A 288,358-nucleotide genomic window follows, 5' to 3' on the forward strand; every position below is an offset into this window, starting at 1 on the left:
GTCTTAACAATGGCCATGATCTCATATCTGTAGAAAGTTCAAGTTGACAACATCAGCTCCTGGTTACTTATTCTGTTTGATAGTTGAACCTTCTTTGACTGCTGTCTTCCATTGTTGGGTTTCAACTGCATAATTATCATATCCCATTAATAGAATACAATCCACTCCACTAATGCATCTCATGAAACCAAGTGTACTGGGGATTATGAGAATTTAAATCCAGCATAGTATTAATATTGGCATCCTGCGTAATGCTGAAGTAGCAGACCTGATATATTTGTTGTTACCTCGTAACACACACATAGAAACACAGGAAACTACTTTTGATTCATCTAGCTTGAATTGTGTGAACTGATTATCCTGAGTGGAACACCATAAGAAGAATGTATTTCTCACAGGATAATTAAGAGATGAGAAAGGACAGCCTTCCATATTTATATTCATTTTTATAACCTGATTAGGGAATGTACTTTTCAAAGCCATTTTCTTCAAACCCATCTTCTATGAGTATAAACGTTAGTCTAGCAGTATGAGAATGGATAGTTTTCATGCTAGAGAGAAGTCATATGTCAACGTAGATCAGGTCCATTCCAAAGCCATCAAAAGGATGGTCAAAAATCCCTTGATTCAGAAAGATGAGAAGAAGAAAAAATTCATCCTCCTAGAATTTAGCCCTTGAGCACAATATATACTACAATGTATACATGCCTTCATTCTTGCCTGCAATAAAGAGATTAATCTTGCTCAGTCCTTGAGCTTTCTGCCTAATAAACCAATTCTGAAAAGGGTATAAATTTTCCGGAGAGCCAAAATTTACTGCTGTCTCACCCAACAATTTTGTTTTAAAGAGAACATAATAAACTTATACCAGGAAAGGCCATCCATCCATCCATCTCCCTCAGTATTGGCTATTCTAGTAACTAGTAGCTTCTCAAAACCTTTCATCTTCACTTGAAATTACAGGAATTGAACAGGGGCTTTCAGCATCTAAACATTATGTTCTGCAATTGAGCTATGCCCCTTCACTTAATGTCAAAGTACAACATTGTAACACCCACAGTAAATATTACACAGCAGTATTCAGGAGTATAATTTACATTCACTAGCACATTTCCGCAAGAAATAAGCTGATTTCCTATTTCTTACTTTAAAGGCAAGTCAGATCAATGTGTCTGGAAGATTTTGTGAGCCTCAGATTTGCAAGATCTGAAGTCTGAGGCTAAATTCCTTGGAGAAATCGTTGGTTAAGAGTATCCAGACTTAAAATAACAGAACAACAGAGTTGGAAGGGACCTTGGAGATCTTCTAGTCCAACCCCCTGCTCAGGCAGGAAACCCTATACCATTTCAGACAAGTGGTTGTCCAATCTCTTCCTAAACTTCCAATATTGGAGCATTCACAACTTCTGGAGGCAGGTTGTTCCACTGATTAATTGTTCTAACAGTCAGGATTTTTTCCCTTAGTTCTAGGTTGCTTCTCTCCTTGATTAGTTTTCATCTGTTGCTTCTTGTCCTGCATTCAGGTGCTTTAAAGAATAGGTTGACTCCCTCTTCTTTGTGGCATAGGAACAAAGAAGCAGAGAATTATTGGCCAATATTAAAACACACACACATAGAAACATAAATATAGAAAATATGATAGTTCAGGAAGGCAGTAGTGCCAAAATTGTGAAGAAATTATTCTTGTATTACTATAAAATAGTTATCACCTCAGATGGGGACTGCAGCCAAGAAATTAAAAGACGCTTGCTCCTGGGGAGGAAAGCTATGGCAAATCTAGACAGAATACTAAAAAGCAGAGACATCACCCTGCCAACAAAAGTACGTATAGTCCAGGCCATGGTTTTCCCAGTTGCAATGTATGGCTGCGAAAGTTGGACCATAAGAAAGGCTGAGCGCAAAAGAATTGAGGCCTTTGAACTATGGTGCTGGAGAAGACTCCTGCGAGTCCCTTGGACTGCAAGGCGTTCAAACCGGTCAGTCCTAGAAGAGATCAACCCCGACTGCTCTTTAGAAGGCCAGATCCTGAAGTTGAAACTCAAATACTTTGGCCACCTAATGAGAAGAAGGACTCACTGGAGAAGGGCCTAATGCTGGGAAAGATTGAGGGCAATAGAAGAAGGGGACGACAGAGAATGAGATGGCTGGATGGAGTCACTGAAGCAGTAGGTGTGAACTTAAATGGACTCCAGAAGATGATAGAGGACAGGAAGACCTGGAGAAACATTGTCCATGGGGTCGCGATGGGTCGGACACGACTTCGCAATTAACAACAACAACAATAAAATAGTTTCAGAAATAACTTAAAGGAGAAAAGGTGCTTGGTAAATCAGAATGGAAATCAAATTCTGTGTGTTCTTATATTAAATGCTGAACATTTGAATATGAAAATGAAAGACTGACAAATAAATTAGAAAAATAGATAATAGAGAGAAAGACAGACAGATGACAGATATATAGGGTTTGCCACTAAAGAAATTGTTCAGTGAAAGAGGATATATACAAAATATGTATGTGTCTATGTATCTCTCTCTCTTCTCTCTCTCACTCACTCGCTAGCTACTTATTGTCCATCCATAGTTCCCTCATACATCATATGGCCAGTACATGAGCACAGTTTAGAAAGGCATTGGGAACAATAATAAAAGCTCAAAATGTCATTTGCTCATAGATAGAGCAGTTGGCCAAGATGCAAGATCTAAGCAGACCAATCTGAGCGTACCCTACAAGAAAGCCTACAATTCAATGCCACACATAAGGATCTAAAAATGCCTGGCATTATACAAAGTCAACAGGAGTCAAGAACTCAATGGGACTGTGGAAGAAAACACTAGAAGACAATTCAAGATAGCCCACACAAGTGCCATCGTGTGTGGCATATAAAAAGTTGATGCACTATTCCATTGGTGTTCTGCATAGGCTTGAACCCCCTCAGCCAGATAACAACAAAGATTGGATATGGGTACAGATTCAAGAGTAGAACTACCATCTGTCACCTCCTCTACATAGATGACAGCAAGCTGTTCCCTAAGAGTGAATGAAATATCGACCTGACATGTATCTACAGGGAGGACATTGGGAAGTCATTCAGACTGGAGAAGTTTGGCCAGATGGTAGTCAAGAGAGGAAAGGTAATTAAGACTGATGTGGTGGAACTAGGGTCCACAAGGGGTCACATAGTAGACATACAGACCAGTTACAAGTACCTTGGTATCCCACAGTCATATGGGAAACTACAATGAGGAGGTAAGGAAGACAGCAACATCCAACTATCACCCAGCTCAATGGGAAGAATAACATCAATACCATCAACTTGTATGCCCTGCCTATCATCAGAAATCCTGCCAACAGAGTGAGCTGGCCAAAGGAGGACATGGAAGCTGTTGTTGCACCTAAAGATGAGCTGCTGAGAGAATGCCTGAAGCAGGAGCAGAGATGGGAGGAAGTTCAAGTAAAGGAAATGCAGTGGCAAGATAACACCTTGCATGGAATATACTATTGACAACTGAGGTGGCAGAGATTGGGAAATCATAATAGTGGCCAGAAAAGTTTGGATTAAACACATTATTGAGGCATTGAACATAATAGCACAAGAATAGACACTGAACACCAGATCCACAGAAGCAGAGGTCAACCACACTAGGCAAGGTTCAAGGTACAGACTATGCACAGAGACATCAGAGACAGTCCAATGCATAGTGCAGGGTGAAAGATGCAGGCAGAAACTGCATATATTGAATGGCCCAAGCAAGTAGTTGGCACTGTGTACAGAAAAGATAATATCATAGAATATAGCCAAAGTATATGAATTGTATTGTATATGAATCTGGATTTAATAATAGCCTTTAAACATGGACCAGAAATATATCAGCAGATCATCTGGGCTTCTTATCTAATTCCACTCTGCTAAGGTGAAAGCCTGAATTTCAAAGAAAAAATTGAACAACCTACTTCTTCTAAGGTTTTCACTATAGCTAGTGGTAACTTAATCTTTCAATGGGAACAATGTGAAAGATGATTTCTTTTTCTTCCATGACTAAAACTGTCTACACTGGATATTTTTTTTAAAAAACCAACAACATATCATTTCTTTGTTTTTAAAAATGCATTTGATACATCTTAACTTAGGTATTGAAGAAAAACTTATTTTATAACTTTTGATGAATTTTATGTACCTCCCAATATCTATTTCATTATTCTTTTAGAATTAACATCATTTTTAATAACTTCTGTCATCAAACATTTTTTTTAATACATGGCAATAGTTTAAACTATTTCCTATGGTTTTACTTAACATTTGTATCACAGTGAACACTATGCTAGTTTATTTGGGAAATCATGCAAGTACAATACCACAAGATGATGAAGGAAGATTTCAGAGTCAATACTCACTGGAGAAAATATGGAAAATACATCCAATATGATTTAGTCACATACTAAACTTACATCATTTACCTGACTTGGCCATCTGAATCTGCCTGTACATTTCAGTTCAATATTCTCAGTTCAAAATTGAAACAGACCCACATATAAAATAATCTGTTGAGGTTGATCAATCTCTTTCTTTGGAGATTTTAAACAAGAAGCAAGAATCTTTCCTTAGATATCAAGGCATATATCCATACATTATCACCTTTATGAATGAAGGCACTAGAAAAAAAAATAGAATTGCAATATATAAAAGAAAGCAATTGATCCCAAATGACATATTTTTACAGTCAACATTTTCTCATCTTCCCATCTAATGTCAAATACACAAGAAACCCGGGCAACAAAAATGACTTAAAAACCAATATTACATATTCCAATTATCTTTCTGTTCATGTGAACAATGTGAAAGGAAAGGATTAATTTCCACTCTTCTAGTGCCTTGCAAATGTTGAACATTCTTGCAACCAGATGGGAGCTATACCATTTCATTCCTCATTAACCAGCATTAGAGCTGAGTTGTAGGCATTCATTGACTGGAAACCAGAAGATGGTGTGCCAAGCAGGATTGGCATAAGGTTGGGAGTTGGAACCCAGAGAATAAGTCAGAAGCTGGAGCCAATAAAAAGATTTCTCCTCCAGAAAAAGTTCTTGCTTGAAAAGGAGATTTGTACTGCTTCTCCTGCTGAGGACAGCTAGTAGACATATTGCGTGGGAAGAACATCTGCATACCTGGCCTGCTAAACTACTACTGACCACAAAATATTCTGATGAATTCTTCTCCACACAGAGAACTCAGGCAAAGTATAATTCTATAAGCAATATAAATTTTTACTAATCTGTAGACATATATAATCTTACCAATGAAGACATAATGTTGGCCCTTTATTGTCTGAAATAAAAGGTAATATGACTTCCAATACCTACACTGAAGTTGACTGAAGTGGCAGTAGAAGATGAGTAGAGTTCTTCTGTGTTCCAAGACGGCAGTTCAGTTTAGGGCTTTTAGTATCCTGTCCTTTGAGAACCAGACCCATAAGTAAAGTTAAATATTTCTGGGAGGCTGCCACTGTGGCCTTCTAGTATCTATCAGTTGTAGTGGTCATTGTGCCTTGCTTAACAACAATGGTTCTACTAAATGATTTCGAGATGCTTATTTATTTATTTGTATCTTGCCTTTATTTTAACAAATAATTCAAGGCGGAGAGCATATCTTGCACACCTTCTTCTATTTTCCCTCCAAAAAACCCAACCCCATGAAGTGGGTTCAGCTGAGAGAAGGGACTGGTCCAAAGTCACCCAGTTGGCTTTCAGGCCTAAGGAGGGACTAGAACTGACAGATTCCTGCTTTCTACCCAGATTCCCATTTCTCAGGACAATCTAGACAATGGTTTACTGCTGATAATACGTAGTCAAAATGGCTACCTATTAAGAAAAGTAAACAATTGTCTTACTAATCCTCTTTATCTTTCTTACATATTTTTCCATTCTTTTACACTTAGTTCTAAATACCAAATAACTTCTCTTAGATTTCCTGGAAAACATGGGGAATATATTCCATTTTGTGACATGGAGTTTTGCACTACAAGGGCAATTAGGAATGGACTGTGAATTAATTGTGATAACGATGGTGATGAGCCACAAAATAAGATCTTTACCTGCAACTTAATATACGGCCAGATGCATTGATTTCTTTCTTTCACAGAAATGCACAAAGTGTGGATTCTGAGAATATACGCAGATTGGCACATTCTTGGATGCAAAATATAGTCCTCTGAACAAAGGAAAGGACACAGCTAGTTCTCGACTTACAACAATTCATTTAGTGACCATTTGAAATTACAACGGCACTGAAAGAAGTGATTTATGACTGCTTTTCACACTTAAGACTGTTGCAGCATCCCCATGGTCATGTGATCAAAATTCAGTTGTGTGGCAACCGACTCATATTTATGACGGTTGCAGTGTCCCTGGGTCATGTGATCTTCTTTTATAACCTTCTGACAAGCAAAGTCAATGCAGAAGCCAGATTCACCAAGTGATTCTCTTAACAACTGTAGCAAGAAAGGTCGTAAAATGGGATAAATTTCACTGAACAACTGTTTCGCTTAGTAACAGAAATTTTGGGCTCAATTGTCATAAATTGAGGCTACCTGTGTGTTTAGTTCTTATTGGAGGAAAAACAATTCAAACCCCACGTTTGCCTTTGGTTTATGACTGTTTACTATACTGCCAAATTGGAAAGCTGTATGAACTTTGCAACAAGTGAGAATGAAGCTTGTAGATCTTACTAGACTTATGCTGAATTGTCAGGTACATTATTGTACCTGACAATTATTGTCAGGTACATTATTGTGTTTACAAGAGAACATTTTAAAGTCAGTATCCGATGAGTGACAAGGTAGCGCCTTGGTACACAGAGGAAAATGGTTGCTGAGAGACGTGTATTTCAGGAGCTAGTTGATACCATGAAATCTGGTAAGAGGATGTCAACTGGTGCCCTCAAGTGGAGATGATTGCTATTACACCCAGGAAAAGAAAACAATTTTTACTGCAAAAAGCGTGTAGAAACATTTTTATATGAATTACAAAATATACAACCCCTATATATTCACAACATATAATACATTAAAACAAAGTTATCCCACATACAAGAATTATAAACATGGTCATGCTGTATTTTTAAGATTATAAAGAAGTATTTTGAAAATATATTGATGGGTTTTCTCCCCAAATTTCTTTTACGTTCACATTTACCACGACTGCCATCTAGATTTAGTGGACATCTGATTCCAGAATGACTCTGGGTGCTTTACACTTACTTAAAAAATAAAATTTTAAAAATCCACTTTTTAAATACCATAAAACAGTTACATTGAATCATCAGATGTGATAGGAAATAATTTGTTCATTCATTCTTTCATTTGTATAGCTGCTCATCTTAAGCAGCATAACCCTGAGCAGTTCACAAGCCATATCCCATAAGCCAAATATATTCTAGGTCAGTGTTTCTCAACCTTGACAATTTTAAAGCATATGGATTTCAACTCCCAGAATTCCACAGCCAGCAATGCTGGCTGTGGAATTCTGGGAGTTGAAGTCCACATGCCTTAAAATTGTCAAGGTTGAGAAACACTGTTCTAGGTTATTATATATACATATAAACGTTAAAATTAAAAGTCTTCCGGATTCATCCTGTTATTTTAATGATCAATTAGATCCCTTATTCTCACTCTCAAGAATCTGCTACCCAGTGGCCCACCGCTGCCAAGCATAAAGAGTGAATAAAACTATTCTTGGGGAAAGTGTCCTTGGTAATTCCCATCACTAGCCCACTGTTTTGATCCAGTTGGTCAGTATTTGCACTGGCTATTTACTTGCAGTCCAGAAAAAGAGAACAAGCCAAATCAAGTTACCTCTTATTTTGTATTTTATTTTATTTTATTTTATTTGTTCTTCGATTGTATGCATTATGACAAGGGAGAGAAAACGTTAAGATGTTGCAACATTGCTACCATCTGATGCTACAAGCATGCAAGATAAAATTCAAAGTAGCCATAAGGATTTAGATTATTTGTATTTTGGGGCATCTTCTAAACCAAAAGCCTATTTAAATCTGAATGATCTATTAGTTTAGGGAATTACACATTAGTTCCAGATGTGGTTATTATACTAGATTAGTTCTTCAGAAAGTAATTATTATACCATCTGTTAAGCAATCGTAATATCAAAGCATGCCAAAACAATGTTAAAAATACAGGTCAAATGACTAGAGATATCTCTTTTACACATGAAAACACTGAGGTCACAGCACCTTGGTCTGTATTTTTATTTATCTTTGTATTTTTTTTTACTTGCTATTGCTTCAGCTGCCGATATTTTTGGGAAAATAACTTTCTTTACTTTTTAAAACAGATGAAAACTTGCTCTTTTTTTTATCACTCAGCAGAGTACGGGATGAAATCAAACTCTGGAATTGATGGAAAGTATTGAATGGATGAATTCTCATTCTTGATTCAAATCTGTCTTGCTGTTTTGTCTGATGAAATTGCGGGACAGTTTAGTTGAGTTTTCAAAAGAAGAATAATGTTAACCATAAAAAGTGAACTGATTACACCTATGAAATGACAAAAGTAGTAAGGCTTATTTATCCTCTGCACCACACTTGCAGAACTCCTATTTTTTAACCTCAGTATGCCAGACAAAATTTCTGCAGATACAATATTTAAAGCCAATGATGGAACGAGTCTATCTCTTTGATTTCTGCTAATTATAAATAAATATTATTAAAAGTCCTCTATGGAAGAAACTAAATAATGAATATTTGTATACTTTAAAAAATGATCTAAAAATTCTAAAAAATTAATTTAAGGAGTAAAATACTATAAACCCTCCAAAGATCATCATATGAATGTCACCTTTTGAGGTTTGCAAGTACGTATTTTGAAACAGCAGTTTTCCAAACTCTTTAGCAAGTAATTTATAATGCATCATCAATGCTCTATGGAAAATGTATTTATTTAAAGCTTCCAACAATACATCCATTACTGCTTGTAAAAAAGAAGATCACCACAAAACACAATCAAAAATTGGAAGACAAGAAAGAAGAAAGGAAGGTGGAAAGAAAGAAAGAAAGAAAGAAAGAAAGAAAGAAAGAAAGAAAGAAAGAAAGAAAGAAAGAAAGAAAGAAAAGAGTCTTTTGCAATGGAAAACATTTCAAGGCAGCTGTCATTACATTATTGCTTTTATCTAAATGCTGTAGTTTAGAAGGCATCTGGATACAATATGAATATGTCATTGTCTTAATATTTAAAAGACAATTTAGGGTTATGCTTCCCTAGTTCCAATCAATACATGATCTGTGAGAATTTATTGAATACATCTGCACGAGTTTTACAGGAGGCATGCAGTTATCATCCTAATAAAAAAAGTGATGTTCATAGTTAGGAATGCATTGCTACAGACTTGGGAAAAAATAAAACAAAAACATTATATAAGAATTCCAATGTGGTTATCCCCAACAGAAGCTCTGAAATACCCAAACCTACTGGATATAAATAAGATAATTAGATACAAGGAATTAGTAAATGAACAGGGAAATCTGAAAACAAAACAAGAATTGGAACAAGATATTGGCAGAGAGATTGACTGGTGGACATTTACATAAATTCAATCTAAATATGCAGAGGACAAAAAATTATATGAAATACAAAAAGAGCTGCAAGAATTGGATAAAATTATACATGGAACAGAAATAAAATTAATTAGCAATTTATACAAATACCTACTGAGATATAAAATGGAAGACGAGATTGTCAAAGACACAATGATTAGATGGGCAAAAAATTTTGGATATAATATAGAATTGGAGAAATGGGAAAAAATATGGGAAATAAATATAAAATTGACTATGTCGATGGCATTCAAGGAAAACCAGTTGAAGATGTTTTACAGATAGCATCTTCCACCAGCAAAGCTTGCCAAGATGTTCCAGAACAATTCGCCAACATGCTGGAAATGTAAAAGAGTACATGGAACATATTATCATTTATGGTGGACATGCCCAGTTGCGAAAAAATACTGGACTACAATAAGAAGATGGATCAAAGAAATAATAGACCAACCCGTAGACTGGAAACCAGAGATCTTTTTGCAGGGTATTTTAAACAGAAAATATAGTAAAGAAATACGGTACTTAATTTTACATATAATAACAGCAGCAAGAACAGCATATGCACAGAGCTGGAAAAATGAGAATATACCATCAGAGGAAGAAGTGATAAGAAAAATCCTGGACTGTGCTGAGATGAACAAATTAACAAAAGAGATAAAAGAAAAGGAAGACACAGAGTACTATATAACATGGAACAAGTGGTATGACTGGTTGGAGACTAGAAATAATAGAGGAGAATAAATATGAAAAGGTCAAAAGTGAAAATATGTGTATAATAATAGTAATAGTAATAGTAGTAAAGTTGGAAGGGACCTTGGAGGTCATCTAGTCCAACCCCCTGCTCGGGCAGGAAACCCTACACCATTTCGGACAAATGGCTGTCCAGTCTCTTCTTAAAAACTTCCAGTGTTGGAGCATTTACTGCTTCTGGAGGCAAGCTGTTCCACTGATTAATTGTTCTCACTGTCAGGAAGTTTCTCCTTAGTTCTAGGTTGCTTCTCTCATTGATGAGTTTCCACCCGTTGCTTCTTGTCCTGCCTTCAGGTGCTTTGGAAAATAGCTTAATTCCCTCTTCTTTATGGCAGCCCCTGAGATATTGGAATACTGCTATCATGTCCCCCCTTGTCCTTCTCTTCGTTAAACTAGACATACCCAATTCTAGCAACCGTTCCTTATATGTTTTAGCCTCCAGTCCCCTAATCATCTTTGTTGCTCTTCTCTGTACTCTTTCTAGAGTATCAACATCTTTTTTACATCATGGTGACCAAAACTGGATGCAGTATTCCAAGTGTGGCCTTACCAAGGCATTGTAGAGTGGTATTAATACTTCACGTGATCTTGATTCTATCCCTCTGTTAATGCAGCCTAGCACGGTGTTGGCCTTTTTGGCAGCTGCAGCACACTGCTGGCTCATATTTAAGTGATTGTCTACTAGGACTCCGAGGTCCCTCTCACAGTTACTACTATTGAGCATGGTGCCACCTATGCTGTACTTGTGTATTTGGTTTTTCTTGCCTAAATGTAGAACCTTGCTTTTTTCACCATTGAATTTCATTTTGTTAGTTAGTGCCCAGTGTTCAAGTCTGTCCAGATCCTTCTGTATCTTAAGCCTGTCTTCTGGAGTGTTGGCTATTCCTGCCAGCTTGGTGTCGTCTGCAAATTTGATGAGTTCCCATCTATCCCTTCATCCAAATCGTTGATGAAGATGTTGAAGAGTACTGGGCCCAGAACAGAGCCCTGGGGCACCCCACTACACACTTCCCTCCATATAGATGCAGTTCCATTGAGGACCACTCGCTGAGTACGGCCGGTCAGCCAGCTACGGATCCATCTGGTGGTGGTTCTGTCTACACCACATTTTTCTATCTTGTCAAGTAGTAGGTTGTGATCTACTTTATCAAATGCCTTACTGAAGTCAAGTAAATTATGTCCACAGCATTCCTCTGATCCACTAATTTTGTCACTTGGTCAAAGAATGCAATAAGATTTGTCTGGCATGATCTATTTTTGACAAACCCATGTTGGCTTTTAGTAATGATTTTGTTTGCCTCTAGGTGTTCGTTGATTCGTTGTTTGATTATCTTTTCCAGGATCTTCCCAGGTATTGAGGTCAGCTGATAGGTCTGTAATTTCCTGGATCCATTTTTTTTCCTTTTTTGAGGATGGGAACTACATCAGCTCTTTTCCAGTCCTCTGGTAGTTCCCCTGTGTTCCAGGATCTTTGAAAAATATAGTTAAGTGGCTCCGATATCACATCTGCCAGTTCCTTGAGAACTCTGGGGTGTAATCCGTCTGGTCCTGGCGATTTGAACTCATCTAGGCTGGACAGGTGCTCACTAACGATTTTCTTGCCTATCTTAACTTGTGTTTCTGTTTTGTTGTTTGTGGCACTATTTTTGATAGGTTGGTCTGTTTTTTCCCTTTGTGTAAAGACAGATGCAAAAAAATGAGTTAAATAGTTCTGCTTTCTCCCTGTTGCTTGTCACCTTCTTGCCACTTCCACCCACTAATGGACCAATCATTTCCTTCACTTTTTTCTTGTTTCTTAGTAAGAAGTAGAATATGAAGGAAGAAAAATGTAAATAAGAAACATCGGGGCAATAAGGACAAATATTCTAAAGAAGAATAAGGGGGGAAATGCAAATAATAGAAGATTACCGTTACATAATCGCTGTTAAAAAGGGAGGGGAGGAGTATATACTCTATGTGTATGTGTGTTATGTTTTGCTTTGTTTTGTTTTGTTTTGTTGGTTAAAAATAAAATACAATAAAATAAAAAGAGAAAAAAAGTGATATTGAGTTTATCATACAAAACTGTTAATATTAAGGCCAGATCTATTTGTCCCTTTAACCAGTATGGACCACCCCCCAAAAACTTTTCAAGTGTAGGACTTTACCCCTTCCCAACCGATCACAAACCCCACTATTTTAAAGTACAGTTTCAAAAATACTTTTTCTCTTATTGGGCTGTTGGCCTTTCCAAGCACTTCATCTACTGAGCTTCATTCCACTTAGCAACACTCTAAGCTCTAATTGGCTACAGCATCTGGTGTGCGCCCTCTCCAATCTTTATGTGATGGTTGCTAACCTACATGGCCATTTCATCTTGGGCTGCTATATTTTCAGTTAATTAGCACCTTCCTTTTTCCTCTCTTCCAGTAATTTCAATGATGGCCCATCAACAAGATGGAGTACGATAAACTTTTCTGGCCACCATTTCTATCCCACTTCTTCTACGAGCACTTTCATCAAATCCTTCTATCTTTTATTGGGCACAGTTTTGGTTTCTGCCCAGACTGGTGAAGGTGAAGTATATTTTCTGTTTTCTCTCATCCTAGACCAACAATACCATAATGGCACATTTTCTTTTCCTTTTTTAAAAAAAGTTGCAAATAGACAAAGCTATAAACCAGTGTTTCTCAACCTTGACAATTTTAAGGCATGTGGACTTCAACTCCCAGAATTCCACAGCCAGCAATGCTGGCTGTGGAATTCTGGGAGTTGAAGTCCACATGCCTTAAAATTGTCAAGGTTGAGAAACACTGCAAAAACATTCAGAGAATGCTACTTTTTTTTTTTTTTTTGCTTCTAGTAACATGAACCACCACTTTTTCATTGCTGCAATGTCCATGAACCTAGAATGATAATTGGCTTTAATTATTGTAGCATCGAAATATGGATGGCATAGGATAGATAGGGAAAAGAGTCTGTTAGTGTCAAATAAAAGAATACAGGGAAAGGATCTACATGTATAGACATCTAGGAAAGTAAAGGAAAACAAATACCAGTGAGGAGCATAATCCATAAAAGGAGAACGTGAAAAGGGGCTGACTTGCTGACGCAAAGTGGAACCAATGAGGTTTGCCTTTCCTACATGGATGGGGAGATCAGGAAACAAAGGAACAACCAATCAGGGCCTGTGGTGATCATAGTCCAGACTGAGCCCCAACTTGGCCCCATTGCAATCCACTCCAGTCTGAAATTTGTTCAATTGGTCAAGAACAATGGCTGCCATATGAAATTGCCCTCGAGCTCACAAAATAATATTTTTATTCTTTTAAAACAACAATACTATCAACCTAATAAATATTTAAATGTGCATCACTCAGTAGGTGTACAGAAATCATGTACTTCTTAAATATTTCATGCGGTTTAGCTATGGCTATTTTACACCGAAGATGCAATGATGCTACGCCCTATTTCAGACCTGTGTAAAAAGGATATTTTAATGCAATATAGAAGACCAAACTCCTCTGTTAAATGATGTACTAGAGAGACTTCATCAACAAATTATTTTTAATTTTCCTTCCTCCTACTGTTTCTACTATTCCCAGAAAAACTCAACGGTTACTTTCGAGGAATGTTGTCAGACAAAAAGTGCTTTGTATTAACTTTGCTATTAATTCACCTGTTAACTACTTTGTTTTTATATATAATAGATAGACAACAGGCCCACTTGGTGACAAATAGATATAGAAATTTACAAATTATGGATCTGCTTCACAAGGGGGGAGATACTAATATTGCTGCAATATAGTTATCAATAATCAGCCATGGGGATAATATATGTATATGTGTTTTTGTCTTTTTCCTTCCTAATGCATATTTTTTTAATGTTTGTTCATTTTTGTTTGTTGGTTTGTTTGCTTGTAATTTTTTTGAATTTATATTTTATTTTTTATTTCTGAATATATTTTAAAGAAAGACAAATAGTGCTTTATCATTTTAAATACTAGTATGCAGTTACAAATTTAATTTTTTTAAAAAAAAGATGACCTCTCTAGTATATGTTATTATTAAAATCAAAGTGGTATTTTTGGATTTACAAAAAAAAAAAAAAAATTCAAGAGGAACAATCAGAAGAGTAGTCATATTTTAGAGATCAGAACAGCTATTAGATCAGGACACATAAAGCAACTGAGTATATCTTTCATTTTTCTCTTCTGCTCTCTTTCAAAGTCAATTGATTTCATGTAGGGATACTACATCTTGATTACAAAACTCTAGTTAACCACTAGATGGCAGCTAATATATTTTTTAAAAACCCTCTTTAACCTTTTGCTACCATCTAGTGATTGTCCAAATTTGTCCACATTTCATCACATTTCTATTTATGGCAAGGCTAGGAGGTGTATGAGAGAAAAATTAGATGTAATTTAATATGTGCTACATCAATTAGTGGTGAATGTATTCTGTTCCTGGTGTATATCTTGAAACAAACTTTAAACTGCGAACTTCCTAGGGATAACTTTGAAATTTTATGCTTTTTTCCCATTCCATACTCTCTCGCCCACCTCCCTTTTTTTAAACAGAGAAAGAATACTGGAGAACTTTGTATCATGAGCATCAGCTAGGCTGATTGACATGAAGATTTTGTCTAACTTTTATCTTTCCTTGAAAAATAGAGACCCTATAAATGTGGACCCTTTCAGTATAGTATACTGATGTCATGGCTAAAAACATTACACTATGTCCTTTGTTAATCATAATTTGTTAAACGATATTTGTGCTCACACAATACTAAAATATGAACCAATGTTTTTGAATTATAGTCGTCAAATTCAAACATCTTATGTTTGTTTCCAAACTTGAAATTGAAAACTAGACATTCATTTTTCAGTATAAATGCTACTTCTTACTTTTTCTGATTCTCTATGCCTATGGTTGTTTTTTCTTTTTAGTAGCACATAGAAAAATGTTGGCAAATGAAGACATTTTCCTTATGCTCTGCAGCCTTGAAAAAACTTGAATTGCTGATATGGGAGAATAAAGTTGTTTTTAAAGAAATGAGTTGTTTTTCTTTTTTTTCTTTTTTAGGATTTGGTCAGTTGGCAACTCCTGCAGGAAAGCTAATCCATGCCCACCTTCTAGTGGACAATCACTTAAATATGAGCCAGCAGTGAGCTGCAGCTGCCAAAAGAGCCAACACAGTGCTAGGCTGCATTAACAGGGATAGAATCAGGATGACATGAAGTGTTAATAGCACTTTACAATGCCTTGGTAAGGCCACACTTGGAATACTGCATCCAGTTTTGGTCACCACGATGTAAAAAAGATGTTGAGATTCTAGAAAGAGTACAGAGAAGAGCAACAAAGATGATTAGGGACTGGAGGCTAACCATATAAGTAACGGTTGCTGGAATTGGGTATGTCTAGTTTAATGAAGAGAAGGACGAAGGGGGACATGATAGCAGTGTTCCAATATCTCAGGGGCTGCCACAAAGAAGAGGGAGTCAAGCTATTTTCCAAGGCGCCTGAAGGCAGGACAAGAAGCAATGGATGGAAACTAATCAAGGAGACAAGCAACCTAGAACTAAGGAGAAATTTCCTGACAGTTAGAACAATTAATCAGTGGAACAACCTGCGTCAGAAGCTGTGAATGCTCCAACACTGGAAGTTTTTAAGAAGAGATTGGACAGCCATTTGTCTGAAACGGTATGGGGTTTCCTGCCTGAGCAGAGGGTTGGACTAGATGACCTCCAAGGTTCCTTCCATTATTATTATTACTATTATTATTACTACTACTACTACTACTATTATTATTATTATTATTATTATTATTATTATTATGAATCATCGTTGCTCAGTCAGCCAGATGTTCAGACTGGATTTGGCATTTTGTCTACCTATTGACCTTACCAAGGACCTGGGAGAGGCTGATGTGGATGTTTGATGTTATTACAGATATTGTCACAGGATAGAGGCGGTTCCTAATAAGGCTGCCTTTTGCAATTGACTAATGGCAAATTTGTCAATGCCAATGGTGTTCAAGTGGTGCTCCAGTTGTTTTGGGATTGCACCCAAGGTGCCTATTACTATTGGTACTACCCTTGCTTGCTTTTGCCACAGTCTTTCTATTTCTATTTGTAGATCTTTGTATTTTGTTATCTTCTCCAATTCTTTCTTTCTTTCTTCCTTCCTTTCTTTCTTTCTTATTGATAATGATAATAATGACAATAATAATAATAATAATAATAATAATAATAACAACAAGGATGAAGCTTGGTTAAAAGAGGTGGATGCAAATAAAACAGAAGTTGAAATGAAAGAACTAGTAATAACAACAAAAATGGTAGAAAAAAGAGCAAAGAAAATCAAAAATTGGTCAGCACCAGGTGAAGATGAACTGCATGGGTTTTGGTTGAAACATCTAACTGTTATACACCCACTCATTGCCAAGCAGTTCAACAATATACTACAAGGAGGAGAAATTGAAAAGTGGCTAACAACTGGGAAAACCTACCTAATAATGAAAAATCCAGCAAAAGGGGCAACACCAGGTAACTACAGGCCAATTACCTGCTTACCAACAACTTTCAAATTACTAACTGGTGTGGTAGCTGATGCAGTACAACAGCATCTAGTTGAAAACAATCTCTTTCCACCTGAGCAGAAAGGAAACCGCCCCAATAGCAGAGGAACAAAAGATCAACTCCTAATAGACAAAATGATCTTGGAAAACTGCAAGAGAAGGAAGACCAACCTGAATGTGGCATGGATTGACTACAAAAAGGCATTTGACTCTCTGCCACATGATTGGATAATCAAGTGCCTAGAAATAACAGGAGTAAGTAGAAACATCAGAAAATTTGTGCAAAATCGATGGCACAATGGAAGACACAGTTGCAGATCAATGGTGAAAGCTGGGAGAGGTTAATATCAAGAGAGGAATATTTCAAGGAGATTCATTATCACCATTACTATTTGTTATTGCACTGTTTCCTCTGTCAACAATACTGAATAACTCAGGACATGGTTATCAAACATCAAAAACATCTGCTAGACTATCCCATCTCCTTTACATGGATGATCTGAAGCTGTATGGAAAAACATCATCTGAAATAGAATCGCTGCTCAACACTGTCCGTATATATAGCCAAGATATTGTAATGGAGTTTGGCTTGGACAAATGTGCCACACTTACTATCAAACAAGGAAAAATAGTGAAAACTGAAGGAATCAAGATGCCCCACGAAAATAACATTAAGAGTCTGGATGAGGAAGAGTACTACAAATACTTGGGTATCCTTCAAGCTGACAACATCAAGCACACTGAAGTCAAGAAAAAGATTAGAGGTGAATACATCAAGAGAGTGAAGAAGATCTTAAAGTCCAAACTCAATGGAGGAAATACCATAAAGGCAATCAACACCTGGGCAATCCCAGTCATTAGGTACACAGCTGGAATAGTGGACTGGACTCAAGCAGAACTAAAAGCAATGGATAGGCAGACCAGAAAAATAATGACAATGAATCATGCCCTTCATCCACGCAGTGACATTGATAGACTTTATCTACCAAGGCAAATAGGTGGGCGTGGAATGCTACAAGTACATCAGATGGTTGAAGAAGAAAAAATGGCTTTGGAAGAATATCTGAAGAACAATGATGAAGATGCACTGAAATTAGTATATCAGGAAGGCTTACTAACTACTGGAGAGACCAAACTGGCCTACAAGAAAGACCAAATGAAGAACAAAATAGAGGCATGGGAAGACAAAGCACTACATGGCCAATACATTAAAAAAATAGCTGGGAAAGCAGATAATAATAAAACCTGGCAATGGCTAAGAGCAGGAAAATTGAAGAAAGAAACCGAAGGATTAATTCTGGCTGCACAAGACCAAGCTTTAAGGACAAATGCATACAAAGTCAAAATTGAGAAGACAGCAACAGACAGTAAGTGCCGCCTATGCAAAGAAGCTGAAGAAACAGTGGACCACTTGGTAAGCTGTTGCAAGAAGATTGCACAGACTGATTACAAGCAGCGGCATGACAAAGTAGCAACAATGGTGCATTGGAAGATCTGCAAAAAATATCATTTGCCTGTAAGCAAAAACTGGTGGGATCATAAAATAGAGAAAGTCATAGAAAATGATAAAATTAAACTGCTCTGGGACTTCAGAATTCAAACAGACAAGCACCTGCAACATAACACCCCAGACTTAACAATTGTCGATAAGAAAGACAAAAAAGTCTGGATAGTGGACGTGGCAGTGCCTGGAGACAGCAGAATAGAAGAGAAAGAACTGGAGAAGATAACAAAATACAAAGACCTACAAATAGAAATAGAAAGACTGTGGCAAAAGCAAGCAAGGGTAGTACCAATAGTCATAGGCTCCTTGGGTGCAATCCCAAAACAACTGGAGCACCACTTGAACACCATTGGCATTGACAAATTCGCTATTAGTCAATTGCAAAAGGCGGCCTTATTAGGAACTGCTTCCATCCTGCGACGATACCTATAATACCATCAAACATCTACTTCTGCCTATCCCAGGTCCTGGGTAAGGACTCGATAGGTAGACAAAATGCCAAATCCAGTCTGAACATCTGGCTGACTGTGCGATGATTGATAATAATAATAATAATAATAATAATATGCTTCCTATGAAAGCAAAGGATTTGATGACAGGCATTTAAAATTTTCAGCCTCTGTAAGAATCCAAAGAAAAAGTTGTACATAGTTGTAAGTGGGTGCAGTTATTTACCTGACCTGCACATGATGTCTTGAGCACTGTTCAATTTGTAACAGCAGTTAATCATCCATGTATTTTACAAATGGGGTCTTATGCTTGACTGCAACAAAATTAACCTCTGAAAGTCCCAGTACAAGAGATCAAAACATAAAACAGTAAAATTCTAATTCCAGGGCCTCTCAAACTTAATCTAGCCTGAGGGAGTTGGACAGCGATCACACGGGTTTAAGCGACCATGACCATTTTGAGAAATCTTCCTGAAGTGAGTGAGGCAGTGTGTATGTTTTCAGGATCTGTTTTGTGTCACTAAAACCCAATCTTGCTTTTGCCAAAATGTTTTCTCATTTATAACCTTGCAGTGAAGTCTTTTGGATGTTTACTTGGGCCTCAAAAGGGCTTACTTACATGTAAATATACATGGGATTGTTGTTTAATTGAGCAACACTATCCAAAATAAAAATATTATTCAGTTCAATGTAGCTTTTTAAAAAACTGTTCTTCAAGTCAGATTCCTACTGATGACTTCATGCCAACAATATGGAAATGGACTTCATAGTTGTCTTTTTCACAGATAGTTTGGTTTAGGATTGTCTGTAGATAATTGTTGAGTAGATGAAGGCTGCAAGTGCAAACTGGAATCACATTAGCTATTTAACTCACCAGACTGCAATGAGGCTTTGTTTTTAGGTTCTGGTCTATTAACAAACCTTAATTCCTTTTCAATGCTCTGTTCTCAAACCAAGCACTAACCATTCTATATTTAACTGAAGATCAAAAATTTCTGCTGCAATTCATCTTAATAATTTTGATCCTCTTCTCCTTGTTACAGTTACTCTGAATCCTTGATGCAAATAATTTGTGCAGGTTTTGAACAAATTTGATCACAGGATTGGATCTTTGCCATATTACTTCAAGATGGCAATTAACTATCAATAGGCATTTGAAAATTAAGTATACTATATTTATTACATATCAATATTATTATTTAGCCCATATTTTACCACTTCAAGGACAGCCTTAGGAGCAACACTATTGAAAGGTTAGCTGAAATAAGATAAAAGTGACTGTACAGTTAATGTGGCTTTTTAAAAAAAGAATAAGATTAATGTCACATGATTTCTTTTAAGACACCCATGCTTGCTCTTGTGACCACATCATTCCAATAAATACTCACAATGTCTCATTTATCTACTCTATGTCTCTTTGAAAGATTCTTTACTATTTAAATGTACTACCATATGTATGGCTGCCCACTCAACACACAATTTTAGATCCAGAAAATAAATCTAAAAAAACCAAGGATAAGAGCAAATTAAAAACAATAAATTAGCACTTTACAAAAGGCTGCTAGAATTGGGGCCACCCGAATGTTAATGAATTGTTGTGTAAAAATGATAGACAAGATTTTGAGCTAACAGCTGCAAATGTATTTAATATTTTAGAATGCACGGCAGCCAGGATTGTGTTTGCACAAAATTGGAAAGCACTGAAAGCCCCCCCCCCCAAGAGGGAGAGGTGATTGGGAAAATACTGGAATGTGCAGAAATGAATAGACTAACAATGACAATTAAAGATAAGACAGAGTCAGACTACTATGAAATTTGGGGAACTTTTTATGATTGGCTGAAAAGAGAATACGGTTAAAAGATAGTTAACATCAATTTAGATGGAAGAAGAAGGAGCAGATAAAGAGGGAGACCCAGGCGACACAGCATTGAATAACTGGAGGTTGTATAAATGTTTATAGAAGTATATACCGAGAAGGTTAGATAAATAGAAGTATTAATCTTATTGTATATAATACAGATAGGGAAATTTGGAGAGAGGAGTTGCTTGGACATTACCCCTGAATTGTATCTGAAGAGGGATGAGAGGGAAGAAAGGAGAGGAGAGAGAAAAGAGTAAAGGAGGGGAGAAGGAAGTAGGAAGGTTGGAGGAAAAGGAAAGGGGAGGAGAGTGGTGAAGGAGAGGAGAGGAAGAAGAGGGAAGTAGGGAAGAGAAGAAAGGGAGAAAGAAGGTAGAGAAGAAGGAGTGTGGATACGGTGAAAGGGGAAATGGGCGAGCAACACCAAAAGTTATGTGAATGTATTTATTTCATTGTGTTAAAAGTATCTGTATGTGAGTGTGGAGGGAATGTATGTTAATATCTGATAAGTATTACGGTATATGTATGGGGGAGAGTTTGGAAAAATAAAAAATTATTTAAAAAAATTTTTTTAGAATGCACTTCAAATTGACTTAATTTTCAATCATGTAATTATGATGGAATTTTTACCCAATCTGATGCCTTCTATATGATTTAAATTACAACTGTCCTTCTATATACTTTGGATTACAACTCTTATAGGATTCAGGCAGCAAAAAAAGTGGTAAAGGATGATGGGATTTTCACTCATGTTGGCACGGAACCTTAAAACAGCACATAATTGAAAATAACTAATATTGTCATATGCTGCCTGGGAACAATATGATAAGACTACAATATTTAAGCATTATACATGGGGTTTTTTGAATTATGAACTGCCTGGAAATACAATAAAAGAAGCGTGTAGTCCCATAGCTGTAAGGCCTTGAATCTATCCTAACAACCTTCAAAGACCTTTCTTCTAAACTCTTATTTCTAATTTGACAGAAGAGGGGAAAAATAATGAAATATTTGGAGAGTATTCATGTACATAGCATTTATTTTAAATTAAAATTTAATTACTAAATCAAATGTTTGCCTTGGCTCCATCCATTTCTTTGTCCCAGCCTAGTAAAGGTTAGTCTGGAGGTTGAGCTTCCAACATATCATTCAAGGAAGGGGAAAACAACAACAACCCTTGCATATTTTGGTCCTAGAGCAGTAATTCTAAAATGTTTCTTTGATACATATCACTGTGTTAATAGCTTTAGAGGACCATTACATACGCTAGAGACTGATAATATTGTGTTTGAGGGCATAACTACTCCCTCAGTAGTATCCAAAATCAAACAAAAATCAATGGAATTTGTTTTAAAAGAAAAACCATTGCAGTGCTGTGACATTGCCATTATACAATGTTTCTGCCTGATGTCTTGTGAAATTTTGGATGAGAATGCCAAACTCTTTCAAAATTTCGTGATCTAGGACATTTTGGCTATTGTGACATTTTATTTTATTTATTTTCTTTTTGTCTATGCCAGGGGATTATTTGTAGCATGGTTGTGAATCACCAGTGAACCCCAGTCCACAGGTTAAAAACCTCTGACCTGGAGGTTAAAACAACACAAATAAGCTCCTGCAGGATAAAAGATGTGATTTCAGAAGCTGGCTCTTTCATGGCTTATGTTTGCTGCATCCAACATTTTTCAGGGATCTGCCCCAGACTCCAAATGGATATTAAGACAGTCTGATAGCATTTTGAAAAAAAGGATAAAAATCTTTGTCTTCTGGCAAAGCGTGTCACCTCCCGTTAATTCAGGCTTTTAAAGAGGCAGCATTTCTCCATTCCCACTAAACAATTTCAGATACTTGATCTGTTTCATCACTTTACTGTGGACCTGTAGATAAACAAATCAAAATCTGGACAGTGCATAAAAAGTGTACCACACTGGAGCTTTAGTAAGAAATCAATATTTCAGTAAATGTCATAGTGAATGAATAGCCCAACAATCCCTGCATTGTGAAAATGATGGGAATTGGCAAAAGCAGGGCAAGGGGCACACATATAAACAAGGAGCAGACAGGACAATATTCTAGCTGCAACAAAAGCAATTTTAATGATCCAGACTGGGCATTAGTCAATAAAATGCACTTATTGTCCTCATCCCGTCCATTCACACATTGCACATATTTGTTGTGCTTTCAACTTCTGTCTCCTGTACTCTCACTTTCAAGATTCAGAGTAATGAATTATATCACAAACTATATAGCTTATGGATAAGTAAGAAAAGAGAGCAAAACTGAGATGAAAGTGTGATCTGTGCTTTTAGTGTTACTGGTAAATTAAAATTAGGGAGATTTTTTTTTATCTCAGTAACTTTCAGAGATCACATGCCAGTAATAGATTAGTCAAGCCATGTACTTCCATCACCCAAATGCTGTTCTGGATGTACAGTATCTCTCCAGAGGTGCCCAAGGGGTATGGTAGAAGAAGGCAAGATGGTAACCATGACAGTGTGGTTGAAGCTCTATCTGTTTACGCATGTCACCTTTTTTGACCATTCCCTACTTATTTTGACTTTTTCTTTGGCTTCCACCTCCTTTCCTCTGACCAGTGCTATTCTTTTCAACACATTCATTTGTACCAACATATCTGAAATAGTTGTGAAAAGAGTGAGGACAGAACCACCAGGAAATAAAGCCTATGGATATTAGTGGGATTTTTAAATCCATACTCTATGCTGCAGTAATTTGTGTGCTACAATAGGGGTAACAGACTTAATTAGTGGAATTTGTTTGCTTTGTCTTGAATTTTTAGATTCAGCAAAAATCTAACAAAAGATTCTCAACTCAGAGATACACTTAGAATTAAAGAATGTTCATTTGATCCTGCTCTGAATTTATGACCCCCCCCCATACTAGAACTGAGTTAAAATCCTTTCACACTATAGTGTTCTCCTGGACTTTTCTGTAAGATTATTCCAAGGAGTATTCATTACCCCAAGTAATAGTCTTCATTTCAGCAGCCCAAGGGATGCTTATGAAAGAACATGCAGGTATTGTTTTAGAGAAGGGTTTACCAGTCTAAATTTTACTTTAAGCAACATTAATCTTGCATAGTTTAGTGTTGTGTGCCAGTTGTGCCTTCTCCTGGATCAAGGGTCACTGCTCACTGTCACTCATGTCCTAATCATCTCCCAAGTGGATTACTGTAATGCTCTCTACATGGAGCTGCCCTTGAATAGTATCCAGAAGCTTTACTTGGTGCCAAATGCGGCTGTACTGTTGTTATGTGCTCCCCTAGAATGACAGATGTTTGCTCTACAAGCTGCATTGCTTGCCAGTTTGCTTCTGGGTCCAATTCAAGGTGCTGGTTTTAATCTTTAAAGCATTTCATGGTATGGGACACTGGCTCTCTCCTACCCCATCAGATTTGGCAGAGAAGGCATGTTCTGGGTCCCATCTCTTAGGGAACTAGGTGGGTTTCAGGAGGACTTCTTCCCTGTAGCTCCTGCCTTATGGAATCTTTTCCTTCCCAGACATGAGGTTATCTCCATCCTTGATAATGTTCCTGAAATTTTTCAAGACTTGGCTAGGTCATTAGGCTTGGGGATCACAGGGGACCAATGAGACTTTGAGTTGGCTCCTTTACTGTGGCTAATACTTATCTTCTCTTGTGCCTTGTCCTTTTTTATATTTTTAATCATGATGTTTTTATATATTATTGTTTTTTTAAGTCAGTGTTGTACACAGCATAGCCACATTTTGAACCATATAAATTTTATAAATAAAGACATAAATAAATCTTGCAGAATAATTGTGCAGGCAATCCAATATATTTGAGGGCTCAAACTGGGAATGAGGAGATTTGCTCAAAACTCCCCAGCAACCTCTATGTTCCCTTTGATTTCTTACTCAAAGGACTGGACCCTTGGCATATTCAGAAAAAAAAGTTTCCACTGTATTTAGTTGAGTTTATTTTGAAATGTGGAAACTTATTCTCACTGTAGGAGTCTTTACTTTCCTGAAAATAAAATAAAGGCATATGAGGAAACTGACTGGAAAAACATATTCATAAGAAAATATGCATTCCTCTTTCTCACTTCAAACTGAGTATACATTTTGCTCTGATATCAGAGAGTAAAATATCAATTTGCATTTTTCAAAAAGTGTAGCTCTGCATAAATGAAAAAAAAAACATTCTGCATGTGCGTCAGATATTTGCATTGAAGCGTTGCTATTCACTACTATGCCAATAAATACATGCAATTTTCCTAATGCTTTTGTGAAATAAACTGCTAAATATTCAATTTTTCATAAAGTGACTTGGTGTACATGTTTATAAATTATTTAATATGTGTTGTATATGTTTTGATACAAGTTTTTCATTGAGTAGGTGTATTCTCTTCACTAATAGTTTAAGATTTGTATTTTAGTTTCAGAAGAGTTCTTTGTTGTAGAAAAGTTGCAAACCTAAAAAAAAAAAGTTGTTGTTCAAGATCAAGAAACTTTTCTTAGTACTGTAGATAAAAATCCCCTTGAGTTGAACTGCCCTCCTGGAGAATATATGGCAATATCCAGACAAGTTTTCTTTTTGGCAGCAGTACAGAAGAGGTGTGCCATTGTCTTCATCAAAAACATTTTTTTTTTAATTTCACCATCTAGCTATAGCCTTGGAGTCTCTGGGCTCTATTGACTAGACTAGATGCTGCCTGGTTTTGGAGCTAGAAAAAGTCAGACAGATGGTGCCACCAATTGTGACTTCGAGCTTCTCTTACCATGAAGGAAGGAAACCAAATGCAATTGGTGGGCTAGCTAGACAACTTTCACATATGTTCCCTTCCCCTTCACTCTTTCTTTGGCTTAAGCCAATGTTTCTCAACCTTGGCCACTTTAACCAGTGTGGACTTCAACTCCCAAAATTCCCCAGCCATGATGGATTTTTCTACACAGATTTAAAGGTGTATAGAAAAGTTCAGAGGAACCAGGAGAATCAGGAGCAATGTAGTTTCCCCGAAGGCTGCTATAATTGAGCAATTTTAGGACGAAACTCCGCCCTTTTTGCAATTCTGAATTGGGTCTGGTCTTATCTTTCTTTCCGTGTAATGGGCTGTCATATCAGCTGTTTAAGGTCTTGTGATTCCTCTGCAGAGAGAAATAATGAGAATGGAGTTACCATTTTTTCTTCTTCTGCGAAAAATGCGTCATTTAATTAATCCCTACCCGGGTAAATCCCTAGGCATGCCTGGCACAGCTTTCCCATCAGTTTGGTGTGATATGGGTACGATAGCTCAAAACACCCAGCGGAAACTACAGCCACCTTCCGATGCTAGCGCCCTCTAGGTGCGTTGGAACTACAATTCCCAGGCTTCCTTGCAAACATGCGGCCTGCGTACGCAAAGGATTCTAGGAATTGTAGTCGCAATGGACTGCGTTAACTCGCTCCTGCAGGCCAAAGTAGCTTAATGAATCGCTTTATGCTCGTGAATCAATTGATCCATTTTACGGGAACCGATTCTGTCGGATTATTTTACAGTGCAATTCAGAGAGGCGAAAAAGTTCAGAAGTCTTGAGTTCAATACAATCCCACGTACCGTGAAGATGCATTTTAAAGGTGTTAAGTATTGCAAACTTGCAAAAAAAAAAGAAAAAGGTACTCAACTTATTTTCAAACCAGAACCGACTCTTATTTCTAAACTCTGCACACCCACTCTGGAGAGCCAACCCACGAAAGGTGGAGCTGTTAGGGGGGTGGTACAAAGCGATTGGGTTAGAAAGCGAGTGGCGGCAGTGAGTGCTGTGCTTTCTGAAACCGCAACTGCTCCTGGGCCCGTCGCAATTGCAAAGTAATCGCTAGCAGAGAAAGGCGATCTGTTTCGGGGCCTCCCCCGATCGGCGCATCGATGAGCTGCGAGGTATGCCAACTTCGCTGTCGGGTCGGCCCGGTGGTCGTAGCCGGAGTGCGCGACTTTTTTTCCTGCCAGGTACCCCGCAGGGCTAAGTAAGCACCGAGAAAGGCGCCGACCTGCAGAAGCTTCCGGAGCCCCAGTTTGTCCAGAAGCCACGCCCCCCTGTGGGGAACGAGAGAGACATCACTGGGTCCCCATTGAGGGTCGGGCGTCCTGCGCACGATTCCTTGCTCACACACGATCAGGTGTGCAACGTGTGTCCCGGCTTTTCCCTGAAATGACTTTGGATCGAGCCTATGAAGCTAAGCAAACTCTTATCTCGCAACTACCCCAGCTCCCATAACTCCGGCCTTGAGGATGATGGGCGCTTGCAGTTCAATATGCAGTGGTCTCCAAACGATCGTGTATCCTATTAATAAAAATGCCGAGCATGCATTTTTAATACACGATTTCTTATAAATTATATACCTGTACCACTGTACTAATATGTAACTTTTTACCCATATGCGTATAGAGAGTATAGTTTGTGGATTGAGTAGCTTTTTGAATTAGGTAAATAACAGGTGTTGGGTAAATAACAGGCATTCTAATATTTCTTGTACACCCCATTTGGAGGCCACTGACCATTGTCTGCCTGCATTTTGAAATGTTGAACTACCCATGGATTTATTTCATAAGCGCTTGTAATTCTGAGCAGTTTTCTTTTTACTCATTATTCTAGTTTTTAATGCTGATAATTACAGTCCTTGGTGTCGCTGATTCTAATAGAACTGTGGAGTTTTTAAAAATAATTTTATCTCTACTGGGGTTTAATGAATTTGGTGGTGCTAGAAGTCCATTAAATTTTGTTAGATTTTCTTTTAAGGTTATTACATTTTCTGAAGTTACCTACATGTCATTTGATAATTCTGTTGAACCTGGAGGCTTTGATGAAAAAACCAACTTGAACATTTACACCTCTAATCTCTAGAGAGCCTTTAAAACTTGTTTGACAACTCTCCTGTGTATCCATCCAGGATGAACTGCATTTTTTTTGGGAGTAATTTTACTTCTTCCTAGGGTTGTAATACTTCTACAGCAAAGAGGGGACTTCAGGTGTACTTCAGCTTCTTTGCCTTTGATTAGTTGGGCTGATGCAGTATTTGGAAGATTCCCCTCTCCTGCTGTGGGATATCAATGATACGTTAAATCGTTAAATCGGAGGTACCCATCAGGAGAAGGTAAATGATTATGATTGCCAACCTGGCTTTTTAACCTCCCTGCCTTAAGTTGAACGGAAACAGGATAATTGCAAATTGAGTTTTGAAATGATTTGGTTTCTATGAGGCTGAGATAAGGATCAGTATAGAACACAGGTTTAAATACTTCCTTCTCGTCACTGTCAGTGCATCAAAGTAGTCCATAACCACCAAAACCATGAATATCAACACAGCCTTTATTGTAAGATTACATTAAGGGAATCTTGCAGGTCTGAAAGCACTTCCCCCACCCTTGCCTTTACTTTCCAGGGACCTAGGGAGGAATCCTTCTGAGATGCTGTCTCCATTCCCATTCTTCTCTAACTGCTGCTTAGACTGGAGGTCCTTCTCCTGCCTCCCAAGTCATTCTCACAGCCCACTACAATCATCTCTACGGCCTAAAAGTCTTTGAAATTTTTGCTTCCATTTTTGGGTGATTGCACTTTTTGTTGTTGTTGAGAATATTCATTTCTTTTTTTAATTTGTTGCGACCAGATACCTTTTACAATGTACATACTTTTTATTCTCCTTGTATTTCAGAAACCTGTTCCTTGTAGGTTTTGAATGTTTCCATTACTTTAACTTACATGCCATTCCAAATCTAAAGCTTTAATGTGTTGATTTAATTTTAGTTACAGTGTAATTCTTAAAATGGGGCTAAATTTTACATGTTTCTACTTGCTGCTTGAAACAGGTCACTGTCCTGTATTTTGCCAGAAGTGCTGAATTAGCAGGGCTGCGTACAGAGACCATTTCTGTGCCCCAACAGATAACCTCACTGCAGCTGTGGAGAGAAATTGTCAAGAGACATTCCAGGTATGGTGACTTGTACCAGTAAACAATGCTTTTCTCATGCTCTTACTGTGCAAGGCTGTGCATTTGTGCTCCAGATTATACACTTCATTGCAACCTTAATGTCATGACACCCCATCAAGTAAAAAAGAACAAAAATGACATATTCAGCCAACCACATCAAAAAGATACACAGACACACTCCACATGCAGCTCCAGCCAATCTGAAAGAATAGTCAGCCATCAGGATCGGAACCTCATTCCTGATGGTTGAGGTGGATGCCATAACACAAAAGCCACACTTCTGGCTCACAAGCCTCAAGGATGACACTGTCTAGTTGAAGGGACCCAAAGTGTGCTGACCTTGTCAGCTTAGACTGACCAGGCAAACATGATGGGAGATAGACAGCCACTCAAATTGGAACAGGTCCTGTGTCCTGTAGAGTTCCATAGATAATAACAGCCTCGAATGCACAAGAGGCAAACTGGCAGACAATGCGGCCTCACTGAGAAAGTTGTAGTATGAGCTACAAAGTTGTAGTATATTATTCCTTGCACCACTGCATTCTGGACCAATTGAAGCTTAAGAGGTCTTCAAGGGCAGCCCTATCTAGAGTGCATTTCAGAAATAGAGCTGTGAGTTGACAAGGGCACGAGTAACTGTCTCAAGTTCTTCCTGATCCAGGAAATGGCACAGTTGGTACACTGGATAAAGTTAAGACACAAAACCCCGAGTGACCAGTGACATACCCCTACCTCATAACTTTCTACATAGAATTGTTCAAATAATAGAAAAAAAATTAAAAAAAGAAATTTGGAATATTGTCAATCACCAAGTGGTACTTTTGTCTGGATGCTAAATGGACTCTGTAAGTTTTCTGACAAAAGTGAGGGAAAGAAAGTCCTGTCTCTTTGAAATAGAAAACTGATCAAGGAAAGGAGGAAGTGAGCTGAGATTGTCTGGAACACTCTGCAAAAGAGGGAGCTAGAAGAAATAGCAAGTGATAGTCTTTTACGAATGAAGCTGGATATACGTATCCCAGGATAATGTTGCAGGATCCAATCTGGATGGGTCACCAGTACTGGAGGCTTTGTCTTCTAAGCTATCTGACCCATGCTGGAACCCATATTCAGGGAACTTCTCTCTAGCAGAGTGTGTTCCTTGGACTATGTGTGGTGTTTATATGGTGCTTCTGTTGTATATGGCCTTTTAGATGTTGATTGAGGTGTTGTTGGCTGGCTATTAAGTCGTTGGCTGTTGTTTGCTTGTGCCGCCAAGCCCTCGTTTTCCTAAGCACTTGATAAGCTGGTGGTAAATTAGCACTCCTGTTGACTGATGAGGGCCCATTTCTCAGACTTCAATCACTTCCCTGGCACCATATAAACACCACACAGAACAGCCCAAAGCAAACACTCTGCTAGAGAGAAGTTCCCAGAGGATGGGCTTCAGCATGAGTCTGAAAGCTCTGAAGACAAAGTCTCTAGTCCCAGTGACTGATTCAGATTGGACTCTGTAAGAGTATTTTAAATCAGAGGTTGTGCCTGTTTTTATTTAATCTGGTAGCCTTTCGGGGATGGATGTGCATTTTGTGAGAATCCTCACAATTGTTCTATCCCAGCCTATGGCTGTCCTTGTTAAAGGCACAAGGACAAAACTCCTGTTGAGAAAATAGGTTGGAGACTCAAAAGAAAACAAACCCCTTTTAATATGGGTAACAAACCTGCCAAATACTCCAGAAACAAAAGCAGCAAAACACAATCCAAATGGAGGAAATTGTCCACACGAAACACAATGCAAAACAGAAAAGTAGTCACCGGCAATACTAACAGAACATGATCCCATGAAGTACTTTGCAATGGTTGCCTTCAGCAACCAGCACTGCCAACACCTTCCCTTTTTATAAAGCAGTCCCAAGGCGTTGCCTCTCAGTGCCTTCTCCTCCCCCCCGGAGTTGTCGTATTGACTGCTGCTGATCTGCTCTCGCTAATTGCCTGCGTCTATGAGCATCAATCACGTCCATCAGGTGTGAATTCTCCAAGTCTGACTCATTCTCCCCGCACATCTGAGCTTCATCCATAGTACGACTGGAGGGGCCAGGCTCTTCATCAGACCGTGAGTCTTGTAATTCATCAGAGCCTCCCTCTGACCCTGATGGCCCTCCAAATGCCTCCTCCACCTCCTCCTCAGATTCCCCAGACTCAGCTGTTGGGAACACCGGCTGGCATTGAATCACGACACAATATGTTGGGCAGAATCCAATTCAAAGATTGGATCAGGGATCTATTGCAGAAGCAGATCAATGATCAATTTTTATCTTTATATATTTCCTTCAGTCTTGCCGATATCGAAGATCAAGTTATCTTTGCCATTTGTCAGGAGTACGTGCCCCTTGGGGACCAGCAGTTCATCCTTCACACAGGGGACGAAGTTGCCATCATCCCACCTCTTAGTGGAGGTTAGCTCTAGGAAGATACAGGTAGGTGTTGATGTTTTGCTAAAATATCGAATCTGGAAATTTGATGGTGATGAGGACAATGATGATGGACAAGGAGGAGAAAGAGAAGTACCAAGCTGATATTTCTCTAGAGTGCTTTGAGTTTGGCCTCTATAACATGCTTCAAAGCAAGAAAAATCTTCTTGCATTCCTTTCAAGCAGTCATGTCTTTTCCTGCATGGTCTGATATACCTTTTGGACATCAGTTCTGATGTGCTGCATAGATGAACCAGTAACATTATAATTACTTTTAATGAAAAGTATATATTAATGGAGAATAGCTTAAATCAGCATTCCTCAGTCCCCAACTGATCATGGCTATGGCTCCCAGAATTTCCAGACATCATTGGCCATATTATCTAGAGAGGATGGGAGGGAAAGCACACTGAAGGACTCCAGATTGGACAATGGACAGAAATATTTAGAAAATAATTTGTTTTTTTGCTATTCATGAAAACAATCTGTAGCTTTTCAGGTTTCTACATGTGTGAATGTGGTGGACCCAGGAGAATGCCTACGCCCTTTTTAAAGGGGAATGTAACTTCTGAAATATATTTCCTAAAAATTAAAATCCAGCTCTGGAATCAGAAGAAACCGCCCATCTTGTCTGATTTCAGCCATCAAGCTCACTCATTAAACTAGTGGGCTTAATTTTTACTTATGGTCCATTCTTAGTTCAAAATTATCTTGAAATTCTGGGGGAGATTAAATATATAACTGAGTATCAACATTGCTCCAAACTGGCAAGTGATACTTCCCTGCAGTTTTGTATGTATAATAAATACCATCAGTGATGAACCAGAATTTTATTGAGATCTCCAAGAGCTCAAGCAGAAATCTTCCAGTATTAGTTTCCACTACCGGAGCATCGAAAAATAGGAAGGGAAAAAAGCAGGTCCTCCAGTTTCCTACTCCCCCTGCAGTTACATCACAAAGCTGCTGAGAGATCCAAAGCCATCAATAGAGTCGTGCTGTCTCTGCATTCTTCTCAGCACAAAACATCCATCAGGCCAAACAAGGCAATGATGGATCCTGGTCTGAGGGGTTCTTGATGTTCTCTGAGCTTGGTTTTTTTCTTGCAGATCATTCATTTCCCAAACTAGGTAACATCATCAGTGCTAGTGACTGCAAGAAAACAACCAAGCTCAGAGAGCACCAAGGACCCCCTCATTTCAATCCTGCGCTACAAATATTCTCCTTTATTGGGATCCTGGTCTGAACCCAAACGAGAAAGGATCCATAGAATTCATTTGTCAAGAGGCTATGATATTCCTTTGAAGAAAGAATAGGAATTAATTAATTTAATCTAATTAAGTTAAATAATTAAAGTACTGGCTAAGACACCAGACCAGAAACCAGGAGAATGAGTTCTAGTCCTGCTTTAGGCATGAAATTAGTATTACTTATGTTTGCTGTCTTGAATTATTCATGAAAATAATAAAGGTGGGATGAAAATGGAGAATTAATAAATAGGGCAATTAAACCTATTAATCTGGCTCATGATCTGAGCTGTAATTTAATCTCTACAGCCAGGCAAGGATCAACTTGCAAATTAATCATTGTTTCACCGTTTACTTCTAGAGAAATAATGAGTGAAATTGAGGATGAACCCAAGGATGTGATTCAGTTGAAGTCTGAGAAGCTCTCATTAGACGAAGTAGCAGCACTGGTCATTTCTCCCTGTTGTGGAGCTGCATCTTTCTTTGTAGGTAGGTCTGACACATAAAACTCTTAATCAGAGCTGAACACACAGATTTATTTAAAAAAAACCGCATCACTAGTATTTGGAGATTGAACATTAGATGAACAGTTATAGGAGCCAATGGAACAAAGGCTAACATAGAACAAGCTTAGAACAAGGAAAAAGCATCCAAGCATCTCAAAAAAAGTTCTAAAACTTCAGGATTGGAATCATTTACAGAGAAAGAAAATGGAACCTCTAGTTTTGCCTGCTCAGGATTGTCCCTATTAGGAAAGCCTGGAGCCTTTAGGGCAGTGATTCTCAACCTGTGGGTCGGGACCCCATTTGGGGTCGAACGACCATTTCACGGGGGTTGCCAAACAATGCAATCTGCCATTTCCCCCCCTTTTCCTTAGCCGTGCTACTCCCTTTTATTCTATTGGCTTTTGAAAGCCAATAGAATAGACTCTCTTGAATAGAGTCTAATTCTACTGGCTTTCAAAAGACAATAGGAATTGTCCAGACTGTTTCTGCCCTGCTGAGCCCGCCAAAAGTCCCATTCTGCAAACAGTGCTGCAGCAGTTGAGTAGTCCTCAACTTACGACCGGTTGAGTAGTCCTCGACTTACGACCGGTTGGGGGTCGCGGCATTAAAAAGGTTGAGAACCACTGCTTTAGGGCATCTATATACACAAAACAAGTCTTGATGCTGCACATGGATTATGTGCTTTTGAGGGCTTCACCTTGTGGCTCTGACCATATGGTTGGTTTGAAAGATTTCAGATGACACATAGAGCATCTTATTTGTCCCCTTGAAAAGAATGGAGATTTCAGCCTGCACAGTTGTATTAGTACAGTTTGCATGCCTGAACTAATTTCAACGGCTTGAGTTATTTTTTTAAGGGGGGAGGATTGCTACATTTACAGCAGTGTGCTGTGTCCCTAAAATAAAGATATGGAAGACTTATTTGAGAAGGGCTTGTACTAATTTCAGTTTTCTGATGAGTCCTTGAAAATTCACACAATATATGAAAACATTGAAGTGGACCACATTTAGCTTAGTATTGCCCCATCCAGTCTTTTTAATAAATATATATTATATATAATTCATTTATTAATAAATATTGGAAATTAAATTGAAACCTTTTTGTATATATAGAGCAAGTTTGCCATTGCTGAGCTTGGCCCCTTTTAATAACTGGCGTTATTGCAGGATGCATGCACCATTAGGGAAACTGGGGCTAAACCCTAATGTGGTTGAGAGATGTGTGAACTCATTGTAGGTCTGTAGCCCATGGCTAAGTATTATGCAGAAACCAGCTTATTGGGGGCTCATTCAAAGCATAGGCAAAACCATGCTTAGCATAAAAAGAAATATTCCCATTGATAAAGCTCTTAAACTTAGCTTTCTGTCAAGCTAAATTCTCACTAGCTCAGAATGTTGGTTAAGTGTTGATGTTTTGTTTCAGGCACTACAAGGAATAACTTTGAAGGGAGAAAAGTCATACAATTAGAATATGAAGCCTACACAGCTATGGCAGAAGGTGAAGCAAAGAAAATATGCAAAGATATTCGATTAAAATGGCCTTCTGTGAAGCATATAGCAATACATCATCGACTTGGGTAAATACAGTCAAAGAATGTGCTCTCCCTGTTTTATTTAATTAAGATTTTGTGAATTGGATAGAGACAGGTTTATGGGCAAGCATCTGAGCCTCCTTTCTGAATGAGGCCATATAGAGAAAGTTGCCTCATAGCAAGCTAAACTTTGTCTTACTCTTACTGCAGCTCTCAGACAGACATTATGTTCACATTTCATGCTTGATTCTTCATACAAATTAAGGGTTAAATCTGAAGGTTTAGTCTCTGGACTCTGATCCTTGTTGCTCTGAACATTGGCAATGATACAGCTTGTTATCATATTTAGACTTTCTTATGTTGTGGTTCAAGGGAGAAAAAAATTGAAAGGATAAATACTCTGGAACGAATGTACAATGTATAGATGAATTGTAAGCTAAATTTGAGCACTGTTTTATGCTCACTTTTTAAATGGCATCTCTTCTGTCCTTTCAAGTGCATCACTTGATAAAAAAAACCAGTTGGTTTGTTATTCAGATGATGCAAACATATTTTATTAGTGATGGCTAAGAGATATATTTTTTTCTCCCTATTTACATGGAGTGTTAAATATTTATCTGCACATCACCTCTTTGGATCGTGTGCCGTTCACTTCCCTGACTTACAGTTTTGTTTTCCTGACCAGCCTGTTTTCTAAATGCTACGCTCAGCTTCACAGAACTAACTGTTGCCCTCAACAGTTGATGTTAATGATGCTCAGATCTGCTTTCAAAGGGTTTCTGATGGGTAAAGAATAGATTGAACACAATTCAGCAATCCCCTCTCAATTATCTCCTACCATATGGGGGGGGGGAAAATTAAGAAAAATTGGTGAAGCACAGAACAGATTTTACTTGGGGTTATCAAGTCTGCTGTGGAATGTCTTTAGATACATTAAATAAGCTACAGTATATAATAATACATTATAAAAATAAACATCCCCCCCATTGGGGTGGGGGGTATAGCTCAGTAAAATCCTTTCAAGTATATATTCCTTTCAAGCATCCACGTCTTTTCCTGCATGGTCTAACTAATCTAATGTATCTTTAGGACATCAGGTATGATGGGCTGCATAGATGAACCACACATTGTACAGGTAGTCCTTGACTTACAACAGTTTGCTTAGTGATGGTTCGAAGTTACAACAGCACTGAAAAAAAGTGACAGGAACATTTTCCACACTTATGACCATTGCAGCATCTCTGTGTTCACATGATCAAAATTCACATGCGTGGCAACATGTTTATGACAGTTGTAGTGTCCCTGTGATCCCCTTTTGCGATCTTCTGACAAGCAAAGTCAATGGGGAAGCCAAATTCGTCTACCAGCCTTGCGACTAACTGAACAACTGCAGGGATTCACTTAACAACTATGGCCAGAAAGGTCATAAAATGGGGCAAAATTCACTTTACAATTGTCTCACTTAGCAACATAAATTTTGCACTCAGTTGTGGTTGTGGTCGAGGACTACCTGTAATAACATTTATTGAAAATATATTAATGGTGAATAACTTAAAACAGCATTCCTCAACCACCAACTGATCATGGCTGTCACAGCCAGAATTCCCAGACAGTATGTCATAAGGTAATATCTGTACTGATCTGAGAACTTAAGGGAGAGTGGAGTGTCTACAGTTAGACCTTGCTTACTGACTGCCTCATTTAGTAACCATTTAAAATTATAACAGTATTGAAAAAGTAAATTTCCAACCAGTCCCCATATATGCAACTGTTGCAGTGTCCTGCAGTTACTTGATTCCTATATATGTACTTTGCAACTAATGTGTGACAAGTAAAGTCAGTGGAAAAGGTAGCAGTAAAATTCCAAGTCACAGTCATTTGATGTTTTGCTTAATGACCAAGTGATTTGCATAACAATTGCAACAGAAGTGAGGTGGTAAGTCCAATGCAATCGTGATATTTTGCTTAGCAACTGTAGCACTTAGCGACAAAGTTGTTGGTTTCAACTGTGATTGCTAAGCTAGGACAACTGGTAATAATCAATCTGATAACTATTTTGGAAAGTATTTAGATTTCAGCTTGACTGGCAGACACTAGTTGAAACACAGTCATGACATGTATTTCATGTAGAAAGCTTATGTGAACATTTATTTAGCTTATTTTGAGGGTTGTACAAAAGAAAAATAGCTTTTTTTTGCTTTCCAGATGTTTTGAACTACAATTGGGAATTGCTTGCAGTGTTTAGAACATATGAAAGTCTAAAATCTGAGGGACATTGGGTTCCTTGTTTTTCATAACCAAGAGTATTTAAGTATTGCATTTATTTTTGCTCAGATGCAAAGAAGGAGTAAAGATAATGGAGCTTTAGAAGAGCTGACTGCTACATGTCTCTTTTAAAATTTTAATTATACATCAATTGATTACATGTCTAATATAATTTGTGCAATTTGATTCCTGTAATACCCATGTATAATTTTTTGCCATTTTAATTCCTTATCAGTGTGCTACTATTCTTACTTTTCATTTTCCCTAGTTTGTATGTTATAGTGGATGGAATAATGACTGACAGGCACTCCAGAGTATCCCTAAAAAGTTATTTGGAGTACTGGATTATTTCTGCCTCGAAGCTCTTAGAAAAAGGAGCTCTGCTTTTCGGTCCCTGATCTAAATGATTGCATCAGGCTGCTGTTGCAGATGATGTCTTCTCTAGTTTTCCTTAATTTGTTTTCCTGTTAAATCTTTCCTTGGAACACATAATCATGAGACATGCAGCTTCTCTAATTTGATCTTCCTAGAACATGGCCCCTCTTGTTTATCTATGTCTGTGTAGTAGTTGACAACAAGACTTTTATTTTGTCCTTAAAAGATTACGCTAATGTGGCTAAAAGCCATAGCTAATGTTACTTTTCATGTTCTCTTTAGTTTGGTTCCCATTAGTGAAGCCAGTGTGATTGCAGCTATCTCTTCCCCTCACCGAGCAGAGTCTCTCAATGCCTTGCAATATTGCATCAATACTTTAAAAGCTACTGTCCCAATATGGAAAAAGGTATGTGCGTTTCGGACTTTTGTTTTGAAAAAAAGTACAGTGCTGAACATCACATTGTCCACAGAACCCATTTATTTGTCATCAAATTTGTTTGCCACCCATCTCGTCTATGCCTGTGCCGTGGTATGGCTTTCCCCAGCAGAGGACAGATATCCACTATGATGGATGATTCTTTTTCCTTTGCTGTTTTCCGAGATTGGAAAATTCCAGTTTCCTAAGTGAAGATGCAAAATGGACCAGCCCTCTCTCTTCAGTCCTTTAGGAAACTTACATCTAACTAGTAGCTGGTCTAAATCAGTGTTTCTCAAGCATATCAACTTGGATTTTATTTTCTAGAATTCCACAAGACAGCTTGGTGGCTGAGAAGTTCTAGAAATTGAAGTCCACACATCTTATGAGGTTGAGAAACATTGGTCTAAATAAGTTTTATTGCTTTAAGAGGACAGCAGGTGCAAAATCGACAGCAAAAGCCACTATTTTGAATTTTATTCCCCTACAATGTACTTCCTACTGATAATTTGAAGATAACTCCCTGGATTGATGTTTAGCAGTGTATAGATGGTTATATTGCATAGATTTGATCCAGAGAGTTGATACACTTAAAAACAAACAAAAATATACTGCTTGGGCCCCAGGAAAGAAAGTCTTCATGGGAAACAGATGCCAACTTTTTCATATCTCATCAGACTGATCCTCAAGCTGTTTTTACAATGGGGGCAAAATGCACAGAGAACACATGTGCATCTAGCATGTTAAAATGTCAAGGTCCTTTTGGAAAATATCTGGGGTGATTATTCCTGAATTATATCTGAGACTTTTTTTTCATATTTTAATTCAGCCCTGACAGTAAGCTAGGAAAAAAAATGTAGCTCTGGATTCAGTGTAGCAGATAAGTTAGCTTTGTTACAACAATTCTTATTCATTATGTTCTTTGCTTATAGGAGGTGTATGAAGACGACTCTTCCTGGAAAGAAAATAAAGAGTGCTTTTGGATCAAGGGAGAAAAATAAAATATTAATGTGCCAAAAAAAGAAGGCAGAAGGAAAGCTGATTCAGGGTGTTACACTGAACTGGGAAATGGAATTTAGTTTTTGGTTAATCATTTCTAGAGATGGAAGAAGTATTTGCAACATGGCCAACTGTTTAAAATATACAATGTTTAAATTTCTTTCTCTGTGTTAATAAGCCTTAATCTTTAAAGCCAGAACATTTCAAAAATAATTGTATTCTAAAATTGAACTTGTAGAAATTATAATTCTCCAACTTCGAAAGGGAATGAGATAATGAAATCACCCATCTGATTTATTTAGGAAAATTACTGCTTTCACAGGCTTCTTTGTATCCTAAAATCATTTGTCTGTTCTTTCAGATCAAATGATCTTTTGATGTTTTGAGTATCTCTAAATAATGTAACTCTTACTTAGTTTTGCTCCCTGTCATAAATTTAGGTGATTTTCCCAGTCATTATAAAATTGAGGTGATGGCCATAGAGTTCTCACTAATTATATTAAAAATATGGGAATAAAATTATGGAAACAATTCAAAGTTTACAACCATTTGACTTAGAACCATTCATTTAGCAACTGTTACATGGCACTGAAGAAAGTGACTTGCGAAGAGTCATCACACAATTGTCACATGATTGTCTTGTGACCAAACTCCAGGCGCTTGGCAACCAGCATGTATTTATGATGGTTGCAGTATCCTGGGGTCATGGGATCACCATTTGTGACATTTCCGGCCAGCTACTGACAAAGTCTGGGGGAATATGGATTTACTTAATGACTGCATGGATTCATTTAACTGCAGTGATTTGCTTAATGACCATGGCAAAAAAGTCATAAAATTGGTAACAACTACATTGTGTAGCAGTGGAAATTTAGATCACCGTTGTGGTTATGTCAAGGACTTGTACGTCCATGTGCTCTCATGAACCAAAGCTAGGCAAGAGAACGGGTATTGCATATTCTACACTAACCTAAGCTTTGTTGCTGTTTTGGTGTCTTTGAGTCAGTATTGACTCCTGGTGACTGCCTGAATAGGTCTGCAGTTTTCTTGGCAAGATTTCAGAACTGATTTACCATTGTCAACTTCCTAGGGGTAAGAGAGAGTGACTGGCCCAAGGTCACCCTGCTGGCTTTGTGCTAAGGTAGAACTAGAAAGCATAGTCTCCCAGTTCCTAACTTATTGCCTTAATGATACATCAATTTGGCTTCCTTAGCAGGAAACTTTGCACTAGGAGGATTTAAAAGACCAGCAACAGCAAACCTATGAAGGTGTATTTTTGCAAATGCTGCTTTTCCATACAAACAAATATAATGCAAATTTTTGAACCAAACAATTTGAGGGGAAAAGTGTAATAGATGCTCTGGATGCTCTGAAGTTCCCTGACCTTTCTGCCTCTCCTAAAATGAATGCTCGGCAAAATAAAGAGAAATAAAGTACAGATAGGTAGATGATATAACAATATACTTGTATTAAATAGGTTTCCAGACTATAATTCAGCATTAAAAGTCTACAGTGGGATGGTTTCAAAATTTATTCAACAGGATTCATCTTTCTTTAGAACACAATCTCCAGTATATTCATTTGTTTTGGTACAAAGTGCAAAATACACATAAAGGCTTTGTACAATACCCCTATTTACTGAATTATTTTTTTTAACAAAAATAAAGTAAACGTAAAAAAATAAAGTAAAAAAGTTTAACAAAAAGAAAAGTAAAAAATTGTAGCATACATTCTACAATATTATAAAAGAGCACAAACTATTATTTATTGAACCAATGTGCCTGAACTTTAAATTAACCACAGCAGTTGAGTTCACATAAGCTGGCTACATTTTTGCCAGTCTTGTTCTATGAAACATGATTCTAGGAGTGAAAATGTGTAACATTTTTGTGCCGGATATGAATGTATTACAGAAAGCAATATTTTCTACATCGTATCTAACAGCAGTGAAAACACTTGACTCAAGTAGAATGGTAATTAAAATTCATCATGAACATCTGTATTAATGCTGTTGGGATCTGTAAAGACATACTGAACCAGTCTTCAAGTTACCGTAGTTATCTTAGGCTGGAGGGGAACTCAAGTGATTTTCTTCCCAATGCAAACAAACTGAAGTTTAAAAAGAGCTTCCTGTATTTCAGCCAGTGTTAAACAAAAGTAAACATAATTTATTAGATATTTTCAATAGAGGTAATATATTACAAGTAAGACTACATATCTTCCAGTGTTTACAGACTTGAGTCATTCAGAAGTTATGCCTTACCATAGTCAATAGAGTTTATTGCTGTGTAAGTGTGTAAGTGAAAGATGCATATATGCTTCTGATATTAGTCAAAAGTGCAGAAACTGGCACAAATGGCTGCAGCTAGGCAGAATAACATGATTGCCCATCAGAACATCCCAGTTCCAAAATTAAAATGTTCCTCTTAAAGAATAATGTAATGGGTTCTGAAGGATGGGTTTGAAGATTTAACTACATGTAATGATAATCAAGAACAAACTTAATGGATAAATAATATTGTAAATGAGTGAAAGAATTTGCACGATACTGAAGATATGCAGGAGGAAATTAAGCATACAATTTGCTCCTGTTCTCAGAATATTAATATTTAATTTTTAAAAATCCAGCTATTTCTTGTCTGACAGTTTTAATATGCTTCAAATCCCATTAAAGCAGTGCTCTTTGGAATCTTTATTATAAAACCACATTTAAAAAAAACTACACATCTTAGAAAACTGCATGTTTCTACCAGATTTGCCAGCTTAAAAAGTGTAATTGAAAAGAACAATTGGTGCTGAATTGTTTAAAAAAAATTTTTAAATGATTTTTTAAAAAAATTCTGAAAAGATCTAGAAAACTACTAGTAACTCTTGCTTAGCAACTTCCTCAAGCAGCTGCAGCTTGCAGTTACGACTTTGTTGGAAAAGTAACTTTGCACCAAAAATCACATTTGTGACTGCAACATCTCTCTAAATCATGTTTGGTATTACAGTCAGTCAGTATGCACAGTCCTATGTAAAATCATAAGCACATCACGGTCATGTGATTTTTAACTCGGTAACCACTCTGCTTAACAACCAAGCTGCCAGTCTCAAATGTAGTTGCTAAGGGTTTTTTGGCTGGTATACGTGTGAGAATTCCGGAAACTGGTGACTAGATTATAACATTTACTTCTTCAGAAACCTGACTGCTCCTTAAAACCCTGAAAAGAAACTGAGTTTCTTTTTATTGTTTGTTTACATATTTCTAGAGCTATTTGAAAGCACCACCTGGAAAAAGAGCTAAAAAGCGTAAGAGGTTTACATGTTGTATAAAACTTAATTAAAAATTTCAAAGTGGCATTTGATTAGTCACATATAGCACTTAAATCAGTATTCAATAATTAACAAAGATAACCAGTATAATAAAACCAATTAGAATGAATGATTCATGAATGTTGCTACATGATTTTAGAAGGTCTATTCTTAATGCAGTGATCATACAAGACAATATTTTTACAATATTCAGTATTGAAACAAGGGGTGATTAGACTGGGTTGGTATTTTTTCTGTTTTTCCCATAGTTCTGGTAGGCTGTTGGAATATTTTATAGATTGTACATTTCTCTCTATATCCAACCAAAGATAATTATGGAAAACTTCACTTGAATATATCTTTCTGGTGTTAAGCCCATTTACCATTATCAGTTTCCATTCTTCATATATGCTCTGTATCCAGGTGAGAAAATTTGCAGTTTAATCTTGCAGTTTACCTTCTTTAGAGTCATAATAATGAAGAGATATTCCACTTTATTAAAAGAATATCTCCCATAAAAAGGAAAATCTGCTGTCTTGTTTTTCTGATTAAAAATACCATGTGGTATTTTGGCCAGACCAAGTGAATGTACTGAGTGAAAGATGATCTTAACAGAATTGTTACTTAGGCAAAAGAAACCAAAGCATTTTTTACAGTTCCAAACAGCCAGATAACATCGCAAGTTTAGATGCCTCCTCAATTCACAGATCTATAAGGAGAGCAAGGTACAACCCAATTAGGCTTGTAAGATGCTCTTATAAATACTCTTACAATCTCAGTAAAGGTAGTTTTAGTCTTCTTACAGAGTTGATTTCCTGGACTGCTCTAAGTACTGGAGCTGACACCAATCTTCATCATACATACCCAGGCTGGTCTGTAATAGTGTGTCCAGATGAATGTACAGTTTACTGTTGCATCTTGGGTATGGAACCAGTACTAAGCCAAATCATGCTCATATTGTAAGACATGTTTCTATGTCCATACAATATTACCCTAAAGCATTTAGTAATCTTTGCAATCATATCTACAACTTTTTTAGACAATGCCTGAATTAAATTAATAAGTGCTATCCTTTCTTTGGTGCTACAATGAACTACAAATAATTGTGTACTCTTGAGCAATTCTGTGCTAAGCTACAATGGTCATATTCACATGTCACATTTAGTCACAAGAGAGTAAACAGACCAATTTATGGTTTAATGTAATATCCGAATGCAGATACTGATTGTGAGGAGCTAGCACTGCTCAATGTGTGTAAAGTTTTGAGTAACTCAAGGACAGATTTTGACTGCAGGATGAAAATAACAGGTCCTGCTACTGGTAAATAAAGATAAACTATTCCACATGTACATCAAGGATACAAAACGGTATTGCTGGCAAATTTCAGCATTATTTCTGGCCCCGCCAATTCAGAGGATCCATCATTAACAGTACAAAATATACAAAAACAAAATCTTTATACAACTGTAAACAAAAGCCCAAACCGACCAGCAGTTATATGTATAATATAACTTATAAAAATGTAAAACTTTTTTATAAGGCACTCGTAGAAATTAAACAGTGTGATTGCAAGCACTGCTTGTGGCTCAAGATTCGTACATTCAGGAATATTTCTGCTATGTTTACTCTCTGTCCTGAGTAAGTCCTGTAATCTCATCCATGTCTTCCAAATCTGTTTCCATTTTCTTGTATGTTCTCTTGAAGAAACCAAGCTGCAAGAAATTTTTGAGAAAATTTACATTTGTTATTATTTAATGCTAGAATGTAGCTTCAAGGATATGATCCACACTGTTTCTATTGTTCTTCAACTTTGATTTTTAATAATGGATTGTCTCTGCTCAATTCTAAATTAGAAAAACTATGGTTAACCTTAACTGCAGATGGCCAACCTCTGAGGGTTGCTAAATTGTGTTAAAAGTCTAAGCTAAGGCAATGTTTCTTAACCCTGGCAATTTTAAGATCTGTGGATTTCAATTCCAGGAAATCCCCTGCCAGTGTTGTGTGCGGAATTCTGGGACTTGAAGTCCATACATCTTCAGTTGTGAAGGTCAAGAAGCAACATTCTAGGGCAGGGATGTCAAACTTGCAACATCACGTGATGTGTTGCGATGTATTGCGACTTTTTCTCCATTGCTGGCAATGGGGTGGGCGCGGTTTCAGCGTGACGCATCCGGCTCATGGGCTGGCAGTTTGACACCCCTGTTCTAGGGTCTCACAGTGTACAAGCAGGTAAACCCACCCCCTTGTTTGCTGATCTTATTTTCTTTCCCTAAATGAGTATGAAGACTGAGCACAATTCTAGGACTGAATATAATTACAACTGCATTAACTGAAAAGTAGCAGGTGTTCCACTGGATTAATTACATCAAATAAGCAGTATATATGCACATACTCCTAAATTCAGATAAATGTAAAACTTAAATATATCTGAAATGAGCATTAGACATTATAGCACAGTATGTGCATTTAATAGATGAAAAATCAGCAGGCCTTCAAAACATTTTTTGGGGACAGGAGTTCTAAATTCAAATCGACTTACTTCTGAGCATGAGCTACAAAATGATGTGCCTTGTGGCAATGATTTTACATCCCATGGAAGAATGTGGCTTCATTAATTGGGTAGCTTGGTATATGTCAGAATTGCTTAAGAGATTTGAATCTCAAATTCAAACATTCTCTGTCATTCTTAATTCTCACTGCTTAAAGGTAGTTTTGAAAACTCAAAATATTTGCTTCAGTAGGACACTTTATTCAAAATTTTTACATGGTTGTTAGCAAAGTTGGACAAGGTAATATTACTTAGTGTGGGAGGCCACATGGATGGGATAGTGATGGAAAGTGTTTGTGCGTGTGTATCACTCTCATTGTAGAACTTCCCTTTATCAGATTTTTTTCCTTAAAGGCAGAATTTAGAAGGGGAATTCATTCATTTTCTTAAACTTATTGTTACACTTACATTCAAAAGTGCCATCAATTTGTGCTACCAACATTTAAAATTGTAATATGTGAGAATGCTATGGACTGAAGGACCACAGATAGCCCTGGAGGACTCAGATTGCCTGATCATTAAGTAATTCTTTCAATTATACAAGAAGAAATATTTCATTTAATTAACTTTTACACTTCTAAGCTTTTACTTACTTTCCATAAAACAGCAATAATAATTATTAGCAAGAGAAGACCTATAAGGACACTTGCTATTACAATTCCAATGGGTATTTCTGCTTTCTCATCAGGTTTGATTATTGTAATTGGAATCTAAAAAAAAAATAAATGTAGTTATTTCAAAGATGAAAGTGGTCCTTTTCATAAAAAATGATAACTTTCATTTTGCACATACTCTTTAAATATTAGCTAACAGCACAATGTTAATTATTGTGGTCATATTAAACTGCATAGGAATGAACAAATCCACTAATTTCTTGTTTCAATATTCAGATACATTTTCAATCTAGAGTTAGGAATTTCAGAATTGTAATACGTTTTGCACATGCAATATTCCATTTAAAGAATATGTTAAAAGCTCATTCTGTTTCTTTTTTTAACAAATGAAATAGCACTTTTGCAAGATCATTACCCAAAACGAACTTGAAACATCTTATTTGGAGGAATTAATATTACAACATTCTTGTAAGTAGCCCTGAGCAATTGAGAGGAATACCAAATTTACTTCTAAATATATGTTTTTAATGAAATGAAAGGTCTGTCTTTCACTTGCACAGCCAGGAGAAACTTCTGCAGCACCTGTGTGAGTCTGGAAAAAGGCACAGCTGCTGTAACTATTTGAAGATATGCCTTTGTCTGTATCTCTATGTATTCTGAAGCATCTCTCAAAGAATTTCCTCATTCTAATTTTTAACATTTCTTTGAAATTTCTTGGAAAATGTTGCAAAAATACACCAATAGATTTTGGTAATTTAGATTCCACTCTTAACAAACATACTCACCCAAATCCTCCAAATGTTGAGTGGGATTTAGGCAAAGGCAAATTACGTAAACATTCCTAGTGTGTGCATTGCTTAGAGTTAACTTTGTGAATCAATACATGTCTGTCCTTATTTGTAGAAACACAGAGAAAAGAGATTGAACAGAATTCCTGCAGCATTCCCTCTATTTCAGTTCAATTTTTCAGATAATTATTTTTCCCAAAAGACAAAATATCTGAACTAAGCATGGCATGGGGAACACAGAATTTGTCCTCCTCTTTCATTTCCTTCCTTCTCCAAAAACTATTTTTTTCCATAAATGAAGCTGATTATAAGTAGATGTTTAAAAATGATGTGTGGCCTCAGAAATGCTCTGTAGGATAGGTATGTATTCTTATGACTTGCTTATGTAGAACTGTGTCATGGGCTCACCCCAGGTGCCACAGTCTTCTGAAGAGAGACAACTGCAACTAGAGACAGAGGGTTTTTATTTTGAAAGACCAATATAGACAGAGAAAGTCAAAGAAGTTTGGAAGAAATAATATAATCAAAGCTGGACCCCAAGCACAACCAGAATACAGCAAGAGTGGGACTTCCCCATAAAAACACATGTCCGTTATCTGTCAGATCTGCCAGCAAGCTGCCAACTGCAAAAGGCAAAGACAAAAAGCTTTTATCAGTCCCCAACTCATCAAAAGAATTCCAGAATATCAGAGAAAACAGGCAAAAGAAAAACTACAAAAAATAAAAGGTTACAACCTTCAACAGGAGAGCAAATGACAGAGAACAAGAAACAACTCACCACATGGGAAGAAAGGAGTAGAAACAGTGTTTCTCAACTTTGACCATTTTAAGGCATGTGGACATTGCTGGCTGTGGAATTCTGGGAGGTGAAGTCCACATGCCTTAAAATGGTTAAGATTGAGAAACACTGGACTAGAAGAATTTAACAGAAATTAATTTTCATTTGAAAATAGGAATCAACGACAAAGCAAGTTCACGAGCTGCAAGAACAAGAGCCTGGATATAAATATAGCCATCCTTGTTAGAAACTGGATTGTAGACCAAGCTATTTAGGCCATCAGTTATGGTTTTTCTTAAGCAATGCTGCTACTGCTGCTGCACAAGAATACAAAGCTGAAAACTGAATCATCACTGAATGATGCAGCAGCAAGTGAGAGCAGAAATTTGGTGATGGGGAAAGTTGGGCTCCCAGATGAGCAGAGTTTGTCAGCTAGAGAAACATGGCTGAAAGTCCTGATATCAGGAATGGGGTACATCAAGAATGCCATATCGGAAGCCTTCTTTGAGTCTTCTGTTGGTCCTGGCAAGTATGAAGCAGCTACTTTTGTTCAGGAAGTGCTAGGATCTCTGCTAATCTCCTACCTGTATGAAATCAATGCCCCCTGCCCCAGTGCATTTTTTCCTAGTTAGATGGAAATCAGTTCCAGCAATAATACAACTATTTCTATAATATGCTTCCATCAAATTTATAACACCTTAACATTAAAGTGACTGAGACCAGGATATTCAAGGAGTATTTTTTTCCTCCTTGAGGAAACTTCAAAAAGAGCTTTGAAAGGCGGCACCAGATGTAATCCCATTAAACAAATCAGAATAATTTCTGCTCTTAATTTAAATATTGCTTTAAATCAGGGATGTCCAACTTGACAACTTTAAGACTTATGGACTTCAAGAATTCCCCAGCCAGCCAACTTCTAGATTTCCCGACTTTAAATTACTGTCCCCAGAGAAACTGAGTACAAATCCCACTGGTGATAGGAATCCTTGGAACAACAGTTTTATGTATTGGTGGAATTTTTAATCCTGTTTTATTAGGAGACCTCTTGAAAAGAATCCTCCCCCAAACAAGTAAAAAAAACTGTAGATAGTTTAAGGGAAAGACCAAGCCTTAAAGAAAAGTCCAAAAGAAGGTCTCACTCTGAAGCAGACCATTAAAATAACTACAATGCCAAGTCCAAAGTAAAATCAATTAGATATTTCCCATGAGTGTCCTGTGAATATCTACCATCAGGAAATCTGAATTATTGTACCAATTAATCTGGCTATTTCTCACGGGATACATTCCAGTGTTATGAGAAAGAGGACTTCCTGCCCATTATCTGCAACAATTAATAATAATCATAATAGTGAAATATGAAGGAAATACACTGACAAATCTAGCATATTGGATATTTTATATGATCTGCTACATGTAACATCACTAATCTCCACAGGAGGGCACCAGCTTATATACTTTTTAGAAAGATATAGGCTTAGATTCCAAATAAGATACAGGAGTAAATTTAATTAAATAAAGTAAATTTTGTTTGTCAGCAAAGGTATTCAGAACAGTAAAACAGGTTTGTTTTTAAAACAAAATTATATGCAGTTATTTTTTTCTGCTCTTCCATACAATTACTTTTAATGCTAAACAGAAAGTTGAAAATGACTCCCCCCCCCTTTTTTTTTTCTACAATCTCCTATTTATCTTTTGCCAGATCTACTCCAAAAGCAAGGGTGCTTTTTTCCTAGAGGGTGTGAGGTGTAGTAATCTCCTATTTTAGAATTTTTTTGTGATTATGCAATATTATTTTATTCTTCCAGGTGCTTTAATATAATATGGATTCAACATTAATGCTCAACTGGGTATTTTTAATTTATTTTCTGCTTATTGTTGTTTATGCTTCTAAATCATTGCCTATTGTTTTTAGTTTAATTTAAATGTCACATTTTGATTTCATTACAAATTATCATAGGCCTTTTAGGTAAAACTTGACTTAAAAGAGACAGTAAATAGTTTACAGAAACTAGCCAAAATGAAAAGTTTCTAGCTTTTTTGTTGAATCCTATGAGATGGACAAATCAGATAGCAAATTAGATGTTTTCACTGTATAAATGAACTCACCAGGTGTCCTTTTTTTAATATCAAACAGCAAGCTGGAAAAGTTTAGGAGATGTCTCTCTTGAGTTTATGTGATTTCATAGACATAGCCACACAGTTCTCGCTTAGTGACCGTTTCTCAGCGAACATTTGAAGTTACACTGAGCTGAACAAAGATTTACACACAGTCCTTAAAATTGGGGCTATTGTAGCATTTCTGTGGTCATCTGACCACAATTCAGGCACCTGGCAACCAGCATGCAATTACAGTGGTCACAGCATCTTGTTATCAAGTTATTTGTGATCTTCACCTCTAGCTTCCATCAAGCAAAGTCAGTGGGGAAATTGGCGTAGGAAATTGCAAAATGTGGTCACATGACATCATACTTAATGACCATTCTGATTTGCTTAATGACTGCAACTGGAACTGATACTGTAAATTGGCACTGTCTCGTAATTTTTCATTTAGCGCCAGAGTTCCCAGTCCCTATTACAGTTGTTAACTGAGGACAACTTGTTAAATAGTATGTCAATGCTTGCTTTCTGGATGTTTCTAAGTGCCCGATTTAGTAATAGTTTTAGCTTCCTATTATTCTTATCCAAGTATTAACCAAGACTAATAACCCTGTTTAGCTTGATCTTGTTCGTCACTAAATATTACATGTCCAGATACTTCACCAAACAGAGGTTCTCCTGCAATGAACAGGGCAAGGAGACATCTACAGAAAGAAATAATCCTAAATATGTTTCCAGAAATATATATTAGATTAGAATTGAATTCAGTTTCTTGCTATAGCTCTGTCTTTTTAATTGCTAGATTATTGAAAAAAGATGACTTTCTTCCTTTCCTAAATTTCATAACCCTCAATTTGATTAGTTTGGGGGCAGTTATAGGAGTGTAACCAACATTGATCAGAAATATGCAATAATTTCAGCATATAAAACCTTTTAAACCTTTTGTCAGCCAAATTTGTCCTCATTAAAATTGCTTAAATCTTGAGTAACTTTAAAACTCTCAAAATAACTTTGAACTTCTGGAGAAGAAATTTTCAGAGAAGGCGATAAGTTTCTAAAATTATATTTTAGAATTATATTTGTGGTGGAGAGAAAAGCATTTCTTAAATATTTATTTTATTTTTCTTTACTCTAATTTTTTATTTTCTAATTTTTTTCTTTAAGTACTTTTTAACTACTTCCTTTTTTATTCTTTTAGTTCGTACTAGGTTTTGTCTTTTTAATTGTAACTTTTAATAAAATTACTATAAAAAGAAAGAAAACATCTGAACAATTTCGAAACCATAGATGCAAAGTATAGGGCTAAAAGGACAGATTCATACAACACAGAAAAGCATTTCAACAAAAGCCTCCCTGCTCCAGCAGGAATTAGTTTCACCTAAAGAGAGCCTGGGATTAAGCTGTCTATCTAGATCAGGGATGTCAAACTGCCGGCCCGCAGGCCAGATGCGTCACGTGGAAGTCATACCCACCCCATTGCCGGCAATGGCAAAACCAGTCCGATATGTTGTGCAACGTCACGTGACGTCGCGAGTTTGACATGTCTGATCTAGATGATTCTTTGCTGCAGCCTTTTAGCATTAAAGCTTCAAAAAGAAATTTAGCAGAGTAACCCTAGAAACATAAAGTCACACTCACAGATAAAGTGCTTTCTCCTGTTATAAATAACTCGGAATCTTGGGCGTCAATTTCGGCACTTGCAGATAATTCTATTTTCTGGAAGGCTGACTGCAACAGAAAAATACATCTTTATATACAGTACATTACATCTTACATTTAAAAAAATTACATTTCATCAAATATATAAATTATTTAAGGTAGGGGTGTCCAACCTTGGCAACTTTAAGAATTGTGGACCTCAACTCCCAGCATTCCCCAGACTGGAGAAATTTAAGTTCACAAGTCTTAATATCATCAAGGTTGATCACCCCTGATTTAAGGTTTCAAGTCCATTTAAAATTGTTTGTCATTTAGAGCATCTTCTTGCATCTTCTGTCATTTTAATGAAAGATTGTTGGCTTTACTTTTTGTGTTATTTTCTTAAATATCCAGAGGCTGGTAACAAAATAAAACCCATATATTACTTACAGTTGCAAATGTCCCATTCCAGATTCTAGTAGAAATATTAACATAATTTTCAGGTTTCATGGATATATCTTTTAGCATGCACGTGATTGTATCACATCTGACGTTCTTGCAGTTCTTTTAGACAAGAAGCATGAATATTTGTTGATTAGTTCTTTATTATTTTAAAATATGATAATATAAAAAAATCATGTACTTCACATTTCTCTTCATCCAACCTCAGCTTCTATTTAGGGCCTTCTTTTTTTATTATGTGTATAGTTGTGTTTAGACTGCTGTCATCAAATTTTTCATATTTTTTGGCTTAAATCCCAGAATCTTGAAATTCAGGCAATCCACCCTCCTGTTGAGGTGGACGTGAGACAATTGTAACAAGCCCCATTATAGCCTTCTCACAGAGGAGAAGAGTTAGCTGGGAACCATAACAAAAGAGGAACCTCTACTTTGTGGTTGTGATTTCCCATCGCTACTCCAGAGTAGTTCATGAGAACCTATGTCTCAGTATTGCAGTTATGCATTTAACTCACCAATTCTTTCAAATCTTTGAAGTTTTCTTTCTGAAATGATGCAACAGAGCCTTGTGATCCAATTTTATGTGGATTGATGAGTCCATGACAGTTGATGTCACTGCCCTATAAAGAGAATGTAATAATATAAAATGCACATGAAATATTCAGTTTAATGTCCCCTGCTATTGTTCAGTGGAATAGTCTTAGTATATGTAATAAATATAGAAACTGTTAGACAAACACTGGGGATATATTACATTTTGGTATTCTCTAGAAAGATGAAAAGAACAAGCAATCCAGAGAAGATTTCTACAATTTTAAGAAGCAGGACTAGGGTTTACTATAGCCAAAATTTCCTATAGATTCTGCTTTTGTTCTTTTAAATGAAGGGCTATACTGCATTATTATTCCTTTGTTCCCCCTTTTAAATGTTATTGGCTCTACAAGTACACTTTTGCATTTGATTTCAGGTTACAGTATGTGCACAAGTGCAAAATCAATGTAATTTTATATATAAAGTCAACATGGTCTAGTTAAGCACCAAACTGAGAATCTGAGATCTGAAGATAAAAGATTAGTAAATTTATTCTATTTATTTGAAAAAGAACTGAACTGCCCACCATAGTGTTCAAGAACGACTTTTGTCACAAATGCTTGTGAATATACATGTCCCAAGATAATGTTGCAGAATCCAATCTGGGTCAGTCACTAGCAGAAGTTTTAGTCTTCTGAGTTGTCGGACGGGAAGAAGTCCATTCAAAAGCTCATAAGTGAGCGGCCCAGATGGGATCCTGCAACTACTTTTGTCATTTATAATAATATTGATTCATCTGTAGATGTTCACAAAAGCTGGAGAGGAGGAACAATCCATTATAAGAACTCTTACACAGTGCAGTCTTAATGTATTTTATGCCCTACTGAGTATATACAAAATTGCACCATTAATCAGGTATATAGATCAGCTCTTGACAGGCTTAAATTTGTCTCATTATTATCAGTGCAGTTTCTGTTTAAGTTAGCTTTGTATTATCTTTGTTATTGTCTTATACTTAAAATAGAACTTTGTATCACCTGACTGGTGTGGACTGCAGTCACATACATCAAAGGGTTATTTTCCTTAGTTTGATTAGGAATATGAATTTTTAAAATTGCCATATTGATTGGATTACTTCCTCTTATGACCTGGAAAGCAAGAGAGGGATTAATACCAGACTTAATTCTAATAGTAAATGGGCTACGTTATAAGAATCATTTTCTCTTAATTAATGTTAGAAAGGAAGACAAGCTGGCACTTTTACAACTATGAAATAGATCTATACTTTGAATTGTTCAGATTGTGGGCCACGCTATTAGCTGTGTTAGCTAATTTCATATTATTTTTATCTCTAAATCACAAGAGGTAGGTGTCATCACTATGCTAAACCAAAAGCAAGACGTATTTTAGTTTACCATGATTTATGAACAGATTATTTTCTATATATTTAAAAGATACTTGAAAATGTTTACAGACCTTAACTGAAAAATTAAATACAGGTCCAATTTCATCAAAATTATTCACCATGGTGTAAACGTTATGATTAGAATATACTTCATAGTAGTCCATACTGGTAAACCTGGGGAGAAATAAATCAGAGCAGATATTCAGGATACAGCTTTCCTTTCAATATTAAGGAACTCAAAATTTGGAAATACATCTGGAAGAATATTGTTTTAATACAGGCATATTTTTGTTTACTTTAAAAAAGTAGTTTTATAGCAATAGCTATACGTCTATTATTGTGAATGTCTGGACATTTATAAAGAAGGTTTGGAATGACCTGTGTCTCTGTGAGAATGTCAACAACTGACAGACATTGTCTGTTCCAGCAGCTTATCTGAAATTCTTCTCCCACTTCTCTGCATCCCTATTCTTTTTCCTGGATCCTTTGAATGCCAGAAATACACCTCTGTCTTTACACACGCAGGTATTTTTTTGCTTTGGAGGATGAGTCACAAATTCATCCTGGGTTAGAATCTATTTTTTCCCTTGATCCTTGGACAAGTCCTTCCAGTTTTCTTGGCAAGATTTTTCAGAAGTGATTAGCTATTGCCTCCTCCTTGGGGTTGAAAGAGACTGGCTGAAAGAGACTGGCTTTTTGCCTAAGATGGGACTAGAACTCTTGATTTAGTTTCTATCCTGATGCCTTGACCACTATATCAAAATCTCTAGGACAATGTATCTCAACCTTAGCAACTTTAAGCTGTGTGGACTTCAACTCCCAGCATTCCCCAGCCAACACAGAATATAATACATCACAGAATAGCTAGGGTCTATTACGCCAATAGAATTACCTCATTAAGTGAAATTCTGCATCATAACGAAGTGGAAGTGTTACGTTCACCTGATTGTTTGTATAATCTTCTTCATTACTTGCACTGTTCAATAAAAAATGAAATATATTTGAAAACATTTACAAAGTTATAATCTCCAAATGTATAAATTCTAGCAGGAGGCTCAAAGGAAATTTGACTAAGAACAGTTCAGAGATGGAAGGAAGTCACAAATTGAACATCTAGCTGTATATGTGAGATAGAGTAGATGCAATGTATGTCCATCTGGATGGTTTTTATACTCTTCACCCTAAACTTTTCCAGTCTAAGGGATTGTCAATAAGCAGCTTTGTTTTTCTCCAGCTCTAGTGGATATGTTCTACTGTGTATCTTCAGACAGTAAGTTATAATAAAGCAAGTTCTTTTTAGAATAAGCAAAACCTCCATAATGAAATGTACATCTCTTAAAGGTGGCCTAGCAACTAATTCACTTTTTGAAAACTTCAGGATTATGTTATTTAACATTATTATGAAGCTATTATTATTTGTTTAATGACTTCTTTGTTTGTGAAAACGGATATCTTGAAGAACACAGCATTTCAAAATAAGGAAGTATGGGTTTGGCTGCAAATATTGTTTTGAAATGTAACAGGAAATTTACAGTGTACCTCAAAGCTTGAAAATGTAATACTGCCACATTCTGAAGGATTTTCAAACTGAAGTCAAAATTAATATCAAAGGATACCTATGAAGAAAACAAAGATGAAAAATAACACCAAAATTAGGAAAGTCATTATCACTAGTAAGCCAATTTGCTTTAAAAAATAAGATCAGATATTCCATAAGGGGGTTCTACTGTATACACTTCCAATTTTATTTTAAACAAATATTTGATAAGCATAAAAAAGGCAAAGACAAAGGTGTCCAACTCTAGACTGGATAACCTAATCTTCGTTTCCTAGCCGAGGGAGCTAGTGTTGTCTGAAGACGCATCTGTGGTCATATGGCCAACATTACACTGTTACCTTCCCACTGAAGCAGTACCTATTTATCTACTCGCATTTCCATGCTTTCAAACTATTAGGTTGGCATGAGCTGGGGCAAGAGTGGGAGCTCAACCCATCATGTGGTACTTGGGCCTTGAACTGCCAACTCACTGGTCAACAAGCTCAGCCTCTTAACTGCTATCAACATGAATATAGCATGTTTGGAACTAATTAAAGCAACTGCATGTATTCCCAGGATTATACAGCTGCTCTGGATATACCAAAGCACTAATTCAGAATTGAACTGCAAATATAATACATCGCTATTCTACATTAACATTATGCCTAGATTAACCTCTGATTGCTAAGGATTCATCCTTATGTTCTGCTTACAGCAGAACAAAAATACCTTTGAGAACCATTTTTAAGAGATATAGCCATGCGTTGTTGCCTGTCTCATCCTTAACCCACTGAAAAGGCAGCCTAAAATAATTTTGCTGCTAAAGTGATGCTTTCCTTGCTTTCAAATAAATCTAACTATATGAACAATGAATGATAAAGCTGGTGATGTTGTGGTCGAGATTAAGTATCCTTCCCTCCACAGTCCTATTGTGGGCCACTGCCCACTATGACCAGGTTTACCTGAGCTGTGAGAGAAGGGACACCTGCCTAGACTAGGCCTTTCTGTTGTTGATGCTTTTGACATGGGAATATCAATCTTCTGGAAGACCATGTCTTTGCAAATGAATGATTGTCTTCCAGGAGACCAATGTACCTAATGTACATCTCCAAATGTTATTCCGAATGCCAATTAAAGCTATAACCTGGTATAACATGGATTATAACAATTTAACCTACAATTGCATATTCCCCACTTTTCCTTCCCTGCTTGATGAAGAGTTCTTGAGAATTCAATTTTTTTAGGTTACATATTTTGCATTGCTGAATATAATGCCTTTGCTTTTTCATTTTGCTTTTGAATATTTAAAATATTTCAATCTGATGTTGAATCTGTAGCATTTCTTATTTAGATACCTCTTGCCCTCCTTTAAAAACAGGATAGCTGATTTGGCAGACAACAAGATGATGGACAACTGCCATCTGACATAAAACTTCGCTTTCATCCACCTAACAATAAAAAACAGATATTTTATTAGAATTACATTCAAGATTATTGTGTAATGAAGCTTCCACATGAAACTTTGAGGAATAACGATGCAGATAATAGATGAGATTAAGAAATTGGTCTTCTGCCAATAGGAGATTTTTTTTTTGTTTCTGGAAGAACTGAAAAAACACGGAGATTCCTCATTAGAGGAACAGGGCAATTAGCAGAGTTAATTCTCAAATGTGCAACTGCGTTATATAATAAGCAGCATTTTATTAGCATTCAACAACAATGTTCCAAATATCAACTAGGAAGTTAAGATATTCATATATCGAGCATGCCCATCTCCCAAAACTACATGAGTCAGTTTATTTTCCTATTTCCATGTAGGATAAGCAGATTTAATTTTGACTTTATCTTGCTTCTGAATTACAACTCTCAAATCTATGAATAGCTAATTCAATAGTGCTTATTTCAGAATAAACATGCCAAGGTTTAAATCTGATAGGATTGATTTTTTCTTCTATAGACATACTAAGCAGTCTTCCTCTTTTAAAAAGTGTAGAATAAGAATAATGACCTGGATTGGGACATGCAAACTTTGTTGCCAAGGCAAAAAGGGGTAAAAATATTTTAAGTTCAGAATAATATTCAGGAATCGCTCAAATGAAGACTTTTATAATTCACTGAATTATAAGAAACAAGAGGAAATATAATTATGAAATTCTTGGTGGTCCCTGAGATTAGTTATTTGCTTGCAGATGTTTCAATTCTCAATTAGGTAGCATCATGTATCTAATGTGGAGTGTCGAGTTTGTTCCCTGTTTATACATAGTAGGCCAGTGTTGGCAAGAGTGTTGTTTTCTCTTCGGTAATTCTTTGATTGGGGTATTGATTTCTGCTTGATTGTTTGTCTGGCATTAATTCCTATTTATCTGGGTATTGGTTGCTGGAGAGGCTGTGTTCTGTTTTTTTTTATTTCCTTCTTAGCCTTTTTAAAGTTCCTCTTTGAATACAAATGTGATTTATCTCTATTGATAGCTAATTTGTCTAAATCCCAAGTTTCCAAGAATTCTCTAGCCTTTTTGGATTCAGCTTGATCTAGGATGCTCACAGCTTCCCTTACTTCTTTCTATATTCCCATTCCCTCCATATAAACAGGGAAAAAGTTCCACACTCTCTAGTACTGATGATGTTACCTAGTCAAGTAATGAAACGTTTTGCAAGCAAACAACCAAGCTCAGATTGCATGAAGTTCAACCCTGAGCTGTACATAATCTCTTCTATTGGAATAATATGATTAGACTTGAAAGATTTTATTATAATAGATATTCTCAATAAAAATAATTTTAGCTTTCCTCTGGAGTTGATTTCTATCTAGTGTGGTTGAAAAGTATCTTTACAAGGGTGAAGAGATGGGATGGGATTTACTCTCAATAATTATGAGCATACATCTAAAAGAAGATACTATTATTTAATAAAATAATTGGTATTATTAGCATTGAACACAACAGTAAGAATAGAGATTATAGATACCACTGAAAAAGATGAAGCAAAAAACAAGTTTTCAGAAAAAGCCACTTGAATTCTGGTGTTGTATGAATTTTCATTCATGTTTTTCAACTTCACGCCAAATGTCAGTCTTTTGTTTTTACTGGTAACAAGAAAATACTGTTTGTTGTTTCTGGAGAAGGAAACAAAATAAAAATGAGTCCTGGGTTTCCTAGAGGTCTGTTTCTGCAGACACTTTCCCTGCTGCTCATTACCTCCTTCATTCTATTTTACTTCTTAAAGTTTATTTTAAATTTCAACTTAATGTTAAAAAGCTGCCATACTGTAAAGTGGGTGTCCTCCATGTATCCATTTCCTTTAGTATCCACAAATGTTAAAGATATTCACTGATCCCTCCAAAAGTAGAGACTTATTCTCATCTAGGAAACATTATGGATTATAGTTATCTTATACTTCTTTAAAAAAACAGTGATATCTTCCCTCCTTTTTTCTTTCCTTCCTCCCTCCCTGCCCACCCACTCACAAAGGGCTGGATATGCATTCAAGAGTGATATGAGCAAACATTCAATAATTCACGTATGATAATTATTACTCCCATTTATTTTTTCCCAGTGATAGAATCAGTGTAAACTTGTTCAATCCTAAATTCTGGATTTTAAAGCTTTATTCTTCTCCTTTCTAAACATCTACGTTTATTTTCAAACCAGACAGCTCACTTTCTATTATGGAACAGAATGATGAGATAGTAATACAAGCATTTCTTACCCAATGTTTTTCTGTTCAACTTCCAGAATGAGATCTGTCTTGCAAACTTCATCTTCACCGCAATCTTTGACAAATGGTATCTAGAAAATATAAAAGCAACCCAAAGCTTTTCATCTTCTTTGTTCAAAGCAAAGGATCTAGGTCTATGTCTCTCTTATTACAGCATTTCAACTGCTGATTTGTGCTTTTATGATTGGAACAAGTATATTTCTGGGTATAAATCTGCATTAAGCAAATACTAATGCATCTCCAGATTTCACCTTCTGCACAAAGAATAGAAAAATTCTGTGAGATATATAAATATGGAAAAGGAAACAAGCACAGAGAAAACAGATACAGACCTAGATAAACAGATTTTGTCAACTAAGCCATAACTTGCAGACACAGTAATGCAAGAGGATGCTTTGAAAGCTCTTTATTCACTCTAGAGAATATGCATTACCCATGTTTCAGGAACTTCTTAACACCCTCTTTCTTCATCCAAGTATTCTCTGGATTAATATTATGTTACAAATATTCTTCCCACACCTTCTTATTTTACATGTCACGTTTTAAAATCTCGCACTATTACCTTTATTACATATGCCACTTCAAAATGTTCTGACATCAATTAAAGGAAAATATTTTTTTTCATTTTTTTATAACACCAAGATCACTTATTGACCACAAGAAACAAAGTCATAAATCTGCAAGACTCAATTAACAACCGCATCACTTAATGACACAGGTTCTGGTCCAAATTGGGACCATAAGTTACTTGTAGGACTATCATGTCCTACTTACTGTGGGTTTTTTAATGAATATCTTATTCGGTATTGTGGGAAAAGATGTTGTATTATATGGGCCTTTAGTTTGGTCTGTAAATGAAAGAAAATTCAATTACTGTAAATGCAAGTGGAGTCTTGTTAAAAAAAATAATTTTATTGATTTATAAATTAAAATTAAAAAAGTAATAGAGAATTAGAAAAGGGGGAAGTCACAACTTTTTGCTTTTACACAACAATATGTACAAACCATTTCTATAACAATACACCTATCTGGTTTACAAAAATAAAGTTTTCATTTTCTTTTTCATTGCAAGCACAAAATCTGGAAGCAATTTCAAGATAGAAGCTAGCTTAAATGTAGGAGGAGAGAGCAAGTGGAGTCTTCAGTAACTGGTGACTTTGTGCCTCCTAACAGGATTTTTTTGGCTCAGCATCTTTATGTGGTATGGAAGAATCTCAAATTTGTAATTTTCACCCCTCTCTGGAGGCAAACATTTGCTATAAGGTTTACAGGAAAATGCACTGGTAACTTCTGTATAAAAGATGCAATATATAAACCAACTAAATAATCGACATTATTAGTACTACGACTATCACTACATTTTATTTTTGTTTGTTCTAATTATGGAGCTGATACTCAGGCGGGCGACATCCTTAAATCAATAACATTGTAATATTGCAATCACACCTAGTTTTCAGAAACCATGAACATATCCATCCTGTCCGTGCAGCAACTTGTTAAAAACACATAAAAAGAAAGCATATTAATTTACTTACGCTGTAAACAAGAGTGGTAGGAGATGTTTTATCAAGAACAGGGCTTGAGTTGGGGTTCTTCAGCGCAATATCAATACGCACGTTAAGGGAGTCAATAGCATCAGAAGGAGTCTATAAACATATAAATGCACACAAAGCATAAATATCCACACAAACCTTTAACTTGCTTGCTTGTTTCTTATTTTAAATTTTTATAGCTAATGGCTGATAACATTAAAATATTGCTTGATAAGGCCCTTCTGAACATTTCAATAGGACATGTTTACAAATAAAGTTATTTTTAAAGATGCAACTTTTTCTGGCTTGCATTTATTCAATTGATATCCAATACCTTGGGAAGAAAAACTGTCAAGCTAGCCAGTCAGATGAAATTGCTCCCCTAGCAGATTAGCTCAATGCCAGAGCACAAGAGATAGGCTCAAAGCAATATTTGCTCTAATATGAACCTGGCCTAGTTGAAATTGTGATTGTGCTCTTATACAAGTAATATCACTTTCAGATTTGAGATTGTTGGCAACTGGAGACCCTTTGTTTGTTGGTGGTCACATCCCAGTGATAACAGTTTTCCCAAATGCTTCTGACACTTTTAATTTTAAACACCAGGTGAGAGCACATTTACTCTGATGAGCATTTCATGGATAGCTGAGTTTATTCTTGATGTTACTGTATTCTTGTTCTATTTACCTCTGATTTTATTAATACTAATTACAAGGTTTTATAAATCAGAGGTCCCCAACCTTTTGCACACCAGGGACCGGTTACATGGAGAGAGGTTTTTCCACAGACCGGAGGGGGCGTGGTTTTGTGTGCTGCCTGCATCCTGTGGGTGGGGCTTTCCTTATTTGTGCAGTCCAGTTGCTGGCATGCAGCAGCCTGGTATTGGTCCAAGGATTGGGGGTTGGGGACCCCTGTTATAAATAACCAAATATATATCATGTAATACTAATACATTATATGAAAGCTATTTTCTAATTTTCCAGACAAAAATGTCCATTATACATATCTGCAGATTTTATTCCACTTCTTCAGAAATACAATCTGATCAAACATTTAATACTATGTCCTTAATTTGAAAGCACCTAGATTCATTTTTTTACACATGTCAAATATTGGTGAACAAAATTATTGCCAATGGGCTACATATGCTTCTCAGCACCTAATTTGTGATCCTTAGAATACCCCAAGATCATTGCGCTGCAATTTGGTGGCAAAACAGCCCATTTTTTACAGCTCTGGGGAGAATTTAAGGATAGGACTGAAGGGCAAGACCTCCATGAGGCAAAATGCTCTCACTGCCATCTTTATGCTGCTGCCCAAATTGAAACCTGAGTGAAAAACAGGCTAAAATGTCAGACCTGCATCTTCTAATGACATCACATCATAGGAAAGGTTTTGGCTGCCTGCTGTTCAGGTCAGGAAGCTGAGAGTTAAGGACAAGGGTCTCAAAGCAGCAGTCAAGTTCTGATACATGGCTTGGGTAATTCTGGGCTATTTTTTACCTGCACGTTAAAAGTATGATTCACACATGTCTTCAGAGGGTGGACTACGATACTACTCTGCAGAGACCTCTCATTGTTTTCTTTAAATAATCCTCTAGAGATAACGCGTGAAGATAAGAGATCCGCATCCAAAGTTAGGTTGTATCTAATATCTAAAGGTGGAAACAATGATATAAATGTCAAGATACAGCCTCAAGTTGCAAACCAACCTATTTTTTAAACTGAGAGTAAGGCCCTCTATACATTTTCAGATATATTTCTAGGCAAACAACCAATGAACTTAAAAAGAAGAGGTATTCTCAGTCATGATAGTATCAAGAATAAAAAAAAAGCCCTCTAACCTGGATTCTCCAGGTTGCACTAAATGTATTAGATTACAAATTCTATATGTCATAGCACCAGTGCGTAGTAGGACAGCACTGCATTGGGAATATTGCCATAAACTAACAAAATAGTCACAAAATAAAGAAACGGTTATTGGGAGAAAGACTATGAAATACTTGAAATGTTTCAAATTTATTTTCAAATTTGAAAACAATAAGATAAAATAATGGAGAAATATTCATCATTCTGTAATGGTATTATTATTGGATTTGACAATTAAAATGTTCAAAAACTACTATTTAATTGCTATTATTTCTGAATACACAGTACTAAGTACTATATATTTAGAAATAATAGCAATTAAAATAATATTATTGTTATAGTAGCAGTTAAAAGTAGTATGATTATTATATTTTTGGTAGATTTTGCAGCAATAAGGCCAGTTCATTAAAACAAATTTATACATTTTAAAGAGTTTTGCATTGCATCCAGATTAGTTTGTGTGTATGATAGAGAGAGAATTTTATTTAGCTGACAATTGCAAATGTCTCCAATGAAAGGATGTGTGCAAATTAACTTTGGGAAATACTCACCCACTTTGTCACTCCTATGGATAGGTCTAAAAGTTACACCAAAACATATATTTAAATCTACTTCTGTGTTCTTGTTCTGCAGACTGATCTTCGTAGGAGTAGATAAAGCATGTAAAGTCACATTGGCTATACTCTGTGACCTAAAACAGAGGCAGGCAGAATTTTCTGTGATCCCAGTCATAAAAAGGGAAAAAAAGTGCTCCAGCTTTATATCTAGAATTTACAGAATTAATCTGAAACCGAAATAGCTGCAATCTATCATTAGGAAATACATTTCTCTAAGTATCTGATTGCAAAATTCCTGATTAATTATGTATACAGGAAACACAACAATTCTTTTAAAAGTATCTTGAAAAGATAGAGACATCCTAAAGAGGGCTTTTCAACCTTTTCACCCATTGTACCACTTTTAGGATACGGTAACATCCGAGTACCACCAGTCGCCTAGCAAGGTGTCAAAAACTTGATGACCCCCCAAAAAGGAAAAAAGTGATAAAGTACAGATAGTCCTCAACTTACAACAGTTCGCTTAGTGACTGCTCGAAGTTATAATGGCACTGAAAAAAGTGCCCCCCAAGCCACAGCCAAGCAAGACACCAGCCTGCCTGCCCAGCAGCACTTTTCCTCCTGTCCGAGGTTTTCTTTGTTGTGAGCATTTCTGTTGAGGATTGACAGTGGGGGTGGGATGGGGGGATGTTTGGTTTTTATTCCCCCCGTCTGCTGGATGGTTGCAGGAGATTTTGGTCACTTCACATGATCCTCGGACACTGTGACCATCATAAATATGAATCAGTTGCCAAGCATCTGAATATAAATCACAAGACCCTGGAGATGCTGCAACACTCCACCTGATCGGCGCGTCTTCTGGGCTCAGCAGAAGTGCCAGGATCAGTGCTGCTTTCCAGCTGATTGGTGCTTCTTCAGGGCTCAGCAGAAGCACCAGGATCAGCGCCAAGCTCCAGCTGGAGCCTGGCGCTGATCCTGGCGGTTCCGCTGAACCCTGACAACCCTGCAGCTCCAGCCATCTCGCTCAGGCTTGTGCGGTGCTGCCACTGGTTCAGCTCATTCCCCTCCCCCTCTCTTTTTCTAGGATGGTTGCATACCACCTGCCAGGTGCCAATGTACCACAGGTGGTACCCGTACCACTGGTTGAAAAGCTCTGTCCTAAAGAATGGTAAAAAATAAAAGGCTTTCAGGCATGTGGAACAGCAAAAACTAAATACTTCGCCAACTGTAAATCTATTTCCTGTCCATATATCTGTGGATATACGTCTATGTGTCCATATGTATCAGGGACACATGTACATACTGTCCATATGTATCAGGGACATGCAGCACTTCAAACTGAAATGTCAGAAGGTGACTTGACATCCTGACAACCATATTTTCTTCTGGTGTAGCATGTTTGTCCTTTATAGTTGGCACATAATCCCAGGAAAATATGTTTTTATTTTAACGATTTGGCATATAGAAAGAGAGTGTGTTCCTATCTCCTCTGAAAACTCTTTTGCCTCTGAAACTGAAACATAACCACAATTATATCTAATCTTTCTTGAGAAGCTATGTTTTTTTTCTTCCATTCAATCATGTTCAAGTCTCAGAGATTACGTAGACAATTCTCTGCAGAAATAGTTTGCCATTGCCTCCTTTCTAGGGATGAGAAAGGTCACTTAGGTGGCTTCATTTCCAAAGTAGGACTTGAATTTGTAGTCTCCCGATTTCTAGCTTCATGCTTTAAGCACTATACCAAACTGGCTCTCTAAGTTAAATCTATCAAATTAGTCTTGCCTTAACTTATCCTTTTTGCTCCTTACACTATATTGTTCAAAACCTTTATGTTTTTCTTTCAATGGTTTAAGCCTGGTTTTAAGAGCAACTTGTGATCATACTGCTCTCACTGGCTTGGAAGACATATTTCTTTGCATTTTATATTTGCTCAAGGACAGACACTGTACTGTCCCATTCAAAGTGGCCAGCCCAGCTGTTGGATATAAGATTCAGATCTGTAACATGATCTATAACTGATGGCTGCATCTTTTTATGAGAACCAAAAGCAAGAAATTCGAGCTTTATGTTTAAATGTTCAAAATGCTATTGATTACATTATAACTATGCTAATAATCTTTTCTAGATCTTTTTCTAAATGCCAATTAGATTGGAATGAAATGCATATTTGGAGGATCAGGTCTGATCACATGGTGGACCAAATCTTCTGATGTTTTTTTTATATACATAGAAATGTATCAATAGCACTTAGACCTATACAGAGCCCTCTCTAAGCGGTTTACAGAGTCAGCCTATTGCCTCCAACAATCTGGGACCTCATTTTATAGATCTAGGAAAGATGGAAGGCTGAGTCAGCCTTGAGCCGGTGAGAATTGAACTGCTGAACTGCTGGCAGCTGAATTAGCCTGCAGTACTGCAGTACTGCATTCTAACCATTGTGCCACCACTATGTACTTAAACCATGGTTGTAGATTACACTGGCACAGCATAAGTCTTCATATGTGATAATCATGCTGACCCAGTCTGAGTCTGGCTGTATGCATGGATAAATTCATTTTATATGCAGTTTGTCAATTAGAGTACAGTCTGGAGGAAAGCTAATTCAAGTGGGGAGTTTTTTCCTTTAAGGTATTTTCTTTATTTCCTTAAAAATCTTCTACTCACCAGAGTTGAATCACATTTCCACTGGCACCCACAGATACATCAGTAATTCCATCATCATTTAAATCAATATGGCCATCTACTGATCTTCCAAAATACTGGAATTGCTGAGCAAATGCGGGGCTTGATCCAGAAATTTTCTTTAAAGTTAAAAGCAAAACAGGAATGTTGACAAACTAAACAAATAATTAGCAATTAATGTTACAATCAAAGCAACAATATCAGATAGCATTAAAAAGGTATACCATCATACATAGTTAAAAAAAAACAACAGCGCAACTGATCTGGTTTTTAAACACAATATAAATTTAAACATTGACTTTCAATTGATCTTAGACTATAAGGTCATCCATATGAGAAATTTCATGATTGGCAATTCACCAGTGAACACACTGCAATGATAAAAATGAAGCCAGCTGAAATATTAGCTACATGCCTGCCAATGAAAATATATAGCAAAATAAAATTTCTGCAAGTCTGGAAAAATATTGTTTAGGCAAAGAACAAAAAATAACACATCCTAAATCAAAACTGTTCTGCACAATAGAGCATCATACTCCTTACCTGGGAATACTTAGTACGTAAAGTCTTTTGTTTACCATTATAAATGTATATAGAACCAGTATTCTCATTTTCTAATGGTGCTCCAACTATCACATCATTAAAACCATCCAGATCAATATCAGAAACAGCAGTGATAGCAGATCCATACTGAGCATTTTCCAGTCCTTCAGGACCTTCAAGGAATTCTCGTTTGTCCAAAATTCCCTTTGATAAAAGATCAAAAGGAATGGAAATGAAACACAAGGGAATTTAGGTTAGTGTTCTATTAATTTATTAACTTAAGATTATGATACTGAAATACATTTTTTAAAAATAAATATAGGGAACATTGGAAAAAATTGGGGAGGGGAACCTAGGGATATGGAAGTTAGCCATTTTACAGAATCCTTTGTGTGTTTTTTTTGCTTTTAACGGGGTAACAGAAAAAGAAACAAAACACAAAGATAATTATAATATAAATACATACAATCTTAAATAAAAATGCATAAAATTGCTTTTAAAAATGAAAAAACTGCATCAGAAAACAGAAAAAAATTCCCAACAAAACCCAAATGTTCATTAGATAAATATATTGTAACTGTTAATTGATATGATATCTTATACATTTTATAGGTACCTTTGTGACTGTGAACATGTAGACTCTTCCTTCCTCTTTTTTAAAATTATTCATAAACATTGGTGCACCAACCAAAAGCACATCTGTTATGGAGTCTCCATTGATATCAACAGAGCACACAACACTGCCAAAATAAGAACCAATCTGAAATGACACAATCATTGCTATCAAACGGGGCATGGAAGCCATACTTCATCGGAAATTTATGTGAATAGTGCACAGCATTGTAAACATGTAAAATTATCATTACGAAAATACAAATAAAGATTTGTTATAATGTCTACTTTAGAAGCAGAGTTTTTCACTACAAAGAGAATAAATATACAACTGTGAAAGCTTAGCATTAAATGCAATACTTGCCTGCTCTCCTTTTTGAGAGTCAATGATGATTATGTTGCCATAGTCATCAACCTCATACACCACAACTCTGCCAGTGTAATTGGAACGGGGAGCACCAGCAACAAAATAGACTGAGTTTTCCATGGAAAGAACAGCGAGAGAATAACCTGAAAGTCCAAATTATATTTATAAGAGCTTTGAAATATTTGCAAATGGGAAAAATCAAGATACTAAATTTATACTGATTAGTTTAAATTTGTAAATTTATTTAAAATTTTTAACTATCTAATTCTTAAATGCTGCTTAGAAGTTTCAGTACTTAACACTCAGGAAATTTTCCCCAACCTAATCCTTCTAGACCTATCCTCTAAAACTGGTACCGATATCCAGATATTTTGGACTATAACTCCCAGAATTCCCTAGGAAATATTATCTGAGACAGTGATTTTTAACTTCAGTCATTAATTTGTTGCCTTTTAAAAGAACTAAACAGGACTTACAAATGTTCAGCTACATTGAACAAATATTCTACTGCGGCTTTTTGAATTAGTGTTCTCACCTAAGTAGGAATTCTGACTGTTTTGCAAAACATTTTGAAATGTTGTATTGGGAAATATAATGTCTTTTTCTCCTCTCTTCTGGACCACTGTTCCAGTCCATTCATAGGCTCCAACAGCACCCAACATGAGCACTTCCTTAAGAGAAAACCAAATCAAGGCAAATATTTAAATTAATAACTTCTAGTGATGCAGTTAAAATATTGTGAGTAGTGCTCACAAGTTCAGAGACTTCTAATAATATCCTATGAAGTTTACTCCATTCTTTATTCTAAGTAGCAATACCTTCCACTGTCATAACTGATATTCTTGAAATGAGAGATGCAGGTGTCAGAGACTAACACATTTTTCTCACATCACTGTGGCAATTTAATCTCATGAAATATTGAAAAGGCTAAATCACATGAGCAGACTGGCTTACACAACTATTTTTACAGGTATATTACTAAATCATATTATTTATACATGCCTGTAAATCCCACGTACATATTACCACCATGGGAACGGATTACGGACATCATAAGGGGAGACTTCAGGCTCCATTATGTCTAAATCATATCTTTGGTCTATCTAAGGGAAGCAGTGATAACACAAAGTCATGATCGGCTTCTAATTGTCTAGATAATTACTAGCCAGTCTCATATCTGTTTTAAGAAAGATTCTGGAAAGGCAGTAGTGCCACAACTTCAGATTTTCTGAATAAAGAAAAATGTCTTGGAGATTTGCTGTTCTTTATTCACTGTATTGGTTTTAATGTTATTATTATAAGCAGATTAAAAGCTATTCAGAGTCTTCTCTGAAATGGAATATAAAACTGAGCCAAACAAACAAACTGATCCAGTCTTAATCTAAGTTCAGCACTTTTAGGGGTGTGTGTGAAAAAAAATCCAATTTAAATTGGCATTCCCAAGATAGTGTGGGTGTTCAATGTTGCTCCCATTCCAATACATTTTTTTATAGTATCTCCATTACCTTTTGATGTGAATAAGAAGCACTGAAACCCACTTGTGACATTTCCATCTGGAATAAATCACCTTGATCAGTGCCTGGTGAGAAGAAAAAAATATATAATTCATATACTTAACACCACTATTCCAAACAATAAACAAGGATATTACACAGAAATAAGCCACAGTTTTAAAGAAACAATAAAGAATGGCATGGTGGCCTAGTGATAAAGATGCTCGCCTTTCACTCGGAAGATTGAGAGTTCAATTCTAGGTAGCAGCCTAGGAGATGTTTTATTCCCAGGACGCAAAGAAAAAAAATATCTGCTGCAAATTCTGCATAGACATCAGGAAGGGCATCTGGCCAGCAAAACGCTCAGTTCCATCCAATCACCCTGACTATACCCCAAATAGGGACTACTACAGGGTCATAAAAAGAGAGTTTTAATTGAGATACAATAAGGACTGCAGGCTTAGATAAAGGCTTTCATCCATAGTGTGAATATTTTAAATAGCTAAATACCTAGTCATAATAACAGAGTTGGAAGGGGACATTTAAGCTAGTGAGTCCAACGTTATGCTCAATGTAGGAATCCAGATTAAAGCATCCCAGATATACGCTTGTCCATCTGCTGCCAAATCTAGCAATTTAGCCTGCTTTATTCCCCAACATTTCTGATCTTATGTCTTTTCCCTCACACTCACATGTAATGGATTGTTTGCTATTTGTTTCTGGCTTGGGTATGAATCCCATCTGGTTTTGATTCAATCCTTCACAGATTTAGCCTCACAGGGTTTGCATGTGTGTGTGTGTGTGTATATGCAAAAGAGAAAGACTATATATTGTATATGAAAAATGAGTTAGGGATCAACTGCATTTAGAAATGAGGTATTTTATTTGAAAGATAATTAATTTTAACCAGTAGCTTTAATTCATTTTTTTGCTGTTAATATTCTTTTTTAAATGCAACCTTGGGTCTGCCCATATGCACCCAGATATACAATGTGTTATGTCTGCAGGCAGAAAACCATTCCCAAAATTAGTTTAAGAGAAAGCTGTAAACTTAGACAAGATAGAGAGGTTGGGCAATATGAAAGAGTTTTGGGGGTCTTGTAAGCTATTTGATTTTTCTTTGGGTGGGGAGGCATTATCAGGCCTTGTTATTTCAGGTAAACATGATAATATGCCCTGCAACAGAAAATTTGTCATACTTTTTTGAAAAAATATGAGTTATAAGATTCTTCTGATATTGATAAATATCTTTAGGAACATTTTTTTAATACTAAATCCTATTTTTGCTCTCTATTTACTGTAAATTGTCTATCCTTCCCCTTATACATAGGATTTGCCTTTAATAACTTAACAACTCATCACAGAAATTCCAGAAACTGATCATCACATATTTTGCATTTTTAAATGCAGTTTAAAAAACAGTATATTTGTTACCTTCCAAGCTGAAAATTCGTTCCCCAAGTGTTCCTGCTTGTTCTAAAAGAGCTTCCTCAGAGGACACATTAAAAAAATATTTTGATGTAGGGTGGCTAGCAATTGCTTTGATTTCTTTGATAAGTTTTTCAGTATCCATAAAATTTCTAATTAAATATCCTAATACCTAGAAAAATATAAGAACGAAAAAAACATATGTAATAAGAAACGGAAAGAAGCACTATACAAGGAATCTGAAATTTATTTCTCTTTTATTACGTTAGCAGTGAGAGATCAATGAAACAAATCATTGAGTTTTTTTAAATAAATTTAATTTTCTCCCTTCACCAAAAACACAGTAATGAGAACTAAAGACGTGTAAAGATAACTTTTTAAATTCAACCAAATGCCTCTTTTCTCAGGATCATGCTAAACTTATGGAGAGCAGCCAGGCAATCCTGAGAAACGATGTAACAGTTTAAAGAGTTGGTGTTCTGTAAGAAGCTTTTTGCTTTCTGAAGCCCCTTTTTTGCATTTGATTTCAAAATGTTGTGTGACGATTTCTATTGCCATCTAAAGCAATGTTTCTCAACCTCAGGAACTTTAAGTCTGTGAACCTCAAATCTCAGAATCCCACACATCTTAAAATTCTTGCAGTTGAGAAACACTGATCTACAGTATCAGAGCAACATAGTTTTTATTCAATTTTCCCACAAGGCATACATCAATAAACCTATTCAAGGAGCTTTATGCAGAGAAGTGATGCAACCGAACTCTCAAATGCAAGATTAAGACGCAGGCCTGATCCTGGGTGGGATGGCTACATTCACCAAAAGAAGAACTGATTTGAGGATATGGCTCTGGCTGTTGTTTTATCAAGAGGTGGTAGATCTTTAGACAAAGTCTTAGAAAACAGAAGATAATTAAAGACAATTATATTTGTCTGAACCTGATTCTTAGAAAGGTTTATTGATATACGTCTTGGGGGAAGATTGATTTCTAATTTGATTTAGTACTATTGTGATTTCATATGTATCAAAACTCACCCAGAGTCTTTTGATTTGAGTGTGCTATAAATATTTTAAAACATTTTTTTTAAATTATTTACATAAGGCCAACAGAAACTAGAGCAACAAGAATGAAAATTTTACTTACGGCTATCCCAAACCTTGTAATATTATCTGCATTGCATTTAGCTATTACTTCTGGCAACTTTGAGCCATCATGCGATTCACCATCTGTGACAACCACCATGACCTTTGAGGCTGTTGGTCTCCCACCTGCTTGTTTTGTGAAAGCATGTTGTCTGTAATAAACCACAAATGCAATTCACATGACATGAATCTTGCTTTTTATACATGATTCCATTACCAGTTTTCTCTAGCAACAAAATAAAATTGTGGGAACAGTAACCTTTTGGTATAGAAATAATTATTCCAACTTCATTTTAATCTGGGATCTGCAACCACATGGGGCCACAGGACTTCATTTTCATCTTCCCAAGTCCTCAGGATCAGGCTGTTGAAATTCAACAGCAAACCATCCAATTGCAAAGATGTTTGCTCCTCATGATTATCAGAAGACAATCAAAGTGAGAAGATCTGTATGCTATTGGATTTGCTTAATATATCTAAAAAAATACATAGATCCCAATCCATCCAAGCAAATAAAAACACTAAAAGTCCTATCCATAACTAATAGGTTATCAGAACCATGCTTCATTGTTGATTTAAAAAAAGGCTTTTTCATGTCAAATTCAAGTCACCATATTTTATAGCACTTAGCACTCAGATTCCTTTGTATTAAAAAAAAACCATTTACCAGAATTGGACATTGCTTTAAGTTTTACCTGGCATATTCAATGGCTTGGAATGTATTAGTTTCCGCACCTCCATTTTGAATGGTTTCTGACATTGCTTGTTCAACAGCTTTTTTGTCAGTGTAGGTATTCAGGTTGAAAACAACTGTTGGGTAAACGCCATACTGAATTAAGCCTACCTAAAATAATTGTTAAAAGAAATAAAAAGTAAAGCAACACAAACACGCTTCATTAATCTGTTTCCCTTCATTCTACAAACTGTGGGCTTATTTTTCAATTTGTGCATAGACCAAAACTTTCTTAGTATGGTTGTATCCTATGGATGCAAAACTTTAACATTTATTTCTTTCCATACACTGCAGGCCAACTCTTGCTTCCAAGAACAGTTCCTGAGGACTGTGGAATTCAGTAATAACCCAGGTAAACTGAACTTGTAAAATAAAAACTATTTTGGTAGAAAGAGCTTTAGAAGATTTTTCCATATCAATCAATTTTCTGCTCTGATCTGGCAACATCTGGAATATGATATCACAGGACATTGTAGGTGGGTTGTACCATCCAAAGTTCACTGTTACATTTCATGCAGCAAAAGTGTTTTCTATTAGTACAAAGACTGCCAATATACACAAAACATTGTCTGAGAAGGGAATATAATCAAGAAGGAGCATTGTTCTATACAAAATTGGATTAAAATTCTTTTTGAATATTGATTCCAAGAAAACACGATAACACTATGGACACCAAGTTGAAGCCTTAGTCATTTCTTGCAAATGCTTTTTATCACCATACATCATGATGTCTACCATTTAATTATACTACCCTGAATTAAGTATAATTGGTTGGATTCACACAATATCATAAGTCAAAACCAGATCAACCAAGTATAGTTTAGTGGGTACTATGAACCGGAGGGTACTCTATTAATAAAAAAATGAATTCAAATTCTCTATTAAAAATTGGATTTCTTCATAGCAATGATAATATTGGCCCATTTCTTCTCTATAGAGTCATTTCATCAGGCAAGGTCAATGATTTGCAGGCCAATTCGATACCAGTAACAATGAAATGATACATCACAACAGTAGTAAAAATGGGTTAATTCAATTGTTCCTTATTTTCTAATAAGGAACAACAAACATCCATTTGCCTCAGCTATGGAACAAAAATACATAAAAATAAGAAAAGGAAAAACTAGTACTAATATTATGGAGGCTCCCTCAATTTATCTTAGGAGAAATTGAAGACCTAGTAGTAATTTGATGATAACAATAGCACTTTGACTTATATAGTGCTCCATAGCCCTTTATTGCACTCTCTGAGCAGTTTGCAAATGTCAGCATATCACCCCCAACAATTGGGTCCTCATTTTACCGACATAGAAGGGTGGAAAGCTGAATCAACATTGAGCCCCGTCAGGATCGAACTCCTGGCTGTGGGCAGAGTTTGTCTGCAATACTGCATTCTAACCACTGTGCCACTAGGGCTCTTCAGCTTTAATTCTTATATTTTATCATTTTGTTGTTTCTGCTTCTCACGCTAAAATTGCAGAAAAAAGGACTTTGTGGCTAAGAAAAATAAATATTTTGTCAAGGAACCAAAATCTACATTTGCATTTATATTGTTTTAATTTGCTTACCTGTGTTTTTGTTGGCCCTATATCTAAACCTTGAACAAATTTTTTCAAAAAGTTTTTCACAGCTTCCCATGGATAAATACTATATGACGCATCACATATGATCACCACATCAATGGCTGAAGAACAGTCTGATAAGAAGAGGATAGAAATCATATTTCGCTAAGAATTCTCTCCTTTGAAACCTGTGTCACTTGGTGTTAAATATTCACAGAGTTAAAGATTTTTGCAACTTGCAATTAAATTCCATTCCTCCTAACAACGAAGTACTGTCAGTAGCGCAAGAAGACTATCCTTAATATATTGAAAGGAAAGCTGCCTTATTCAAGTGAGGAGAAATCACCATCTCCATTTTTAAGAGGAAAAAAAGATATAGGTAGTCCTTGTTTAGCGGCCACAATTTGGAGCAGCAACTCAGTCTTTGAGTAAAGCAGGTGCTGAGTGAAACTGCAACTATGCTAATGGTTTTCCTTCAGTTTTCCTTTGCTTTACAGACCTGCAAAGGTACGAAATGCGAGGATTTGTCAGAATCACTATCCTAACTGCAAATGGTCACTAAATAAGACAGTCACTAAATGAGGACTACCTGTATTCTTTTCAGGATTACAGGACATTGTGAAGTGGAAAGTACAGAGATTTAACTCTCTCCGTACTAAATGCAATGAGGCAGCCACAGCTTCTACTTCAATCCTATTGCTGCCGTCATTCCCCTCCAGAAGCTATTTGATCTTCTAACGAGCTGGAGAGAGAAGATAATGAAAAAGATTAGGAAGAAAAAGGGCAGGAGGAGGCATATATATCTAGACAAAGCAGAAAGTGAGATAATTACATTTGTATGGATGTTTGCTACGATCATTCAAAATGTAAATAGTAAATACTAAAACATAATATGGAGCCTTGCTTTCTTCTATATTATTTTGTTAGTTACCACTTAAAGTGGTCCAGTATACTTGCTCATCTAAACTGAAAATATAAAAGCTTTTTAAAATTCCCCAAATAATATGGGCAAGGGGCCAAATATACCATTAAACATTTCTATAATCACAGCATTTAGCCTACAATCACAATGGTCTAAACATATAAAAAAAAATCTAGCAAAAATAATTATTGCTAAATAGCTCTCTCATGCAAATCTAGAAGAGTAACATTTCTAGTTCGAAAGGCACATGAAAATTCATTATACTTAAAGGCTGCACCGCTTACCCTATATCAGTGATGGCAAAGCTTTTAGAGACTGAGTGCCCAAAAACTGGCCCTGCCCCCGCTCTGCCCCCCATCCCCTGCCCCGTCTGCCCACAGGACCACTCCCCGCCTCCAGGGCCCACCGCAGATTGCCCAGGCAGCCCAGCAGCACTATGGCAGCCACACCCTCTGCCCACGCCCTGCAGCATCAACTGCATGATGGGGTGTGAGGGCAGAGTCTTGTCTACGCTGCCTGGCTGCCATGTCCTTGGCTGCGCTGCTCTGTGTGGGCCACGCTCGAGGGCGAGTCTCCTTCAGGGGGACTGCTGGAGAGGAGGGGGTCGCGGGAGGAGGCAAGGCTGGGGCAACAGCACGTGTACACACAGAAAGGGCTTCGAGTGCTGCCTCTGGCACCCGTGCCATAAGTTTGCCACCACTGCCCTATATTAAGTTTCCAAATATGGGCTGCAGAAATCTTGGTAATTATTAGGTGGCAACAATGAGATTCAAAAACTTCTGAATGCTTCTGCCACTTAGTAACCACCTGGAGTTTTGCAATCCAAATCTGGCAATCCTATATTTCATGCATTTATTGTGTCCCATTTTTCATACAACTCTTATTAAAGTGTGTTGGCACTTATTGCCTTACTTTGCACTGCAGGTGAAAAACTTCTGAGGATCTGAAAACTGGGATCAAATTCAGAACAGATTCCTGTTGCATAGTACTGGCTTCCACACTGTTGAGCCCACAAAGGACCACAAGCCTTAAAAACAGAAAGTGAAATAATATTCTAAAACAAAACCAAAAATACAGCATCAGACAGTAAAGCAAACATAGCTTTGATCTCTTTTCCCCCACAGATGACAGATTTATGGCATATTTTTCACAAATGTGCCAGAGCTTTTTAAACACACGCTTTGATGAACAATCCAAAGGGACTAGCATAATGATCAGCCTTAAAAGGTGAAGCTCACACTAAACCAAAACCAAGCAAACTACACAGGTCTTTTGCCTGATGGTGCAATGGACTGTATTTCTCTTATAAGTTTGTACTGCTCACACAATGTCCTAAAATCACCAGCTGTTTGCCTAGCACACTCAGCGCTCTGGCACTAGCACATTTTCTTTGATAAGTATTCCCATTGTATGTTAGTTTATTCTCTTGTAATCCCTTCTTCTCCAATTTCTCTACTCTGCAAGGGGAATGGAAAATGTATCACACACTAGAGAGATTGCCTAAAGAGGGTTTTTTTTCCTCTTTTTTCCTTCCCTTGCATTCTCCTTTCCCTGACACTTTATTTTTTCCCACTCCCCCACCTCACAGAGCAGAGAGATTGAGGTGGAAAGGATTACAAGAAAGTAATCAGGGATACAATGGGGAATATACTAGTTTTTCACCTACTGTGCTTGGGGCTTTGAATATTTGTGCAGAATCTTAGTTTAAACACGCAATGTCCATAGTTTTTTGTCTCCAAAAACAAAACAAAAAAAGGAAGACAATGACAAATTCCAAGAAAAAAAGCAGAACTCCAGGCAGTTTTACATTATTATTAAAATTATTTATTTATTAATAACAGCACACAACATTTATCACCTATGTGTACAGGTGAGCTACTTTTGCTTAATAAACAATTGGATCAGACAGATCTTGGTGATTGGCTCAGAGAAGAATTGGGGAACCCTGAGCATTTCTAGCAGACCCACAAATTGAATTACACCATAGACCAGGAATGTCAAACTGCCGGCCCATGGGCCGGATGCGTCATGCCAAAACTGCGCCCACCCCATTGTTGGCAATGGGGAAAAAGTCACAATATGTCATGTGACATCGCGAGTTTGACATGCTTGTCATAGCCCAAGGGTAGCTAAACTCCAGTAAAGTTGCTGAATTTCTGAAAATATCTATATTGCAGTATGCATAATTTTTCAATGCATCCGCTTTTAGTAGTTCCCATAAATGCTGCACTATGTTGGAATAATCTCTGTAGTATAGGAAACATTATCCACAATGCAAGGAAGTCATAAGGGACTTGTCTGCAATATATAAAACTAAACCTACTGAACTGCACTTTTCAAGACTATGTAAATAATGTACTCTAAAAGGTTTCTCCAAACGTAATTTCAAATCTCATTATCAGTAAGCACAAAAAATGTTGCTCGAACTGCAAAAGTGAACTCTACTTTTAAGTTTACTTCCTCACACTTCTTGCATTAGAATTAAATACATATGTAAAATTGAATTAGATTAAAAAAGATTTTAAAGAAATAATTCCAAGTACAGTACAGTTCTTCACATTATGGCCACATGTGGACATGGAGTTGGATCTTCAGAAAGTACGTTTGAGGACAGGGGCCATCATAATTTTGAATGGTTGCTAAGCAACTGATCGTAAATTGACAACTATCTGTAAATTACATTTAACAATGTATAATACATAAATTACTTATTTGTTATGACAGAGTATAGTGTAGTGGTTAAGATCTTCGATGTTGATCAAGAATTTGCATGGTCAAATCCCTAGCCACTCATGGAATTCATTAGGTAACAAGAAATTAAACGTTTATATGAAAAAACTCAAAACCTATATCAGATTTTAGATTACTGAGTCCCAATCCAATATGGTATTTTTAAGTGTTTGTGATAAGTGTTTGTGACAGGAAAACAAGAATTATAATAGGACAAGTAAAAGGCATTTGTTACATTGTCCTCCTTGTTTAGAGCTTATCTAATGGAGTTCTCTTTAAATATAGCAGAAAGACAGAAGCTTCCTAATGTGAAAAATCCCTGGTCTAAAAGTCACCTTGTTCTGTTTCAGATTTCTTAGAACTAATTCTGAATATTGTAACAGTTAATAATAAATCTAATTTTACCATATAGGAATTAAAAAAAAAATAAGTCCTCTCCCGAAAATAAGCTCTAGCTTGATTTTTATGCATGAACCTAATGTAAGCCCTACCCCCAAAATAAGCCCTAGTTTTGGAGCGAGGTGCATGTGTAAAAATCAAGCTAGGGTGGGGGTAGAGCTGCCTAATGCGCCCCGCACCAGCTTCCCTTAGGACCGCTGCAGCCAGGCCTTCCACGCCCCGACACCTGTCAAGCCACTGCCCAAGTTCTTCTGCTGCCGCCACTCGTGGTGCGAGGCTCGTTGCGCTAATCGCGCAATCGGCCTTGTGGCGTGAGTTGCTCAATGAGTCTTGTGGTGCAAGCAGCGGCAGCGAGATAAGCAGCACAAGTCTCGCAGTGCGAGCGGTGGCAACGGTACGATCGGTGGCAGTGGAGCAATATGCTACGTGATGTGCAGCTGCAAGCAGCCGCAGAAGAATTCAAGCAGCAGTGCAACAGGTGTTGGCTCCAGCGGTCCTAAGATAAGACATCTCCCGAAAATAAGATCTTCTGCCTCTTTTGGAGGCAAAAAAAGACTGGGTCTTATTTTCAGGGAAACACGGTACATATAAAAAAACAAATGAAATATTATATTGTAGGTAGAAGGCAAAAGTATTAAGTAAGATTCATAAATCTCATCATGAAAGATTCCTGAATGTGATATGCAAGTTAAATGAAAAGCAAAACTGACATTTGGTTTGTTCATTGTTTTCCAATCCAATGATGGAGGGCTACTGCTTTACCATTCAACCCAGTCTCTATAATAGTACTGTGATTATAATTTTGTTAACAACCCAGGAAGGCATCACAACTGTAACATACCTTAGAACTTTATAAAGTTGCAACAAAAAATAATGTAGGACTTTGGTCCTTATATATCAAGATACCCCTCCTTTCCCCCTCTTTTCCTTTAAATATACACAGATCACTTTTATTTTGCTATTTTGGTGTTATAATTGGCTTGAATATAATGACTTTAATTCCAACAAACCCTAGCATAGCTTCAGTAATTATTAGACTTAAGTTAGGATAATTTTACATTCTCATGGTGTTTTATAAATTCTAGTATTCCTTATGTCCTTTTGTAGCTATTTATACCATTTAGATTATTCATTGTAAAATGTAATTGTAATTTTATAGAATTGTTTTGTGTTTTAATACCTGTATCTTGTATTAGATATCTGTACCTTGCAATTTTACCTTAATTCTATCTTTATCTTTTGTTCTATCAACATGATTTTTATTTTTATTTCTATTTTAGTGTAATTCTTAGTTATATGCTAGTGTATGACGAAAATAAAAATTGATTATTTGAGTGAAATTTATGGTTAGATGAAGGATAATTGTAGGTAGTTCTAGGCTTTGTGGGTGAAATCTGGGATTGTAGGTGAAGTTGGCAATTCCCTACTATTTATGATATGCATAAAACAACTTTAAATATAAAATCAAACAAATTGATCTTTGCAGTTATTCCATTTATAAAATAAATGTACTTCTAGAAATGTTATCTACATAATACCTGTACAGAGAAAAGTAAAAATTACTATAATTTAGCACTGACATAGAGAACTTATATTTGTAGTGCCCACATCTTTATACTTACCAAAAAGCCTCCAGTTCTTTGATTTCTTACTAGAGTTAACCCTAGATTCATGTCCTTCTTTATCTCATTAACATTTGGTATGCTTGTAACAGCTAAAAAGAATAAATGAAAGCAAAACTGAGCAAAAGTATAACATGAAACTTGGACTATGAGTTGAACTGTGGAGCAAAAGTAGTACAGTGTTTCTCAACCCTGGCAACTTTAAGATGTCTGGACTTTAACTCCCAGAATTCCCAGGTCAGCTATGACATCTTAACTATATTTTGTATTCCATAACTTACTGTTATCTGGCCAAAAGGGAAGAGAGAATTAATTTACAATTTTCTAGTCTCTGGACACAGCTCCTTTGCTAAAGGAGAAGCCGTACGAGAGTCCTCCAGCAATTGCATGGATTGTGGGGAAGAAGGAAGTGCAGGCTTTCCCAGACCAATGCATAATGGTTTCATTCCCCAATTTACCAGAAGTTGCCTAGCAATCTATTGCTGACTGTGGTTTGGTGTAGCACCAGTAAGAATATGACCAACAGCTGGGCTTCTCAGACTCTGGTCACCCACTGGACAGTGAGATGTGGATGCTGAAAATAAAATTTATTTTATGAAGTAGCCATCAGAGAATGCCAATCACAATAAACTGATAACACAACTTACTCTGTAGGTCCATCTTTGAACATTTGGATCCCTGTTGATGAACAGCACATTTATAGATATCTCCCATTCTATTTTCACTCCAAGGTGAAGAAACAAGCAACCTGAAAAATGGATAAACTCTTATTAAATGTGCTGACATTAAAGGTTCAGTTTAAACGAAAAACTGAAAAGAACTCCTTTCTTAATGTGATACTAGCCTTTAAAAATCACATTTTTGGCTCTGTCAGAAGCCTTTTCCTACATGTTGCTCTCCAGTTGCATCTCTATCATTTGTTACCAATAGCCACTTTGAGTACAGATGACAATTATATTTGAAGGGTCTGAAAGGCAGTGTGTCGGGCAAGGATACCTGTAACTGACGTTAAAATAACTCGTCACTGGTGTGATCAAAGCTCTACCTATTTTCTATTTGTCTCACACATACAGATATCCGTCCTGTAGACACCCCTGCTAGAACATTTCTATAAAGTCTGCTTTTGAGTAAATTGCAATTAGCATATAATGTGCTAGAAGTAAATTATCAAATTCTATCAAACTTCTCTTTAAAAAAAAATCATTTATTATTGATGCATTTTTAAGAGCAAATTCTGAGACATTTCCAATATTATAGAGGGAGTGTTGGGGGAGGTTGTCACATGCATTTGCCAAAGAGATATTTAATGATAGAGTGAACTACTCCCTATTTGTAACTTGTTCCTAGAAAGCGTAATTTCTCCGTCATGGTGTTTCTCTTGTGGAACAGCCTCTCCCCAACATAAGGACAACTTTGACTACTGGTTTTCCAGAGGGCAATTCTTTTTAATAGATTTCTATAGATTGGTTGATGTTTTTATATTTGCTCACTCCCCCAAATTTCTGGGGAGAAGTTAGAAACCCAATAACTCTTCCCCCATCCTCTTTTCCACTCTTTTTAAAAAATTATTTTTGGGCATTTTAATTCTTGTTAAATGTGTGTTGCTTATCTTTCCCCCCCCTTTTATTCATGCGAGATATAGAAATACATACAACATACACACACACAGGTCCCTGGAAGGGACCTTGGGGTCTTTTAGTCCAACCCTCTGTCCAAAGCAGAAGTCTTTTTATCATCCCAGACAAATGGTTGTCCAATCTTTTCTTGAAAACGTCCAGCAATGGAGCACCCACAACTCAGGGAGGCAAGCTATTCCATTGATTAATCATTCTCACTGTCAAAATTTTTTCCCTTTTCCCAGGTTGGATCTCCCTCTGATGAACTTCCACCCATTGCTTCTTTTTCTGCCATCAGGTATTATGGAGAATAAATTGACCCCCTTTTCTCTGTGACAGCCTTTCAAGCACTGGAAGATGGGTATCACGTCTCCCCTGAGCTTTCTGTTCATTAGGCTAAACATACTTAGTCTTCTTAGCCATTCATCGTATGATTTAGCCTTCAGACATTCTTACTTTATACATCAACTTGTTTTTTTTTATGAATTGATTCTCTTCTTTACACAATACTGTGACTAAGCTATTGTGGCGAACAATTAATCAGCCTTCTGAAAGCCCTCCTCATGAATATTCTTGTTAAAGGTTGAAATTCTATGACTTCAAGGACTGTTTAACCATAAAACAGACTGTGGGAGGAAACAGATCTAAGTACAAAATGACTTGTGTAAGTCAGCCTATGACCTACTCTTCAAGAGTAAGTAAATGCCTAGTAGTGCATATCAAGTCCCACATAACCAAAGATATATGCATTTCAGAAAATTATATTTCAAGCTTTGTTGACACAAATACAGAACCTGGGAAATTGAAATGGAAATGTCTTAAGCTCATTGCTAATGAATTAATTCCTACTTAAGTACTTTGAAGCTCTTTTCCCAGATTTGTCCCTTCCTGGGTTGAGTTCCCAAGTTATTTATGCACAGCTATCTTTTCTCTTACCAGCCTGCCCACATTCCTCACAATGGAACAAATTGTTTTGAAGCCAGTCAATGTTTTAGTGTTCTCTCAATATGTCAATATGTCCAACCACATGAACATCTTTTATATTTAGTCAGTCACATTTTAATCCAACCCTTCAATTTTTCTTATTTCCACCTCATTCAGTTTATTTTTTGTTTCTTCTGTCATACTTAACTTTTATTTCCACATATAATATTGGACAGAAACATGGTCTTTTGCATTGCCCCATTTAATTTTTCAAACACTCTTTTACTTCTTGCTAAAGATTGAAGCCTGTCCGCAACCTTCCTGCCAGTTTCTCCGTCCATTTTCCTATCTTTAGTGAAGAACTTACTAAGGTAACCAAATTTATCTGCTTGTTGTAGTTTTTTAACCATGTGTTCCTAATCCTTTTATAGATGAACCATCAAGGGTACATCATATATCCTTATCTTATTCGTTGCTTAGTGTTAAATTATTCACTAAATATTCTATTTATTCTCATGCATACTTTTATTTGATTCATATACTGTTCTGCAACCCTTTTTCAACTCTATATTTGCACAAAAAATCCATAATTTAGGCCTAACAGCCATCATGTTTCCTGTAAATCAATAAAGGTACACTAATCTTTATTTCTTACGTTCACATATGACCTGTTGAAAAGGACAAATCTGATTGGCACATGTGCCTGGCATAAAGCCATACTGCCCTTCCCAAACTTGACTTAATGTCACCTTTTGTTAAATATCTTAAGCATACTTATCAAACTAAGCAACTCCATCAAGGAACCACATTCTATACTTTAACATTTATAGAACTTACACACTATCTACAGTTGCAACGTTACCATTTTCTCACAGCAAATAGAGGTAGTGCTCAACTTACAACCATTCATTTAGTCACCATTCGAAGTTACAATGGCACTGAAAAAAGTTACTTATGATCATTTTTCACACTTAGAATCTCCATGGTCACATGATCAAAATTCATATGCTTGGCAACTGGCTCATATTTATGACTGTTACAATGTCCCAGGATCATATGATCATGTTTTGCGACCTTCTGACAAGCAAAGTCAATGGGAAACGAGATTCACTTAATAACCATGTTACTAACTTAACAACCGCAGTGAGAATTTTAAAGAAAAAAGAATATATGTATCTTTAAATGGATATTGTAAAAACAAAAATGCCTTGTAAAGGCATAAAAATAGGAAGATGTATATTGAGGAGTGGCCTTGTAAACTAAAGGAATGGCTTTTTTCCTTATTTTTAACCTTCCGTATTAATTTCTTTGGATTACTTAATTCTTTTTCAAAATTTTCATAAGGTTGCTTACCCCAAAAAGGAATAGTAAGAATAGTATACATACTAATTTTATCTACAGCTTTTTGAAAAACAAGGAGAAAAATAAAGAAGAAAGCAAATTATCATTTCCTTAAGAAATAAAAAATCCTACACAGTGCAACAAATTTGATTCTTTCATCCTCTTCTTTATTGTATAGAAAGTACAGTAATGCTTACCATTTGCCTTTTTGGTTTGTAATCTGTTGAACTAAATATCCAAATTGTTCATTTCGGGAACCAGAAAACACTTTAGCTCCTTCAAGGCCAATATTATATGCTTCACAGCAATTTTCAAATATGTCTGTTAAGAAGAACAGAAATATTATCATAAAAAATCAAGACAGTGGTGCATTTCTTATCTTAATATCAGTTATAATCATTCATAATAATTTTATCATAATATCTAGGTATATTCTCTGTTTCCATGAATATATATTTCACTCGGCACAGGATTTGTGGACCAGGATTTGTAGAAAGAATTCCACATCTATATAAACCAAAGTTTGTTCATACATAGTTAATTTATGTAGCAGCTGATTACCTCCAAGCAAAACTAAAACCCAAAGAAGCCACTCTGTAACTTAGCATGTTCTGTGAACTAGCCAAGATCTCAGCTTCTACTGGATAGGTACCAACAGAATAAAACTCTGCCCTGCCCAAGGGAGCAGACACATTTACAAGTTCAGACCATTCAAATGCAAATTTGAAGAAGGGATCTCAGAATAACAAATGACTCAACGGTAAAAAAAAAAAAAAAGTAATGAAATAAAGTCACCTTTGAACTGAATTGTGGCAACCCACATGGTCATAGCCAGGCAATTTTCTTGGAAATGATAGCCAACTGTTTGATACTGCCTTCTTCTTCTAGTATGTTTTTTTTCTTAATTTCGCTGTCTAGCTACAATCCTGGATTTTCCCAGGGGGCATATCTTTTAAGTCCACTGATGTTTCCTATTGTTTTTGTTTTGATTTTAAGTTCAGGAAAAACTATGCATTAGCAATTAACCCAACAAAATATAATTGTTTATACTATTTGCTATCATTTTAGAGTTCATAGGAATAAAATAAAATATATCTAAAATCTTCTCTTGCTGATACCTAATGAATGAAGTGGTTTAGAATTCTGTACAAAGATAAACAGTGAAGAAAAAATTTACATCCTTCACTGTTGGGCTGAAAATATGTGGGAGTAAATTCAAGTAGACACAACAATTTATCCCTTTTCCCAGCAGCCTTCCTTGTGACAATCATAGCTATTTACCAATATTTTGTTAACTTTTCAGATCCAAGAACTCTATATAGGCAGAAACCTCTTTCTCATTTGCAGCGTCATAAGGACAGCTGTTCAAAAACTGCCATTTAAGTTTTTTAAAATCTGTGTTTCTGTAATTACCATGGAAGGCATGCACATTACCAACTAGTTTATATTTCAAAAACAAACAAATGTCCAACAATCAAGAATAACCTCATTAAAATCAGGAAACCTAATGCATGAGTGAGCATTTCTGAGCATGAAAGGCCACTATCTGTTGTAGAAAACAGAAACCTTTTCATCAGTCCCCAGGCTGTTTATAGATAACAGTTACTGGAACTACACAATTGTGTGTCATATTCCCAGGCAAATCAAGGTTATGGCATCTGTATGGCAGTCTAAACAGAAAATGCAAGTTCTTTGTGACTGGCTAAGGATGGATATCGTCTGAGGTTGAAATGCTTGTTTGCTACTACAAATGAGAGTAGTCCAGAATGGTATTATTTTACTACACTGTGAAAGTTTTGTTTTGTCATTATTGTACAAGTAACATTTAAGAACCACAGCTTACCATTCACTTGTAAATTACAGATCAATTCTTGATATTATATAGTTGAAATAATATTGAAGTTTCTTATAGTTATGTATTAGTTTTCACCATAAAGTAATAGCATTAGAAGACTTTCTGCTGACACTAGAGGGTATTATTATTACTTTAACAGACGACTAAAGTCTCTGTTTCAGCTGTAACTGTGCTGTCCTATAGCAGTCGCTTCTTTACTGACAATGTCACTTCATTCTTCACTGGCATTTCAACAACTGAAGCTGTAAGAAGCAACATCAGTCCAGACCACAAATGTGTTATGCTGGACTTCTGCCTGACCACTTCCTATATTAAATACAATAAAGGTTTCTCCAGACAAAATCATGGCTGTGCCACAGGTTTACCCTACTGTGGCCAATCTCTACATGGAAGAAGTAGAAACAAAAGCCCTAAACTCCTTCACAGGAATTCCACCCACTCAGTGGTATAAGTATGTGGATAATACTTGGGTCAAGATTAAAATACAGGAAGTAGAAGTCTTCACCACGTAAAACTCTGTGGCTAGATACATTAAGTACACATGGGAAGATGTTAAAGAAAACAGTCTGGCGTTCCTGTACTGTGCAGTGAAGATTAAAGAAGACAGAAGCCTTAACACTGAAGTTTACAGCACCCCCCCCCCGCACCCAAAGATCAGTGTTTACATTTTGATTCTCACCATCCATTGGTGCACAAAATGGATGTGATCAGAACTCTAAAATACCAGGCTGAAAGTTTGCTTACCAGTAAAGAGGGGGAAGAAGAAGAACTAAAACACATCAAGAACTTGTGGCTATCCTAACTTCATCAAATTCACCCCGCCAAGAAAAGACCCAGCAGAAGCTCCTCCATAACAGACAAAGAGAACAACAAACGAAGCAATGTTGTCATTCCATATGTTACAAAAATATATGAAAAGCTCAGGAGGATTTTCAAACAACACAACATACATACACACTTTAAACCCAAGAATACATTAAGGCAGAAGCTTGTCCATCCCAGGGACAAACATCCAGACAGAAACTGAGCAATACGTATTTGCGATGCAATGCAGTGAGACACTCCAGTGCAGGTCTGTGCATTGGAGAAACGAAACAACTACTTCACCAACACATGGCCCCACATAAGAGAACAAACCCATTAGAATAAGATTCAGCAGTCCATCTGCATCTGGAGACAAAATAGTCTACATTCTGGGCAGAGAGGACCACTAGCTTGAAAAGGAGGTCAAAGAGGCCATCTATATTAAAACTGAACAGCCTCACTCAACAGAAGAAGAGGGATACAACACCAGCTATCTCCTGTCTGCAATACAATCCAGCAGTACCAAGAAGGTTCCACATCCATCTGCACTCTGATTCAGAAGAACCTGAGGATAGAGATAAACCTCTAAGTGGTCTCAATGACTCTCACTGCGAAGAATATAAATCCTTCCATTCCCTACTATTCAGCCAGAACTGAAAAGGGGCATGAGAAGTAAAACAGTTTCAAAGAAAAAAACAAAAAAGTCTAGTTGCCTTTTGAATAGCACTGTTGGGATAGCATTTTTTGGGACAGATTGAGCAAAGTGATGGAGACAGACCCCAAATTACCCAGTGTGCTGTGCGGTTAACAAAAGTTTTGAATTCCAGTTCCAATCCAAGATTGCTGCTACTGTAGATGCATAAATTATGTCAGTTTCATCACTATATTATGAAAATAAACACATGAACAAGAATCCCTTCTATACTTCTTGAAGTTATTTAAAATTAGGATCTGGTGACAGCATATCTGTCAAATAAAGGACAGGTGAAAATGATCTAAACTGCAATATGTAAAGTAATCCTTTCAAACCAATTGAAGTTTGAGGCCTGCTCTCTTTCTCACTAATTTTGGCATAATTTTCTATATGAAGTAATCCCCAAAATGTCCACTTTCTACAAGTCCCTTGTAAATTCTCAAATGTGCTTAATGGAAATGGCAATTAGAATACGTACATCATTTCTTTTGTCATTTATGGACAGGCTAGGATTCAAGGCTGGGTAAAACTTTGAACAGTGGTTCATTACCATATGATGAAGTTTTGCCTGGAATAGCTTTCAAAGCTATTTTGTGAATCAATATAGACCTTTTTCCTAAACAGTAATTCCATGTTCATTCTACATCATTTCTGGGGCCTCCTTTGCCACTACTGAGAGAGCTGGAATAGGCCCTAGGAGTGACCTAAAAGGTCTTGTCAAGGTCCTTTATTGTCAGTTGCTGCATCTTGATGCTGCAAAAGAATTTTCTCCAAAGTCTGTCTGCTGTGCATGGGCCCAAAAGCAGTACTTTTTTTCTTAAAAAAAAAAAAAAAAAAAAAAAAGGTGCCGGAACTCACAAACATCATACAACCTGCCTTGCCTACCCTACAAGGTTCCATCCAAAAAAGGTGCCGGAACTCCGTTCTGGGTGTTCTATGAGAAAAAAAGCCCTGCCCAAAAGAATATTCCACTTTATACTTTTAAATTAAACTGCAGTATGCAGGAAAATGTATTCAAATATGGAATAAATCTGTCTTAATCTGTGAATTTATAACAATTAACAATTTCTCCTTGTTAACTGTGCATTTACATAGCACTGTTAGGAGAAATTTGTGAATTTCAAGGTAATTTAGAAATAAAAATAAAATAGTAAAATAAAGCTAATAATTACAACTTTTTAATGAAATGTTTCTTGTGAATCGCTGTGGCAAGAGTTATACTTCTCATAAATTATAACTGTATCTGATTACATAGTCAAATACACCCATTCAGCCATAAGCAAGATGTGTAAGCAGGTTAGGGTTAGGGTTGGAAAGGAATGGAATAAATGAATGAACAAAGGAATGAAAGAATAGCTAGATGGCAGGCTATAATCTTGAACAAAAGAAATATTTCACAGGGCAACATTTTCAGGCATATCTCAGTTGTATTTTATGATTCGCCTCTCCTGTAATTTAAACAAATAAAACAGTTCATCTTGTTGCAAATTTAGAAGCAGGACAATATATAAATGAAGTTTTTGGAAATGATTTTTTTAGAAAACTCAATGGCTTATTTTGCAAACACTTAAACTTGACAGTTGTAATACTGTAGTGTAAGTGTCAAGTTTTCTAATGTAAATAAGCCCAAAAGCCCAAAATATCTGTCAGTTTCTTCAGACCCTGTAATTAAGAACTTGAGCTTGAATATGGAAAATGAACACTTCTGGCAGGATGCTTTATTCTCTGGAAAGATCAAGTCTCCAGAGAGAAAATTATGTGACAATAATGTTCCCATTGAGAATATAATCCTACCCCAATAAAAAAAACAATTAGCTTAATGTATACAACTTATAATGACCTTTGAATTTATTTCTTTGTTTTATGCTGTATGTTTCTATTCACATACTCATTTGGGTAAACAGCAGAATAAAACTAAGTCAATATTAATAAAATAATAGGGATGAATAAGAAGTAACAGAAGTAGGACATTTAAATTTGAGACAAAACACGACTTATTGAAAGAAAATGTTTTCTTAATTTAATTTAAGTTTTTGGGATGGTATAAAAATTGAGACTGAATGCTATAAAAAATTAACTCTTTTTAGGATTTAAAAGCCTGTGTGATTTATATTGTTTCCATAGCTGCTACATGAATACAATACTGAAATCTCACACAAACAACTTTTTATTCAGGTGGAAGTCATAGAGTGTTCAATTCGTATCTTCTAAATTGAAGGTTATATTTTTGATCTCCTGTGATTAAGGTCCCTTTGAAGACCAAACAAATGCTGGTGATTGGACAGGAGTTAAAATTTAACTCAGACAATGCATTAGGCCTAACTACTCAAAAATATGTCCATATTTTGAGTTGCGAGTGCATGTACTATATTTTAAACATGTACTATCCATGAAATATAGAATCCCTAAAGATTTTTTTATAAAGGAAACTGACAAATGAGAACAAATGGTATTCAGATGCATCCATCATATGCTCAAAGGAGGCAATGTTCAAAAATGGCAGAGCCTGTATTATGATGCCACAATGCTGCTTTTATCATTTTGACAAAATGTCTCCAATTCTGTGAATGTCTCAGGAAGATACTAGTAGAGTATCACATATAGAACAGTTGTAGAAGTAGAAGGTGGACTTCTTTCTTCTAACTATTTGGGAGCAGGCTAAAGAGAAAAGGCATCTATAGAAATACTTAGTAAGACAAGATAGGAAAGGCTTCATTTTCCATCTTCCATATGACCAAGATGAATACCTACCTCTCTTCAGAAATCTTTAATGCTGGGAAAGGTGGAAAGAAAGAGAAAAAGAGGATGAACAATAGCAAAGTTGACGCATTCAATAACATTAGTTAACACTGGAACACCAGAAAATTCAGGACAGCGATCTTAAATGAATTCTGTCTATCTTGTCACTAGGAGCCATCATCAGCTTGATGAAGCATAATTCAATCAAAACTGTAAACATTTTTACTATCAAATATATTACCTGTTACTTTTTGATCAGCTCTAAAATCAGCTTATTACAAAACAGCAAGTGTCTAAGCAATCATGCTTTTATTGATGTATTTAAAACATTTATATAGCCATCCCTCTTATATAATCAACTTGGGACACCTCTCTTGAACATAAAGTCAGTGGGGAGAGACATGCAAGAGGACTTGCAAGATTCTGTTACTGTAACCTTATAATAAAAGTAGTGTTAGCATTCGTAATTTTGGTTTCCTGGTCTAGATTACCTCAAATGGCTGACACTTAATGGTGATTTTTGAAAGTCTTTTTGTATTGTCTGCTTTTAATCCAATGATCAATATCAAGTCCTTTATAGAAATACAGAGCAGGGCTAGGAACCCTGTAGCCCTGTAGATGTTGAACCACTAGTTCTCAACATTCTGCACCACTGTCATGATGGTTGAGAACTGCAATTCAATCATGCTTCAAAGGCCACAGGTTTCCATCTCTAACGTAGAAATAAATCTTAATAAACAGGAATGAATAGTATTCTGGGAAAGCTGTATTTATTGCTAAGTAAGTAAGTAAGTAAGTAAGTAAGTAAATGCATACATAAATACATAAATAACAACCTTTCTCCCCAAGTGTTTTTTATAGATAAAAGAAAAACAAAAGTTCCTCTGGGGCTTCTTCTTTGGTATGATCTCTTCCCTTTGTTTTTGACATAGGAAATGCAAGTAAACTTGCTTCATCTCTGCACAGGGTTGATATAACGTGGAGTGTTGTTGTTGGTTTTTTTTGCATTTATATTTCAGCAGACAGGGATTATTAACAACAACATTCCATATATGTTTACCTCAGAAGTAAACTCTGCAGTATTCAACAGTAACTATGCACAGAAGAAAGGATAAAAGAGATTGAGAAGTGGGGGGGGGGGAATAGGAGCTTTTCATGTAAGAAGGTCAAGGTTCTAGTCCACCCTCAGCCATGGAAGCTCACTTTGGGTCAGCTATTTTTTCTCAACTGAATAATCACAGGGATGTTTTTTTGAGGGGGGGGAAGTACTGTGCGTGCAACCCTGAGATCCTGAAGGAAAGTAGGATATACTGTAAATCTAAAAAATAAAAGAGTCAAAGGACATAGAAATCTTTAATGGACTAGTTTGCTAAAGATTCTTTTATTATTAATTTGCAACGATGGGGAAGGGAAGAATGTTTTTAACACTTATCTGGTTCACCCAATACAGGAAGCATCTATTTATAAGTCTGCTTCTACTGCTCTCCACATCCCTATTTGTATCTGCAACAGTAAAAAGAATCAAGCAAATTAATCAATGAAGAATAATCCTTATTCCATCCTTTCCACAAATATATTTTTCTTTCAAATTAGATTTCTTCTTCCTAATTTGATCTAATTGCCATAATAATTAAGAAGTTTATTTCCCAAAATGTCACAGGTGATCCGAAGACAATCTGGGGCCATGAAATTAAAATTCCACTAAATACTACCATGGAAATCAGTTAATTAACCATGGGTACTAAAAATGAATGTTTTCTAAATGTGCACATTCTGATAGTGCTTGCCAAACCCAAGAGTATTTTGAACATATTATCTGTATTTATTCTGTTCACAAAGAAGGCTACTATACTGGTAATTCAGGAAGAGGGCTGAAACAAGGACTAAATGTGGAATGGTTCTTGCTGAATTTTTAGAAAGAAAACTTTGTGAATGCCAAGAACAGAAATATGTGCTTGTGCAGAACACTGTCCTAAAGTAAGCAAAAATTAAGCCAAAGCTACAATCCTAATTATGATTTCTAGGAAGTGTGACCTTCTTACAATTAAGGGTCACATTTCCTCAGGGTACAGGCTGTTGTGACTGCATAATGGCAGAGGATGGGACCATAGCCAAAATGGTAGTATGCAGAACTGTACAATTTCCTCTCTGTGTTGGTCCAACTATTTCCTCTCTATTTTCCATTCTATGCCTGCCTCTCTGTGCCCCTTCTACAGGACAATTAGACTCACGGTTGATTTAAACTAAAACTAAACTACTTGCAACCTCCTTTTACCCTGGACCCATGAGTATAACATGCATTATTTATTCATATTATCTGAATCCATCTACTGCAGGATGAAGATCTATTCACTGTAATCTACCAAACCCAAAGTAGGTTGGTAGACTGATGTTTTTTTTTAATTTCTCCACATAGGAATCAGGCTACAAAGCAGGAGACCATGAGTTCAAGTCCCATGAAAGCCTGCTGGGTGACTTTGGGCCAGTCATTCTCTCTCAGCTCAACTCACCTCACAGGCTTGTGGTTGTGGGGAAAGTAGGAGGATAAAGTGTGTTCGAACAAAAGTGATTGACTCAAAGTCAACTGGTTTGCTGGTCTCCCTACTCCCAATTCAACAACTTAACTGCTATATCACACTGGATCTCATCTTTCTCTCTCTATCTTTCTCTCTCTCTCCCTCCCTCCCTCTCCCTCTCTCTCTCTCTCTCTCTCGCCCTCCCCCTCTCTCTTTCTCTCAGCAGAATCACAGGTATCTCTTCAGACTGCCTATTAAAGACTGCAAAACAATAAAGAAGGTCATTATCTGCCTTTGCATTCATTTTTCCCAACAGTGGATGTTGCTTTGATCAAGCTCTGATGCAGAAGCCATGATTTCTTTAATAGCATTATTATGATTAATACTTCCCCACAAGGAAAAGACCCAACACAAACACATTACTAAAACTTAATTGGCATGGATATAAAGAATAAAATAAGCTTATTAAAAGAGCCACTAATAGCATTGTTTAAGAATTGCTGGAACTTTCAGACTTCTGCTTCTGTTATAAGACTTCCCAGACTATTCTGATTGGCATGCAGTTTGTGTCTCATATGCCTTTCAATATTGTAACCATGGAAATAGTGGCAAGTCTGCACAATGCTGCCCAAAAACACCTGGAACGAGTAAATGAAAATAACTGCCCTTTATGAGGAATGTCCCAATCTTTTAGCAGACTTCATAGCTTAGCCAAGTCTTTCTGAAAAATGATGTAGACTCCCAAACATATCCATTGACTTCAATGTCTCTAATCTGAATTATATTCACAGTGTTCTTAAACATTTTGTTAATCTAGCAGAAGTTGGAGTTCTATATGAATTATTTTAGGGCTATGTGGTGAATATACATTATATATATAATAACTGTTATTCTTTTCCTTTCTACACTATTTCATTACCTCTGTAAAATAAGTCTCCTTTATAAATACAACTTCTAATACTAATTGTGCCATATTCACTCATAATCCAGTGAACATTGGGATCTCAAAGGAAGTGATTCAACTTCAGATCCCCTTGCCCAATCACCAGAGAACCTATCAAACATAAAAGGAGCAGATGGGCCTTCATGGGAAGACAAAACAACAACAACACCCAGCTTGTGATCCTTGCAGTACCCTAACCCAGAGGGTGGCAGAAGAAAATCACGAAGAGTTTAGCAGCATCTTTTCTAACACGTTTTATTAAAAAGCATGAGTGAGCTCACTTCTTCAAATGCATGGATTAATTAAACTAATGGATTGGAAAACAACTAGAAAGTGGGGAGAGAAAGGGTCATTATGCAGATGCAACTTAAATATGAAACAGATGACAAGTATTTCATTAATGAGCAATTATGTCTTAAAAACCTGTTACATTTATTAATGGTTTTTGAAACTTGATGTTTGTGACTTTAGCAGTCTTTCTTTGGATAATGTTGGCAAAGTTTTGTTATTCTAATACAGTTCATTAACAACTTCTATAATTGAATTTCTTGGGAAGTAAAATTCTCTAACATTACTTTGTCCTTGTTTTGAGCCCTGATGTCAAATTTATAACAAATACGAGCTCTCTAGGTGATAACACATTTATTTTCCTCCCAATTAATAGGTGAGGGAAAACTTCCCAAAAAAAGGGAGGAAAAAGAAAGTTTCCTGAATGAGAAGTTCTATTGGTCTTCAAATCTTCCTACAGTGAGTGGCTGGTTGGGTTATTTGCTAGTTGCATGTTAGATATCTTCAGGCTCTGAGGGCTAAAAATACTGTTGGTTTATATGCTATTTGTTTCTCATGAACAGATTAAATGTTCCTTTTTGTCCACTCTTAGTCAATGCAAGGTCTCTGCAAGTATGTTATGGATGGCAGCAGTCAGTCAAGAGACAAACAGTCTTAGTATTTTCAAAGCTGATAGAAGCAACCATTTCTTTTATCCTTGAAGACAGTGTATATCTAACATCAACAACAGTTAATACAAGGTCTGCCTTTGACTTATCACCTTCAAACTGATTTTAAACTGCAGAGTTCACTGCTTAATCAACTGGCCTAATTTTGGGATTTGTTTTCCTTTTTCCTCATTTCTATAGTATTATACTATAAGAAGATACAAAAAATGGTTCCCTAACACATTCTTAACTATGATGACATAAAGTAGAGGTCCTCAACCTTTTGGGTACCAGGGACTGGTTCCGTAGACAGAGGTTCTTCCATGGACCAGAGAGTGCATGGTTTTGTGTGCTGCCTGCATCTGCAGATGGAGTTTTACTTGTTTGGGCGGAGCGGTTGCTGGCATGCCATGGCCTGGTACTGGTCCACGGACCGAGGATTGAGGACCCCTGACATAAAGATCTAAATTGAGTCATGAAAAACTTTAGCAAGTTTTATATGTCACGCAAATATTCTAATGCCTGATGCTTTTAAAGTTCAAGAAGTAGGAATTAGGAAGTGGGAAACCCTTTGAAATAACATGCATTTAAAGTAGTTAATGCCTCTGCATTTAGCTATTAGGGACACTAATTTGACTAACTTTTCCTATTCAACTTTTAGAAAGTTGAAATTTAACATAATCAATAATTTAAGTCATTAATAGTCATTTACAGTTTGCTTATAAGAACCGCTCCATAGATTATGCACTTTTGTGCTTCATTTGTTTGGCGCACCTGGAGGAGAAAAATATTCAAGTGCAAATGCTGTTTGTTGATTTTAGTTCAGTGTTCAATATAATCATTCCTCAGCATTTGGTGAACAAAGTGGGCCTATTAAGTTTTAATACTCCTCACATAACTGGATACTTGACTTCCTTATTAATAGGTCCCAGTTTGTGCAAGTTGGAAGAAAACTTTCCAGTTCCACCTTTCTGAGTATGGGTTCCCAACAGGGCTGTGTTCTGAGTCCGTTACTGTTCACCTTGATGATCCATGACTTCTGTGCTGAATCTGCTACGAATCATATTGTGAAGGCTGCGGTGGGTCTTATCCAGGATGATAATGAAGATTCTTATAGGGAGGTGAAGGCTTTGGTGGACTGGTGCAGTAAAAATAAGTTGGTTTTGAATGATAATGAAACAAAGGAGATCATTGTTGATTTTAGAAAGAGGCAGCATAATCATACTCCACCTTGTATCAAGGCTGCAGCTGTGGAGGTCAATAGCATTAAGTACCTGGGGATGTAGATAACTAACAATCTGACTTGGTCTCTTCATATGTTATCTTTAGTGTAGTGTGTGCAAACCAGCATTTGCATTTCTTGCATCAAATGAGGAGAGAACATCTTTCTCCTTCTGTTCTGGCCACTTTCTATAGAGGCACAATTGAAGCATTTTAACAAACTCACTTCCTGTTATTCAGGATACTGCTTATAAGCATGATGTGCTTAAAGCTTGAACCATTGTTAGAGACCCCATACACCCACTTCACAGTCTGTTTCTGTTGCTGCCGTTTGGGAGAGGGTTTCAAAGTATTTATAGCAGAACTACTAGATTCTGTAACAGCTTTGTTCCTTATGCATCTGTTTTGTAAATTCGCAGGATTTTTTCTTTTTTTTGCCTACATTTGAACTAGACTGTGATGTTTCTCTGTGTCATATATGTGTGTATGTGTGAGTATATGCATAATGGTATTTTTTTGAGAGCTGAATGCAACGAAATCTCATTTTGATATATGCTGATTATTGAACATTTAAAGTAACTCTTATGTTCTGTTCTGTTCTGGCATTCTCCTTCCCAGAAACTAGTGCATCTTTTTTGACACCACTGAAAATTCAATAGCCAGATTTGCTCTTAAAATGATTTAATAGTCTTGTTTCCCCCCCCGTCCCCCCCCCCGCATCATTTTTATATGTTTAATACTTTGGCATCATTTCAGAGAGAAGAGAATTTATGCAGTCCCACCCATTCTTCTGGGTTAGCCTATATATGTTTTGATATAATTGCTGACTCACATCAGGTACAGGTGGGGCAACTGGAGGAAAATAAATTGTGTATTCCTTTTTTTGCTATTGGAACAAGAGAAAACTCCTAGCAGGGACTGCAACTAATGGATAAAACTTTAAACTATATCCCACAAGGTAAATTACAGTTGCATCTCTTTTGCAGCCCTGAGACCATTCAGAATAATTGCAAATAAATCTTTAGTCCACTTAGCTTTTGAAGGAGAGAGTCTAAGTAGCAAAATTCGTTTCTTAAATCTTGCGAAGAGGTAAAGTAGGATTTTCATCCTTTAAGAAATCCAACCATTTCAATACTAGGCAGATTTTTTTCTGATTGAATGGAGTTTAAGAGGCAAAAATGGATGCCTTTAATACTTTGTAAGATCCTACCCCCACCTCTAAACTTCAGCAACAGACTGGCAATGTACTGCTGGTCCTATGGACCAAAACAGTAGCACCTGCCCATCCCCCCAAACTATAGTAAGTGTAGCAAACCATAACATGATTAAGCTAAGTATTGTGTGAATGATCCACTTGTAGATAGATATGCCACAAACTGTGGTATAAGCAAATGTAGCTTAACATTAAGGCTAAGCCATTCTTTAAGCATTTCTCCCTATTCAAATTTTAGAAAGTTTAAACTCAGTATAATTAGTAATTTAAGTCATTAAATTATGAGTACAAGCTTTTCTTTTGCTGTAGCTCTCAGCAATGAGGCACTCAGTTTCACGTTCCAACTTCCACCCATTATGTTTTAACAACGTTGGCATAACTCCGTTACTCTAGCCAAGTGCCTTTTAGAACCCAGTGCCTTTGTTTAAGCCCCAGTCACTTTCACCAGCAGAATAAAGGACAGATTAAATAAAAATGCAGAGAGAATGTTCCATGTTCTGACAAATTCATTCTTTCAGAAAAGAGCACAAAATACAGGCCGTTCTGCATGCACCATTCTTGCAAAAAGTTAATGTCTCTGTATCTGGTTTGGTCCCTGAAGCGCTGTTACATTCTTAAATGTCTCCCTTAGTTAGGAACAAGTTGGAACTTCTCACAGGTAAATATTTCTGTATGCCATCCAGCTTAATAACAAGCTGGGATGAAATAGCAGACTGATTTTTTACACTCTGGAATGTTAGGGTGAAAATATTATGACAAAAAATGGCTGTAAGGAGTCTTAACTCATCAACCGAATTCATATATCCACAGTTCACATTCACTTAATCTAAACAATAAAGTGTACTTTATCTCTTCTGCCTCCTGTTAATAAAAGGGCACCATCAATGTCTCCAAAATCATGTAACCAGCTCTGGTGAAGAAAAGATGCTCTAGTGCAGTGGTTCTCAACCTTTCTAATGCCGTGACCCCATAATACAGTTCCCCATGTTGTGGTGACCCCCAAGTGGGTGTGGCCACCAATAAGAGGGAGTAGGACAGCTAGGGAAAAGGGAAAAAAATGGCGGACAGCGTGGTTTGGCGACCCCCATGAAATGGTCATTCGACCCCAAATGGGGTCCCGACCCATAGGTTGAGAACCACTGCTCTAGTGAGTCTAGTCCATAGATTCTGGCATGAATTTAATGAACAAACTGTAAATATAAATTAGACTAAACAGAATGATGCCTGCAGTCTGGAAATGATTCAACCTCATCCTGAAGTTAGAACAATTAACCAGTGGAATAACCTGCCTCCAGAAGTGGTGAATGCTCCAACACTGGAAGTTTTTAAGAAGAGACTGGACAGCCATTTGTCCAAAATGGTGTAGGGTTTCCTGCCTGAGTAGGGGGTTGGACTAGATGACCTCCAAGGTCCCTTCCAACTTTGTTATTATTATAGTCTTCAGATAACATCTCATTTTTGAACTGCAGTCCTCCATTTAGGTATGACTCTGACTAAATTCAGCAAAATTCCTTTATCTATTTATTTGGAAGCTAATGCTACTGAAGAAGCTTCTTGGATGAGAAGCGAAATGTCTTCAAAGAACAACAAGAAAGTCCAGTTGCCTCTTGCAAAAGCACCTTTCGAACAACCATGACCTGGATGACCAAGAATCTCCATAGACATTTAGTGCCACTGAGTTCAAACAATCTTACTTCTCAAAATCACACTGTGTCTGAGTTCATCCAACACAATAAGCCATAATATGATTTATTATGTTACATGAACTCTGCATTGCATTTGTAAAAAAATGGCTAAAATGAAGCATGTTATGTGAAATAACTCATATAAATTGGTGATATCAGGAAGATAATATTAATTTATTTTACAACAGGGGTATAAGAATTACTGAAATAAAGTATTCAAGTTTGGTTTATACAGGCACAATTTGGAGTAGTGGCACCAAGCGAGAAACTGGGAGACAATGAGTTCTAGTCCTGCCATAGGCACGAAGCCAGTTGGATGACCTCAAGCCAGTTACTCTGACTCAGCCCCAGAAAAATGGCAATAGCAAATCACTTCTGAATTCTTGCCAAGACAAATGCAGGGACTAGTCCAGACAGTCTCCAGAAATGAACATTGACTTGAAACCATATATCAAAAAGGTTTATAGCTAAACTGATCTGAAAAGAGTAATATCAGTCTTAATGTTATATTTATTTACATATATAGCTCCCTAAATGCTTAAAGGGGACCTGCAGGGCTTCACCTCAAGTTTATTTATTTAGTTATTTTATCATATTTAAGAACTGCCCACCCCAGGGAAATCATATAGTAAAAGCATAAAAACAGCATATAAAATATATAAGTTATCTTCACAACAACCCTATGGAGTAAATTTAAGATCTCTGTGATCAACCTGAGCTCAGCCACTAAGTTTCATTCCTTTTCCACAGCTTGAGTGCCCTACTGTAATCCAATAAGGACCAGGTAATTGAGAGCTTCTCTTTCTGTGTGACTACTCATCCCGTTGCTTTTATGGGACAGCAGTACAGAGAACGTTTCTCCAACAGCAGTTTTTGGAAATGCAGCAAATAATAAGCAAAAGTAAAGAGAGTCACCCAGCCTGGAGGTTCATCAAAACCTCCCTTCCTTTGACCTCAACGCGGGACCTATAACACAATCTTGCACACTGCCTTCAGAAAGTACACTGTAGACTATCCACTGGTGTTCAACAACGCTCATAGCTCCCGGGGAGCTATGCAGGATCGCCAAGCTTCCATCGGGCTAGACGGCACCTGTTCCAGCCTGCTCGAAGGAGAGAGGGAAACGTGTTACAATTAAAAGCGTGTTCGGAAAGGCCTCTTCCCCGAGTTGGGGAACTTTTCAGAAGAGCATCCCTCGAGTCTGCGTGCGACTGGATGGAGGAGACTCCCATTCTGGAGTCGCTCACAGCTGAAACAACACATACACACAACACACACACACACACACCGTCGCCCGAATAAAAGAACGCCACAACTTACTTAAGCCGAGGAGGCTCAGGAGAGCCAGGCAGCCCAGAACTCGCCTGCGATCACCCATTGTTCCCAGAAGGAGCGGAGATTGCAGCAGCGCCGGCAGGCACAGGGCAACAGCGCTAAGTACCCGAGCAGCTCCGCCCACCTGGCGCGCTCTGCATCGCCTCGAGGGTCCCTCGGAACAGGAGAGCTGTTCCTGCCCTCCCCGCTCGCCAAGTTTTTAAGCCCCTCCTCTTACTCCCTCGCGCGCCACAAATAAAAAACTCTTCCGCCCCGGTGTTTTAAGACGTGCAGCAAAACGAGCTTTCTGGCCTCGTGCCCGCTTCCTGCTAGCTAGTCGGTGAGGGCCAAAGTAAGAAGAGAGAGGTAAAGAAGAGGCGGGAACGAACATAACCTCGACAGAATTGTGTGAAAGGAATTCAGAGATGCGCTGTCTCTTCTCATCCTTCGTGGCTCCATCAGGGCTCGTTTAGGAGGGGAGGTATGTGATGTATAAATTATGCGGGAAAACCCACTCCGAAGGGGGAGAGAAAGCTTTGGTGATTTTTGTTGGTGTGGGTGCACTATGTGGTCTTATTCTGTGGTCTTAGGCACTGGCACCTAAAGCAAGCTATAGGTTGTGTACAGTAATTGGAAGAGAAGTATTTTAGTGTTTTAATTAGTAGGACAGAATGGACAGAATGACTCAAACATATATGAGCATGTAAGGCACTGATTGATCTTTTCTGGATCAGAAAAGCAAGCCACTGTTGATTCCCCTTAGTACTGGGATAGAAGACCACAATGAAATCCTTCCTAGAGTGGGAAGTCAAAAACACCCTGAAAAAAGGCAGTATCAAATCATTTCTGAGCTGTGGTCAAAACATTTGTGTGGATGTGTCCCACTGACAATTGAGCTAAAAAATGTTATTTCCTATTTCCCCTCCCTTCCCCCCCAAAAAGAAAATTTATGGATGTTTGGCATGCCATGTACTATATAACAAATATATTTTTTTCTCAGCAGGTGACAACCTTGCTGATGTTATCTGACTCAAAAACTAAGCCAGGCTAGATTTTTTTTTTTAAAGTATTTAAGATCACTAGAACAATCCAAAGGCTACAGCCTAGGCCCGTGGTGGCGAACCTATGGCACGTGTGCCACAAGTGGCACTCAGAGCCCTCTCTGTGGGCACGTGTGCTGTCGCCCCAGTCCTAGGCCTTCAGCTGGGTTTTATAAAACTTTTTCGCTTTAAGCCTCCACCGCCGTGTGCAAAAAAAAAAAAAAAAAGATTCAGTCAATCAATCAATTTCAACTTCTGGCGGAGAAAAAAAAGATCTCGCAAAGTTGGAATTGATTGATTGAACTTTTTAGTCCCACCCAGTCTGCCGTTACTACCACAGCCATGCCCACCCAGTGGGCCACGCCCACCTGGCACCTGATGATGCATAAGTGGGTTTTGGGTTATAGTTTGAGCACTCGGTCTCTAAAAAGTTCTCCATAACTGGCCTAGGCCCTAGACTAAGAAGTTGGAACAAAAATTAGAGACTTTTTATTTCAGTACAGTTTCAAGTGCACTGCTCTTACAGTATTTGGAATACAAGGGTAGTTTCTTCTTAACTATAGCAGACGCCAGAGCAACTCTATATTTTATTTGTTGATCATTGGAGACACAAGAAAGTTAGTTTTCCAGTAATATTATTTGTCCCCAACCTTCTCCCTAGTAATGCGAGTTACTAAGAAAACATTGTTAAATGTCATGAACAATATAAGTAGAGACTTGCCTTTTCATAACTCATTGACTGCTCTGTCATGTATATGTGTTCCTGCAATCAGCCATCAACATGTCTAGCTTTCTCAAGTACTCCCCAGAAGGAAGTCATTAACTTATGTTTTCTTTGATATCTACAATATACTAATTTATATAATTTGACTTCTGACCAAGTCTGGATAGCCTTGGTTATTGCAGAGTTCTTGAGAAGACAAGGAAGGATCTATTATGCCCTTTTGATCTCAGAGTAAGGCAGGAAATAAATACAATAAATGAGTTAATAAAAAGGAAATGTTCCCTTCTTACATTTTAAAATTTCTAAGGTATGAACTCATATGTAGATGTCTCATTACACTGTGATTATATCCTGTCTAGAGCTAGAAGATAAAAAAAAAAACACTCCCAACTGCAAAAAAAGAAAAAAAAACTCTGAATGTTGCATCATTGCTTCTTCCTTTCCTAGAATTGGCGATATCATCCTCCTTACATCAGTTATGTATACAAAGAATTGGAGGGAACAATTTTGGCCAATGAATTGTTCAGAGGAATAATCTAAATCAAAACACCCCCTGCTAGATGGCTATTCCACCTCTGCTTCAAGACATTCTTAATAACAGGCTTTGAAATGAAGCTCATTAATTAGGGAGCTACAAGGAGGTAAGTTGTTCCCCTTCAGACAGTTCATACTATTAGGGCCCTCCCTTCTTATACCTGAGATTCTTGTTCCGTCCCTTCATTATAGAGAACATACATTGATATTATTCTGTGTGTCATCTATTCAATAGAACTATTTTAGTGTCTGGGGTAAAAATTACAGTATCTTGTAAAAGGTCTCTTTGCTGCCTTCTAATGGTCATATGGAATTCTACAACCTGGATTCAGTAGCTCTAATTCCAAGTTTGAAGACTAAATCTTTCTTAAGGTAAAATTCTGAGTTCTCTTAGACCCAGTTCTCTTATATGCGAGGAAATAGTCTTTTTAATACTTTCGCGCTTCCTTAGACTAAGTGCATTGTCTGTACATTTGGGTTTTGCAATGTTTCTGAATAGTTTCTGTAAGGTTATCTCCATAGAATGTTATGCCCTCACAGTCTCTATTATATAAATTTCTTTCTGGTATTTTTTTTTTGCTTATTTCTGTTGGGCTCTTGGCTCATTTCTACTTATTTCTATTGAGATTTTTAAAGATCTTATTTGTGTCTTTGTAAAATGCTTTACTGGAATCAAGCTTTATAATTCCCTGTATATTTCCATATTCACCTTAGTTTCCTGATTGCATGCTTCCAAGTCATTTTTACTGCATTTTATTACATTTTTATCTTTTCTCAGTTCTTTAGCATAACACACATACAAAACGCTAGGCATGCTTACTATATATACCAGAGCCATACAGTTTTTCAAGACTGAGAGTGGAGGTGGCTTTTTAATAATACACTGGAATGACATTCTAAAAAAAAATAAAAAATAGGCAGAATCAGGACAAAGAACTCAATGGAACTTAGAACAAAAATTAAAGTAATAGTTTTAATTATTTGATCTTAAACAGGATTTAGATTGGTTAATTTTAAAGGACCAGCTGAGATTGGCTAGATGCTTCTCCAAGCCTTCCTAATATAAATTATATTAAATTTAGTCTAATTTGTAGACAGTACAAATAATAAGGCATGCCAAGTTAAAGCGATATGTGACATTTCCTTAAATAAACATTGAAAGTGCTTGTTCATATGATGACAGAGAGTATTTCATGCTACCTATTCATGAACTGTGGGATGGAATGCTGAGTGGAAAGGAAGTCTAAAATATAATAAAAGCAATGTCTTTATATGGCAGTTCTTGTTTGAGAATTATGCAATGTTTATGTTACCACATTGGAATAAGTGGATTCCTATTTTTTGTGGTAATAAATTTATTTTTTCACTGACATCATGAGGTTTCCAAATAAGTTTTGAGTCCTTGTATTTGTTATTGTGAACACTCAATGGTTTGTATAAATGTTGAAGAATGTTCCTGCCTGCTAATTAATATTTAAAGAACTGAAGGGACAGGATGTTTCTGTCATAATTTCTCATCTGATAAAGCCAACCCCTGTTTGTATGTCAGATTGCTAATCTATTTGTGCACTATATTGCATTTACACAATATGTTCTATTTCCTGCATTCCTCAGGATGGTTGTTAGCAGCGTGGGAGAAACCACTGAGTCATTTAGAAAAGCTACAGGGAAATTGGAATGGTGGAAATTAGAAATAAATGAGCCAAATTCGTTCTACAGTTCTTAGGCTCCACGGAGAGGTAGTGATATTTTAACAATGTAGTTATTATTGGAAGATTTCCTCCTTCTTCAGGAGCAGTTTTTTTTCTACTTTTCTAAAGACTAAGGGGAAAACATCATGTAAGGCTGTGATAGGTAAACACTTGCCAAGTTTAACATTATGCTAAGGCATCATATCATTTGTCTGATTTTAGCTAGTGCAATATAAACCCATTGTGTGGGTACAATTGTGGCTTACAGATTATTGTTGTGTGCAAGCTAGACCTCCATGGCTTTTTCAAAAAGCCAAAATCTTAAAACCCCAACCCTTACCACAATGTGTGAAATCTGCTACAAACCTTTTTAAAGAGATGCACATATACAGTGTGTTTAATAGTAAAATGCTAAGAACTGTGTACATGCAAATCAAACCAGACAACTATACAGAAATATGTTCTTTTCCTTACTAGTCTGTTTTTTTTTTAAAGAGACATATCTTATATGAATACCAATGTTATACCTTAGTATTTATTTCTCTTTATTTCTACAGGTAGTGGATAACAGTTTTTATACTTACCAAGTTAGAAATAAGGAGAAATTTCTGTCAGTTAGAACAATTAATCAGTGAAATGCCTTGCCTTAAGAGGTTGTGGATGCTCCATCACTGGAGGTTTTTAAGAAAAGATTGGACAACTTTGTTTGAAATAGCATAGGGTCTCCTGCTTGAACTGTGGGTTGGATTAGATGATCTCCAAGATCCCTTCCAAATCTGTTATTCTGTTACTTTGTGTTTCCTAATCATGGATATGACTAAATATTTGTTTTACTTCCATTAAACCAAGTGTGGATTATTTTCCTTATCTGTCTATGTGCAGTAAGGTTATTTTGTGTTATTTTGTGTACGTGAAGCAAAATTTTGACTTGGCTGCTCTAGGCAAAAACAGTGAAGACTTCTGTATGACTCAGGAAATAAACAGGGAACAGAACTGTCCTATACAGAATATGAAAGCTCTTTAACTTGAGGGCTTTGGAGTCCAGAAGGGGAAAAGGAAGACAATATCAAAGTAGATAAGATGCTAGACATGGCATTTTATTCAAGTGCCCCTGAATATAACATGCACATGAGAGCCAGTACTCTTCAATATCTTCATCAATGACTTAGATGAGGGAATTGAAGGGGAACTCGTCAAGTTTGCAGATGACATCAAACTGGCAGGAGTAGCCAGAAGATAAACTCATGATCCAAAAGATCTTGACAAACTTGAACAATGGGCCCTATCTAACAAAATGAGTTTCTATGTGGAGAAAAGCAAAGTTTTACATTTAGGCAGGAAAAATCAAAGGTACAAGTACAGATTGGACGAGACCTGGCTTAAAAACAGTAACTGTGAGAAGGACCTTGGAGTCCTAGTGGATGATCACTTGACTATGAGACAGCAGTGTACAACAGCAGCCAAAAAAGCTAATACAATCCTGGGTTGTATAAACAGAGGCATAGAATCAAGATCACACGAAGTATTAGTATCAATTTATACAACCCTAGTAAGACCATACCTGGAATACTGCAGCCAATTTTGGTCACCATATCACAAAAAAAGATGCTGAGAGTTTGGAAAAAAATTCAGAGAAGAGCAACTAGGATCATTAAAGGCCTGGAGACTAAAACATACAAAGAACAGCTGCAGGACTTGGGTTTGGCTAGTCTAAAGACAAGAAAAAATAGGGGAGACATGATAGCAATATTCCAGTATTTGAGGGGCTGCCACCAATAAGAGAGGGTCATGTTATTCACCAAAGCACCAGAGGGCAGGACAAGAAACAATGGTTGGAAACTGATCAAAGAGAGAAGTAACTTGGAATCGAGGAGAAATTCCTGACAAAGAGGACAATTAACCAGTGGAAAAGCTTGCCTCCAGAAATCATGGGTGCCCCATCACTGGAGATTTTTAAGAAGAGCTAGACAGTCACTTGACTGAGATGGTATAGGTCCTCCTGCTTGAGCAGGGGGCTGGAGTAGAAGACCTCCAAATTCCGTTCCAGCTCTATTCTATCCATATTCAGTTGGATGTAGTGGTGCCACGCACCAGACTTGTAACAGGAAACCATTGAGTTGTAGTCGTGCTTTATATATGAAACTAGATGGATGACTTTGAATCAGTTATTTTCCCTAGGAAGAAAACCAAGAACAAACCACTTCTGAAAATGTTGCCAAAAAATTGTATTGACAAATCTCACAAGAAATTATTAGTCACAACTGAAATATTGGAAGATTTAGGGATCTGAGATTTTGGTGATTTTTAAATTATTTTTCTCTGCTTATCTGCTGGGCATTCTTTTTTGTATAGCAGAGAATATCCCAGAAATTGTCCAAGGAATGATAGCTCCACACCAGCCTTTTATTAATGTTCTACAAACATTTAGATTAAACATTTCCTAAGTATTAGCAATTTTAGCTCTGCAGAAAAACAACAAAGAAATTGCAAGCACTTTGGTGACCCAAAATCCCCTTTATAAGACAAGTATTGTTTTTTTAAAATTTCTTTAAAAAAAAGTATAACAGTCTACCTGGTGTTTGTCAACTGAAGATAATACACATAAATATGATAGATTGGAATATTCACTATTCAATGGAATAATATATTAGAAAAAACATACAATCATAGTTTTATATGCCTTTCTCTTAATATTGGCTCTTGTATTGGAGTTTTATTTTTGTAAGCTGCCTGGGGTGACCATGAGTTGGGCAGCCATATACATTTGATAAATAAATGAATAAATAAACAAAGACTCAGTAATAACTAAATTCACTTCTCCCTATATCCTGGCACATAGTTTAAGTAGAAAATAGAAACAAATCTGCCTTGTATTCCATATCTTGTCATGTCTATGGGTAGGCCGCAACTTATGTCCACAATTAGGACCAGAAAATTGGTTAAGTAGTATGGTCGTTAAGTGAGATATCATGTGACCATGATTGCACATTCTCTGCTGGCTTCTCCAGTGAATTTGCTTGTCAGAAGCTGGCTGCAAAGGTTGCACATGGTGATCATGAGACCAGGATGCTGCAAATATAATAAATGTAAGCCTGTTGCCAAGCAGCTGGGATCACAATTACATGAACGTGGGGACATTGAGACACTCATAAGCGTGAGGATCTGTCATTACTTTTTTAGTGGCATTGTAACTTTAAAGGGTCACTAAATAAATGGCCATAAGTTGAGGACTAACTGTAGTAGCTGTGGTTATATAGGGCCATGTAGCTGTCTAAAGGTAATAAAAAGATCAAGCAGTCTGCTCTTGCTATAGCAGAGCTATAGCAGCAGCTAAAAAAAAACTGATTTAAGAGTATTGATTGAAAACATATTCTATGTTTTTTTTCTATTGAGTTTGAGATTGTTTACATGGTCATCAGAGTGTATGCCATAACCTAGTAAATAATTTTATCCTTCTAAATAACATGTGAAGTAAACTGGGCTGAAAAAGGAAATGGCCTCAAATCATCCAGTGAGAATCATAATCAAGTGAGGTTATGAACATGGACTTCTAATGGTATCAGTTCAAGTTCCTGACCTTACACCAGACTACACCAAATTAAAATGCCCCTACTGCAAATCTTACTTTTATCACATCTAAGGCCATTTAACACCAACCTTGTGCTTCAGTTATCCATCTGCAATATGGGGTTTGTTAGTGATCTACCTTCTAGAATTGCTAGAATGAATATTGTAATAAGATTTAGTTTACACATTATGCTAAGTTATAATGTGGTTTGTTGCCATATTGGTTATAACTGTGGCTTAACTTGGTATATAAATGGAAATATATAGTTAATTTTTGGTCCCCCATTTTGTTTGTTTGTTTTGTCCTTTTTAATCCTCTATGTTTATGCAAGGAAGAAGCAGGTAATAAAGGAGGGAAAGGAAACAAACCAAGAATTAGCTAACAAACTATGATTACTTTTCCTGCAAAACTTAGTTTGGCTTTTAATGAATTGAGGTACCGGGGCATAGAGTGATGTCTGTTAGTGGGCTCACCAGCCAAAAATAAACTATATTATAGCTTGCCATTCCATGAGTGACACTAATTTGTCAGTAAAGTTAAATTACAGTTCACTTGTTCTTTATCTAACACAAAATAAGATGAATACCTCTCATAAATATACGAATCTGGGTCTAATATAAAATTTCAAACTATAAAGGAAGGAAATGAAGGCTTCTTTGTGATCCTATCCATACATGGGCAGAATTAATAGAAAGTAGTAAGTGTTTAATCAGCCAATCCTGAGGGACTTTTTCAAATTTTGGTCAGCGACAGTCATAATTATTAATAGATCTCAAGTTGTAAATCTTCATGTAGTGTCTGATAAATTATGACTAAGCAAAGAGTTTTATTCACAATTTCAGACAAGGTTGTGTAATTATATTAGTAACACACATATACATTCATATAATCTCCGACACACAAATAACATTTACAGAAAAAAATGGAAATGAATACATGGCATGTTACTTCTATCGATGCTGCAAGTCATGAGTCAGGCCTTTATCTCAACATGATATAATGGACAGAATGTTTTTTTTTTTAAGCTCTGTATAAAATGGTATTTCACCGGGAATTTTTCAAAGAATTTGATGACTCCTTTTTTTAAATACACAAGGAGAAGATGATTTTGGTGAAATTTACTTGCATGGCATACAATATTAAGGAGCATATAGAGTTCCATGGTGAACAAAAAGCTTCTATGAATGTTCTGTCTTTATATAATGTCCGCTTTTTTTCCTTTTTCCAAATTATGAATTGAAAATTGTATTTTGAACCCAATTTTGCATGGATAAAGGTCAAGTTGGCAGCTGCAAAGAAAGTCCACATGTTTATGTGCCCCACCAAAAAAATGGAGCTTTGATTGCATTGTCATGTTCATCGTCTTGATAGCCAGTAATGGGGCAAAATGGATTCTCATCATTTCCTATTGCAAATTGATTCTTAATATATCAGAAGAAAATTTAGAATCCTAGTTCAAAACCAAATACTGTGCCCTAGAGATCCTTGATGTGTGTGGAGATAATAATTATAGAGACATAGATGAAACATTCCACATGAAAAGAAAATTAAATTGTGAAATGAATACTAAATTTCTATTTCAAAATCATGCATTTATCAATATTCTGCTCTTGAAATGACAGGTGCACAATAAACAGTTTATTAGACACAACAATGGTACAAGTGAGGGAAATGTATTTTTTATATTGTGTCGCATTGTACTCCCAATTTATGGCCTTTTTTCTCTAGGGCATTTGAACAGTCTTTAACTAGAATATTTAAAATTATCGAATGCAGTTGCTTCTAGGCCATGTTCCTATGAATATTTGAAACTAAATTCCATTAAAATAAGTACAGTGGCTACACCCGGCAATCACTATCTAAATAAAGTCATAATATTTGTACAGCTAATATTGGACTTTTAAATTGGACTTTGTCACTCTTGGTTAAGTTCAAGTAGATTTAGACCAGACATGTCAAACTCGTGATGTCATGTGATGTTGCGCAACATATCGGGACTGTTTTGCCATTGCCGACAATGGGGTGGGCGCGGCTTCCGCATGACGCATCCGGCCCATGGGCTAACAGTTTGACACCCCTGATTTAGACCATAGTGTTCAGTAGTGGTTATTAGTATTCTAAACTGCTTAAAATATTTTATCTAGTCCAGAATACTTTATCTATATGCTGTACTATGTACAGTACAAATCAATATTTAAGACATTAAATTTAGCCACTTAAATAATTCCTCAATTTATAAGTAGCAAATTAAAGTCCATTTGATAATTTATAGCAGTGTTTCTCAACCTTGGAATTATAAGAGGAGTGGACTTCACCTCCCAGAATTCCGTAGCCAGCCTTGATATGGGAAAACTGTACAACTCACAATGAAGTCACAAAATTTGAGGGCATCAATATGAAATACAAACATCCCTGTAATGCTTGAAAAGGGAAATACAATTTTGTTTACTTTTTCAGTAGGGAAAACACTTTGTGCAAACACTGTCTGGATCAGTGGTCCCCAACCTTTTTGGCACAAGGGACTGGTTTAGTGGAAGACAATTTTTCCACAGACAAGGAAGGGTGGGGGGATGGTTTTGGTTTTGCTCACTGACTCGCTACTCACTTCCAGCTGTGTGACCCAGTTCCTAACAGGTCATAGACCTCTTGTAGATAAAACTAAAACAGTTCCCTTGGTGGCTGGGGAATTCTGGGACTTGAAGTCCATACATCTAAAAGTAGTTCTACAGGATACCTTGTTTTATTTCAATCCTGATCTGAATTCTTATTGTTTGTAATGCATTTAAATTGGAATTTTGTTGCATGCATGACTCAAAACCTCATCACTGCTTTTTACACATATTCAAACTGTTTTAATTCATATTTGGGAAACATGTAAAAATAGAACTGAAATATTTGAAATAAAAACTACAGAACAGGCATGTCAAACTCGTGACGTCACATGATGTCGCACGATGTATCGTGGGCGCCAGCAATGGGTGGGCGCGGTTTTGGTGTGACGCATCCGGCCCATGGGCCGGCAGTTTGACATGCCTACTATAGAAGCTCTAGTAGGAAATATATATGTATCCAAATGAAACTGCACTTCTGAGAAAATCCTGTTCTATCAATTTCATGATTTGCAGAATTTCTAATATGGGCCGCTTTTTATTGCCTTTGGTATGTAATTCTCCAATAATAAGTCTTCAGATATATTTCAGATTTGGATTTTTTTTTAAAAAAAAATCAGAATGGTCTATTTATGTACAAGAATTGTTCAGCATAACATCTCCCAAATTCCAGTGGATTGATAAAATGTTAATATTTAACATAAATAACGAAGTATTCTAAAAGGCTATTTGAACAAATATTTAAATTACATCTACTGGCAGACTGATATGGGAAGATTGTACAATTCACAATAGAATTTGTGAGCACCGGTATAAAGTTCAAACATTCCTGTAATATTTGAAAAGGGAAATACAAAACCGATCACCTTTTCAGTAAGGAAAAGCATGGTGGCTAAAACAGCAACAAAAAGCATCTGAGGAAAATAATGAAAATAAATCATTATGTAAATGCATAAATAACATCTATGATGGTCATGTCATGTTGAATTTTTGTTAAAAACATTTGCTTTACTGCCTTATTATAGTGTTTGATATTCCAGTGGTCTGCTGGTTAAAAAAATGGAGCAGGGGAATTTGAATTCTAGTCTTGCCTAGGACCCTGAAGCCGGCTGGGCTAGTCACTCCCTCTCAGCCTTGGGAAGAAGGCTATAAACCATTGTCTGGAAAACTGCATGGACTTCTACATGTAGTCACTGATATGAAGGCAAAAAAAAAAGTATCTTATTTTCTGCTAACAAATCTTCAGGGAAATTTAGCATTAGTGACTTGCACAAAGATCCATGTTCTATGTGTAATAAATTAAAGCACTATGATTTAACTTTTTTAGGAAAACAAAAATAATTTTTCATATTTTCCACTAAATATGAAGCAATATATTTTCAAGGATTCATCATTAGTAATGAGAAAACAGTGAAATCATCTTTGCAGATAATTATTCTTAGCCTATTAGATTGAACTCCAGGAAGCAATGTGCTCTCGCTTTTATCTTTATTAGAAAACCAGTACTGTACTGCCTCCTGGTGGTCAATATAAACAGTACCTGAAAACATTGCCGAGGGTATATACACTATGGAGAAATAACAGCTGGTTCAGAGTCATGCATGATTGTAATGTAGTCTTATGACCTATTTCAGCCATAAGGGGAGGCTAATTTCTCCCTATATGAAGGAATGGCATGGCTTTCAAATTCATCCCTTCACTGTAAATGAAGTCCCTTCTTCATTTTTTTACATGCACAAAATAGTTAAAAGTTTATATTTTAGTTTAGAAGTAAACTAAATATAAGACCCTGTATAGACTTTTATCTGCACACTTTTAATTTATGAGAAATATAACCTTTCTGGTATTAAATCATAACACATAGCATTCACTAATTCAGAATGATGTATAACAGGTTTTCTGTTTTCTGGATGTGTATTTTTACTTCTCAAATTGGAGATACCAAGGAATGTACTTGGGATGCTCTGCATACAAATATGACCTTAGCTATTAAGTAATCATTCTTCTACAGTTATACAAAAGGCAGGGAACTCCATCTGATGCTTGATAGATAACACTTTGTGAAATTTTATGGTGCAGTTGCTAATTTCTGAGGGGTGTTTTTCCTCCTGGATAAATATTTTCCAAAACAGTAGCATGCCCATCTTTGACTATAGGCTTCTTCCCCATTTAAGAATGATGATAAAAAAAAAGTTGCAGATGTTTCTTATGCATGTCAGAAATTGTTTGAAATCCTCAAATTCAGTTCAGTAGGATGTATGTACCTGTGCATACATTAGAGATACAAAGCTGTGGCTTGTGTTCTAAAAATAATTGACAATTTTAAAAATAATGGGTAAAATCTGAGGAGTAAATTGTCTGTCTGCTCTCCCTAGTTTTGAATACACCTTGGCTTCAAAGTTGCTTGTATATCCATGAAGAAAAAGTTATCTGAAAAAAAAGTTCCAAGTTCAGAACAGTTGTACAGATTTTTCTCTTCTGTTCACTATAAAAAAGGAAAAGAAAGTTTCCTTTCAGGATTATTTTTTCTATCTTTGGTTTGTTCATTTTCTTTTTCTTGTTGCTTCCTTTATTGCTCAGCATATGATGTTGTTTGAAATAAAACTTCTGTGATTTTTCCTACATTAAACCAAGGATTTGATTTATAGTCATATCTCAGAAGTCCACCTGAGGGCAGATCATTGCAGAACTGTTAAAAGAGTTTTTTTTTTCTTTTTCTGGAGTTTCTTCTCATTTCTCCATTTTCTTCCTTAAGGGCCTATTGAAAAATCCAGCCTGCAAGGAAAGTAATGAAAAAAACCACCATAACACAAATTAAAAATCACTGCATTAGACACAAAGGAGATAACTGCAAAATCTTATAGTGCAACATGTATAAGTTCAGACTATGAGCTAATGATAGATTCCAGGTGTCAATTATTCCAATGCTCCCCCCCAATGCAAAAAAAGAATTTTTTTTCACAAAGAAGAACAAAAGTCATAAAAACCATATTAGGACAAATATAAATTGTGAAAAAACTATCAGTTAATTTGGTAATATATACTAGATTTATTCTGATGGAAATATATAAAATAACATGCATGCTCCTTGGAATTAAAAACATTGTTTTTCACATTTGTACTAGTGCTGTTTATTTTTGTACCTTGGGATTTCTACTATCCTCTACCTTTTATTTCTAATATCATTTAATATTCTATATCCTCCACTGGTCTGTTTCTAAGGCGCTATCTTAATATTTTCTCTCTTCTCTCTATTTTATTATACTGATGCAAACTTATCTATGTTGTTGTTGTTGCTGTTGTTAACTATGATAAATGGGTTACTTTGTGGTTACATTAATAGCAATTGAAACAAGTAATGAAACTACAGTGTATCCCCTAAAACACTAAAAGATGTTTCAAGTTGTGAAGATCTTATTTTCTTAGCTTTGACAAGGCTGCCAACTTATGGACAGATAACTAATAACACTTAGCTGTCTTAACTGTTTTAGACCACATCACTGTGCACTGTGTTTCAAACCTGATGAGATGAATTTGTTAATATAACAGCAATAAAGTGTTTTTATATGGAACACTGGGAAGAAATGAAAAAAATTCCCAACAGAAGAAATTTGTAAAAATATATTCATATAAATTGAAAACAGAAAGCTAAATAGTTAGCTTTCATGAAAAAAGACACATGTGAGAAATAGCATTTAGGAAAAACCAAGTTTATAAGAAAGTGCAAGTTTAGACTAAAAGTTTAGTCTTATATATTGCATTATCTAATTCAGAGCACTGTTTTTCTCTTTTGGATTACCTTTCCATCCAAACAGATAATTCCAAGATAACAATACCAATCTGAACAGCCACTAATCTACTCCAAAATATTTTGCATGTTTTTTTATAACATTCAGAATCTGATTGTATAAATATTAACTGAAAACCATTTAATAAGAATATATACTCCAACTTTCAAAATCTTGGCAAACAAAAACTATCTTCTGAATCAGTTTGTTTTCATTTGGAACACTGCAAGATAGAAAACATTGATTATCTTCTGAATCAGTTTGTTTTCATTTGGAACACTGCAAGATAGAAAACATTGATTATCTTCTGAATCAGTTTGTTTTCATTTGTAACACTGCAAGATAGAAAACATTGATTTTTTTTTTTAAATTCATGGATGGCTCATCATTTAAGTGGCATTGCTTAAGCAGGTAATTAGAAAGTTTTTCCCCTTCTTGCCTTTGCCAATTCACCAAGGCTTCAGAAAAGGGAAATATGGAAAAATGCATCGTACCTTCCATAATGCAAATATAAGCAAGATAAGAATCAGGAGCCCAGCAAAAACACTTAGCAGAATGACCCATAATGGCACACGGCCAGGAAGAAGCTCCTTTGAGATTTGAATTTTTGTCTGAAAGATATTAAATCAAAACAAGCATTCATGATTTCTCTAAAATAGAAACTGAGGCATCAAGTCAAATAGGAACTACTTTTTTATTCATTAGAAACTCAAATTCTTTTGTTATCAAATACAACGGGATTGATTCAAGGGTTCCTTTTAGTGAGACAGGACCAATTATTTTTATCCCAACAACTTTCCACTTGTCTTCAAAATCTGCTGCAGAGGTTGGATGGGAAACAGCCACTGGAAGTATAGATCTCCCTTAACTCTGGCTCTAACATAGCTTTTTTTAATGAATAAACCTGTTTAGGGAAAAGTTAAAAAGTGTAAATGTAAGTGTACAAATGCTAATGTTAGGAATATTTGAACTCTGATTCTGTCCCACTTATGAGATAGTCCTATAAGTGCAAACATTTTGTTTCTTCTGCATTGTGGATTCTATTCTACAGATAAATATTTGTGCCTTGGAAATAAAAATGTGATAAGTCACATACTGTATATCAACTGTTCATCATTTCAGGCATATTAATGCTCCAATTCTACACCTACATTATAGCTATAGTTCTATACTTGCTGATTTGCAAGTTGATACCTACCTCTTAATCCTAATAGAGTATTTAGATTTTTTCCAAATAAAAATAGGTTTTATTGACTAATTGATTAACTTTATATGCCACCCATCTCCCTGTTGAGCAAGGCAATTATACTCCAGTCCTGTTTAATATGATGCATCACATACAGAGCACATACATCAAAAATATGGAGCTTCAGTTGTCCAATTGTGCCTGTCAGTTTGACTCCATTGGCCCTTCCCATTGATACTCCTGAATTTGTTAAAACTTTTTAATGTCAGTGAAATAGTAGCAAAAAATATAATAGGCAAGAAGTAATTTAATTTTATGTGTATGCCAAATAAAAATGAATACTTTCTGAATATCTATCAAATCATAAATATTCACCAAAATAATATAATGCATGGTTGTTACGTTATTTTTTTAAAAATGCAAAATCTAAAAAAGCAACTAAGCTGACAACTGTATGATATGGGCTGACATCTTACACATTGTACATCTTATGCATTATACCAGTTATACATATCTAAATATTATTTCTACAGGGACACTCACAAATATTTATTAATTTGTATAATACCAACCGCTGTATCAAGGTTCGAGTAAATATTGCAAGCAAATATATAGCTAATGGTCTGAATGGTTACTTATAAGTAATTTTTTCTATATTTGTTGGGTTTTCCACCTAATTACAAACAGATAATTTTTCTGGCTAAACTGGCATGCAAATTGAATTTGTGATATGCAAAATAAACTGCTAGAACTCACCTCTATTTTTTCATTTTCTTTCTTCAAGATCATTAATGTGTTTTCAGTTCTTAGACTTGCTTTCACAATGAGTTCTACACTGTGAATTTTTGCCTAGAATAAAATGGATTTGATAAGATAAGATAAGATAACCTTTATTGTCATTTTTTTACTGTGGGTACAACGGCACACATCAAAAATTAAATTTAGTTGCCTGTTCTCAAAGTGAAACACATACATGACACATACCTAAACATATGTATAGACCCACACCCCTACATATACATAACAAATAAATATTAAATACTGTCCCTCTTGAATATATAACGGAAGGAGGAAGCTTGAGAGTTCACAAGGTTAATGCTGTATGGGATGAAACTATGGCTGAATCTGGACGTTCTGCTACGGATACCACGAAGTCTCCTCCCAGAAGGTAACAAGGAAAACAGGTGGTGAAGAGGATGTGTAGTGATAGTTCCAAATTCGAAAGAATGATTCAGAGAAAAAAATGATGTTTATTGCTTATAAGAAATGGCAGTGGAAGGGCACATAAAGGAATTTGCTGTGATGACAAATAATTTACTATTACACTCTCTTAATGGCTTTCATCGGGAAAATAAGCAGTATTTTGGCTTATTTAAGAAAATCTTTTCTTCTAGAGGTTGACAGAAGGAGAGCCAAGGGAAAAACTATTGGCATCAAAATATTTGTATCCCTCAGTGGACGCTGCAGTTTCAATTCATCTCACATTCTATTATACTCATCAAGGCATACCACAGTTGGGAAACAAAATCTGGACTTTAGACAAATGTTGCCTACCATCTGGACTCACTTATTGTCCAGTGTTTTCAGTTGTTCCTCTCCTACAATCTCATGAGATCAGTCTTTGGACCAAAGAACAAAAAAATGCTTGCAAACTAATGATAGAACATGGACATATTTTTTTTTCCTTTCTACACAGCTTTTAAGGCAATATCTTTGTTGTAAAAATGCTTACAGGAAACCAGAAACATATGGTTTATAGGCTGCATATAAAGATTTGAGTATATGCCATCAAGCTATTTTCAATTCCTAGCAACCAAATAGATTTTTTTTGCAAGCTGATTTGTCCCTAACCTCTTCTTCCACATTTCCCAAGATTGTACTCATGACCTTGTAACTGAGTCTATCTACTTTGTTGCTCCTCTCCTTCTCTTTCTTTCTAACTTATCCAGCATTAGAGTTTTCCCAGAGAGCTGGATCTTTACATAATGTGTCCAAAGTAGGATAATTTGAGCTTGGTCATTTGTGCCTTAAGTGAGAACTATGTTTAATGATCCATTCACTTGATATTCTCAGTAGTCTTTTCTAACCTCAAATTTCAAAGGTATCAGTACTTTCCTATCCTGCTTCTTTAAAGTCCAACTTTCACTTCCATAACATGTCACAGGGAATATCATGGCTTACATAATTCTGTTTGTAGGTATAGACACGTTAGTAGAGCATTTCAATATTTTTTCCAAGACCTTCATGGTTGTTCTGTCAAACAGTAGCCTTAACTGATTGTTCCTTTACTGTTGATGGTTGATCCTAAACAGCAGAAGCTCTTCACCATTTTGATATCTTCATTATAAATTTAAAGCTGTTTTTCTACCTGTTTGGTCTTCCTAATATGTAATTTTTGTCCTTTTTTCCACTGTATTCTTTGATTTTTTTAGTCCTATCATGTGTCTTAATACTGAGGCAACATTCCCTCTTTTCAGTGGCATATTCTCTTTTTAGCTTTAGTTCCCTGGAAAATTTCTCTGATGAATCAGTGCTCTAGTTTTGTCTTATATCTCCTCTTGGCCTTGCTGGAAGAGGCTCCCTTATGGTGAAATGGGAAATCCTAGCCATGATGGAACAAATGTTTGCATTTCTGTTTAGATCAGTCTCTGTTTCTTTGAATGTTAACAACACTTATCTTTTACTGAAAAATAGTTATCAGTATCTACTGTAGCTAGCCATCACTTTATAAAGACAACTTTGCTCTGGTTTCAAAATCAAGAATCCACCAACATCCATGAAAACTTTTAAGTGCTATTAATATTTGCTTTTAGAGGAAAGAAGGTAATTCTTCTTTTCACTCTACTCTCTGTCTTAGTGAAAGGAAATTAATTGCTGGCATGCAATAGAAAGAAAACTCTGAAGGTTATTGTTTTACAACATTACAGTCCTATGCTGTAATGTTTGATTGGCCTCAAACATATGTAGGTGGGTGATATGTTGCTCATTGCTTTAGCAGGAAGAAAGCAAACAAGGAAATAAGAGGAGAATTAAACACATCCCTTTTCTTAAGTCACATTAGTATACAGGTAGTCCTTGACTTATGACAACAATTGAACCCACAATTTCTGTTGCTAAGTGAGACAGTTGTTAAGTGAACTTTGCCATTTTATGACCTTTCTTGCCACAGTTGCTAAGTGAATAATTGCAGTTGTTAAGTTAGTAACACAGCTGTTACTAACCCCATTGACTTGGCTTGTTAGAAGGTCACAAAAAGAGATCAAATGACCCAGGACATTGCAACTGTCATAAATACGAGTTAGTTGCCAAGAGTACGAATTTTGGTCATGTGACCATGGAGATGCTGCAACAGACATAAATGTGAAAACTGGTCTTAAGTCACTTTATTCAGTGCCATTGAAACTTCAAATGGTCACTAACTGAACTATTGTAAGTCGAGTACTACCTGTCATTGTACACTCTGTGAAACTCAGTATAGTTTACTCTTCTATCTGTTACCATCCAGAGTTATTGAGCTTGAATTTCCATGCTCCCAATATGGCTAACACCTGGGAATTATGAGCATAAATGAAAATCAATAACTCCATCAATTCTTCAAAAATTTGCACCCATATGCTCCGTTCAGATTTGGCCTATGGCAACTACAATAGCAATAAAATTACATGAAATTTAACATATATCAAGAAATAACTGTAAAAACATTTGCATCACAATAAAAAATTTGCTGCCTGAACACATTATGTATTAATATAACAGCATAACACTTCTTTCAGTAGAAGCTTCCTAGCCAGTACCAAGCAAGTAGCATGATGCATGAACCTATAATATGTATGTGTTTTTGACAAATATCATTTTAAATTCTTAATAAATGATAGCTCACTTACCTTTATGAAAGTAGGCTTCCAGAGTCTGAATGAAATATTCACATGAGTAATATTTGATGGGGCTATAGTGCAGTTAATGGATGCACAATCATATCTATCACAATTCTACATAAAAGACCACAGACACATCTCATTAATATATTTACAAACTATAACTACCCAAAATAGCAAAATTTTAGAAAACTTGACACATTCTCCATGTCATGCTGAAATAAATATGAAATGTCCTGATAATAACAATGCTGACACCAGTAAAAGTTCATTCAGTGTCCAGAAAACTCATCATTTTGCATTCAGGAAGGCTCTCACTGCGAGCTATAATAAATAAAATAAAAATCTGTTTCTGAACCTAGTAAGGATCATTCTACTAATGTTATGTGTTTAATCAATATATATGGCTGCACATCTGGTGAATGTGCCTTTGGGTACCACTTACAACATATTAAAACAATTAGAAGAAATATTAGCAAAGAAGAAAAACTACAATGGTCACTGAGAATAAAGCAAAACAAAACAAATAACAAACAATACTCAATGGGCCATATAACCCATTGTTTCTCAACCTTAACAATCTTAAGATGATTTCCCATGCTGGCCAAGGAATGACGACAGTTGAACTCCACACATCTTAAAGAGAAAAACTGATTTAACCTTCCAAACCTAGCCTCCCAATACCTAGGCCTTGGAAAACATCCAGGTCTTCAATGCTTTATAAAAGCATTGTTGGGACCACCACCCAAAATCACTCCTGTACATAATCTGGTTCCATGACATGAAGGACTTTGTAGGTGACAACCAGCATCTTAAATTGAACCCAGAAGCATTGCAACTAATGGAAAAGTGGTGTAACATGGGCATACCAAGATGCTTACACTATTCCTTTGTAGCTTTTGGCTGGTCAAGGGCAGATTGCAAAAATCCAAATGAGAAATGACTAAGGCATGAACAGTACCTTCAGGTCCAGGAAGGGGCACTCTTAGAGTGAAAAATATCACACGGCAGCCTTATTAACAGGCATCTACCAATATTTTCATGATAGGTAATTGTTCTAATTGATGATTGACTGAAACACCACTATGGACATTGACTGAAAGTCATTTTTTAACCTCCTCATGTGGAAAGATGGTGAAAATCAAATTTCCAAAGCTAAACATTTTAAAAGTCTGTGTTATAGATTTAAAAACATTATTTCCAATTACATTTCTGGCAATAAGAATATTATAGTTGCATATAATTGTTCTTAGCAAAATAAAAATATACATATGATTATATTCATATGATCACAATTCAATCCCAACTTAATGTTATACACTAAAATGTATTATTTACTATTTAAAAAACCCATAAAATCAGGTATACATACTATGTTGGGATCTTTTAGAGGTTCTTGTATTCTTGATGTTGTGAATGGATTGCCCATATCAATCTTTAGCAAATCATTTGGGTGGCTGGATTGGCATTTTGCATTCTATCACAAGAAGAAAAATGTAATTTTATAAGTATCTTGCAATAATTTTAACAGAGAACTCTAAGTCTTTCCCAAAGATAAATCACCTGACTATTTTCTGGCCAGAATGCTTTAACTGCTAGAAAGAAGGGTGATTGTCACCAAAGTTATTGCCCTCCAGCTGTTCTCAGAGTCACTTTTTCTAATGAGTCAGAAAGCCAATCAAAATATTGAGAAACACAGGAGCTGTGGGGAAGAACAAATCACTAGTTCCCTCTACCTTTATTTTTACAGATCAGAGTACACAAATTCTTAACCTCTGCTAGCAGCTTTGGGCTACTTTAGCAGTTATTGTTTTCTTTTAGCATCACAATTTCTGGTGCTTTATATATTTAATTTTGCAATTAATAAGAAAGCTTTATATAAAGTATGCAAAAGGATAAATTGAGCATAATATGTAACTTTAAAACACAGTTTAAAACTTGGCCAAAATTAAAATATATCAGAAATATTTCAGTTTTTTCAGTTGTTATACTCATACTTTTTTTTCTTGGAGTTGACGTTTGTGCACATTGAGGGATGTCCTTTATTTTTTTTTATCACTGTTAAGTAGTTTGGACTGAAAGATAATGACTGAGCCTGTTATCCAGTGAGCTCCATGTTTAAAACAGGAATGAACCTGGGTTCCTTATCTGCCAGGTTGACACCTTCATTACTATACCTTTTGGGCTCTCTCAAATGCCCAAGTGGTTTGTATTCCTATTTCCTCAATTCAATGTCTAATTATTATACCACAACTCCTTACTTGGTTCAAGACCAAGATCCAAGCATTCGAGACGTGCACATTTTGCAATGGGGTGAGTGCCTGTCCTTGCCTAGCTCCTGCCCACCTTGCATGTTCGAAAGCATGCAAATATGAGTAGATAAATAGGTACCACTTCGGTGGCAAGATAACAGCAGTCCAGGACATCATGCGGGCCACATGACCATGGAAATGTCTTTGGATAGTGCTGGCTCATGGCTTGAATTGAAAAACAGTGCTGCCTAGTGACTAGTGAAGTAAAATTTGTAGGGATTCCTTTCCTTTCCTTTTCTCCTTTCCTTTCCTTTCCTTTCCTTTTCTTCTTTCCTTTCCTTTCCTTTCGTCCAGGTTATATATCCAATTATTCCAGACATGACACCCATAATTCTCAATCAGTAGGTTCAGCAGATCTCTTTTCTTGCAATGATAGTAGTTTGACATAACTGAATGGAGTCAGTTTGCTGAAGCCTCTTTGATGTGGCAAGCCATGCTCGAAACTAAAGGCAAATAGTGATTTGTATCATGGCACATGTTTTCCATGGTTATGTATAATTGATATAGACAATGTATCTCTTTGGATTTAGACTATATATAGAGAAAGAGACAAATTGTTTACCTAAATTATAACATTAGATAAATCAAAGATTTTTTAGAAGATAATTCCAGAGAACATTTCATATTTTATCTGATTTATTATAATAGCCAAGCAGAGTCCATTTCCCCCCATATAAATACCAATGGAAAGAAACACATGGAACATTTACTCATTCAAAGACCTGTGTTGTGGAAATCAAAGTCTAATTTTGAGCTGCAGAGCAGTGTTCGTTTATATTTTGCCTATTTACCTCTGAATATGATATCCTGGTGAAGTAAAGGATTTGGTTTTCATCTGAAATATTCTTTGGAAATGAGATTTGCAGTGCAAGCTGTGGCTGTAAGAAATGTTCTCCTTTATCAATCTAAAAAAATAAATGAAAGGCTAATTAAAGAAAAAAACCCAATACATGATTTTCCCATTATTAACAGGTGCTATAGTCCCTACTAAACAAATAACACAGTGTACAATTTTATTTCATAAAAGTAGATCTCCAACTTGCCAAATTTGCATGCAAAGAAAATAATTATTTAAACATTATCTTAGAAATCAAAAGTCTATAAATTAAACTAGAACATATCTCTAAGGTAGAGAAAATAAATGATCTATGGTATATTTCCAGTGGCCATGTTATACCACACTGACACAATGACTTGTTCTGGTTTGTTGTAAATATGTTTAAATCTCTTACTAATTCCTTCCGAATATAGGTTCAAGGGAAAAGATGAAGCAGGAAGAATAAGTGTCCATAACTAGCAAATGTTTATAGTTGACTGGAAAGCTTCCAGATTTGAATGGATGAATTCTAGCTGTACCAAATCACTGTCACTGAGCTCCTGCCAGAAATATAAATTCATTTTGATCTTCCATCGAAATGCCCACCCACCCCAAATCTGTCCTGAAAGTCTGGGTATCTTTTGCAGTAGATTTTTGGAGGAGTGCAGGTGAACATACAGGATAGGAAAAATCTGTCAGGTGACCAGAAGCTCCATTTGCAGAAAGTTCTGTCAGGTTCATAGAAATTATTACAAACTAGCATAATAAAAATTCATCTGATTAAAAAAATACAGCACATAAATGTTAATTTTCAAAGTTCACAACCAGAAAAAGTAGCATTGTCTCTTACCAAGTAGTATATATTAATTTCTTCTCCAATACTGTCAGTAGAATTAATTACTGCAGGTATTGTATCATTTGCAGCAATGATGATGTGATATGATCTAGATTCTCTTAAAAAGAAATAAAATAATGTTCAGTGATTTAGAATCACAAAGAAGTCATATGTCTTATTTCAGTTTTCTATACAAAATGAAATGAAATGAAGCAATATGATAGTGTTATTCTTGTTCAAGAAAATATGAATTTAATAAACCTGAGATTTGTTTTCTGAATAATGCATAATTTTTCCCATTCAATTTATACAGTATGAAATTGTTAATCCAGTTTAAACCAACTAGTGAAACACAATAATCTAATTCCATTCTATGTAAATAGCAGTTTTTCCCCAGATTAATAAAAGATAAAACATTGATTAATTGAATATGTTTTCAATGATGGAACAAGCCAGATAATACAATACACAATTTTTTGTCATATACAACAGGTGTCCCCAAACCCCGGTCCATGGGCCAGTACTGGGCCATGCATGCCAGCAACCGGTCTGCACAACCAAGCAAAGCTCCATCCGCGAGATGCAGGAAGCACACAAAACCATGCACTGTCTCGTCCACGGAAAAACCTCTTTCCATGAAACTGGTCCCTGGTGCCCAAAATGTTGGGACCTCTGATATACAAGATGTGTAACAGTTTAATTGCTCTATTGACTTAAAATTGGTTTCAGCAGTTTGGTTGCTCCATTTACTTATGATTGGTTAATCATTATAACATATTATAGGGTGTTTTATGGTCTGGTCATTAAGATACTGCAGTGATAAGACTGCAGTGAAGATACTTCTTCTTTTCTGTGAAAGAATCTGAAAAACGAAAATACTGTATTTCAAGATCTTTCACAGAGTAAAAACAAAAGCCAACTTTAGTACCATGCTTTGGATGTGAAATATCAGAAACAATAAAGTTTGTGTGTGTGTGTCTGTGTGTTTGTGTTCGCGTGTTACATTAAAGGATTCCATATAAAATCAGGATTGGGAATAAAAAAGTATGTGCACTACCAGAATGGCAGAGGTTCAGCAACAGTCAGAATCAAGAGCCATTAGTAAACCATGGTCAAGAGAACTAAGGAGCAAATTAGGAAACGATGCAACCACATGACTCTCTTGTTTTGGGGAGGAGGGGATTTTCTACCAACAGAACCGAACCCCCCCCCTAAATGATCAGTATAAAAAACAATTAAAATCTAGTTATACCTTTTAAATATTAATCCACTTTCATATTTTACTGGAATTGAAATAGTTCCTTTGTTATCTCCAAGAGTCTCATCAAGTTCATCGCTATCACTAAAACGAAACATATTAAAAGTTGCTTTAGACCGCAATCTATTTTAATTGACAAGCTATTATAATCAAAACACCCACCCATGTTTTGCCTTATTGTTACGTTATAAAATTATTTCATTTTTATTTGTAAAGAAAAGAACACCTGAAAAGAAAAGAAAAATGTGTAACTTAGAGTCAACTTAATTGCTGAGAGGGAAGCCCAGGTTCAAAATAGCCAATTAAGTATGGAATCCAAAAGAAATGTTTTTGGTGTAATAATTAATTAATATCTATGCTAGTTTATCATGATTTGTAGATATAATCAGCTACCGTTGTGAATTCAGACAATGACCAATGAAATTTAAGGGTAACTTAACAATGTCAGCAGCCAATCAAATCATAGGATCACTGCAAGATACTGGTAACAATAAAAGATTAATTCATATAAAGAAGCAAGGAAATATTTTCTGATATTAGAGGTAATAGCACTTAGACTTATACTGTCTCCATAGTGCTTTACAGCACTCTAAGCAGTTTACAATGTCAGCATATTGCCCCCAGCAATCTAGGTTCTCTTTACTAACCTTGGAAGGATGGAAAGCTGAGTCAATCTTGAGCTGGTCAGGATCAGACTCCTGGCTGGCAATATTGCATTCTAACCATTGCACCACTCCCAACATGCTGTCAGGACTTTTTCCCCCTAATTCAAGACCTTTAAACTTTTATTTCACTATAAATGGACAGAATATACTAGCCTTTGAATTTCTTTAGCAGATGGTAACCTTTTTTCCCCTTTTATATTTTCTTTCTTTATTAAGTTTTCTTAATTCTATCCAAAGCTGAAAATCACATAAGAACATTGAACCTTCCACTAAAGTAGTAGATAATGAATCTGTTTTAGGATTTAATAGTTCAGATACTTAAATATACTTACACTATAAATGAGATTTACAAGTGTTAGAACTCAATTCAGTATTTCTCATTTAAATTAATATAATATTTGCCATTGGTTAAACTTTGATTAGTTTCAAATTTACCCTTTATTAATCCCTTTTAACCATTCATATTACCATTGCTTTATGTATTATTTTACTATAATTCTCTTATTACATTTTAATCATTCAATGAAATTTATTATTTCATTTTACTCTTTTTATATATCACCATTTAACCTTTTATTCAAATAAATTATAGACTAATTTTTTTTGTGCAATCTTGATTCAGTGGAAACCTTCCATAAATTCACTGGAGCAACCCAAAATAAAGACAGTGGACCTTGATTCGATTTAAAGTTCTGTAGATATTACTGGAACCAACCTTGTAACAGAAAAGTGAATTATAGTATTTTCCAGGAGGTGAGACACATTGAACTGGAATGCTATTTCAAAGAAAATCTAAATAAAAAGAAAGTGCATAAAAGTCAGTGTTTATAATTAAATTAAATAAAACTGCAATTATATTTTCAACAAAAATTTAATACAAATCACTGTTACATTTTCCCTTAGTAAAAGAAATGTTTTATTTTTATCTATACTGAGCAATAAAATGAAGAGGTGTCAACCATCTGACTAGCAAGCTCAAATTCAAGGAATCTTCAAAGGTTTGAAATACCATAAAAGATAAAATTTTATTGAGTACATATCTCAGAACTGAAGTAGTAAAACCAGTTCTGATTTTCCCATGCGAAAATCTGCCTAGTTAACAATAGCTTCCCTTAACCCCCACCCACCCTGTGTTCATGTTACCCAATCATATGTCTTTGGTTTATTATGAGAACAGTCACCTCTCCATCAGACACCTGGGCTAGTGACCTTGGCATTCTTATAGGTTCTCGCGGTGTGTGGACAGCTTCTTAGAATCCTGTTTTTTCCCAATGCTTTCTATCCCCTCTCCTGTATTTCTGTGGCAAGCTGAGTAGTGATAGAAGTTATCAGGCATCTTAGCAATTCAACCTTGACTAGATGAGGATGTAAAGTCTGGAGTGTGTGTGTAGACACACACACGTCATGAAATTCTCATACACATTTGGACTAATGATTCTATGGAAATACAGATATATTTATATAAAGTCTGTGCATATGAAAAAGAAAGGCAAAATAATCCCAGTGCTACAATTCATTTGAAATTTCTGTTTTAATTTAGAAATATTACATGCAGGTATGAACACGGACTTAACATTTGAAAATTGTTGCTTAAAATATTTTTATAATGCCCGTCACATAGACTACTTCCAACATATTATTAATGTTCAAAGGTGGGCTATTAAGACTAAACTCTTTTTTGAATATTACCCTGAAATGGTAGAGACACATCTCTACCGAAAGAAGGAAATGTGCATGGATTAGAGGGTATCCCTGAAACTTGAGCAGAGACATGTGAGATCTGAAGGAAATATTTTAAAGAATAAGGAGACAACTTTAACAGAAATAGGCAAGAACTATTACCTAGGCAAAAGATACAATACAAACAAGCTTGCAAGGTTCTATTACTATAGCCAATCTCCACAAAAAGCAATTTTAGCCTTCCTATGGGCTTGATTTCTTGGTCTGGTCTACCTAATGGCCAATCTTGCAAGTCTGATAATGTTGTAGACCCTCCCTTTCACTAAATAAGGTTGGCATCTGCCTGAGTCACTTCCAAAAGTTAGATTATTACTGTTGATTTTAAAAAATGTTTCACTCCCCTTTTGCCAGCTCTTGCATATTTCTGACAAGCTTATTTCTCTTCCTATCTACACATACAGAGTTAATTTTCCTCTGTTGCTTTAACACCAAGCAAACCAATTGTTTCTCTGTTCTATTCCACTGGGTTTCATTAGCAGGTTTTTTAGCTTTCTTTAAAGGGTTTATATTGCATTAAACAGAAGGACAGCTTTGTATAAATATACTTCATGAACAATGCAGCAAAAAGCTGCAAGTAGTAAAGGTATTTTGCTTATAATGCAGTGGAGAAGATATTGTGGGAAAGTTTATTTTTAGCCAAGTTCCTGTTGAGACAACTGAGCCAGATGACAGAATATGACAATCTGGTAAAAAGAACATAATTCCACATAAATTATTTTTATAAAGTCTCAGTCATACAGAAAGACTAAGAAGAATGGCTGGATGATACCAGAACAGCTGTTCTGTCTTCACTGGTCAATGTGAGTGAAGGTAAGAAGTATATTTTAACATGAAGCATCTTTCATCCCACCATCCTAAAATATTACAGCTGTTTTTGGCCTTGCTTTGCCTAAAGCAGGGGTGTCAAACTGCTGGCCCAAAGGCCGGATGCGTCATGGTGAAACCACGCCCACCCCATTGCTGGCAATGGAAAAAAAGTCACAATATGTCACGACATGTCAGAGTTTGATACCTCTGGCCTAAAGCATAACTAGTAGAACTCTGACTCATTCATTTGGTGGCATCCAATCAAAAAGGATGTCTGTTCCAGAGCATCAGGGCATTTCTAGAGTGATCCTTGGTAGTCTCTGAGCTTGTTTGTTTTCTTGCAGAGGTTTCATTATCCAAATTAGGTAACATCATCAGTACTAGTCATGATGTTACCCAGTTTGGATAATGAAATCTCTGCAAGAAAACAAGCAAGCTCAAAGACCATCAAGGATCTCTATTGTCCTTTATCATCTCTAGAGTATTTGAAGCAGGTGGTATAAAATTGAAATAAGTATTATGCACATATAAATAAAGTACTAGGGTTTTTCTTATCCTGGAAATATGGGTAAGGAAGGCTTACATTTAATATTTGTATGAGTGCAATTAATATGCAAATTTTAAAAAGTGTAACTAGCAGTGACTGGAGAGTAGGAAGGACTGGGGCTGAATGAGATGGAGGAGGGATGATTCATTATTTTCTTTGGAAGAGAGGAAGTTCTCTAATAACAACAACAACAATAGAGTTGGGACCTTGGAGGTCCAACCCCCTGCTCAGGCAGGAAACCTAAACCATTTCAGACAAATGGTTGTCCAGTCTCTTTTTAAAAACTTCCAGTGTTGGACCATTCACAACTTCTGGAGGCAGGTTGTTCCACTGATTAATTGTTCTAACTATCAGGAAATTTCTCCTTAGTTCTAGGTTGCTTCTCTCTTTGATTCGTTTCCATCCATTGCTTTTTGTCCTGCCTTCAGGTGCTTTGGAGAATAGCTTGATTCCCTCTTCTTGGTGGCAAGCCCTGAAATATTGGAACACTGCTATCATGTCACCCCTAGTCCTTCTCTTCATTAAACTAGACATACCCAATTCCAGCAACTGTTCTTTATATGTTTTAGCCTCCAGTCCTCTAATCATCTTTGTTACTTTTCTCTGTACTCTTTCTAGTCTCAACATCTTTTTTACATCATGGTGACCAACTTTCTGTTTGCGTGTGTGTGTGTGTGTGTGTGTGTGTGTGAGCGAGAGGCAACCAGAAAGAGAATGAACGATAGTTCATATATTTTAAACAATGATTTGTTGAATAAACTAAGTTAAGTTCACACAAGAGGTTAAACCAGAAGGTGGACAGCTCTGGTCAAAAATTCTGTTATATTATTTCTCACCATTTTGAAATGGGAAATTAAAAATCTGTGTAAATCTGTTTTTAATTTTAAAGACAATGGGTTTTTATAGTTTTAATTCCAGCTATAATTTTATAAGATTTGGAGAGCCGGACCTGAAGATCAGGGTGGTTTTAAAGGTGGAGGAAGGAGCATCAATATACTATTTGATAACATTTAAATTAGCTGAAAATGCAAGTAGTGCAATGTCTAATAATGAAATTCAATAACCCTGAAAATGAAGACTAAGATTAAATATATAGAAGAACAAGCTATGACCGCAGGTACATCAACCAGCCTTAGAACTGACAGTGAAGATACTGAAGTGGTGGATAGCTATTGGGATTGTCTACCTATTGGGATTGTCTATCAAAAGTAAATGAACAGCAATCAAAAGTATGTTGCAAACTAGCACTTAGTAGAGTAGCAGTGACTGCCTTGGAAAAGATATTCTAATACTGTGAGGTGTCTATGCCTACAAAGATCAGAATTATTCAAGAAATGATTTTCCCCGAGACAATCTATGGAATAAAAGTTGGATTTTTAAGAAGGTAGGAAGAATATCAACTTTTTGGTGTTGCTTAAGATTCCTGAGACTACAGATAGCTAAGGAACAAAGAAATGAATTATACAACAAATCCATCTAAAATTCTCACCCAAGGCATGAGAGAGCAGGCCTAAATTATAATATTTTGGCCCCATTGTGAGAAGATCTAACTCTTTTGATAAGTCTACTGTATAATGCTGGAAAAAGAAGAAGGAAAAACAAAAAGATGATAACTACCAGCAAAGTGGATGGACTCAATTACAGGGTCAAATGAGTTCACTCCATAGATTTCGGTTGGGGACAGATCAGTCTAAAGCAGTGGTTCTCAACCTGTGGGTCGGGACCCCATTTGGGGTCGAACAACGATCTCACGGGGGTCGCCAAACAACGCAGTCCACCATTTCCCCCCCCTTTTCCTTAGCTGTGCTACTCCCTTTTATTCTATTGGCTTTTGAAAGCCAATAGAATAGACTCTCTTGAATAGAGTCTAATTCTATTGGCTTTCAAAAGCCAATAGGAATTGTCCAGGCTGTCTCTGCCCTGCTGAGCCCGCCAAAAGTCCCATTCTGCAAACGGTGCTGCACCAGTTGAGTAGTCCTCGACTTACGACCGGTTGAGTAGTCCTTGACTTATGACTGGTTGGGGGTCGCGGCATTAAAAAGGTTGAGAACCACTGGTCTAAAGGAAAACGGTCTATCTAGTTGCTAAGAGTCTACTTCATTATTATTTTAGGCATAATAGTTCTTCCCTTTCAGCTTTTATGGAAACATAAATAAGTTTTAAATAAACATTATGTTTAATAAATGCTGTTCAGTAGGCTGAAAGAAGAACTCTGCATAAAAAATTGCAAAATAAAACAAAATATGCACATGCTTTAATTTCCTGAATTATGAAGAATCTTTATAAAGGTGCAGTATATATTGGTATTTTTTCTAAAAATTTTTGGTGCAGAGTAATACTATACTGCTCACAAAAATAAAGGGAACACAAACGTATAGGATCCTATACGTTTGTGTTCCCTTTATTTTTTTGAGCAGTATATATACTACTTGGATATTCCACTCTCCTGTTTTTCCCTTAAGGAAGTAGAATATTTATAGGAAGTTCATATGATCTCACACATAGGCCAGAGGCCAGCCTCCCACATATCCTGTCACATAAACTTCAATTCTCAGAGGAAGATCTGAATCAAGAGTCTTGTTGCCTGAACTTTGTCTAACTGAAGATAAACGTATCTTTGGTCACAAGCTCTAAGGAAACAATTGCTCTTATGATCACAAAACCATTAAGGCATGCTTGACTGATTTCTGCAACCAGGTCCATTTTGCAGCTGGGGGTTAGTGATATATAAATAAATATTACCCACAAAATGCAGCTTGGGGGTACTTCGACCTCTCGGAAAATTATTGTTTATGTTCCCATATAGGTTCCAGTCTGCTTCTATGATTTTCAGAATTCACATAAGACAAACCCTGTGCAAGCCATTTGTTATTGTTAGAAAGGGACTTTCCAGAACTTTTGTGTTCTTAAACCAGCCATGAAATTGTTGCAATTTCATAAGAAAATAGCCAACGGGAGGAGTTCTGGTATATTATAATAGCATCTGGAATATCCAGACTTACTACCCTTTTAAATATTCTGCAATTCAATAAATTATTCTTTTTTAAAAAAATCCTTCCCTTTTTTTATCAATTTATGATTAGAGATAAATTAGTAATTGGAATTTTATGTGAAATTTCTTGTGGAATTGACACCTTTACCTGATTGCTGAATTCACATAGGCCCTAGGTTTGCACAATATTCTCTAAGCAACAAATAATCTACTGTAACCAAGGTTAGATTGTTGTGAAACTCAATCAACTAGGTCTTTACTTGAGACGGTTAAGTATGTTTCAAGGCCAGCCTTATATTCTTTTCAAGATCCAAACTAAAGTCCTTCAACTCTGAACTGTTATTTTCCTGTTACTTTTATTGATGTTTATCTGGAATTTGTCTTCTGATAGATAACATCTGGACTAACATCATCTTCCTATCCCATGTATAGAAACTAAATAAGAATGCAACAACTTCATCACATCTAACTATATCTCATCACATCGTAATTAAGTGCACAACAAAGTTGGATTCTCAAATGAGAAATGTTCTTAATTGGTTGAACTAATTAAGAATCTTCCTCATTTGACTTCCAGTTTTGCGCCTGTAGCGCATGGCTTGATGAGAGCAGACCTCCGCTCCCCATGGCTAGTTTTGTCCTGCTTGGGGGACCCTAGATGGGTCCGAAGTTGCCCCGAAGAGGTGGACCGTGAAGGAGGGGCATCCCATTGATCACAAAGTGACAGCAATCGTTTCGTTGGATCTGTGGAACCCTCCGAACCCAACAGGAAAGGCTAGTGTGAGATCAGCATCTAACCCAAGCTATTTGCAGCCAAAGTCCCAGAGCACGAACCTGAACATCAGTTTACAGCATGCTTGGAATTGGTGAGAATACTGATCTTCTTTCTTCTATCTACTATCTAAATCCTTGAAAAGATCCCCAAAGCAAGAAAACCTCCAGAAGTGAAGGAAGGGGACTATATCTCCATGCCCTTACGGATGGAAGCAGCGAATTAATATTAAAGAAAGAAAGAGATATACTAAAATTTGATTTAAAATACTACAGTCTGGACAAATCTAGGAACTAAAAAACTGTCAAGATTATACCCTAAAGAATTTTGATGGAATTATAAAAATATATAATAATAATAATAATAATAATAATAATAATAATAATAATAATAATAATAATAATAGTAGTAGTAGTAGTAGTAGTAAAGTTGGAAGGGACCTTGGAGGTCATCTAGTCCAACCCCCTGCTCGGGCAGGAAACCCTACACCATTTCGGACAAATGGCTGTCCAGTCTCTTCTTAAAAACTTCCAGTGTTGGAGCATTTACTGCTTCTGGAGGCAAGCTGTTCCACTGATTAATTGTTCTCACTGTCAGGAAGTTTCTCCTTAGTTCTAGGTTGCTTCTCTCCTTGATTAGTTTCCACCCGTTGCTTCTTGTCCTGCCTTCAGGTGCTTTGGAAAATAGCTTAATTCCCTCTTCTTTATGGCAGCCCCTGAGATATTGGAATACTGCTATCATGTCCCCCCTTGTCCTTCTCTTCGTTAAACTAGACATACCCAATTCTCGCAACCGTTCCTTATATGTTTTAGCCTCCAGTCCCCTAATCATCTTTGTTGCTCTTCTCTGTACTCTTTCTAGAGTCTCAACATCTTTTTTACATCGTGGTGACCAAAACTGGATGCAGTATTCCAAGTGTGGCCTTACCAAGGCATTGAAGAGTGGTATTAATACTTCACGTGATCTTGATTCTATCCCTCTGTTAATGCAGCCTAGCACTGTGTTGGCCTTTTTGGCAGCTGCAGCACACTGCTGGCTCATATTTAGGTGATTGTCTACTAGGACTCCGAGGTCCCTCTCACAGTTACTACTATTGAGCATGGTGCCACCTATGCTGTACTTGTGCATTTGGTTTTTCTTGCCTAAATGTAGAACCTTGCTTTTTTCACCATTGAATTTCATTTTGTTAGTTAGTGCCCAGTGTTCAAGTCTGTCCAGATCCTTCTGTACCTGAAGCCTGTCTTCTGGAGTGTTGGCTATTCCTGCCAGCTTGGTGTCATCTGCAAATTTGATGAGTTCCCCATCTATCCCTTCATCCAAATCGTTGATGAAGATGTTGAAGAGTACTGGGCCCAGAACAGAGCCCTGGGGCACCCCACTACACACTTCCCTCCATATAGATGCAGTTCCATTGAGGACCACTCGCTGAGTACGGCCGGTCAGCCAGCTACGGATCCATCTGGTGGTGGTTCTGTCTACCCCACATTTTTCTATCTTGTCAAGTAGTAGGTTGTGATCTACTTTATCAAATGCCTTACTGAAGTCCAAGTAAATTATGTCCACAGCATTCCTCTGATCCACTAATTTTGTCACTTGGTCAAAGAATGCAATAAGATTTGTCTGGCATGATCTATTTTTGACAAACCCATGTTGGCTTTTAGTAATGACTTTGTTTGCCTCTAGGTGTTCATTGATTCGTTGTTTGATTATCTTTTCCAGGATCTTCCCAGGTATTGAGGTCAGGCTGATAGGTCTGTAATTTCCTGGATCCATTTTTTTTTCCTTTTTTGAGGATGGGAACTACATCAGCTCTTTTCCAGTCCTCTGGTAGTTCCCCTGTGTTCCAGGATCTTTGAAAAATATAGTTCAGTGGCTCCGATATCACATCTGCCAGTTCCTTGAGAACTCTGGGGTGTAATCCATCTGGTCCTGGCGATTTGAACTCATCTAGGCTGGACAGGTGCTCACTAACCATTTTCTTGCCTATCTTAACTTGTGTTTCTGTTTTGTTTTTTATGGCACTATTTTTGATAGGTTGGTCTGTTTTTTCCCTTTGTGTAAAGACAGATGCAAAAAATGAGTTAAATAGTTCTGCTTTCTCCCTGTTGCTTGTCACCTTCTTGCCACTTCCACCCACTAATGGACCAATCATTCCCAAGCTTCTTGAGTTGTTTTCCCCTTGAGGATTCTCATCCATGGAATCCTTCCCAAGCCCTCTCTAAGTTTATTGAAATTAGCTCTCTTGAAGTCCAAGACTCTAGTTTGACTGTGTTCTATTGGTTGTGCTTCTATAATGTTGAATTCTAATATTGCATGATCACTTCCTCCCAGGGTTCCTATGGCTTCAACACCGTCTATCATTTCATCTCTGTTAGTGAGAATTAGATCCAAAATGGCTAATCCCCTAGTTCCCTTCTCTACTTTTTGGGAGACAAAGTTGTCTGCTAGGTTTGCCAGGAACCTGTTTGATCTTCCACTTGGTGCGGAGTTTGTCTCCCAGTTGATGTCAGGGTAGTTAAAGTCCCCCATTACTATTGTGGTGTGCTTCCTACATACTTTAGTTAGCTGACTAGCAAAAAGTTCATCTATTTCCTCTGTTTGGTTGGGTGGTCTGTAATATACACCTATGGCAATGTCATTCCCCCCCCCCTTTTATATTGACCCAAATGCATTCAAGAGAGTTTTTATCATTGTTGTACTCTATTTCTGTGGAGATGTAGTTATTTCTTATATAGAGAGCAACTCCACCTCCTCTTTTATTTGGTCTGTTTCTTTTAAATAATTTAAATCCCTCTAGCTGTGTGTTCCATGTGTGAGTTTCATCCCACCATGTTTCCGTAATGGCAACAATATCGTATCTGCCCTCGTTAACCTGAATTTCTAGTTCACCCTGTTTGCTGTTCATACTCTGTGCATTGGTGTATAAACATTTGAGTCCTTTGTGGGTGGCCCTGTGTTTCCTTTCTACATAACCTGTGTGGTGCCTGAGTTCCCCTATTGTCTTACCACCTATTTGGTTAGTGCACTTTATGTGGCACTCGCTATTAGAGGCTTCATTTTGATTGGTAGCAAGGTTGGTATTCTTGTCCACACACATATCTATGCTACATGCACTGATAGCCCTATAGTTTTTAAATTGCCGGGGACAGGGTTGTTCCGTATCAATATAAGAAAAATAACTTTTTAACTGAAAAAAAAACTGAAAAAAGAAATAACTGCTGACATTTAGTGGAGAATCAGAGAATAGAACATTAACAATAAGGACTCAGAAATTGGCAGAATGCCTAGAAACAAAGAAAAAGCTGCTCCTTTGAATTGCAAATAACCTTGAAGACGGCTGAGAACAAAGGAAGAGCCAGCTATAAGATTAAAAAGTGTGTGAAAAAAAAATTGTGTTTTGGATTGTTGCTTAAATCTAAGAACAGTTTATGAAAAAAGAAAAACCTTGCCTTTTTGGCTAATCTTTTAGAGGAGAATCTACAGGAAGGATTTAAAGAGGCCTAACACACTGAACTGTAATTTTGACTGACTGATAGATTGACTTTTTAATGAATGATGAAAGATTATTTGAAGGGGGGAGACAACATGGATATTACATACATATCAAAAAATAACAGGATGCCACATTCAATATTTTCTCCTGAAGGATTTAGCTTGGAAAATCAAGGGCCTCCAGAAGCAATACTTCAAGGTAAGATAAATACTTTCCAGGATGAAATATATGTAATGTTAGGACAAATACAAATGACATTAGACTCAAACCACGAGTAAATTCAAAATAACTTTGATGATTTAAATAAGCATATTTCCAATTAAATCTACAATTAAAAAACACCCAGGAAATAACAACAAATGAACAAATAAATCAGACAGCAAACTACAAATTAGAAGAGTATGATCAAATTGATGAAATAACAAAAGAAAAGAATTACAATTTGACACAAATAGGAAAAAATCTACAAGGTTCTGATACAAGAAAAATAGATTGGACTATAGAATTATCAGGACAAACAACCATCAAAGTTTGGGAGACAGAAAGTATTCATCTTACTTACTTCATCTTTTGTATTCCCAACATTTGTAAAAATACAGGAACTGCTGGGTAAGCGGATTACATCAACTTGGAAAATTACTCGGCAAAAGAAGAAGACCAGAGACACACACAAGAGATTTGACTCGCCCTACCAGATGGACTATTATATGAATAAATATTTATTTGAATATGGCTAAAATAACAGAGAATTTTGAACATAAAGGGGCCTTATTAACAAGAAGGATAAGAGATTTAAGTAATATAGTATGCTTTATAATATATGAAATGTTAAAATATCAGGTTGATGTAACTTTTATTAATATAAGTGAAATATAAACTGATTAAAAAGGATGTTATATCTAGATACTATAAGATAGATAAAAAGTATAATATTTTTATAATGCATGCCATATAATTTGGACAGTTAAATGTCTAATATGAAGAAATTGACTGATAAGAATTGGATTGAATATAAGGGAATTTAAGCAAACAAAATTATAAAAATAGAATGCATGCTGAACTAATGAGATGATGGTTATGAGAATAATATAAGCTGAAAAAAATGTTATATAGAGAGATAATTATTATTTGTATAAATATAAAAAATGCCTATATCTAATCATTTATATATTGAAAATGTTAAGAATTATATTTTGGCTAAGGTTGAAGAAGGAAAATACAAATGGCAGAAGGGAAGATCAAAGAAATATATCATTAATTAATATATTAATTATGGAATTATCAAATTTAATTTGTATTGATTGTTAATTAATTATTATTGTCCTTTTTTTGTTAAAATATAAAAAGTCAACACACTGTACACCAGGCACTGGAGATTGTTATAGTTAAAAACCAATAAAATATTATATAAAAAAGAATCTTCCTCATTTGAGAAGGTGCCTGACGCCAAAGTTTTAAATATGCATTCTGTTTGTTGCTTCTCTATTTATTTCCTCTTTACTTTTAGTTTTTTTAAATTCTTGTTTTGTTTCCTGTGGGTTTGAATTGTAAAACGTGAGATATATTAACGTTTTCCAACGGGTAATCTCTATTCATTGTAGGATAGCAGTTGAAGAAATGTTGAAATATGCACTTTTAATTCAGACATACAGACATGTATGCATATATCTACACACATATAAATTCACACATACTATGAATTCTTAAAAAATTGGTAGTGTGGAACTTTAAATGTTGGGCACTAGAGGGAAGCAGAAGGAACCAAATAATACAATTAAGGAGAAATTTGACTTACTAATGCAGAACATCATAGTGGAACACTGGACATATTGAAAGATATTTGTGAATAGTGGACTTAGAAGTTAATTTTAAGAGTGCTTACCACTATAGATGATTATGTTTAAAAGATGTTATGGAAAACGAATAGGTTTTACCAGATAAGACTGTGACTGATCTGAATGTGGGTTTAAAAATGACAGGGTACCAGAATGACATAGAAAAAGATGCTACACTGGACATATAAATGGACATACATATCACTTTTGGCTCAAGGTCTAAGCACCTAAAAAAAAAGCAGTGGTGGGAGGAGAACAGATATGTTCAAACATTATTTGTTTATATTTACATATTTATAATATGTATACATCCCCGCACATTTATTGATGACCTTACCTCCTCCTTGGGAGACAGGAAGGGATAGCCTACTTTACAAGTGATGTTATGCCCTGTATCACAGCTGTCTTTTGGTATTTTCTGTTTATAAAATGATAAGAAATCAATTATTTAAAAATAGTGATAACAAAAAAAAAAAAAAAAAAAAACAGAGCAACACATACCCCAAAACATATTTGCACATTAATCCCATCATTTCTGGACCATATAGTCCCAAACTTTGTGAACCAGAACTGAATAATTTATCTCCCTGTGCAGCTTCATGCCAGAGCAGGAACTGAAATTCCTATCATGTAGGGTCTAGTCAAGCTCTATCTACTAATCCACCTTGCTCTGTCCTCTGTCTTCCCCAAATTCCCACAATTTCTTAAAGTGCTATTTATTTTGGAAACTTTCATCAACACTAATGAGAGCTTCCTTACTGGAAGAGTAACAACTGGGGATGATTTTAATTAGGACTCAAGAGTTCAGGAAAAGTTTGAAGGTCTCTCTCCATCTGCCATGGCCCTGATAGGGATTTATTCCTCATGTTCCTTATTCTTAAATAGAAATACAAATATTCACACATTTAACATGCAGGTCTTGATTAACTTAATCACTGTAAGGCATTTGATGCAGTTTTAAAGAAAATAAAATCCTTCATGAGATTCAATGCAGTTTTATACATAGTAGAGGCAGGCACATTTCCCCCTGAAAAGTGTGCAGAAAGTAACAAAAAAGTGGGAGAGAAAATTAAATTGTATTAATTAAATGCAACTGACAGGATATCTCTCTATGTATTGCATTCTATGGTCTCCCCCTTCTGTAACATTAAACTACGAGAAGCTATGTGGATTCAAATTCAAGGCTTTCTGGCTACCTATATCTGCTTCATATATCTGCTCAGAATTCGGTGTCACTGGATTAAATAAATTTGCTGGCATGCATAGAACTGTGGCTTCAATCAATTATTTTTTTAATCAACATTTTCGTCTCATGATAATGGTTACCAAACTTTGAAATCTCCACAGGATTGTTTGCAAAGAAACAATATATTGTCACATTTTGTATGTATAGTATTATATTCATAGAATGGTTATTTTGTGGAAAAAAATAAGAGACTGTCTCCCATATGCCTCCTGGGGCTTCCTGAGAAAGTATGTGGTATAACTATATAATATTTATATAAAAGTCAGTGTAAATCTGGAATGCAGGAAAATCAATTATGGACACCCCAGGAACTAATCCTAATTTTTCTAAAGCTATCCTAAGCAAATGAGTTTTACATTACTTTTCTCCCCTCCCAGCAAGATGATAATTTATAAATATCTACCTCAATTCCAGAAAAAATAATATTTGGAGAATGTTGCACATAGACTCTCGTATTGTAAGCACTATCTTTTTTATTTCTGACCAACATTTGGACCCAGAATTTCAAATTATTCAATTTGATGATGAATGGAGATAAACTGAAAAATGTAAAAAAAGATAAAGATAGCAGATCATAAACAAATGTAAAACAGCTCTGGATTTTTATGTCTTAAACTATATCTTTTATTAAGTCAGCAGTATATAAGAAAGTGGGGAAACCCCCCCCCCAGAAAATTAGCTGGATTTTTTTTTTACATATAATTGGAGCCTTAAAATAGATTGATATAAAATCAATTTACTGTTAGAAATGGGATACATTTTATTACTTAATCATTTTAGAATTAAAAAAAGAAAAAGGTAAGCCTGACATTATTGCTGCTATTATAATATGAAGGAAGAATCCAATATTAACACAGGTATGGACTATTGCTAAAAGCAACAGCCTAATATTTGAACTTTCTTCCAAGTAATTTTTAGTTTTGCAAAATAACTGTGATGTGACGTCACACACTATGATTTTTCCCTTTTCCTACAAACACTCAACCATAAATGAAGTAGGGAAATTTGCAGTGCCATGGTTGGCTCCCATTCCCCCGCCGCCAGAAGAGATGACAAGTGGATGACAAGTGAAATGTTTTCTTCTTCCTCCTCAAGGAAAAAAAACAATACAGTTGCCTTTTGAAGAAAAAAAAGCACCTTTGAGACAATTATGACCTGGATGACTGAGAATCTTCACAGATAGTTGGCTCCCATGTAACTTCTCAAGATTATGCCTAGTTAACCCATGCCTTGCAGATCACATGTGTAACTCTCAACTGTTCTATGTGACTACACAGTTCTTAGGGCTACTGCTGCCCATTCCTGGTCACAACCCAGATATCAGGGAGCACCTAAGTATGAATACTTCTGTCCTATTCAGTTTGGCTGAATTTACCTTTTCCCAAACATAAATCATGTTTATTTATTTAATCACATTTGTATAGCTGCCCATCTCAATGACTCTGGATGGCGTACATTGTAATAATCAAGAATATACAGAGACCACTAAGACAACCAATTTAAAATAAAATTAAAAAACAAGATTAAAAAAATCGTGCGTCAGAAAAAAGTCATAAGTACTGTTTTGTACTCTCCTTATGCTCTTTTATTATGTGAACACTGATTGCAAGTAACAGGGAAATGTATTTTGTACATATTTCTGATATGTACATTTTAAAGCAATTATTTTAAATGAATTGCTTTGCCATATTCTGAGAGACACAAATTTTGGCATGCATCTGCAATCCATTAGTGGCTCAAATATGAAAATTATGAATGGAATGATGGGATGGGAGGGAACATAACCTCCCTAATGTCACAAGGTTGCTAATTACATCCACAGAAGTACTATTGGAGAGAGGAGAATTTTTATCTTTTCCCAAGAGAGCCTAATGTAACTGAGATAACTGGAAGGAATTCTTTAATATTGCCCCACTAATGACCCCATATTTAGATCCATGAAATTATATGTTATCTAAAGCAATTCCATATTTCAAAAATGGGTGTTCCTGCTACAACTGTCTGGCTTTCTCAATGATAGCATGGAGAACTCTTAATTTTGCATGCATCCCCATATGGAGATCTCTAGATAAGATTTTGCTTATGTTCAGCTTTTGTTCTATCTTCTGACTCTTCTAAAATAGGAATATGGTCCCCTCCAGCCTTCACTGCATAATTCTTGAAAGTTTAAGAGCTGCAAATAATGGTAAGGAGGACTAAAGCTCCAAGTGACAGAATAACTGAATAATAGTTGGAAGGGAGGTCTTCTAATCCAAACCCCTACTCAGACAGGAAACCCTATACCATTTCAGACAAATCATTGTCCAATCTCTTGTTAAAAACTTCCAGTGTTGGAGCATCCACAATTTCTGGAGGCAAGTCATTCCACTGATTAATTGTTCTGTCAGGAAATTTCTCCTTAGTTCTAGGTTGCATATCTCCTTGATTAGTTTCCATCCATTGCTTCTTGTCCTGCCTTCAGGTGCTTTAGAGCAGAGCTTTTCAACCTTTTCACAGATTGTACCATTTTTAGGACATGACAATATTTGAGTACCACCAGTGCTTAGCAAAGTGTCAAAAACTTGATGACTAAAAAAAAGGAGGGGATTTTGGGTTTTACTGAGTAGATTCATTTGTTGTTATAGAAATGGTTAGTTTATAATATTATGGAAAAGTAAAAAGTTGAGGTTCAATGTTAATGCTTCCTTCTACTGCAACAGAGGAAGTCTGTTCTTTTTCCCTTCTCCCCCTCACTTCCCCCCCTTTTTCTTCCCCAATGCATCCTACTATTTGCTTTTGTATTTTTGTATTTTATTCTATAATCTAATAAAATATTACAAACTGTAGAAAAAAAGGAAAAAAGTACCAGTTTTAATTGTTCAGTGGCTGTTCCTTTGCTGAATCACTTTCCCTTTGTATTGACAAATGTATGTGAATTTATCCATGTTTATTAATATGCACCACTACCAGCTAGCCCAAGGATCTTCAAACTTGGCACTTTTAAGACTTGTGGACTTCAACTCCCAGAATTCCTCAGCCATCATGGCTGGTTGAGGAATTCTGGGAGTTGAAGCCCGCAGATTTAAAGTTGCTAAGTTTGTAGACCCTTGAGCTAGCTGGTTGGTCCTTCTTCCTCTCTCCCTTCTGAGCTTTTTCCACAGTGTAGTAAAAATGCACCTCCTCAGATCCCTTCCCTGTACCCTTAAAGACACAGGAATCAAGTGCAAAGCAAAAAAGGCTCACAAAGTAAAGAAACACATAAACTCCTGGGTTTTTTTCTTTAAGCTGCCTCAGGCGTGTCACGTGTCACAATGTTGCAATAGAGACTGAAAGGCTCCGGCAAGTGTGAAAAGCTTTAGCTTTAAATTAAGCCTGTTTACTTTCTAAAAGCCATAGACAGACTCAATTAAAGGGGGTAAAACTAATTACATTTGTTTAAAGGGATTAAACCTTTCCCTGTTGTCTTTTTTCCCCTTTCCTGCCCAAACCACCTCCTTTTATAGCCTCTCTTCTCCTCCCTCCCTTTTCTTTAGTTCACTTCCAGTTCCGAGCTGCTTCTGGAAGCGCCAATCAGCTGGAGCCCTGCCGGCTCCTGGGGCTTCTGCCAAGGCCAGGCAGTCCTGCAGCTGCAGCTGCCTCTCCCTCAGGCTTGGCTCGCTTTGGGTTATTCCCCTCCCCCGCTACACTTCTCTAGGATGGTCACATATCACCTGCCATGTGGCAGGTGATATGTACCACCGGTTGAAAAGCCCTGCTTTAGAGAATAGGTTGACTTCCTCTTCTTTGTGGTAGCCCCTTAGATATTGGAATACGGCTATCATGTTACTTATAGTCCTTCTTTTCATTTAACTAGACATATACAATTCCTGCAAACGTTCTTTATATGTTTTAGTTTCCAGTCTTCTAATGACCTTGCAAGAGTACATAGCCTGCATGATTTGTGTCATCCCAACTGTTTCGTCCCCCCCCCTCTCTTCCCTTCTCACCCCCCCCCCCATTTCTTTTGGAGACTCAGAGTGCTCATATGAGTTATCACATGATAAGGGAAAAGGCGGACAGTGTAAGGGGCTCCTATTTTGGGCAACCACCAAGCAATTTCCATAATGTCTACTTTAGTCTACTTTAGAGTTTCAATAATTTTTATGGATAATGATTTATTATTATTTTTATTTCTATTTTTGTTATATTTAACTCTTTAAATCATATTTTAAAAGAACATTATATTAGAAAATAGAGAAAGGCAGAGAGGGATAGAGATAGAATTTATGTTTCATTTGACTTACCTGTTTCCTCCTATAGTTGCGTTAGCAGTCAGATGTAGATCTGTGATACATTTGTTCTTGTTTCCACAGTCTTTTGTGAAATGGATCTACAAAGAATTATTGATCAGCAATAAAATGATTACACATCCAATCTCATTTCTCCTTTCCCCCTGGTCTTTGTCCTGAGTTCTGGAAAGTCCTGCCTAGTTTTTAATAGTGTCATCATATTTACAGAAGAGCTGGGCTCCAATATTTCCATAAAGTATCTAACAGGAAGCCCAAGCTATGTATACATGCCTGCATAGCTATACCCATCAACAATATGCTGAGGAAGAATGTGGCTAAAATGTCTTTATCTTCCCCTGTCACAGAAAGATACTGTGTTAAAGAATGGAGAAAACAAATAGAAATGTATAATTATAGAATAGGCACATGGCCATGTTCAATCAAGCTTATAATAGCTGCATGTGTTATTTTACCAAGGGCAGGACCCAACTTGACAGGACCCAAGGACAGGACCCAATTTATTTCTTCATTTTGGGAAAATGTAAGTGATCTCTCTAATCTGGCCTTATGTTTGAATGTTGCATTTCTGTTATGGCCCTTCTCACCTTTGGAACAAGTTGACTTAAAGGGAAGACAGAAATGAGTAGGGGCAGATGGAGTGAGTCAACTCACATGTAGAGGATCAAATTTCATATATAACACTATACTGTAACACAAAATTTAAACATTTCCACTTTGTAGTGACTTACATATTCAACTACTGAATTGGGCAGCTCACTATCAAGGATTGGCCCACTCTCTGGATCAGAAAAATTAAACTCCAGCAAAACCTTTATTGGGTCACGAAAGTCAGGTTTGCCCTGGAAAAAAAATCCGAAGCAAATCAACCATTAGAATTCGCTCTTTCTTCAAGAACAAGAAACTGTTTGTATTAGAAACTGACAATCTGAATCTATACATTTAATAAGTCTCCATTCTAAGCAGGATTCCTCCTTACTTTTCATATAAATACAGGTTGCTATATGAAGGAAGGGGACCCCATCTAGTCTATAATTTAAAATTGCATAAATATGAAGCTACAAAAAGAAAAGAAAGAAAAAGAAATATATGTTTACAACAATGAAATCTATCTCACACCGAAAATTATCTAGCAAGCATGAGACATGCCCTTGACAGTTGCATGCTGTTGCTAGGCATTCTTGGTTGTCAAACACAATAGATTTTAAAGATCTAGTTCCTGAAAATTGGCATAGAACAAAGTTTTCCATTTTGGCCTGAGCCAAGGATGTCTAGAAAGCATGGTAAATGATTGCCTGCTACTACCTCCTCAAAATGTTAAAAAAAAGAGCAACTAATGCAAGGTAAAAGTTCCAACTGAGGAGCTTCTTCATCATCTTTGGCAGGTGAAGGTCAAAGATCCTGCTGCGCTGCTGGGGGGCACTGGGAAGTCAGGGACAGTGAGGGCAAACCATATGAAAAGCAAAGTGGTCATAGCATGGATGAAAGTTGATTTGGATGCAGAGGTTTGGGTACTATCATGGAAAGCCCCTCTGGATGGTATGAGATCTACTGTCTGGATGGAAGAAAATAAGCCAACTAGCTAATTTTTCATATTAGGAGGTTAGCACCCAAACAAGATTACGTTTTTTCTTGCAAGTTATAAGCTTCACTAAAAATTCATGCTTTCAGTCTAATTCAGGTCTAATTCATGCCCATAATTAGCTAACAAGCATTAAAAAGAATGATGATAATGATATTGATGACAACAGTGACAGCAGAAGGAATTGTCTAGACCAGCGGTTCTCAACCTATGGGTCGTGACCCCATTTGGGGTTGATCGACCATTTTACGGGGGCCGCCAAACAATGCGATCCGCCATTTCCCCCCCTCAGGGGGCGCCACCGCGCATGCGCGCCGCACATGGGGGTGCCGCCACGCATGTGCGCTGCACACCGGGGCGCCGCGCATGCGCACCGCACATGGGGGCGTCGCGCATGCGCACCGCTCATGGGGCGTCGCACATGCACACCGCGCGTGGGGGCGCCGCGCATGCGCACCGCGCGTGGGGGCGCCACGCATGTGCACCGCGCGTGGGGGCACCACGCATGCACACCGCACATGGGGGCGGCACCACGCATGCGCGCGGCACCACGCATGCGCGGCACGTTCGTATGACTGGGGTCGCCGTCACACAAACGTTGAGAAACGCTGGTCTAGACCTCAGTGCTTAATAAAAATTAAGATATTTCCTTTCCAAATTTTTATTTGTAACTAACGAGATATTGCTGTGTCTTGTAAATAGGCTTGGTAAAGACTTTACCTGGAACCACAAACATTTATGCAAACACAAAATCACATGTGTTAATTTTCTGTGTTGGCAATGGCCTTTCCTTAAATACAGGTCTATTCAATTATTCTTTAATTGCATCTATTTTAAGGGGGAAGTTATTTGCAGTAGGAAATGAGTGCAAAAAACTGTGTGTTGGGTAAATATAGATTCCCTTAAATCAAGCTCAAACTCTTTGGGACATATAGAAGTAGTCCTCAACTTACAACAGTTCATTTAGTGACCATTCAAAGTTACAACAGAACTGAAAAAAGTGAATTATGACCATTTTTCACACTTATGACCATTGCAGTATACCCAGGGTCATGTGATCAAAATTCAGACTCTTGGCAACTGACTCATATTTATAATTTTTGCAGTGTCACTGGGTCATGTGATCTTCTGTGAGCTTCTGATAAGCATAGTCAATGGGGAAGTCAGATTCACTTAACAGCTGTGTTACTAACTTTACAACTGCAGAATTCATTTAATAACATGGCAAAAAAGGTCGTGAAATGGGACAAAATTCACTACAAATGTCTCACTTAACAACAGAAATTTTGTGCTCAATTGTGATCATAAATTGAGGGTTATGTATGTTGCTTTCTTGGCAAAATATGGAAGTGTTCATGATTTTTTTCCAGGAATGTTAGGAATGCTACCTATTTCCTAGTGATTTCGATGGAGGATGTTGTTTGGTTTTTTTACAAGACTAACCATGTTTAGCTAAGTGTTGCCACCCTTATAGGCAGTGGTGGGATTCAAATATGTGAACAACCGGTTCTCTGTGTGGATGCTGCATCTGGAAGTCCATTCTGGGCCTGGGCAACAAAAAATTAGCTACCAGTTCTGCTGAAGTGGTGCGAACTGGCTGAATCCCACCACTGTTTATAGGTAAATATGTGGGAAGTACACAATAAGTTGGGATAGAGGACATGGCCAGACACAAATCATCCATTTGTCATAACTCAGCTCCTCAAGTTGTGGTGTACCATCTCAACATGTGACATATTTGCAAAGTTCTGAGCTTCAGCCATCCACTATATTTAATCTTCTAGAAATGCATATGGAAAATGGAAAAAAATGCATATGGAAAATGGAAAAAGAAAGATGGGGAAGAGATTCAGGTGATTATATATATTTAAACTGTATATTTTAAAGGTATTTTCTCCATGTAAATATCAGTATGCTGCTAATCAGTCTGTGATAATGGAAGTGCATATACAAGAGTTTACTATGCCATTCTGAACTTAATAGTGAGAACATAGTGAGTTACAAGGCTATTGTCCCCAATGAGATCAATATTAACTTCCTATAGTAGACCAATACAATAGAAACAAGCTATTTAAAATTGTTTAATAATGAGATAAAGGCAATTATAGCAATAAACAAAAGAGACAGCTACTTTATATGATTTACTTGCCAACATGTAGAAGTTGTGCTTAATACATTCTGAACCTCTAACTGTGATGTTTTTTTGAATCTTCCGTTCATTTGTTTCAGCAAAAAGTGTTCGAGACACCTTTCTTTGTGAATCAAGTGTAAGCCAGTACTGTATATCTAGGAACAAAAATAAGAGCAATTAATTCCATATGTAAAACTTTTCTAAAGTAGCTCTATATGAAAGCTCCTCATCTGTTTCCCTTCATTAGTTCTATCACTTTTAAAGACTGTATTAATACAATGTGAGGGTATCAACTATAATATGTGTAGCTTAGAGTTGTCATGTTGCATTGCTGGAATTCTGTTAGTTAGGCTTTGGGGTTGAAGATCTTTACATTGCTTGATCATGTAGTTTTCTTGATAGTTGCATGGAAACAACTTTCTAGTTCCTGCTCCGCTCCAGGATATGTTTCAATTCTTTCAGTTTAACTTTCTGAAGGTCTTCCCTCAGTCCTAACCAGACCTGATGCTACTTAGCTTCCAAATCTAGATAAGTCAAGGCTGCTATCTGCTGAGGCAGACCAGTTCAGTAAAACTAAAGGCAATGGGCCAAAAGTTTAACAAAGGATATACATTTCCTATTCTACCATTTGTGCAAAAATATTCGTTGTCCATGGATAGAATGTGTATCTAATTGTGAGACAATAGGAGGTTGCTCACATACACTGAAACAATTATTTATTCTCCTCTTAAATAGAGTTTAGTCTCCATTTCATTCTCAATTCTAGGATAAACCTCTGAAGATCATCATTACTGTTTTTTTCTAGCATTCTATATACTGCATAATCATCTAAATAAATAGCTATGGTTATCCTTTGAATCCTGACTACTGTTGTGAAGGTCCAGGGAATTTGAAAAGGGAAAACTTTAATTGCTGGCAATGGGGAAAAAGTCGCGACACATCACGTGATGTCGCGAGTTTGACATGCCTGCTTTAGGTCATTTGAATTGGTTATTTGTTCCCTTTTTTCCTCATTAGTAAAGTTCTAAGTAATGTGATCTCTCAATCCCTACTTCAACTTCTAGCCAGTATGAAATACAATATTATAGAACCATTTAAAAACTTCAGTTCTGTTTTATTTTTATGCAACAAAGGTATGCCCAAAGTGATGGCCTAGTATTTAAATCTTTCTGCAGACTACCAAAGAACCGTTCAGAAGTCAATGTTTTTTTTTATTACTGCTGTGGTTTGAACAATAAACACAGAGGTATCTCAGGAAAGGGGTCAAAACAGTCAAGATAACAGCTTTTTTGGGGGGGGAATGTGTGTTATATGCATGACACACATAAAAAGAAAAGGCATGGAGATTAGTGGTCACCATCTTGATATTTGACACCTCCTCCTCCCAGCAGAAGTTTCTGGTAGAAAACATCTGTGCAGAGTTCAGAAATCTGGATATCCACCTACCTGTTTCATTAATTGTGATGTCTTTTGACTTTAATCTGACTTCAAAACAAATTGTGGAGTTAATATACACTTTTTGTTTTTGCATGTCACCGCTTAGCTTCTGAATATCAATTTTGTTCGGCATGAATTTCATGGAAGGATTTACTTGGGCAACATCTCGAGACCTAAAACCATTCAAGAAAACAATTAAGGAATATTACAATATGTTCAGCATGTTATAATATTTATAATATTTAGTGGCATGAGTGCTTCCTCTGAGCTGAATATAAGAACTGGCTGACAGTATGCTGAGGGCAAACTAGAAATAAAAATAATGATAAATCATTATCCATAAAAAATTATTGAAACTCTAAAATAGACTAAAGTAGATATTATGGAAATTGCTTCAGTAACTTTCTAACACTTTCATGAATGGAAGGGGGGGGTCCTATGCTTGTGTAAAGCCCCAAACATTTTAAATACTATTAGACAGTCCTAATATTATTATGAACTTGATTTCCTCTCTCTACTTAACATTATTTTCCAATGTTTCTAAAAAAAAGAGTCTATTTTTGTGTCTACACTGACATATTTTTGCTCAAGATATCAGCCTGGCCACACAGTCATGCTATTTTCCTAGATTCTGCATTCCAGTTTTCAAGGGTCATTTTAATTCAATTACTCAACATTTTATGCAAAGCACAATAAGCTGTATTAGAGTTCTCAGTTACTTCTGAAAATCATGCCAAGTTCTCCAACCATGCCAGTACCTCCAACCCTTCCTTAAGAATCGATATTATTCCCTCAGTTTCATTCACATATGACAAAGAATTTAATTAGGGAATACAACTGATATATTACTGATAACAAAGTTGAATTTTAAACTTACATTTGAATACACCTACCAGAAAAGGGCTGCTCCTCCTAAGCCTCCAATAGTGACATCTGTAAGTCCATCTCCATTTAAGTCCATTTCACCATGTATTGACTGTCCAAAAAACTTCATTTTTTCCCCATCTCCACCAGAAGCAATTCGCTTTGAAGAAGCAGTTTTATTATATCCAACGAGAAAATATATGTAAGCAAATTACAAATAGATAATTGTTTGTGATTCCAGATCTTGCTCCTTTATAACTCTCCCAAATCCCTACTATTGCAGAAAATATGTAATGTTGAATAAACAATGACATTTATGTAGGAATGATGTCCTGCCTAAATAACAGAAGGATAGCTGGATGATACTTCTTCATGGGATTTAGAAAGGAAGGTGGTGAGTGCTTTAGATTCTTCTTGAATGCCAAAGATTGATGAAAGATTTTGAACAGCAAGAAGAAGTAATATAAAGTTGGACTATTTGATCAAGAATAAAGTATTTGTTTGATATTTGTAATAATTCCTAATGGACTGAAAAGTGATAATTTGTGGATTGTGCATGAATTAAAAAAAACTATGGGAAAAAGATCTTTTTACTTGTAATTTTACAAGAGGGTGAAAATTAATATATTAGCATATACTCAGGTTGATAAAGGGTAGAAGTCAGTTTTTTATTATTGTCTTTGTTTCTTTTTTCTTTCACTGTTTTTTCTACTTTTTCCATGTTTCCTTGCACTTTCTGAACTTTTCTTTTAATTTTTTCTTGTTTAGTTTGTATTAGTTTGTATTATGTTTACTAAAACCTTCAATAAAATTATTTTTAAAAAATCCCTGGAGGATAGCTATCAACTTTGAACAATGATTAATTCATATGCACTTGCATAGAGCAACTATATTGTATTTTATGCTACTGCTTCCTTTCTGCAAAAATTGAAGACTTTCCAGAGGCTAAGAATGCCATAATTAAACTACTCTTGGTTTTGGAATGAGACAGTTGATTCTGAGCCATACCTGGGCATAGTCTTTCTTTATATTCTTCCCATTTCCATGATAAATATACACAGCCCCTCGATGATCGTCTTCTAGAGGAGCACCTATGACTATATCATTAAAACCATCAAGATTGAGATCCTTTACAGGAGCAATTGATGTCCCAAAACGAGCTCCGCATGGTTCATTTTTGTTGTGATTTGTGCAATCCTTCTCCTTGTGTACCAAACAGCAAGTCTGCTTTACAGGCTCAAGTGTCATCTGATATTCAAAGGTTTTCTGTTAAGGAAGAAATAATGATCAAAAAGATCTATCTGATTTGTATTACAAGTTCTTTTGATAGTGTAGACATGCAATCAATTGATGTTAGACTCTCACTTGAATTCCCAATCCATATGAGTTTTTTTAGAATCATTACCTGGTTTAAAGAATAAATGTACACCTTGCCTTGCTCTTCTTTCTCAGTCCCCATGTACATAGGTGCTCCCACCAGAAGAAGATCTGTATATGTATCCTTATCAATATCAATTGTTGTGATAACACTTCCAAAATACGATCCGATCTGTGATTTAAAAAATAGCACCCCTTTGATACATGTTAATGTATAACAACATTGGTATTATATAAGTCACAGATCCTCAAACATCATGGTATCATGAGCCTGAAAATGATAATTATTTTTTTTTGTGATTTCCTCCACAAGTGAATAAAGTAATGATTTCATTCGGATTAAGATTGGATAGGACTTAAACAATCAAATTTAAACCATCTCTTGTTTTTCAATGGCAAGGGTGAGATTACTTAGTTTTTCAGAGTTTTTGTGTTTGCATGTGTGTGTGTAGATGCACACAGAAAAAAAAGAAAGAAAAACTTAATTCAAGTTGAGGAAATAAAATCAACAGGTGGCCACTAAGGAAAGAAAATTATGCATTACATAATCCCCGTCTCCCCACTTTGCTAAGTAATATAATTCATAACTTGTATGGGTTGTGTATAACTTTTAATATTGGAAAATATATTAATATGAAGTGGGGGTGGGGACGAGGACTAAATTTGAAATTGAAAAATGTGACTTAGAACCCTAAGAATTATTAAAAATATAGAATTATTCTGCTCCAATACAACAACACAAAGAAACTAAGCTGGGGCCATGCCTCTATTTTAGTACCCAAGCAGAGGTTGGCTGTTACTAAAATCAGAATATTAAGAGAAATACAAAAGCATAATCCATAAATTGCAGAGATAAAATTCATCTGTACATATTCTTGTTTCAGTGCTGCTACTCTTACATAAAAATGCCTTCCTTCAAACATGACATTCTGTAATTTGTTGTGTTACAAGTTGCTGCTGAAAAATTGTATTTAGTTGTGCATGCAAGTTTTGTTGTGCACTATGTGAAACTTTCCTTAGTATAGACATTTTTAATACGGACATTTTGAACTGAAAAATTGCATCATAATGAGGTAGTTAGAAAGTGCAAATAAATTCAGTTTCTTTAAGAATGAAGATAAACTAAAAAATTCCCAATATTCCTATAAAAGAACTCAAAGCATGTACTGTATATTAGTAATTGTTAAAATAGATATACAGTCATTGAAAATTGATGTAATAGTTTTGCATGAAATCATTACTTGTAATTTTTTTGTTGAGTAAATGTGTGGTGCACATAACTTTATCATTATAAGTGCTATTAACTTTTGCATTAATTAACATTAAAAATGGAAATATAGTGAGGATGTGCTTATTGATTTTTTTTACCTCCAGTACTACTTTCCAACAGTAGATTAGTGTCATAATACATACTTACCTGTTCACCACTTAATTTCTGAAGTATTTCTATTTCAGTGTCCTTCATTCTATATACGATAACTTGACCGGTGTGATTATAACGAGGTTGCCCTGCAATGTATAGCAGATCTCCAGGTACTGAAGCTGAATTGACTGTGTAACCTAAGGAATCAGAGAATAAGCACTCATTATAGTCATAGCATTTAATAACTATTTTTATTTTACATGCATACATTTGTCTTAGAGCAAATTGCCTATGTGCCCAACCTTGTCTGAGTCCCCATTCACAAAATCTAAAAGGAATTTGTTAATATTGATTCTTCTTTACCAAAATGTCTCCTGTTTTTTATGCCTATCTATAGAAATAGTTTCCACCAACTTATAAAGAACAGGTATTTCTGGTTTCCTAAGGATATCTATTTAAGAATCCCTGTTATGCCATCCTTCCCCAATATGAGTGCCCTTCAAATATATGAATATCAGCTTCCAGATTTCATTCCAAGTTAGCTGGTGGTTTCTGAGAGTTGAAGTTTGGATAGCAGAAAGATGTATTATCCACATTTTAATTATCTGGTTCAGAAGAAACATTTACCTTCTCCCAATAGCTTGTGGCTATCCACTAAAAGAAAGTTTGAATTGTCTCTGTTCTCTGCTGGAATCAGTTTGTCATGTATACTTTTGGGGTTTCACAAGCCAATGAACTGAACACATCAGTAATTTTATATTATTTAAGAACTCCTAGCTGAAGAATATGTAAACTCAGTTATTTGTTTGCTTCCAATTTGTGGGAAAATTGAAGACTTCATAACTTCTTATTATTTAGGACAGAGAATCTGAGGGGTGACCTTGAGGAAATAGGCAAGAACTGTCATATAAACAAAGAGGGCTGAAGCATTCCTTAAATTCTGAGAAAGAAGATTGTATTTGAAGAGCCCCAGACAGACTTCTCCATGGTTCAGGGAGGAGAGGTAAAGCACAATAGGGTGTTGTTATTATAGCCCGTCTTAATATAGCAGTGTTCCAGTGGCATTTATTTTCTGATCTTGTTTATTCCAAAGGGCAGACATTTTCTCTGATTTTCTTCCCCCAAATTAAATATGGTATCTGCATGGCTGCTTCTACAGAGAATAAAGCCACAAATAATTCATTCAGCTTCTTTGCAACACACAGAGAGAGAAAGAGAGAGAGAGAGAGAGAGAGGGAGGGAGGGAGGGAGAGAGAGAGAGAGAGAGAGAGAGAGAGAGAGAGAGAGACTACAAAGCCTATACATTAGGGTGACTTGTTTTAGAAAGGATTAATCTGGGAAGTGAACCTTTCTATGGTCAAAAGAAGTCCATCTACTGGCACAGATTTCCTATAACATATCCAGAGTACAATATGACTGTTGGAGTGAAATGGCCAGAATTTTAGGATTTAATTTTTAAATATGATTTCCTAAATTTAATTTGATTCATAAAAATAAAAAGAAGAAAGTGTCTTCTAGTAGAAGATCTTCTATTCTCTGGATCTAATGTACAATACAACCATTGGTATCTGGTTGGGAAAGCCACTCTTGATTAAAACACTTTGGCATAAATTATTATAAGAGTAGGACAATCAGCAGTCAATTTTACTCACCTAAGTAAGCTGCAAGACTTTCATTTCTTTCTGAAAAGCTATCATCAAATGCATTACTTGTTGGTGTTAGAAAATTGCTGTCCTTTAACATGACAACAGTCCCATTCCAGTCATATGCCCCAACTGCTCCAAGCATGATCCAGTCCTTTACAAACATAGCAGAAAAATCATTGCATTACTATATTCTTGGGGAAATTTATACTGGGGAATAAACCCAAAAAGGGGACTATGCTGGGCAGCCGGCTTATGGGTGGACAAAGTAGAGCAATTCAGTCATATGTCAGTATTTGATATATAAGCATAACAAAACAGAAAAAAGAAAATATGAATTCAGAATTGGTATGCCAGCGTGTATTTGTTCCAGATGTTTAGTAGGTTCATAATCAGCATCTTTAAATGGAAATCCCTCAATATTTTTGGTAAATACGAGACATTACTAAACAATTTTCCTGTTTTAATTTAATTTGATAAGTGAATATAGAACATAAAATAACGTTTTCTAATTCATCTCCTTGCTCATGCAAGAGATCCTATACCATTCTGAATAAATAGTTGTCCTTGAAAATCTCCATTGATGGAGCATCTACAATTTTGAAGGTAAGCTGTTCCACTGATTAATTATCTCCCTGTTAGGAAATTTCTCTTTAGTTGTAGGTTGTATCTTATCTATGCTAGATTAGGTTAGCATCTCAGATATCATCCTGTTTCATGCATCCTGTTCAAATTAATCCTAATATATGGAATCGATTTTTTTTGCAATTTCAAATCAGCAAGAGTCATCCTGAATAGCCCTAGTTTCTGATGCCTGCATATTCCTACTGAATATTTTGAATTGCTGTGATATCCAATAAAAAGTTTTATTGTTGTTGTTCAGTAGCTAAGGCTGACTCTTTGCAACCCTATGGACCAAATGGCAACCTAGTCCAGTATCCTTGCCAAAATAACCCATGGATAGTATCAAAAGGAGCAAGGTACTTTCAATAAATAAGTCAAAAGTACTTGCAGTTCATAAAGATTATTTTTTAATTGATTAGCAAAACATATTGTAATATTTCTCTCTGTGGAGAAAGTATAACATGCCCAGTTTCTTTTCTTTTTAACTGAATTTAGTTACTTTACCTGAGAATAATGGGCACTGAAGCCAACTTGAGACATTTCCATTTCAAAAGAGGCTGCCTGTTGATCATTGGTAGCTGTAAAACAGGAAATATTTAGTGTTTTAGCGTAGTTGGTTGAAAATGCTAGTATGACTGCAAGGAATTGGAAACAAGAAAAGACTAGATTAAGGGTTAGGAAAGTCCAGACTGACCAATACATTAAATATTTAGATATGTATCTGAAGAAGTGAGTGTGGTATCCTGAATCCATATTTACCATAGAGACAGGCTTAAGATACAGAAGGATCTGGACAGACTTGAACACTGGGCACTAACTAACAAAATGAAATTCAATGGTAAAAAAAGCAAGGTTCTACATTTAGGCAAGAAAAACCAAATGCACAAGTACAGCATAGGTGGCACCATGCTCAATAGTAGTAACTGTGAGAGGGACCTCGGAGTCCTAGTAGACAATCACCTAAATATGAGCCAGCAGTGTGCTGCAGCTGCCAAAAAGGCCAACATAGTGCTAGGCTGCATTAACAGAGGGATAGAATCAAGATCACGCGAAGTATTAATACCACTATTCAATGCCTTGGTAAGGCCACACTTGGAATACTGCATCCAGTTTTGGTCACCACGATGTAAAAAAGATGTTGAGACTCTAGAAAGAGTATAGAGAAGAGCAACAAAGATGATTAGGGGACTGGAGGCTAAAACATATAAGGAACGGTTGCTAGAATTGGGTATGTCTAGTTTAACGAAGAGAAGGACAAGGGGGGACATGATAGCAGTATTCCAATATCTCATGGGCTGCCATAAAGAAGAGGGAATTAAGCTATTTTCCAAAGCACCTGAAGGCAGGACAAGAAACAACGGGTGGAAACTAATCAAGGAGAGAAGCAACCTAGAACTAAGGAGAAACTTCCTGACAGTAAGAACAATTAATCAGTGGAACAGCCTGCCTCCAGAAGCAGTAAATGCTCCAACACTGGAAGTTTTTAAGAAGAGACTGGACAGCCATTTGTCCGAAATGGTGTAGGGTTTCCTGCCTGAGCAGGGGATTGGACTAGATGACCTCCAAGGTCCCTTCCAACTTTACTACTATTACTATTGATAAGATGACATCCAGCTTTGAGGCCACAATTTACCACATGGACACTGGTTACAGTAGATAAAACATTTAATTCATCAGAAAAGCACAAATTTATGCCCAACTTTTCACTTGTTGCAATACAGAATGTAACAAGTCTTATCATCCTTTAAATTCTCTGCATTAACTTTGAAAAAATTTGTTTTATATGAAGTTCATTATGGTTTTAACCTATGGCAGCTTCGGCCTCAGCCTTTTGGAAATTAAGACTCTCATGGAGTAGATTCATGCTTTGGTTCAACATTGTTTTCAAAGAATTCCAGTGGAATTCTAATGACTGAAATGTGAAAAAGCTATGTTTATAAAAATCATACAATTATCTCTCCAGAGTCCCAGGAGGGAAGGGCCCTTTCTCAGAGACCAAAAAGAAAGCAAAACCTGGAATCATTGGTATGCAGGAAAAAGGCAAAGGCAGAACTTCCCTAGCAATTCACAGAGTATATTTAATAGTTATGCAGATAGTTGCTTTAGCCTGACAAGATTTCTTTCAATGGATGAATATAATAAATAAACTAGTCAGAAGTAACTCCAGGTGTCGTTCTTGACTTCTTAAGCCTAACATTAATCTTGCCAGATTCTGTACTCCTAAGAAGAAGGGAAATCTTGAGAATGGTGACAGACCTGCAGGAACACTAATTTCTTTGCAGCAGCTAGCAGATACATTGCTATGACATCATTAAAAAGTTGACACACAGATCTCAAATTTACAAGCAACCATTGTGCCACTTTTGCAACAGGTGTGACAAAGTGCTCTACAACCAGTGGGTGCAGCAGTGTCAGGCACAAAAGACCAGGGTCACATGTAAAGGTTCAGTTAAACTGATTTATTGATAAAAGTCTGTGTAGAAGAGTCTTTTCAACTTCAGCACTTGCTTAGAATTAGATAAGGGTTAATGGCACTCAAGGGGGTTGGGGTTGGACTGCTACATAGGGATTCTAGGCTGATCCCTCTTTTCACTCGACCCACAGGTTTGATCATCTGTTCTCCTACAGATGTGCTGCCATCCTCCATGTCTGAGGAATTATCCCTGTCAGGTGACTTCTTGGAGGAAGCTACTCTTCTGATTGGTCCTAGCTGCATCATTGCTTCTGCATAAGTCTGGAAAAGCAGTAGTGTGGGAAGAGGGTCTCATGAAACTCAATTTAAACTGGGTTTATATATCCCTCCCTGACTCTGTTTCAACTTTTCTAGTTGGGCATCTATCACTATGCAACACTGGTACAATCCCTCCAAGGCCTATGGAAAGTCCCATGTCATTAGTTCATACTGCTTAAAAAAATCGTGCCATTATTTAAATATACATTTTTTTCCTCTTCACACAGTACGGAAATTGCAAGGAAAACTGGGGCTACATGTGTTACTTTCTCTTTTGTGCATATATAACTTCCTTGGAACACAGCCCATGTTTATAAGCAAGACAGTAGTTACTTTTGCAGAAAACAGGAGCAATATATATCTCTTAATGGAGATAAACTAAACACTGGAAGCCATTAGATACAAGCATGGTTTTCTTAAAAAACTTACCATTTGAATAAGATTCATAACCTAATATTAGTAATGAAATGGCAATTCATATATTTTGATGAGTGCATTTTTATATTTATTGTCTTCCTGGTCTTATGGTTGTGTTTTCCATAAAGAAGCTTAGTTTGATTACTCAAAAAAAGATGGACATAAAGTATAAATGTGAAGTATACACAGATGTTTTCCTTGCTGGGGAATATAATCACTTACACATTATTTGGATTTCTGCCTAACGTTTTAAAGCATTAGTAGTGCATTAAGCACTGCAAAGAAGAACGGAAGCAATCTTCTTGCTGCCAAGATAGTTTATAAATGAAGAACAGGATATGGATAGGGATTGTAAAGGATTAAGAACAACTGAATGGAGGAAATTGACTAATACGGAACATGTCACAGTTTAAGTGACAGCAAATTCAGAATCTCAGATGAAAAGATATCAGTTCAGTTTTGTAAAGTTATGAGTCCAGAAAAAGGGAGGGAGGGAGGAGGGGAGGAAGGTACAGTCCATCAATTCTCATGTATGAATTGGTATGATTAGGGCATTTACGTTACGTGGTTTTTACCTGAATCTGAGATATCAACGATACAGTTTGGTTCTAATTGTGACATAGAGCAGCATGGAAGGAAAATAGACTAAGTGCATGGAAAGACATCATCCAGGTTCAGATATGCCACCATCTAGAGGTTATAAAGGCAGGTGATTCTTAATAAGAAGGTGTGAGGACAGAGCTTAAGATAAAGACCTCATTCTTTCCCAGCACAGCATCTTTCCTAATCAGGATTGCAACTCCCAGAATTTCCAAATTTGCATGAACTTTAGAGGATTTAATATGTGTAATTCAGCCATACAGTGTACTATACACAGAGGATGAGAATGGTTTTATAGCTGAAAAAGATTTAAACACAATAACAAGTAACCATCTCAAGACATTAATCTGCAGATTAATCTACATTAATAGAAGCCCAGACTATGCAATCCCATCACTATTTCTGTAATGAAGCGTTGCCTCTCTTATCTAACTGTTCCCTAGGCAGCATCCCTTCAACGCTTCTTTCAAGGTCTTTCTCACATAACATCACAATTTCTGTTGTTACAGATCATCCCAGTTAAGTATCCATTTGAGTTCTAGAAGACTAGTACCAGAACTCACTACCAGAACTTATCTTCCTGTCATAATTTTGGGAGAAAAGGAGAAACATTTTTTTTTGCCATCTCACTAATCTGCAGAGTGCATGGCCACTAAAAATAAAAATTACCATCACAAAAATACTAAAAAGTTTTACTTCCCAGAACTTCCAGTAATAAAGCACTTCTCCAGTCCAATCTTAACTCCTCTAGCCAATGGATTTTGAGTTAGAGTAGGACTAGGTATCAGGCCTAATACAGCAATTATTATTTGTTTACAACGAACAGAAAATCAAAGTACATTAATAAAACAAACAAAACACCAGAAGCAGAGGAAAAAAAGCCCCTGTACCTTCCAGGGCAAATATTCTTTCTCCAAGAGCTTCAACAATTGTAAGGAGAGCTACTTCATTTGAGACATTAAAGAAATGCTTTTCAGTTGGCCTGCTTGCAATGGATTTGATTTCCTCCACTAATTTCTCAGGGTTTCGATTTCCTCTGTTATAGGAGCCAAGAATCTGTGGTATGCAGAAAAAAAAGAAGCAGTTTTAAAAAATAATGGTCTACATGTTACTATTAGCTCACAATTGGTAACATGTAAGAAACATAAAATGGCACAATCTGCAACTCTGTCATAGGCTTCAGCCTCTAGAATAAATGCAGTGGAAGTGGTTAGCCCAGACTAAGAGCATTCAGATCTGGACCAAGTGTGTGCTCATCAGAAATTTCCCACCAGAAGAACAATCTAGGATGACCTTCCCTAGCCTGTTGCCTTTATGTAAGGATTAAATGACTGAAAATTCCCAAACAATAAGTATTGTGGATTCTGGAGGTCACGATATTTATGCGTGTTATGAAAATTACTAATCTATCTGGCTAATCTATCTGGCTAATCATGACCAGATAGATAAAACACAGAATTATTATTTCCTGATTGAATATCACCATATTTGAAAAATCCATTCCTCAAACACATTGATTCCATTATATGTAGCTATAGCATAGTAACCTAAAAGTATTATTTTTAAGAGCAAGTATTAAGATTTTGGATTGGGATTGGGGAGGCTCAGGTTCTAAATTACCCTGAATCATGGAAACATGTAGGATGATTTTGGGCCAGTTGCTTTCTTTTAGCCCAACATATCTCACAGTATTGTTGTTATGGAAGTAAATAGGCGGATGTCCATTCTATATTCAAGATACATAATGAGAGAGAGATACACAGATACTCACACACACACACACACACACACACACACACACACACACACACACAGAGAGAGAGAGAGAGAGAGAGAGAGAGAGAGAGAGAGAGAGAGAGATACTATAGAAAAAGTGGGATATACATCTAAATAAAAAAATATTTGTGTGGAACGATGAGTATTGACCTGAATGATCTTGCAGCAACAGTTTTCCTGAAGCACTGTTTATTTTCAGCAGTCAAAGAGAAATAGAAGAACATGTCATTACTAGTAGAGTCAGCATGCACTTTAAACAAAATATGAATCCAATGAGTAATGAATAAAAAAATTAGCATGTTGCTAATATTAGAAGAATACTAACTCATCAAAAAAGGATTCTTTCCTCAAGGCAAATGAAAGAAAGGGAAAGAACAATTTCTAGATATACAGTACAGTTTTTCTACTAAATATCACTTACAGCAATAGAAAATCTCTGTATATTGTCTTTTTCACAATCATCAATCACTTTTTGTAATCGGTAATTGTCATGAGATTCTCCATCAGTCACAACTACCATGACTTTTTGTACCCCTGGGCGGGCCCCATGAGCTTCTGTAAATGCTTCATTCCTAAAACAAGAGTGAAAACCTGTAAATCTGCAGACTGCAGACAAGGACAAAACATAAATACCAAAATCAGTAGGAAAAATAAAAAAATGGCATGGTGGTTGATTCTATAGGCCCTTGGTTTGAATTTTCAGGGCTCTCATTATATTCTTAAAATCCTGTTGTACATGGGCAAGTCTGTGGAAGATCAGCATAATTCTTTATGTAGGTTGATACTTATTTATAAGGCTGTAAGCACCTACCTTGCCGTTTCAATGCCAAGAGCTGTCATGGTCTCGAATCCTTCTCTCTGTTTAATTTTGCCTGCTGCTACAAGCACTTCTTCTGTGGTTGAATATGTGTTGAGATAAAATTCATGGGTTACATTTTCTCCATATTGAACGATCCCAACCTAAAATTACAAAATGTTCTGCTCAGGAAATCTTCACAGTGATGCCATAATTCACAAGACAGCAACTGAAGAATTTACCTTTCAGTTAAAGACAGAAGACCACCCACACTATTAAGAGTTTTTTTTTATATATGGTAAACCAGAAATGTGGTCTACTAAGAATAAGCATTAGACTGTTGGACAGAGTTCAGTGACAGACTTGACTCTTCTTGCCACTTGAAGCATCTAAACAGAGCACATGAAGTCTTGTCTCACTCCTTTGCAGACTTGGAGTCAGTCTGTTTCACCATGTTCCATTCAGCTTGTATCTTACTGTCTTTGTACAGGTTTCTGAGAACATGAAACCTATAAACAATAAGAACTTCTGGGATTCTCATTTTCTTCAGAATATTTTCACAGCTAAAATCAATCAATTCACCTGAAGGTCTTTCCAGAACCAATGAAGCACATGTTGATGGCTTTCTCAGTTATCTAATGGCATTAACAATAATGTATGTTGCTCAATCTTTTCTAAAGCCTAAACATCTATTATTTCTATGTAGAACTCTAATCTTAATTGGATGATTATTTTGTTAATGTGTGAAATTAGACTGCATACTCTGTTAAATTTCCTTCCTTTGATATCAGTATGTAGATACCTTCACTATATTGGCTATTCTACAGAATTGCTGCATAGCTTGGTTGGATCTTCTACTGATTCTTCCTTTGTAAATGTTCTTCACGTCCTATAGCCTTCCAACATATTAACGACATAGTGAGTTTAGTGATTTTCCATCAATGAGTTCGGAACTTCAAAGTGATTCCTGATGTTTTCCTTGAAAATGATGGAAATCAAAATAATCAAAACTATATTGTAGAAATCTGTTGGCTTTTTATTTCACTTCAGGTTGACCTGCAACTTGCACATGATCTGTTGCATAGCTGGTCCCGAATATCTTTCCTGTTATAATTGAGTTGTTCTACCACTTTGTAGAAATAATATAGTCAGTTTGATTTTTGAGTACTCCCTTTATATAGGCATCACAGTTTCTTTAGGCAATGGCAAACAGGTGGATTCCTGTAATTGCTAATCAATTCACTTTATAAAAGAAAGGTGATATGTAACAAAATAATAAGTGTTTTTCCCCAATACCCCTTTTTTCATTTTCAGCTGCTTAATTTTATGAGAGGTTCTGATCTAAATGTGAGCTTTGCAATGTTCCATTAGTATATTTTAAATGTATGCTCTGCATTGATATTTTGAATATTCTGCCTAGTCCAGCCATTGAATGCTAATATACTCTGTCTTGGCATGTTTGCCTCTTATTCATCCATTATTAAAACTCTCACTCTCTTAAAAGACTGAACATTAATACAACCTATCCAGACATATACTTTTATAGCTGGATCAGTTTACATTCTAGCTTTTAGTTTTCAGATGTGCTTCTCAATCTGTTTTATAGCTCATCCCTTTTAGTACAAACATCTTTGTTTACTGGCTGTCTTTGATGCAATTAAACTGAGGAATGTAAGGGTCATTAAGAGTCAGGAAACTGATTAAGACCTGGCTTTTCCACAAAGCTTTTGGAGACTGAGATGCTTATATGTGAACTATTAAAATATTTCTCCTAAGTGGGGACGGAGGTTGTTCTGTGTCATAAGGAATGTGAATATTAGTAAAATTCTATCAGTCTATTTTCTACCAGTCCAGTGTGTATTTTTCCATATCTTAGTTGTTCATTTTTTGATACTTTGTAGGCCACTTACAAACATTATATAGAAGTGGCTTACAAAGTCTCAATATTGAGTAAAATACATAAAGAATTTTCATTTTACAAAAATGAGCAAAAGAAGAATGTTGTTCTATTTTTTGATGATATATTTTCACCTGCAGAACAATAATGAAAAAAAATCTTTGCTTTTTTCTTGTCTATGGATTCCTGCAGTTGATGCTTGTTGATCATTATGGAAACTGGGATGGACTTCTGCTCTGTTGCAGCAACATTCTGTTTTCAGTCCTTAAATTTACTGGATACGTTTAGTGTATCTGATTCTACTGATCTTCTACTTGAGAAGATTGCGTTCTGTGCAGATTGGATAGATCTCTCCCATGCTTGTAGAATATTTAATGTTCCCCTTGAAATGTTTGTGCTGACAGGTGGTTATAGGGATTATGCTTTATAGTGATGGCATCCCAAAACAGGTTCCTATTCTTAGCAGTTGATTTGGAAACAAGGGCATGCACACCCCTACTCACACAGAAAGAACTAAGATCATTTCAGCTTCTTGAAAATTCTATAGAGTTCTGTCATAGGGAATAATGGGAAGTTGAAACAAAACTTTCTTGTTTTTGAACCTACGACTACAGAAATGGATGGCATGACAACCCAATCCTTGATAACAACCTACATTTCTTCCATGGACGTTCTAATAATATGTATTTATTTAATGCATTTTATGCATCTCTAAGGCCATTCAATTAGAAAGCAATTACCTTCCTCCAAAAGATCAACCTCCCCCTTTTATTTCTGCAGTACACTGTCCACTTTTATCTATTCTGGAGCCTAAAACAACAAAAGTTCATCTATGAATTCACAAAACATGCTGGTTCATTTTATCTTTCTTTTAATATTTAATATTAATCCATTTTTAATTTTCCATTTGTAGTTTTCCTAAGGCTTTTTACCTTTGTCTAACAGAACAATGTGATCTTCATATTTTAAATTGTTCCTGGTTTGACCTCCAATTTTGATTGCAATTGTTATATATTCTGAAAGTGCCATTCCTGAATACATTCATTGTAAAAGCTAAGCAGATATGGGGACAATGGGGATCCTTGTCTATTTATTCTGTTTCTCCTAACTCCACCCTTCATTGTAAAAGTTTTTCAAAATAATAATCAGAAGTTCTAGCATGATCTGCCTCTTAAAAATCTTAAATGCTCCCTTCAATACCATTTTGTGTTAGTTATCTAATTTGCCTTTTCTGAAACCTTCCGGTTCATTTGGCAATTTTCTGACCATATATGGCTTTATTCTTCTTTGTAAGATCTTAAGCAAACCTTTGTTTGTGTAAGGAATGAGTGTAATATTTTGACAGTATGCGAATATATACCATTTTTCAATCTATGGCCCATGGTGTTGTTTCATATTTGTTGACATACAGCTGTTTGTACTTTAGATGTTTCTTTTCTGAAAACTTTCAATAATTCAGTCAGTTTATCTCTGATGCTTTTCTACAAATAATTTATTGCTCTCGTATATCACTTTTAAGTAGAGTCAGTTCCCAAATGCATTTTCTCTATATAAATTGATTTATGTTACTTACTTATTTAAAAAATTTCTATGGCTAAACATCTTAAGACACAACTCTGGGTGGCCATTGAAATGTTTTTTGTTATTCTATACTAATCCTAATTTCAAGAGATTTCAGTATTCAATTGTTCTATAACCACATTTTCTTTCTCTATGTCCTATCTCCCACATACTGTATATTCCCATCATGCTACCGTATTTTCCGGCCTATAAGATGACTTTCTAAAGCCTGCAAATTGGCTCTGAAGTCGGGGGGCGTCTTATACGCCAAGTCATCTTATACGCCAGACATTACGGTAGTTTCCACCGTATAAGATGACTTTCTAGGCAGGCAAATCGGCTCCGAAGTCGGGGGTTGTCTTATACGCCAGGTTATCTAATACGCCGGAAAATACGGTATTTCTTTCAAGGTAAACAACATTATATAAAATATATAAATACAAAGAAACAAAGCTATGAGACAGGAGAAAACAAAAGGAAATATAACTACATCTAGTTTACAGCTCCCCAATTCACTATATTTATCCGTCCTTGTAAATTATCCTTGCTTTTAGTACATTGTCATGCTGATTCATACATTATTTTTTGGTCTTTGAACTTCTCATTTTCCTTTTTCTAAGATCTCATACGCTTCTGCAACTTTCTCAGTCTTCTCCTTCCTCTCAATTGATATACTTCTTTTATGTCCTAGCCCTAATTCATTCTGTATTTATGATCAAGCTACCTCAATAAACTTATTTTATTCAAAAAGGTGATATACTTTTAATCCGCCCACTCATTCTTGATCTTATCTCTTCTGCTTTTACCACACATACTTCTTAAGCAGCCACAGGCAGAAACACATTATCACTGTGGCATTGTCTCCACCCAGTTTTATACTACAAAGTGCAACTGTCGGTACAATAGAAGAATAAAAAGCATACAAAGAGCATCCACCCAGCAAAATTGCCTACCAGCCTATTGACTGGGAATTTGAAAAGTCTCTTGAAACTATTAAAATGTCTCACCAGGTGGCAGCACCTGGAAGATTTTGTTTTGTCTTAGATACTTAGCATCTTCTGATACATACTTTGAAAGAAAACCTTCAGGAAACAGCAGGGCTGGAAGCTGCAGTGGGCAGTAGGGGAAAAACATTATGGAAGAAGGTAATGGCATATATTACTTCAAATATAATTTCAACATTTTATAGCTTTGCACTGGCCATAGATAAAGCAATGAAATAAGTGTAAGGAGGAGTTTCTCCGTACACTTGTACAGAACCAATATGATTTTCCCCATAGACATAGCATTTAACGCATGGTTCTTTCATTGCCACACATATGCATGTGCCTTTGGTATCCAAATGCATTTATTTATTTGTTTGTTTGTCCTACTTGTAAACTGCCCGTCTCCCTCAAAGACAGATTTTGTTCATTTACAATAGGGTTCACATTTTTTTTATTGGAATTACAATATAAATGTTTCTTAGCTTTGTACAATGCTTGAAGTGGTTTTCGAAAGTTACTCCTTCTTCTGTTGATGGCTGAGAATGTCTGACTCAACCTCTGACAAGCTGATTATTTGTAATACAGTTTTTTACAGATGATATGGTACCCTTAACCATTCCTTTTGATATCTGTGCATTAACTGACAAGCTATAAGAGTTTTCTCATCTATTGCAGAACCACTGCTAGGATTGGTAAATTAGAAAAGTTTATATTATTGCAGGTATCCTTGATTGTATAGCTATGCTATAGATAAAATCAAATCAAATATAAAACATTTGCCTTAATGTACCTGTGTATCATAGGGGCCTATACTCATATTTTGCAGTATTCGTTTCAAAAAATTGGTGACATCTTTCCATTCAAAAATACTGTTAGATCCATCAAGAACAAAGACAATATCCAGCTGGGACTTGCATTCTGCAACAGGAAACAAAATAAGGAAATGTTCGAAGCACACAATGGTTTTTCTGTTAAATTGACACTCTGCTACTCCTTTAATTTCAAAACAAATTACTCAGAAGAGATATGATGTTTCTCAGATACAATTAATATGCAACAAGAACTGCTCTGAGTTTCTACATTCCATTGCATTATTATCTATTTTTCTAGTATAGTTTATACAATAGAGACCTACACAATGAAACACATCCAAGCAGAAGTTGAAGGATGAAGTTTTTGAGTTGCTATAATTTGAATCAGTGCCTTTGGAAAATGTGCATAATGAAGTTCTGCTTGAGAACGGAAATGGAGATTCATCTTCTATGGTATTATAAAATTCATTGGGCTATTTTAGACCAGTCATTCTCTCTCTGCCCAGCCTGAAACTCAGCCTATTTTACCTCTGGAGGAAATGTTGGACTCATTGCTTGCACTGATATACTGATTCTTTGGTTCTGAAGCTTGTTACAACTGGATGGTGATAACTCATCAGTGCAGGAGATGGAGCTATTGATTCAGTCTAGCAGGTTTCAGATTAAAAAGCTTCTAGCATCTTGAGATGTTCTGATATGACATAGAGTAGCTTTGTGGACAGGAGAGGGCATGTTTTGGTTAATGGGTATTTCATGAATACTGGACCTTTGTCCAGCTACATGGAGATCAAGAAATATCTCAAGAATAAAGAATGTTTTCAATTTTCAATTATTCATAACTATGTTTAAAATGTGATTTTAAAATATAAACAGTTTTATTAAGATTGCTATATAGACATTCTACTTAAGATCTATTGTACTTCAAATGTTTCTTTGGTGTGTGTTTTGTGTCCATTGCTAACCATTTTAGCTATTTCAGAATGCATAATTATAGAAACAAGCTCTTCATACAGCTTGTCACACATCATGGTGATTATCTTGAAGAAATCACAGATGCCTCTAATATTTAGAACTCATTAAGTCTAACTACATGAATAGTTTGTTGGCTCTGGAGTTATATTACTACCATGTATAGGGGTGGTAGTAAAGTATCATTTGTCTATATAAAAAAGAAACAACTGCAGTGGACTTGAATAGAAAAGAAAACTAAAAGTAATGGGAAAGGACATTTGTTTTTATTGTCATGAACTAAGGAGCAACTTAAAGAAAGGAAGAAGGAAGATGGTAGGTTAGCAAATCATATCCTCCAAGAAGGGCTTCACAAAGTATTTTTGAAAATAATGTTTTTAATATGATTAAAATGTCATCCCCGCTTCTGGGAATCAGCACAAAGAATGGAGTCTTGTGACTCCAAAAACCAATGCAAGGACAAATATTTCATCTTCTTATATTAAAGAGGCATTTAGCTTTCTGTGATGGCTTGAAGATTATTTTTAGACTGATTTTCATTTGTGAATAATGCTATGAACCTGTTTATACTAAAACTAAATTACAGGGACAGTAAGCATTTAAGTAATATACAAACAAGGATACCATTTACCTAATTTGGTCATGCCAGTTGCCTTGAAAATTAGTTTATAATTCTGATATAACTCTGTATATATATTAGACTTTTTTCAAGCTCCATCTCTGCTAAAAAGATACAAAAACAATTTTCATATATACATACCTCGCAATGGAGCAATGGAATTTACAACCTCAAAATTGGAGCTAACGTTGGAACAGATGCCTGTTGTATAATAGGAATGTCCACATTTATAAGCATAAAGAGGCCCGCATGCCTTTGACAAAGAAAAAAAATACTTTTTACTGTTTAAATAATTCACCATATTTTATAGTAGCTATTTTGATATCCACAATGGTTGGAAATATGCTTGCTGAAGTCCTAAATGAAAACTATAAAACATTGCAACAGCAATATGATGGCACAGCCACAAAGGGATCTGATCCAGTTTTGGAATTTTGTGCAGTACAAACTTATTTTTTATTATACTTGGGTGTTAAACAAAGAAGTTTAAAAAAACCCAGGAACCCAACAATTCAACCCTTAGTATTTATTCTCTATCACAGTAACAAAATTATTGCTCTCAATATATCTGATAAATATATATCTGATAAATACACACATTGTATATAAAATAAACTTCTTCTTTTTCTTCTTGTGCCATATCCATTATCGGACGTTGGCGCTCATGTTGGTGATCCTGTTTTTATCAGCAGCCGCACGAAAAAGTGCTGCTGAGTTTTGTCCAAACCAATCCCTTAGGTATATGTAATTTTAGATTGTGTCCCGTGCTCCTAGGTCAGTGATGGCAAACCTTTCAGAGACCAAGTGCCCAAACTGCAACCCAAAACCCACTTATGTATTGTTGGGTGCCGGGTGGGCGTGGCCCAATGGGTGGACATGGCAGCGGTGGTAACGGCAGACTGGGTGGGACTAAAAAGTCCAATCAATCAATTCCAACTTTGATGATCTTTTTTTCCCCGCGAGAAGTTGAAATTGATTGATTGATTGAACCTTTTTTTTTTTTTTGTACATGGAGGCAGAGGTCTAAAGCGAAAAGGTTTTATAAAACCTGAGGGCCCAGTTCTGGGGTGATGGCACACGTGCCCACAGAGAGGGCTCTGTGTGCCCACCTGTGGCACGTGTGCCATAGGTTCACCACCACAGTCCTAAGTCATTCCAATATCACAGTGGAGGCATGTGTTACTCTGCTTTCATTAGAGACACATTTGCCAAACATTTGCCAGCAATGCCCCTCTGGATTTTACACAGAACAAACCAGTCAGTTATTGTGAATAATAATAATAGTAATGACAGTTATATGTTTGACATCAAGATTCAAAACAAGGACAAAACTAATATAAGAGCATTTAAGTCCCATGAAATTCCACTAAAGATCTCCAAGTAGGCATTTTGGAAAAAAAATAACTTTATCAGCATAACTCAGGGAAAGATTGCTGAATTCACACACATCAAGAACTTCATGCTTTTCAAAAAAAAAAAAATATCTCGGCACTGACAAGGTGTTTTTTAGCACATTATAATTGTTATTAGAAAAGGTACTTGTAAATCTGTCTCAGTGCAATCAGTATTTCCATAACCACCCTATTTTTCTCCTCAGCTTATCCCAATTTATCAGTTGTATCAGTTTAGTTAATTCAAGCATCTGAGGATATAAGCTTTGGTTCATGAAAGCTTAAACCTTATAAATTAATTTGTTATTTGAAAATATGCTACCAAACTGATTTTTTTTAATCCATAGGCTAATACAGTACTCCTCCTTCAATAATTACTCCTTGGCATGGAATATAAAGTACCTCTTGATAGTTCCAAGAATCTGTGCTGGTTATTATGCATCAGAGACGCTTTTCTCTCTATTTTATTAACACTGATTGAGTCCATTTTTGAGGAGCACAATTCAATTCATGGATCTTGGAGATTTTAGTTCCCACTAATCCTACAATTCTCCGCACTACCTGAACATTTGTAGCCATGCTGGCTAGTAATTCTGGCAGTTGAAGTCCACATGTATTAATGTTGCCAAGGCTGAGAAACACTGCTTTAGAGCATCACTAAGCATGCCATGAGAAGTGGGAGAAGGAGTGGGAGAAAGATGGCAGCACTGGCTAAAAGTGGGTCTCCTCATTTCCATCTGTAGAATCATTGCTGGATCTAGTGCATGGGTGTCAAACTCACTACATAGCATGATGTGTCGCGATGTATCACGACTCTTTTTGCATTGCCAGCAATGGGGTGGGTGCGGCTTTGGTATGATGAAACCGGCCCGTGGGCCGGCAGTTTGACACCCCTGATCTAGTGTCTTACATGGATGATGATGATGATGATGTCATCCATTCACTCATGTTCAACTCTTGTTATTTCTACAGGCCAGGTCTCTCAACGTCTTCCAGTCCTGCACTACTGCCTTAAGTTGTTCTATGCTCTGGTGTCAGCTTTGATGGTGTCCAACTACCGTGTTCTTTGGCGGTCTGGGTTCCTTTTATTACTAACTCTTCCCAACACAATTGCTTTCTCCAGTGAATTCCCCAGCATGACATGGCCAAAATGAGTGAGATATAGTTTTGTGATTTTGCCTTCCTTATGTGGGTAGAAATAATTTCCCATTATTATGTATAATTTTCCAAAAGTAGTTAGATTCTGACCTTATCAGACCAAATCACCAAGTTTAATATTCAAGAGTGATAGAAACTTTAATCCAACAATATCCGGGCAAGTTCTGTATTTCTTCTTTAAATGGAAAAAAAATCATACGTGGAAACCTTTCATGATAAATATTACAGTATTGATTATAGTAAATATGCATATTATTTTTTATTTCCCCCAAGAGATAATATGCTCACCAAAAACCCTCCTTTGGGATTTGTCACTAAGGTTGACCCAAGAGTCATATTCTCCTTTACTTCTGTAACTTGAGGAATTGAAGTGTCAGCTATAGATAGATTAAAAATAAAGTTAATTATGGGAAAATATGCAAACAAGATATTAAATCATGTGGTATTTAAAATGCCAAATTTGTATGCAAAACAAGGATCTTTTTGGCTTCTTTTCTTTTCTTCTCCCTGTTCCCTCTTGGTTAAAACTATGAAATACATAGTTTTTCTGGCTTTCATCCCAGAATCTTTGTCTGGGATAATGCTTCACATAGTTTTCCTGAACCTCAAACAGAATGTCAAAATAGCAACAGGGTGACAGTAAAAGATATGAATTCATTTAAAATTGAAAATTAGGAACAAATAAACTTTTTCATTTTCTGTATAGCTCTAGTGTTGGATCAGTAAATTATCAGCTGCATACATAATATGTCAGTGGGCAATAAAGGTTATGGGAACGACAATGTAGTAGAACTCACACTAGTTGCTTTGTTAGCAAAAACTGTACAACTGACATTGGAAGAAGTTTCTGGACCTTTGGTAAAAGATTCAGTGAAGTAGCAAATATAGCTGAAAGACCCATTACAAAAAGGGGAAATGAGTGGAAAGAGAATATTGGAATTTACAGATGGTCCTCAACTTACGACCATTGTAACATGTCATGCTATACACATCCTAATCATATAACTGCATTTTGGATGGTTGGCAATTGGCTACAACTGGTAGCAGCATCCTGCAGTCACATGATCATGATTTGCTATGTTTTTTGTCTGTTTCCAGCATTTTTTGACTGCAGATTTGCTTAACAGCTATGAAAATCTTGTAAAATAGGGTCTGTCATGTGGGTGCCTCACTATAATGACTTATAATGTAGTCAGAAACACTGTTCCAATCATGGTTGTAAGTTGAGAACTACTTGTATACCATTTATATAAAAAAGCTGTCTTGTAGCACCCTTCCCCTCTTTGCAGAGGACTAATTTCTTTTTATCACCTAGCCTGTTTAGTGAGGGTCCTTTGATTATGATGCTTATTATTTCTGGCCTTTTAGTTAAACAAGTTTTGGCTTCTAACTTGATTTTGTTATGGTAGTGAAATTGCAATTTTTTTCATTGACTTTCTTACCTGGCAGGTTTAATTTTACACATGGCAAACTGTTACCCTGTCCTACAGGGCATTTATAGACATCACCTGTTTTCTTTTGGGGCTGACCAGCCAAAGGAGAACCAATAAGCACCCTGCAGAATGATAATATATATATTGTCAATGCAGTACATAATATTTGCTTTGGTACATTAAATAAATGTAATAATTTACTATCTAAGTTGCATGTAAAAAAGCTAGTGGGATAAAATGAGTTTACAATAGCAGATAGGAGTATCAAGTTAGAGCAGTTTCTCTAATTAGTTATTCTTTCTCTGAAAACACCATAAGGTGTTCATTATGACCTATGAAATCCTAAATGACTAAGGAATCATTAAGTTATAGAGGTTTGGGAAGGGATGAAAGGGGGAGATAATAATTAACTAATTAATAATCTCACCATTTTCCCTCTTCATTTTCAAATTGCTGCACACTATATCCAAACATGTCTTCCACAGGACCACTAAAAGTCATTGTATCTTTCACATCAACGTTGAATGACAAAGAGAGATGCAGCAGAACTGTTTTTGTAAAAAAAGGAAAGAATGGAGAAAATTAAACCAGTCTCAATGACGAAGTTTATATGCTGCCTAAAGGCCATCAGAAATTTGAAATTGAAATACATTCTCAGCAACAGTGATCTGGAAGACACATAATACCACATTATAATAGATACATTGAAGGCTTCCTTTTGGACTGTTGTGTGTTAAATTTGTTACTTAAGTGTACTGTTAAATAATAAAGCTTTTTTCAAATCAAATATTCTATTGTCACAATAGCATCTGGTCAGTTTTGTGTAATGGATAAAGTATGGGATTTTTATTGGGATGGAATATAGATGATGGAATATGGGATTTGATCTGAAAGCCATCTACTAGAAGATTAGTGGGCTTCCTTGTGCAATTGGTTGGCCACGGTGAAAACAGATTGCTGGACTAAATGGGCCAAGGCTATGATCAAACAAGTTACAAACCAGATTCATATCTTTTCTCAGCTGTACTACAATTTGTCATGATGTCATATTGTCACCAACTGTGATTGAAGGAAACAGAAAGGCAGAAATAACATAAGCAGACTATCTTACACTATTCAGTGATGAAAGAAAAAATTCAAAGCATTGTTTTCTAAAGGATAGACTATTTTGTCTTTAGTATAACCTCTCACCAAAGGCACTAGAGCAGTGGTTCTCAACCTGTGGGTCGGGACCCCATTTGGGGTCAAACGACCATTTCACGGGGGTCGCCAAACAATGCAGTCCGCCATTTTTTCCCCCTTTTCCTTAGCTGTGCTACTCCCTTTTATTCTATTGGCTTTTGAAAGCCAATAGAATAGACTCTCTTGAATATAGTCTAATTCTATTGGCTTTCAAAAGCCAATAGGAATTGTCCAGGCTGTCTCTGCCCTGCTGAGCCTGCCAAAAGTCCCATTCTGCAAATGGTGCTGCACCAGTTGAGTAGTCCTCGACTTACGACCGGTTGGGTGTCGCGGCATTAAAAAGGTTGAGAACCACTGCACTAGAGATTGTTATCTAAACATTACATATTTGGTGACTCATAGTGTTATTTTTCTTTTTCCTAGAGGATTTAGTTTGATTTATTATCAAACACATTTTGCTTTAATGTAGGATAAATAAACTTGACCACACACCATGATTGCACATTAAATACACGACAGCGAAGTTCAGAAATTAATATTTCACAGCATTGTTCCCCGATGTGTGTGCAACTCACTCTGCATTAGGTGCAAATGAAGAAATACCAGGGCGACGTGTTTTGATAAGGGAAAACAGAAAACTGAACTTGGCTCCTGGCAACTGCAAGAAAATTAGGCAGTTTCCTGGAAAGTGGATTATCTTTGCCATATTCCAGGATTTTTATTTTATTTATTTTGAATTTAGAGTTACTTTCCATCTTAGTTTACAGGCTTGGAATTTCCTGAGTGTCTTCTATTCAAGAATTAACCAGATCAATCTCTGTTTAGCATCAAAACCCAGGTAATTTCAGTCAGCCAGCCAGCCAGCCAGCCAACACCAACCAACTAAATAAATAATGAACAAAATCCCCAAAGTAGGCTTTCTTCTAGGGTGCTCTGGTTTTCAATAAGGAGAGTTTTGAAGCTATGTGAAAGGTTTCTTTTGTAATTTTCTCCCGTAAGATTCAATCAATGTGACTGGGGAAGAAATGGCTTTGTCAGAGAGAAGAAAACATGGTAAAATTCTGGTAGTGGGGGATAGGGATTCTTGTAGTCCCGTAGTGATGAATAAAACAAGCTTCTTTCCAGGGAATGATGTCAATCTTGCCATGAGCTCTTTAGAGCAGGGCTTTTCAACCAGTGGTACAGGTACCACTTGTGGTACATTGGCACCTGGTAGGGGGTACGCGAACATCCTAGAAAAGTGGTAGTGTGGGAGGGGAATGAGCTGAACCGGTGGCAGCACCACACAAGCCTGAGCGAGAGATGGCTGGAGCTGCAAGGCTGTCAGGGCTCAGCAGAAGAGCCAGGATCAAGCACCAGGCTCCAGCTGGAAAGCAGCACTGATCCTGGTGCTTCTGCTGAACCCTGAAGAAGCACCAATCAGCTGGAATGTTGCAGCATCTCCAGGGTCTTGTGATTTACATTCAGAAGCTTGGCAACTGATTCATGTTTATGACAGTCAGTGTCCCAGGGTCATGTGAAGTGACCAAAACCTGCTGCAACCACCCAGCAGACGGGGGGAATAAAAATCAAACACCCCCACCCCACCCCCGCTGCCAATCCTCAACAGAAATGCTCACAACAATGGAAAGTTCGGACAGGAGGAAGAGCGTGGCCGGGCGGGCAGGCAGGTGTCTTGCTCGGCTGTGGCTTGGGGGTCACTTTTTTCAGTGCCATTGTAACTTCGAACAGTCACTAAGCAAACTGTTGTAAGTCGAGGAGTATCTGTACTTTTCACTTTTTTCCTTTTTTTTTTTTTTTGGTTCATCAAGTTTTTGACACCTTGCTAGGCAAGTGGTGATACTCGGATGTTGCCATATCCTAAAAGTGGTACAATGGGTGAAAAGATTGAAAAGCCCTGCTTTAGAGGTTAACGTAATCAGAGAAGATGCAAAACACAATAGAAGTAGAGAAGGGTTAAAGTATTTTAATAATGAAAGCTCTTTTGGAGAAGAAATGTTTTAAAAAGAAATTAGGATTTAGACTTTAGCACAGTGTTAGAAACATCCATGTTATTATGCTTTCTAAATGTCATTCCTGAAATATTTTGAGATTCAAGAAACTTTTTTGATGGAGTGCAAGGTGTGATTCTTGGAAGTACTGAGTATAGGTCTCAGAGTACCTCCATTGTCTTCTTCTGTTGAACAGTAATGTTTAATGTGATATCAAGGGCAAGTTATTAACAATTAAAAAATGATCACCTAAACTGTCTTAAATTAAATGCAGTTATTTTCCCATGAATCTGCCTACTTCACACAGGGCAACCCCTGGCAGGCTACTGAATAATATGTCTGACCCTTGTCTTGAAAAAGGTTGCACACCCATCTTACTTTGATATCTATTTTAAGTAATATTTTGTCTGATATTTTCATTATCAGAAATAATTTCAAAATAAGACTACGACAGACTTAAAATTGCTGCACGTAAACTAAAATAAATTTTAGTTTTTAAAAAATACATTTTCATACTTTCACAGTAAAACATCGCTATGTTTAAATTCATAAAGTTTTATGATGCAGACAATTAATGGCAAAAGAAAACAGAAAGGAAAGCATCCCAAATTTATGTTAAAAATTTACACGAGCAGATATTGTTTATGCTGGTGCTGAAAGTTATAATTTCAGTTCTAACCACAAATGAACTAGGAAGGAATTCCACAATCAGGTTCTAGTACAATGAATGTCCGGTTTAAGGTCACCACACTGGGAAGCAAAGCAAACATGACACCTTCAAAGTGGCTTCTCTGCTAGATTTTTAAATCACAGGCACTTAGAGAAAAGGTGCTCTGCCAGGCTCCTGATTGTGTCCAATCCTATGTTAGTTGGAAAGAGAACACAGTGATCTTTTGTGCATTATATTTCTTTAATGTATTTGGCACTGAAGACATTTCTTGTGGATTATGTGCTCAGGAACATAAAACATTGTAAGAAGTTGTTGACATTTAAGTGATGCTAGGATTCATCATGCCTTTTATGACTGCCTCATCAAATTGCTTAGGGCCATTTATAGTAGTAGAAGTTGGGAAAAAAATGAAAGAAGACTGCCCATTTCCATTAGTATTCTTTTGACTCATGAAAATACTGCTGAGGCAAAATAGTTTTTTTTTTTTAAAGAAATCCTGGATAGTCAGAGAAAATAAAAAAGCACTTTTTTGGCTTTGCTCTTATGAAAAGTATGAATAAGTTTTAAGAGGAAGCCCATTACAAGTGGGAAGGATAATCCAAAACTTGTATACATGAACAATTATTGCTATTTAATGGAAGACTAATGTGGAGATGTCTATTCTGTGTATGCACACATGTCTATGTATGTCCACTTTATTCCCCTCTTCCCAATATGACCAGATTTTGATATATCCGCAGTACATGCAAACAGACTAGAAAGGGTTTATGCTAAAAATTTGCAGTAGTTCAAAACACTTTTTAAAAATACACCTTCCTATCTGGGTTGCAAATATCTAGTGGATAGATATTTTGCTAGTGGATAGCAAAGAGACATTTTGCAACTATTTAAAAAAGTGACTTATAACCAGTCCTTATAATGAGCATCCCATCATATGATCAAAATTCAGGTATTTGACAACCAGCATGTATTTATGATGCTTACATTGTCCTGGGATTGTGTAATCACCATTTGCAAACTTCCCAGCTGACTTCTGACAAGCAAAGTCAATGGGAGGAAGCTGGATAATGTCTGTGTGATTCACTTAAACTGCAATGATTTGCCTAAGAACTGAGACAAAAAAGTTCAGAAAATTGGCAACCCACTTAACAACCACCTTGCTTAGCAATGGAAATTCTGGTTCCAATTGAGGTTGTAAGTTGAGGCCTATCTGTGAACAGAAAACAATAAAGCGGGCATTCTCATGGGCCCAAACTCTTAACTAAATGTTGAAAAGGGAAAAATTTGAAAAATGAGAAACAAAAAAATGAAGCAAAGAAAAAGGGCATTGTGGGTTGGCCAGATCCTGAATAAACATTCAATACTGCAATATTTTGTTGCAGGTTCTATTGGATCCAAGCACTCTCTCATGTTCTTCATCTATTCTAAGCCAATGTTTTTCAAACTTGGCAACTTTAAGATGTATGGACCTCAGCATGTTGATTGAGGAATTCTGGAAGTTGAAGTTCACATATCTTAAAAGTTACAAGTTTAAGAAACATTGATCTGAGGCAACCAAGAAATTCAGAGTGGAAGAACTATGCAAGTATTAATTCTTAATGCTAAGGATAATTGGGACTGAGCAGGTGAATTATTTGCTTTTGACAGATTAAATGAATTGTTCAAATCAATTAATATAGAAAGAAAAGCAGCACAATTATGGCCTTAGTGTATACTTGTATAGCCAGTGCACATTTTATTCATAAGCTCACCATTTTTGCTCTAATACTAAATATATATTGTAGTAAATAATATTTTTCCCTTCTTCTCTTTGAACCAAACAGTTATTTGAATACCAGCCATAGTTTGAAGTTTCTGGTAAAAAGTCAGACAGTAGAAAACCTTATCTTGGTCCACTATTCAATAATCTTCTAACAAATGCTTCTAATTTCCTTCTAGATTTTTGCTGCTAAGGCTATTTCAATATTATAAAGCTAACGTGTTTAGAATCCTTTGCCATCTGAAAAATATGCTTGTTGGCATTCATTGTGGAATTTTCCTCAAGTCCTATTAACCAACTTCAATCTGAACTATTTAAAGGCTACATCAGAAATGTGTATTGCTATTAATTTCACACTTGGCTAAAAATCAGAATTTCTGATAAAACCTTACACAAAGCTTTCTATTTATCAGTGAAGCATGCCTATTTATTCCTATAACCATAAAAGAACTTTTGTTTAAGTTCTCTTTTAGTTTTTCTGTCTACATCTTTAACCTTTGCTAAAAAAGAAACTGATATTTTCAACTATTACTCATAAACAATAAATACATTAAAATACTGTTCTATCTATTAAATGCAGGCAACAAGTAAAACACCAATTAAATATTTTGTAGAAAGCTTAAGTCACACAAACAATACTTTCTTGGATTTAACAGTAGACCATTAAAATCTAGCATGTAAGATTGCTCTCTTCAGAGTCACATATACATTAGAAGTAATTTATTCAGACTGAATTTAAATGGACAAATAAGTCAAATTTATCTTTCTAAGTGGATAAAGCTGAGGAATCTGGAGGGAAGCACCGGTGCATAAAAATGGAACTTGTATAATTATACAACCCAAGGCAATATAACATGGTAGACTAGAATCTGATCATGTTGTTATGACATACATCCTTATGTCATTTTAACTGCGTTGATCTGGCTTCAGACAATACAGCAAAATGAGCAAATATATCTATATTTATAAAAAAAATCTGTATCTCTCTCTTATTCTTTGAAAGAGAATTTGCTTACAATTTCTTATAGATGGAATGTGTAATGAATTTCCAACAGCTATTTACTGTATTTAGCCAAAAGATAGGAAACTCTAAATTTAAAATACTATCCGCTCTCCCAAAAAATAATATTTTGAGTGTATGTATATACACACAGAGATGACAAAATTTCTGTACAGTATAATCCCAATTTCTGTTCTTTCAACCCAGCTGAAACCAATTCTAAGTATTTCTCTCCCCTCTGCAATAAATGTGTACTCATGATATATTTATACATGCACTTGTGTATAGATAATTTAAAGAAGCCATATGTTCTTTAAAAGGTGGGATGAGGACAAGAATAAATTCATATTAATTGAATTAATAGTTTTATAAAAAAATAATTGGTTCCAAAATTAGGGACTACAACTTCCTCATTGTTTCTCACAGAAATAACAAGAAAGAAAAAAGATAATCAGGAAATGGGATCAATGAGGTAAAAGGGTAGCTGCCCTGGGAAAGGATGAAAAGAGAAAGAGGGGGGCAAATCTGGATGGTGATGAGACCATGGAAAGAAATAACTGGCCAGAGATGGAAAGAAAAGGGAAAGAAGTCTTGTTATGCATTACAGAAAAAGTTAAATTCACCAGGTAGGCAGTCCTATCGAACAAGAGGATACAGGGAAATCTTCACAGACACCATGCTTTTCACCTACACCTACAGCTGTTCCTGCTTTCCCTTCCCAACAGTTCTTTTATTCTTCCCACCAAATGTAAGGGTTCCTCTTCTATTCACAGGAAATTCCAGGAAAACCTGAACCACTACAGAAAGAACAAGGCATCCCCATTTCAATTCTTAGGAAGCATAAATGAGCCCTTAAGCTATAATAGAAATTAATAATCTTTTGGTTACTGAGGTGCACTTAACATTTAGGAAAAGCCATAAATAAAGTACTGATGTACATAGGTTGAATTGGGATTTTTGTTCTTTTAAGCTTTGGGAAAGCTTGCAATACAATTAATGTGTTTTTCTCAAAAAACCACTCAGAAAACCAAACTATCCAAATGTACTCAAAGGAAGCTTAGGAGCTGCATCTGGACAGGTTTTGCCCTCATGATCATGGTGGGGTGTGTGGAGAAAGGCACATTAGCGAAAGGTTCTACTTCTGACTGATTCTAGATGCTTCTGTTTCTCAAAGACTGAGAATTCCATTTCCCTAGTTTTATTCTATCAGCTACAAAATATACTGTGTCCTAGATCAAAGATCCCCAACCCCGGTCTGTGGACCTGCACCAGTCCGCAGCATGCCAGAAACCGGTTCACACAAACAAGCGAAGCCCCATCCACAGGATGCAGGCAGCACATGAAACCACACCCCCTATGGGCTGTGAGAAAAGCTCTCTCCACAGAACCAGTCCCTGGTGCCCAAAAAGTTGGGCGCTACTGCCCTAGAGGTTAACTAATCCAAAGCAGTTCTATGGTTTGAATATATAAATATGTCATAGCTGCAAGCCTCATTGTGCAAGGATAAATACAAATAATCAGGCACAGTGTTTATGTTAAGCATGTTAACTGGAACTGAGCTATTTGGTTAGGTTTACCAAAGCAGCTTAGAAATGTTTCCATTGCAATTGAATCTCCTTTCAACTCTTAAAAATACTGTACACTGTTATTTAATAATATATTGTTAGATCTTATGTGATCTCTTATCCCATTAGCTATGTCAATAAAGTTTCATTTAAAACTATGAATTTAAAATTTCATTTATAATAAAAGAAAATGTTTGAATAGTCAGTTGCTAAAATGGAAACATGTGATGCCCCCCAATAAGTACATAAGTTAATAATTTTCAGAGTTAAAAATATGACATTTATACTTGCCACATGCTTTTTGACTGTTTGTACTGAGTGAAAATTTTGTCTTTTCAACATAGTCTTTAGCAAAAGCTTATACAAATAAGCATGTTATTCTTCTTGTCTGATACCAGTTTATTGTTTTTGCATGTTCCACAAAGCACCACAATTGTTTGCCAATTAGTTAGGTCACCCCAGTTTTGCTAGGGGAACTCCATTACCACTATTACCACAGCAACAAAAATGCATAAATATCAAGTAAACAAAATGACAATTTGGCTAGTCATTTTAAAAATATTGTTCTCTATTTTTTTTGTTTGGTAAGCCATTTACTATTGGGAACAAATATTATAAAGGAAGAAGTCTCATTATACAATAGGATAAGAAGGGTAAATATTTCTCCATCATCAATCATCTTCAGAACTAGAATCGTCTTCCTGATCAGAAAGTTCTGCAACAGGAAAACGCAGAATAGCAGCTACACCTGTCAGTTGTCCAAGCTGTTCCCCAGATACATGAAGGCTAGAGAAGATGCGAACTGTGCCCATATTCTCACGCACACTATCTACAAGCCGGACATATCGACTACGAGTAGCCACATCCTGATGCCTAAAAAGTTCATCGCTGATCAATAGAGTATCAATAGCCATTGCTTCATTAGCCTTTTCCACATGTTTGAGACCATAAAAGGCCCGATCAGGCTCATGTTGTAGCATTTTGTAGAAATCATCTAAAGCTTTGACTTCACCAGCTGCTTTGGTATCAGCAAGTCGACTAGTCACAGCTGGGTCACAAAGAGCTTCTTTCAGTGCGTACTTATGTCCAGATGATGAATGCACCTAGAATATGAAAAATAATAAAAAATATGTAGCATCTACTATGTTAATTAGTTTCTTTTGGAAACTGAATTCCCAGGAACAAGTACAGGAACAAGAACAAGTTGACTTACAATCAGTCATTTAGTAATCATTCAAAATTACAATGGCACTGAAAAAAGTGACTTACTACCATTCCTTGCACTTATGATTGTCACAGGATCCCTGATGGACACATGATCAAAATGTGGGTGTTTGGCAATTGACATGTATTTATGATGGTTAAATGAGCCCATGTGATCATCATCTGCAACTTTCCCAGCCAGCTTCCAACAAGCAAAGTCAATGGGGGAAGTCAGATTCACTTAACAATCACATGATTTACTTAATAATTGCAGTGATTTTGCTTAACAAAGGTAATAAAATTGCTCACATAACTGCATTGCTTAGCAATGGAAATTTGGTGCCAATTGTGCTTATCAGTCAAAAGCTACCTGTAAAAGTTTTTAAAATATATGGAAAACATTCTTATATATTTTTCTTACCTGGGGAAAACAATTTATCAATTTGAAAACAAAAACTGGCAGATCATTCAAAAAGACAATCCAGTAGCCCTCGACTTACAACCGCAATTGAGCCCAAAATTTCCATTGCTAAGTAAAACAGTTGTTAAATGAGTTTTGCCCCATTTTATGATATTTCTTGCCACAGTTATTAAGTGAATCACTGCACTTGTTAAGTTGTAACATGGCTGTTAAATGAATCTGATTTCTCCATTGATTTTGGTTGTCAGAAGATTGTAAAAGGTGATCACATGCCAAAGAGACACTACAACCATCATAACACATGCCCGTTGTCAAGTGTCTGAATTTTGATTATCTGACCATAGGGATGTTGTGGTTGTAAGTGTGAAAAATGATCGTCAATTTTTCAGTGCCATTGTAACTTTGAACAGTCACTAAATGAATGGTTGTACATCGAGGACTAACTGTATATACAACTGCTGAAAAACTACAAGAATACAATGTCTTATTCGGATTTTGCTCTGAGGTTACTTTTGTCAGCCAGAAGTATTGTATTAAGTATATTAACTGGGAAATATGTCTAGTTGAACTTTATAGGTGTGCTTTTGCATAGATAAGAATCAAGCTCCATATCCCTTCATAAACTACATATTCATCTCAAACCAGTTCTTATTTGTTTTATAATAAACTAGTAGATATGTCAAACTCGCGACGTCACATGATGTCGTGCAACATATCGGGATGGTTTTACCATTGCTGGCAATAGGGTGGATGTGTCTGGCCTGCAGGCTGGCAGTTTGATACCCCTGAACTAGTAAAACAATGAATCATGCTCTCATTAAACAGCTTATCTTGAGAAAGAATCTCAAGGAGAAAAATAGGAATCAACATCTATAAAGGAGCTAAGATTGCATGTACAGGTAGTCCTGGACTTACAACAGTATCTTTAGCGACTGTTCAAAGTTACGACAGGACTGAAAAAGTAACTTAAGACTGTTTTTCACACTTACAACTGTTGCAGCAACCCCATGGTCATGTGATCAAGCTTCAGGTGCTTGGCAACTGGTTCATATTTATGACGGTTGCAGTGTCCTGGGATCATGTGATCAGCTTTTGCGACCTTCTGACAAACAATGTCAGTGGGGAAGCCAGGTTCACCTAACAACCATATTACTACCTTAACTACAATGATTGACTTAACAATTGTGGCAAGGAAAGTCGTAAAATGGGGCAAAACTCACTTAACAAATGTTTCATTTAGCAACATAAATGTTGGGCTCAGCTGTAGTCGTAAAGTGAGGACCACCTATCCATTGTATAGTTTAAATCAGAGCAAACACATTCAATTAAACATACATATTAGGGCTTCACTGTAAAATTGTTTTATTTAGCTTAAATATTAGGCCATTCTTTTCATAAACCTATGTTTATAGATTGGGGATTATGACCTAGGAGAGACAGCAACCCCCCTCCCTTTCAATAAAAAAATCAATCAGAAATAAACACAGGTAGGCCTCTCATAGATAAATTTCATAAACCTGACTGCACTAACAATATTTATAGGCCCATTCATCCTTCTAAAGGGCCTTTTTTTAGTTCATAGATAAATTATGGCAGATTTAGGTGATCCAAATTTCAGTATAAGTGTCATTAAAATTACATAGAAAATTACATTTTTTTAAAAAAATTACATGGTTAGATATTTTACATCTCCCTTTTCTATATACCACACAATTCCAGTGCATGGCTAAAGATCACTGAAGCTGATGGTATGAAGCACATTAATTTCTAATTACCTGTAAGAATTTGGAGCGATTCTCCAACAACAACTTGTTGTCGGTCTTGACAGCCTGCTGGAACATGTAGTCGCAGAACTGCTCTCTCACGAACCCCGGGCTGGCCACCAGGACACACTTGACCACTTCGAAGTTAAGGTGGCGCTGAATGGCCTGCATCACTTGCTCGTAGAACCGCTCCAGGGCCCGGTCGTGCTGGGAGCAGTTCCCTCGGCGCTTTCGAGGGATGTTCACCTCGATCTTGGCCCGGGTCAGCGTCATACTGGGGGTGACGAGGCAGACGTGGGCCAACCCTTCCTGCATCACCACGGCGGCCAGGTCGGCGCTCCAGGCCGGGTCGCAAGCTTGCTCGATCCGCTCCAGCACCACGCTGTCCCATTGCTTCTTGGCCAGCGTGAACTGCCGGTTGGGCTCCAACTCGATGGTGTGATACGCGCCCATCTTGACGTACTCGTTCTCCTGGATGTTGGTGCCTTTGACGCGCAACTGGCAGGCCTGCGAGTCGAAGTCGATGGTCTCCACACACAGGGTGAGCGTGGTGCGGATACGGTTGCTGCCCACGCTGCCCGTGGACGACTCCGTCTGCACCTTTCGGATGGTGGAGGCCCGCAGGCTGTCGCCCACCTGCAGCAGGTTGTAGGCGTGCCATATATCTTCGGCGTCCTCGGGCATGAGCGTCACTTGCCCGGCGTTATCCTTCTCGATGTCTTTCCGCAACAGCTTCATCGTGGCTCCAGCGGCCGCAGCCCGGGATCAGCCGCCTCCTCTCTTCTCGGCCTGCAGGAGCCGGCGCTCGGCCCTGCTGATCGACCCAGCGACCAGCCTCGGGACTCAGCAACGACCGACCCGGGGCGGGCAATGCTGCGGGCGGGCGGAGCGCTAACAAGCCGCGGGCTTGGATTGCTTCTGGGCGCTTCGGCTAGGCTCCTCTCAGCCCCTCGTTGAATGGCTGGCGTGGAGAGAAGCCATAGCCAAGGGATGGGAAGCGTCTCGGAGAAGGAGGAGGAACAGGCCGGGTCCCGGGCGGAGCGTATACGTGACAAGAGTCCTGAAGGGGAGTGCCGGGACACAAGGCAAAGGCTGGTTGGCTGCCGGCGTGCTCTGCTGCTGGGCTCTACCCGCGAGAACTGCGGGAGGGAAGAGCTTCCCTTCGTCCGCTGACGTGATTAAGCCGTATTCCGTTAGGGAGAGAGGCTGGGGCCTTGGGTGGCGGCGGAGGCGTAACTGCCGGTGACTTCCCGCCCAAGTAACATTTAAAAGCCCACGTCGTAATGTGGATTTCATGCATCTTGCGCTTCGTTGTCTCTGCAAGCCTTTGATTTGAAACAAAAAAGAGGCTTTGGGGACGTAAAGATAAGCAAATGAATCGGTTTTAATCTTACAACACGGTTACTCAGGTCAGCTGAAGCCTGGTTTACTTAACTGCCCCATTTTCCGATGCTCGCTTCTGCTAATACAGTAACCGGCTTCTTTAAGGGGTACTTAACCAGGTTGGGAGTTGGTGTGATCCGTGAACAGCCATTCTGGCCCAGGTTTTTAGGGAGTTTGTGCTCTGAGGTTCATTTCTGTTTCCCATATGAGGTGCAGAGGATCAGAAGACGGAGAGGCTCAGTACAATAAAAACAATATTTTAAAATGCAACATAGAATCATTTTAATATTGTAAGCATCTTTCCCCACCCATTTTCATTAATTGGACTCAAGTGCTTTGAGGAGCAACATGTTGGCATGGGATTCAGTGAGAAATGTTGGATGGGTGTGGGATTAAATGATCATTTGCCATGCTCAAGGAACTTATTGATCAGGGCACAGTACTGCCTAAGGCCCAAATGGAAGTTAGTAGGTAGTCATTTGAAGGAGCATATTTCTAGGAAAATGATTTTAAAGTAATCAGACATTCCATCACATAACTCCCGCTATGCTCAGATGGAAATTGAGAGTCATCTTCTCTACCACAGCATTAGGGTAGTACATATTTTATGTGTTAGTTTTAAACTGGAAAACTAGTCTTGGAAAGCAAATGAGGATTTTCTATGAAAATCCTTACTGATATTCAACATTATTATTCATTATTATTATTCAGGAAGAAAAGTCATTACAGGGGAAACAGATCCACAACTTTTTAATTTGAGCAAATTTAAGAGGGAAAAAAGCCTTTATGCCATAAGAATAATGGAATGCATTGAATTTCTAATTATATATAAATTGCTTTTATATGGTTCTGTTGGTTATGGTTTCAGACTTCCACAAGAAATTAATGTGATTCATTGCCCTTCCCTTTGATGTAACAGAGCAAGATCCAAAATTAAAACCTATAATTAATAGTGTCTACGCCAATGCAGTGTATATATTTTTCCAGTTAACGCAAACTGAGGTAATCTCTGATGGGAGCATGATAACTGAGTATAGAAATATATGAAAAAGAAATATATTTCTTAACTATATAGAAATACTGCACTTAAATTTTCATGTTAGTTTGTTAAGATGAATGAACCTGTTGAAAATCTTTGAATTTTGTATGAATTTAGCAATCTAATCACTAGTCCAGTGGTTCTCAACCTTTTTAATGCCGCGACCCCCAATCTGTCGTAAGTCGAGGACTACTCAACCGGTTGTAAGTCGAGGACTACTCAACTGGTGCAGCACTGTTTGCAGAATGGGACTTTTGGCGGGCTCAGCAGGGCAGAGACAGCCTGGACAATTCCTATTGGCTTTTGAAAGCCAATAGAATTAGACTCTATTCAAGAGAGTCTATTCTATTGGCTTTCAAAAGCCAATAGAATAAAAGGGAGTAGCACAGCTAAGGAAAAGGGGAAAAAAATGGCGGACTGTGTTGTTGGGCGACCCCCGTGAAATGGTCGTTCGACCCCACAGGTTGAGAACCACTGCACTAGTCCTATTCATATTGTTGGATTCAGTTTTTACTGGTCTTTATATAAAGGGATGATGCAAACACGGTGCCAGAAAAATCTTCTGGCATTCTCTATTTTCAGGATATTTCATGACAATACATGCCTTATTCTAAATAGCATCTGGTCAGACAGCTATTTGAACTATTCTATTGTTACAATTTTAATATTTACCCAACATCTGAAAAAGATGTATCAACAGCTTTATGTAAGGGCAGAACATCATATGAAATCAACTAGATACTGTTCTTATTACTTTGGCCAGTTGCTACCAATGTGTTTAGTGCTTTTTCTTCAAGCCTTCAGTCTGGAAAGCCTTACACGGGCATTGGGTAGCAATAGGAATGTGTTGGATTATGATTCTGTAAGTTATGTATCTAGCTTGTTGACCTTGCTTCCTTACATAGTTCTAATATGTCAGAGATGATTTACAATACCAGTGTTTATTGAAAGCTTTAACCAGACTGTATATTATAGGAAATGTACTGGGCATTATTTCTGTGATTTTATTTACCAAATGAATGATACATAATGAGAGTGATGTTTAGATTTACTTTTACTATCATTGGGACTCAAACTTTTCATTGGTTGCTTCGTCTTTCTAACTTTCTGTTCTATGAATTTGGGTTGCTTCAGAACAAGAACAGACAATCAACTCCTGAAATCTGATACCATATTTACAGGAAGAAAGCTTTGTTAGAAAGCTACAAGCCTATTTATTCTTCTGTGGGGTAATTTAATTATTCAGGAAGTTAGGGATATAGAGGAAAGGTGTGCTCTGTTTGTATGAAGAGGAAAAGAGAGAAAAGCAGCCAGAATTTCTATTGTATAATTCTTTGAGGAAGCAGAGTTAAAATCAGTATTGCTATACAGGTCCAAATCATGCCTGTGATAGAAAACCTCCAGAGCATTAGCTGTTACTAAATATTCTTGAGCTCTGGCATGATCGCTTTTTATATGCTGTGCATTTTCAGAGGGGTCTTTTTTGTCACAAGTAAGCATTTAGCATTAATATTAATACTTTTACTACTTACTACACATGAATGTCTTTATAGTGTGTCTTTATATATTAGATTCTAGGCATATGGTGCCAATTAGTAATAGTGCAATTGCGGTACCTGATTTTATAACAGCTGAAGCTCCATGGTTTCCTGTTTTTTATTTTTTTAATTCTTTTAAATAAACCTAAACGTGTGGAAACAAGCATATTGCAAATTTTATTTATTTATTTATTTATTTTTAAAATTTATAAGCCGCCCCACTCCCGAAGAACTCTGGGCGGCTAACAATAAAAAACACATAAAACATAACAAAACAACAATACAAAAACAATCATCCAGGGGTAAGGTTTTATAAACCCCAGGCCTGCTGGAAAAGCCAGGTCTTAAGTAGCTTACGGAAGACCAACAGGATGGGAGCAGTCCTAATCTCCGGGGGGAGCTGATTCCAAAGCGTGGGCGCCATCACAGAGAAGGCCCTCCTCCGCAGCCCCGCCAAATGGCACTGCTTGGCCGACGGGGCCTGAACGAGGCCCAGCCTGTGGGATCTAACCGGACGTAGGGAACTATGAGGTAGTAAGCGGTCTCGCAAATAGCCTGGCCCTGAGCCATATAGGGCTTTAAAGGTAATGACCAACACCTTGAATTGGACCCGGAGACCAATAGGCAACCAGTGCAGTTCACGGAGGATAGGTGTAACATGGGTGTATCGAGGAGCACCACTATCACTTGCGCGGCTGCATTCTGGACCAACTGTAGTCTCCGAATACTTTTCAAGGGTAGCCCCATGTAGAGCGCGTTGCAGTAGTCCAAACGTGAGGTGACAAGGGCGTGAGTGACTGTAAGGAGAGCCTCCCGGTCCAAGTAGGGTCGCAACTGGTGCAACAGGCGAACTTGTGCAAAGGTCCTCCCAGCCACAGCCGTCAATTGATGTTCCAAATTCAGCTGTGGATCAAGGAGGATGCCCAAGTTGCTAACCCGCTCCGAAGGGGGTATATTTTCCCCCACAAGAGTCAACACTGGACAGTCGACATGATCCTTGGGAGGCAACATCCAAAGCCACTTGGTCTTGTCAGGATTGAGCCTGAGTCTGTTAACCCCCATCCAGACCCTCACGGCTTCGAGGCAATGGCCCATCACATCGGCCGCTTCACTGAGAGAGCTTGGGGAGGAGATATATAACTGGGTATCATCAGCATACTGATGAAACCTCACCCCGTGCTGTCTGATGATCTCACCCAGCGGCTTCATATAAATGTTAAATAGGAGGGGAGAGAGGACTGACCCCTGTGGCACGCCGCATTCAAGGGGCCTCGGGGTTGACCTCTGCCCTCCCACCAATACCGATTGCGACCGGCCAGAGAGGTAGGAGGAGAACCACCGTAAAATGGTGCCTCCCACTCCCACCCCTTCGAGTCTTCGCAAAAGGATACCATGATTGATGGTATCGAAAGCCGCTGAGAGGTCAAGTAGCACCAAGACAGAGGAATAACCTCTGTCTCGGGCCCGCCAGAGATCATCCATCAGCGCGACCAAAGCGGTTTCTGTGCTGAAGCCGGGCCTGAAGCCAGATTGAAAAGGGTCTAGATAATCCGCTTCATCCAGAGACCGTCAGAGCTGGAGCGCCACCACTCTCTCTACAACCTTCCCCACAAAGGGGAGATTGGAGACTGGACGGAAGTTATTTAAATCAACCGGGTCCAGGGTAGGCTTCTTGAGCAGGGGCCTCACAACCGCCTCCTTCAGGGATTGTGGAAAAGACCCCTCCCTCAACGAAGCGTTGATCAACACCTGGAGCCAGCTTCGTGTCACCTCCTAGGCAGCCGAGACCAACCAGGAAGGACACGAGTCCAATAAACAAGTGGAGGCGCTCATTGCTCCCACCGCTCTGTCAACATCCTCAGCGGTCACAGACTCAAATTCATCCCATAAAACTGAGCTAAGACCTGCCCCAGTCATCTCAAAAGGCCCTGCCCAATCGGAGTCTAGGTCTGTCCGAATCCGAGCAATTTTGTCTGATAAGAATTGCACAAATTCCTCCGCTCTACCCTGATGCTTCAAAGCATCAACCTTCAGTATTATGTAGAAGAATGTTTGTGGGCCCTACATATACCTTAAAGGCCTTCTGAGAATATAGAAATAGTGAATAGCGGTAACCCAGTGATTTGGGGGTAAGAATTGTTTTTCTCCAAAAGAATAAGAAAAAAAAATCACATAAAAGCTCAGAAAAATAAAGGGCATTCTGAGAGTTAGACTGGGTGCTGGGAACAACTTTCAAAAATAGCTTTCTATGCAGTGAGTGTTTACCACTGATTCCATATATCATAGAACAAGTTTTTGAAATTTCAGATGTTCCCACCTCCCCTTGTTGCGGAATGAAAAGTCAGCATATGCACATTCCATATCTTTCATTCTCAGACTTTGGGGTTACTGTTAATTGCATTGAGATAGATATTTGTGAATCCTGGTGCAAAGTATCATTCATTCCTTATACAGATTGGTTGCTGTATAGGTCTAGGAGCATTCATTTGGCAAAGACCACTGAATTTAATTCATCTAAATTTGTAAGCCCACTTGTTTAAGCGAAGAGAAAACAGTGAGGCTTCTTTCTAAGTAAAATATAAGTGATCTAGATTATATATAATTCAGCATTTATTTCTTTTAATTAGTGTGTTGAAATCTGCTCAGAAAACAGTTTGGAAATCATTTTATGTAAACTAGGGTTTTTGTCAACCACCCCAGTTATACAAAAAGATGTAAAGAGAATGGCTTGCAAAGAATGAGTTACAAAATACATTAAAATCATTGTTACATTGCAATTTTATTATGAGAATGTTTAACTATAGTAACACTTTCCTTATTACTACCTTATTGCTATCTTTGAAAAATGCAGTAAAATATCTAAAATATAAAGGTAGTTTTTGCTATTTTAACATACTACATGGTAAGTTTTCCCCCATGGTAAATTTCTGATAAATTTGGTGGATTTCATAGTAAATTTGAGAGCCAGTTTGGTGCTGTGATTAAAGCATCAGGCTAGAAACCAAGAGTTCTTATGCCTTAAACATAAGGCCAACTAAGAGATCTGGAGTCAGTCACTTTCTCTCAGCCTTAGGAAGAAGGCAATGGCAAGCCACTTCCAAAAAGCCGTGCCAAGGAAACTGCAGGGACCAGGTAGTTGCCTAGAGACCAGATTGACTCAAAGGCACCAAATAAATACATTTTTTTGAGTTGATTAATATTTTTTCAATCCATCAGAAAGATTGTTCTACATGTACAAACCCATAATTTATCAGTAAAAAAGGGAGCAGTATTTTTCATTAAGACTGAGTTAAGTTTCCATGAATAATAAAAATACTTAAGCTAATTATAATCTTCCATCGTTTGAAGTATATGATAGGCCAAATTTGATGATGTACTTGTAGGACACTCTCTATTTCTGTTGCTAGAGAGACTGGTATTAATTTAGATATACTTTTTGTTCTGATTTTTTGGGAGGGGAGGGAAATACCCCCAAAGTCCAAAGCTATTATTTACTTCAGCATTGAAATAGAAATTATTTGATTAATAAGGAAAAAAGGAGTTCTTACTAGCATGTTTAGAAGAGATAGTGGCATTTCATAGAAATCTGTTATGTGTAGTGTAGTTCACAGTGAGACAGATTAACCACAACATTTTTAATGTATTATTTCAGTAAAGAGCATTGACCTTCAGACTGCTTCTTCACTAATAACTTCTGAGAAAGATATTATTTGGAATGGTAAGTCTAGAATAAAACTAAAAACAACAAAGAATTTGAATGACTGGGAATGCCTGCACAAAGTAATTGTTTTAGTATCACGTTGACCTTATAAAAATGACAATGGATTATGTTTGGAAGCAGAATTTGGTCACATATATAGGTTCAATTATAAATTATATTGGCTTAATCACATCTCAATATGTTAACATTTCATAATGTCTTGCTTTATTTCAAAAGTTGCAATGGAAAAGATAAAGAGTATTTGATTCTTCACATTTATGGTCAAATGTTTAATTTGAGGAAGGAAAGTTTGGAATGCAGGGTGTATTTTAGGACTATACTTGGTCATTAAACTTGTTTATTCAGCTTTCTACAAATATGCTTGACCCTTAGTTCCAGAGACAAGAATACATTTGTAGAAGCTGCGTGGTATGCTATCTGCACACTTTGAGAAACAGATGATTTACAACAGTGGTTTCTCCTTGTTTAGAACATATTTAGAATATTGTAAGGTGCAGTTTGTAAGATGGTTGAAGATCTTCCAGAAATTTAAGTTATTACAGTATGTAGGAATCAATTTTTGTTGCCCATCTGGGTTTTATATATGTTCATATTTTTCTGGTATTGAAAGGTTTGCATGAATTGGCATCTTTTTCCAGGTTTCATACAAAATATTAATTTTAATTTTTAGATAGTCTTTACAAAGTAAGATGATCAATCTATTTTTGGGTTTGGAACTACACTTCTTTCTAGTCAATCTTTGAGGTTGCAGGAGGTATAAGCTGTAATGAAGTGAAATAAGGAGATGAAGTCTCCTTTTGGTCCAACTAGGAAGGGATATAAACAATAGAGAACTGCACCTTTTCAGGAGTTCCACAGTTTATATGGGCATTATCATGGAGGCAGATCACTGGAGACAGAAAGAATTTGAGTGATATAATGATTTATACATGTATGCAAACTTAGGAGAAGATTCTACCCCAGTGATTCTCAACCTATGGGTCGGGACCCCATTTGGGGTCGAACGACCATTTCACGGGGATCGCCAAACAACGCAGTCCGCCATTTTTTCCCCCTTTTCCTTAGCTGTGCTACTCCCTTTTATTCTATTGATATTCTATTTATCTCTCTTGAATAGAGTCTAATTTATTGGCTTTCAAAAGCCAATAGGAATTGTCCAGGCTATCTCTGCCCTGCTGAGCCCGCCAAAAGTCCCATTCTGCAAACGGTGCTGCACCAGTTGAGTAGTCCTCGACTTATGACCAATTGAGTAGTCCTCGACTTACGACCGGTTGGGGGTCGCGGCATTAAAAAGGTTGAGAACCACTGTTCTACCCCATACAATTTCTTTTGGAATCTGCAGTGCTCCATTGGTAGCAGAATCAGTTCTGTTATCATGCTTCACCCAAATCAATACTGGATCTAGCCAGGGATTCTAGCATATCCCTGGAAAGGAAACCAGGTCCTGCAGACATCAGCATTTAAGTCTCTATATAGCAGTCCTCAGCTTCAAACTGTATGTCTCTTTTGGCTTTACATTGTAATGTGAGAACTCCTTGTTTCTCAACAGCGAAAGTAGTTGAAATCATTGCTGGTATTTGTTACCGGAATAGACAGATTGGATTTAGGTCGTTTGCTTCTGAGCTTGTTAGCTTTAGTTCTCACACCTGCCTTCCTTCTTGCCTGAACTGGGTATCAAAAATTTCTGTCCAATTGACCACATGTGGTTATCAAATAAGATTTAGAGTGTGGGGTTTAAGATGCATTTAATTATCTTCAGGATCTGATAAGGGATGGAATAGGGAGGAGGGGAAGGAGTTGTAGCTATCCAGGTGGTGAGAGGAGGGAACCTGAGTTTCTGAAAAGCTAGAGCTAGCCAGACTAAAGATAGATAGGACAAGCTTTAGCATGGCTCCTAATGCTTTTTAATCATGGCATTTTTTTTTAGTAAAAGGAGATTCTTTAGTGTATGTATATTCTTATAATTAAAAAATGTTCTTCTGTAAGCATCCTAAGTAAAAAAACCAAAACAATAGCAACAACAACCAAAAATAAAAAAATATCAGTAATGATTTCAAATTGAGCATATAGGAGAACCTCCCAGTTACTGCTTCTGGTCACACAAAAACAGGAAATCTAACAAAGTTAACATATAGTCTTGAACTGTCAACTTAAAAAAAATCTGCTTGAACAAGAGTTACTTGAAAGGCAAACTGCAGAGCAGATCTAAACATTTATATTACCCTGGACTCTTTCTTTGCCTCATCCTGCTCTAAGGAAATCACATAAGGATCAAGATTTTGGAAAAAAAAAATGGCCAACTGAATTTGGCTCTGCTGAGAGGAGAACTGATGATTGTGGTGGAAAAAGTCAGTGATGGACCATTAGCTTCCAGCTCTTCAGGATTCATCTCTTGCAAGGAGAGGACTTGTAATTGCCCACAAGTGCTCCTCCTGAAGAGACCACAAGACAGTAGTCCCTGGTGTTTAGAGCCCTGCAAGACAAGGAAATGCCACCTTTGCCCAAACTGCACTTCGCACCTTTATGGACACAGGGTTCATATGCTTTCTTTCTTAATCATTTTTGGAAATAGCTCATTAACTGCTTTTCAGTTATTAGGAACCTGGAACAAGAATTTTTTTACAGCATTGGGTGAATTTCCTTTAATCCTTTCTAAAATAATTTTTAACACAAGTTTAAGGACTTTAAAAAATCTTTTTTGGAATAAACAGCAAAAGGGCGATTATAACATTGATTTTGGAAAGTTACAAATGGACTAGGAACCCAGATGGAGTTAAGATTTTGAAATTAATTATAAGAATCCTTCACATAGGAAAATGTTGATTTGAATTCTTTTTAAAAATGATATGGGTATTTGAAGATTGGACAGTAGAGAGAACCAGAAAGAACTATAGATTCCAGGAGAAAAACACTTGACTTACTAATACAGAATGGAGCAAAATACTTTTAACATTGGCCATAGTGAAGGATATTTGTAAACAATGGATCCAGGAGTTAATTTTAAGAGTGTCTTTCATTATAGACAGACTGTATTTAAAAGATCTTATGGAAAAGAAACAAGCTTTCCCAGATATGCCTGAGATTGATCTGAAATAACAATATGGACATCAGATATTGCTGTAAGAGATGACAGGCTGAGCCTGAGGGAGATGTCAAATGCATCATCAGTCAAGAGTCCTTTTGCATCCACAAGACATCTAAGCCCAGCCAACCTTGAATTCCTTTCACTCTTACCTACCCTCAATTGCTTTTTGCAGTATTTAATTGCAGTATCTCATTTATCCAAATAAAAAAAACTTTAAATTGGTCTGATTCTTAATCTTAATGTTCACAGTTATGCAAGCAGTATATGAAGAACAAGGTGTATTTATACTGGGGGCACAATTATTAGGCAAGTTGTATTTTGGAGGATTAATTTTCTTATTGAACAATTATAGTGCTCTCGGTCAATCCAAAATGCTAATGAACTTCAAACCTGAATATTTAAGAAAGTAAAATGAGGTTTTGGCTTTCTTAGAGGAATATGTGTGCACAATTATTGGGCAATTATAAGTGTGCAGAATTATCATGCAACTAAATGAAAAATGAAAATTTGCCCATCTCATTTATTTGCATTTGTTAAAGTGAGAATAATAAACAAACAACTCAAAATGTACAAATAAACATTTCCAACATTAAAAAAAATCAGTGACCAATATAACCACCTTTCTTTTCAATAACAGTCATAAGCCTTCCATTCATGGACTCTTGCCAATTTCTTGATCTGTTGACGATCAATGGTTTGTTCAGCAGCAACCACAACCTCCCAGGCACTGTTCAGAGAGGTGTACTGTTTTCCTTCACAATAAGTCTCCCATTTAAGAAGGGCTCACAAGTTCTCAATAGGGTTTAGGTCAGGTGAGGAAGAGTCATGTCATTATTCTTTCATCTTTAAGGCCTTTACTGGCTAGCCACAGAGTGGAGTACTTTGATGCATGCGATGGAGCATTGCTCTGCATAAAAATCATGGTCTTCTTGAAAGATTCAGACTTTTTCCTTACTACTGCTTTAAAAAAGTGTCTTCTAAAAACTGGCTTGGGAGTTGATTTTGAGTCCATCTTCAATCTGAAAAGGTCCAACTAGCTCACCTTTAACAATACCAGTATCCCACCTCCACCTTGCTGGTGTCTTGAGTCAAAATAGAGCTCCCTGTCCATTACTGATCCAGCCATGAGCCTGTTTGGTCTGTCAAGAGTCACTCTCATCAGTGCATAAACTTTGAAAAATCTGTCTTCAGATATTTCTTGGCCCAGTTTTGCTGTTTCAACTTATATGTCTTGTTCAGTGGTGGTCAGGTTTCAGCCTTCCTTACCTTGGCCATGTCTCTGAGTACTGAATACCTTGTACTTCTGGGCACTCCAGGTAGGCTGCAGTTCTAGAATATGACAGCACTGGAGGATAATGGGTTCCTGGTAGCTTCATGTTTGATTCTTCTCAAATCTTTGGCAGTTAATGTGCATCTTTTTTTCTCAACACGTTTCTTGTGATACTGTTGATTATTTGCAACAAAACATTTGATGGTTCTGTGATCACACCCCAATATCTTAGCAATTTCAAGAGTGCTGAATCCCTCTGAAAAACCTTTTGCAATGTCTGAGCCATGGTGGCACAGTGGTTGGAATGCAGTACTGCAGACTAACTCACTGCTCACTCCTCGAGTTCGATTCTGAGCAGCTCAAAGTTGATTCAGCCTTCCATCCTTCCAAGGTCGGTAAAATGAGGACCCATATTGTTGGGGGCAATATGCTGACTCTGTAAACCACTTAGAAGCACTGTGAAGCAGTATATAAGTCTAAGTGCTATTGCTATTGACTTTTCAGAGTCAGTTAAATATCTTTTTTGGTCCATTTTGCCTGAGGAAAAGAAGCTGCCTAATAATTATGCACACCCCGATATAGGATGCTGATCTCCTTAGGCCATACCCTCTCTCATTACACATATACACATTAGCTGATATGCTTATATCCACTAAGCATTCAAGTTTATGATTAAACTTGATATGATTAAAATATTCACTTGCCTAATAATTGTGCACACAGTATAGCATAGTCATATTTTGACACAGTGCAATAGATGAGTGAGAAGGTAAAAAGAAATAAATGCAGAATAACTGGGAGCAGTTGAAGACTGACAAGTCCAACTGCTAAATGTTGGTAGTCCAAAGGGACAACCACAGTGTAGTCTACTGATGGGCGCTACTGGTAAATGTGAGTAACCAAAAAAAGTTACCCCAGAAGGTAACTACTGACAAAGTAGTTAAATCTGGAAAAATATTTCTAGAGTATAGGATTGACTAATTATGTCTATTATGTAGTATATTATTAACTATGATTAACAGACTCATAGTTAATATAGGTTATGTAGAAAAAGGTTTTACTATAGGATGACTGTAGTAGAAATAAGAAGAGATAGATTGTATTAAAAACAATCCAGCTCCATGTAATACATGTCAAGGCCATATACGAACCCTGGCAAAACAGTGTCTGGATAAATAGAAGAAAAAACCTGAAAATGAATCTTCATAATTCACAATTTTATTCATAATTGTGCTTGTAGTTTCGAATAGTGAATTTTTAGGAATGGTTGAAATGTTCCAGATCATGCACCATAATATATATATATTATGTCATGTCAAATGCAGCTTCTTGAGAAGTTAGTTTGAATTAGGAATACATAATCTCTTTGGGATCAATAGGCATATTTCACTGACAAAACTAATATTTTGAGAAGATAAACATTGAGGTTGTTCCCTGGTCTTTAAAGTCCCTTGTGATCCTCTAATCACCCCAACTTACTTTTTTCTTCTGCCTGGATCGGCACTCTTCCCATAGCCACCCATCATACCTATTTTTTATAAGCTATACAACATTTATTTGTGGTCCAGAAATTAAATAAATATGGTACACAATGGTGTTGCATGTCATGTTATTAGATAGATAGATAGATAGATAGATAGATAGATAGATAGATAGATAGATAGAGATAAAGATAGAGATATATAAGTTGATGAGGCATGCAAGACAGCATTTGCAAGCACACTGGGAATGACTGCTGCCTAGTTCTGATTCAGACAATCAGCTGCAGTAATGCATAGATTAGTTAACTGAAAATCAATAAAATCGGGCATCTCTCTTTCTACTCTATCATATCACACACTTTATCTGTTCTCTACTATATATATGGCAATAGCCTATATGAATGCTACACAGGAGAGGATTGTAACTATCTAGAAAAAGTGGAATATTCCATGTTCCACTTATTGCTATCTTTCAGGAACTTGGAGATGTATCTGATAATCAATAATGCATTTAACTCATTAAGAACTCTTGCAGATTCAAGCTTTTTGTCCTTTCAGTTCATCTGCTTTTGTATATACTTATTTTCTTCAAGCTAAAGTTTAACAGTAATTTATTCAACTCGGCGTGGGTGGTATAAAATCACATTTTCCAAGGATCTAGAAATGGAAAACCATAATGACATAAAACCAACTTTACCACAAATACATACCAACAAGAGTGTACAATCACCATATAATTTTGAAAGTTAGAATAGTGCGATATATGCATGCAGCGTATTATAATTACTTGGGAAAACTGAATTACTGTAATTAAGCATTAATATAAAGAAATAAAGACCTTCCACAAGTGAACACAATTGAAACATTAATCTGCTTACCATATACTGAGCTCATTAAAATCAATAAAATATCTAGAGGTTTATGAAAACAAATCATAAAGGATATGAACAAAAAAAAAAAGCTTTTTACCCTTTAGGAAGAAATCTGCAAGTTACTGTCTGCCTTTGGAAACATTATCCATCCCCCCCATCCCCTAGCCCTCTTTGCCCATGCATTTCAGTAGAATAACTCTTCAGACCACAACATTCTAAATAATTATGACTATTTTAATTTCCTCTCTTCCAGCTACAACGAATTTCACCACACTGCTTGCTTTAAGAAATCCTCAAGAACATAACATCCGTAAATGGAAAGACCACATGTTTTCTTGGCAATTTACCCAGTGACAATGCACTATTTTACTCCTGGGCACTTTAACTAGGCACAGTTCATCTCTCCCTTTAGTTGGCTTAGTAATAGTCAAAGTTGAAATCAACAAGTTTACCTTGATGCACACTGCAATCTCATCCATCTAGAGAATATTCACTTGCAAATCAATCTTCCCTCTCTTACTTTTTTTCTGTTATTTTTTAGGTGTAACGTCACAGGTGTTAAAAGCATATAAGCTTAAATCTCTTGAGTACTGACTCCAAAAGAGACAAACAGGAAGAAGTGAGAGCACAAATTGCATAGTTCTGGGAAAATCCTAAAAGGAGAGATATTGTTCACAACTTGGCTTCAGTGAAAGCTTCATAAATTAGAAAATAACATACCTGTTAATCCCACACAAGGGATGGGGACTTGTGTGATGCTGGAGATAGCAGTGAGGGAGCCAAATCCCATGGTTGAAGTGTAACAGGAAACCTTGTGGAAAAACACAAGCTGAAGCTGGAATAGAAGTCCTGTTGCTCACAAGACTGTGCTGCTGCTTCTGGTCCCCTTCTGTATCAGCGGCCGCTGCAATTGAACCAGGCATTTCCTGTTTGTTGTCCAAGTCTCCCCCCAACACATGAAGATGAATGGTTCCCTCCTCTAATAAGCCCCCCTCCTTCTGTTGTCCCAAGTAAGCGCTGAGCCTTTGAAACCCCCATGAGGCAAGAACTCAGGAGACATGTACAAATAAAGTCAGATATTTAACAGCGAGTGTTTAGGCTAAAGTCTGCAGGCTAGCAAAGCAAACCTTAAACGGATATCTTTGTGCTTATAATTAATGGATGTCTTTAGCTACTAGGCAACCTCTGCAAATACTGAAAGTTAAAAGGCAGATTTGGGGACCCCACCTTTTTTTTTTTTTTACTTCAGACTTCCTTTTTTAAAAAATGCATTTCTAAATGTTCTTTTTCACAAGAAACAAAGCTGTACTATATGAGTAAAGTGTGCTAAAACTTCAAGATGCATTCAAATGTCAGACTGCCCTTGGTTGAATTTTATTCCACTTACATCATTCTTTAAAAATGTCCCTGTTCAACCTAAAGCAAGGCTTTGTGCAAGAGTTGTGGGTGTGGTTGACTTCATGAACATTTTCTCAAGACTCTAATTTTGCAGGGTGATAACTGCAATTTTGGTGTGCTTTTTATTTAGGATAATTAGATCATAGTTCAGTATTTCTCAACCTTGAAGATGTCTGGATTTCAGTTCCCACAATTCCCCAGCCAGCCAGGTCAGCTGGGCAATTCTGGGAGTTGAAGTCTGGACATCTTCAAGTTGCTAAGGTTGAGAAACACTGCCATAGTTCATTTTCAGGTTAGTATAAATTGCTTTATTTTCTATTCTCATCCAGTCCTCCATCCATAGTCAGTAACTATTTTTCACTTTCAGTTAACCAACCAATAGAAAAATTGGCGGCAAGATAAATTGACACATCAATAATGAAAATATCTAGATTCTTATTTTCTCATCTTTTTTTCCTATTCTAAATGGAGAAATGGAAATGACCAAAAATATTGGATTTATACAACAAGCATTTTATGAGTATCCAAAGAGATTCCTTCCCTCCAATTTTTCACTAAGTTATCTAAATTTTAGATCAGTCAAGTAAGATTTATAGAAGCATATGCTTGTTGAAAGAATCTTTTGTTTATAAATCAATGTAGTGAAATCACAAATATATTTTGATAAACATACGGCTAGTCCTTGACACATAAATGTAACAGAATTTGCTCATTACAATTACAAGTTGAGAAGGTTGTTACGTGAGATGTCCATGTGATCACCTTATTTAATGACCCTCAGTCTTGCTCTCCCTGACACAGTCATTAAGTGGAACACAAGGTCCCTCAAGGATCAGGGTGACTCTGCCCCAGGTTCGCCTGTCCTGGACCTCCAAGTCCTCCCCCATCCCTAGAGACACCCGATGCTCCATTTCCCACACCTCGGGACTCCACAGTCCTGAGCCTTGGCTTTCCCTTCCACTGGGTCCCTGCAGGCCTTACAACTTTTGAAACAAGTTGTAAGTCAAGGAGTAGCTGTATTATTCCATTTAGAAGTAGGATGCCCACACAAACACTGGTGAGTAGCTCATTCACAAGTACAATTCAACAATCTGCAGTGCAGAACTTGCAGAGGGTCAAACTCTAGTACAGGGGTGTCAAACTCAATTTCATTGAGGGCCGCATCAGCATTGCAGTTGTTCTTGGGGGGCCAGGTGGGTGTGGCCAGGATGGGTGCAGCCTACTGGGTGGGCATAGAGGGAGTGGGTGTGGCCCACTAGGTGGGCATGGCCAGCTCTACATCGTTTACATCAATGGTGCCTGTGGGGGCAGGAATGGGACAGATCTGAGGGTCTCTGGCAGAAGGGGGTGGGACCAGGGCAAGTGCCAAGGCATGGTCCACTGGAGGAGCCTCACTGTTCCTCTCCGGCCATTGGGGGGCTGAATGGTGGTGTGGGCTGCCCGGAGCTGTGAGCAGCAGAGGTCAAATGGCCTGGCCCTTGAGCACCCGTGGCACCAAGCCCAGCTCCAGTTCCCCAAGGGGGCGCCTAGCTGCACTTACCTCCTCCTCAAGGCTGCTGCTGCTGTGCTTGCTCTCCTTAGCGAGGTTGTTCATGATGGGTACCAGGGCAAAGTCAGAAGGAGACTGAATGCGTTTCAGCATAAATGGCCACCACAAAATTGTACATTGGCTCCCGGCCGACCGGCCTGGGCAAGGGCCAAGGCAGTGGGGGCCATTCCCTCACTGTTTCCAGGATGGCTTCGTGGGCCACATGAAACCACTTTGCGGGCCGCATCTGGCCCCTGGGCCTTGTGTTTGACATGTCTGCTCTAGTACATACAAAGGCTTCTCTTCTGAATTCAAGGCCTGATAGATTAGGGGTTAGCTTGCTAAACACTGCATACACAGCTATACATGCAAAGGTTTCTCAGATGCAGACATTGCATGAAATTTGTGGATGACTAAAGTCCTAGTGTGATATTACAAGAAGCAGGGGCCATTTACCACTGCTTGTGTGTTAAATTCTAAATATGCCTTATTTGTTGGGGAAACAAATGATTGATTGTCTTGAAAGTCACAGTCTGTCCTGGGCTACTAAGGACTTATTCTGCCACAAACATTTATTGTCATTGCACAAATAGAAGCTGATATTAGTTGGCCTACCATGTTAAAATGATTAGAGGTTTCCTATACTGTTTTTGACGATAGCTAGAGAACTAATGTTTTTGGTAGCTTGGAATCCTTGTGTAAATTGGAATGCAGTGTTGAGAAGTCTCTACATATTGTGTGAAAGTAGAAAGGATAGAGAGCTGTAAACTAGCTTCATCTGAATTTTTTCTCTTGCATTCAGTCATGTACAATTCTTGGAGACTAGCTGAACAAGTCCATGCAGTTTTCTTGGCAAGGTTTTTCAGAAGTGGTTGTTGCCATTGCCTTATTCCTAGGGCTGAAAGAAGTGATTGGCCCAAAATCACCCAGTTGCCTTTACTCAAATGAATTCCTGTTGTTATCTCCAGATTTTATCTCTGTTCACCACTTTTCAGACTATTGCAGGAATTTGCTTCTCTCTCTGTATGGGTGCAAATATTTACAAGCAATGCCTAATATTTGAAGACAGATGATCCACTAAATCTCCATTTTTTTCTGATTTAAATGAGATAACATATGGACATATACAGTTTTCTAGACTTCTCATCTTTGAGAAAAATAAGGATTATGAAAAAGAAATTTGAGATGGAATATAATTTTCTTGAGGAGATGATCTCTCTGTGTGAACCAAAGTGAAAGAATAATAGGAAGCTTAAAAAAAATTCTGAACATTTTAGAAATGGAGACAATTATTGGCCTTTTCCCTGAACAGAAAACTGTACAATATGACAAAATCTGTCCCAAAGCTATTTGGAAAAGCATTAGGCAAAATCTAACTTCTTCACTACCTATCACATCACAGTTACTGTTAAAGTGCTTTAAATTGTCAGGAAAATACCAATCAAAATTTCATATATGTTTTAGTGTTCTTTCAGTTTTCTTCCTTTGAAAAATATGTTGATCAACTAGTAAACAAATCTTGGGATAATCTAGATTAGAATCATTAGCAGTTTTTACATTCTGAATGATTGATATGCTTGCTTTGGCAAGTAAGGTGCCAGGGTTGCAATTTTTTTTGTAGGTCTTGATTAATTTTTTGCTTCCCATTTTTTTCTAGTTACTTTCTTTCCAAAGCTTAGATCTTACAGTTGGTCTTTGATCTTACTAGTATGTTATGTTATTGTTTGTGAAACAGTGGGAGCTAAGATGACATCTTGCTGTAGTACTACATCCGAATATAGTGCAAACCAGATTGATCTCAAGTGTTTGAATAAACTTTGTTTGCCCACACCCTTCTGCTCTGGAACTAGAAATTTGGCAAATAATTGAAAGTTTATGGAATTTTCCTCTTGTTCCTTCGAGGATAATAAAATGCATCTGCTAAGGGTCACTAACACAAATTAACTGTGGTTACTATTTCTGTCTTGGATTTTATGAGAACATTTGAGCTACTTTTTCTACATTTCAGAAGGGGCCATTTTCAGCAAATTACAATATTTAAAACTGTGTCTAACGGCATGCAAAAATTCATACCCTACATCTGTAGTATAAATACATCTATTTAGTTAATCAAGCTAATAGAAAGAAAATATATAAATAGTAGAGTTAAAAATGTAAGAAATTTATTCTCCCCTCTCTCCTAACACACACACAAAAAGGGAAGGAAGGAAAATATTTTATGAACAAAGCAATACCTTCCAAATTGAGCAAATGCTATATTTCTACATGTATGATTGCCAGTTCAATCCAAGGCAAAAAAAAGTGGGTTATGGTTAATCTTTTTACAATCTATTTAAAAATAAAAAACTGGTATCAAACATTAAATCCATATGGAGCTCCATTTTCATCTGTCCTGTTTGTCATCGTTTGTTCCCTAGAGACTAAAATGGATGTTCTGAAACTTGAGCTGGCCACAAATAAGGAGTGTATATCAGAGGTGGTGGCCATTTGAGAGCTGTAGGCAATGAAATTTCATTTTGATGTATGCCGATTGGTATACATTCAAAGTGACAATAAAGTTGTTATTGTTGTTGTTGTTATTATAAAACATCCTTCTGCAGAAATTTCTAATTCATTTTCTGAAAGCTTGTATGATTATTTGATCTTGATTCTGCTGAGACAGCATAAAAGAACTTCAAGAGAGAAGACTGATAAAATAAGTAACAGTTAAGAACTAGCAGGTAAAGCAGGCTTGGCTGTATGATTGCTGTGCTTTTTTGTAATGAAGGAATAAATAAATCCAAAAGTGGCATTGTTAAGTGGAGATGTTGTCTCACTTTTCATGTTATGACAGATAATAACCCTTTGTTTTCCTGTTTTCTGATGGTTGTAGACATACATTTTCTTAATTAAAATTGGCAGCCTATTTCACTATTCGCATCCACAAAGTTTATTTATCTGTAATGAATAAGAAGGAAATGCAAAGTTCACTTCTGTTCAATGTAATTGTTGTTCAGGGTATACTTGTCTTTCAGAGAAACACAGGATTATAGAGTTAGAATGGAGCACTGAGATCACTGATTAAACTCTCTACTTAGCACAAGGATCCATTGTTTGTTCATTTTATTTTATTTGTATGCAGTGGATTCTGGGCAACTGTCTGGGCAGTTGACAGTCTTATCACTCAATATGAAATAACATCTGCAATAAAAAATGGCACTCAAATATGCGTAAAAATAATAGTACAATATAGAAGTCATGTACAACCTCCACTTTTAGTAATTATCTCTTCTCCTCCAGTTCTAGATGGAACAGGTATGTCTTGACTACTTTCTTAAAGCTCTAAGTGGACACTGCTGACAAAATCTCCATAGGGAAGGAGTTACAAAGTGTGGGAGTGGCAATCAGAAAAGTCTGTTTCTGAGGCCCCATCATATATCAGTCTTCTAAAAACAAGACCTCAAGGAAGGTGAGTCTATTCAATCTGATTGAATGGGCAGATGAATGAGAAAAGGCAAAAGAGAATTCACCATATCGCAATTAGTTCCACTGTAAAATAATTCTCATTGTTCGGAAGGTTTTAAACATTCAAACAAAATCTGTTTTCCTGTAACTTAAACCCATTATTTCACATCCTGTTCTTTGGAATAACCTTCTTCAATGCACCATTCTTTCAAATATATGAAGGACATTATCTTCGTTGTCTTCATTTCAGATAAATACATTATTTATTTTTGCTAACCTTCTTGTCTTGGAGCTATCCGGATATATAGACTTCAGTTGTCCCAAATCTCAGAAAATGGCCAGTTCTAAGAATTCTGACAATTGGTTCTGGGTGGGTGTTTTCAACTGGTGTTGGTGGAGGAGGAGAGTTCATGCCCTTGGCATCACGATGTGTGGTACTTCAGGGGTCAGTTCTTTTGCCTGGAAATCATCTTCATGAAAATACAGGGAGAAGTCATACTTTGGGTAAGTTATCACCAGGATGCAGTGGTGGGATTCAGCCGGTTTGCACCATTTCGGCAGAACCGGTAGTTAATTTTTTGTTGCCCAGGCCCAGAATGGACTTCCGGAAGTGGCATCCACACAGGGAACGTTGTTTACATATTTGAATCCCACCACTGCCAGGATGATACATGTATACATTTCCATCACAGGCCAAAGAGGAAGCACATTGGAAATCTTGACTCAGGATCTGGAAGCTGTAAGGGATAGAATGGGAGGTGAGGAGAGGGAGAGACACTCAAATTGAAACCCAACAGGCAGTCATAGTATAGGAGTCCTACCTGCTCCTTATGGATTGCGCTTCTCTTGAAAGAAATGTACAATCTAGGGATTCTCAGAATCTTACAATCTCTTTTAGTGCAGTAGGTGGAAGTCATGTCCAGGAAAGCCTTCTGATGATTTGGGCAGATCTGGTTGTGATCCTTCCTGAATAGAAGACAGTGATTTATGCCCTCATTAAACTACTACTATAATTCAGTCTACATGGGACTGCCATTGAAGATGACCGATAAACTACAGATGGCACAGAATGCTACTTCTACGAACAGTACTAATCAATAAATCCTATAATGCAGGGGTCCTCAACCTTGGCAACTTTAAGACTTGTGGACTTCAACTCCCAGAATTCCTCAGCCAGCAAAGCATAAGCTATATTGATTGCCCATAGGTTTCTGGGCCCAATTTAAGAAGTGATAATTGCTTATGGAGTTTTCTATATCTTAGGTCCTCACTATCTTTGCAATTGTATGCTTCAGGTGGAATCTACTTATCAAATGTATGCTAACCAGGAGGGAACACTGCAAAATGGTTCCTTAGTATTAGTCTCCTCATTCTGGAACAGATTACTCCTTTAGGTCAGGATGCCTCCCACCATGCTGTTAATATTTAAAAAGAGTGTAAAACCAGTTTTCTTCCATAGGACCTTTGATGTGGAGAGCTTTGATTAAACAGTGGTAGAATTTCTTTTCTGATTTCAATTGATTATTGTTACAATGTTTTTAACATTGTAAGCCATCTAGAGTCTTGCAAGTAGGTAGCATACAAATGACTGTATAAATAAATGCATAAATGGAAGTCCACACACCTAAAGGGCATTCAACAAGAGAAGTCTGGCTATTGTTAACTTCAACAGAGCTAATGGGAAAGACTGTACAGTAATTTTGACATAACCTTTCCTAGAAAATACATGAAAAATTTACCTAATTGATGATTATCAGAACTGTGTCTGTTCCTGTCATTAAGAAGTCCTGCATTGTTTTGATTGACTAAGCAGATTATTTTAATAAAAATAGAATGCTATTTTCCTTTAGCTTTGGATTGATCACGAGTGTTATAGTGAGAATTCCCATGCTAGAGATACTCTTCAACAAAGTTCATGTATTAGGCACCAGGAAATATGCAGTATAATTAGCAAATACTGTTCAAACACAAGATTAATGAAGGAAGCCAAAACATTCCAGCATTAGTTTTGAATCAAAATAAGTTTTAGTGAACAACACTTCGGGGAAAGTTTTAACCTGAAAAAATAGCCACTTCCTTTTCCTGTGAATCAGGATGTCGTAGTTTCTTTTATTGAAATGGGCACAGAAAACGGATAGACTTTTATTAAATTGTATTTGATATGTAAAGTTTTCATGAATGTACTTATGATCCTGGGATAACAAGAACTGTAGGACAGAGCTGACTATTCCAGGCAGTAGTGGCGATGCAATTTACTGTACACTTCTTAAAACTGGGATTTGGCAGACAAAGAAGACAGAAGTCAGATTGCATGATGAAGGCTAATTATGGTCTCTGGGTTTTAATTTTGGGAAACACTCGTCCATCTTTCCCAATGATAGCATCTCAGAAAAAAGTTTTCTGGAAAGTTTGAATGTGGAAACTGAATTTGAAATGATGGGAAAAAACTTTTCCCACGTTACCTGAAGGATCCTATAAGCCAGAGATGAAGAACCAGCATTCTGGATGCTACATGCAGAATATTACATGCAGGGATTTGTTGGATTTTTCCAAACTGACTCAGTTTTCTATTCTTGGTTTTGGGTGAGTGAATGAATGGAAGAATATCTTTTGTTAACAACAGCAACAAAAAAAGAAGCTTCCCCCCCCCCACAAGCCAAATTTAAGTTTAGGATTAGGGTCACAAAATAATCATAGGTTCTAGTAGAGCTCTTTGCCTCAGAGAATATGCTATTTGGCATGCTTGGTGATTGTACAATATAGGAGATGTGTAATTCCTGTTCCTATCAGCCACATCTTGTTTGGAGCTCAGGAAGTTGTTATAATGATATACCAGGATTGCTTCCATTCCAGCTGGTTGTGATGAAAAACAAAACAAAACTTTAAAAATCACTGATTGAACTCTCAATTTCCCTTTCTATTTCATTTTCCTTGTATGTCACAATTTTAAAAATTCCAAGTTTGAAAGTTGAGACTATCTTAGTACTGGTATTTGCTAACCACTCTGGGATTCTTTTTAGCTGGAGAGCAGATTGATATGAACTAGTTTTTCTCAGGCTGAGTGGCTTTCAGCACTTTGTTCAGTTTATCATTAGTGATGGGAGCAGCATATAAAACCAGTAAATAAAGGGTGCTCAAAAATTGGGGATATTTTATTGCCTGTTTGATAAACATCAAAAGAAGACTGTTTCTTCTGTTTTATTTAATTCTCTAAGACTTCTGGATAAGATTTTATAAAAATATATTTTGCAAAATAATATTTCTGTTCAGATATTTTTTCAAATGCTTTTTGACAGTGAAATCCTAAATTGCTTACCTGAAATTTAATGATCTGCTGTATTTTTTATTAAACCAAACAGGAAATTATGCCATATTAAAAGAAAACCTTTTGGATATATATAATACAGGAAACTGTAACAGTACTTAAAAACTATGCATTTTTATCTTAAGGTTGTCAGTCTACCATCCGTCCATCCGTCCATCCATCATCTATCCCTCTTATTGGTCATTTATTGCTGATTGATTAACATAGATGGTTTCAGCTTTTTTTTAGTGATTTTCATAAAGTTCTATCATTACAGTTATCTTTAATTTTCCTGGGGAAGTTCTATACGTCTTGAAACCACCATTTTGAATATGTCCTATGTATATGAAATGTTTATATGCCAATTATATCTCTCGACACATTTAATGGGAAATCAGGAGAAAGAGAAGAACCACTGTGACTCAGTGTTTCTGAATCCCAATCCCCTGAGTTGATCCTGGAAGACACTATGATTAAAAACCACTGACAAATTAAGGAGGGCTAGGATGGATGCTTCACTATGCTATCCTTCATCAGCAAGTATAATCAGTTCTGTCTTAATACAATATCTAGATCTCAGCCTTGACCAAAGTGCCCAGAGCTTCCTTCACAGCCCTCTGAAACTGCAGCCCAACCACATTTTCAACAAGTTAGAAATTGTCCACTATTGTTGGACTCAGTGATAGTTTCTTGAGGAGAGGGCAAACCACTGTGTCCTTAAGGAGAAGTGATACCAGCTCGGAGAAATACAAGCAAGTTTATCAATCAGGTTGTACGGTACATATATTGTTGACAGTAGGCCTGCAGGTGTTCCTTTGGTCTCCTTTTCCCTATGAAGAACTGAGTTATCTTTCATATATTTTTCTACCACTCTGAATACTTTTCATCCATATTTTGCAATTTGAAAAAGCCCTATGGCAAGACTTCTTTTCTCTTCTTATGTTGGAACTTAAGAAATGTACAAAGTGTTGAAGAAATGATTTTATATTGAAGAAGAGTATTCATAAACATGCCATGGTGACTGTAAGTGTGAGAACACCATATTTCGTCCACAAAAGCAAATTCTCTTTCATAACACTCATAGAAAAAAAATCATTTGAGGAGGTGAGGGCTTGTTTGGGTTTTTTTTTTTTTTGCCTATCATTTAAAGTAAGATACATGGACACCCCACTAGCCAGCAAAGCTTGTAGAAAAAAATGAAAAAGATGAAAAACATATACATATTATGATATATATTTTATTTGTCTTGTCAAGTAAAAAGTATTATTTTTGATGAGCTGCAAAATGTTTTGAACTTGAAGAAAATATTATAAAAGCAGAACTGTATGAAAATATTTAGTTGAGGGTGATTTCCCCCCCTTCTGGGTTTTAAAATCTCAATTGAAGTGGTAATAAAAAACAATCCTTTGAAGTAAACATTAATTTAGTTCATCGTAGCATATTATAGTCACTTATATAACTACCATCCAGACTGGTAGTAAACAAGATTTACGCACTTTCTCAAGTCAGTCAGTAGTATCTGTGGTGGTAAATATATTGCATTTTGAATATGGCTATTTAGATTTGTTAATAATTCATCTTGTGATAAAAGAGAGAGATTGTATATTTTCATCTGCTTTTTCCTAAATAAATTAATTATACTTTCTTTTTCTAAGTAAATAACACTAGTTATGTTTTCTTTTGGCACTGCCCATATTAGTGTCTGGATGGCCCTTTTTGATTCTATATCCCAGTGGTGGTGAACCTATGACACGGGTGCCAGAAGCAGCATTCAGAGCCCTCTCTGTGGGCACGCGCGCCGTCGCCCCAGTCCTAGGCCTTCAGCTGCATTTTATAAAACCTTTTCGCTTTAGGCCTCCGCCACCGTGTGCAAAAAAAAAAAAAAGGTTCAATCAATCACTCAATTTCAACTTCTCATGGGGAAAAAAAAAAAGATCTTGCAAAGTTGGAATTGATTGATTGAACTTTTTAGTCCCACCCAGTCTGCTGTTACCACCGCAGCCACACCCACCCAATGGGTCAAACTCACCCAATTGGCCACACTCAGCCAGTGGGCCAGTTGATGGGTTTGTCCATCTATTGAAAAAAAGATTGGAACTCATCTGTTTTAATTTCTTTGTTTCTTTCTGTTTGGTTTTTATATTTTTCTTTGCTCCTTCCTCCCTTTCCTTCCCTCCCTCCCTTTTTATTAGATCATTTTTTACTTATAAAAACATTTAATAAAAACATTTTTTAAAAAGTTAGACCTTGCCCCATTGGTGTAATAGCAGTGAGTTCTCCTGCTGTTGCCTCTAGTTCTTTTATCATCACTGAATTTGTCTCTTTCCTTTTCCTGTTCAGTTATGCCTTTCCTTGCCAGCAAATCCTTCCTTTGATCCCAAGAATTTTGGTGGGAGAATATAAGTCCATGCAGCATTGGTCCCATCCCCTTTGTCCAAACAGCTATTGATAACAGCTTGTGTAGACACAGGCAAGACAAGGCTGGTCTAATCTGATCAGGCTACTGCACTATGTCTTTACCTCCGGAGGCTAGTAAAATAGAGCTCTTATAGAAAGCATTTAGATAATAGGCTCATGCTATCTATCTTTTTGATTGCTGGATTTTAATTTGATTTAATTTACCCCATGTGTATTTTGGTTAGCTTGGGCATTTTTATGATTATAAGAATAACAAGAGTCTTTGCAGATTGTGGCAATGTATCCAATGCAACAGAGTAAACTGCCTTCCAGAAAGTTAAAGAAAATTCTCAGATTTTTTAAAATATTTATTGTGATTCTTAAAAAAAACAAAAGAATGATACTCCAAACAGCAATTATTGTAGGGTGAGCTATGTTTCTGAAGGTTTTCCACAGAGAACCTGTGTTTCATGCTCATCCTATATTTTTTCATTATAGGACATACTTAAATTCTTTGGAAAAATGTAGTGCTCTGCCATTACGAAGGTTGCAGACATTCCACCTTGAGGTTCCTAGCAGAATCTCAATCACTTTCTGTAATGTTAGATTTATCTAAGAAGCTTCTATGTCTCATGAACTAATGGACTTTTTCATATAAAAGTATTGTCTATTATGGTATTTTGCATATTACTTTCTCTTTTATTTTTTCCCTGTAACATGCAATCTGGGGCATATTCTTTTTTCTTAACTATGTTTTTGTTTCTATATATTAGGAATCTAACTGCAAAACCTCTATTCTGATTCTGGAACCAAAACTATGGTACCATTGTATCTCCACAATGTTCTGGGAGTAGATAAATGATGATGGATTTAGATTTATTCCTCCCATTCAGTCTTTGGAGGGCTGCCATTCATCTTTTCCTTCTCCATACAATTTAACAATAATATAAAAAGTGGCTGTCAGCAGGGCTGCTGAGATCTGGGTGTGCTGGCAGCCATTGTTTGAAGACTCTATGATTAATTGTAACTTTCCGTCTGAGCACTGCTAACATTCATAAAGTCATAAGCCAGTTTTAGCAGCTACTGGTGTAATTTTGCACTGGTCAACTGTTGGAGCCAAGTTACACCAGCAGCTTCTATGCAGCAAGTAAGCCTATCTGGACCCTCCAGTGCATGATCTCTCAACTGGACATAGTATTTATTCTTTCTCCTGGGAAAGACACATGGAGGAGCCCAGACTTTCCATTCTTTGAAAGATGCTGTAATATGTTTTCAGCTCAGAACATAACAATAGGCTTCTGATGTGCTTCAATTCCTCTCCCTTTAAATGATGCTTTATAACACATGCAAAACCTTTTGATGAGAATTTTTGCTGTCACTGTTTGATAATGGACTTAAGTGAAGGAATAAACAGCATTAGGGCCCTGCTGAAGAATACTATACATATTTTTCCCAGTTATATAGCATTTCAACAAAGATGATTAAGGGACTGGAGGCTAAAACATATAAGGAATTGGGTATGTCTAGTTTAACAAAGAGAAGGACGAGGGGGGGCATGATAGCAGTGTTCCAATATCTCAGGGGCTGCCACAAAGAAGAGGAAGTTAAGCTATTTTCCAAAGCACCTGAAGGCAGGACAAGGAGCAATGGGTGAAAACTAACCAAAGAGAGAAGCAACCTAGAACTAAGGAGAAACTTCCTGACAGTTAGAACAATTAACCAGTGGAACAACCTGCCTCCAGAAGCGGTGAATGCACCAACACTGGAAGTTTTTAAGAAGAAACTGGACAGCCATTTGTCCAAAATGGTATAGGGTTACCTGCCTGAGCGGGGGGGTTGGACTAGATGACCTCCAAGGTCCATTCCAACATCATCATCATCATCATCATCAACATTATTATTATTATTATTATTATTATTATTATTATTATTATTATTATTATTATTATTATTATTATTATTATTATTGATCATCGCACAGTCAGCCAGATGTTCAGACTGGATTTGGCATTTTGTCTTCTTATCGAGTTCTTACCCAGGACCTGGGATAGGCAGATGTGGATGTTTGATGGTATTACAGGTATCGTCACAGGATGGAAGCAGTTCCTAATAAGGCCGCCTTTTGCAATTGACTAATAGCGAATTTGTCAATGCCAATGGTGTTCAAGTGGTGCTCCAGTTGTTTTGGGATTGCACCCAAGGAGTCTATTACTATTGGTACTATTTTGTATTTTGTTATCTTCTCCAGTTCTTTCTCGTCTATTCTGCTGTCTCCAGGCACTGCCACGTCCACTATCCAGACTTTTTTGTTGTTCTTATCGACAATTGTTAAGTCTGGGGTGTTATGTTGCAGGTGCTTGTCTGTTTGAATTCTGAAGTCCCAGAGCAGTTTAATTTTATCATTTTCTATGACTGTCTCTATTTTATGATTCCACCAGTTTTTGCTTACAGGCAAATGATATTTTTTGCAGATCTTCCAATGCACCATTGTTGCTACTTTGTCATGCCGCTGCGTGTAGTCAGTCTGTGCACTCTTCTTGCAACAGCTTACCAGGTGGTCCACTGTTTCTTCAGCTTCTTTGCATAGGTGGCACTTACTGTCTGTTGTTGTTGTTGTTGTTGTTGTTGTTGTTGTTGTTGTTGTTGTTATTATTATTATTATTATTATTATTATTATTCTGCTGCCTGAATTTCCCAAATGCTTTTATTTCATAGAAACTAAATGTCAGTTTTATGGGAGCAGTGTATCAGCAGACTTTGTTCCCCTGATAGCTATTCTGACAACCACGGCAAGCCCTGTAAAATGATTACAGCAAAGAATTGAAGTGCATTCAAACCCGCATTTAAAGGCTTGAAGAGTGCAATCATAGATGTAGGAAAGATTAGTTAAGGAACATGGGTACTCACACTGCATTATAATGAATTGATTCTCAAAACAAAGAGAAATAAGAGATTTGTTTTGATACTAAAACAGATATGCCACCATAGAGCACATTTCCTCTTGGTAATAAAAGAAGGATTTAGTTCAAGGAGAGCTTGATAGGAAGAGGAGAATAAAGGCAGAATAATGAAAACAAAATTCATTTGAAAGATACATGATTGATTGAATGAATGAATAGTAAATACATCTTTGCTTCAGCCATAAATTCTGTGTAGTTCTAATATGAAAACAGCCACTTGGGAGATGGCTATAACCATGAAAGAGGAAGATACAGGAGCAAAGTTTTTTTTAATTATTTATAGTTGTAAGTTCCCAAAGTATTGGTTGTGTTATGAATGATTATGTGATTATGGGTGGTGCACAAACAAATGAACTTATTTTCTTCTTGTTAATAGCAACTTCCCAAACTGTAGCCGTAGCCTAGTATATTTTAATTCAAAATGAATTTTAAGACCTCATCTTCAGTGGGTAACAGTTGCATGAAATAGTCCAGAACCTCAGTTGCTTTGTCATTTGCTGAGGAAACCATGAGAAATGTTTCTGAAGGCTAATTCTTGGTGACAAGCAACAGGAGGTGGATATAATTTTAATGCCAATGTAAACAGAGCAAGTATGCAAAGACTTTCTTTTTCTTTTTTTTAATAACAGAAAAGTTGGATGGCTTTTTCCAGGATGCAAATAAGGTGATAACAAGGCTATTGAATTTTACTTTTCTTGTGCCAAATCAACACAGAGGAAATAAGAACTTTTATGACTATCATAGAATCATGACACGTAAAGATTAGAAGGAATTTTGGAGATCATACGGTTTAATCATCTGGCCAGTGCTGGAATCTATTGTTACAGCATTTGTGATAAATGGCTATCTAACTTACGTTTAGATATGAAGGAGAAAAAGACTACACATAACTGTAAGGCAGAATAAAAGGCAGTGAGCATGGTTGTGAAAGTGGGAAATGAGGGGGCAGGGAAGACATGTGGTTTGTGTAGTAAATACATGATATTAGAAATGTACTCCATTCAATAGCTTAGTATTGTTGACAATTCTATTGTACCTGTGATAATTGTTCATATCCTGTATGTGTTTCCTAATATATAACAGCTGCAAAAATTAGAGTTACAATTAGAGGTGGAAATTCTTTTTGTTACTGGTTGCCACACAAGGAAAGGAATCTACTCAGAGGTCTCACCGTGGGTGGAAAGCTTGGCAGATTTGATGAGAATAAATGCTATAGGAGCTGAAAGATTCTGCCTGGGAAATATTTGAAGGGAATCAACACTCCTGGTTATGATCAGTTCCTGTATTATAACAGATGGAAGCTAGACAGTCATCAAATTCTCTGTAATTACTTTTTGCTATACTAAAGTTGGAATAAGTCTATGTGAGTTCTCTAAGATTTCCTTTAAATCCTTTGACTGTATTATTACTGGGCCAAATTTATACAGGATGAGCTATACAAGATGACACTACAAGAAAATTTATCATTTTCCAGGGACATTTTCTACATGTAGTTTTTTTTAATGCTCAACAGTTTATGAAAAGCTGCATACTTTTTTAAAAAAAATAAAAAAATCCCCCTTATCAGTTCACAAAGAGTTTTGAAAGTATGAAATTTGGAAGTAGCATTGTGCCAAAATAGTGCAGGAAATGTCAGAAAATGACAGACTGTATTGTTTCTTGTATCATCAGCTCAGATACTGGAATTGTGTGTTTGTTCCAGCCATATGTTGATTTTGGATCTGGATTGATTTTAATATACCCAGGGACTGCTAAGCACATTAAAAGACAGTTAGCCTTCATTTGAAGTGAGAAATAATTCTTAGAAAATGATAATCTTTTCCCAAGGATTTTCTGAGAAAGTTATTGTGTAGTGAGTTGATTCCACAAGGGTGGGCAGTCATTTGGCAGCTGGGAACAGTACTTAATTTGGATTGTATTAAGCAGGATGAAGACGATACAAAGGAGGTTGGGCTGTGTGTTGCATGTATTCAGAGCCATAATGTTCACATGCTTGTGACAATAATGCTGGGAAAGATTGAGGGCAATAGAAGAAGGGGACGACAGAGAATGAGATGACTGGATGGAGTCACTGAAGCAGTAGGTGTGAACTTAAATGGACTCCAGAAAATGGTAGAGGACAGGAAGACCTGGAGGAACGTTGTCTATGGGGTCGCGATGGGTCGGACACGACTTCGCAATTAACAACAACATATAATATTCTGGAAATCTCTTTTGGTATGGAAGGACATGGAAGATTTTCTTTGTATAGGTGTATTCTGACTGTTTGTGCATACACTGCACTTTCTCTGTGCTTTCTGTCTAACAATGTCAGGAAAACATTATTCAGTCAGAAAATAGCCACAAAATTGCCCAGGCTGGCTAGGCAATTTTGGGAGTTGAAGTCCACACGTCTTATAATTGTCAGGATTGAGAAACACTGATTTACAGATGATCTTGAAGACCCTTTCTAATCTTTGCATTTTGTTCTTCTATGATTAGTTTGCCTATCACTATTGCATATAGACACAACTTACAGTGCAAAGTTTATGGCTGTATGTTCTATATCCTCATGCAGAACAAATGCATAGGTTCTTACTAGCTTCATATATATCAGACATGTCAAACACAAGACCCGGGGGCCGAAGTGGTTTCATGTGGCCCACGAAGCCATCCTGGAAATAGTGAGGGAATGGCCCCTGCTGCCTTGGCCCTGGCCCAGGCCGGCTGTGAGCCAATGTACAATTTTGTGGTGGCCATCTATGTCGTGATTCCATGCCAGCCTGTGTTCCCAACTGAGTCTGGGGAATCTGAGGATGAGGTGGAGGAGGCATTTGAAGGGCCTCAGAGGGAGGCTCTGATGAATTACAAGACTCATGGTTTGATGAAGAGCCTGGGCCATCCAGTCATGTTCCTGATGAAGCTCAGCTGTGTGGGGAGAATGAATCAGACTTGGAGGATTCACACCTGATGGACCTGATGATTGATGCTCGTAGATGCTGGCAATTAGCGAGAGCAGATCAGCAGCAGTCAATACGACAACTCCAGGGGAGGAGGAGAAGGCACTGAGAGGCAATGCCTTGGGACTGCTGTATAAAAAGGGAAGGTGTGGGCAGTGCTGGTTGCTGAAGGCAACCGTTGTAAAGTACTTCATGGGATCATGTTCTGTTAGTATTGCCGGTGACTACTTTTCTGTTTTGCATTGTGTTTCGTGTGGACAATTTCCCCCATTTGGATTGTGTTTTGCAGCTTTTGTTTCTGGACTATTTGGCAGGTTTGTTACCCATATTAAAAGGGGTTTGTTTTGAGTCTCCAGCCTATTTTCTCAACAGGGGTTTTGTCCTTATGCCTTTAACAAGGACGGCCATAGGCTGGGATAGAACAATCTATGCTGAAATTCATTCAGTCTTAGCTCCACAAGGCCATCTGGAACCAGCGAGGAACCAGCCCCTGCCACGTCGGCCCCACCCCCTGGGTGCATGCTGGGGAGGTGTCACCCTTTATGAGGAATGAAGAAATGCACCATCGCCTGGAAGTGGCCAGCAAATGGCCCTTGCCTACTTCACATATCTGGCTTGATGGGCTCTGCCCTAGTCCCACCCCTTTCTGCCAGAGACCCTCAGATCTGTCCCACTCCTGCCCAGGCCCCCACAGGCACCCTTGATGCAAATGATGTAGAGCTGGCCATGCCCACCCAGTAGGCCACACCCACTCCATCCACACCTACCAGTAGGCCGCTCCCACCTCCCCAAGGGCAACCACAATGCTGATGCGGCCCTCAATGAAATTGAGTTTGACACCCCTGATGTATATCATATGTTGAAGTTTCTTACTTTAGCTTTTGGTGCTAAAATATAGTACAGAAACACAGAAATTTCTTTTTAATCAACAAAGAGATATACTGGTAATTACTTATATGCTATATTTTAAACAATGTTTTATCAGAAGGCTTGTTTTAAAAAAATAAAGATAAAATAAAAGGCCAATGCTGAAATATACAGCAGCATTACGGACAAAATAAAAATAGAAACAAACAGTGAAAAGAACAGAACCAATTATTATGGATTTGGGGAGATTAAAACATTTTTTAAAAAAAAAATAATCCTGAAAATGGCAACACAGAAAGACTGCTACTGGTATATCACTTTGTATTTTACAGAGTCATGCTATCACCCTTGTGAAGACTTAGTCCTAAAACAGATTGTCCTCAGTGACCACTCAGTGATGACTCAAAATTACAATGGCACTGAATAAGGAGACTTATAACGGGCCCCCAAATTGAGGCCATCGCCTGTGGTCACATGATCATGATTTAGGTGCAACTGTTATGCATTTATCACAGTTGTAGCATCCCATGGTTGTGAGATTGCCATCTGTGACCTTCACTGCTGGCTTCTGAAAAACAAGGTCAATGGGGAAGTTAGCAGGAAGTTGCAAGTCTTGTTCATGTGAAATTGTGCTTAATGACCACAATCAGAACTGCTGTTGTAAATTGCCACAGTCATGTGATATTTTGTTTTACTACCAAGTTGCTTGGCAGTTGAGTTTTTCTGTCCCAATAGCTGTTCTTAACTGGAGACTACCTGTACTCTCTAATCACTAAGTGCTATGTGAATGGAGAACATACAAGGCAAGTTTATACAATGGAAGGATTATTTTCTCCCAATTTTTATTAAAGTCTTTGGTGGCTGTCTAAACTGAAAATGATTCTTCGCCAAACATGGTTTTTATAGAGTTCTATAAAAGTTCCAGTCACTTTCTCTCAGCCCTAGGAAGAAGGTAATGGCAAACCATTTTTGAAAATTCTCGTCAGGAAAAATGCAGGGACTTGTCCTGGCAGTCTTGGACAATTGCACCTCACATTATGTACATGGGCCAGGCTGAGATGATTCATATTTTTTTCCTTTCCTTTGATAGAATGTTGAAGTTCAGTACATGTGCTTGTTTTCATGTACTTGTCCCTCACTACATCTGGCATAAAACATTTTATTTTTGTTAGTAAATCAGTCACAGGGATTTGGGGGAATTAGAAAATGGGACTTAGGATCTGCATGCTGCTCTCAGGTTTTTATTGCAACTCATATTACAGCTGAACAGAGAACTGTATCTGAGCCAGAGCTATGGTTAGGGTTAGGGTTATTTATTTACTAACGTTAGTATATTATTGTATTTATTTGCTTCACTGTGTTTTTGTTTGTTTTGTTCATTTAAATTTTGCTGATCATTGACCAAATAAATATTACTGATATTGAACTGTGCCAGAAATAACTTATTAAGCAATATACTCTTTTCACAATTTTGATTACACCAGTATTTTGGATGCTGCATTTCCTACTACTTTTTCTTAGCTGAGCCTAGTTAGCACAGGCAGTAGGAGGAGGCTGGCTTTGTGAGACAAAGTGTTCCAGAGACAGCAGGCCACAGAGAAAGAGTAGGCACAGTACAAGAGGCTTTGTAATTTTGCAATTCCTTAATACAGTAAATATTTGGGCCAGTCCTCTCTCTCATAGCCTGGCACTCAATTCTCGCCAAATCATAAATCTTCCTAATCATGCCAAATTTAAAAGTAAAGTTTCATCCAGGATCAGAGGGGCCAGCCCTAAGCCCCTATTCAAAAAGCTGAACAATCAGTGAAACTGCCAGTTGTACTAGCAAACTAGCAGAGAAATGCAACATTCCATTAGAATGCAAGAAAGAAAACGAAGCTAAGACCTGCACCCTTCCATATTAAAAAAAGATGAAAATTGAGAAAATGAAATAAGCTTAAAGCAATAGTAACTTTCTATCCCTTGCTTTCCCAGGAGAATCTGAGATAATTTAACGAAATTACAAGAACTTACTGTCCAGTTCTTTGTGTCAAAGTCCAAGAACTGATTATTCTCACTCTGTCCCTAGCATTCTCCATATATGGAAGTGAAGTTATAACACTTACAGTCTCTAACAACACACTTCAGAGGCAGCAAGATTTCTGTTGCGCCAATTTGTTATGCACATCGTGCCATAAAGACAACATTGCTTGTTATTATTCCTTAACAGTTAATTCTAAGCTTTTTTCTTTCCAGAGAAATCTAAATCTAATCAGTGACTAATGGAATAGGAACTCATTGTTTACCTAGCAAGGAAGAATCCAGAATGAACAGAAGCTGGAGTTTACTGGACAGGAAAACTACTAGAAAATCCAGCTGTAAGCAATTAATTGAACTACATAGTTGCTCTAAATAAGAAAAAAAATATTTTTTTCAAAATCTCAGAAAAGTCCTGAAGACCTGAGGCTTACATTTATGCAAATGGACAACTTATGTAATTAATTATTATAAGTTATTTCCTATATACCTAGAGACTGCATACATGGCTGTTTTTATCAGAGTTACTGGCATTTGTTGCTTAAATAATGTAACAGCGAGGTGCTATCTTGGGGAACCGTAGCAACTAAATATACTACAGTCATGAGAAAAATACAGGTAGTCCTTAACTTACAACAGTTCATTTAGTGACCGTTCAAAGTTACAACGGCACTGAAAAAAGTGACTTGATCATTTTTCACAGTTGCAACCTTTGTAGCATCCCCATGATCATGTGATCAAAATTCAGATGCTCGGCAACTGGCTCATACTTATGATCATTGCTATGTCCCAAGGCCTTGTGATCACCTTTTTCAACCTTTTGACAAGCAAATGGGGAAGCCAGATTCACTTAATAACTAGGTTGCTAACTTGATGGCAATAATATGGATTAATTTCAGGGCAACTGTTCCTTTTGGGTCTAGATGACACAGATTACTTGCTCAGCTTAGAATAAGTACATTGGTCATGCTGATTTAATCAAAATTTGGCACTTCAATTGGCTCAGGAAGATAGTCTAGATTTATTTTAAGGTAGCTTAATATGTTATGCAAACTCTGAGTATTTTAATATCTTACTTAGCCATACACAGATTTTGTAATAATTAAAAATACATGAAAAGTTTCTGCTTGCCTTTAGAATTTGGCCCAATCTGTTCAATCCACTGAATGTACTGTACATTCTCTTCTGTTTAGTCTGCAGTTTGATAATCAATGCATAGTTTGCAGCTTCCTAGGAATAGATAGTCATTGTCTGTTAGTGAGTTTGGCGAAGCAGGAAACACGTAATCATTTTGATCCTTCCTATGAAACGGAGCCAGTTTTGTTTCTAAATAATTTCATCAGTTTCCTTTGCTTCCTTTCTTTGGCATTTTGAATCTGAGAAAGTTAACTTTGCCCATCAAATGATTAAGTATCTGGATTAACTCCTTTTTCCCTCTGGGCTCTTCTACATGGTAGACTTCAGCTATTTCTCTTGCATATAAACCAGATGGAAATGATGCTGGTTTTTCTGGATTTTAACTTTTTCTTCCACTTTGGTCATGACAATGCTCTGGTATTCTGCCCAGTTCATGCTTATGAAAGTCATTAATAGTTGGATTCCCTTGTTTTTTTTTTTTTATTCTCCCATTGGATGGAAAAGCATTAATTGCTGTCTTTTCCTTAGGTACAAATAATTCTCGACTTACAACTATATTCATTTAATGACTGTTCAAAGTTACAACAGTGCTAAAAAGTGATCTAAGTCCTCACACTTAATGACAATTACAGCATCCCTATAGTCACATGATTAAAAATTGGACCTGGCGTGGATTGATGATGTTGTAGTTCCCAAGGTCATGTGATCACCATTTGCAACTTTCCCAGTTTATCTCGAACAAGCAGTCAGTGTCCATGGGAGAAGCCAGATTTGCTTAATGATCACATTCCTCACTCGAAGACTCGTGACTTTTTAAGCAACCATGATAGAAAGGTCATAAAATAGGGTGTGACTCATTTAACAACTATTTTGCTTATCAAGGAAAGTTTGGGTCCCAGTTGTGGTCATAAGTTGAGAATTACCTGTATGTCTTTTGGGGATTGATTGGAAGAAAATTGCACCAAAGCTATAACATACTGTCATTTCAATGTGAAGGGGAAAATAGCAAAACTGTTATGGAGGAGAATCATGTTAGTCTATTTTCTCTCCCCCCCTCTCTCCCTCCCTCCCTCCCTCCCTCCCTCTCTCTCCATCTATACCACCTAATTAATGTTGTATTAATGAACTTGTAAATAGAAAACAACAACCTTTCCCTGTGCAGTGCAGTAACCAGAGGGTGGAGGGGAGAGGAAGTGCATTTCTGGCACTGTGCACAGGAACCAATTGGAGTAGAGGCATTTATCTGCAATGAAATGAAGCCCAATAGATGAACCAGACTTTTTAGTAAGTTCCAGGAGATGTATTATTCCAACTTTATTTTATTCAAATTACTGTAAAAGTTATATTTTCTTTTTCCTTGCTTTTTTTGGCAGGAAATTCAGCTATATGAGATTGCTCAATGACAACTCTTCTAAAACAATTAAACTAAAACAATACTGTGATATAGAGATAATGATTACAGTCTTGACTGTGGTGTTATTGTTGTTAATTGCGAAGTTGTGTCCGACCCATTGTGACTCCATGGACAACGTTCCTCCAGGTCTTCCTGTCCTCTACCATCTTCTGGAGTCCATTTAAGTTCACGCCTACTGCTTCAGTGACTCCATCCAGCCACCTCTTCCTCTGTCGTCCCCTTCTTCTATTGCCCTCAATCTTTCCCAGCATTAGGCTCTTCTCCAGTGAGTCCTTCCTTCTCATAAGGTGGCCAAAGTATTTGAGTTTCAACTTCAGGATCTGGCCTTCTAAAGAGCAGTCAGGGTTGATCTCTTTTAGGACTGACCGGTTTGAACGCCTTGGAGTCCAAGGGACTCGCAGGAGTCTTCTCCAGCACCATAGTTCAAAGGCCTCAATTCTTTGTCGCTCAGCCTTTCTTATGGTCCAACTTTCACATCCATACATTGCAACTGGGAAAACCATGGCCTTGACTATGTGCACTTTTGTTGGCAGGGTGATGTCTCTGCTTTTTAGTATGCTGTCTAGATTTGCCATAGCTTTCCTCCCCAGGAGCAAGCATCTTTTAATTTCTTGGCTGCAGTGCCCATCTGAGGTGATCTTGGAGCCCAGGAAAATTAAATCTGTCACTGTGGTGTTATAGACCATAATTTATTTTTTAATTAGGAAAATAGTAAAGAAAGTTCCCCTACAGAATTTGAATAGGCACATAAAGGCAGTTATAGTAATATTTAGAAAGTTTCAACTATTCCTTTATTGTAAAATAAAGAATACGAGATTGGACAACCATTTAAGAAGAGATTGGACAACCATTTGTCTGAAATGGTATAGGGTTTCCTGCCTGAGCAGGGGGTTGGATTATAAGATCTCCAAGGTCCCTTCCAACTCTATTATTCTGTACCCGGTAAATGTTCTGGCAAATAGGACCAGTTAGTCTATCTATATTATCCAAGAAAAGAATGAACTATCTGTTTCTGAAAGTAGAGCAATTTAGAGATCTTTGGGATAAACTTTTACATAAGCTTCAGTATCCCTCTCTAGAGAATCTTGATTTTGGGAAGCCTTCAGTCATTCCGTCTCATCAGAAGATCAAACCAATCTACAGTGTTTGTGTTGGAAGACAATTCCCTTGTTTGTCTAATAGAGTAATTATGTTTTTTATTCTGAACCTGTTTCTTCCAGGTTGTTTGAGTTTACTGTTTTTTATCTGAGATAATTGATTTGTGCCCCGTGTCATTGATCTACCATCTCAAGATGCAGTTTTCATACAAAAACTTGTTCTTTTTTATTTCTTCCTAATACTCCCTCCCCCAAATTGTTACGTATACTAGAAAGTGATGAGGAGAGGGAATAAAAATAGTCCTTGAGATATGACCAATCACGTAACAACTGTTTGAAGTTATGATAGACCCCCCCCCCCAAAAGGAGAGAGCAGTTGTAAATGAAAAAATGACAGAAAAGTGCTGCACAGCCCTGTTGCTCAGCAATAGTCAAGGTTGTCTTCACACAACACATTTGATTAAATTAGCCCATTATCTTGGATTCCAGAATACTTTGATCTATTTTGCAATATTAAATCTATTTTGATATTAAACCTACTTTAATATCTTATTAAAAATTCATTTTAGGAGGAATGTGCAAGAATTGTTATTAGGACATTTTTATCTTGCAGTTTGAGTTACGTTAGAAGTTAACAGAATTCAGTCTATAGTGTATAAATATTACCTTATAGAGAAAAGTTACTCTAGTGTTAACATTATTAAATAGAAGATTCAAGAGTTTAAAAAAAAACAAAGCAAGAATTTTCCCATCATTGCATTTCCAAACACAAAATGAACAAGTTGGCACAGGAATGTCTGAAATTTGTTTTCATTTGCTTTGAGTTATTTTCAGACTTTTAAAGTATCAGATGTAGATCAAGCTGAAGATCTTCTGCTATCTAGTGGCTGTATCTTAAACTGGCAAATGCAGACCAATTGCTTGAAAACATTTTTTCTTTACTGTCTTTGCATTTGTGTTTTACTCCTTGCAAATCTCTGAGCATCAGGATTTCTGGTTTACATAAACTTATGAAACACTCAGTATTGAATGCATGTATATTACATTATTCATTAAAAATAGAATGGACAAACAGTGATTTAAAAAGTATCACAAACTGCATAAGAGTTAGGATGCTCCATTTAAAATGTCACCTGGGCAAAATCTGAGTGGCTGAGTTCACACAATGAAGTATGCAAAATAAAAAAACAACCTTTTTGTTAGAATCCTGTGTGAACTAGGTCCTCACATTAAGATATAGCATGCTCACTGAACATAAGATTTGTGTTGCATTAACCAAGTTTAGCTTTTACCATGTTGTATGAGTGCAGCAATTCAGCACTCTCAGATAAACTCAGTTCCTAATTTTCTCATTATAGAAAAGAAGTCCAGGACATCCTCTTTAACCAGTTTTTCTGCAACAGTTTCAATTTGTTAATATTTGATTTTACCTTTTTTATCCTATTTTAATTGGTCATATTTTATCTTTTACTATTGGACTTCTTAACATAAAGACTGGATAGAAATAAAACAAATGAATGCTTTCTTTGAACCACAGCCATAATTAGTAAAATAAGTTTTTATAATAGTGAGTTTAGATCTAGACTAGAGTCAAAATGGGATATTAATTTGGTAGATAGATAGATTGTTTGAATCAAATGTTTTGTAGATGTCTGTGTATTTATGCTTATGTGAGAGCGAATGTGCAAGATGGAGAGATAGGCAGACATAGCTCTGAGGATATATAAAAATAAAAAATGAAGGGATCAAGTTTCCATCCCAAATAATCTATAGAGGTGAGTAATACCAGATCAACATGGGATGTTGAGGGATAATTGAAAAAGAAACGAAATCTTGTTTGGAAAGAATGATTTAGCTGGCAGGCACCTGGGAGTTCCATCCATCCATCCATCCATCCATCCATCCATCCATCCATCCATCCATGCATTTAGAAACCATCACAATTTAAATGATTGGCAGTGGGTGATTATAGGAAGCACACAATGTAATTATAGAACCTGGTGCTAAAAATTTGCCGATGCTAGAAGAATCTTCAAGGATCGGTACTGTGTGGTATAGGAAGGTATCACAGCAGATCAGGATGTCTTTTATAACTGTTTTGTAAACTAGACATGGACATCAAAATTATGAATACTAAAATTACTGTTATTATAGGGTCACAGTAACAGAATCTTGCAACTCTGAATGTGCCTCTCTCCTCCTGCATTTATCCTAAAAAGAACTAAAGATGAGTCTAGTCTAAGCTGGATTCAGCTTTCTTTTATAGTTCATTGTCTTAGCTGTGACTATTCCTTCTCTTCCTTATGGTTATTTTCACAGCCTATTACAGTTGTTTATTTTGCAGGTCTAGGCATAAAAAAAGATATCCTGCATTATTTTTCCATCATTCAATATGTTGAAACTTCAAAACTCATTCACATGTTCATAGAAAATGTTGATGAGACTCTCTTGAACAAAATGTGGTACTCATGTATTTCTTTAGTTACTTGGGAGGATGGGGGAAAAGATTCAGCTGGATGCACTGTTTTCATTGCACAATCATTTCTCTTGTAGTCCACGATTTTTCAAGCTTCTTCTGTAGTGATATTTCAAACCTGGATGTATCAGCACTGCAGAGTAATGGAAAGGTGACTATTTATTTAATATTTATAAATAGGTCTAACCAAGAACAGTAACATATGAACCATGTCCAACAGGGTTGCAATAAGTTGCAAAGAGAAATCGAAGGGAAAATAATCTCAAGGACCCATCAGATAAGACGGGGGAAAAAAGTTTCTTTCAGAGGGGAAGAAATCTTTTAACAAACCTCCGAGCTGATTTTGGAACAGCAGCAGGTTCTTGTTTCTCTTGACCTAGATATAACCTAACATTTTTGTCTTATTTTATGGTTGTAGGATATTGCAATTTCAGAAATTGTAGGAGGAAAGTCTTGTTAGTTTACAATAGCAAAAAAAAAAAAAAATCAGGAGTCTGGTTGCACCTTCTCTGACTAACACATTTTATTTAAAGGCTTAAGCTTTCATGAGCTGCAGCTTATATGTTTTAATAAAATGTGTTAGTCAGAAAAGGTGCTGCCAAACTCCTCTTGATTATTTTGCAAGTTCAGAGGTAATTGAACAAATGTGAGATTTCTGTCTTTCTTAGCTCTTGGTATTCAGAAGGATGGGGCACTTATGACTGATGCAACTGGTATCTTCAATGATCTACATAAATTAATGACTGCAGTATGACAGATACTCTTCCCCAGTGGAAGAAATAATACTGACGTGCCCTTTCCTGCACTTTCCTTCATCAGTGCAGATGTTTATTATCAATAAATTCTCACATTTGTCTATATTGTTGTAACACAAAGCCACCCTAGGAGTCCAAGTGTATTATCAGAAAACAATGGAGCTGAAGATCAAGCCTGCACACTTTATCAGTTGCATAACTTCTGGTTTTATCATTTTTACAAGCAGGGCAACAGGACTACAGAAAGAGTGAGTCTCTAGAAAGTCCCACCAAATCAGTGAATGTTACTTCATCTTTGCACTTTATGTGCATAGATTTTTCCAAGATTCTTCTTGTGCAGCCACAAGAAAGGAACACATCTGTTTCCCTGCCCTGACATGTTTCATCTTCAAGCTTCTTAAAAGCTTTCACTTCCTCTGGCAGATGCCCAAGATCAACTGCACCTGAAACTTATTAAGAGGACAGTCAGAGAAATTCTTGTTTAAATGAGACCAAGAAAATCCCCATTATTTATCACTTCCTTCTCTGGGATATGACTACTGTTTTGAAGAGCTGTGTGTGCGTGCATGTGTGCATACACGTGTGTGTGTGTGTGTGTGTGTGTGTGTATGTATATATATATATATATATATATATATATATATATATATATATATATATACACATACACACACACATACAGAGAGAGAGAAAGACACACACACAGAGAGAAATATAGTTTTGTTCTTTAAGTAGGAAATGATTATTTTTTTTAAAAAAATTCACTTGGTATTTCCCAGAGTTTTCTGTCTATGGAATAGAGAGAAAATTCTATAACTGAAGCAAAATCCAAAGTTCCACATTAATAAAGCACCAAGCTTAGCTATTGCAGTTGGACAATGTGATATGTAGGATGGAAATGGCACATGTTTCCCCAGTTATTATTTATTTATCTATTTATTTATAGGACACCCAACTCCAAAAAATTTTAACAAATTATAGTAAGTAACATTATATAACATAGTTGTACACCTGGACATTTTTGGTTGTGTCAAAGCTTTTGTTATCTTAACTTTTTGACTCTTCCCCTGCCTCATGGACATCTCTTCCTGGAGGCTTGTCTGGTACTCATATTATTTATTTAATTTAGATGTAAATTAATTTAGATGTAGATCTGAAACTTTAGTCATGCATTCTGGACTCATTATTTTATGCATTATAATCCGTCATAAAGTCCTCTCTATATACTAAGTGAAGTAAAATAAAGGTAAAGGTGAAGTAAAGAAGGCCCCATTGTACCCCCACACACTGCAACTTCCATCATGCTGCCTTCCTCTCTGCCACACCCCCTTCCTCCATATGTACACTGTGGACAGTAAGTCCTATCTGAGAAAATATCACAATATCCATGATAGAGAGTGAAGTTAAATATGAAGTGAGTATCCATGTACCTTTCATGAAAGGCAAGAGGATAGAGATCATTGACTCTCTTGTTTTTTCTGGTAGCTTAAGCAATTGAGCTGTCCAGCTAAATAAATGTCAACCAAATGTTAGTCAACAAGTGTGGGAGACTATGAAATGAGTAGTGAGTGCCACATGTATTAAACACTGTGTTCCTCCCTGAGCAGAAGTCCTAGTAGACATTTGTTACAATGAGAGGTTATAGTGATAAAGACCAAATGAGAAAAGATACAGGTACTGTAAAGCTTATCAGAACATCTGTTCAGAACAGAACTGTTCAGAACAGATCTGGAATATTTAATTGGCATAGTTTTGAACTTCTTAATGTAGACATATTTTTAGTTTTAAGAGATAGAAAATATTTCTTGGTGTCTTCATAAGAAGGGAATTGATTTTTTGCCAGATTTTTAATTTTTGGAAATCTTTTAAAATTATTATCTACTGTATATTATAGTTGAATTACAGTAGGTCTATCAGATATATAACACATTATTTTTTACCATGATTTCAAACAACTCAATAATAATAAAAATAATTAAATAAAAGAGATGTGAATTATCACATCATTTAAAGTGACATACAGTATAAAGGTAAAAAATGGGCTTGGAGACTAATTAATATTTTTCAGGTATTACAGCCAAACATCAAGGAAAATTAGAAGTGTAAAAATGAAATAAAATTGACTTTCCTGAAGGCCTTTCAGCAAACTCTACATTTGAATTCAAGGCTTTTATGTGGATAAAGGTTTAACTAAATACCTATAAATAAAAATGTGTCTGAAAGTTAAAAATGAAATAAGAGCCACTAGGTGGCACTATTATATAAAGCAAGTGAAAGATTGCCAAAGAAATTATTTTACTGCTCAACTTGTATACAGAATCAAAGATGAATGCCTATTAGGACAAATGTTAATCCAAAAAGTATTGATTCTTCACCCACCACCTCAACTCTATTACATTATCTTTTCTCTTATTTCTACCTTGTACACCACTTTTTCTTTTCCTACACAGAGATATAATAGGCATTTGGTTATATTTGGTTATAAAAATCCTCATGCATACCAATAATTTGCATATGTCTATTATCTTTTTTCATTAAAGACCAAACAAAAGCAAGCTAGAATGCAGCAGCTGGTTGATCTCTGGGCTTGGAAGCCAAACACTTTTGGATTTGTTTAGTACTTGGTGGTAAGCACCAGGGAGTATCAGGGTTACTGGCTAAATTAAGAAGTCAAAAAACATTCTGGACGAAGGATGTGGCAAATCAATTTGGCATTATTCAGCAGTGTCCATTGGGTATGAACCATTTCCTTCTTCTGAACTGTTTGGAAAAAAAAAATAAACATCTCACTAATTCAGGATTTGTCAACCTTGGCCATTTTAAGATGCATGGTCTTTGACTCCTAGGATTCCCTAGACCAGGGGTAGACAACCTTGGCTCTTTTATGACTCGTGGGCTTCAACTCCCAGAATTCCTGAGCCAGCCAAGCTGGCTCAGGAATTCTGGGAGTTGAAGTCCACGAGTCAAAAGAGCCAAGGTTGCCTACCCCTGCCTTAGACAGCATGCTGGTTGGGGAATTTGGGGAATTGAAGTCCATACATCTTAAAATAGCCAAGATTGAGAAACACTGTATTAATTCAATGTAATATCACTGTACCACCTGCAGCTCTTGCAAGCATCCATCCATCCATCCATCCATCCATCCATCCATCCATCCATCTTGTCCTCTTTCTCTCTATGAGCCATGGAGGAAACATCTTGCTCAGTCTTGCTCTATTTATTAATGTATGTTTTCTTTTCTCCTGAACTATATTGTGTATGTATTGATAGGTTTAATCCTTATAGTTGAAAATGAAACAGCTATTTTGCAATATGTATAAAACACTAGTTAAAAAAACAACAACAGTTGATGGTTGTTTCACTGTTCAACTTTAATTCAATGTTTTCACTCAATGCTTAAGATTTTTTTGTGATTTAGTGTGTTTGTTATGCATACATTGCCCTTGTGGGTATGTAATTCAAATGATGGAGTTATTTAGTAGCCAAGCTAAGTGTTTTGCACTAACACAATCAGCATTACTTATTAGCTACCAGGGGTTCTTCTGGACATAACTTTGCCCACAGACATGTTTTTGGTGCTAAGATTTTCTATTCTTCTTGCTTAAAGTTTACTGATTCTTTCCTTGCCAGGAGTAAATGTAACTTCCCCCAAATAGTCTTCCATTGCTTTTATATGTTTTGTAGCAAAAGCTCTATTGATTTTAGTATCTAGTATGCCTTCTGTAGTTCATTATACCATATTATACTATATTATACTGTATTTAGTGTTGTAACTTTTCGGAAGGGTTAGGGTTTCCTGAAGGGCCAAATCAGACAAAAAATATGAAAATGACAAGATCATTTGGGATAAAAAGATTCAGCAACATCCACATTATCATTTGGTTAATCTGGCATAGGCAGCTGTTTTTATCAACTGGTTCTGCTAAAAATGAAATAATGCCAGTTGATGGGTACTTCTAGATCAAGAGGTGACAGATACAGTTGCAGTACACATACATGTTTATATATTTGTTCTTGCCCATCTCATATATGTGGTAGAACATTTCAATTGTCTTTTAAATTTTTAATTGAGTACTGCTGAGTACTCTGTATTTTTGTGCACTTTTTTATATTTTGAAGAGGGGACTGGAGAGACTGCCAAGAACCTTGATTTGTTATATTCACCTGCTGGCAGCTGATTCATTGGCATCATATGTGCAGCTATCAAAGCTATTCTTCCCACTGCTCTAGTTAGGCTGAAATGCTGCCATTTCTGCTTATATTCAGCTGCCAGTTTGACACCTGCATTAAGCCTACCTATACTCAGTCCAGCTGCATTACAAGCAATTGGTTTTTACTCATGTTAAAAAAAACTGGATCTCTAAAATGCAGAGCACAACAGGTATGGTGGAAAATAGGAAAAAGAGATGGAAAGCATGTGCCATGGAAGATCAAGGTTTATGCCAATGCTGTTTGTCCACAGCACAGTCCTAGGTGTCCAATAGAAGCCACAATGTTATGCATCATGCCATCATTATACTAATGATATGCATTATGTAATTCCTATCAGCTGCAGGATACAATTTGCTCAAATTACAAAAATTTGCATCCTATGTGGGATGAGAAAACAATGCTCACAATATCAGTTCCATTCTTTTACCTGGTCACAGAGCCTGTGGAATAAGCTAACTGTAATTCCTTGGATGTGGCAGTCTCCAGGTCTACAAGTCCTCTTTGTGTGTGTGTGTGTGTGTGTGTGTGTGTGTGTATAAATGTATATACATGTACCTCTCTCTCATACCCTTAAAAGTGGAAAGGAGAGCTAACCATGAGTTTAGATGTATTACTGGTTATAGCACAGCAGAAGTTTTTATAAAAGAATGAAACATCTTACTATCTCTATGAAACAAGGATGATTCTTCTGCACCTCTCTTTCATCAGAAAAGTAATAAAACTTTCAATTCCAGGCAATCCCAGGAGCATACGTTTAAATATAATTCTATAAAAATATCATATTATGACATATCTTCTGTATTTCCAAAGGTGTCATGTTGGTCTCATAGACATTGCTAGTAAATAAAAGCAGCATCTGTTGTTAGATGGGAGTTTTGTGTGCATTTGACCTACCTAGTTCTTTGCTGACCCAAGCATGGTTGGATAGGTCTTCAGTTCAGCAGTGAGGAGAGAGCTTGTCAACTGCTTCCCTCTTCAGTAAGGCATCTTATTTTTGAATGGCTCTTCTTGTAAACACTTTACTCACATTCTAGCAAAAAGAACATACATGTTTTATCACAATGCCTACCTGTTGGTTTTGTGTCCATAAGAATGGTATCAAATATTGGTGTTTTTTTTTTAGATTTTTATCCTACTTATATATATATATAACTCAAGACAGCAAACATACTAATAGGCCTTCCCCTTCCCATTCCCCACAGCAAGAACACTGTGAGGTGAATTGGAGTGAGAGTCACCCAGCCAAAGGCATGACATTGATTTATTAGTGGATATACCTCATACATAATCAGAGAAATTAGACTTGGCTGGGGTTTGATTTGATGTGGAGAAACTCACTGAGTTCTGATTTTAAAAATCAATTGGATTAAGAAGCGGTACTCTAATATTATCACAAATTGTCCAGAGGTCCCAAAGGTGCTTTTTCACAAGGCACCTGGACTTTTTTTTTTTCTCTTTGAAGACGTTTCGCTTCTTATCCAAGAACCTGTTTCAGCTCTGAGCTGAAGAAGCTCCTTGGATGAGAAGCGAAACGTCTTCAAAGAGAAAAAAGAAAGTCCAGGTGCCTCGTGAAAAAGCATCTTCGAGACCTTTGGGACAACCATGATCTGGATGACTGAGAATCTCCACAGACATTATCACAAATTGATTTTTTTTCACCCCTTAGGATGTTACAGGAAATTTATGAGGAATGTCCACTTTCTCTTCTGATATTTAATTTGATTTTGGAAACATTGACCTCTTTTATTAGTCAATCAAAGGATACTTTAAATATCAACGTAGCTGAAATTGAATATAAATTATTGTGATGTGATAATGATTTTTTGTATTTCATTGGTGATTATCTATATTCATTATCAAATGTTATAGATACTGTATAGTATTTATCAGGTTATTTTATTAATTATGAGATTCCTATTGGATCTTAAGTATTAATAGATTTTTTGGGAAAAATGGGACTTCACATTTTGTAAAGCTCATTTAAACATCTCAGAGTAATTTTTCATAGACTTATTTCTTTGTTGGTAGGATTAATAGTTTTAATTGCTTGTTTCAGATTAATATCAATATAAATAGATTAGTTAAAACCCCCCAAAATGTTATTGCAATAACATTATCTAAAAACTATGCAAAATCTTGCAAAACTTTTTAAACAGATTGATAAGACGTTGAACTTATTTCTCTAAAACAATTTACCCTCTAGTTTTCTTTACTGAAATTTTGACTTCCATATGATGATGAAGTTTTTAATTTTGTTATTTTCAGTTATATAAATCAATTCTATTTTGACCATAAACCAGCACATAATTAATAATATAACAATTATGCTAAGGTAGAAATAAAAACTCATAGTGATAGAATAAAATAAGATAAAGATAAAGTTATTAAGATAAAATGACAGTACAGGTATTAAAACACAAAAGTATCCTATAAAATTACAATTAGATTTCATAACAAATAATCTAAGTGCTGTAAACTAAGACTTATAACTATAAAAGGACATAAGTAATACTAGAATTTATTAAACACTATAAGAATGTAAAGCTATACAAACTTATATTAAACCTAATGCTCTGCTGAAGCACTTCTAATGTTTGTTGGAATTAAAACCATTATGTTCCAGCCAATTATAACAAAGGAATAGCAAAATAAAACATAAGAGTGGTATGTGTATATTTAAAAGGAAAAAAGAGGGCAAAAAGGTGGGTGGGAGGGGAAAGAAGGAAAGGAGGATAAAGAAACAGAAAATATATTGAGTTGGAAGCATAGCTAAGGCTCAGCATCAGCTCAGCTGGAGGAGTTGTTTACGTTTAACCATAACTCTAACACAAAACCTGGCCGTGTTGTTTGAAATCTCTGCCTCCTGATCAGCTAGCAAGACATTAAAGTAATCAGCCTCCAATCTGCCTGAATATTACGTTATACATGGGGAAATATGCATTGCTTATAGATTTCTATTTAAAAAAAGGGCTAGGCACCAACATATAACTCTTTTTCATTTTCACCCTCATCAAAAGACAGAATCAAAGGACTGTTTTGATGTGTTATAGAAGCTTCCCTCCAAGACAGCAATGGGAAGTTATATGTTGAGCCTCTTATTGATGTTTATTTTTTTGTAGAACTTAAGCGATTTTATCTCAAAAACCATTAAGGGTGTAATAAAAAAGCCACTATTTGAATTGCTTAATAACTTGGCAGGGATTTGATCTCTGAGTTACTTATGTTGTTTTTCTCTCATTATAGTAAGGCTGCATGACTATGAATAATATTGATGAGAAAACTTATGTTTGATTTTGATTCTCATTAGAAGTTGGCATTGAAATCACTGGTGATTCTTTCTTGAGGGGTTATGGGCAAAAAGGATATTCACACTTTGGATCAACTTACTAATTGGTCATTTAAAACAAAATACATTGGATTCTTTAAACGTGAGTGCTATATATACTAAAAGAGCTTTCACCTTGAGAGTTTAGGCCTGATGGAATAGCAGTGTAAAACAAACTAAAATTGTTGACATTACTGGAAAAACTTTTGGGGTTTCCTAAATCTACAGTCAATTGTAATGTACAATTGAAAATACTATTTAATGTACTTAATACTACAGTATTAAGATAAAAACAGGGAAACTGCAAGTAATTAGGAATAAAGAGTTGGAACACTGTAATAACAAACCAATAGGTTTGCATTTTAAAGAATATTCCATTAGTATCCCATAATCTTGAGTTGGAATTCAATAAAAGAGTACACTGTGTGTTGTTAAGACCCTAGACAATGTATACTATTGGCTGGGTTTCTCTCTATTGAACATACCTATATAAAATTCTGTTGAGGACAATGACTCATAAATTTGTGTTAAGGTAGTATTATTCTGGTTTAATATTCATATTATTGTTAATAATGTTGAGGGAAAAGAAGTAAGAGTTAAATTATATTCTACAAATTTGGAATATATCAACATATAAAGTACTTTGACTTTATTGTGTGTAGGCTACAGCTACAAATGTTGTACTTCAATGCAAATAGGTTTATGCTCTGTTTTGATGTATGAATTAGCCTTCTCTTGACATTGTGGAATGTCCAGTTAGAATTATTGTGTGTTATCAAGAATTAATTTGTTCTTCAGAAGTGAAACCTTCCTTCCTTCCTTCCTTCCTTCCTTCCTTCCTTCCTTCCTTCCTTCCTTCCTTCCTTCCTTCCTTCCTTCCTTCCTTCCTTCCTTCCTTCCCTTTATTTATTACATTTGGTTAATATTTTGTGTTTTTCTTTTGCATATAAAAACTACATTAAAAAAAGTTTATTAATAACTACATTGCCATTAAGAACCACAAGGTGGCAGTATTAATATTTGAAGTTCTTACCTTTGCATTACTGTTACATCATGAAAGAACTTCCTACAGGTGTTATTCTCAGAAGGTATAATATGAATTACTGTATTATTTGAACTACTGGAATTATATTTGCCATTATTTTTAATAAATGCTTACATCAGATTCTATTTGCACTATAGGTCTTCATTTCTTGTTCCAGTTTTTATAAGGAATTCACTTTGATTTGTACTCCAAATTTTTATAGAGAAAATAAGTGAAATTTGACACACAACTATGCAAAATTTGTAAATAATACAGTGGGTGGTGTACTGTCTTTCAATCTATTTAAACAGAATCTCTGGCTTGAAGTTGAAAAAGAACCGATGGATGTAAAAGTAATGTGTGATTTTTCCCATTTCCTTGTTCTCAAATCTTCATTTTCAAGATTGTAGCTTCTTTTATGCAATTTTAAGTCACAGTAACCCCCAGGAGGCACTACATCATAAATTTCACTCTTATTGGGAATGTTCAGACATGGATAGCCAGATGTTTTTCTGTGGCGTTCAAATCCTGTACTATGAATTGAACTCAGAGATCTTATCATTTTATATGGGTATATACAGTACATTAGCTTTGGGAGGTATTGAAGTCCTGGCACGTAGCAATTGCAGGAAGCAATATCTTAGAAGCACTGTAAATGCCATGTTGATAGTGTTTCTTATGGCATGAAAGAGTGAAAAAGTTACATAGCTAAGTTTACACCCAATTTCATGTCCTTTGGAAACCTGCTGTGCCCCAAATCATTTATAATGATATCTAATCTCCTTCATACCCTTAGATGTACAGAAAATGCTTGGTCTTTGGCTGACAGGAAACTAAAGGAAACCTAATGCCATTTGCATTGAACCACTGGCAAAGGCTAATGGTCAAATCCCATGGCACATGTGCTGAAACTCAGGTATCTCAAGAAATGTACTCTCTATCCAATTTAATCTCCTTCTATTCTCCCCAACTTTTAATCTCCAGGAATAGAGGGTTGAATGAAAGGTAATAGTTCGACTTCCAGTAGTTCAGTTTAAATAGTAAATATTTTAATAAATATAATAAGATAACAATCCTTGAAATAAGCTCTTTAGTTACTTTTATGTACTCCTCCACATAATCACCATCACTTGCTATACTCTTCTGCCAGCAATGGACAAATCTCTTAAAGTCGTCACAAAAGAACACATTTTGTCTCTTCAACCAGGCCCTAGTTTCTGTGCACTTACAGGGTCGGTAGCTAGGTTTGCACATTGTTTCCAGCTAAACATGATTTCATTGTCTATGGCTGGGAAAGCAGCCCATTATATTTATTCAATAAACGTGGCTTAGAACAAAATATGAACTCAAACAATAAGTCAGTCACTTGGGTGAAGTAGGTCTGATCAACTTTCGAAAGCTGAACCTAGTTTCTCTTTGGACTGACCCTTCAGCGTGGTCAGAACAGGTTTATGAATTACAGACTCCCTTGATCTTTAGATTGCACAATTCTCTTAAGCCTTAAATTGCTGCCTTTGTAGGATTTTGCATGCTTATTATTATTATTTTTTTGAAAAACAGCTGAAAATGTGATGAAATTCCACTGGGCACACCTCAGGAGGAAAGTGCTTTTCCACCAGTAGAAAAGAAAAAATAATGGAAATAAGAAACCATCCTCTCTAAAATCCACTCTAAAATCTGTTTTGTTTTGATTTTTGCTCCCTTGCTCTACTTGGGTGAAAACTGCATAATGAATCTTATTTATCTAAATGGATAAATATATGGTTACATTAGTAGATTTAAACTGAAGCTGCTTTTGTGACTATCTCCTGAAGTTTGGGAATCTGTTGAAGCTCTCCTTCATTTAGAACAGGTGAAAGAATGCCAGAAATCTAAAATTAAGTTAAGATTGGATTGGACTGTTTAATACTGGAGTGCTCTTGAGAATTTAAGGTACGTTATTGCTATATCTGTGAGATGCAAAATTTTCTTAGCAGTAGTAATTCTGATCAGATAATGGCATCCATTTGGGAAAAAGGAAAGCAGTGGTCATAATGTTTTTTTATGTTTTCCACCATGGAGTCAACATTTGGTCAGCTACATTATTATTGCTGGATAAAAGACTAATTGAATGGTTACATTTATTTTTATGATCATTGGCACTTATCTTGTAAGTAAGCCAAATTATTATCCTGCAATATTTTTACTAGTTCATAGTTGGCTGGCAGGAGAAGAGAAATAAAGATAAGATAAGATAAGTTTTATTGTCACTTTTTCTGTGAACTCACTGGCATACATTAAAATATATGTATATGTATATGTATATATATATATATATGGCATACACAAACATGCCTATACATATACTGTGCATATGATACACACACACACACACACACACACACACACACACATATATATACATGTGTGTGTATATATATATATATATACGATTAAAAAGGTTAAAAATATGAGCCCTGGGAATATTCATAGTGAAGATATAAAATGAACACCAGGGTAATAAAAACTGTAAAAGTTTTTAATAAATTAAAACTATAAAAGTTTTAAAAAGCGCCAAGCTTTTGCCGTCACCTGCCGGCATCCTCAGGGCTGGCGCGCCAGAGAATGAGAAGGTCTTTTTATAGGCGTGTCGAGGTCTGCGCCCGGCTCCTCGATCTTGTCATCGGGCCTAATTGGTTCAGCTGTGTGCAATTAACCTGTACTTCTTTTCTCTTTTTGGTTGCATTTTTATCTTCATCCGTCTCCAATTCTCCCAACTCCGAATTAGCTAGATGGCAATTCCAGTTATTTCGGTTGCCTTTATATTCTAACCTCCCCTCAGGCTCAGGTGGTAGTGCACATTCTACATTCCTTTCTCCACCATATCTTGTCCGGTTGTTACTTCTAGGATCGCGTTCATTTCCGGTCTCAATACTTTCGTTTTTAATGTGTCCGTCATCCTGATGATCTCGTAAATTGCCACGGGTCCGGTGCAGCATGGGGGGGTGTTCCGCAAGGTGGAGGGATCGTCTCTTGTCCGTTATCATGCCCAGCTGTCTTGCGCGTGTCCTACTCCGAGTACTCAGTCCAGGGGGTGTGTGCACAGCGGTCAAGCCGCGTCCCTCCTGGTTGCAGCGCTCTTCCTCAGTTCTCCCCTTTTTTACGTTATTAAAAGCATTCGCGTGTATTCTATGGGAGTCCTCAGGATCGTCAGGTAGGGGGTGTAACGGCTCGATCTTCCGCACCTTGCCGCTCTCCGATCTTCCCTCCTCCTCCATAGCGGCGTGCGAGAGTTCTTCATCAACCACCTCCCGTGGTTTGTCTTCATTAGAGCTGATCGTTCCGGCTGCATGGGGGGTTCTTCTCCTCCTTTCCGGACCAGCCATGATGTTTCTTTTGATGTATGGGCAGGCCGTTGCGTTTAGCGATTCACCCGCACTTCCACCTGTCGTATCTTCCCTCGTCTCCTCTTTACTGTCAGGGGTCCGGATCTTGGTTTTTATCACCCCCCTAATCCTCTGGGATTGCAGCAGTCTCACGGGGGTGGTCGGAGTATCTCGCGATTGCTTTCCTTCCTCCAAATTGCACATGGTTTGTTGGATAGTTCGGGTGCTGCCCAAGTTGTTATTGGGCCATCGAGGGCGTTGCCGCTGATTATTGGCACTCCATGATCTTAAGGCCAAATAGGACGGACATAGGTCAATATGCCTGTTAATGGACTTACTGTCCGAGAGCCATGCCTCTCTAAGAAGGCGGCCCCCTTTGGTACTATCATTTGCCAATACACTGACGCCACTAAAATTAAACCTGTGGCCCAGATCCACCGTGTGGGCCCATATTTGGGAGTGACAATCCCTCCTTCTCACTGCCAATTCGTGCTCATGGACCCTGGTCTTAATGCGTTTAGCAGTCTCCCCAATATAATTGCATTGGCAGTCCATACAGTCAATCCTATAGACGGCTGCCGATCTTTCGATGCTGGGGAGCGGGTCCTTAGGGCGCATTATTGCCGCCCGCAGTGTTTGGTTGGGTCTATGGGCCACCTGTATTTTATATGGTGCCAGGATCCTAGCTGTGGCTTCTGATACATTATGGATATAGGGGAGGGCAATGCGTGTGGTGGCTTGAGGCATGGATTCTTGAGATGCAGGGTTACTCCGGAGTCCAGGTGGTTTCCTGAACTGATTGATAAGTTTTACCGGGTAGCCGTTACGTCTACATATTTGGAAGAGGTGGTTTCTCTCTTCCTTTTTAGCTCTGACGGTGCTGCAATGTGTCTCCACACGTTTGAATAGCGTCCTGACACAACTGGCTTTATGGGCCATCGGATGATTGCTCCCAAAGTGGAGAATCCTGTCAGTACATGTTGGTTTTCGGTATACCCTGGTGGCTAGACATCCATCCACCTGGCGCTGCACTAATACATCCAAAAATGCCAAATTGCCCTGATCTTCCTCCTCCATGGTGAATTGGATGTCCGGGTATACCGAATTCAGGACGCCCATAAAGTCAGTTTTGTGTCGTTTCTTAATGACCGCAAACGTATCGTCCACATAGCGGGCCCAAAATTTTGGTCGATGCTGGGCCATCGCTATGTGTTCTAGCTGTTGGAGTACCATCTCTGCAACCACACTGGAGATCGGCGACCCCATAGGTGTTCCTTTGATTTGCTCATATATAACACCCTGAAAGGTGAAATAGGTGTTAAGGCATATTTCCATCAGCTTTACAAGGTCCTCCGTTTGAAGGGAGTCCTGATGTTGCCCATGGTCTCCTTGATTAAGCCGGTCTCTTAGGACCGCAACCGCAAGTTCTTGCGGGATGGAAGTGAATAGAGAAACTACATCAAAGGAGACCATGAGCTCATCCTCTTCCACCTTCAGGGTTTTAATTCTGTTGAGGAATTCTTCTGCCGATCTTACGGTGGTGTCGCTGTTACTTGCCAAGTGGCCAATGCGTACGCTCAGCCACTTGGCAAGTTCAGAGATGGGGGTACCCCTAAATGCTACAATGGGGCGGAGGGGGACATTGGGCTTATGTATCTTAGGTAAGCCATAAAATCTTGCGAGTGCTGAGTCACCAGGGCGGATCTTTCTTAACACTTCTTCCCCTATCCTCCCCTTACGTTTTAGGTCATCCAGGAGCTTGTTAGTACGGTTTCTCAACGTGGTGGAGGGATCTTTACTAACCACTCTATAGGCAGCACCGTCTTGGAGTAAATCCAATGCCTTTCTTACATATGCCTCTTTGTCTGTTGTTTTAGAAGATCGAGCCGTTACACCCCCTACCTGACGATCCTGAGGACTCCCATAGAATACACGCGAATGCTTTTAATAATGTAAAAAAGGGGAGAACTGAGGAAGAGCGCTGCAACCAGGAGGGACGCGGCTTGACCGCTGTGCACACACCCCCTGGACCGAGTACTCGGAGTAGGACACGCGCAAGACAGCTGGGCATGATAACGGACAAGAGACGATCCCTCCACCTTGCGGAACACCCCCCCACGCTGCACCGGACCCGTGGCAATTTACGAGATCATCAGGATGACGGACACATTAAAAACGAAAGTATTGAGACCGGAAATGAACGCGATCCTAGAAGTAACAACCGGACAAGATATGGTGGAGAAAGGAATGTAGAATGTGCACTACCACCTGAGCCTGAGGGGAGGTTAGAATATAAAGGCAACCGAAATAACTGGAATTGCCATCTAGCTAATTCGGAGTTGGGAGAGTTGGAGACGGATGAAGATAAAAATGCAACCAAAAAGAGAAAAGAAGTACAGATTAATTGCACACAGCTGAACCAATTAGGCCCGATGACAAGATCGAGGAGCCGGGCGCAGACCTCGACACGCCTATAAAAAGACCTTCTCATTCTCTGGCGCGCCAGCCCTGAGGATGCCGGCAGGTGACAGCGAAAGCTTGGCGCTTTTTAAAACTTTTATAGTTTTAATTTATTAAAAACTTTTACAGTTTTTATTACCCTGGTGTTCATTTTATATCTTCACTATATATACATATACATATACATATACATATACATATACATATACATATACATATATATATATATATATATATATATATATATATATATATATATATATGTTAACAATTACACTAAAAATATGATCCCTGGGTATATCCATATTTAAAACCAAACAAATAAATGTGAGCACCAGGGAGTGCTAAAAAATTTAATAAAATTTAGTAAAATGTCAATAAAATTACAATAAAACCAATAAAACGCCTAGCTTTCGTCAGCAACTGCTGACATCATCAGGGCTCAAAATGCCGGTCAGTGGGAGAGTCCTCTTTATAGATTGGCCAGAGTCTGCACCCGGCTCCTAGATCTTGTCATTGGGCCTGCTGGAATAGGCTGTTTCCCGGTTGCCGGTTTCTCATTAGCAATAATTGCTTTCTTGCATTTCTTGCTTGTGTAACTGTCATCGGATGTTTTCTCTTTGCCAAATTCGGGGTTTGATGGACCTTCCCCCCTCTCTTTTTTTGCTTTATTACCACACCCATTTTGTTTAGTTATACCCCTCCATCCTCCCCTTTCCCCACTCCGTTCTGATTGCCCCGTTGCAACGCACTGTCTCTTATTTTCTTTGTGTTTTCCCCAATCATGGTCTCCGCAGATGTTATTCAAGTTAATTGCTATCACACCCCTTGTTTCCTCCTTGCTCCTTGCTTGCACGGTGCCACCTTGAGGGCTCTTCCGTATTGCCTGTTGATACGGGCAGATCGGCATTGCGAGGTGGGGTGGGCGGGTCGTATTCCCCAAACATGCTAATGAGGCTGTTTCTCCCCTTTTTGAGTACGATCTGGTAGCTGTTGCTCCCAGGCGTCTCCTTTCTTTATCTCCGATCTTTATACATTCCATCCTAGTTTTAACCAACTCGCCCTGGATGTTCTCTGTACGGCAATCAGGAGCATCAGTCTTCACCACTCTCTCCCCTCGAACTCTCGGTGTTCCTCCCATGTGCATCCTCATCGGGGTCACTCCACACCTCCCGGTGGCACATTTGGGTTGGTACTGCTGAACGGGGTGGTCGAGTTGTTACAGGCAGTGGGGCTGGAGAAGCTGCCCTTTCTCTTCCCAAATACGGCAGGCAATTTAATGCCCCCACCAAGGGTATTTTAAATATGGATCTCTTATCAGGCGGCGCTCTCCCCTCCGGATATCCCGGGGTGTGTGTGCAAGCCCCTAGTCCACATGTTAGTGCTCCTGCATCTCTCGACCCTCCTTTAGATGCTCGGAGATGTCTGACCGTTCTGGGGGGGAGGTCTCAATCGTTGTTTGTGTTCCGTCTGAGTACTCCTGGGCTGTGGATGGTGAGAGGGGGAAGTCTTCTCTACAATCCTCTCCGTTGATATATTCGGTGTTTCCTTAGGCTGTCTCCAGTGGGGTGGGGGATTGCCCATGCTCCAAGCTCTCAACGTTAAGTGGGCTGGGCAAAGATCGATGTGCCGATTAATTGAGTCTTTATTGGATAGCCATGCCTCTTTAAGCAAGCAGCCCCCTTTCGTATTGTAGACCTTTCTCAGAACATCCTCACTCATTCTCTTACCCCGTTTTATGTCATCAAGAAGTTTATTAGTATGGTTCCTAAGTGCAACCATAGGATCTTTATCAACCACTCTGTACGCCACTCTATCATTGAGCAAATCTAGTGCTTTGTTCGTGTACATCGCCTTATCCATGACAACTGTTGCCCTCCCCTTATCTGCTGGGAGTATAACAATGGACGATACTTTTACTGTCATCAAGAAGCATCAAAAAACTAACTTTATGGGCATACTGAATTCGGTATATCCAGATATTCAATTCACGATGGAGGAAGAAAATCAGGATTCACTGGCATTTCTGGATGTACTGGTCCATCGACAGCCAGATGGAACTCTTGACACCAGGGTATACCGAAAACCAATGTGCATGGACAGAATCCTCCATCACAAGAGTAATCATCCAGTGGCCCATAAAGTTAGTTGTATTAGAGCCCTGTTTAAACGGGTGGAGTTCCACTGTAGTACTGCCAGAGCAAAAATAGAGGAAAGAAACCATCTCTTTCATATATGCAAACGCAATGGATATCCAACAAGGTTCATTAGGCGCTATAGTGTGCCATCTGAACCTCGAAGGGATCCATGTACAAATGAACCTACACCACAGATGATGTTGGTTACCCTCCCCTATATCTGCAACATCTCTGAGGCAACTGCTAGATTACTAGCACCATACAATGTTAAGGTAGCCCATAGACCCAATCAGACGCTACGTGCTGCAATCATGCACCCCAAGGACCCACTCCCCACCATGGATAAGTCAGCAGTCGTCTACAGAATTGACTGTGAAGACTGCCCAAGGAACTATGTTGGGGAGACCGCCAAGAGAGTAAGAACCAGGGTCCATGAACATAAATTAGCGGTAAAGAGAGGCGAACAATTCTCTCAGGTTGCGGCACATATGACTGAATCAGGTCACCTATTTGACTTTGAAAACGTACGTGTCTTGGCCAGTGACAATACGAAAGGGGGCCGCTTGCTTAAAGAGGCATGGCTATCCAATAAGGACTCAATTAATCGGCACATCGATCTTTACCCAGCCCACTTAACGTTGAGAGCTTGGAGCATGGGCAATCCCCCACCCCACTGGAGACAGCCTAAGGAAACACCGAATATATCAATGGAGAGGACTGTAGAGAAGACTTTCCCCTCTCACCATCCACAGCCCGGGAGTACTCAGACAGAACACAAACAACGATTGAGACCTCCCCCCCCCAGAACGGTCAGACATCTCCGAGCATCTAAAGGAGGGTCGAAAGATGCAGGAGCACTAACATGTGGACTAGGGGCTTGCACACACACCCCGGGATATCCGGAGGGGAGAGCGCTGCCTGATAAGAGATCCATATTTAAAATACCCTTGGCGGTGGCATTGAATTGCCTGCCATATTTGGGAAGAGAAAGGGCAGCTTCTCCAGCCCCACTGCCTGTAACAACTTGACCACCCCGTTCAGCAGTACCAACCCAAATGTGCCAACGGGAGGTGTGGAGTGACCCTGATGAGGATGCACATGGGAGGAACACCGAGAGTGGAGGGGAGAGAGTGGTGAAGACTGATGCTCCTGATTGCCATACAGAGAACATCCAGGGCGAGTTGGTTAAAACTAGGATGGAATGTATAAAGATCGGAGATAAAGAAAGGAGACGCCTGGGAGCAACAACTACCAGATCGTACTCAAAAAGGGGAGAAACAGCCTCATTAGCATGTTTGGGGAATACGACCCGCCCACCCACCTCGCAATGCCGATCTGCCCGTATCAACAGGCAACACGGAAGAGCCCTCAAGGTGGCACCGTGCAAGCAAGGAGCAAGGAGGAAACAAGGGGTGTGATAGCAATTAACCTGAATAACATCTGCGGAGACCATGATTGGGGAAAACACAAAGAAAATAAGAGACAGTGCGTTGCAACGGGGCAATCAGAACGGAGTGGGGAAAGGGGAGGATGGAGGGGTATAACTAAACAAAATGGGTGTGGTAATAAAGCAAAAAAAGAGAGGGGGGAAGTTCCATCAAACCCCGAATTTGGCAAAGAGAAAACATCCGATGACAGTTACACAAGCAAGAAATGCAAGAAAGCAATTATTGCTAATGAGAAACCGGCACCCGGGAAACAGCCTATTCCAGCAGGCCCAATGACAAGATCTAGGAGCCGGGTGCAGACTCTGGCCAATCTATAAAGAGGACTCTCCTACTGACCGGCATTTTGAGCCCTGATGATGTCAGCAATTGCTGACGAAAGCTAGGCATTTTATTGGTTTTATTGTAATTTTATTGACATTTTACTAAATTTTATTAAATTTTTTAGCACTCCCTGGTGCTCACATTTATTTGTTTGGTTTTAAATATATATATGTAGGTCTGTGGTTATTTGGGTTTTTTCCCGCGTAAAATTGAAAGTGTCTTGGCGACGTTTCAACAAAGTCCCTTTCGTCATCTTCAGGCTGGTGTCTTCAGCTTCGTGCCTCGAAAAGCTGAAGACACCAGCCTGAAGATGACGAATGGGACTTTGTTGAAACGTCGCCAAGACACTTCCAATTTTAGGCGGGAGAAAACCCGAATAACCAAAGACCTACATACAAACATCCGCGAAAACCTCAGAATATATATATATATATAACAGACCATTTAGAATACAAACTGGAAAAAAGAGTCTTGAAAGTTAACAAGGTTGATACTATATAGTATAAAGCTATTATAGCTATTCTGCAATAACTAGATTACAGAATCTAGTTATTCTGCTTTGAATACTGTGAGGCCTCCTCCCAGAAGGTAACAAAGAAAACTAGTCGTGGACAGGATGCATAGCATCCCAGACAATGCTGCAGACCCTGGTCAAGCACCGCTTATAAACTATGTCCTGCATATAGACTTACATTTTTTTGAATACCTTCTTCTCTTACAGCTTGTTTGGTATGTTTGATAGTTTAGAAGCAATAAGAAACATTTGCAAGCTGGCTCACTCAGAAGTTTATGTACTCACTGAATACAATATGGATCTATCAAAATAAATCATCACAGAAAAATAGTTTAAAACAAGGTATAAAATGCAACTTTCTTCTTCCTCTTATTTAAAATATGCTTATTTTATTGATCAGTTTAAAAATCAATATATATTTAGACTAAAGCTTTTCATACCCCTTTTCACAAAATGCAATCCAAACCAACTCTGTAACATTTGCAAAACTTACAACCATAAATCAACACAGGGGAAACAGCTCATTGCATCATGCAGCAGAAAATGCAAAGTATTATCCAGGCAGTATTAAAAACAAATAGCAGGTAAATCAGAAAATAAGACTTGGCAAGTACCAATAGTGATAGGCTCTTTGGAAGAAGTTCAATCACCTTTGACAAAATCACCATCAATTGTAAAAGACAGCTTTACTTGGAACAGCTTCCATCCAGCAATGATACCTTTAACACCATCAAATAACATCTGCCCATCCCAAATCCTTGGGTAGGACTCAGTAGAAGGACAAAAATGCCAAATCCAGTCTAAAAATCTGGCTAACTGTGCAATTAACCATAATAATTTATTAAACTTGTTTGCCACCCAACTCTTCACAACACTCAAAGAAATTGCAAGAAAATCAATGCAACATAAGAACTAAAGAGAAAAATTGCAAGACAAGATGTGGATGGCTTTCAGTCATTCAAGCCCTTGTCACCTCACATTTGGACTATTGCAATGAGCTCTAAATGGAGCTACCCTTGAAGAGTGTTCAGTTACTACTAGTGGTGCAGAACGTTGTGGTGTAGGTAGTTCTTAGGGCCCCCAGGGTGGTTCATATTACATACACTGCTGTTCCACAAGCTGCATTGGTTGCCAGTTTGGGTACAATTCAAGGTGTTGGTTATTGCCTTTAAAGGACATCAAAGTGACACATACTATTACTATAAAGACGCAAGTGTCTTTAAATCAATCTTTGACTCCTGGTGACTGCCTGGATAGGTCCCTGCAGTTTTCTTGGCCAGATTTTCAGAAAAGATTTGCCATTGCCTGTTTCCTAGGTTTGAGAGAGAGTGACTGGCCCAAGGTCACCCAGTGGGCTTCATTCCTGGAACAGAACTAGAAACACATTTTCCTAACTTCTAGCTTGGTTCCTTAACCACTACACAAAACTTGCTATCTAAAAGATACAAACTCTCTCTCACACACATACACAAACATAATATTTATAATAATTTTTAAAAAGTAGTTCCCTGTAGTTTCCACTATACAAAAATGGCTCTCTAAAAGGCACACACACATAAACACATGCATGCAGACAGATAAATTCCCGTACAAAAACTATAATTAAAAATAAAGTGACTTTTTGGAGTTTCCTGTAGTTTCCAACATTTGTGGTGTTATAGTGACAATGAGTTAAATGTTCTGTCCCAGCCTATGTGAGTCCTTGTTATGCTCACAAGGAGAAACCCCTTTTTAAAGAAACAGGCAGGAACTGCAAGAACCCTTTTTATTCTCACAGACCTGAGTCAATGTCCAAAGCAAACAAACACAGTCCACAGAAACTCGATCCTCAACACGAATGGCTGCCTTTGGCAATCAGCATCTCCCATACTTTCCCTTTTATAATTCAGCCAAGGTGTGGCTTCCTAATGCCTTCTTTGCCTTTGGAGCCGTCCCATTGCGTTCCTCTGTCCTACTCGCTTCTCTTGTCTGCACTTTCGTGCATCCTGGATTTGTCCCAACTGTTCTTCATCATTATCCAACTCAGGCTCCCAGCACAGCTGTGTCTCAGCCTGAGCTCAGGTACAGGGGCCAGGCTCCTCATCCGACTGTAAGTCTTGGAACTCCTTAGAGCCTTCTTCTGACTCTAATGTCACTCCAGGCCCCTCTTCCTCATCTGATTCCTCAGACTTAGCTGCCAGATCCACTGGCTGGCAAAGAATCACAACATTAAGTAACTATAGAATTCTATTGTTGGTTTATCATTTACACTTCAAAACAGCATCTAGGCCAACAATAGTAACTTTGAGGTCAATGACATCCTCCATGGTCTACAATAATTTCTTTTTATGCATCTTTGTCCATTTCATTAAAAAGCACCAGACAATTATATGATCCTACTCTTGCAGGAGCAATTTTAAGTAAATTGGGTCCTGCCCGTATTATTTATTGTGCTTTTATAAATTATATAGTTATTTTTGTGCAAAGTAATGAAAAGTCATGGTAGCTTAAAATTATGGGTGGAATATGTTAGACAATCAATAATACAGTTTTAAAAACATTATTTGCTGACTATATTTTTAGTATCTCCTTTGTTTTTCATGGAATTTTAGGGAAAGGGGGAAACAGAGATGATCCCTTTGGATTTGTAACCTTCCTGCATTTCATTCTTTTTTCTTATTACAGAAAGCTATTAAGGAGTGGGAAAAAAAAGAATCATTACTCAATTACTTTTATTTGGAAGCAATAGGATCCCTCTGGAAGTCTCCAAGATTGCTTCAGTGTAATATGTTATTCAGCCATCAGTGACATAAACATGTGTCTCTGGAAAGTTCTTGTTAAATCCAGTCCCTCAAATGATTTGGAAGTGGCATTTTTACCATGCACAACCTCCACAATGAATCTTACAAAAAAGTGCAACAAATTATATCAATGATCTTCCTGATATTGAGAGGAAGCTGAGAGCAACAGACAGGATCTATTATCAGTTTATGAGATGTATCTATTTATGCAGAACCATATTCCATAATTATTATTCTACCATGTTGACCTGATAGGGCATTGCTATTAATACACTATTTAATGAAAGTTTCTTGATGCTCAGCGGGGCTCCTCTGGAGAGTTATTTTTAGATTTTATCCTTGTTTTCTGTGGAAAATTAGGATGTAATATACAGTTGTAAAAGTTTATTATTTATATTGCATTTGAGAAAATGGGTTCAGATTCACGCTGGAACTGTTGCTGTTAATCAAACAGTCCATAAAAGCATGATAATGTTGTTGACTCAAAGTGCTGTTGAAATTATTTCCCCTAATCAGATGCTAAGCAAATAGATATATAGCCTGTATTTTTAGTTAATGGTGCCTTTAATCGATTTGGAAAACACTAAAAAAAAAAAGAGAGAACCCTATGCTATCTTCATAAACATTTGTCCAAAGTTGTATATCTGATTGGTCTGAAAGCTCTACTTTTCTGGTTTATGACTGGTTCTTTTCTAGGTTCCTTATTAGCTCTGGAAGAGATATGATGTCAATCAAAAGGATGTTTGGGAATCATGAAATAGCAGAGATAGGTCTGGAAATGAAAGCAGAAAGAGATGAAGTATTAAATCCTTGTACGAAACATGTCACAATGAAGTTTTAGGCAAATGTATTTCTCCAACTAGCAGACGTGAATATTTTTGTCCAGAACAACAGCTAGTTCTTCAGTACCCACACTTTAACAAAGAGATAGGTGGGCAACTTTTGGTGACTTGGAACCACACATAATGTTTGGGGCAGGGGTTATATTGGGATGATGAGACAATAAGAAATGGCAGGGATTTTATCTTTTGTGAGGAAATGCTGTGGTGTGAAAATGTTTCTTTTAAATTATGTTAAACTTATAGTATAAATTGCATTTTGCTTCAAAATGACGCAAAGACTGCAGCAAAAGATTTGGGGTCTTACGTTCCCTTCTTGCTTTAGGGGCAACTAGAGCTTTTTAGCAAAAAGTACTCAAGTTATGAACTAGGAATTTCAAGAGAAACAACTACCGCAGCAACTTATCAATGTGATCTTTTTCCCCTCATCATCGCTCAAAGATGAAATGTGAGCTGTCAGTCATCCATATTGTCTTGATTATCATGATTTAGCTGATCATTGAGAATAATTTGGGATTTCAACCAAAGAGCATTGAGCTTCCTTGATAGCTAAAATATCTATCTATGGTTACTGGAATGATTCTGGTACTGTTTTTCAATTTGGTCATACAAAGAAGAATAAAAAAATCAAGAGTTTCCAGCCATAAATTTAAACTGGAATAGAAACAGCAATATCCAGGAAGATCTGGATGCTACTTTGTCCAACACTTCATAACAAATCTCAGACCTGAATCTGACCAATATATGAAGAATGAAATGGTGTTGAGCCCAAACCATAACAATCTATTATATTTTTGTCCACTATGAAATAGTGACACTCCTCTAGGTCTTCAAGCAAAGATTGTAACCAAAGCTGACTACTAGCTTCTTTTAAATGCAGACACCAAAGATAAAACTGGAAATTTTGGTGTGCAAAAAATATGGTTGCTTCATATCCATTTTCTCCCTTTTCCAGTGTTCAGATTTAATATTCCAAATATTAGCTTGCATAGAGTAGGAAATATCAAGTATGTTCTTCTTGAACTTTCCACATCCAGATGATTGCTTCAAATTGTAAATTGCCAAACTCTTATATATAAAGCTTTTATATGCATGGATAGACATGTAACGTGGAACTTTTACTGGTATACCATAGTATACCATTCAGTTCTTCAAGACATCTCATGAAAATACCCCAACCCACTGGTTGCACAGAAACAAATAGTTTTCAGAAAAACAAAAATAGGGTGAAGAAAAACAAAGTAATTTATTGGTTCTGGTAATCACATTAAGAGATAGATAAAATTAATTGTCTGCAGTTGTGGCAGGAATAATATGTCTTCAGTTGTTGAATTCATGTATGTAGAAGGATAATAGAATTGTAGATTCAGCCTGGAGCTAATTCAGTTTTTCCATGTTTCATGACACAATTTCAGGGCTGCCGAAAGCATACACTGTTCTCAACTGTGATCATCTGTATACTGTTTTTTGGGACAACAATGCCTCTTGGCTAAACTAGAGGGTTATGCCAACATACAATAGAGTTTTGCCAACAAACAATAGAGCCACTGAACTATAAATAGGCAGGCACGAAACTGATTCTTTAAAGCAGAAAATGACCCAGTTTTTTGATAGCAGACTGATTCAATTAAACCCACTGAAAAACAACTGTGAGGCAATTCAACCTACAAATAAACATGTTCTAGGAAAAAAGCAGGAAGTTGTCTATAAAGAAGCATGGTCATTCACAGGCCAATTAGAGTATATTAATCATAGGAATAATATAAATAAGATATTTATCTCAAAAATCTTCTAATCTTAAGTTTATGGTCATCAAAATTGGGATTCAAAAATCTGGATAAGCAACAGATAGTAAGAAAGAGGTAGAGTTTTTGGTATCTCTATATTTGCATATAATGCTTATCCAGATTTTTACACTTTATAACTGATAATGTATTCCATCTGTAATGCTGTTCTGATTTTTGTCTGTAAAATATTTAATCAACAAATATTTGATTTTACACCTCAGTTAAGATGATGTTACATCTTTCAGTAAATGTTGGAAGTGCAAGTGATGAACTACATCAATAAACACAGTTCTTGTTGCATGTTCCTTGGAGATGAGGTTTGGCATAGCCTTTTTCTGTGATGATACTAAGAAATATCATGTGCCATTGCTGAGTTTATCCGTATGCAGGATTTTTAGTAAGAATGTGGTGATGGGATTTTTTTTTAAGACAATTGCTTGGCACCCAGAAATGTTAAATAAATTTACACATTTATTCCTTGGCTTTTATTTCTAAATTTGTATATTAAGCTTCAGGAGAAAAGAAGACGTCAGAAGAAAAGGAGAAAACAGGCTTTGGGTGTACTATATGCTGCTGTAAAGACAACCTGATCAAGCCAGGATCTGCAGTTTCAGATCCAGTTAAATACTTACCTGATATATTTTCTGCATGTAAAACTTACATGTGGAGGCCAGGACATTAGTTCAATCTATGGATATGATGAAAGTGAAAAACAGCTGAAATTGAAAATTCCCCAAACACCTTGTTATTTCCTTCATTAATTTGTAGGAAAAAACTGATACCTATTTTTTACACATTATTTAAGATGTCCTAGGAACTCATAATCCATCTATTTTCCTGTATCTATGATTCTTTCATTAAGCATGAAAGACTTGATGAACTTGATAGTTACAATGTTTTCTTAAGAAGCCGGTATCATCTTTTTTTTTGAGCCTTGTTAGTACAGTGGTTAGAATGCAGTACTACAGGCTAACTCTGCCCACAACCAGGAGTTTGATCCTGACCTTCTCAAGGTTGACCCTGCCTTCCATTCTCCCGAGATTGATAAAATGAGGACCCAGACTGTTGGGGGCAATATGCTGACTCTGTAAGCTGCCCAGGGACTGCTGTAAAGCACTATGGGGCAGTATATAAGTCTAAGTGCTATTGCTATTGGAGAAGAATAGTATTTTTGTATTTGTTTCATAGATAAGGTTAAATATATGAAATCAAAAAATGGTGAGCAGATTGGCAAATATATCTTGTGACATCATGCAGCAAACCTCTTCTTTACATACATGTGTGATTTCCTTAATTCATCATCCTTGTGTCTCGTTATGAACCACTCAGACATTAGCTTAACAATATTCTCTAATTTAGTGCTATTATGGAATTTGGCACAGTATACAAACAATACTAGTTACATCCAATACAAATGAAAAAAAACCCCTGAATATTGTGATACTATCTTCTTTGAATTACTGTTAGTCAGGATAAAAATCACCCTAGTCCAAGCCTATTTTCATATCAAGATGGAAACCTGTTATAGTATAAGCATAAAATTGCAATATAGTATAGAGACAGAGGCACAAAAGCAGTAATTATATTATGGAAAGACTGCTTGCAAAAAAGCCATGTACACAGTAGGAAATGTGCATTTAGAAATGCTGCAATAGGCTGAATACCTACTGAAATATTTAGGAATCATTTTGCTGGATATGGAAATGGGCTGAGTCAAATTAACAAAAAAACAAAACAAAACAAAAAACCCCAGAGAAATAAAATAAAAATAGAAATTGGTCCATCTCTAGTCTCAGCATAAACCCTCTACAAACCAACATCACCTTGTTTACAGGAGCTTGCCTAGGCCCCATATGGTCTTCCCACTGCCTTTAAAACCTAATGCAGGGTTTTAGTATCAGAAATCGAAGCTAATTGCATCAAGATAAGAGCAATGCCAGTTGTTATATAATGGAAAATAAATAAGGCAGATTGCTGCTTGGATTAGAGGGCATAAGGTTGTTTTGGTACTGAAACTTTTCTATCATTAGTGTAATTCTTACGATAAATGCTCTACTTCCAATTCAATTAGACAAAGATTTTGGACAAAAGCCAGTTGAACCTGATTTATTTTCAATAGGAGCAAGTAACTCAGAATCATCCCAATATCTGGTCTCTACCCAGCTATTTCTTTTTAAGCATTGAGGCAACTGATGAAACATCATAGAATAACACACAGACTCTAAAGCATGGAACATTTAAATCTATTTATATCCATGGGCCACAGGCAAATTACTTTCAGCCAAAGCAATACCACTTTCATATTTTTAGTGAGAGAATTTATAGTACTGAAATTACAATATTGATCCACCTTCCCAGGACATCATATAGACTGATGACATGTAAAGCATGCTTAGTGTACTTTATAATGGCGATAGGAATGTCAAACACATTACTATATTCCTACTTTGGAATATACAGGTTTGAAATAATGATGCAAAAGATTGATTTGTTGTTGTTTGAATAATTCTACTATCTTTTCTCAAGCTGAGAATGCTGAGTGCTGGATGCCATCCATTGAGATGTATAATTGCTTAAGGTATGAGCTAGGGACATCATGGTCATGATTGCATGCAAGCCAAGATCAACTTACTAAATTTTAGTCTATCAAAATTCTGCATGAAATGAATAAGCAGGGAAACCTCTGTGTGTGTTTCTGTGGGGGAATTGCTTCAAAGTTTTCCAGGGGAATGAGGAATTCTCAAGGGCAACACCCATTCCCTTTCCCTAAGCCACTTCCCTTGGAATTGAATGGAAACTAAAAAGTGCAAAGTGCTAGAAATCTGGTTATCTAATGAAAAAAAAGATATTTATATGTACTTTCTGCCTTCCTGAGAACTAATTCTACCCACACCTGTGAATAATAATCCATTCCTGACGAATATGAATACCACCCACACCTGTGAATAGTAATCCATCCCTGAGAATGAAGGCAAATATATGTGTCCCAGAATAATGTTGCAGGATCCAATCTGGGTCGGTCACTGGGATTAGAGGTTTTGTCTTCTGAGCTTTTGGGCTTGTGCTGGAGCCCATCCTCAGGGAACTTCTCTCCAGTAGAGTGTGTGCTATTCTGTGGTGTGGTATTTATAGTGCCTGTTGTAAGTGGTTTTTAAGATGCTGATTGGGGTGTATTGATGGCTGGCTTTTAAGCCATTAGTTGTCATTTGCTTGTGCTGCTCACCCCTCACCTTCTAAGTACTTGATAGGCTGGTGGTAAATCAGCACTCCTGTTGACTGATGAGGGGCCTGTTTCCCAGGCTTCGATCACTTTCCTGGCTGTTTTTGTGCCTGCTCATCCAACAATCTTAGTAGCTTCAAAATTGTGTATCCTTGTTCATTGCAGTGTGAGGCGATCAATGAGTTCAGGCTCCTTGTTCGACCATTCGCTTGTGTTCTTGCAATCTGGTGGTTAGCTTCCTCCCTATCTGTCCTACATAGTCACAGGGACAATCAATTCAGGGGATTCAGTAGATTACATTGGAAGTATCTCCCACCGTCAAGTGATCTTTACATTGCATAATTTGTCCTTGTATGGTAGCCTCTGGGCAGTGTGCGATGCCCATTTGCAGATCTTGGCAGCTGCATTCTACAGCTGCTGAAATGTTTTTGATGTATGACAAGGTGTGCCATGTGGTTGGTCTTGTATCTTGTTTCTTCCTTTCTGTCCCCACCATGTTGTGCAGACATCTTGTGATAAATGATTGTGAGTACCCATTCTGCTTGAATTGTTCATGTAGGTATCTGCTCTCCACCTGGCTTGCTGGGTACTACAGTGAATTTTCACCTTGCCATATAGTGTTCTGATGCAATTCTTTTTCTGTGACAGTGGATGGTTGCTGTTGAAATTCAGAATTTGTGGGATGCTGATGGCCTTGCAACAAACTGCAATCCATCCCTGCTTTAAAGACATATTATCTTGTTTATATTGCTTTGCAGTAGAGCATATGTTTTAAATAATTAAACATTTAATACAAAATTGCCAGTATGATACCTGTGGAAAATTTATGGGCATGTATGTTTCTCATTTGGAATCCACTAGACTCCCTGTCCCACTTTGGTCTTTTAATATTTTTTTATTTTGAAGAAAGAAAGTTGGTCCAAATAAAAGTTCCAGCCTTTCTTTGGCTCCAGTCCTCCCTGAAAACTGTGGAAGTAAAATGGATGATGTGAAATAGCATTACCATTTTGTTTTCTCAGCAACCATTTTGTGAGAATCCAATATGCTGACTAAATTTCAATCCTGTTTAGCCATCCTGAATATTTGCTACTCTGACTACACATTTCCATGTTAAAGGAGCAACTTCAACAATGTTTTTCAATGTTAGCCATTTTTCAGATGCGTGAACTTCAACTCCCATTTAATTTTATGAGTTGAAGACCACCCATCTTAAAATGGCTAAGGTTGAGAAACATAGAGCTAGAAGATGATGAAAAAGACTTTTATGTGGGACTTTGGAGCCTCGCTGTTAGATTAGCTGTTTAATCTAACAGTTTAATGCTATTTCCTTTGTCTTAAGGAAGAAACAATTCTTCTGAAAATAATGCTATCACTGTTGTTTCATTTATCTGCTATTTTCAATTTTTTTGTTTTACCTCCCTTCAAACATTGATGAATAGCCACTGTTCCTGCTGTGTTGTGATTTGTTTTGCTCTTCTACTGTTATTTGGCCTGTTGGGATCGTTTATTGCTTTTCATATATTCCATAATTTATGTCATCATTCTGCTTAAGTAGATGACATAGTTGGCCTGTATAAAAAATCCTTGTAGTTGGCACTTTGCTTCTTGTTAACATTAACGGCAGTTCTAAAAAGAAGCATTGGAATTCAATCCCTGTCAAAGAAGCATTATGAATACATTTGGCAAGCATAGCATTTTCATAAAATGTATTCTTACTTGGTAATAGTTATGTAGATTATAATAGGTTAATGGTGGCTTAATTTAGCTTCTTGGTTCAATTCAGACAACATATCTAATTCTCACATTGTCCTTTGGTGCATAGGTTTTATATGGAACCAAAGATCAGTAACAGATCACAAGCTTTGCAGATTCAGCCCTTTAATCTTACATTGTTGTTGTTGTTGTTAATTGCGAAGTCGTGTCCGACCCATCGCGACCCCATGGACAACATTCCTCCAGGTCTTCCTGTCCTCTACCATCTTCTGGAGTCCATTTAAATTCACACCTACTGCTTCAGTGACTCCATCCAGCCATCTCATTCTCTGTCGTCCCCTTCTTCTATTGCCCTCAATCTTTCCCAGCATTAGGCCCTTCTCCAGTGAGTCCTTCCTTCTCATTAGGTGGCCAAAGTATTTGAGTTTCAACTTCAGGATCTGGCCTTCTAAAGAGCAGTCAGGGTTGATCTCTTCTAGGACTGACCTGGTTTGAACGCCTTGCAGTCCAAGGGACTCGCAGGACTCTTCTCCAGCACCATAGTTCAAAGGCCTCAATTCTTTGGACCATAAGCTCAGCCTTTCTTATGGTCCAACTTTCACAGCCATACATTGCAACTGGGAAAACATGGCCTGGACTATACGCACTTTTGTTGGCAGGGTGATGTTTCTGCTTTTTAGTATGCTGTCTAGATTTGCCATAGCTTTCCTCCCCAGGAGCAAGCGTCTTTTAATTTCTTGGCTGCAGTCCCCATCTGAGGTGATCTTGGAGCCCAGAAAAATAAAATCTGTCACTACCTCCATTTCTTCCCCATCTATTTGCCAGGAATTGAGAGGGCCGGATGCCATGATTTTGGTTTTCTTAATGTTGAGTTTCAAGCCAACTTTTGCACTCTCCTTCTTCACCCGCATCAAGAGGCTCTTTAGTTCCTCTTCACTTTCTGCCATTAGAGTGGTATCATCTGCATATCTTAGGTTGTTGATATTTCTCCCGGCAATCTTAATTCCAACTTTTGATTCATCTAGCCCTGCCTTTCTCATGATGTGCTCTGCATATAAGTTAAATAGGCAGGGCGACAGTATACAGCCTTGCCGGACTCCTTTTCCAATTTTGAACCAATCAGTGGTTCCGTGTTCGGTTCTCACTGTTGCTTCTTGACCCGCATATAGGTTTCTCAAGAGACAAATGAGATGGTCTGGTACTCCCATCTCTTTAAGAACTTGCCACAATTTGTTGTGATCCACACAATCAAAGGCTTTTGCATAGTCAATGAAGCAGAAGTAGATGTTTTTCTGGAACTCCCTAGCTTTCTCCATGATCCAGCGTATGTTGGCAATTTGATCTCTAGTTCCTCTGCCTCTTCGAAATCCTGCCTGTACTTCTGGTAGTTCTCGATCCACATACTGCTGGAGTCTAGCTTGTAGGATTTTAAGCATAACTTTACTAGCATGTGAAATGAGTGCAATGGTGCGATAGTTTGAACATTCTTTGGCATTGCCTTTCTTTGGAATTGGAATGTAAACTGACCTTTTCCAATCCTGTGGCCACTGTTGAGTTTTCCAAATTTGCTGGCAAATTGAGTGTAGCACTTTTACTGCATCTTCTTTTAAGATTTTGAATAGCTCAACTGGAATACTGTCACCTCCACTAGCTTTGTTGTTGCTCAGATTTTCTAAGGCCCATTTCACTTCACATTCTAGGATGTCTGGTTCGAGGTCAATGACCATCTCATTGTGGTTATCTGGGATGTTAAGCTCATTCTTGTATAGTTCTTCTGTGTAGTTTTGCCATCTCTTCTTAATCTCTTCTGCCTCTGTTAGGTCTCTGCCATTTTGGTCCTTTATCATGCCCATCTTTGCATGAAACGTTCCCTTCATATCTCTAATTTTCTTGAAGAGATCTCTGATCCTCCCTGTTCTGTTGTTTTCTTCTATTTCTTTGCACTGTTCATTTAAGAAGGCATTCTTATCTCTTCTAGCTGCTCTCTGAAATTCTGCATTCAATTGGGTGTATCTTTCTCTTTCTCCTTTGCCTTTCGCTTCCCTTCTTTCCTCAGCTATTTGCAAAGCTTCTTGAGACAGCCATTTTGCTTTCTTGCATTTCTTTTTCTTTGGGATGGTTTTAGTTGCCACCTCTTGTACAATGTTGCGAACTTCCATCCATAGTTCTTCAGGCACTCTGTCTATCAGATCCAGTTCCTTAAATCTATTTGTCACCTCTACTGTATATTCATCAGGAATATGATTTAGTTCATACCTGAGTGGCCTAGTGCTTTTCCCTACTTTTTTCAATTTAAGCCTAAATTTTGCAACGAGAAGCTCATGATCTGAGCCACAGTCAGCTCCTGGTCTTGTTTTTACTGACTGTATAGAGCTTCTCCATCTTTGGCTGCAGAGCACATAGTCAATCTGATTTCTATGTTGACCGTCTGGTGATGTCCATGTGTAGAGCCGTCTCTTGGGTTGTTGGAAAAGAGTGTTTGTTATGACCATCGTATTCTCTTGACAAAATTCTATTAGCCTGTGCCCTGCTTCATTTTGTTCTCCAAGGCCAAACTTGCCTGTTATTCCGGTTATCTTTTGGCTTCCTACCTTAGCATTCCAATCCCCCATGATGATAAGGACATCATTTTTTGGTGTTAATTCTATAAGGTGCTGTAGGGCTTCATAGAACCGGTCAATTTCATCCTCTTCAGCACCAGTGGTTGGGGCATAGATTTGGACTACTGTGATATTGAATGGTTTGCCTTGGATTCGAATTGAGATCATTCTGTCATTTTGGGGATTGTATCCCAGTATTGCTTTTCCTATTCTTTTATTGACTATGAAGGCTACTCCATTTCTTCTGAGGGATTCTTGCCCACAGTAGTATACCTGATGGTCATCTGAGTTAAATTCACCCATTCCTGTCCATTTTAGTTCGCTGATTCCTAAGATGTCGATGTTCATTCTTGTCATCTCTTTTTTGACTACGTCTAGCTTGCCTTGATTCATGGATCTTACATTCCAGGTTCCTATGGAGAAAAAATCTTTACAGCATCGGACTTTCCTTTCACCACCAGATATATCCACAGCTGAGCGTCCTTTCGGCTTTGGCCCAGTCGCTTCATTCTTTCTGGCGCTACTAGTACTAGCCCTCTGCTCTTCCCCAGTAGCATATTGGACACCTTCCGACCTGAGGGGCTCATCTTCCAGCGTCATATCTTTTTTCCTTTTAGTACTGTCCATGGGGTTTTCATGGCAAAGATACTGGAGTGGTTTGCCATTTCCTTCTCCAGTGGATCACATTTTGTCAGAACTCTCTGCTATAACCTGTCCGTCTTGGGTGGCCCTGCACGGCATAGCTTATAGCTTCATTGAGTTACGCAAGCCCCTTCGCCACGACAAGGCAGTAATCCATAAAGGGGTAATCTTACATATGTACTTCAATTCAGAATAACCGATTGTGCATCCAGCAAAGCAGATAGCAGTCCATACAAGTACCATCTGATTGTTAAATTGCTACTTACGATTATTTACTGTTAGTGCTTGGTGGCTGGCGTCACATTAAATACTTAACTTGGTTACGGAATTAATCCATGTTTGTAGTTTGTTTATTTATTCAGTTTTGATGCCACCCAATTGCAATTGAAAATCCACAATCCCAACCTATTCTTGTGAATTGAAGGATTTTGATCAAGCCAATCATCAGCTAATTGAGTTTGTACCACATGCTAAGCAATAAGAACACCATCCAAATTTAAAAGTAACCACGCCATTGTGTGTATGCTGCTGCTTTGTCATTAACAGCTGAGCATGTTGTGCAAACCCAGCCAGAGAGACTAATGGGTAGGGCAAAGAAGGCAGCAATAGGCAGAAGATCACAGGGGGAACCGGGAAAGGAGATAACTAAATTAAGCAACATTTCTTTTGGGAAGAACCAAAATAAACTAGAGCAATGCTTTGTCATTTTACCATATTTTATTAAGTAAAAAGATATCTTACTGATAACATGTAGAAGAATTAGCGTTATCATACTGAATTCTCAATTAGAGATCCCAAAGATGTTTTTTCACGAGGCAATTGGACTGTCTTGTTTTTCTTTGAAGACGTTTTGCTTTTCATCCAAGAAGCTTCTTCAGCTCTGACTGGATGGTGGGGAATTAAAAGATTTATACTCCTGCCTAACTGGGAATCTGCATAGTCAAATAAATATTCTCCCAGACAGAGAATCTCTGTCTCACTTTGGTGAAACAATACTACTTTTTAAAGTCAAAATGGCATGCTCTGATTATTAACTTCTTTGATATTTCATATTTTGAAGGGTTAATACGGCATGCTATTGCTGGAACAAATTACTGTATAATTTAGAAAACCCTCTCATTCCCATGCAGCCTGTTGTATGAATTGAAGGCAGGCAGGTCCATCATTCCAACTTCTTTGTTAAAAAAAGGCAGATTAAAAAGATATTGAGGAATTGCAACAAAGCCCCAGAATGAGGAACCTGTGACCCTCCGAAAACTATACTATATTGATGATCTTTTTTTTTAAACTCAGATTGCCCAGAGCAGTACTTAAAAAGCTATAAGGCCATTGTAGCGAACAAATCATAACTGCACAGAAATTAATTAGAAAAATTAAAACTGTTTTATATAATCACGTTACAACAGAATCTTGTTGCTGTGAATAAGATTTATGATAATCCTGCCTTTTCTTATTTAGCTTGCTTGCTTTACAATGATTCTTAGCAAAAGGTATACTGTATTACAAAATGTAAGCATAATGAAATCACTAAAATGAAAGGAATAAAGGAAAAGAATAAAAAAGAAAATCATACAAAGGCTGCAAACAAATAAGCACTTTATCTTTTTCAGACTAAAATTGGGCAACAAATAATTTGATTTTTTTGAATGAAAGCACCAAATTCAATTTAACTCTAGAACCTTCTTTCTATGTAAATTCTTCAAAACTGTCCAATTTACCTTTATAAATTTTAACTATTTTATGAATTTACTTATGATCTGCAAGAGAGAAAGAGACATATTTATTCCGCAGCTCCTCTAGCAATAAGGTCTAGATAAATAAACATTATGAAATGTTATTATACTGAAGTATAATATATATAAGAATTATCCTGCTTGGCTTTGGATAGGAAGTCCATATTTTGTTATTGTTGAATTGGCATCAAAATTAAATATAAGCTTCATCTTCTTTGAGGATTTATTACTTCTTGGCTATGATAGTCATTTTCAAAAGAAGAAAATAAAGCTGGAATAAATGATACATTATAAAATACTAGGAAGGCAGGACAGTTTTAAGTTTCTGCTTGTTATCAGCAAGAATAAAAAAATAGTATCAATTTCAGTGTTCTATGTAAACCATAGTACAATATCAAGATATTTGAGGTTCATTCAGAACAATTTTGATGGGAATTCTGATTTTTAAAAAATTCTTTAATCTTTAAATATTCCCTATTATTTATTTTGGTAATGGCAAATCATTTTCAAGTCACTGATTTGCATCCACATTTAATGGTGTATATTTCCAAGGCTGTTGGATATTATATTTTACTTTCTAGTAACAAAAGCTGAAGGTTTTCATTTGCATGGATTGTGCCTGGATGTAGATATAGTCTAGGATAGCATTCACAACCTAATGTACCTAGATGTCAATTGGTTTTGGGACTGATGACTGAGTCTAACACAACTTGGGGAACACCTATTGAAGAAGATTGCTGTTTGATTAGGATCTGGTCTTCAAATGATTCTTGTGGTTAATCATCACTTACAAAAAAAAAATGGGACAAATAGAAAGCATAAATAGAGTTTGAAAAACTTCCTAGCTTTAGTCAAGTAAATGGCAGGGATACAAGTTGATGGTCCAATCACATTTTATTTCACATGTGATTATTGAGCCACCTATTTCCAACCAATAGTTTTGCATAATAGATGATCTTTATTTAAACAAATGACCCTGTGCTAGCTATGCACTGCAAAAATACTATTCTTAGTGCCATTCCTGTTTTACATGATGAACATAATAGAATAAATATAAAATATAATATAAAATAATTTAAGCTGCGCCAGACAAAAATAAATTCTGTGCAATCAGCAAGTACTTAAGTATTGGTGAATCATTAATTATTGACAGGCAGTAGTTTCAAAATAAAGAAATGGTAAAAATGTTCTATTGCAATTTTTTGCAGCAACTATTATTGTTGTCCTTTGCAAATTTCAGAAATGCAAAGATAGCAAAAAGCCAACATCTGCAAACGTTATATCCATCCTGCTTAAAGCAGTTATTTCAGCTTTCAGTAGGAGTTAAATTGACTTACTAAGGAAAACCTAAAAAAGGGCTCATGTACTTATGGAAAATATGTAGTAAGCTGAATGTAAATCAGGATATCTTTTCTAGATGGCTACTTCCTATATTGCCAAGTCTAGGGCTCCACTTCAGAGTGTCAGGCTTCAGGCTTCTGTTGAAAGCAGAATAATACATCTCTATGGGAGTCTGTGACAAGTACTTAAAGAAACCTGATATATGGACAGGCAAGGTTTGCATCTATTAAGAGGAGCATCCATTGTGTTTTGAAGCTAGATAGCACTGGGAAGGTAACAGGATGGATATTTACTGTACATGAAGAGTTGAAACTTCTACTTTTTTATATCTTATCAGCAGTTTTACAGTACTTCTTATCAGCAATTAATATGGCTAAGAATGGGGGAGTCAACACAAACAGAATTTCATTATAGAAAGGATTTTTTTTTTTGTTCAAAATGGCAAACAAAAATGAAACATTCTTGAACTTTAGGGCATTTTTAAAAAGAAGTATCTCAACAAATTAATTTAGAAATGAGTCAAAACAAATTTAGAAGAGGAAAAGAGAATGGACAAAAGAGAATTCCGACTATTTAAGTAGCCAGATGCATAAGGGCGGGTAATAAATACATAAATAGTAAGTAAATAAATGCATACACACCACAATTCCTGTTTTTCTTTTGTATTCTGTGTTACTCATTATTAAACAATTTTCAGAAAACAATAATAGAAATGTTTATATAAAAATATAATAGTAGTAAAATTATTATTAATAAAAGAAAGATAAGATTAAAATTTCAAAACTCTCTGTTAACAAACTGTTATTGTAATCAAAATAATAGAAAATTTACCACGAGTTCAATCCCAGATCATTGCTTTCATTGCTTCTTAAATTTGTACAGGTGTTTTAATTTTGAGAGTAGCAATACTGCTAGAAAATATACCAAAGTAGGGAATTTTCTGCATCTAACGACTAGTAGTATTCGGAAATATTCACCCGTCAACAAAATTGTAAATATTATGGATTCTAACAGAAGTTTATAATAGCCAGCAGCAATTAATTTGTAGAAAGAAGAATTATCATCAGGGCCATCAGAAATTTGAAAGTTGGACTCCATCTGATATCATTGATTTAATCTTTTACTTTATTTATTAAATTTATATGTTGCCCATCTCACTATCATATCTTAATACATATGTTGCAAGTTTAGTGTGATTTATTTGAAACCAAACCTTTTCTTTTCTAAAACATGCCAGACTGATTTTTATGATAGGGTGGATAGAAAAGAAAACACTCTGGGCCTTTTTCCTTTTTGGTGACTTATATCTGGAAGGGATTTTGGCTCTGGGAAAAAAATTAGCCTCTCTCTTTATCTTCAGCATTAAAACTCTTTTAGCTGGCAGGGATAGATTCACGATCCATTTGCTTCTTCCCAGCCAGCAGCTAGTTGGCACATAATGTCCAATGTCTCTTTCCATTAGAGGAACTCTCCGTGATGCCAATTGAGAAATACAGGAGCTGCATATTAGAAAATTCTCCAAGTGATCTGACAATAGCTGCACTCTGGAATCTATGCTGAGTTTGTTCCTCGCTTTGCTATTATATCTGCCTAAGAGGGCAAGGCAATGGAAGAAAGAAGAAAATTTAAATAAAATGAAAATAAAATATGTTTCTTGTTTTGTTCCAGAATTGTAAGTATGTGAGTGAGTGAGTGAGTGAGAGAGAGAGAGAGAGAGAGAGAGAGAGAGAGAGAGAGAGAGAGAGAGAGATCACCTTCTTTTCCATTCAACATTTAGTAATCATCTAGTAGCAAACAAAATGGGGAGTGGGAAGTGTTAGAAAATATAGGTGCAATTGTGAAAACGAAACCCCACTTCCTTTTTTCCAGGCATTGCATTATGATACATGTAAAAAAAGGTGTGGTCTCCTTTTGTTGAGTTGCCATCTTGACCCTTCTCATCCTCTTCACTGAAGATGCCCTAGAAACACATCAATGCTTAGTATTTCTACAATATGTGGGGCCACTAAGAATATATAAATAAAGGGATGTATTGCTGAAGTGAGGGTAAATGTCCCTTAATTTGAGGATTGCAAATTACATTCCTCCCCATAAAACTTCATTGGCTGATTTACATACCATGGTAATCTATAATTTCCTTAGCCATCATTTTGTTTAAGCTACAATTGTCCATCTCTGCATAACATGTGAAGCCATAACCATGATTTGGAAATAATTGTGTTTACACAAGCTAGAACATGACTTATGTTGATTGAATCAAGCCACTGATATATAGAAGTTATGGTGGTGGACGCTATATCCAATATGATACTGGGTTTGCACCAAATACTAAAATAGGTTTGCATAGGTTGTGATTCAATGTGTTATCTTATTATTACGTGTGAACTAAGTTATCAGGTTTATCCATAATACAGTTCAGTTTGTGGATACAGGTAGTATGGGAATATAGCAATAGTGGTTTTCCAAAATCTGTTTAACACACTGTGAGAATCCTTATAAGTACTGCCTCAGAGGTGAGCCAGGATAGAGTCTCCCAGATTTGGCTTGATTGTAATCACAAGCTTTCTGTCCCTGGCTGAATTTTATTTGACCTGTCGAGTTTGTTTTTCTTTTAATATTGATAATTATATAGATAGATAGGATGTCTGGCTCGGATGACAAGCCGGTTGGTCAATTCTTGTTGCAACCAATGAATCAATACTCAGTTAATCAAAAAAAAAAAAAAAAAAGCAGACCCTGTACTTTTAGAAAAAACGGTAGGAAGGAAAAAAAAAAGGAGAAAGATGGATAGATAGAATCTTGCAGGCTATTTAATCAAAGAAAGCAATGAAGAAAAGCTCTCACTGACAGGAAATGTCATGTGATCTTTTCATGAACATAAATTTGATTATTTATGGAAGACATTGGGAGAAAAACAAAAGCAACAGTTCCATAAACTTAATTTGAAGGAGCTAGGAACTTTTTTACTACAGTCTGCTGTAAGGAAACCCTTCTTAATGGAGGAGTATTTGTAAAACTCATGGTCCAATGGAGATTTAAGAACTGTTGGCTGTCTTGTTACCTTGGCAACCAGCAGTAATTGACACTGATTGCTAGACGTTGTCAGGAAGCAGCAGAATGTACCATTTTCAAGAATGTTTCTCTGGAAAACATAAATTAGTCACCTTCCCAAAACAGATTTGCAACCCTATAGAAAATACAAAAGACATCCTTGAACAGCACCTATGTACTTAAAGGTCACTCATTTGTGTCTTTCCCACAGATGATTTATAAACAATGTTCTTTATTCCAGATGCTGAAAATAGCTTACAATTTCACATAGGGGACACATAGTGAAATGGCCCTCAGGAAAAAAATAATAATGTGATTTCAGCCCTTTTGAAATGACATAGGCTTGGCTGAGTGGATCTTAGCATTTATACAATGCTTTAGCCTGTCCAAAGTAATTGAGATAATTTGGTGCACTAATTCCAAAGTAATCTTGTAATGCAATGAAGACAATCTGAGAACTGGAGGTTCCTGGGTGTTCTTCTAAAATCATTCTGCCAAACAGTGATTTTGAATGAAAAAAAAATAGAAATATTATTGCACTAAAGAGATTAGTGTCATTCATTTTGAATAATTAAATCTACCTTCAATTTGTTCTGCTCCTACCCAGTTACCTTTCTTTGTTCATTTCTTGATTCATGGCAAATAGCATTTACATTCCCTTCAAAAAACACTACATATAGTATTTATTTGTTTGTTTGATTTTTATCTCAACTTTATTATTTTTGTAAACATCTCAATGTGGCGAACATACCTAATTTTCCTTCCTCCTCCTATTTTCCCCACAACAACAATACTGTGAGGTGAGTTGGGCTGAGAGGGAGTGACTGGCCCAAAGTCACTTAGTTAACTTTAATGCTTAAGGGAGGACTAGAACTCACAATCCTCTTGTTTTTAGCCTGATGCCTTAACCTCTAAATCAAACTGGTTTGCCATATTTCCTCAGAGGAAAAGTTCAAGCTTAGGGGGGAAAGCTGTTATTTGAAACAGCAGCCCTGAAAATGGAACAGGGAATATGTTTATTTAATTTACTTCTTAAGTGAATTTATCATGAAGTTGCAGTTTTCATCATCAACTAGCTATTTGGGGGCTGAAAAACCTCTTATGGTCACTAATTAAAACATTTAGCGCCTCTTTTCTTCCATCTAGTGGTCATCAGGATTCTTGGCAAATCACGTATGATATGCTATTAATTGATGTATGAACTTCCACTTTTCCAGATTTTGTATTATCATTCTCCAATGAAATATTCACCTTTTGGAGGAAAAGGATATATAACAATTCATATCTTGCTAAAATTAAATATATAAAATGAATTTATATTGCATTAAAATAACAGAGACCTGAAGAAATGTATGCAAATATATATATGAATTTTCAAAGTTAAAAAAAATCTTGGCCACTATGTTGGAAAAATAAAGGTCAAAAACATTCTTGATAATTCAGTTCTGATGTGTCACTGAAATATTTCCTTCAGATTGAATATATACATAGCTAGAAAGCTAATTTCAGCAAAGTCATCAATAAAAGTATTCCTTTTGAGACTCTACTTTTAAAGTGACAGAGAGATGACAGGCATTTAGTTTCTTGGTAAACTAAATTTTAACTTTAATTTTCATGCCCCAGTCATTTTTGTAGATCAGTTGGTCTGGAGACATAGTGACTGAAGAGCACCAAACTAGACCCAGTTGTAATTGGACACACTATTTAATTACTCTCTCTTATGACTTGTAAGCTTCATAATTTTAGCTAACAATATACTCCTGCTAATGTGATAATGGGTGGCTATAGATGTGACATGCTTATGGTACTACAGAACTAAAAAATTGGTCAGGAGATAAACAATTAGATATTTTGTGCTTGGTCATCCCCTTCTCCCCAGCCAATTAGAGGATGCTGTATTGCCAAATCAACTCTGATGTTGCTAAATCCATATGTGTACTTCACTAAATCTGAAATACGAAGATTAGCATTTATAGAATTGTGACATCAATACCATAAACATAGTAGTGAAATTAAGCACATTTAGTAAATGGCCAATTGATTGGGATCACTACATGATTGCATCAACAATATTCATTATATTTCTCTAAACATTCAGGTGAAACAGAGTTTTGCTAAATGACATAAAAATGTCAGAACTGCTGAACTTTGATGTGCCATTAAGTGATCAATGAAGGTTACAGATTTTTGGTTAAATGATGCTTAATTGTATGAGGTCAATATTTCTTAGTTCATCAGAGAATAATTAATCAATCAATACAGGATGCCCGAAGTTATATGTGTGTATGTTCCTGTGTGTGTGTGTCTATAAGTGTAATTATTGCTTTTCTTCAGTCAACTAGGCTATGATTAAAACTGGAGCTTTATTAACCCACTCTATGCAGAATTTATTTGTAGGTATAACACTGTAGCAGAAGGAGAAAAAAAGGGAAGGGGGAAAAATAGCCCTGCAAAATGCACTTATTGTAACCTTGAACTGGAAGGAATGCTTCTAACAAGCAGAGTGCATTACTATTAGTTTCTCCCATACAGACCATCATCACACTCAGCTTTGGAAATAATTACATGCAATTTTTCTATTTAGCTGTTGGGCTGCATGACACAATGTTCTACCTACGGAATGACTCTGTGGACCTCTTCCATTTTTGTCTCTTACTGTAATTTGGAGGACAGACATAACAAGCCCAGAGTGTGAATAATAATATATTTTTTTATTGAGTTCCCCAGAAGAAATACTGACAGTAACTTAAAAGTTCTCTTTCGTTGCCTTTTGCTTTCAGGTTGCAATCAATGCCCTTGTGAATTTTCCAAATATTAAAAAATGCAAATGTATTTTTATACCCTCATGTATAAGAATATTTCCAGTTGTGTTTACCATTGTGTCTTTTTCCTGCTCTTTTTTATAATGTATCTATTTAACTGCATGAATATTATAGCAATATTTCCTTGGGTTACATCTAATGTTGTCCATGTATTCAAAGAATGGCATTCTTTGAGTTTTTCTCTCCCACCATAATCCATATCCCAAAATAACTTCATAGGAAGACTGGGGGCATGAATTAAAAATAATTGTGAGGGAGAGAAATGATATAGGATGCCATTTACTCAAGAGGAAGTCTACTTGCTCTATGTGGATACAGCCCTTTAGCCTTAATGATGATCTATAAATATCATCTGTAGAACAACCTCTCTCATACATGCAGTCTAGGTTTTTAAGAAGAGACTGGACAGACACTTGTCTGAAATGATATAGGGTCTCCTGATTGAGCAGGGGGTGGACTAGAAGACCTCCAAGGTACCTTTCAGCTCTGCTCTGCTCTGCTCTACTGCGCTCTACTCTACTCTACTCTACTCTACTCTACTCTACTCTACTCTATTCTACATATATGTGTTTCTGTATTTGTGAGGAGTATATATATAATTTCTCAATTATGTATATAATATCATTCCTTGTGTGTCCAATCACACTTGGCTAATAAATCTATTCTATTCTATTCTATTCTATTCTATTCTATTCTATTCTATTCTATTCTATTCTATTCTATTCTATTCTATTCTATTCCATTCCATTGTTTCCTTGTTTTTTTTAAAAAACAACTTTTTGACAGATCTGAAGGCTATTAAAACAGGGTTTGCATAAATGAGAAAAGCAGCATTTATTATTTATATAAATGAACTTCCTGTACCTTAGATGTACAGAATCTTGCAGAATTGGATGGAGGTGAAGGTGCAGTTGCTTTTCCAAGGAAATGAAGTCTTCTGCCATTTTCTAAAAAATCTACTTAGCCCGTTCCTTGATGAACTTTTAGAGATGGTAAACTGTATGAAAATCAAATGCAAAATATTATGTATATTACTTGATAAATACTGTATTTGCTTAGTTTAAAAACATCTTTGTATTTTGTTAGAGAATTTTAATTTCTTTATTGGTGAAAAAATAAATCAGAAGCTCTCACAGTTTACTGCATTTAGCTGATTCAAAATAACTTCTTTATATTCATATAAAAATATTTACAATACCATACATTCTTCTTTACAGCAACATAGCTCAATTGAAGACTTCTTACAGAGAGAGATACAGAGACAAGCCTGAGACTGGAAAACCAACTCCTAACTCAATACCCTTTTGCACAGACTCAGTAGCACTTTCTTCACATTGGCTGACTGAATTACCACATGACTCTTCCTGCTCATGAATATTCCAACATTCCTCCCTTCATGACAGGAAGAGACATCAGACCTATTGACTTAATACATTCTCCATAGTGAACACCACCCAATGGTTAGTCATCATGTCTGCCAAATTGTCCTCAGAAGAAGAATGATGTAAACTAATCAATTTTCCTTTTACAGTTTCCCTGACATTACAATACTTAATGTCTACACATTTACTTCTGTTCTTCACCCTGTCACCAGTTGCCATTTTTATACAGACAGCATTGTCTTCAAATACCTTTACAGATTCTTTTACATTAATATTTAAATCTTGCAACAACTGTACATCATTATTTGGCACTACCTTTTTCTTATATACCCACTTACAACCCACAGCTTTGGTTCCCTGTGGCAAAGTCACTGATTTAAATACTTCATGGTCTCCCATGGATTTCATCTCTTTATCCTCCTTCCATCTTTCTTGTTCAGCTTTTGGTAATGCCAACACTTCTTTATAACTTCTTGGCTCATACCACACATTGCAAACCTTTACCTTGCTGGCAGAATACTTGTCAGGCGGAATTCCTTTGTTCCATCGCTCTGACCTATGTGGTATTAACTGCTCCTATGTCTCAAGTCTTTCTGGCTTCATGTCTTGTTCAGCCTCTCCTCCTTGAACATTGACATCTTCAATAATGATTTTTCCATCATTAGATGTGTTATTGTCATTAAATAGATCACCGTCATTAAGTGAGACATATCCAGAATTTGCATTAATTCTGTCCCAATTTTGTTCTGCAAAATTAGCAGACCTTGAAATTACAATTCTTTTACTTCCATCACTAAAGTGATAACCTTTTGACCCTGGCTCATAGCCCACAAACCTGAGCTTTTTTGCCTTTTGCTGTCCCTTTCTTCTGATTGCTTTTGGAATATGTACCCATGCAGTACTTCCAAAAATTCTCAAATGTTCCAGTGATGGCTTTCTCCCATATAGAATGGCATATGGAGTATTATTAATGGAGGAACTCCACAGCCTATTAACTATATAATTGGCAGTCAATATGGCTTCTCCCCAATATGATCTACTCATACCTGAATCCTCTATGAATCTTTCATTGTTTGCAAAACACCATTCCTTCTTTCAGCTACACCGTTCTCTGCTGCTGTGTAAGGATTTGTACGTCTGTGTCTTATTCCCAACTGCCCCAACCATTGTTGGAATTTAGTTGACATAAATTCAGTACCTCTGTCAGTTTGCAACTGATACACCGGTTGTCTGTACCTTCTCTCTACAAAACTTACCCACTGTTTGAATTGTTGTAGCACCTCTGTCTTCACTCTAAGCAAGTAGCAAAAATTATAACTGCTATAATCATCAACAATTACCAATGCATATTTTGCTCCTCCCAAACTGGCTTGCATAGGTCCCACCAGATCTGCATGGACCAGCTCTAGAGCTCTTTTTGTTTGTCTTGTGCTATATTTACTAACTGGGAATGCCTTTGACTTTGATGCTTTGCATACTGCACAGTCCAAATATGTTTTGCATCCCTTTAAATTTAGCCCTTCTGCAAACTCTTGCATTTGCTGCAAAACTTTAAAGCTTGCATGGCCAAGTCTTCTATGTAGAAGATGAACACATGAATCATGTTCTGCAACATTCTTAAATATATGGGAACATTAAAACTTTTGTCCCTGCAATACATATAGATTATGTTCCTTTATGCCTTCTGCACAAATATTTCCATTCCTTTTGATGAGATACTTCCCATTTACAAAAATGATCTCAAAACCTTGTTTGTCTAAATTAGACACACTTAACAAATTATGTTCCATCTCAGGTACACAAAGCACATTGGTGAACTTTGATTCCAAATATGGAATTTTTACGTCGCTTCTTCCAATGGCTTTTGCTTTCTGGCCATTTGCCAAAGCCACAGCTTCTTGTACTACTGAACAAACCTGCAAAACAATTCAGAGTCATTAACAATTGTTTGACTTGCCCCACTATCTATTAGCCACTTGTGTCTGTTGTTGCTATAGCAAACTTTTGCAACACCAAAACATTCCTTTTGCAAATCAGTCCTTTTTTCTTGCATAAATGTCCTTTGGTGCAAAGGATTCAGTCTGCAGTCTGGACCCCCTCCTCAGGAATTTCACCTCCTCGTGGCTGCTTCTAAAATGGAGATTTTCTTGTTCATTAAGCAAACATGCCTTTAAAGCCTCAAAATTTAAGACTTGCTCTTCTTTACACTCAAGTATGGCAGAAACTGTGTCCCAGGTTTTATCTAAACTGTCCAATACCAATAAAACCTTCTGGGACTCAGGGAATTTAATCCCACGTTGTTCTAAGTCCAAAAATAAACTTTGCATTTTATTTAAATGCTATTCCACAGATTCACCTGGTTGCAAACAGGCCCTGTAAAGTTTTCTTGACAATTGCACTATATTGCATTCAGAAACATTCACATGCACAGCTCTCAACTTGAACCAAATCTCCTTTGCAGTCTTTAAATTTGCAACATTTAGAAATTGTTCATCATCTAAATTCAAGATGAGATAAGCCATTGCTTGATCATGACTTTTCTGATCAACAGCTGCAAATACTTGTGGTGGATTTTCTACAATATACCACAGCTCTTTAGCTTTCAGCAAACATTCCATTTTTGCAGCCCATATAATGTAATTCTTCTGGCCCAAACAAGGCACACAGCTTTCCTTAAATTCCATTGCAGCCATTCTGCTAATTCTGCCTTGTTCTTATACTTTCTAAACACAGGCAATTTCTTCCAGCTTTAAATTATAATGCAGTCCTTAGTAAACTCTGGGCCCATAACCTGTTAGAGAATTTTAATTTCTCTATTGGTGAAAAAATACATTAGAAGCTCTCACAGTTAACTGCATTTAGCTGATTCAAAATAACTTCTTTATATTCATATAAAAATATTTACAGTACCATACATTCTTCTTTACAGCAACATAGCTCAATTGAAGACTTCTTACAGAGAGATACAGAAACAAGCCTGAGACTGGAAAACCAGCTCCTAACTCAATACCCTTTTGCACAGACTCAGTAGCACTTTCTTCACATTGGCTGGCTGAGTTACTACATGACTCTTACTGCTCATGAATATTCCAACATATTTTATATCTGTTTCAATAGATCTGATGGGGATTTGAGGGTTTGCTTCTAATATGTTGCCTTGCCTAAGCAGATTCATTTGTGTAAATATTCTTGACCATATCACATAGAACAGATTTTGTCTTTAGAGTCAACACCTATTTGTTTACAGAATACAGAATAAATGTCTATGGAGATTCTCAATCATTCAGGTCATAATTATCCCAAAGGTGCTTTTTCACGAGGCAACTGGACTTTCTTGTTTTTTTTGAAGACGTTTCGCTTCTCATCCAAGAAGCTTCTTCAACTCTGATTGGATGATGGGGAAACTTCTTGGATGAGAAGTGAAATGTGAAAAAGCACCTTTGGGAGAATACAGAATAACAAATTTGGAGGAGACCTTGGAGGTCTTCTAGTTCAACCCCCTGCTCAGGCAGGAGACTCTATTCCATTCCAGACAAATGCCTGCCCAATGTTTTCTAGAGCACCACAATTTCTGGAGGCAAGTTGTTCCACTGATTAATTATTCTCATTGTCAGTAAATTTCTCCTTAGTTCTAGGTTGGGTGTCTCCTTGATAAGTTTCCATCCTTGAAGGATTTGGACAAAAGGTTAACCCCCTTACCTCTGTGACAGCTCCTCAAATATTGGAAAAATGCTATCATGTCACCTCTAGTCCTTCTCTTTGTTAGACTACACATATCCAGTTTCTTCAATCATTCATCATACATTTTAGTGGTAAATTAGATGCGGAAATTCTTGATACTTTTCTATAACTGTTCTTTTGTGTCCACTGATAACATCTAATAGTTCTTGCTAAACCTTATAAGGAGAGAAGTACAGGGAGGGAGGGAGGGTTTAGCCACATCCTAGAAATGACCCAAAACTTTACTGATAAAGTGAAATTTCCTGGCCCTTATTTCCCACGGTTAAGAATGGAAGGGATGGTGGAAATCTAGAATGACACTGAAATAATCTTTGTAACTAAATGTTTTTTATAGGATTTCTACCAGGGATTTCATAGATTTTTGGAAAAGACACACAGGGACATCCATGAGTTACAGAAAACAGGATTAGAGTGATATTTCAGGAAGAGACTTCTTTTACCCCTGGCAGAATTAAAGCTTCAGGACTTCACTTCAAAAGAAAGATGTCAATAGTACATCTTCCTTTTATGGCAGTGCCAAGCTGTGACAGTAATGTCACTACCTTATAACACAGGAGGCTTTCTCAGTGTGAGACATAATTTCTTGAAATGTCAGTGACCTGAGCTATTTCATCCTTCCATCAGGGACATCAAGGAAGCTGGTTTTTCCCCCACTTTTTATTTTTATAAACCTTAGAATATTTAAGATAGTTCAAAGCAATATATGTAAATTTTGTCTTTGCATGGAAATAATCCACCATGATATGCCAGAAAGTTCTTTATATAAAATAGACTTTTTCCTGCAATGAGTGAATCTAAACCATTCTTTCATTCATTCATTAAAAAAATCAGTATTTTTGGAGTCAAGTTTGACTTTTGATGATTTCCTGGCCGTGTAGTTTTCTTGAGAACAAGATGGATGTGGGTTGCCATTTCTTCTAGGACTTTTTCCCAATATCTCATCCCCAAATAAATGTCAAAGATTGTCTAAAAATCTTATGAAATGTGCATTTACCAATTTGTATATAAAGATGCATATTTATAATGTAATTCATTTTAATAAAACCCAGTACCAATATATCCAATATAAATAATAATATGTGATTGCTTGTCATAAATTTTGTGGTGAGTTCCAATTTGCTTTATTTTTTTCCTTCCTCTATAGCAATAGTCAGTTTTTCTTCTTATACCTAGAATGCTTTCAGATTTCTTGAATAATTTACTTATTTCCTACACTTAGATTATTGTTGCAAAATGGCAAAGGGAATTGTTGATATTATTCTCTTCACTTTCACATCTCTTTCATTGTAACCTCCCTTGTGACCAGTGATTTTTAATCTGAAAATCTCCACAAAAGCAGTTCTTCTTAATGCAATATTAGAAGTCTGGGAAGTTAGAAAGATGACAGGCTATCAGAGAAATCCCTGAACAACAGACCACTTGGAGCTATTTCTCAGCTTGCACCAATTTATTATTTCCCTTATTTTCAATGAATTAAGAACTGCATCATGAAAATTTCAACAGATTTTTTTTTTGCTGGATTCTTCTTTTTTCTCTTTTGATTTTGCTAAAAAAATGGATACAATCTAGAATTGATTTGATTAATATATTTTAATAAGTTTTCAAAAGTGATAGACTATATGCCTCTGGAAACAAGCAAAGATAGCGACCCATTTTTCCTGTTCCCAGAATGTTTGGTATGCAGAAATATACTGCCTTTGACCACTGAGGCTTCATGTAGCATGCATGACTAATAACATTTGGCTGGGACTTTGAAAAAGCTTTGAAAGCCATCCAAGACTAGTAGACATCACTGCAGAAGAAATGAAACTGTGTCATTCCTCCTAAAAGTCAGTTCATTTGATCATCTTGGCTTCTTGATCTGGGACTGGCTATCCAAAACACTGAAGTGGAGCCGGAGATATAATTCTATAATGCAGAAATTTATTTTTCACCAGATATCACTGCATTTTAATTCCAGAAATTTAGATATGTTTTAATGCTGGACCAACCTTTCCCAAGACATTTTACTAAATAGGAAATTTGGCCCCAAAGAAAAGGTTCTCAAATTCTACTTCTTTTTCTTCACTTAAAATACAAGAACAAATTAAGTAACCTTCCATTTCCCATCTTTGTGAGATGCCCTAAATTATCCTACTAATGGCATGGCTGCCTTTGACCATAGAAGATGGCAAGGACAATTGCCCTTGATACAGAACTTCCCTCAATAGCTCTATTCTTTTGACCTGGATTTTTGCCTTGGCCAAGGGCATTCATTGCAAACATTGCAATAGATCCATTGTTGTAGCCATTTGCCCCATTTCCCTTTTCTGCATTGTATCTGCTCTCTAGCCAGTTGCCCTGTTGGGTAGTAATACTTTCTAAAAGCAACCAGGTTAGCTGATTGGGGGTTTCTAAAGCAGACACACCTTGTAATGACAGAAAGTTGCCACCTAGATTTAGGGCCAGTGAGGTTTCTTTCTGAGATTAGTAGAACACAAAGCCAGTGTCACATTTTCCTTTGCCTTCACACTGCCTGCCAGTGAGGGGCTCAGACGATAGCTGCATAAATGGTAGCTGTTGGTTATATTGAGCAATAATTCCATATTGCCTCCAGTCTGCTGATGTAGGGAAAGTACAGATTTGTGACAAGGCATACATTTGCCAATATGTTTTATTTCCAATAAGGAGATGCTGTTAAGATGAAGGTTATATAGCACCTCAGGATTATAGGTTCTGATAGAGAAGATGCTAAATAGATAAGTGTTGTTCTCCTTTTGCTGTCAAGGGGGCTGCCTTAAGTGCCAAGACTTTGATCATAGTGACAGTTTGAAACCCCTTAAGGAAACTAGAATTGAGCACAAAATAGCTGACAGCTGTGGTTCACCTTCTCTCTCACTGCCTTTCCTATTATGTTAACCTCTTGAGTATCCATGAAGTAAGGCAGGATTTATATTGACTATAATATGATAAAACTGCACTGGTCACGAGTTTCTTTGAAAGACAATGCATGTTCTTTTTTCCAACCTGGAAAGGACAATGAAAAAACTAAAGCTGCACAGCTTGACAATCAGAAAAGTTCTTTGTGAAGTGTGAATGTGTCTTTAAAACCAGAAGGCAGCAAAACAGGAAGAATGAATTTTGAATTCTGGAGATTGGATTTCTGTATAAGAACAACCAGGTTCTAGATTAAAAACAAAACAAATGTACTATTGATGAAATCAGCAACAGAACTTTCTAAATTGTTCTGATCTGTTCATTGCCTTTAATTCTCTATGAAGTTTATGGAGGGGAGGGGGGAAAGTTAAAAAAAGAAAAAGATTTCTGTAATTCACATCCAGATTGGGTGATCAGATTCTTTCAATAAAAATACAGGGAAAGATGTGATTTTGGATTATAGTGTCCTTGCAGAAAGCCTCCTTCACTGGCAGATTTCTTTTCATCTGAACTGATAAGCAGGTGAATGGATGAGCAGATAATCATATGAGGTTGGGTCATGTGATCATTCTTTGCAAGGAAATATAGAAGGTGGGCAGGTATCCAAGGGATATTCCTAAATTAAGAAGAGAGAAAGAGGGAGAGGGAGAGGAGGGAGAGAGAGAGAGAGAGACATACACACACAGAGAGAGTGAAGAGACAGAAAGAGAGATCTCCTCAGACCATCTATATTATGTAGACATAGTCAACATCCCTTCCAATGTCATCTTGCCATTTTTTTTTTTTTGCAAAATTCTTTTACTCCTTATGGAAAGAGTAGAATAAAACATGCCTTTTATATTTGGAATAAAATTTTAAACATAGTGATAGTTTTAGAAATTAGGACATATTTTACTATTCTTTTGCTTGTCAATGAATTACACTTTTATTACACTGAAGCTAACAAGAGACTGTTCTCCAGCATGACCTTCTCCAAACTTCCCCTGCAAGTACAGGTAGTCCTCAAATTACAGCCACAATTGAGCCCAAAATTTATGTTGCTACGTGAAAAATTTGTTAAGTGAGTTTGCCCCATTTCACGACTTTTCTTACCATAGTTGTTAAGTGAATCATTGTACTTGTTAAGTTAGTAACTTGGTTGTTAACTGAATCTGTCTTCCCCACTGATTTTTGCTTGTCAGAAGGTCGCAAAAGGGGATCACATGACCCAGAGACACTACAACCACCATAAATATGAGCCAATTACCAAGAATCTATATTTTGATCATGTGACCATGGGGATGCTGCAGCGGTTATAAGTGTGAAAAATGGTTATAAGTCACTTTTTTCAGTGCTGTTGTAACTTTGAACGGTCACTAAACAAACTATTGTAAGTTAAGGACTACTTGTACATTGAACTACATGATACCCACCCCTCTACCAGCTCAACCCATGATCATGAAGTAAAGGGGTAAGAGCAATTACCATATTTTCTGGCGTATAGGACGACTCGGCGTATAAAACGACCCCCGACTTCAGAGCCGATTTGCATGCCTAGAAAGTCGTCTCATATGCCGGAAACTACTGTAATTTCTGGCGAATAAGACGATTCGGCGTATAAGACGACCCCCGACTTTGGAGCCAATTTGCATGCTTTAGAAAGTCATCTTATACGCTGGAAAATACGGTAAATATTGAAAAATGTGTATCGTGTCCCTTGGCCTAAGTATTGGGTAAAGTGAAATTTGTTATGCTATGGATTATTTTTCAATTTTTTGGTCAATCCTGCCAACCAATTCTATAGCTAATGTGACCTCTATTGTGAAATATAATACATGGTGCAAATGTAAGTAATTTAACTTTTTATTACATTTTACTTTTACAATTTTAGTTAAATGTAATACATCCATTGTTAGAAGGATTCTTATGTACTGATCTAGGTGAAATAGTTCGTTTTCTGCTTTATTGAAAATGACATTTAGGTTTTATTGTGGACATACAAAGCAAAAAAGGGTGAATGAGAGGACATCCTATTCTCATCAGGTAAATTGCTGGCCCCTTTTGTTATTTGGAGAAAATGTCATTTTTCAGACATTAATGGTAATTGACATACAGTTCTTTGTGTATGAAGAAAGCTAGAAAGAACAGAGATGATTGGATTTGTTTCCAAACTCCTAAATAAATAATATTAAAATTAACTAGAAATACAATAAGGGAAACAATAAAAGATAGGAGGGAGAAGTAGTTCTATATAAATTTATTTTTCATTAAAATACATATACGGTAAAGAACAATCCATAAAGAAACTCATCATGACCAGTGGTGGTGAAATCACATATTACTGCCAAGAAAACTATAAGGGTGTCCATAAAATCACCAGATATTCAGTTTGAATAAGACATTGCTTTTTTAATAGCTTTGTTGGAATCAATTAAATTTCCTTTCCTCTTCTCCCCCCCAAACGAAGCAAGTTTCCAGATTTTCCAACCTGGATGCTAAATTTAAAAAAAGAAACAACTAATACTAAAGGAATATATATATACCATGTCTGTCTCAGGAATTCTGGGAGTTGAAGTCCATATGTCCCAGTTGCCCACCGTGGACTACAGTGTAAACAGAGTCTGGTAAAATTGGGGGGCATACAGATCTTTGTAAAACAATATATAACTCTTTAAAATCTTTAAATTAGAATATAAAATGAGGGTTATAGTTATTGTTTTTATTTTACATTGTTTCCTATTTAAAAAAATCTAAAAATGATATGCAGAACAAATGTTATTGTACATCCAAATCTTTATATACTGAATGAATATTCTTTACATTAAATTCTAGATACACAACTTGAGACTCTGGGGTTTTATATGCCATCTCAAATGCTTGTGTGTGGATCCTCGAACTTTTTCAGAAATTCATGATGAACTATAATTCTTAAAATGACAAAAAGGAGGAATGATCACATACACCATCATTAATACATGTTCATCATATGAACAGTATTTTTTTTTATTGAAAATATTTAGGTTTTACAAAAAGAAAAGATTCCCCTCCCTCATATGAACAGTATTAATAAAAATCACATTATATGCCCCGACTCTGCTCCCTTATTGGAGTATAAGCCTCCAGAAATTCCAGATGTCACCCTCATTTGAGATAAGTTCCACACTCTAACATTAGAGGAATTTTATGTCCAAATAAACAAGATTTAAAATATGTTCTAGGCATCATGTACAAGAAATTGACTTGAGAAAAGTGGACTGCTTAGGCAATTCTGCTGATTATTTTTTGAAATAACATAAGCAAAATCTTACTTTCCTCTTCAGCTCTAATTATAACAAATTGTAGACAGTGATTATTAAGTGGTCTCACCAAGCTTTCCTTATCTTCAGTGATCTGTCTTGCATAACACAATCTCCTTAATGTAGAAATGCAATGATTTCAAGCAGCCTCTTGCTAAATGCCCCTAATAGGCAATTGGAACTACTGATATTAATCATGATGTCCTTGGCCAGTGTTGTAACATATTATTGTGGTTTTCCTAATGTGCTAAATACATTCTCTGACAAATGTAGCAGGTTTTCACATTCTTGTCTCTGCAGAGGGATTTGCACAGATCTTGCTTGGTATATTCTAGTATGGTGTTCCCTTTGAGTCATTTTGCTTTGGCCCAACAAGTTCAGAATAATACCAAACAGGCACTTGTTCTGATGTGAAACTTTTTTTCTGCATAACTTGCCTACATAAAATTTACCTTATTACTTATCTCTGTGAAATTATATTTCCTTCAGTATAATTTATTCATTCAATAATTTTACTTTTGACCAGATTTGTCAAGAGTGGACCTAAGAATCAAACCCAAGCTAGTCATAGGTTGACCTAATCTACATACCTAACTGGAAAGTTAAATCTTTGCTCAGTCACAAAGTTCTTTGGGTGATCTTAGGGTAGGTATTTTCTAACCTAGTAGGTTGTGGTATGTGTATGAGAGGAGTAAAAAAGATTGAACCTATAGATGCAGTAGTATGGGGCACTTTAGGACTTAGTTTTTCACTTATCGTATTTAATATCTATGTAAGGAAGTGAACAGTTTATTTGAGATGGTTTATCACCAATAAATCTATTAAAATGCATTTTCTATATATTTCCACCCTAAACAGAATGGGAAATGCTAAACAAGTCCTGACCTGATCTGGTGCATGAAAGCTGTCTTGTCTGAATGGAGGCAGACAAGCTCAGACCCAACCCAAGCAAGATGGAACAAGTATTAATTCAGAAGTCTATTACTTCTTGGCTGATATTCACTTCAGTTTCACTGGGATGTGTTCATCTGAAAGAAAAGATCCTCAATCTGAGGGTCCTTCTGGATTTGCTGCTCCTACTAGAAGAGCAGGTGACCCTGTGGCCAGAAGGGTGTTTGATCAGCTTCAACACATGTGCCAGTTATGAACTGGATGCACTGAGGATATTAATTTATTCCTTTGTTCCATATGACTAATTACTGTAATTCATTCTACATGGGATTAATTTAAAGATCACCTGGAAAGTTTAGCTAGTGAAAATTAAGATTACCTATGTGCTAAATCATCTTGCTACATGCTGGGGGCTACATTGACTATCTTCAGAACTGCCTATCTCCGGTAAATTCTTCCTATTTAAGCTGGGTGAATTGAAGGCAGTGGTGAGATTTAACCAGTTTGCACCAGTTTGGTAGAACTGGTAGCTAATTTTTTGTTTCCCAGGCCCAGAATGGACTTCCAGAAGCGGCATCCACACAAATATGTTGTTCACATATTTGAATCCCACCACTGATTGAAGGTGTCAGTTGAAGGTCTTTTCCTTTCAAGAAGTATCACACAAACTTGACTTTCTCAGTGGCAGCTTCCTTGCTTTGGACCACTTTGCTTTCTGCAACTATGATATTGGCTATAGATTCATTGACTATTCTTGTGTTTTTCTGGAAACTGGTCAATGCCTGGCTTTTCTAGAAGGCTTTCAAAGATTGAAAAATTTGAGAAGGACCATTGCCAAAATATGAGGATAATATAGTTTATTTTATTTATTGTATTATTATTGGATTACATTGCTTTGATTCTTATTTTGTGACCACTTAGAGCCTGTGGAGTAGAACAATCTATAAATTATTTAAATAAAATAAAAATAATTGTTGTAAGAGAGTTAAGAAAAGATAATGCCTCAAATGTAGGGAGTGGAATGCAAGTGAAATAAATGAAATGTTGGAACTTTTTTTCCTGCAGAAATATGAACAAAAGTCAATTTGACTAATGTGCAATGGGAATAAGAAAAATGTATCTGTTTAGCATCTTCACTAAATTGATTCCACTGTGTTGGCGTTTTTAAGAGCAGTTGCAGTGGATTGAGTGTCTATATGCAAATCCATCAAGAAGGTGATTAGAAAAACAAGATGATGACTGTTGTTTTATATTTAATGTTGATGAACTGTGTAGCAAGGAAGAGAGGGAAACAGTTCACTTTGTGGTTCCATGTCCTTGATCCAAAAGAGGGCAGCATACAACTGTTTTTAAGATATATTTTATATTCTACATTACCAAAGACTTACAAAGCAAGCATCTCTGTGTGTGTTAATGTAAGTGTGATGGCTTACTCTCTGTTATCTAAAAAGGAGATCTAAACTCATACTCATTATAATGTATTTTATACCTAGGCAATAAATATAATCTAGGCAGGGGAAAAAGAAACTAATATGCTATATTTTATGTTTGGACTGTACTTAATTTCAAGACCATATAGTCATATTTTTCCAAGAAGTCACACATATTGGTAGAAGAGTATTAATAAACTGTTTGATTCCTTTTCATTTTATCCTCAATCCCAATTCCAAAATTTTAGATAAAATTTAAGATAAAAATTAGGTCTGTGAGACATGACTTAACAAGGGGAAAGAAAGAGGTTAATCTGAGGATTAGGGATAAATAAATAAATAGATAATGTAATAAATAGGAGCTCAGCAGACATGAGATCCCTACAGTTAATATTTATTGCATTTAGCTTTTTCTTCCTAATTATTCCTTAATGTATATTGTTGATCAATATTGAGTTTGATTAAGTCAAGCTCTTAGTGTCTGTATGTTTATACTCAAGTTTTATGTGGGGAAAACTCACACTAATACTAGCTCCAAATTGAATTTGGTTTTGAAGAGTGGCTTGTGTAGACACTACTGGCTGCAATATTTGAACATTTGAAAAATTCTGCATCAAATCAAAATGTTTCATTCATTGAAATCTGCAAAGCAACTACCTTGTTTAGCTGCTATTCTTAAGGTTCATGTATGTTTGTCTGTTTAGAAGAGACATAGATACTATTGCATTAGGGTAAAGAGCTGGTAAAATTCTGACCTTGATTAATAGGCAGGCCAACTTCTTTAATTAATTTTCATTAACTTTCATAGAGATACCATAGATACCTTATTACTTATCCCTGTGAAATTATATTTCCTTCAATATATGAAATGTGTTATTCATTAATATCTGTGACCAGATCTGCCAAGGATGGACGATAGATAGATAGATAGATAGATAGACAGACAGACAGATAGATAGATAGATAGATAGATAGATAGATAGATAATTTCAATTTAAAATGTGTGAAAAATAAGAAAAGTTGCAGAATGATGCAGTGATATGGAACACAAACGCATTATACCCCATGCAGTACTTATGACTGTTCTCAGTTTTTTAACTGAAAAGGGGCAAAAAAGCCAGAAACCTTGATTATTCAGTGAATAAAATATTAGTGTATTAAATTTTGACACAAATAAGAGACACTGAAATGATTCTGCTTGAAAGTGCTTTTGTGAAGATTACTTCTTAGCCAGGCCATTTTAGTTTGAGTTACTTTATGATAAACCATTTAGGCTTATATCTTTTTATTAATATTATTTCAAATTTTCTGTGACCATTATGAAATATAACTATAAACTAAATACATACTAAGGTTGTAATGTTTTTCCTCTGTGACCATTATAAAATATAACTATAAACTAAATACATACTAAGGTTGTAGTGTTTTTCCACACAAACCCCCACATCTTGTAAAACCCACCTTTACCAAGGTTCATATTTCTATTTATTGACTTAGAATTTGTTAATATAATTGAGTTTACCCATCATTTTAAACAATTCCTTTCTGTTTGACTATTGTAGAATGGTAGATTTCAAAAACTGCAATTTTTAAAAGAATGTTTTTGCTTGATACATATATTCACAGCCTGACCATGAACAGGAATTTAGGAAGGGGAGGGGGAAATGGGGGGGAGAGAGAAAGCACAACATACAGAAAAAGACCTATTAAATTTTTAACAAGCTGTATAGATTAAAACAATATAAGACTGATCTTTTTACAATAATTAACATAATACAGATATGTGAAAATCTATTCATTTGAAGCACTGGTAATAGACAAATTTTAAAAAATGATATATGGAGACATTCAGCAAACCAGTATCCATGTATCTGCAAGTGAGTATAAACACTTTAAAGCATCTAGCTCTGTGCTTCCTCTTCAAAATACCAAGTCAATAGCTAAATACAAATAAATGCTTACAATGCTTATGGAGTTCTACAGCTAATTGTGACATTAAATTCTATCCACGAGTGGAGTTTTAATGTTCCTGCTGGCATTTTGTCAGCAGTTTTCGTGCTGCTTAAAAGATCAGTTTCTAATGGGATTAAGCTGGATAATCAAATCTCAAACTGGTACCTGAATAGGTTGGTTTGGAACTTGGAGCTGTTGTTGTATAGGAATGAAACCTATTGGAGTCATTACAATTATTCCCATGGAGATAACATCCATGGAAGATTCCATATTAACTGAAATTATTACTAAAAGCAGATAGGATCCCAAACTGAGAAATTTGTGATCGTCTTGAGGGTTCCTGGGAATTATAGTATCCTAGAATCCATCAATATTGCCCCTGCTGGAGCAGATGTGAGTTCTAGTTTCATGCAGTTGAGCTAGAAACCAAGACACCATGATTCTAGACCTCCCTTAAGCATGAAAGCTGGTTCGGTGACTTTGGGCCAGTCATTCAATCCACCTCACAGGGTGGGTTGTGAGGCCAATATATTAGTTCACCACCTTGATTTATACATATAAAAAGATGGGATAAAAAAGGGACCTCCTGGGAGTATATCTGAATGTATTGAAGTCTGGGTGATAGATTTCTATCATTCATTAATAAAACTCAATGTCAACTCAATCTTCAGCTTTCAGAGTTCATTTTTTTTCATGCTGCATTCATCTTCTGCAGCAGAATGATAGCTGTAGCTAAAATTTGTCAGCGGTTACAATTTAAGACGTAACTAAACTTGACAGAAATTATGGCGGCATGCACACCTCTTCACATCTGTTATAAAAACTTCTTGCATACTATGGTCTGTGAATTGATGGACGTACACGTAAGTTCATGTACATGGTTCAAGTGATATCTGAATACAACTTTTTTCTGAACTGCTGCGTATGAAGTTCACAAGGCAATCTGTGGTGTGATGGATTGTTACCTGCTACTATCTTGAGATTGGTAAATCTCATTCCTTCGTGAACTGAAGATTCTAGATTGCATTCAATTTATCTGCTGATAAATATATTTATTTCTTCAGCAAAAAATAAGTTCTCTCCCATATAATCCACACACCAAATTTCCTGCACATACTCAAAACTGAAAGATGTTAGTTTTAGAATGCTAAGTATGACATAGGTTGCTCTGCAAGGATAAGAAAAAAATCTCCCATGTTTTCTATAAAAATGGATTGGCAGGATCTCCAAAATGGACTTTGGGGTGATATGAGCTGAATGCACCCCTGTCCTGGAACCTGTCTGTTTCTTTTGTAAATAAAGCCTCTCTGTGATTTGTGACTGCTGCTGGCTTCCCCGTTGACTTTTCTTGTTGGAAGCCCACTTGAAAGTAATGAATGTAAATGTGCACTGGTGGCTAAGTCCCCAAATCATGATCACATGACCACCAAGACACAGTGCAATTGCCACAACTTCAAGGACAGGTTGTAAGTATCCTTTCTTCAGCACCGCCTTAATTTCAAAACAGTCACTGAACAAGTGGTCAGTAAGCAAGGACTTCATGTACAAACATTTGTTCTGAGAGAAATGATTGCAACAACAACAAATATATTCGAAAGAGTAAAAAAGAGAACTAACTTTTTTTTTTAAAAAAAGAGCTTTCATTAACTACATTTATATTAAAAGCTTGCAGCAGAGACATTTATGTAACAAAGAAAAATATTGGAGTGTTAAAAATGTTTCTTGGGGAACCTACATTGTCAGCTATATACGTAATTCAGGAGAAATAACATTCCAAAGAACCATATGTTAAGGAAAGTTGTAAATGAATATTGATGTGGACTTTAGAAAATATATAGGACTAAACATTCAGTGTGAAAGAAATCTCAAAAACATTTTTTGCCCTACTTCCAGTGACTATAAAATGGCTTAGATTTATACTGATCAGCAAACCCTAGAAAAGTGGACAAAAGTGATTCAGTTTTTCAAGTATATACATTCATCTCCAGGACAGGTAAAAGCTATCTCTTTTTCATCTTTCCTGTTGTCTGATGTTCTTTTGGTGTTGTTTTGGAAAGGCATCCTGAGAGAAGGGAATTGATGTTTTATAGACTTTTGACTGAAGATACAATAATTAACTGAGGGGTTTCATGCTGCAAGCTGAAAATTTTGCAGACTTTCGCAGCACGAGCTAACTTTGCTTTGCCTTTGTTCCAGGCACGGTTGAGTCTCCTTTCTTTTCCACCCCCAACAGCTGGTTGTTAAATAGACAAAATGGTTTCTGTTCTGAAAAAGTGTGAATGCAGAACAGTGAGAATCATTTTAAATTTTGTAGAAAACTTAGAAATTAATAGATAAAATAAAATCTGGGCTGTCTTCTAGCCCCATATGATTACTTTTAATTTTGTTCAGAGATAAGATTTGCTTTTTGACAATTCCAACAAGAAAAATAATCCTGACCTTCCCCACTTTCCACAACCCCTTAAGCTTGCTAAGCAAAGCCACTAGGCCAAATGTCATTGCAGTTATACTTTTTTCAATCTAAAATAACTCCCATTTTGTCAGTATTAGATCTCCATCACTGTACAGGGACAAGCATATGTGCATTCCATCCAAGTTATTAAATGGTTACGGCCCCATCTTTATATTTGTTTTACTAAAGAAGCATGTGGATTATCTGAGACTAAAATAAATTCCTTTTTCTTTTATGAATTAATATTGATAAGTGCAGTGCTGTGGGAAATATTTCATTGCCTGATTTGCTGCTATGTCCTTTTTTGCTTTTCTTAGATCATAGAAAACCAATCCAAGACACATTTTTTTCATAGTTGCTAGATTTGGTGACCGGTGCTAGCAAAGTAGAGATTTCTCAATCATTCCTACTGTTTCTAAAAAGACTTATGCTATGGTAGTTTTCTTTATGTTGTTTTTACCCAGAAACTTCAGGGTTGAAGGAGATCTGGAAAGTCCTGGATTACACATGGTTCACTGACTAATTTTGAGTTAATCAGTCTGAAAATGTAACGATCTCCAATATAAAACTCTGGATATTGCATTTCACATTTTGCAGAACATATATAATGGACAGTATTTAATATTTAGATGGACAGTATTTAATATTTATTGTTATGTATATGTAGGGTTGTGGGTCTATAGTATGTTTAGGTGTGTGTCATGTATGTGTTTCACTTTGAGAGCGGGCAAGTCAATTTCATTTTTGATGTGTGCCATTGTGCCCACAGTAAAAAAATGACAATAAAGGTTATCTTATCTTATCTTATCTTATCTTATCTTATCTTATCTTATTTTATCTTATCTTATCTTACCTTATATAAATTAAAAGGTTATATCAGAGGTATACAAATCTCAGATTGAAGATTGCACTGATATGGAAAAAGGAACAGCATTTTCCTCATAGGTTTATTTAAAATTGTAAACTTTTTGGAAACTTGAGGAAAAATTAAAGGAATTTAATGAATAATAGGGACAGAAGTCATATTTATCTGAGTCTGAAGCATTTGTTTAGAATCAGTTTCAAAACGTAGCATTTCCACTGTGTGATTCTACTTGTGTAGACTGTAGTTATGTTTACCTTTTCATCTGCCTTTACATTTACCCAGGTTCTTTCTCTAACAAGCCTAACCCTCCCCCCAAACCTACAATTATTTAAAACTTGCTTTATACTTCTGATTCTATGATAATTTGCTATCATTCATTGGTGGGAGAATCATGTATAGTTCTCATAGAAGTTATGCTTGGAATGTGGTTTCTGCCAAAGATTTGCAGAGAACTTACTGATTATAGCTCTGTTCCAAAATCTTTCTTTGCATGTAGGAGTTAACTGCATCTTTCTTTTCTTCAGCATGTAAGGTATCTCATAATCCTCTAATGAAAGACAGGGCAGAATAACATGAATAGGAACTCCATGAATTATATAGAAGCCCACATTCCTTTTGCTTCATGTTTGATTGGTTGAGATGTATCTCTTACTATTCTCTATCCTGGCTAATGGCTGAACTGGAGTGTAATGAAGCTTTTATGAAGGGCCATTCTATTTCATTGTTTTTATCTAGTAAATAAAGTTATATAATTAGCTTCCTGAAGTATGGCTGCCCAACTAAAGAGTTGCAAAGTGCTTATGTTTAATATCAAGTATTTATTTTCCACATTAGAAAATCTATACCAGTTTAGACCATAGGTCATGATCTAAGTAATAGACTCAATTTTAAGTAATATATTGATTAATATAACCAATATGATTTCAACATTTTAAAAATTAAGACATTAAAAAAGAAACAATGTTGAAATGATTTCAACATTAAGTACATCTGAGTTTCAACTCCTCATGTCTCTAATACTTGAAAAAAAGGCAACCAAAATGCTTCCCCCCCCAGGCAAATCATGATAAAATAATTAGTGAAGCTAAAATTATGTCTTAAGTAGGAAAACTGCTTCTGAAACAGATCAGGAACATGCTATGCTGTTTTTAAAAATTGTTCCCATTGACTTAAGTTGACTTAAGCCTTACAGAACTAAACTAGGAATACCATTCAATAAGAATTGGCCCATGCTACTGTCCTAATTTTGATTTAATTAAGAACTTTGGGAAATTCATGACTTTTTGTTAACCGTGTCATTAAGTCTTTCATCAGGATCTTTCCAAGTTCACCTGAGATGTCACAGCTTTTCAAGAATGGAAATGGAGGAGTGCTGATAATAAAAAAGTGAAAACCTATGACAGTACCAGTTCCTGTTAAGTCCTAAGGAATGAAAGACTGGCTTCAGTGAAGGTAATACAGTAAACAGAATAATTCTCTGGCATACTACTTCTTATGCATTCTAGAGTAATAGCCTTATAGCTGGTCACACTTCTAATACATTATCTATTTTTGTTAACTCTTCATCAAGCCTCAACACAGGTCTAAAAATTGCATTTCATACAGCAAAATGTGAATTGGAGCATACTTCAGCATACAACTACATCTGTCATAGCACCTTAGAACCAGTGTGGTTTAATCTATAAAATGTTGCACTAATAATGGGGAGATCCAATTTCAAATCAGCTTCCATTCATGGAAATTTATTGTGATTTTGGACTACAAGTATTCTTCACAACTGAGCCCAAAATTTCTGTTGCTAACTGAAACAATTGTTAAGTGAATTTTGTCCCATTTTATGACCTTTCTTGCCACAGTTGTTAAATGAATCACTGCAGTTGTAACATTAGTAACATGATTGTTAAGTGAATCTGGCTTCCCCATTGACTTTGCTTGTCAGAAGGTCGCAAAAGGTGATCATGTGACCCTGGGACACTGCAACTGTTATAAATATGAGTCAGTTGCCAAGCATCTGAATTTTGATCGCGTAACCAAGGGGATGCTGCAACGATTGTGTGAAAACATTCATAAGTCAGTTTTTCAATGCTGTTGTAACTTTGAATGGTTACTAAATGAACTGTTGAGGATTATCTGTAGTCATTTTCTCTTATCTGGACAGTTGCACAGTTCTAGTTCATATAATAAAACATTTTGTTGCAGATGTTTATTCTAGTGTCAAGTAGAAGAGTTTTCCAGAGTTATTTTCTTGCACTTCTCATTCAGTTTGGTAAAAAAGAAGTTGATTATGAAATTTTTTCAAGGTGGAAGGGAATTTAAGGAAAATGTCTTGAGTGGAGGGTGATAGTCTGCATTTTAGCTACAAGACTGCTTGAAAGTTTATATGGCTGCCCTGTCTTCCACTCCACAGTCATCCTAGTGATTTACCACCATTTGCAGCTTGCAGTTCCCTTTACGTAGTTAAAAGCCATGAGAGAAATTCATGAGAAATTCTCCTTAGGCTTATTCTATTTGGAATAGAAGGATAATCAGGAAGATTTCAAATCTATTTAAAGATGTGTAACAGAAAGCAGCAATACCAGTAATTGCATGCTCAGTCACCTCCATGAATAAATTAATCTCAAACACCCCACCAAGACAAACCCTAAATAAATTTTCAGTTACTCTCTCTGTTCACAACATTGACATTTATACTCAGCTTGAGTCCATGAATCTGATGGAATTTCCTTTGTCATGGATTCTAGCTATTTAGACATATCTTCCCTTTAACTCTGAACCAAATATGGATACTCTCCATCCTCATTGGTCCACCTCTAAACTTTTATTCTTCTCCTCCTCCAATATCCTCCTCTCATGGAAAATTCTGAAAAGAATTTCATTCAGAATATTTCTATAAAATAAGGGGTGCTAATTCTTATCTGCTAAAGTCTTCAGCACTACTTTTCAGAATTCTCTTCAATTTCCAGGACAGAATTTTGAAGGTATAATTGAGGGGTCCTTGGTATTCTCTGAGCTTGGTTATTTTCTGCAGACATTTCATTACCCAAACTAGGTAACATCATTATGCTATGGGGTTTACTCTCACTTTATATCATAGTAGTTTGCTTTGTTAGTGTTGGTGGTCAAGAAGTAAACAATAACCCAATCAAGGAACTGCCAAACAAGCTAATAGTAAGCAGCTCAATCAAAGAGCTTTCAAGACCATCCCACTAACACACACCAGACAACCCACTAGATTAGTGGGTTGTCCAGTTTGTGAGAGCACCTTACTAGCACTGATGCTGTTACCTATTTTGGGTAATGAATCATCTGTAACAAAGAACTAAGTTCAGAGAACACCAAAGACACTTCATCCCAAACCTGAGCTGCAAATATTTTCCTTTTAAGGTATAACTGATTGCAGAAGGTGAATAAATAAAGATAGGCTTCTTCCTTTGTCGGTCAGCAGAAGACTTGTGGTATCTAATATATTAGCTTTCTACAGCTTTTAATATCATTTCTTTAGATCTCTAGGCGCCTATCTCATGTTCATATGAACAAACAAATTCTTTTATTCAAAAGAATCACTATCTTTTTTTTCTACCATTGTCCACTGATATTCTTGACAGGAACATCTTGATCAATGCATATATTTTCCTCCTTTGTCTTTTTTATTAGAAGGAACACTTTTCCTTCAGAAATAAAAGCTTCATTTCTTGCCAGCTATACAAATGCACACATACCCAAGTGTACTTAGGATGCAGAATTTTATATTTCCTTTAATTAGAACATTGATCTTCTAGTGTCCTTTCATCTTTTTTTTTTCCTTAAGAAAGCCCATTTTCCTTTCGATTTTTTTATCTTAATCATGAAAGAAAAAGAAGAATGGACATGGGCACTCTTAAGATAAAATGAAGATCTCTTGGAGAGCATATATATGTTACAATTCAATAGCAAATGAAAATATAAAGAAAGGAACACATAAAAATACAGCCCAGGACCAGGTCTAAAGTTCAAGAGCAAATACTTACAGTACATGCATACAGGATTTCAGAAGAGTCATAAGCAACTCTCCAATTCTTTTCAGAAATAAAAGATTTGACAAGAAAACAAGATTGAAATTCATTTTGTACAAAGCAACTCAGTTTTTCATTATTTACTACCTGGTCTTAGTTTTCCTTGATCTAAGAATATGTTTTCCATGCATTTCTTTGAATTCACTTACCCTGACCTATGTATTTAAATTGTAATTTATAAACTATTTAGTTAGGAATATAATCCATTAAACCAATGGGACTTTTAGACCTTGCATAGAAATGTGTTTTTTTGAACTTTGCTTCAAATATGAAATAGTCATTCCAAGCTTGAAATGCATCAGACTCAATTGCCTGAAATATTTTTAGAAAGTTAAATTCAATTCTGAACCATTTTCTATGCCCTAAATAAAATCGATTTCAATTACTTATATGAAAAAGTAACATAGCATATTCCAATAACCCTTTTATCAATGAGTATTTAAAACTTTACTCACAAATAAAGATTTTCAACTTCATATAGGGAAAAGCAAAATCTTCTATGAGTCACTTCCCAAGCTTTTGCCATTTTATTTGATGTTCTTTGCTTGTTTTTTTAACTGATCTTTTTGTCTCCTCTTTCTAGCCACTGGCCTCTAATTATCTGTTTTATTTGCTAATCTTGTAGGGCTCTCTGAAATAATATATAGTTATCCTGGTTCATAAGTTGTTTCATATAACTAATCTATTCTTTGCTTAATGAATAAATATAGCTACCTATTATCCTTAAATCTTTTATTAAGAAAAACTGTTTAAACAAAGCTTAATTTTTTCTATTTTGCTTATGCCAATTTATAATTATTCAAAAACATTTAAAATAGAATCACATCTATCCATAATTTCTACTTCTGCTTCTTTTTATGTTTATGTGTATTTATTTTACACTGACTAGATATTTATGACTTTATTTCTAGAATTATTTCTATACTATTTTATAATATCGGATGTTTATTAAATTAAATATTATATTATATCTATTTAAAGGCTTCATATAACTGCCCAACTCATAAAAATATCATTCCAGGTGGCATGTAGCATAAAAATATAAGAATTCCCATAAAAACTACCCCAAATTAGAGCAACAAAATGCACTATTGAGGGAAGTAAAATATATTCTGTCTCACAGAATGATCTCATTTGGGCCTCAGCACCCAAGGAAATATCCAAATCTTCAAAACACATATAATATATAATATTAAACAATATATTATTAAGAATATTTAGATGGATAAGGTTGGAAACTAAAAATATCATGGTATCGACCATAGCTACTGAAATTGTACTCCTAGACTTAATAACAGTCTAGGAATACAGTTATGTACAATTCCGCTTGATCTTGCCAAGCTCCTGTCCTCCCCTTTTTAATATTTATTTTCAAAATGAATTTGTATGCTCCCCTTGAGAACTGAGTTTCTAGTGTAGCTAAGTTTATTTTTTTAATAGAGAAGCTTACTTGTTTCAATATGTGAATGTCTCTGGGGTCATATATAGTTCCCAGACATATCCTTAGAAAATGAATATAGCAGATGGAGCTAGCCCATTGCCCAGAAAAAAAGAAAAGGATAACTTGAGAAGGTAGAGAACATCTTAGAGAAGAAGTGGTGATAGGAGATAGATTTGAATTGCTGAAGATGCGTCTTCTGCTTCTTTTTCCTCCTTTAGATATGATGCATTTTTTGCCTGGACTTTTGTGTTTTTATATATAGCATTAATGTATGTATACACACACACACACACATACATACACATACATATACATATATACAAACATCTGGATTGTAAACTGTT

At 36.7% G+C, this 288,358-nt stretch overlaps 5 protein-coding genes and 2 long non-coding RNA genes across 7 annotated transcripts in view; 4 read left to right on the forward strand and 3 right to left on the reverse strand.

Moving 5' to 3' along the window:
* LOC120313745 overlaps positions 1 to 714 on the forward strand; it is a 10,512-nt gene extending 9,798 nt beyond the window's left edge. Inside the window, exon 4 of the long non-coding RNA XR_005558251.1 lies at positions 1 to 714. This exon is cut by the window's left edge and continues 938 nt beyond it. This is a non-coding gene — a long non-coding RNA (uncharacterized LOC120313745).
* Positions 715 to 26,461: 25,747 nt separating this feature from the next.
* Positions 26,462 to 31,119, forward strand: MOCS2 (molybdenum cofactor synthesis 2). Its single transcript, XM_039356052.1, has 3 exons — positions 26,462 to 26,618; positions 28,545 to 28,666; positions 30,977 to 31,119. The coding sequence occupies exons 1-3, from the start codon at positions 26,607 to 26,609 to the stop codon at positions 31,101 to 31,103; spliced, it is 261 nt and encodes an 86-aa protein (XP_039211986.1). The 5' UTR covers positions 26,462 to 26,606; the 3' UTR covers positions 31,104 to 31,119.
* Positions 30,980 to 38,994, forward strand: LOC120313777 (molybdopterin synthase catalytic subunit-like). Its single transcript, XM_039356041.1, has 5 exons — positions 30,980 to 31,119; positions 32,719 to 32,846; positions 34,287 to 34,440; positions 37,318 to 37,441; positions 38,383 to 38,994. The coding sequence occupies exons 2-5, from the start codon at positions 32,726 to 32,728 to the stop codon at positions 38,449 to 38,451; spliced, it is 468 nt and encodes a 155-aa protein (XP_039211975.1). The 5' UTR covers positions 30,980 to 31,119; positions 32,719 to 32,725; the 3' UTR covers positions 38,452 to 38,994.
* A 968-nt stretch (positions 38,995 to 39,962) lies between these two features.
* Positions 39,963 to 98,043, reverse strand: ITGA2 (integrin subunit alpha 2). Its single transcript, XM_039356016.1, has 30 exons — positions 97,848 to 98,043; positions 82,120 to 82,243; positions 78,689 to 78,789; positions 78,042 to 78,133; positions 74,203 to 74,317; positions 72,375 to 72,502; positions 70,769 to 70,917; positions 70,075 to 70,225; positions 68,941 to 69,106; positions 67,519 to 67,592; positions 66,549 to 66,684; positions 66,011 to 66,156; positions 65,651 to 65,794; positions 65,035 to 65,238; positions 64,474 to 64,610; positions 61,804 to 61,943; positions 60,887 to 61,038; positions 59,388 to 59,498; positions 57,844 to 57,923; positions 57,103 to 57,250; positions 55,494 to 55,586; positions 54,141 to 54,217; positions 53,494 to 53,577; positions 52,673 to 52,775; positions 52,234 to 52,344; positions 51,181 to 51,285; positions 50,657 to 50,770; positions 50,207 to 50,296; positions 44,885 to 45,001; positions 39,963 to 43,455 (listed from the first exon to the last, which is right to left on the reverse strand). The coding sequence occupies exons 1-30, from the start codon at positions 97,903 to 97,905 to the stop codon at positions 43,366 to 43,368; spliced, it is 3,540 nt and encodes a 1,179-aa protein (XP_039211950.1). The 5' UTR covers positions 97,906 to 98,043; the 3' UTR covers positions 39,963 to 43,365.
* Positions 98,044 to 98,113: 70 nt separating this feature from the next.
* LOC120313793 lies at positions 98,114 to 121,372 on the forward strand. The gene is made up of 3 exons (XR_005558256.1): positions 98,114 to 98,322; positions 100,053 to 100,246; positions 121,313 to 121,372. It is a non-coding gene; the product is annotated as an uncharacterized LOC120313793 (long non-coding RNA).
* Positions 106,205 to 195,488, reverse strand: ITGA1 (integrin subunit alpha 1). The gene is made up of 30 exons (XM_039356002.1): positions 195,270 to 195,488; positions 169,034 to 169,154; positions 168,616 to 168,728; positions 167,462 to 167,550; positions 164,766 to 164,877; positions 163,015 to 163,142; positions 157,797 to 157,945; positions 157,407 to 157,557; positions 156,100 to 156,265; positions 151,966 to 152,039; positions 150,847 to 150,991; positions 149,249 to 149,391; positions 147,860 to 148,003; positions 147,463 to 147,720; positions 146,484 to 146,614; positions 145,600 to 145,763; positions 144,172 to 144,308; positions 141,172 to 141,282; positions 140,438 to 140,523; positions 136,579 to 136,714; positions 135,267 to 135,347; positions 123,459 to 123,535; positions 122,073 to 122,162; positions 120,836 to 120,938; positions 119,960 to 120,073; positions 118,229 to 118,333; positions 116,866 to 116,970; positions 113,738 to 113,830; positions 112,290 to 112,406; positions 106,205 to 110,782 (listed from the first exon to the last, which is right to left on the reverse strand). The coding sequence occupies exons 1-30, from the start codon at positions 195,337 to 195,339 to the stop codon at positions 110,738 to 110,740; spliced, it is 3,558 nt and encodes a 1,185-aa protein (XP_039211936.1). The 5' UTR covers positions 195,340 to 195,488; the 3' UTR covers positions 106,205 to 110,737.
* Positions 172,676 to 181,170, reverse strand: PELO (pelota mRNA surveillance and ribosome rescue factor). The gene is made up of 2 exons (XM_039356029.1): positions 180,173 to 181,170; positions 172,676 to 177,876 (listed from the first exon to the last, which is right to left on the reverse strand). Exons 1-2 carry the CDS (start codon positions 180,896 to 180,898, stop codon positions 177,445 to 177,447), a joined length of 1,158 nt encoding a protein of 385 aa, XP_039211963.1. The 5' UTR covers positions 180,899 to 181,170; the 3' UTR covers positions 172,676 to 177,444.
* Positions 195,489 to 288,358: the final 92,870 nt, after the last annotated feature.

The sequence above is a fragment of the Crotalus tigris genome, unplaced genomic scaffold, assembly GCF_016545835.1.
Source record: "Crotalus tigris isolate CLP2741 ecotype Arizona unplaced genomic scaffold, ASM1654583v1 scf7180000017571.3126492, whole genome shotgun sequence".
Lineage (NCBI taxonomy): Eukaryota > Metazoa > Chordata > Lepidosauria > Squamata > Viperidae > Crotalus > Crotalus tigris.

Excerpts from the sequence above, each read along its gene's own strand:
- MOCS2 (XM_039356052.1), top strand. Across the intron at positions 28,667-30,976 it reads ATTGTCAAGAGACATTCCAG|TCTTGCCGATATCGAAGATC; the intron begins GTATGGTGACTT and ends TATTTCCTTCAG.
- LOC120313777 (XM_039356041.1), top strand. The coding sequence starts at position 32,726 with ATGAGTGAAATTGAGGATGAACCCAAGGATGTGATTCAGTTGAAGTCT. Across the intron at positions 32,847-34,286 it reads AGCTGCATCTTTCTTTGTAG|GCACTACAAGGAATAACTTT; the intron begins GTAGGTCTGACA and ends GTTTTGTTTCAG. Across the intron at positions 37,442-38,382 it reads CTGTCCCAATATGGAAAAAG|GAGGTGTATGAAGACGACTC; the intron begins GTATGTGCGTTT and ends CTTTGCTTATAG.
- ITGA2 (XM_039356016.1), bottom strand. The coding sequence starts at position 97,905 with ATGGGTGATCGCAGGCGAGTTCTGGGCTGCCTGGCTCTCCTGAGCCTC. Across the intron at positions 67,593-68,940 it reads ACGAATTTTCAGCTTGGAAG|GCACTGATCAAGGTGATTTA; the intron begins GTAACAAATATA and ends TCTTCTCACCAG. Across the intron at positions 52,776-53,493 it reads GCAGAATTTCACTTAATGAG|GTTTACCAGTATGGACTACT; the intron begins GTAATTCTATTG and ends ATTTCTCCCCAG.
- PELO (XM_039356029.1), bottom strand. The coding sequence starts at position 180,898 with ATGAAGCTGTTGCGGAAAGACATCGAGAAGGATAACGCCGGGCAAGTG. Across the intron at positions 177,877-180,172 it reads ATCGCTCCAAATTCTTACAG|GTGCATTCATCATCTGGACA; the intron begins GTAATTAGAAAT and ends TTCATATTCTAG.
- ITGA1 (XM_039356002.1), bottom strand. The coding sequence starts at position 195,339 with ATGGGATTTGGCTCCCTCACTGCTATCTCCAGCATCACACAAGTCCCC. Across the intron at positions 145,764-146,483 it reads GGAGGAGCAGCCCTTTTCTG|GTCTCGAGATGTTGCCCAAG; the intron begins GTAGGTGTATTC and ends GAATGGTTTTAG. Across the intron at positions 110,783-112,289 it reads TTATATTTGCATTATGGAAG|GCTGGATTTTTCAATAGGCC; the intron begins GTACGATGCATT and ends CTTTCCTTGCAG.